The 243793-nt window shown below is 46.6% G+C and overlaps 2 protein-coding genes across 5 annotated transcripts; both read left to right on the top strand.

Moving 5' to 3' along the window:
• Positions 1-119367: 119367 nt before the first annotated feature.
• Positions 119368-218864, top strand: CLMP (CXADR like cell adhesion molecule). Of its 4 annotated transcripts, none has more exons than XM_081122559.1 (8): positions 119368-119383; positions 120299-120601; positions 196147-196304; positions 211366-211567; positions 212379-212546; positions 212993-213115; positions 213673-213814; positions 214393-218864. In XM_081122559.1, the coding sequence occupies exons 2-8, from the start codon at positions 120577-120579 to the stop codon at positions 214691-214693; spliced, it is 1119 nt and encodes a 372-aa protein (XP_080978685.1). In that variant the 5' UTR covers positions 119368-119383; positions 120299-120576; the 3' UTR covers positions 214694-218864. The 4 variants fall into 4 exon arrangements, with proteins under 4 accessions (XP_080978685.1, XP_080978682.1, XP_080978683.1 ...); XM_081122556.1 differs by lacking the exon at positions 119368-119383 and adding an exon at positions 119711-119852; XM_081122557.1 differs by lacking the exon at positions 119368-119383 and adding an exon at positions 120043-120159.
• A 1391-nt stretch (positions 218865-220255) lies between these two features.
• HSPA8 (heat shock protein family A (Hsp70) member 8) lies at positions 220256-225317 on the top strand. The gene is made up of 9 exons (XM_081122642.1): positions 220256-220658; positions 221490-221699; positions 222068-222273; positions 222531-222683; positions 222801-223356; positions 223564-223766; positions 223999-224197; positions 224372-224604; positions 224893-225317. Exons 2-9 carry the CDS (start codon positions 221495-221497, stop codon positions 225076-225078), a joined length of 1941 nt encoding a protein of 646 aa, XP_080978768.1. The 5' UTR covers positions 220256-220658; positions 221490-221494; the 3' UTR covers positions 225079-225317.
• The last annotated feature ends 18476 nt before the right edge of the window (positions 225318-243793 follow it).

The raw sequence follows: 243793 nt of genomic DNA on the forward strand, positions 1-243793 counted from the left end.
ATAAGCCACAATAAAGAAAGTGAGCATATCCATCATCCTCACGTTTCCTTGGGCCCCTGGGTCATCCCTTCCACCCGTCTCTTCCGGCTGTCCCCTCTATTCCCGTCCTCAGGCAACCGCTGATCTGTCACTACAGACTGGTTCGCACGCTTTAGAATTTTATGTAAAAGAAATCATATACTAGTTACTCTTCTTTTGTCTGGCTTCTTTCATTCTGCATAATTACTTTCAGATTCATTCATTTCTTTGTGTATAGCAGTGGTTCGATATTTCTAAGTAGTATCCCACTGTAAAAACATACCACACTTTATCTATTCACTCATTGATGGACCTTTGGGGTTGTTTCCAGTTTGAGGTTATTACAGATAAAGTATTTATATAAAAGTATTTGACTAGACAAAGAAATTTACCCATCTCTCTAGAGCAAATACCTAAGAATAAAAGGCCTGTACTGTGTGGTAGGTATATGTTTAACTACTTTAGAAGCTGCCAAACTATATGCTAAAGTAGCAAGAATTCCAGTCCCTTCATACCTTCATCAACACTTGATATAGTAAAGCTTTTAAATTCCAGCCATTGTTAAAGGTGTGCAATAATATCTACCTATGGTTTTGATCTGATTTTTCTAATGACTAATGATTTGGGGCATTTTTTATGTGTTTATTTGTCAAATGTATATCTTCTTTGATGAAGTGTCTGTTCAAATCTTTAGCTTATTTTTATTTATTTATTTTTTATCTTTAGCTTCTTTTTAAATTGGGTTGTTTGCTTTTTTATTGTTGAGTTTTAAGGTATTATTATCAACTGAATTGTGTCTCCTGCCCCCAAATTCATATGTTGAAGCACTAACCTCCATTTGACTGTATATAGAGATAGGGGTTTTAGGAGTAAATTAAGGTTAAATGAGATCATAAATGCAGGAGCCTAATCCTACAGGATTTGAGGCCTTATAAGAAGAGGATGCTCTTTTTATTTTATTTTATTATTTTTTAAAAATATATCTTTATTGATTTCAGAGAGAGGAAAGGAGAGGGAGAGAGAGATAGAAACATCAATGATGAGAGAGTCATTGATCGAGCCCACAACCGGGGCATGTGCCCTGACCGGGAATCGAACCCCAATCGCCTGGATCCTAGGTCGACACTCAACTGCTGAGCCACGCCCGGCCGGGCAGAAGAGGATGCTCTTGATCTAAGGAAAAGCCATGTGAGAACACAGCAAAAGGCTGATGGTCTACAAGGCAGAAATAGAACCCTCACCAGAACCCAAACATGCTGGATACTCTGATCTTGGATTTCCAGCCTCCAGAACTATAAGAAAATAAACTTCTGTTGTTTAAACCACCCAGTCTATGGGATTTTTAAATCATAGCCCAACCAAACTAAGACAGATATACATATACCTGCCATATATAATTACACACACACACACACACACACACACCAGAATACAAGCCCTTTATGAGATATATGCTTTGCAAATATTTTCTTCCAGTCTAAGGCTTTACTTTACCTTTTTTTTAAAATTATAGTTTATCTTCAATACTATTTTGTATTGGTTTTGTGTGTACAGCACAATGGCCAGACAATCATATACTCTACAAAGTGTCCCTTCTGACACCTCCAGTACCCACTGGCACCACACAGGCATCGCAATATTATTGACTGTATTCCCCATGCTGTACTTTACTTCCCCACGACCATTTTGTAACTACCAATTTATGCTTCTTAGTCTCTTCACCTCTTTCTTCCAGTCCCCCACCCTCCTCCTGTCTGGCAACCACCAGTCCACTCACCGTATCTATGAATCTGTTTCAATTTTGTTCGTTTTGTTCTTTCGATTCCACATATAAGTGAAATCACATGGTATTTGTCATCCTCTGACTGACTTATTTTACTGAGCATAATACCGTCTAGGTCCATCCATGCTGTCACAAAGGGTAAGATTTCATTCTTTCTTATGGCTGAGTAATATTTCATTTTACATATATAACACAGCTTTCATTTTCCTTTTTTAAACTTAAGTATAGTTAGTACAGAATATTATATTAGTTTTAAGTGTACAATATAGTGAGTAGGCATTTATATACCTTACAATGTGCTCACTCCACCAAATCTACTTATCATGTGCACACTTATTATAATATTATTGGCTATATTCCCCTTCACCTTTTTACCTTTTTCCCACCCCTTCACCTCTGACAACTATCAGTTTGATCTCTGTTTATATGAGTCTGTCTATTTTTTTATTTTGTTTGTTCATTTGTTTTGTTGGTTTTAGATTCCACATATAAGTGAAACCAATGGTATTTGTCTTTCTCTGTCTGAATTACTGCACTTAGCACAATACCCTCTAGGTCCATCCACGTTGCTGCAGATGGTAATATTTTATTTTTTATTGCTGAGTAATGTTCTATTGTGTATGTATACACCTTCTCTTTACCCATTTATCTATAGGTTGCTTCCATATTTTAGCTATTACAAATAGTGCTGCAATAGAGGTAAGTGCACCTTTTCAAATTAATATTTTTGTTTTCTTCAAATAAATACCCAGAAGTATGGTAGATGTATTTCTGATTTTTTGAGGAAAGTCCCTACTTTTTTCCTTTTTTAAAAAAAATATGTCTTAATTGATTTCAGAGAGAGGAAGGGAGAGGGAGAGATATGGAAGCATTGATGGTGAGAGAGTCATTGATTGTCTGCCTCCTGCTTGCCCCTTACTGGGGATCGAGCCTGCAACCTGGGCATGTGCCGTGACCAGGCATCGAACCGGGATCTCCTGGATCACAGGTAGATGCTCAACCACTGAGCCAGGCAGTCCCTACTTTTTTTCATAGCGACTGCCCCAGTCTGCAGCCCCACGAACAGTGCACAGGGTTCCCATTTCTCCGCATCCTCAATAATATTTATTATTTGTTGACTTTTTGATTATAGCCATTCTGACTGGCGTGAGGTGGTATTTCATTGTGGTTTTATTTTGTGCTTCCCTAATGATTAGTGATAAGGCGTATCTTTTCATATGTCTATATATCGTCTTTGGAGAAATGTCTCTTCACCTCCTCTGCCCATTAATTGATTGGATCATTTTTTTTGTTATTGAGTTGTCTGAGTTTCTTATATATTTCGGGTATCAACCCCTTATCAAGTATATTATATATTCTCCCACTCAGTAGTTTATCTTTCTGTTTTGTTGTTGGTTTCCTTTACTGTACAGAAGCTTTTTAAATTGGCATAGTCCCATTTGTTTATTTCTGCTTTTGTTTCCCTTGCTTGAGGGAACATATCCAACAAGATTTTAGTAAGACTGATGTCAAATAGTTTATTGTCTATATTTTTTTCTAGAAGCTTTATGTTTTGGGTCTTACATTTAAGTCTTTAATCCATTTCAAGTTTATTTCTCTATGTGGTGTAAAAGAGTGGTTCATTTTTATTTTTTTTGAATGTATCCGTCCAGTTTTCTTAATATCACTTGTTAAAGAGACCAGCATTTATCCATTGCATATTTTTGCCTCCCTGGTCATAAATTAATTGACCACGTATGCAAGAGTTTATTTATTGGATCTCTGTTTTATTCCACGGATCTACGTGTCTGTGTTTGATTACTACAGCTTTTTAGTATAGTTTAAAATCAGGGAGCATGATGCCGTCAACTTTGTTCTCTTTCTCAAGATAGTTTTGGCTATTTGTGGTCTTTTATGATTCCACACAAATTTTAGGAATTATTCTAGTTCTGAGGAGAATGCCATTCATATTTTGATAGAGATTGCATCGAATCTGTAGATTGCTTTAGGTAGTATGGACATTTTAACAATATTAATAATTCCAGCCCATGAGCATGTTATATTCTTCCACCTGTGTCCTGTTCAATTTATTTCTTCATTGTCAGTTTTCAGCATACAGGCCTTTCACCCCCTTGGCTAAACTTATTCCAAGGAATTTTATTCTTTTTTATGCAATTGTAAATGTGATTATCGTCTTAATTTCTCCTTCTGGTTGTTCATTATCACTGTATAGAAATGTGACAGATTTCTGTATCCTGATGCTTTGCTGACTTTATTTATTAATTCTACTAATTTTGGTGGATTCTTTAGGGTATTCTATATATAGTATAATGTCATCTGCACATAGTGACAGCTCTACTTCTTTCTTTCCAATTTTGATGCCTTTTTTTTTTTTTCTTGTTTTATTGCTGTGGCTAGGACTTCAAATGCTATATTGAACAATAGTGGAGAGAGTGATATTTCAAGTCTCCTTTTTTGGCATCTAAAAGACCAAAACTGAGATTCTATCCAAGCTCACAAAACCTGCCAGATATAGCACTTCCAGGCAGGTGTATTAGCTTCATAGGAAAGGTATGTGACAAGTGATCTTAAAACCACAGTAGCATACTACAATAAACATTTACGTAGCTCTTGAGAGTGCGGGATTTACCTGATCCAAGCTGGGGTCACTCACAGATCAACAGTCAGCTGCAGGTTGGCTAGGTCGCTCTGCTTATCTTGTCTGAGCTCACTCTCATGCATGGTGTTGGTTGGCTGATGTGTGATCTAGGGCATCCCAGTTGGGACACTCTGTTCTATGTGTCTCTCACCCTTTCTTAAGGTTATGACAGAAGGCAAGAATAGTAAACGGAAATGCATATTTTTCAAGCCTTTGAAAAATTTGCTAACATCACGCTGGTCAAAGCCATGACCAAACCCAGAGTCAGAGTGGAAGGATCCTATGAAGCAACATGATACAGGGAGGCAGGAAGAACTGGAACTATTAATGCATTCATTTACTGGTTAGAGACAAGGGGTTGATTAGCACAGGAAATACCATAAATCTTGGCCCTGAGGCAATTACATTTGCATTTTTTTCTCCTCTTGCACAGTGACTAGTAAAATTTACCAGTAGTTCTTTACCAACTGCTTTGGCAAGATCTGAAAAGTTTGTATGATCAGAGAGTAAAGGGTAGGTACTAAGTGTACAGTTAGATATTTGAATTTTCAAGAAGGCTTCAAAGGCAGAGGAGACCAGGCAGTTCTAGGAATTCATTAAATACATAGATTTCAGTATCCAGAATATCAGATATTAATTGGAACATTTTTTGGTTGCAAGTGAGGAAATACAAGTGAAACTGGATTAAGCAGGGGAAAAAACTTAATAGCTCCCATAACTGAAAAAATCTAGAAATATATCAGGTTTCAGACACAGCAGGATCCAAAGCCTCGAATAACGATATTGTGAGTCAGTCTCTCCTTATCTCTTGGCTTGAAATTTTTGTCTGTCTTCACTCTCAGGCATGCTCTCTCCGTGTGATAGCTGCCAGCAGCTCTAACTAAGCTTACATATTCCATTTTAACAATTCCATGGAAAAAGAGCTTCATTTTCCTATTAATTCCAGTAAAGTTCTAAAAGTGATCTCATTGTTCTAACTCGTATTACACCCCCGACTCAGAATCTTATACTTAACCCAAGGGAATGGAAAATGCTTATTGGCCAGTCCTGCCTTGGACTCACACTTTAGAAAACCCTGCATAAGACACACACACACACACACACACACACATTTATTTAAGAACATTCTATTACTCAATAATCAGTTCTCAACTGATTTGAGTGTATTTGATATTTTTGCTGACTTTTAGTCATATAAAAAACATAATTTTAGATCCACAGTAAGTGGAAGTTACGCTCACCTCCCATGACCAAACTGGAATTAACAACTAAATTATAAAACACTCAACCTGAATAACCAACTGAAGACCAGCTGAACAGAAGTTTTATAACTTAGAATTTACAGAAGAAGCCACATCAAGACTGGTAGGGCCCGGCCAGGTGTGGCTTAGCCGTTGAGCATCAACCTAGGATCCAGGAGATTGGGGTTCGATTCCCAGTCAGGGCACATGCCAGTGTTGCGGGCTCGATCCTCAGTCGGGGGCATGCAGGAGGCAGCAGATCAATGACTCTCTCATCATTGATGTTTCTATCTCTCTCTCTCTCTCCTTCTCCTTTCCTCTCTCTGAAATCAATAAAGATATATTAAAAAAAAAAAGACTGGTAGGAAGGGAAGAGATGTGGAAAGGTCTGGCCCCATCCACATGCAGTGGTTGAGAATTGGGAAGGATATATCAGCTACAAAGTTCCCCCCAAAGAGCATGGAATCTCAAACCCACACCTGGCTTCCTAGCAAGGAGTACCAGAGCCAGAAAAAGAAAAGAAAAAGAAAAAAGCCCACATAACATCTGACTGTGAAAATCAGCGGGGATTCTGTCCACCAGGGTGACACAGGAGACTGCCAGAAACCCACATGCCTTATTAAAGTTCCAGTGCACAAAATCTAGCTCACCACCACTTGTCCTGGGCCCTGCTGGGGGGCGGGAGGCTCAGAGTGGACTGGAGTCATGAGAGGAGAGACTGATTTGTGTGGTGGCCTGGGGAAGAGAGCTGAAGGGACAGCTACCAGGGTCCCTGTGCTGAGTTTCTCTCCAAAACCACCATAGATGCTATTTTTTCTGGGTTGAGCAAACTCCTCTATAAAGCATCGGTCTGGAAGAATGTACCAGCCCCACCCTCCCAATTGCCTGAGAATATCACACCCTAAAGAAGAGTCAGCCATCTAGGCCGCTGGTATAGTCTTTCATCGAGGCCTTTTGAAGAGGTCTGGGCAGACTCAGGGGGTGTCAGAGACTAAACTGTATGGCTTGAGGTGGCAGCCATTTCTATCCCCCCAGTGCCTAACGGGCACTTTTACCACCCAAAAGAGACCAATTAGCCCCACACCTTCTATTCCAGGTGGACCCTTCCTACGAAGCTTGCATGCTGCAGAGGAGTCAGCTGGCTGTCCCCAGCCTGGGCCCACTGTGCAGACTTTCTTGGAAGGGTCTCAAGGAGGTCTGGGCAGACTAGGAAAGAGACTGAGTTGTGAGGCTCTAGCGCTGGGGCCAATTTTCCCCTGTATGACAGACTAGCGCCACTGTTCCCGTGCAGAGCCCTCCCTTCATGGCCAGATCTTGGTCTGTTTGTGCCTGATGAAGTCTGCTGGCCCCAACCTGATGATTCCCTAAAACCCCACCTCTCCACAAAGGTCAGCGGGCACCCCAGGTACAGAGACCGGCCTTGTACATCCTGAGACTTTGCTGAGTGGCCTCGGATACAGACAGGCACTGAGTTTGAATCTGCGTCAGTCTGGGGAATACCACTTGCCCCTACCTAGCGACTCACTGAGGAGAGCACGGGACTGAGGGCCTACGTGAAGAAACAATGACTGAAAACGTCCCTAACTTGGTGAAAGAAAAAGACACGCAGATCCAGGAAGTGCAGAGAGTCCCAAACAATGTGAACCCGAAGAGCCCACAGCAAGACGCATCATCATTAAAATGACAAAAGTCCGGAGGGAACAAGATGGCGGCGCAGGGAACGGCTGAGCCCGCCGCCTCCCGCGGCCACATCAAAATCACAACTAAAACACAGACCCACCGTCACTCGGAGCCTCCTGGGACCCGGCTGAATAGAAGCCCCGCAACCAGGGAGCTGAGGAAGCACCGAGACGGGAGGAGGGGGGGAGACGCGGGCGGGGCGGGGCTGAATCCCAGAGACGCGGCCGCGGGCCCACCCCCGGTGCCACGGGAAACCCGGGAGGGAATCTCAGCACTGGAGGTTTCCCGGAGGAGCGAGGGGCCCCAGCCCCACAGCAGGCCCCCAGCCCAGGGCTCCAGGCCGGGAAGAGACGTCCCCACAACTCCGGGCTGTGAAACCAGCGGGGACTGTCCCTGAGGGTCGCGGAGGCCGCAGGAGCCCCAGCAGCTCCTCTAAAGGGCCCGGCACGGACTCACTCGGACGCTCCCTCTGAGCCCAGCGCCGGGCAGCGGCCTGAAAGGACCCGGGACACTCGGGGAGGAACTAACCTGCCTGAAGTTGGGGCGAGAGGTGGAGGGCGGCTTCCTCCTGGGCAGAAGGGCTGGCGGAGGCCGTGGCTCCTGTGGCGAGTCCTCCCCGCACAGCCGGCAGGCAGGCGCCATGTTTGAATCGCCAGCACCTGACTCTCACCTTTGGCCCCGCCCCGTGATTCCCGGAGGCCCCGCCCCTCCCCACCTGCAGCTCATCCAGGCCATTTCCAGGGGCTTTTCTGTGCAAGGGGCCTCTCGAGCCTCATCATTAGGACTTTCCTAAAATCTCTCAAACAAGCAGCAGCAGGCTCCATACGGCTTGATAAGTGGCCCCAGGCCTGGCACTAGCGGCAGCTGCATTGGCTCATAGCTGGGCCTCTCCTGGACACCTCCAAGCCCAGCACAAGTACCAGCCAACTACAGTTTGCTGTGTAGCTCATGCTGGGTGGCTCTGGGCAAGGCACTGGCAGAGGCTGACTTTGCACCTCCAGGGAGGCCCCAGAGACAGTGCACCTGGTGGTCAGACTCGACCACGCTGTATTACCCACGAGTGAAACACTCAATGGGTGCACTTGGTAAACACCAAAGCTCCACTGGGGGTGTCTCCAGCACAACAGCTCTTTGGCTGTAGTTACAGCTGGTCCTCACAGCTGATTGGCCTGGGGGTCAGTTCCTCCCAGGGACGCCAATAGCAACCAAGACTCAACTACAAAAGGACAGAGCACACAACTCACACAGAGGAGCACCTAGAAGGTCCAGCTCAGGTGACTGGGGAGGCTGAGCCACTGGACCCTACAGGACACCTACCACACAAAGCCGCTCTACAAATTCCAGAAGACAGAGCAGCTCTACCTAATACATAGAAACAAACACTTGGAAGCAGCCAAAATGTGGAGGCAAAGAAACATGCCACAAAGGAAAGAACAGAAGAAATCTCTAGAAAAGGAACTAAATGAAATAGATCCAAGCAAGCTAACAGATACAGAGTTCAGAATTTTGTTTATAAGGATGTTTAAGCAGACTATTAGGGGAATAACTGAGAAAATCGATAGCATAATAAAGTACCAATTTGAAATGAATGCTACAGGAACTGAAATGAAGAATAATTTACATGGAATCAACAGTAGAGTAGAGGACCCTGAGAATCAAATCAGCAATTTGGAACACGAGGAAACAAAAAACACCCAACCAAAAGAGCAAAAAGAAAAAAGAATCCAGAAATATGAAAATAGTATAAGGAGCCTCTGGGACAACTTCAAGAGGCCCAACATTTGTATTATTGTGGTGCCAGAAGGGGAAGAAAGAGACCAAGAAATTGAAAACCTATTTGAAAAAATAATTACAGAAAACTTCCCCTACCTGGGGAAAGAAATCAACCTACAAGTCCAGGAAGCACAGAGGGTCCCAAACAAGAGGAACCCAAAGAGGCCCACAGCAAGAGACATCATAATTAAAATGCCAAAGGTTAAAGACAAAGAGAGAATCTTAAAAGCAGCAAGAGAAAAGCAGTTAGTTACCTACAAGTGAGCATCCATACGACTGTCAGCTGATTTCTCAACAGAAACTTCGCAGGCCAGAAGAGAGTAGCAAGAAATATTCAAAGTGATGGAAAACATGGAACTACAACCAAGATTGCTCTACCCAGCAAAGCTATCATTTAGAATTGAAGGTCAGATAAAGAGCTTCACAGATAAGAAAAAGCTAAAGGAGTTCATCACCACTAGACCAGCACTACAGGAAAAGTTGAAGGGTCTTCTTTAAGAAGCTAATGAACAAAAGAATCTGACAAACTAAATAGATCCAGAGACATTGACGCAGGCAACAGATATTCATATTTCAGAGGAAAGAGGGAAGGGGGGGTGGAGCATGGGAAGAGATTAACCAAAGAAGTTATATGCATATATGCATAACCCATGGGCACAGTTAATAACGGGGTGAAGGCCTGGGGAGAGGGTGGGAGCAAAGTGGAGGGGGTCAATTGGGGGGGGGGAATGGGATACCTTAATATTCTCAACAATAAAGATAAATTTTAAAAAATAATAAATAAATAAATAAACAAATAAATAAATAAAATGACAAAAGTCAAAGACAAAGAGAATGTTAAAAGCAGCAAGAAAAAGACAGTTACCTGCAAGGGAGCTCCCATAAGACTGTCACCTGATTTCTCAACAGAAGTATTTCAGGCCAAAGGGGATTGGCATAAAATATTCAAAGTGATGAAAAGCAAGAACCTACAACCAAGATTACTCTACCCAGATAGGCTATTATTTAAATTGGAAGGAAGGGAAAAAATATTTCCAGACAAGGAAAAGCTAAAGGAGTTTATTACCACTTAACCAGTATTACAAAAAATGTTAAAGGGACTCTTTAAAAAGAAGTAAGAAGAGCCTGACTGGCATGGCTAAGCTGTTGAGCATTGACCTATGATATAGGAGATTGGGGTTCAATTCCCGGTCAGGGCACATGCCCAGGTTGCAGACTCGATTCCCAGCAGGGGCATGCAAGAAGCAGCTGATCAATGAATTGCTTATCATTGATGTTTCTATTTTTCCCTCTCCCTTCCTCTCTCTCTGAAATCAATAAAAATATTTTTTTAAAGAAGAAGTAAGAAGAACATAATTATAAAGAATAAAATAGCAATAAAGACATGCCTATCAATAATCATTTTTAATATAAATGGAGAAATGCTCCATGAAAAAGACATAGGGTACTTGAATGGATAAAAACTCAAGACCCATATATATATGGTCTACAAGAGACCCAAATAAGAAAAAAGACAAATACAAACTGAAAGTAAAGAAGTGGAAATATATATTTCATGCAAATAGAAATTTAAAAAATAGCTGGGGTACCAATACTTATATCAGAAAAAGTAAGTTTTAAAACAAAGGCTATAATAAGAGACAAAGAATGACACTACATAATGATGAAGGGAGCAATCCAACAAGAGGATGTAATCCCTGTAAACATTTATGCACCCAACATAGGGGCATCTAAATATATAAAGCAAATCTTGATGGACATAAAGGGACAGGTCAACAGTAATACAGTCATAGTAGGGAATTTTAACACCCCATTGACATCAATGGATAGGTCTTCCAGACAGAAAATCAACAAGAAAACAGTGGCTTTAAATGACATACTAGATCAGATGGATTTAACTGATATCTTTAGAGCATTTCGCCTCAAAGTAGCAGAACATACATTCTTTTAAATTGCACATGGAACATTTTCCAGTATAGACCACATGTAAGAACACAAAACAAGTCTCAATAAATTTAAAAATATGTAAACCATATTAAGCATCTTCTCTGACCACAATTACAAGAAAAAAAATTAATTACAAGAAAAAAACTAAAACACACACAAGCATATGGTACCTAAATAACATGTTACTAAACAGTGAATGGGTTAACAAGATCAAAGAAGAAATCAAAAGATGCCTTGAGTCAAATTAAAATTAAAACACAACAACCCAAAATGTATGGGACACAGCAAAAGCAGTTCTAAGAGGCAAATTCATAACATTACAGGCCTACCTTAAGAAACAATTTTAAAAAAGAAACTATAGAAATATCAAGTAAACAATCTAACCTTACATCTAAAGGAACTAGAAACAGAACAACAAACAAAGCCCAAATTGAGTATAAGAAAGGAAATAATAAAGATCAGAATGAAAGCAAATAAAAAAGAACCTACCTAAGAAAACAATACAAAATATCAATGAAACCAAGAGCTGCTTCTTTGAATAGATAAACATGACTGACAAACCTTTAAACAAACTCATCAAGAAAAAAAAGAGAGAGGACCCAAATAAATAAAATCAGAACTGAAAGAGGAAAAGTAACAACTGACACCACAGAAATACAAAGGATTTTACAAGAAAATATAAAAACAAAAACCTGTATGCCAACAAATTGGACATTCTGGGTAAAATGTATTAATTCCTAGAAACATACAATCTCCCAAAACTGAATCAAGAGAAAACAGAAAATCTAAACAAAGTGATTACAACTAATGAAATCGAAGCAGTAATTTAAAACTCTACACCCAAACAAATGTCCTTGACTGGATGGCTTTCTGGGTAAATTTTATTAAACATTCAAAAAAGAACTAAACCTATCCTTGAATTATTCCAAAAAATTCAAGAGAGGGAGGACTCCCACACTCATTTTATGAGGCCAGCATTATCCTAATTCCAAAACAAGATAAAGACGCTACAAGGGAAGAGAATTACAGGCCAATGTCCCTGATGAACATAGATGCAAAAATCCTCAACAAAATGTTAGCAAAATGAATCCAGCAATACATTAAAAAGATCATACACCATTATCAATTGGATTTATTACTGGGATGGTACAGTATCCATAGGGTGGTACTCTATCCATAATCAATTAATGTGATCACCACATAAACAAAGTGAAAGATAAAAATCATATGATCATATCAATAGATGCAGGAAAAGCTTTTGACAAAATTCAGTACCCATTTATGATAAAAACTCTCAGCAAAGTGGGAATAGAGGGAACATACCTCAATATAATAAACCCACAGCCAACATCATACTCATTGGGCAAAAACTGCAAGCATTTATCTTAAGACAGGAGTGTCCACTTTCACCCTCTTATTCAGCACAGTACTGGAAGTTCTAGCCACAGCCATCGAACAGGAAGAAAAAAATAAAAGGTATCCAAATTAGAAAGGAGGAAGTAAAACTGTCACTATTTGCAGATGACATGATACTATGTAGAGGGAACCTTGAACACTCCGCCAAAAACTACTGAAACTGATAAATGAACTTAGTAAAGTAGCAAGATATAAAATAGTATCCAGAAATCAGTTGCATTTTTATACAACAGTAATGAACTATCAGAAAAGGAAACTAAGAAAACAATTCTATTGCATCAAAAAAATACCTAGGAATAAATTTAACCAAGGATGTAAAAGCCTGCACTTATAAAATTATAAGACACTAAAGACCATCAGCAACACGTCTATTGAATAAGATGTCTTTAAACAGAAACACATCAAGACAATGTTATATATGGATTGATTGACAAAATGTGATTAGATACTAACAGGAATCTAACCCTGTATTTTCCGTAGGAATAATGTTTCAGTGTTTGTTAATTCAGTATTCTTCATGGTGACTTTATAGGTCATAATTACCACAAATATTGAGAATCTGCTCTATATCATTTTATGTATCATTATTAATAAGCACTTTATTTTCCTTTCAAATAAAAAGTATCCCTGGGTTTGATTTAAAAAAAAAAAAAGGCACTAAAGGAAGAAATTTAAGAAATACAAGTAAACAGAAACATATACTGTGCTCATGAATAGGAAGAATTAACATCAATAAAATGTCAATACTACCCAAAGCAATCTGTAGATTCAGCGTGGTTCCTATCAAAATACCAATGGCATATTCCACAGAACTAGAACATATAATCCAAAAATTTATATGGAACACATAAGACCCCAAATAGCCACAGCAATCTTGAGAAAGAAGAACAAAGTTGGAGGTATTGAGCTACCTGATGTCAAGCTATACTCCAAGGCCATATAATCAAGGCTGCATGGTGCTGGCATAAAAGCAATTAAGTGGAACAGAGTGGAGAGCTCAGAAATAAACCCACACCTCTATGGTCAGTTACTATTAGCTGGGAGAGGGAAAATCACACAGTGGGGAGGAGACAGTATGTTCAGTGGATGGTGCTGAGACAGTTGGACCGAAATGTGCGCAGAACGTGGCTAGACCACCTTCTTACACCATATACAGGGATGAACTCAAGATGGACTGAAGACTAAAAGTAAGACTTGAAACCATGAAACTCCTAGAAGAGAACATGGGCAGTAAAATGTCTGACATTTCTCTTAGCAGTATTTTTTTCTGATCTGTCTCCTCGGGCAAGGGAGACAAGGGAAAGAGTAAACAAATGGACTACGTCAAGCTGAGAATTTATGCACAGGGACGGAAACCATCCACAAGGCGAGAGAACAACCTACTGAGTGGGGGAGGGTGGTCACCAATGATGCATCTGATCAGGGGTTAATATCCAAAATTTATAAAGAACACAGACAACTCAACACCAAAACAATAATAATAATAATAATAATTTATTATTATTATTATGGGCAGGGGACCTGGATAGACAATTCTCCAAGGAAGACACACATATGAAAATACACCTCTCGTCAGAGATGCAAATTAAAACCACAATGAAGTATCACCTCACACCTGTCAGAATGTCTCTCATCAATAAATCAACAAACAACAAGTGTTAGTGAGGGTGTGGGAAGAAGGGAGCCCTCGTGCACTGCTGATGGGACTGCAGATTGGTGCAGCCACTGTGGAAAACAGTGTGGAGGGTCCTCAAGAAATCAGAAATGAAACTGCCTTATGACCCAATGATTCCACTTCTGGGTATGTGTTCAAGGAAACCCAAAACACTCATTTGAAATAAGTGTGTGCATCCCTATATTCATTGCAGCATCATTTGCAGTGACCAAATAACCCAGGCGTCCATCAATAGACGAGTGGATTAAAACACTGCGGTGCATGTATGCAATGGGATGCTACTTGGCCATTGAAAAAAGGAAATCTTACCATTCGCGAAACATGGATAGACCTAGGGGGCATTGTGATAAGGGGAAGAAGTCAGTAAGAGAAAGACAAATATCGTATGATTTCATCTATATGTGGGATCTAAAGAACAGAATAAACTAACAAAATAAAATTGAAACACACTCCTAGGCACAGACAACAGACTGATGGTTACCAGGAGGGAGGGGGTACTGGGTGAAAAGGTGAAGGGATTAAGAAATACAAATTGGTAGTTACAAAGTAGCCAGGAGGATATAAAGTACAACACAGGGAATGTGGTCAATAATACTATAATAACTATATACGGTGCCAAGTGGATACTGGAAACAAGGGGGCGGGGATACTGTGTATAGTATATGATTGTCTAACCACTATTTTATACACCTAAAGCTAATAGAAAATAATATTGAATGTAAACTCTATTTTAAAGGTAAAATTTTACTCAACCACTGTGGCTGAGCGTTGACCCATGAACCAAGGGGTCACCGGCTCCATTCCCCGTCAGGGCACATGCCTGGGTGGCAGACTCGATCCCAGTAGGGGGTGTGCAGGAGGCAGCAGATCCATGATGTTTCTCTCCCATGGGTGTTTCTATCTCTCTATCCCTCTGCCTTCCTTTCTCTCTAAAAAAAAAACACAATTTAAAAAAACCATAATTTTTTTTAAAAGCAAAGTTTTAAAAACCATAGTTTTACACATAATTTAAAATTTTGGCATTCTGAAAATAAAACTGTAGGGCACATTTTAGGTAACAATTTTGTTTGCTCTACTTATAACTTTTAAATATTCAGGTATATGGAAGGGGGCTTCCATTTTAACTCTTGTTTCCTAGCCTCCAAATGTTAGCATCAGGCCTAGGAGAAGGCTGCTGGGCTCCCCAAAGGGAACCAAGAGGTTGCTACAAATAGAAGGGGGAGGGAGGTTGGACTGATTATAAATAGCAGATGTCAATTAGAGCTGACAGTTTGCCAACAGGAACAATTCTATCAAATGCTACTGTTCTCTGATTCCAGACCCGGGAATAATGGGGGCAGGGAGAAAAGCACTAGGCCAGCGGGCGACTAAGCCAGGTGTCCCGTGATGTCCCTGCTGGCGATGCATTTGATCCGAAGGTCTGTGGTCATGCAGAAGGGATTCCCACATTAGGAAGGAGACCGGACTAGGTTAGTTTAGTCAACAGACATTTGTTGGGACCTGTTATGTCTCAGGCTCCGCCCTATGTCCCAAGGTTTAGACAGTTTTATGATTTAAATAACTAGCTGAAAATGCTGGGAATAAACAGACTAGTTCCCACTTTTGCAAATGTACACAGTTTAGAAACATCGTAGCAGGCAGCCTAGCTCCGCTATTAAGAAAGCTCTGGGTCTATTTATATATCAGACACACACAAACACAGAAGCCAGGGCTGGAGGTCATCTGGGAAGTGCCCCAAGGACAGTCTATGGCCTGGACAGTTTAACTGCAAAGGGAAGGCTTTAGCTATCCTTATAACATAAATCCCCAGGTATAATTTTATTCCATCCCGTCAGTCCACCACAGGCAAAAGGTGAAACTCTAACTAATTACATTAAAATGCAATATAGGCCCCTCTGGAAAGCAGATTTCTCTGATTTCCTCTTTGAAGCTGGAAAGCTCAGAGGTCTGTGGCAGGGAAAAGATGCATCTTCTTTGATCAACATTATCAAATCAGCTTATTCTGTTTTTAAAGGAATTAGTGAGAGGAGAAGAGACACCAGCGTTTTATCTCATTTAAGGAAAAGAGCAGGGCTTCATTTTCATTCCTGACGAAGTCTCCAGCCAGACGCAGGCCAAGGACAGTGACCAGCACGGTCTGCAGGGTTCGAGCTCTGTGGCCCTCTGGTGCAGTCTCCCCCTTTCCATAACACCATGCCCACCGTCTCCTCTCCGCGTTAGTCTAAAGCTGCAGAATACCATTGCCAACAGAAACCGTTAGAATCTATGTAGCTCCTCTAAGCCGGTTATACACAGCTACCTTCTCATTCAAGATTTTTAGAACTGGAAAGAGTCCTAGAGGTCATCTTGAGAGCTTCTTCAGTGCCTAGGAAAGTTAACTAAATGGCTCCCATCGCACAAGCATTTTGGCAACAGAAAAAGTCTATAACCCAGATGCCTCGGCTTTCACGTAAACGTTCTTTCAACTGCACCACTCGGTATGATGGTAATATGGAGGACTGGGGGGTCATTTTGTTGGTGGTGTTGGTAATTCATACATAAACCCACTTTGGACTGTCTCTCAAATATGGGCCCAGTGCCCCATCATCCGCAGAGTTCTGGGAAATCTCGGCTTTGTGTTCTGATTCTGACGCCTCTTGGTTGTTGGTCATGAGCCGATCCTTTGTCCTTTGAAACCTCAATTTAATCATCTGTGACCATCCCTACTCAGTTTAAAGTAGGCATCACCACAAAAGCCCCTTGTGAAATCGTTTTAAGGATTTTATGAGATAAGGTACATGAAATGCTCCGCGAGTCGGAAAGGAGAACACGTATGCCTGACGTTAGTGCCGTTGTTGTTGCTATTTCCCGCGTGTTTCTTCATAATATTTCTTGGGTACTTTTTCCACAATCCATTCTCTCTGCTCTTTCCTGTCATTCATTGAACATTTATTGGGTATCTGTTATGTATCAGGCACCATTCTATGTGATGAAGCTTCAAAAATGAAGGGGGGAGGAGGGCGGGAAGAGATCAACTGAAGAATTTAGATGTGTGACCCAAGGACACACACAATCGTGCGGTAGGCCTGGGGGGAGTGCAGGGTGGGGAGGGTCAATGGGGGGGACCTTTGTAATACTTTCAACAATAAAGATAAAGTTTTAAAAAATGAATGAGATACCATGCAGGCCACCAGGAATGCCATAGACTAGGTTAGCAGGTATATAAATACTTACAATGTAAAATGAGCTTGCGGGTGCCAAGCATTACGGAGGCCCACGGGAGAGCTTGCCGACACCCGAGTCCTTAGGAGGCTGCACAGTGGAGGGGACAGTGGGTAACTGTGAATCAAATTTCTCCAGACAGAAAAGGTAAGAGAAGAGGGTGGGAATTAGGGATTCCAGGCAGTTGTGATGGATTTGCACACAATCGTGTGCAAATAGCTTAGGAGTAGCAAAACCGGAGGTCTACATAACAATAAGTCAGCCTTAGCCGCCTTCACTCAGTGGTTAGAGTGTCGGCCTGCAGCCTGAAGGGTCCTGGGTTCGATTCTAGCCAAGGGCTTCTGTCTCAACTGCAGGCTCGATACCCGGCCCTGCGTTGGTCGGGGCACATGTGGGAGGCAACTCGTAGATGTGTCTCTCTCACATCGATGTTTCTCTCTCTCTCTCCCTTCCACTCTCTCTGAAAAGCAATGAAAAGATATCCTCCAGTGAGGATAAAAAATAATAATAATAAAATAAAAATAAGTGCAATGGGACTACATCCAACTGAAAGGTTTTGCATTTCAAAGGAATATATCAGCAACAACAAAAAAGCAACCTACCAAATGGAAGAATATATTTGCAAATGATATATTTGATAAGGGATTAATAGAAAACTTGAATAACTCATACAACTCAACTTAAAAAACTAATCTGATTAAAAAATGAGCAGAGAACATGAATAGACATTTCTATAAAGAGAACATACAATTGGGCAACAGACACATGAAAAGATGCTCACATCACGAGTCATTAGGGGAAGGCAAATAAAAACCACGATGAGGTTTCACTCACACCTGTCAGAGGGGCCACCGTCCGTAAACCAGCAGACACGTGTTGGCGAACATGTGGGGGAAGGGAGCCTCATCTCCTTTCGGTGGGTTTGTAAATTGGTGCCGTCTCCATAGAAAACAGTATGGAAGTTTCTCAAAAAATTGAACTACCATATGACCCAGCGTTCTACTTTTGGGTATTTATCCGAAGAAATTCAAAACACTAATTTGAAAGAACTATGCATCCCTATGTTCACTGCAGCATTATTTAAAATAGCCAGATGTGGAAGCAACCTAAGTGTCCATCAGTAGATGGCTGGATAAAGATGACGTACGTTATACATGAAAAAAGAATGAAACCTTGCCGTTTGCCACAAATGGGTGGACCTAGAGGATATTAAGTAAAAACTGGCAGTTATGAAAACAGTCACAGGAGGCATGTAAAGTACAGCCTAGGAAATAGAGTCAATAATATTGTGATAACTATGTCTGATGTCATACGGGGACTGGACTTATTGGGGTGATCACTTAGTAAATTATATAACTGCCTGATCACAATGTTGTACACCTGAAACTAATATAATATTGTACATTAACTGTAACTGAAAAATAAATTTTAAAAATCAGTGCTCCATGTGTGATCATAGGAATTCATTGTTTTTTAGCACCTACTATGCATGAGGCATGCACCGGGGCCTGGAGATACAGAGACGGGGGCGCCATTTGAGATTTGAGAAAGGTAAAGAAGAGAGGGTCAGGGTAAAACCCTAGAGCTCAGTGTTCACAATGCGCTAAAGAGGAATAGTAGGAAAATCAGAAGAGGGAAGCGACCCAAAAGCTAAATAAATAAACACAAAGCTTTGGGAAGGTGGTGGAATAGACGCTGCAGAGAAAAAAGAGAGCTGGGGACAAGGGGAAAAGTCACAGGATTTGGTGATTAGAAAGCAACTGACAATATTTGGGAATAAAATTTCTATCCAGCGAGAGGGTTAAGAAACAAGTGGACAGTGGGGAGGTGGGGACTGGTGTGTGCTCTCGCTCGGGGCGGCTTCCTCATGCTTTTCTGCCCCTAAGAGGTGGTTTTGCTGCATTTATGTCGGCTGGTGTGTGAGTGGCGGAGTGGCGATGTTGCACATTTGGTAAATTAGGCCCCCGGGAATGTAATGTCTTTAAAAATGAGACGTGATTTGCAAGTGATAGCCATATTGCAGCTAGGGACTCAGCGACAGTGCAGATTTCCCTGTAATGATAATACTTGTCTCATCGCTTAAGACAGAGGACACTTTCCTGCTCTGATACACTTTTTAATCATCAGTGAAGAAGGTCTCCTTTCTGTGTATGTACCTGTTTCAGTGATCCGATTAAGCTTTTATCTTTCCCTTAGAGAGCTAATGAAACGTGTGGTAACATCCCTGAGAGTCACATTACAAATTTCCTTTCTTCCTTACTTCTCTCTCCTGGGTTGTAAAAATTTGGTAGGCATCCAAAAACAAAACAAAAGAACAAAACCCCACACACTTTAGTAGCAAGAACAAGGCTCTATTTTTATTATGGAACTATTAGCCCTACGCTCAGAGCATCTGCCATGTGGGGAGAGCCTGACACCGTGTTTTGGTGGCAGGTGGTGGGAGGAAGCAGAGTGGTCCTCCAGGTGTCACAGTGTGAGGGTGTTGGTGGGCGCCTCACAGCAAGGGCATATTTTTTATGAAACAGAAATGATCAGAACCTGATATGGTTCTTCCTCCTACAGATATTTAAGGACTTAAATCTGAGTTGAGAAAACAGGCTCTTGTGCTTTTAACTTCAGATTATAGCTGCTAGCCCAACCATCTGTCCAATATTTGTATCCCTTCCACAACATTTCCGCTAGTGATGGGCAATTCACTACCTCCTGAGGACAGCTCTGATTCTTAGTAAGTTCTTTCCTAGAAAGACCCAAAGTGTTATTATTGATCCTACTTCTACCAATTCAGGCCATTCAGAGAAAATGTATTCTCTCCAAAACCTCCAAATATTTGAAGGGAGTTTTGTTTGTCAAGCCCTTGGGTCTTCCCCTGTCCTTCAGTCTCACTCATGAGTTTGCCTCAACCCCTCCACTGCCTTAGCTGCTTTGTCTGAACGCACTCACATCTTTGCTCTCCTGAAGCGTGACCCCAATTCAGGATGCAGTTCCGACTGCTGAGCTGTCCTGAGAAGGGCGTGGAGGAGGGGTGTGGTTGTCTCCCACATCTGAGATCAGCAGCTCTGCACTCCAGGGAGCGTCCCTCAATACGCTTCATATCACACTCTCCATGTCATTCCTGACTCACGGGCCTTCAGGTTTTTTCCTCTTTGTTACCAAATCACACCTAAGTTTCCCTGCTTGATTTTAAAGGCCTTTTCTCATCTTTTCCTAGTGGATTTATTCAACTTTGTTTTGTATTCCACTGTAACAAACACCTCTCTCAGGTCAGTCTGTTTTTATATCAATATATCTCAAACGTATTATGCCTACTCATCCCCAACTCTGTGCATGCTCGCTTGCTGTTCCCTGGCTGAAATGCTCTTCCCCTTGTCCATCTAAATTTCCTGTGTCTTTAAAGACCCAACTCAAATACTGTCTCCCCTGTGGAGCCCTCCCACCTTATTTCCGCTTGTGACTATCTCTTCATTTCCTCAATGTTTTTATTCCTCGGAAGCTGATTGATAGAGCAGCTTCCATATCCATGAGTACAAAGCATCTTGGTCATTTCGTATTGTATTATTCATTAAAAACTATATGTATAGATATCACACTCCCAGGAAAACACGAGCCACATTTTAAAATTCACTTTGTTTTGTTCAGTGGTTGCTATGGACTGAATGTTTGTGCTCCCCCAAAATTTATATGTTGAAGTCCTAACACCCAAATTCTGGCATTAAGAGGTGGGGCTTTTAGGAGATGGTTAGGTCATGTGGGGGAAGCCCTCAAATGGGATTACTGGCCTTCTGAAAGGGCGCTTGGTGAGCTCTCTAGCTCTTTCCACCAGCTGCGAATACAGTGAGAAGAGACAGTCTGAAACCCGGCCCTCACCAGAGCCTGTCCGTGCTAGCTCACCTATCTTGGGTTCCACCCTCCAGGACTATGAGAAATAAATGTTTGTTGTTTAAGACACCCAGTCTATGGTACTTTGTTAAGCAGCCTGAGCTGACTAAAACACTGGTGTATTGCCAGTGCCTGGAGAAGTGTCTGGCACATAGTAGGTACTCAATAAATGCTTGTTACATGAATGAACACAAGAAAAGTGCTTAAGAAATGCTTGTGGATTGATTGATTGATTGATTGATTGATTGACCTGGATTGGACAGATGATTAACAAGAACAAAGATTAAATAGCAAAGACATTCTATCATTCTTACAAACCAAACAGCGCTCCACACCCTTGGGTCTGGTCTGGATTTGCCAAAGGAGAGGCAAAGGTGGGGGAAGAGGAGGGCTATTAGCAGAGAAGTTTTCCACATTTTCAGGGAAGTAAGGTTATGTAGGGAGCTCTGACTCATCTCAGGAAATCATTAGCAACACTCCAATCCTCCCTGAGAACAGCAGCCCCTGCATGAATCTTTGTGGGAGTTTGGACCCTTTTCTACGTTTGATACGAGGAAGCTCATGTTGCAGAATAATTTTTCAGCCTCCCAGGTGCTGTGGTTGTTTAGTATTCAGGGATGTCAGGAGATGTCCTGCTGTATCAGCCACATTCACATTCATGTTTTTTCTGAGCCCAGGAAACTACTGGATGCAAAACAAAATGGATTTAAAGTGAGATATAAAGAGAGATACAAGACGGCAGCAGAGTAGATGGAAGCTACACTCACCTCCTCCCAGGACCAAACTGGAATTACAACTAAAATACAGAGCAGAGTAACCAACGGAAGACCAGCTGAACAGAAGTCTCATAACCAAGAGTTTACAGAAGAAGCCACATCAATACTGGTAGGAAGGGTGGAGATGCAGAAAGGGGTGGCCCTGCTCCCACAGGTGGTGGCGAGAACCTGGAGGAATCTCAGTTGCAAAGGGTCCCCCTGAAGAGTGTGGGGTCTCAACCCCTCACTGGGCTCCCCAGCCCATAGCACCAAAGCCCAGAAGAGGCACCCACAAAATATGTGGCTGTGAAATCCAGCAAAGTTTCTGTCCACCAGGGAGAGGCAGGAGTCTGCCAAGCACCCTCTTAAAGAGACAATGCACAAAATCTCATTTGCAGCAGCTCATTCTGTTCTGGTGCAGAGAAGGCATAACAAACTAGAGTTGTTTAAGGAGAGGCTGGGATTTGTGGCTCCAGGGAGAGAGCTAAAGGGACAGCTTCCAGGGTCCCCGTGCTGAGTCCCTCTCCCACCTTGCAGACATCATCTTTCTTGGGTGGAACACTCCCTTCCATAGGGCATCAGCCTGAGAGAATGCAATAACCCCACCCTCCTGACTCCTTATTACCCAACCTTGTGGTGCTCATGCCCTGTGGAGGAGTCACCTGCCTGGGACCAGGGTGTAGAAGTCCAGGTAGACTCAGTGGGTGTCAGTGACTGAGTTGTGTGGCTCTGGGCTGGGGACCATTTCTTCCACCTTCCCGGAAGCCTGATCAGTGCCTCCCTTTTATAGGAAGGAGATCCACTAGCCCCACCCTCCGTATTCCTACAACCCCGCCGTGCTGAGCTCAGGCTCTCTAGGAGGTCTTGGCAGAATCTGGACATACTGAGTTGCATGGGTCTAGGGTGGGGGCCATTTATCCCTCACACGCCCAACCAGTGCAGAACCTTCTCTTCACACTTCCAAATCTTGGTCTGTTTGGGACTGATAAAAACTCTGCTGCCATCACTGTGATGACTTCCTGAGACTCTGCCCCACCACAAATGTCTGCAGTCATCAGCCAGTGGCAGCTCACCTTGGTGTACCCTGGGACTTTTGCCGAATGGCCTCAGACACAGCACTGGCACAAAGTTTGAACCTGTATCAATCTATTGAACACCACTTGCCCCTACCAGGTGATTCACTGAGAACCTACTTCTTGCAACTTGAGTACCATCAGAGGTTTTTTCAGTGACTGAACCTAGCAGCAGCCAGCAAAAGTAGGCAGACAGAGGCAGATCTCAGGCTACATTAGGCCTTTTCCTGACCTACTCCAGCTCAGTGCTGGTAGAAACAGACCTTAGTGCTCAGCTTGGTCCTTCACACACACACACCCAGGACCAGCAGTGGCAGCTACAAACTGTGGATCACTCTGTAGCTCCAAATAGGTTGTGCAGAGCCAGTCACAGGAAGAGTCTGACATTGACCTGCACTAGAGTTCCTCCCAAGAGGACCCAGGATGATCACACCCAGTGGCCAGCTTCAGATAACATTAGAGCAGGGTCCAATTAGCTTCACAATCAGAAAATCCAAAGATCTTGGCAGGGACCAGGCCTTGCTGAGGCGAATTCTGCTTTGTGTGGTGAGCACCTGCACAGCAGACTGTACATTGTGGTCAGGGTCAATCCTCACAATCAGCCAGCCTGAAGGTTGGCCCCATGCATGAATGGGCCAATAGCAATCAACACTCAATTACAGCAGGAGGGCCCACATAATCGACCCAAGGGACATTCCTGGAGTACCAAGGTCAGGTGATCAAGGAGACTACACTACTGGACCATACAGGACACCTACTACAAAATCACACTCAGCGGGAGTGTTCTGACAAAGAAATGGAACCACAGAGCCCTGCCACCCCTTGGACTCCCCAAATTCACCTCCCATTGCCCTGGGTGTTGGGTCAAGGAACATTTTATCTGTAAACCAAAAGCTATTGAAGTGGAACCACTGTGACCCTCTGTTACTGACCCCTGGGTTTGGTGCTTGGGACTGGACCCTATGGAGGTCCGGGGTCCAGGATCACCATTACAGTGAGGGCGAACAAACCCCACCCCCAAGCAGCGTAGCTCTACTGTTTTATGGAAACCTGTGGGGGTTAGGTCTGGAAAATCACAGAGGTAAAAAAATCTTGCAATTTCAGTACCATCTACTGGAAAATAGTAGAAAGACCTCTTTAGAGAAGGCTGATATAGAAGGGATATTTATTATGAGGATGATCAGAAAGAAAATTAAAAATACCCAGAAAGCAAGCTGGAGCACATGGAAATATGTGATATAAATGACAGAGATTTCAAAATTGCAGTTCTGAAAATGCTCAATGAGATGCGAGAAAATACAGACAGGCAATTCAGTGCACTCGGAAAACAAATCAATAAACAAAATAAGTATTTACCAAAGAGATTGAAACTTTAAAAAATAACCAATCAGAAATCCTGGAAATGAAGCATGCAATTAAGGAGATTAAGGATGAGCTACTGAGCATAGAAAACAGAGCCAACCAGATGGAGGAAAGAATTAGTGATATTGAAGATAGGAATCTAGAAATGATGCAGGGGGGAGAAGAAAGAGACTTTAGCATAAAGAAAAACAAGAACTACCTGACTCTATCAGAAAAGGCAATGTTAGAATAATAGGCACTCCAGAAGAAGAAGAGAGGGATAAGGGAACAGAGAATCTATTCAAACAAATAGTGGATGAGAACTTCCCAAACCTATGGAAAGGACTAGGTCCTCAAATCCAAGAAGCAGTCAGAACACCTAGTTACCTCAACCCAAAGAGGGCCTCTCCAAGGCACACTGTATTAAAACTGTCAAAAATTGCCCAGCCGGGCGTGGCTCAGCGGTTGACCATCGACCTAGGATCCAGGCAATACGGGTTCGATTCCCGGTCAGGGCAAATGCCCAGGTTGCTGGCTCGGCCCCCAGTTGGGGGCGTGCGGGAGGCAGCCGATCAATGACTCTCTAATCATTGATGTTTCTATCTCTCTCTCTCACTCTCCTTTCCTCTCTCTAAAATCAATAAAGATACATTTTTTAAAAAAAATTAATGACAAAGAAAAAATTCTCAAAGTTGCCAGGGAAAAGGAAGTGACCTACGAAGGAAAATCAGAATGTTATCCAACTTCTCAGCAGAAACTCTACAAACCAGAAGAAAGTGGAACCAAATATTCACATGTCTGAAAGAGAGAAATTAATAGCCACAAATAATATATCCAACAAAATTATCCTTTAAATATGAAGGAGAAATAAAGACATTCCAAGACATACAGAAGATAAGAGATTTTATCACCAGAAAACCCCCATTGCAGGAAATACTCAAAGGAATTATTCTACCTGAAATAAATGACATAAGGTCACAACACTATGAGTGAGATCACCAAAAAACTTAGAGCATAAACAGAGATAATTTGTGGCAACAAAAACATAAAAGGGAAGAGGGTAAAGGTCTAAACTGGCAAAGGAGGAAGAACATCAGATGCACTTGAAAGAAAAAAAGCTATTGTATATGTGCAAGTTTATTTTTTATAAACCCAATGGTAACCACACACAAACATCCCCAAACCAGGTCACACAGCTTAATAAAGGAGGAAACAGAGGAAAGATGAATGAAACACCACCCAACAAAAACAACAGACAGAAGAACAAAGGAAAAGAACCAGTGGAGGCACAGAGTTACCAGAAAACAAAAGATAAAATGGCTACAGGAAATCCTCATAATCAATAATTACCTTAAATGTAAATCATCTGAATTCACCTATAAAGAGACACTAAGTAGCAGAGTGAATTAAAAAACAAACCCATCCACATGCTCCTACAAGAGATACATCTAAGCTGCAAAGACAAAGGTGGATTCAAAGTAAAAGGGTGGAAAATGATTCTCCAAGCAAATAACATCCACCAAAAAGCAGGTGTAGCCATACTCATATCTGACAAAATAGATTTCAATACAACAAATATAAGAAGGGACAAAGATGGACACTTTATAATGATAAAGGGGACACTACATCAAGAAGACATAACACTTCTTAACATATACGCACCCAACCAGGGAGAAACAAAATATATAAAGCAACTACTCACAGAACTAAAGGGAGAAACAGATCAAAACACAATCATAGTTGGGGATCTTAATACTCCATTGACAGCTCTACACAGATCAACCAAACAGAAAATCAATAAAGAAATATTGGTCTTAAATGAAACACTAGACCAAATGGAAATAATTGACATTACAAAGCCTTTCATCCCAGAACATCAGTTTATACCTTCTTCTCCAGGGCACATTCTCAAGGACAGACCATATGTTGGGTCACAGAACTAGCATCAACAAATTCAAGAAGATTGAAATTATACCAAGCGCCCGGCCGGGCATGGCTCAGGGGTTGAGCATCGACCTAGGATCCAGGTGATCGGGGTTCGATTCCCTGTCAGGCACATGCCCGGGTTGCGGGCTCGATCAATGACTCATCACTGATGTTTCTATCTCTCTCTCTCCCTCTCCTTTCCTCTCTCTGAAATCAATAAAGATATATATAAAAAAAAAAAATTTGAAGGAGAGGCAATACTTCTGAACACATTTTATGAGGTCAATACAACCCTGATCCCAAAACCTGGTAAGGATAACACAAATAAAGAAAACTACAGACCAATATCTCTGATGAACACAGATGCAAAAATCCTGAACAAAATACGAGCAAATCGAATCCAGTAGTACATCAAAAATAATACATCACGATCACATGGGGTTCCTCCCAGGGCACAAGGATGGTTCAATATAGGTAAATAGATCAATGTAATAAACCACATCAACAAAATAAAGGCTAAGAATCACATGATCTTATCAATAGATACAGAAAAAGCATTTCATAAGATACAACATCCATTTATGATGAATGCACTCAATAAAATAGAATGGAAGGAAAGTATCTTAACATAATAAAGGCCACATATGATCAACCCTCAGCTAATATCATACTCAATGATGAAAAAATGAAAGCTTTTCCTCTAAGATCAGGAACAAGACAAGGATGTCCACTCTCACCACTTATTCAACATAGAGCTGGAAGTCCCAGCCAGAGCAGTCAGGAAAGAGAAAGAAATAAAAGGCATCCAAGTAGGGAAGGAAAAAGTAAAACTGTCACTTTTTGCGGATGACATGATTCTGTATATAGAAAACCCTAAAGACTCCACCAAAAAAAATATTAGAAACAATAAACAAATAAAGTTGCAGGATAGAAAATCAATGTACAAAAATCCACTGCCTTCCTGTATAGTAACAATGAAATCTCAGAAAAAGAAATGAAAAAAACAATTCCTTTGCAACTTCAACCAAAAGAATAAAATACTTAGGAATAAACTTAACAAAGAACTCAAAAGACCTACATACTGAAAACTACAAAGCATTATTGAAAGAGATTGTAAAAGACAGAACAAAATAGAAACATATCTTGTGTTCACGGATTGGAAGAATCAACACGGTTAAAATGGCCACATTACTCAAAGCAAAATACAGATTTAATGCATCTTCATCAAAACACCAAAGTCATTTTTTAAAGAAATAGAACAAGAAATCATCAGATTTGTAAGGAACCACAAAAGACCCCGAATAGCCAAAGCAACCCTGAGAAAAAAGAATAAAACTGGAGGAATCATGCTACCTGACTTTAAGTTATATTACATAAGAGCTACGCTAATCAAAACAGCATGGAATTGGCCCAGAAACAGACACACGGATCAGTGGAACAGAATAGGGAGCATAAAACCACATACGGGCAGATAATTTTTGACAGAGGAGCCAGAAACACACAATGGAGTAAAGACAGGCTCTTCGATAAATGGTGCTGGGAAAACTGGAAAGTCACATGCAAAAGAATGAAACAGGATTGCAGTTTGTCCCCATGGACAAAAATTAACTCAAAATGGATCAAAGACCTAAATGTGAGACCCGAAACAATAAATTACATAAAAGAAAACATAAGTACCAAGCTTATGGACCTTGGTCACAGAGAACATTTTATGAACTTGACCCCAAAGGCAAGGCAAGTAAAGGCAAAATAAATGACTGGGACTGTATCACACCAAAAAGCTGCTGCACAGCAAAAGCAACTGACAACAAAGCAAACAGGCAGCCAACCCGATGGGAGATGATATTTGCAAACAGTACCTCTGGCAAAGGTTTAATATCCAAAGTATATAAAGAGCTCATAAAACTCAACACCAAACAACCAACCAACCCAATCAAAAAGTGGGCAGAGGACCTGAATAGGCACCTCTCCCAAGAAAACATAAGAATGGTCAATAGATACTTAAAACGATGTTCAACTTCACTAACAATTACGGAAATGCAAATCAAAACCACAATGAGCACACCTGTTAGAGTGGCTGTGATCAACAACAGGTAATAACAAGTGTGGAGAGGTTGTGAGAAAAGGGAGCCTCATTCCCTGCTGGTGGGCATGGAGGCTGGCACAGCCACTGTGGAAAAGTCTGGCAATTTTTCAAAAAATTAAGAATAGAGCTACCATACAACCCAGCAATCCCTCTCCTGGGTACATACCCAAAAAACTTGAAAACATGTATTCATGAAGATATATGCACCCCTGTGTTCATTGCATTATTCATGGTATCAAGACATGGAGACACCCAAAGTATCCTGCGGTAGAGGACTGGACAAAGCTGTGGGACATGTACACAGTGGATATCACTCAGCCATAAGGAAGGATGAAATCCTGCCATTCGTAGCAACAAGGATGGACCTCGAAAATATTACGCTAAGTGAAATAAGTCAGTCGGAAAAGGCTAAGAGCCATATGATTTCACTCATATGTGGGATATAAAACTGAAACTCACACAGCAGTGCGGTGGTTCCCACAGGGAAGGGGATGGGAGATCAAGGGGTCTTAATATATGGTGACGAGAGAAGATATGACTTTGGGTGGTGGGCACACAGAGCAATATACAGATCCAGTAACATAGAAACCCACACCTGAAACCTATATGTTCATATTAACCATTGTCACCCCAATAAATTTAATTAAAAAAAAGAAACTTGGGGGGGGAAAAGGAATGAATGAATGAATGAATGAATGAATGAATGAATGAATGAATGAATAAATAAATAAATAAATAAATAAATAGAGACCTGACTGGAGATGGGGAGGCAGCCACTCAGGCGTCTGAGATAAAGATCACACAGAAGGAACTTGTGGCAGGAATAGCTTGGAGGAGCCAAGGGGAATAAGTGAGGGGAGTAGAGAGATGAAAGGCAGTCGCTCCCAGCAACCCTGGGATCATGGAGAAAACACAGCAGGAGCCAAAGGGCTGCCGCGGCACTGTGCTGGGGACAGCGACAAGGAGTGAACCTGACAGTTGGGCCCTAGAGAAGAACACCAGTGACACTGGGCCAGCCCTCAAGTGTGACGTTTGGCAGGAGTTCCAGGTACTAAATGTTCCCCGTAGTTGGCAGGAGTCAAAGGAAGCCTCACTGGAGAGCTGCAGCACGACATGTCCCTCCCCGAACAAAACTGTCACTTGCTCTTGGGAAGTCCTGTCCTCGTGTGGATTTCTTGAGACAGAACATCCCATCCCACCTCTGCTGCTGGCATTTTCACCCTGGGAGAACCGTGTGCAAGCATAAGGGGGGCTGAAACTTTGAAAAGAAGGAAGAAGGAAGCCTGGGCGCTCTCCGCCTCTCAGGGAACATCCTGGATAGGGCTGATGAGTGTGCTCTTGTCCTGTGATGCCACAGTTTCCGACACAAGCACCAAGGAGGCATCACAGACAGTCCAACTCACAGCCCATGAACCAGCCAGGCACTTCTCTGTGGCAACCCACGGGGCAACGGAAGACTCCAGGAGTGTCAGAGGAGTGTGTCTTTAAGGGCAAGGGTTTCATGGACTTGGGAACTCATGGACTTGGCCTGCGCTCTGGGCGCTACCACTTTCTAGCTGTCTGACTGTCATCAAGTTTCTTTAACGTCGAAAGCTTCCGTTTCCCCACTTGTGAAATGGAGAGAGTACCCGTGTCATAGAGGCAGCAAGGACGCTGCACATAAAGAGCTGAGCGTGGCGCCGGGCATTTACTAAGTCCTCAGCAAATGTCTCTTATTATTATTTTTTACTAGCACTGCGACTGTTACTACTGCTACTCTTGTAGAGCTTCCACCTTTGAAGAGTCACCACACTTTGAAAAGGAAGCACAGAGGTTAAAGGCTGTCCCACGAAGGGCGTGCTCTAACAGTGATAAGAACTTGAAGACTTGAAGAGAAGGTGACACAGGAAAGGTGAAGGCACAGCCTGAGGGAAAGACTCATTAAGCAGCTTATCAAGGGTGCAAACTGGGAAGGGGAACAAAACTAATATTTTCTTGGCATAACCTGCCATGTGCCAAACACTGGACTGGGGACGTGACATTTATTAGTTTTTCATCCCATTACAACCCCCGAGGTGGTGGTTGTTCTTACTTCCATTTTATAGATAAGGGAACTAAGGCTGAGAGACCAGCGTCAACCTGAGAAATGTGCTGGTACCTGCCTGACTCTGATGCCGAAGGTCTTTTCTCTAGAGCCTGAAACAATGAAGCCCAGCAAACCTCATCATCACACAGGTTATGAACGCCACAGATCTAACTCTGTCCCCACACAGCCATAGCCGCGCACTGGAATCCTCACGGAGCCGCTGAGCCAGCCCAGGGAGACGGACGCGCGCGAGCGTCTGAGGGGCCTGCTGGAGTGATGAAGCCTCTTCCTGGTAAGAATGAACCTCTGGCAGAGCAGAGGGAGCCTGCCGGGGCTGAGGAAGGGTCGTGGAGAAGAAAGGGAGAAAGTCTGGGGCCTTTCGTAGAACAGGAGCACTTCAGAGGAGGCTTCCCATAGTTTTCTGGTGGAAAGGCGCCAGAAGGCACATGAAGCCACCGCATAAAGGTGGGAAGGCACGGGGCTTATTCGGGAAAGGACTTAGACCACCTTGACAGAAGCCTGGGCTGGGTTCAGAGGGGCAGAGGAGCTGGAAAAGGAGGGGGCACCTGAAGGCAGCGTGCTTTGCATGACAAAATATGGGTTTTAGATTTTCCTGTAGAGGGTGGAGAGATGCTGAAGGCTTTTCAGTAGGTGAACAGCTTGATCACATCTGTGTTTTAGGGCATTGCCTCTGGTGCTGTGTGGGTGCAGCAGGGAGAGAGTGAAGCCATAAAGAGCAGGCTCTAATTCACTTTGCAATACGGTACCTGCCTTTGGCACCTGCAGGGTCCTTTCAGTAGGCAGGACAGGAAGCACTTCAAGGATGCTGCTGGGTACGGTTTTTCAAAGAGCTCCGGGTACATGTCATCTCTCCTGGCCTTCCTCTTGGGTCCTGAGGAGGAAGCCTGCTGGGGTAATGGCAGGGACATCAGCATGTCTTTCCACTGCACTGAAAGGTGAGGAAATCTTTATTAGTATAACATGTGCTTTAGGAACAGTCTTCAGCTGAGATGCCAACATTTCCAGGGCATATAGAAATGGTTGTCTCCAATGCTTGAGAAGTCCCTAGAAGATGGCGACAGTCCAGGGCCTTCCCCAGGACGGGCTGGGAGAGCAGCACGGCCTGGGGCAGGGGAGGAGGCTCAGGCCTCTGCCCTTTCAATCATTCATTCATTCATTCATTCATCCATTTATAACTGCTCACTGAATGCCTCCTGGAGTCAAGCCTTGTGCTGGATGCTGCGCATGCCAAGGGAAAGAGGTGAGTACTCTTGACAAGGTCACAGTCTGATTTGGAAGGTAGGAAAATAAACAGAAGACTGTGGCAACGTGGGGAAGCCAATATAATGGAGAACTTCAAGGATCACTTAGTACCAACCACTAGTTCAAATACTCGGGGAAGTGGAATAAACACCTGGGACCTCTTTGTGAAGATCCTGTTTATTGAACATATGTTATGGTGCCAGGTTCTGGGCTGGATAACAGCTGAGTCTTGCAAAAGGAGTAGTCACATAAAGGGGAGGTAAAGGAAATAGTGTGTGCAGCAAAGAGAAGGCATGAGTCACTGTGAAACCTACTAGCAGTTAAGGCTTATGACAGAATGAAGGAGACAGGGCTGCAGATAGCATAGGCGGACAGGGAGCTGAAAAGTGAGCAGGGTGCAACCAGAATGGGTCCCATGTGATGCTCAAGTGTTTGGACAACTGTTAAGCTATTGGAAGTAGGGATGCGACATAATTGCATTTACATTTTTAAAAGATCACTCTGGCTACAGTGATATGGTCATAGAATCTTATGATATCATACAGAGATACGATCAGAGGATAGTTCAGAAAACTGTTTTGAACTTCATTGTTCAAAAGTGTAGGCAGAGAGATCAACTAAGCAGAATTAATATAGAGGGAAATATTGAGACTCTGAACTCAGGCAAGGGAGGCGGGGATGGAGAGGAGGGGACCTGTTGGAGAGATGTTTGGGAAAGAGAATGAGAACCAGCAGGGCTTGGAGACCACTTGGGGTGACAGGGAGAGAAGATTCAAGGGTGAGCCTCAGGAACCATCAGTAAATCAACAAACAGCCAGTCCTGGCGAGGACGTGGGGAAAGGGAGCCCTGTGCACTGCTGGTGGGAATGCAGGTTGGTGCAGCCACTGTGGAAAGCAGTATGGAGTTTCTGCAAAAAATTAAAAATGGAGCTGCCATTTGACCCAGTGATCCCACTCCTGGGTATTTATCTGAAGAAACCTGAAACACTAACTCAAAATAATATATGCACCCTCATGTTCATTGCAGCACTATTTACAGTAGCCAAGATATGGAAGCAGCCCAAGTGCCCATCAGTAGACGAGCAGATAAAAAAGCTGTGGTTTGTGTATACTATGGAATATTACTCAGGAAAGAATGGAATCTTACCACTTGCGACAGCATGGATGGACCTAAGGGTATTATGCTCAGTGGAATAAGTCAGACAGAGAAAGACAAATACCATATGGTTTTACTTATATGTGGAATCTAATGAACAAAATAAACAAACAAACAAAACAGAAACAGACTCATAGATACAGAGAATAGACTGATGGCTTCCAGAAGAGGCGGGTTGGGGGCCTGGGTGAAAAAGGTGAAGGGACAGAGAAGTACAGATTGGTAATTACAAAATAGTCACAAGGAAGTAAAATACAGCATAGGAAATACAGTGAACAATATTTTAATAACTATGTGTGGTGCCAATTGGGTACTGGAAATATCTGGGGGAACCCTTTGTAAAGTATATGACTGTCTAACCACTATGCTGTACGCCTGGAACTAATACAAAATAATATTGAATGTGAACTGTAATTGAAAAAAATTTTTTTAATTAAAAAAAAAGAGTGAGCCTCGGGATTTTCGCCTACCACCAGGTGTATAGAAAAAAGCAGTAGACGGCGGGATTGGTGCAGAGACTGGGATTGTGAAGAGCAAAATGACAAAGGAGAGAGAAGTGAGGATAACCAGACATAGTTATGAAGTAATATATTGTGTCTCGATTGGCTGGAGAAGGAAATGAAGAAAGAAGACTGATAGGCGGCTGAAAACAGCTGAAGGATGGTGAGTGCTGGAGCCGGCTCTCAGTCATTGGCAGGACACCATCCGTACCATTTGCTTGGCTCCCAGAGTCACGCATAACTAGGCCCCGCTGATCTGCCCCACGCCACCCACCACAGCTCCCTCAAGAACCGCATGCCCTGGTGACACGCAGTTATCTACAGCAGTCCGAGCCCGTCACTCTGTTCCCTCGGCCCCGGATTCTGCGCAGCCCACTTCACCCGCCTGCACGTTTTTCCCACCCGAGCACCTCGGCCCTGGCGGCGCTCGCTCCGGGCCCACGCGGCGGCCTTCCTCTTGAGGTGGCCCCCACGCCTCCGGGTGGCCTTCCTCTTGAGGTGGCCCCCGCACTCCGGGTGGCCTTCCTCTTGAGGTGGCCCCCGCACTCCGGGTGGCCTTCCTCTTGAGGTGGCCCCCGCACTCCGGGTGGCCTTCCTCTTGAGGTGGCCCCCGCACTCCGGGTGGCCTTCCTCTTGAGGTGGCCCCCGCACTCCGGGTGGCCTTCCTCTTGAGGTGGCCCCCGCACTCCGGGTGGCCTTCCTCTTGAGGTGGCCCCCACGCTCCGGGCGGCCTTTTCTTAAACGCTCCCTCAGCTTCGCCCAACACGCCGTGAAAGCCATATGCACTCACACTATGAAATGTGTGAGACTGCTCACCTCCCGCCTGACAATAGTTCTCTTTAGGAGAGAGCATTGTCTTTTTTTAAGAGCAGTTTTAAGTTCATAGCAAAATGGAGAGGAAGGTGGAGAGACTTCCCACGTGGCCCCTGACCAGAGCCTCCTCCATGAGCAACATCCCCCCCTGAGGGGCACAGTTGTTACAGTCAAGGACCCTGCATTGACACATCACTGTCACCCAGTCTGCAGCTTACATTAGGGATCATTCTTGGTGTTGTACAACCTAAGGGTTTGGAGAAACGTATGATAACATATACCCAGCATTGTAGTATCATCTGGAGTATTTGCACTGCTGTCGAAATCCTCTGTGCTCTACTTACCCCTCCCTCCCCAAGCCTGGCAACCACTGATCTTTCACTGCCCCCATAGTTTTGCCTTTTCCAGAATGTCTCATAGTTGGAGCCATGCAGCACATAGCCTTTCAGAAACACTGTCTCTTAGTGCTTACATCCGGCGCCTAGCACACCGTGGTGCAAATTATTTGCAGAGTTAATGACTGAGGTGGCCGAATCTGTGTGGGGACAGGGTATCCGGTGGTCTGAGGCTTGGGAACACGTGGGCTCCACCAGGCCTGTGTGCAGTGGTCTGAAGCTATGTCTGTCGGGCTCAGTCACCTCCAGACCTCAGCCCCAAGGCCAGCACAGGGGATTTTATAGGGCAGGGCTCCTCAGTCCGGCAGGAGAGCACAGTCCTTGCCCTCGATACAGAGGACCGAGGAACACTTCTGCAACCACGCGGCTCCTGGGCGCCGGCCTCTTCAGTCGCCACGACCCTCCTGGGTCAGGGGCCCACACGCGGCCCTGTGCTGTCTGTGCCATTAGGCTAAGGCCGAGTTAAGCAAAACTGAGAAAAACTATTTTTGATCAAGGGAGAGGGAAGGGTGAGCTCCCGCTCTAAGGGCACCTTCTCCCCGCTGGCAAGGGGCCTCTGAGTTTAGGGCTGTGGCGTGGCGAGATTACGTTCCTCAGGGTGCTTGTGGCGAGATTACGTTCCTCAGGGTGCTTGTGGCGAGATTACGTCGTTCTTCAGGGTGCTTGTGGCGAGATTACGTCGTTCTTCAGGGTGCTTGTGGCGAGATTACGTTCCTCAGGGTGCTTGTGGCGAGATTACGTCGTTCTTCAGGGTGCTTGTGGCGAGATTACGTTCCTCAGGGTGCTTGTGGCGAGATTACGTTCCTCAGGGTGCTTGTGGCGAGATTACGTTCTTCAGGGTGCTTGTGGCGAGATTACGTTCTTCAGGGTGCGTATTGCTCCTCTGTTGCACTCGGCCCTTTCGCACACGGTCCTCTCTGCACATGGTGCCCCCCCCCCCGTGGTGTTTGTGCTCGGCTCCTTGGTCTTGGCGGCCGGGAATCCTTTCCAGTCCCTGTAAGTTCCTGACATAGTTCAGGTCCTGAGAAATATTAGGGTCTTTTGGATGAGAGTCCGGTGACAGCAGGACTCCGGTCACTTGTTCTTTCATTCATTTATTCAATGACGTTTACATAGGTCAAGTGCCGTGTTTGCTGTTTAACTGGAAGCTTCTGGAAGGGCAGGGCTGTGGTTGGGTGGCTGCGCTGTGCTGCGCAGGCTGAGCAGCCCCCGGGAACAGGGCCTTTCCCTCGAAGCATCCCCGCCCAGGACCTGCAGCTGCTGACGCCTCAGCTCACCCGGCTTTTTCCAGCTCTGGAGCTGTTGGGCTCCAGCCTGAACCAGACAGTTTGGCATTAATTGCTCTCTAATTGTTTCAAGTGTGCTATTTTTATCTGCCCAGTAAGCTGCACTCTCCTTGCAAATGGGCCTGGTCTTTCGTTTCACCTTGCGCTGTGCTCCAGCAGTGAAAGCTTGCTGATTGATTTTTCTAGGAGCTGTAATTATTTCCAAGGCTGCCCTGGGATATGGGTCTCTCCTCAAACTCTGTTGCCACTTCCATCCCCTGCCATCCTCCTTCCCACTCCCAGCACCTCCCACCATCCACAGAAACAATTTGCTCTCCTTTTTCTAAAAGCCCAAGCCTTACTTCACAGACCAGCAGCCCCCCCCCCCGTCTCTCTCTCCCCCCTCCCTCCCTCCCTCCCTCCCTCCCTCCCTCCCTCCCTCTCCCCCTTCTCTGTTCTGCCCTCCCCCCCCCAGTCCTCCCTCTGCACAGGGCTCTCTCCCAAAGAAATGTTGTTATTATTCTTATCAGCTACCTCATGATCTATTTTTATCTCTCTGCACAATTTATTAAATATTTCTGGGACCTACTGAGGTTAGTGAAGCCTCCACTTTTATTGAATTTCTGTGTTTTCACTTTTATTATTTCAAGATACAGTTAAAGGAAGGGACTCTGGGCTGGGGGAGGGAAGGGGAGCCTGGGCTGAGCTGGGGTCAGATGGGAAGAGAGGCTTCTTTCTAGAAGGGTGAGCCCAGAGTGCACAGCAGGGCTTGCTGATGGGAGGGGCTGGGAGGGGCAGCACCCTGGCTCCCTGCTCCTTGGTCTCAGGAAAGGGACGGTAAGGTGGTGGGGACAGTTTGGGAGCTTGGCTCCTGAAGTGCTCCTTAGAGTTCAGAGAGCTTTGGAAGGTTTTCTGAGAATTGCCAGCAGGGCCTTCTAGAGCGTGTGAATCTGCCCTGCCCACCCCAAACAGACTGACTGGTCAGCTCCGATAGACCTGACGGGCCGACCTCTCCAGATCCCACCTCTGCGACGGGCTCTCTGACTGGGCCATTCTGGGGACTAGAAGCCCACAGATTCACCAGGTAGCTCCTTCTATTGGGGAGAGGGGAGGGCGGTGATAATAAATTCTCAGATCAACTCAACAACGTTTATATGTTGTCTAAACTGGTGGTAGCAGCGGAGCATCGAGGTTACGCGGCTGGGCTGGGCTTCAGGTTCACCTGGGTTTGAACCACAGGGGCAGCATAGCCTGTGAGAATTCAGCAGGTTAGTCACCCTCCCTGGGTCCTAGCTTTTTCATAGATTCATAATTATACCCACCTCACGGAGTGACTATGAGGGTTCCTGAGACATGTAAAGAACTTAGCACAAGGCCTGGTATGTGGTAAACGCTCAGTCATTGGTAGCTCCTATTATTACCCCAAGGGCAACTAGCACCTTCTTCCTAACCTGACCCTCTCCTGCTGTTCACCCAAAATCTTTGGGAACCCTGGACAAAGTCATGTAAGTAGTAACCAATCTGGTGGGCTCTTCCTGTGTGTCCCCTTGGTTAAGGGAATTTAGAAAGGACCGGTGTGACCAGAGCCCCTGCAGCGCCGTCTTGAGTGGTGGGAATTTACCCGCTTTTTCAGTGACTACAGTCCAACCCTTTCCAACAAAATATCCACGCCCCCCTCTGCCCTGGCCAGTGGCTCAGTCGGTTGGAGCGCTGTCCCGTGCACCAAAAGGTTGCGGGTTTGATTTTCAGTAGGGGGCATGTACTAGAGGCAACTGATCTGTGTTTCTCTCTCACATCAATGTTTCCCCCCTTCGTCTCTCTCTAAAATCAATAAACGTATTCTCAGGTAAGGATAAAAATATATAATTCCCTCTCCTCGACATTAACTGTGATCCAGGCCATTTACCACCTGTTTGGTGACAGATACTGTAGTACCAGCACAAAGGGAAAGTGACCCAAAGATGGGAACCCCTGGGTTCAAACAACACCGTCATATTTACCATTACATACCTTAGACTCGTTTATTATTGCTAAGAGAGCTTTGGTTTCTCACCTGCAAAACAGGGTACAAAAAAGTATGATCGAGAGCTCACGCGCGGAAAGCCCTCAGCAGCGTCGGGCGCAGAGGAGCTTGCTCAGCGTGGCCGTGCCGGGCGCAGCTGCAGGGTGGCCACCGGTCACCACTGTCGCTCCCGGCGGGGACACCTGCCGCTCCCTCCTTCCCTGCAGGTGTCTGGTGCTCTTTACACCCAGCCCTGGAAGCTCAGTTCATGTCAACCTAGACTTAGACCCAAATTAGTCTGCAAACAACCTCATCAGGACACTTGAGGTTCTTGGCTTCGTCAGCTAGGCTGGGCCAGGGAGCGCGCGGGAACCTGGCAAGGCTCCTGCTGGCTGACTTGGCACCAGAGGAAACAGTCCCGTCAAAGCTGCTTTCCCCAAAGGCTGCAGACACTGCCTCTCTCAGGGCGGGGCACACACCACAGACCAGACAAGTTCCTAATTACCGACGTGGCACAGCCGGTGTCTTTCAACTGTTCCTGTTGTTCTCTGACCAACTAATTAAAAACTGCACTGCCCATTCCACGCTGGAGGAGCAGCCTGAGTGAGCAAAAATAATAATTTTTAAAAAATAAATAAATAAATGGCCTGTTAGAAAACAGAAAACAGCAGCTCAGGATCAGAGCTCAGGAGGTGCAAAAGCTCTGATCCAGTTACCACGGAGCTGATGGCGTCTTAACATGCTCACTTTCCCTCTCCTGGGCACTCTGCAGCGGGGCTCAGGGTGCCCTGCCTCTCCTGGGTATTGCTCCTGGGCAATCACGATCATCTGTTGGAAAGTGCTCCGAAAGGCGCAGAGACCTACGCAAATGTACGTGATAATTCTTTTCTACACCGAAAGGGTGGTCAACCTCAGGCAAAATGATGCGTGTGCCTTCTAAGGCGTGGGCTTCATATGTAAAATCTCGTGCTCTCCTCCTACAGAACATACCACGAGGAACATAAAGCTCCTTCAAGGAGCTCCCGAGGGGTTCGCCCAGACAGCAGTGGCTCCCTCTCAATGTGAATTCAGGTTGATCTGATTCAAAAAACCCAGGATTCATTCGCCTTCCCCTCCCATTAGAAATACAATTCTCCTTGTATAGCTCCTTCCGGGAAGCTCCACTCTGCCTTTTTGTTCCATTCCCCCCTCTCCCTGCCTTGTACCTCACTGTCCCCCTGTCCCCTGTTAAATATACTCTCCTCTGTCACGTCCACCGAGGACCTGGGCCTCCCTTCTGCAGTGAAGCTGCTGGAATTGCTTCCCATTTGCCAGCGTAGTGGTGCCACTCTCCTGCCCCCACCCCCGTGATTTAATTAACTTGCTAGGAGCCAACGGGAAGAGCAGGACATTCAGAGCGCGCTGGGGTCACCTGCTTGCCCCTCCTCCCCTGGGAGGAGGCCTGAGCGGCGGTGCTGGGGAAGCCTGTGGAATGACTGGAGCAGAGCCACAGGTCCGCTCAGCGCGCAGCTCACCGAGGGGAGCGCAGGGCTAATGGGACAGGGTTATAAGGTGGAGGGTAAGCCAGGACCGCCTGGGAGGTGATGTGGGTAAGACAAGTCAAATAAAGGGTAACGTGTCCCAGCTGGAGAGCTGGCTTTACTTGGGTAGAACAGAGGGACAAGGGAACGCAGAAGTGCCTTCCCTGGAAAGCCTGCATCCTCTCCACCGCCTTGTTCTCTGTCCAAAGGCTTCCGGGTCACAGAGGCTGCTCTTGTAGCCATGAGCTGCAATTTTGTAGCCACTAAGCAGTAATTTTTGATGTGCCACAGGTTCTAGGCGGGCAAGGGGTAACCGACAGGGCCTCATCTGAGAGTGTTGCCATGGAATCGATTGCAAGAGGATGCTGAGTCCACATTATTATACCCAGCAGTAGTGTCCCAAGACTGCATAATAGACAGCACCTGGGAGGTACTGTGTTTCAGCCCATGAAGGATGCCTGTCACCTAAGTGGCACCTCCCCTTGCATTCTCTCTCTCCCTCTCTCTCTCTCTCTCCCCCTCCCCCCCACTCTCCCTCCTCCCTCCCTCTTACTTTTGCTCTCTTGCTCCCTCGCCCGCCCTCACATGCACACACACACACTTGACTACAGAAATTGGGAGCAGGTAGACAGTGGTTCACTGTCACTAGAACCACAGAGAGAGACAAAGATCCGGAAATAAATAATGTTATGCTTTATAAATTTAGCAGGACACGGTCTCTGCTTTCTGTCTGTCTGCTGTAGCTATTGCTCAATTCCTCTCTGCCCCTTTTCTCATCACACCTGTGCTCTGCATTGGCCCACATAGAGATGGCTGCGCTGTGATGCTATCTGAGTCAGGAACCATTCATCTGGGGGAATGTTCAGAACCAGGTGCCTGGATATTCAAGTCCTCCCACTTACTGGTTACCTTGAAGATTTAATTAAAATAGGGTCCAAAATCTCCATTCTCTCTGCAGTGGAAAAGCCAGCATCCTTTTGATATCACTGGAGATTCTCCGGTCCCCGCACCCTGCCTGTGCATGGAGTTTCCCCTCCTGAGCATGATGTCACCTTTCCTTAATGCATCACTCCCACCGATATCCCCGTCTCACCATCTCTTCACTCCCAAATGGCTGCCAAAGCCAAGTGCTATGTTGAGCAAACATTTCTGAAGAGGGGCAGCAGAGAGAAGTAACACTAATATAGCACCGTTAACGACTTCGGGTGTTATGGTGTGTACGGATCATTCCCTCGAGCCTTTCCTGCCATCGGGAGGGTTTTACTGAGGTCCTTCTTATTTGCGTAGTCACCAACCTCTTGCAATGCTGCTGAGCTTCTCCCCTTTATACTCTTCCCTTTCCTTCCTAGTTAAATTGCCCCACCCCCCAAAATTCCTGAACCTTTTTGGTGGAACAACTTAACTACCTCTTACCCCCTCTCAGCCATGCAGTTAGGACTAAGAGACATCTTTTCACAATCCAGAATGACCCAGCAAGGTGTTCTGCTATGCTAGCCCAGGGCAATCCAAAACTTAAATCTCAATTAAGTAAAATTACAGAAAATATAAAATTCCCTTCTTCAGTCACTCCAGCCACCTTCCAAGCGCGTAACAGCCTCCTGTGCGTAGTGCTGGAGCAGGGACCGCAGGAAGGTCTATCAGACGCCCCGCAGCTAAACCAAGACAAAACCAGCTTCTCACCTAAGAGGCGTTTCCTGCCTACCTCCTGGTGTCTCTCCGGTCCTCTCACTGTGTGCGGGCACTTCGCACGTGTTGTTTCACTTAAGCCTCATAACTGCTGTAAAGTGCGGAGTGTTTGCCCAGCGGCACATAGAGGAGCCCAGGGTTCCCATAGCCGCTAGAGCGCTGCTCCACCTCCTTTCCTCTAAACCACACGTTTGGGGCAGTGACAGAAAGATAACACCGGGAAGGTAAATAGGGGCCAGACGGGGAGAGAAAAGATGACAGGGCTTCATCTACTACATAATTCAACTTTAGGAAGAGCTGTCTTATTCATAAGGGTTCAGCACCGAAACAGGGTTACTGAAAAGGGAGCTCAAAGGCTGTTTTCAAGGGGATGGGAGTTTTACTTTCCTGTGATGGGTGCCATTGCTTCTGGCTGCCGGACAGGCAGAAACCGGTCTGGAGGGAGAGGTCAGAGCCCTCCTTTGAGGGAAAGCAGCAGTGAAAGGAGACCCAGGTGGTTAAAGAGTTACTGATTCCTCCCCCACACCAGCTGCTCCCAATGCGTCCTCCTGCTCCCCGCTCTCCAGAGCAGCCTGCCAGGCCTCAGCCGCCCCCTGCGGCCTGGGAAAACCTGTTTCTGTAGGTTGAGCCTGTAACTGACCTATTTTCATCAGTTCCCAAGAGGAGACCTGGCTTCACTGACAGCGCCATCTGCTGGCCCTGTCTCACGCTGCGGCCCACTGCTGGGTTCCTTCCCAGATCTAATGCAGTTGGGTCCCTAGACCAGTGACGCCAACATCTACTCCAGACTATTGAAGTAAAAAGTGGGGTGGGTCCTAGCTGTCGATGTATTAGCAAGCCCCCCAAGTGACCCTGCTGCACAACTGACCAGCAGACCCAAGCCCACCATTTGTTCACTCAAGTCAGCAACTGTCAGTCAGCGTCTTCTCAACACGGCTCCCATGCACCCACGTGGAGTGCAGACTTGCGGCTGCCTCCTCCCATCTCTGTGCAACAGGGAAGAGAAGCTGTAGGATACCCTTATTTTACAGACAAGAAAGAAAACAGGAGACTGGCCCAGGGCTGCACACCTTGTAAATCGTGAGGCTGGACCCCCTGCTTCCTGTCCTCGTGTGTCAAAAACTCTGGGCTTATTCACCAAACCTCAGCTCACCAACTGTTTTCTAGGTTGACTTGTGGTCTGTTTGGAGCATGTAGGAGGTGTGAAGGAAGACACTTTGCAAACCACACGCAACGGAAACTGGCCGCACTGCCTAGGGTTGCCGGCCACGCTCCTGCAGTTAGATATTCATTTCAGAAGGCTCACAGTAGGAGGCCCACTTGTCACTCCGCTGTAACCCTCCACCCAGCCATTTCCTCTTCTCTTCCACTGGCCATATGGGGCTAAACTGAGTGGGCTGTGATGGGGAAGGCGGTTGAATGTACTGTACGGGTGCTGCCCCCGGAACTCAGCTCAGGGACTCTTCAGGGAGGCAGCAGTTTAACTTGAACTGTCAGCTGGGGATTGAGAGGGAAAGACAGGGGGACTAAACAGAAGCAGAAAAAGGCTGAAGGGAAGGAGTGGTAAGAACGAAACGGCACACGAGGTCTCCTCTTTCACAATTTAGCAGCCTCTGAAGGAGCCCTTCAAGCACAAGGTGGGTTTCCTCGAGAGCAGACCGGCCTGGAGCACGAGCTTGTGCAGAGCATTGCGTGGTCAGGTCCCTGCCTTCAAGGACACGCTACTTTGCAGGGAGTAGAGACACACGGCTTAAACACATATAGACATTCTCATGTTTAAAATTCCCTTGGCCATACAAATATTTTACAAAAAAATAGCAATATTTTTGTAATAGTAGCAATAACACTTATTGAGTACTTAAATGAGCGTCCCAAGCCTGGACGGGCCCAAGGTGGCTGAGCAAGTCACTACCACCAGTCCCATTTCTGCTCTTTAGCTTTGCAGGCCTGGAGTTGGACTTTACAACTTTCCTCTCAGGTTATCTGGTTCATACCTACTAGATTCACAACAAAAAAATACTAACCAGAATGGCAATATGCTCATTACCGTCAAATCTGCTATACATGGCCTCTTTCCATAGGAAAAAATTAAACGTATACAAAAGCAGAGAGATGAGGACAATGAAATCTCAGGTCCCCACCACCCGGCTTTAATGACCGAAACATATGGACAATCTTGTTTCATTTACACTCCCACCTGCCTATTTTGAAAATAAATCTCAGACAGTCCAGCCAGCGTGGCTCAGCAGTTGAGCATCAACCCATGAACCAGGAGGTCGCGGTTCCATTCCCAGTCAGGGCCCATGCCTGGGTTTCGGGCTTGATCCCCAGTAGGAGGTGTGCAGGAGGCAGCCAACTGATGACTCGCTCATCATTGAAGTTTCTGTGTCTCTCTCCCTCTCCCTTCCTCTCTCTGAAATCAATTAAAATATATATATAGTTTTAAAAAATAGAAAAAAAAACTCAGACAAATAAAAGGTAAGGGCTCTTTAAGAGTAAATAAATAAATAAATAAAAACAGCACCATGACATGAACTTAAAAATAAGTGGTAATTCCTTAATATCATCAAATACCTGGTCAGAAATAAAATTTATCAAATAAATAAATACATTTATTTCTATTTTAAGTTGGTTTGTTTCATCCATTGTTTTGGGTTGATATGTCTCTCAGGTCTCTTTTATCTGAGTTATTTGTGCCCCTACTATTTCCTTGCAGTTTCTTTCTTGAAGAAGCTAAGTGTAAGTTCTGTGGAGTCGACCACACATTAGACGTGGCTCACTGCATCCCTGCACCGTTATTTAATACTTTCCTCTCCCTTTGAGTTTCCTGCAACTGGTCATTGGCTCCTGAGGGCTGGGTCAGATTCAAGCGTGATTTTTGCGTAAGGATATTTCGTGGTGGGGTGAGTACTCCCTATTGCATTAAGGCAGAAGGCACGGGGCCATGGTGTCTCCTTCTGCAATGTTAACTTTCATCGGTGGATTCAGGGTGTGCCAGCTGAATCCGTGACATTAAGAGACTCCCCAGCCCTTCTCACCTAATGGTTTCAGTGGTCACTGATGGTTGTGCTGGTTTTTTAACGTGTCAGTGTGGCTAGGAGGGACTATAGTTCCGAGAATTCCCTTTTCCTATATGTTTCTGGTTAGGATGGGGCACGAGGGAGATCGTTGGGACACATGGAAGGCCAAGTGGGGCCGCCGCCTTTCTGCAGCTCACACACGTGGTGGCGTGTCTCGGGCTCTCCTCCTTGCGGGAGACAGCAGCCGCATCTGCAGCTGCTGCACCACCCCGATGCTCTCAGTTCCTCCACCACGCGGGCTAGTGTCAGTGTGAGTGTTCGCCCTGACTTCTGCAGGACGCCACACCATCAACATCAGAGACAAGACTGCCCTCGGGTTGAGCCCATCATCCAGGACTCCAACTTGTTCTTGCTCTCCTGCAATTCACACCCATCTCCTCTGCCCAGCTTCCTGCCCTGCTGACTTCAAGCTCTAGCCCCAAACTTGGTTCATTTATCATTCAGGATAATCTAGTTGTAGCATTTATTTTGCTGGAATTTTTAGCTGAAATTCCTGTGTTGCAGTTTAAATGGGAAATGCAGAATAACTACTTGTTTCTCTCCCTTCAGTTTTCTTCTTTACAATCCTGAGTTGGTTCCTTAGCATCTTCCAAAAGCAATCATTTGGTTTTATTTTTTTACCTTATTAGTATCATTATGAACTAATGAGTTTTAGTATATTTGAAGTGATATTGTAGTTGTTACTGCCATTATGATAATTACGGCTATAATGTCCATATTACCCATCTATGTCTAGTGGAGGTAATTCAGGTGGGCTCCTGGATCTTTTTTACAAACCCCTGTGATTGATAACAGCTTCTGTGCCTTCCAGTACAACAGAAAGTCCAGGACCCCCCTTTTCTGTTTCCTGTCCCAGCCTTGAAATCAGCGTTTATCCAGGGAGCCATGGTTTCTTTTAGTTGGAAATTCTATTTAGAGAACACTGTCTATCTAGGTATTTGGATGTTTATTATTTAGGGGTTAGTCATGGCTTTTAGACATTTTCAGTAAACAGAGAAAAAAAAATTCTTAAAGAAAATATGTAAGTTCTTATTCATTTTTCAAATCAAATTTAAAATTATAGTATTTTCCATTTGGCTCTAATAAAAGATTTGGATCCTAGCTTCAGGTCAAGATGGAGGAGTAGTTAAATGTGGTACTTAGATCCTCCCACAACCACATCTAACTTACTTCTAAGCCCAGCACAAGTAGCAACCATCTGTAGATTGCTTTTCAGCTCGTGCCAAAGGCCTTAGGCAGGGCATAGGTGGCAGCTGACCTTGACTTGCACCTTCTGGGGGGCCCCAGAGTCAGGGCACTCAATGAATAGCTTCAAACTACCACCTCCATGAGTGACACACTCAAGCAGTGAACTCAGTGGGCACCAGAGCCCCGTTTAAGTGAGTCCTACTAAGTGGGGTCAGCTCCTGTACAGAAGAACCTCCATGGTGGTCAAGGCCAGTCCTCATAGCCAGTAGGGAGTAATCCCTTCTGTTGATGTTCCAACAGCAGTAAAATCTCACCTACAAGAGAAGGGTGCACACAGTCCCCACAGGGGGGTGCACCTGGAGTGCCCAGCTTGGGTGAACAGGAGACTGTGCCATTGGGCCCTGCAAGACACCTACTACATAAGGCCACCAGCCCAAACCAAGAGATGTAGCAGCTCTACCTAATATATAGAAACACACACAGGAAGGCTGCCAAAATGAGGAGACAAAGAAACACATCCCAAATGAAAGAACAGAACAAAACTCCAGAAAAAGCACTAAACGAAATGGAGACAAGAATCTACCAGATGCAGAGTTCAAAACACTGGTTATAAGGATGCTCAGTGAACTCAGGGGAAGAGTAGATGAGCTTAGTGAGAGCTTCAACAAAGAGGTAAGAAACATAAAAATGGAGACAGAAAACATAAAAAAGACCCAGTCAGAAATGAGTACAGTAACTGACGTGAACAGTGCATTGCAGGGAATCACAGTGGAGTAGATGAAGCAGAGAATCAAGTCAGTGATTTGGAAGATAAGGAAGCAGGAAATGCCCAATGAGAGCAACAAAAGAAAAAAGAATCCAAAAAAACTGTGGATAGTGTAAGGAGGCTCTGGGACAACCTCAGACATGCCAACGTTCACATCATGGGGGTGCTGGAAGCAGAAGAAGAGAGAGCAAGGAACTGAAAACCTATGTGAAAAAACAATGACAAAAAACCTCCCCTAACCTGGTGGAGGAATTAGACATATAAGCCCAGAAGTGCAGAGAGTCCCACACGATGAACCCAAAGAGACCCACAGCAAGACACATCATAATTAAAGTGCCAAAGGGTAAAGACAAAGAGAGAGCTTTAAAGCAGCAAGAGAAAAGCTCCCATAAGTCTGTCAGCTGATTTCTCAACAGAGAGTTCAGAGGCCAGAAGGGACTGGTATGAAATAGTCAAAGTGATGAAAAGCAAGGACCTACAACCAAGATTACTCTACCTAGCAAAGCTATCATTTAAAATCAAAGGGCAATACAAAGCATTGTAAGAAAATATTATGAGCAACTATATGCCAACAGATTGGAGAACATTGGGGAAATGGACAAATTCCTAGAAGCATACAACCTTCCAAAGCTGAATCAAGAAGAGGCAGAAAACCTGAATAGGCCGATAACAACTAATGAAGTTGAAGCAGTAATCAAAAAACTCCCAGCAAACAAAAGTCCTGGACCAGATGGATTTACAGGCGAGTTCTACCAAACATTCAAAGAAGAATTAACACCTATTCTATTCAAACTATTCCAGAAAATTCAAGAGGAGGGAAAACTCCCAAACTCTTTTTATGAGGCCAGCATCATCCTAATCCCAAAACCAGATAAAGATACTACAAAGAAAGAAAATTACAGGCCAATATCCCTGATGAACATAGATACTAAAATCCTCACAAAGATACTAGCAAACCGGATCCAGCAATACATTAAAAAGATCATACACCATGACCAAGTGGGATTTATTCCAGGGATGCAAGGCTGGTACAACATCCGCAAATCAATAAATGTGATACATCACATAAACAAAATGAAGGACAAAAATCATATGATCATATCAATAGACACAGAAAAAGCATTCGATAAAATCCAGCACCCATTTCTGATAAAAACTCTCAGCAAAGTGGGAATAATGGGATCATACCTCAACATAATAAAGGCCATATACGACAGACCTACAGCCAACATTATACTCAATGGGCAAAAACTAAAACCATTTCCATTAAAAACCGGAATAAGACAGGGATGTCCACTTTCACCACTCTTATTCAACATAGTACTGGAAGTCCTCGCCATAGCTATCAGACAGAAAGAAAACATAAAAGGTATCCAAATTGGAAAGGAGGAAGTAAAACTGTCATCATTTGCAGATGACATGATACTGTACATAGAAAACCCTAGAGACTCCATCAAAGTACTACTAGATTTGATAAACGAATTTGGCAAGGTAGCTGGATACAAAATCAACATCCGGAAATCAGTGGCGTTCTTATACACCAACAATGAACTTGCAGAGAGAGAAACTAAAAAAGCAATACCATTTACCACCGCAACTAAAAAAATAAGATACCTAGGAATAAACTTAACCAAGGATGTAAAAGACCTGTACTCAGAAAACTACGTGACACTGAAAAAAGAAATAGAGGAAGATTTAAACAAGTGGAAGAAGATACCATGCTCATGGATTGGAAGAATTAATATCATTAAAATGTCTATACTACCCAAAGCAATTTATAAATTTAATGCAATTCTTATGAAAATACCAATAGCATATTTCACAGACCTAGAACAAGCATTTCGAAAATTTATATGGAACCAAAAAAAACCCCGAATAGCTGCAGCCATCTTGAGAAAAAAGAACAGAGTGGGAGGGAGGATCACATTACCAGACTTCAAACTGTATTACAAAGCCATTGTAATCACAACGGCCTGGTATTGGTACAACAACAGGCATATAGATCAATGGAACAGAACAGAGACCCCAGAAATAGACCCACACCACTATGGTCAGTTAATATTTGACAAAGGAGGCAAGAGTATCCAATGGAGTAAGGACAGTCTCTTCAATAAGTGGTGCTGGGAAAATTGGACAGATACATGCAAAAGAATGAAACTAGACCACCAACTTTCACCATACACAAAAATAAACTCAAAATGGATAAAAGACTTAAATGTAAGGCACGAAACCATAAAAATCCTGGAAGAAAACATAGGCAGTAAAGTCACAGACATCCCATGTAGTGGAATTTTCAAAGATACATCTCCTAGGGCAAGAGAAACAAAGGAAAAAATAAACATATGGGACTACATCAAACTAAAAAGCTTCTGCACAGCAAAAGAAAACAGCCTCAAAATACAAAGGAACCCCACGGTCTGGGAAAACGTATTTGCCGAGGATGAATCTGATAAGGGGCTAATTTCCAAAGTGTACGAAGAACTCATAGCACTCAGCAAGAGGAAGACAAACCACCCAAGTAAGAAATGGGCAAAGGACCTGAATAGACACTTCTCCAAAGAGGACATACAGATGGCCAAGAGACACATGAGAAAATGCTCAACGTCGCTAATCATCAGAGATGCAAATTAAAACCACAATGAGGTGTCACCTCACATCTGTCAGAATGGCTCCATCAACAAATCAGCAAACAACACATGCTGGTGAGGGTGTGGAGAAAGGGGACCCTGGTGCACTGCTGGTGGGAATGCAGACTGGTGCAGCCACTATGGAAAACAGTATGGAGGTTCCTCAAAAAATTAAAAATGGAGCTGCCTTTTGACCCAGTGATTCCACTCCTAGGAATGTATCCTAAGAATCCTGAAACATTCATCAGAAAGGATTTATGCACCCCGATGTTCATAGCAGCACAGTTTACAATAGCTAAGATCTGGAAACAGTCCAAGTGCCCATCAGTAGATGAGTGGATGAAAAAGCTGTGGGACATTCACACCATGGAATACTACGCAGCTGTAAAGAAGAAGAAGCTCGTAACCTTTGGGACAGTATGGATGGACCTGGAGAGTATTATGCTGAGTGAAATAAGCCAGGCAGCAAAAGAAAAATATCACATGATCTCGCTTATACGTGGAATCTAAAGAACTTAATAAATTGACGAGCAGAATAGGTTCAATGACATGAAAGCATAGTTGAGACTGACCAAAGGTCAGAGGGATGGAGGGGGGCGGGGGGATGGAGGAGGAGAGAGTAACCAAAGAATTTATGTGCATATATACACAACCCAAGGACACGGACAATGGTGGGGAGAGGGACTGGGGAGGGGGAAGGAACGGGGGGAAATGGGTCATTGGGGAGAAAAAGGGACATTTGTAATACTTTAAACAAAAATAAAAATTGTAAAAAGTTTAAAATAAAATAAAATAAAAGGGCAGATAAAGAGTTTCCCAGGCAAGAAAAAGCTAAAGAAGTTTATCACCATCAAACCAGTATTATATGAAATGTTAAAGAGTCTTCTTTAAAGAGAGAAAAAATATGAATAATAAAATGGCAATAACTACATATCTATCAACAATTACTTTAAGTGCAAATGAATTAAATGCTTCAATAAAAAAACATGCAGTGCCTGAACAGATAAAAAATAAGACCCTTACATATGCTGTCTACAAGAGACCCACTTCAGATTGAAAGGCACGCACAAACTGAAAGTAAAGGGGTGGAAGAAGATATTTCATGGAAATGGAAACAAACAAACAAGCTGGGGTAGCAAGACTTACACCAGACAAAATAAATTTTAAAACAAAGGCTATAACAAGAGACAATGAGGAATCCAGCAATTCCACTTCTGGGTACTTATTCAAAGAACCCCAAAACACTAAATCAAAAAGAGGTGCATCCCTATGTTCACTGCAGCATTATTTACAATAGCAAAGATGTGGAAGCAACCTAAGTGCCCCTCAATAGATGAGTGGATAAAGAAGAAGTGGTGCATCTATGCAATGGACTATGACTCGGCCATAAAAAAAAATTAAATCTAAATCTTGCATCTGCAGCAACATGGGTGGACCTAGAGGGTATTGTACTGATTGAAATAAGTGAGATAGAGAAAGACAAACACCACTATGATTTCACTTACATGTGGAATCTAAAAAACAAAACAAACAAACAAGCATAGATACAGAGAACATTTTGACGATTGCCAGATGAAAGGGAGGTTGGGGGATGGGTGAGAAAGGTGAAGGGACTGGGAAGTACAAATTGGTTGTTACAGACAGTCATGGGGATGTAAAGTACAGCATAAACAATATAGTCATAAAAAAAAAGAAAACATAGTCATTAATATTGTATAACTATGTAGGTGTCAGATGGGTGCTAGATTTATCGGATTGATCACTTTGTAAGTTATATAATGTCTAATCACTGGGTTTACGCCTGAAATTGATATATAATATTGTATGTCATCTGTAATTGAAAAATAAAAGAATTATTTTTTAAAAAGATTTGGATCCTAAGTACATTAACAAATTATTTATTTGATATATCCTACTATACACACATTCACACACATATATACTTAATAGTTTCAGACTAACATAGTATATATATGAATATATAGTGTAATACTAACATATTATATATATAAAATATAAGTTACATTGTGAAATATACTTGATAGTTTCATAATTATAATACTATATTATAATTACTAAAAACAGTTTAAGATTTCTTTGAAATTCTTTTGATCATTTGAATATATTCTTTTAGGATTGTACAGCCGAATTATTGTTGTAAAATAATTGAAGTAATTACTATATCTGTGTTTAAATCATCAACTTGATATGTGTTTACATTCATTTCTTTCAATTTGATCTCAATGTTTAAAATAGCATTAACCTTTCAATTGTATTCAATTTACTTTTATAGTTATATAAGACATTGATTGATATGGTTTCAAACTCAAATACGTAAAATTAGATACTGCATTAATTTAAAATATGTCCACAAATTTTTTAACACAACCTTCCAAGGGTGGAGCCTAATTCCCCTCCCCTTGAGTGGGGTTGGACTCAGCATCTTGCTCCTAGTGAATAAAATAAGCTACGAATGCAGTGTGTGCCTCCAAGACTCGGTCATAAAAGGTATCACGCTTTCCTGTGCTCTTTTTGGAGAACTTGTGCTAGAGAAAGCCAGCTGCCATGTCACCAGGACAGAGATCCCTGTGGTGAGGGATTGAGGCTTCCCTCCAACAAGCATGCGAGGAAAACACAGTGCAGGGATTCTAACCCAGGCGAACATTCAGATGACGGAGACACAGGCCAACAGCTTGACTACAATCTCGTGAAACGCCGAGCCAGAGCCACCAGCTCAGCTGCTCTGGATTCCAACCCTCAGAACTTATCGGAGATAATAAAAGTTTATTGTTATTTTAAGCCACTAAGGTTTTGGAATAATCTGTTATGCAGCAATCAGCAACTAACCAGGTACACTCAGAGCAGTCTAGTTTTCATTCCTGTCTCCTCCATGGCCCTAAAGGTAGCCGATTTTTTACTTGTGAGTTTGTCTTTCCATTGCTTTTCATTTGAAATATAAGCAAAAATGTATATGTTTGTATTATACACTCGTTCTTAGATAAAAGTACGTTACACACACTCTTCTGAACCTCGCAGTTTTTACTGGCAATATTAGCTGGAAATCAACTCAAAGCTGAACACAGAGACAGTCATTCTTTTAACCAGTCGGCTCCAAGTCCATTCTGCTGATGAGCCGCAGCTCGTCACGGCTCCCTCGCCGCGGCGGTTTTCCTGGCCTTGAGCACTGCGGAGAGTGCCGATGCCTATCTTTTCATAGCTTTGCCAGCGTGTCTTTGGAATTGGTTCTTAATTCTCCCCTTTTAAGATGTTTTCTATTACTTCAGCGCTCCGGGACCGCTCCTGTTCCCCATCCCCTACGGCAGCGTCTGTTCCACGCAACGCGCCTTTATTTTATTTTACTCTAAGTGCCCGTGTGCGTCTTAGCTCTGTGCATAGGGATTGTGCTCGGACAGCCTATGCGAGGCAGTTAGAGCTCTGACCCACGGCCGTCGGGAGGCTGGGTTTGACGCTGAGGTTGCGGGGATTAAAGATCTGACCCAGGAAGGGAGGGCGAGCTGCAGGAAGCATCGTGCGCCGAATGGGAACTGTCCCAACAGGTATTCCAAACGGGCAGCGACTCTTCTTGCCAGAGAGAAAGTCCCGCTCTCTCCCACCGCTATCGGGATGACAAGGAAGACAGTGAAGATTGTCCTGAAGACTAATCTTGAATATTGTTAAAATCTAAAATGTGAAATACAGAGAACTGAGGTTAGAGAATCCTGTTCTGGACTAAGCAGCAAAGCAGGCAGTGAGCATCTTGCCAAGCCCAGCAGCTGGAAGCCTTCGCAGAGACAGATTATATTTAATCTGTATTTATGCATAATCTGTATTTAATTTATACAGAATTTGGGGAGAAGAGATTATGAACCTATAACTAACTGCCCTGGTCGGGTGGCTCAGTTGGTTGGAGCATTGTGCGTACACAGAAAGGTTGGGGGTTCAATTCCCAGTCAGGACACATACCTAAGTTGCGGGTTTGATCCCCAGTCGTGGCACAGTCAGGAGGCAACCAATCGATGTCTCTCTCACATCGATGTTTCTCTCTCTCCCTTCCTCTCTCTCTAAAGTCAATAAACATGTCCTCGGGTGGGGATTTGAACAGCCATTCTCTAAAGAAGAGCCATCCATGGCCCGGCCGGGCGTGGCTCAGCGGTTGAGCGTCAACCCAGGATCCAGGCGATCGGGGTTCGATTCCCGGTCAGGGCACATGCCCGGGTTGCAGGCTGGGTCCCCAGTCGGGGGCGTGCAGGAGGCAGCCGATCAGTGACTCTCTCATCACTGATGTTTCTCTCTCTCCCTCTCCTTTCCTCTCTCTGAAATCAATAAAGATATATTTTTTTAAAAAAAGAGCCATCCTGGATGATGTCACAGTTTTAGGAGAGATGCTCATGGGTGGTGAAGGACCAATGGGATACCCGCCTGTCAGCCAGATTAACGTGATCAACCCTGTGACCAAGCACAGATTCAGTTGCCTGGTCAGATCCCTCACACACCCAGGACTGAGAACATATTAGTTACGGCTCAAAATAAAGCAGCAACAGCCCCAGCCAAGAACTGGAATGGCACAAAACCACAGGAGAGCACTGAGAGAACTTGGAAAAGGCAAGGCGACAAAGAAACAGGACAGATCAAGCCAAGGTCCCGGGCTGGACCACACTGAGTCTTACCATTTCCTCCGGGGAGAACTGGAATTTGATATCAGATCTGCCTGCCCAGTCTAGTATTCAGGGTTGCACCTACTTATGCCTAAATTGCCTGTGTACAAAATTGTACAGACTTCTCATCTCGGGGTATGGTCGGGTCCTTTGATGCTTTCACCCAGCCCCCCAATATTGTGATGCATCGATAGGAAAGTGGACTCTGACTGTTCTAGACAAGATTCTGTTATTCTCTGTGCGCAAAAAAGGCAGCGGCCTTTCATAGTATTGCTGCGAGGTTGCTACGTGTCACTCTATTGCTGAAAACACTGACAGGCACATGGTTACAGCAGACCTTCAGCTAAGCCATCTGTACAGATCCTTACCCCCAAATTCTCAACACAATTACATTCTTACCCTTGCCTTTCTCCCATCTTCGTGTGAGCTAAACATCAGTGCACATGAACCTTTATACAATAAATTGGATCCTTAACAAGTTGCATATGAATTTACTTTTTATTATCAATAACATATTGCAAGTCACTAAAGATGCAAATGCATGTGCCTAGTACAAATAATTTCTGCATTTTAGAAATTTGTTGTTCAGTCAGGAAGGCTGGTGCAAATACAAAAATAAAGACAATCATTGCTCAAGGATTTCGGTAGCCAGGGATTCACTTGGGTTGAAGCCTGCTGGAGGCACCAGTCGGGGCGGGAGAGCCCGGTGAACGCTGAAGGACTTGATGACAGCTAAATGGAGAAGAGGGAGGAGGGATTTTGGCAGGAGGGGCTGTGCCAGTTAAATTGAGAAGCTGGTAACGTGCCACATCGATATTAGCTGCGGTGAGGAGGCTGGAGGAGAGCATGTCCCATTGGAACTGAGGGTTTTTGGCAGGAGGGGAAGAGGGTGAGACGGGGAGGAAGATGCCAGTGTGGCAACGACCAGGTAAAGGGGGGGGGGGAAGCTGATTCAAAGGCTATAAATAGAATCATATTTTTCCACTAATATTAGGAACCTATTGACAACTGACCGCTTCAGAGAATTTTATCTTCTTTTATAATTAAATTTTAATGCTACTTCAGCATCAACATCCACCACATTCGACCTCAGTGTCTACGTATAAATACTGGTCTAGAGTTGCTCTCTGTTTTTGTTTATCCTTTAGAAAAGCAAAGAAATGTTTAAAAGATAACTAATGGCTGGTTGACTGTCCTCTGGAAAATTTGTCTTGCACACTGGGATTGCTCAAGTGGAGGCCTGCCTGTGTGCCCGCCTGTGTGCAGAGGGCCTGTCCTTCATCCCAGGCTGCTTTTTTGTTGTTGACCTAGAATGCTCAAATTATAGATTTGAAGAGTTAATGTCCCATTCAACTTTGCAACCGCATTATATGCCAGGGCACAACGGCTTATAATAGGTGCTCAGTAAATACTGATTGAGTAAATGATGCTGTGAGAAAGCAGGTGAAAGAATAAATGGATGATCATGTAAATGATGAAATTTATGTTCCTATTTCCTTCCTGAGTGATGACATTTTCCATGTGTTCCTCTTACGTCGTATTTCCCAGATTCTAACATTCATCAGTGAATTCACGAACAACCTGCCTCCAAGAAAATTTCGGATCAGCAAAAAGGAGCACTTCACCCCATTAGCGGGGCTGCATTACTACAATAATGCTACGGCGTTTCACAATTCGTGTTAACTCTTTATCTGTGCACCCACTCAGTCATCTAACAAAAGCCTGCCCATCACCTGAAGGGCACTGCTGTGAAGGGGACGAAAGGAGCACAACCTGCGATTCCGGCCCCTGCAGTTGATCTAAGAAAACAGCCGCAGTGAAGTTTCCCAGGCCAGTGGAAGGCGGACGTCTGCCGAGGCCGGGCCAGGGAAGACTTCTAAGACATAGTGATATAAGTACTTTAAACCAATGTGCAGACAGTGGAATTAAAATCCATTGAGATGTGAAGGTTTAAAAATGTTTTAGGCATTTCCACTGAACTCAGTGCTCCTTTGAAATTGCCTGGATTTGACAAAAGTCGTCTCTGGTCTAGTAGGAGGTCAAGAATAATTAAAATGTCAGTGGAGCCGCTTTTGGATTTCCATTGGCTTAATACCTGTGGTTCTGCGTTGTCCTTACCAACCTGTCCAGGTAAACCTGAGAAACCATCAAAATGACTTGTCCTCTCATCACGCAGGTGTTATCAGGCCAAGCAGATGGTGTTAGGGTGCGGGCTCCGCTCCCACGAGGACAGCGAGCCCTCAGCACCCATCTCAGACTGAACTCTGGTGCTGAGTGGTTCAGTTCTGCCTCCTCCGCTTCTCAACTGTCGGGAGGTTTCAGTCAAAGACTTAAAAATCACTTCATGTCACATGCCACAAGCTGGAGGAGCCTTGAGGACATTGTGCTAAGCAAAATAAGCCAGTCACAAAACGACAAATACTCTGTGATCCAAAATTCATAGAGACGGAAAGTAGTGGCTTCCAGGGACCAGGGGAGGGAGGAACTGGGGCATATTTAAGGGCCCAGAGCTTCTGTCCTGCAAGATGAGAGCGTTCTGGATGGAGATGGTTACATAGCAGTGTGAATGTACACATTGAACTGTACACTTAAAAATGGATAAAATGGTAGATTTTATATTATGTGTTTTTTACCACAATTAAAACAATTATTTCAACACCTCCTCTGCATTTGAACTGGACAAAACTTCAATGTTCCCCAGACAGATGTGAATTTCTTGTCCTTAAAGACCTTGAGGAAATACTCAGCCGTCTACTTCCTGCCCGCAGTGCTGGATTTTTTGTATGAGGAGTTTCGTATTTAAATATACCAGGCTACTTTTTGTGCAGCGTAAGCCTGTTTCCAAACTTTGTCAAAAAATAAATAATAAAACAAGCAAACAAACAAAAACAAACTGAATGCACCGTTTGCACATAGGAGACAACTTCGGAAAGCATTGTTGAAACCGTTGTGTGTCCCTCCCTCCCTTCCTCTCCGCGCAGAAGCAGGGGCGGCAGGATTGGGCAGTGCCGGCTGGGATGCGACGGCCCCGGGCACGCAGTCGTTAAGGGGCAGCTGTGGGCCATCAGAGCTTAGCGCGCTCCTCTGCGCCGGGCGCTTTGGAGGCGCTTTCACAGATCCGAACTCAGTCCTCAGAGCAGCCCCGTGAGGCAGATACTCTTACTGTCCAGACGAGGAGACTGGCAGAGAGGTGGTCAGTAATCACCCAAATCATACCCCAGAGAGTGAGGAAGCCGGGACTCGACCCCAGGCTGCCCAGCGCTGCGTCAATGCTCTAAACCCCCAGCCAGGACGGCCCTTAGGCCCAGCCAGGAGGGGCTCCCACCCTGGCCCCGCTCGGCTGCACCTCTCCCCGTGGGAAGAGGAGTCCATGGCCAAGAACCCAAGACCACCTGAACCCTGTGCCAGGTACCCCAAGCCCGGTACCCTCTTCCCAAGCAGTCCCAAGCCTGCCTCTAGGGCCTGCTCCCCCAGGGTGTACACCCCTAGAACCAACAGAGGCTCGAGGGGTGACTGTGGAGAGAATGGAGTCTCCTCACAGGACAGGTTTGGGGGTCCCTGTGCTGCCATGTTCTGGGCCAGAATTCCCAGGCTCCTGAGAATTCTGCGTGAACCGGGTCTTCCGGGACCTTATAAAGGCCTAGTTAAGGTAGAAGAATAAAACATATTTTGTTTAACAGTTTATTGGCTTGTTGAAAACTTGAAGTGTTTGGAGGCAGTGACTCCCCACTTGCCTGAGCCCCTAAGTGTTAGGGGTGAGCCGCTCCCTGTTTCTCTGCTTCCCCACAGCAGCCGGCCCTTAGGGGGTTCTCTGCAGGGTCAGGCGGTGCTGTGAGCCCTCGACATGTGTCCTCATTTGTCCTCATAACAGTGCCATGAGCCAGAAGCCTCCACCGTCCACGTGACAGTTGTCAGAAGCTGTGCTATGCTGGGGTTTTCTTCACCCCCCTACCCCACAGGAGGACTGACCTGTTAGACTGATCCTCCAAAAACAAACCAAAAATCCTCTCCTTTTGTGACTCTAAAATCCTTTAAAACACCAAATAAGGAGAAGTGAAGTCATATTTAGATGATTTTCACATAATTCCACTGCGATTTATTCCAGTCCTGCCACAATGAGCCACAACCAGGGCCACGTTAGGCCACACAGCGAGTGCTGCACCCCCCCGGACGGCGACCACCCTCCAGCAAGTCCCCTTCTGGCGCCTGCTGCCCAGCACTCAGTGTGCCCTGTGCTTTCTCTGGGCGACTTATCTCCAAACTGACCCCATTTTAACATCGTATTATCCTCGTGATCGAGACGGTTCCGGGACTCTTAGCTCGTGCTGCGGAAAAGGAAACGGACTCCAGGAGAACCGAGAGGCCTGCCCAGAAAATGTGAATCCATCGCTGATAAACCCAGGCCTGGGTTCCAGGTAAGCCTCTTACTCCCAGGACATTGCCCTCACCTCCCAAGAAGACGTCAAGGTGAGAGAGCCTCATTTTGCCTCTTGGGTTACCTTGACCCTTCCGAATGCGCTGACTACACTGCTGTGCGTTTCCAGTGTCCACACTCACCGCCACATCAGCGCTCGAGACGGGGCTGGCGGGAGGTTGGGAGTCAAGTGCGACTGCAAATCTAGGATTTCCCGTGTAAACAGGCTGTGAAGCGGCTCCGCGCCTGCAGGGCTGCACACGGAGGGCCGAAATCCCACAGTCATTAGCGCCATGGCTGCCGCCTGCCAGCACTGTCCCCAGGCATGATACCCTTCTGTCGTGAGAGGATGCCTTCCCCTACAAGTGCTTCCCACTCCTCCCAGTGCCCAGCCGTGGTCATTGCGGAGACGGAGAGAGTGCCGGCTGCCAGAATTCAGCACTCAGGATGTTCCAGCTCTTATATAATTGGGTTTTGGTGAGGTGGTTTTTTTTAGATACAAAGCCATAAATAGAGTAGGTGGGTGGTCCTTTTGCAGACCCATTATCAATAACCACTTGCCAAGGCTGGCCTGCTTTGTCCTCTGGTTTAAAAATAGTAAGCTTGAATCTGAGAATTTGCCTCTGGCTTTCTCATTTCAACCAAGCAAAAAGAAAATCTTAAAAGCGAACTTAAAAGACAGTCCAGTTCCTTAGTTGAATATTTCTAATTTGAAAACTATGCAGAAGCTGGCAAGAGGCATAACATTACCTTATAACTGGAGCAAAAATCATTTCTGTTTGTTTTCCGAATATGGTTTCTTGTCACCAGATTGTGCCAAGGTTGCCTCACTCGATTAAGAAGAAAGACTGTGTCCACCTGGTGCTTGCCTGGCGCTTCCCGTCTTGGTATCTTTGTGCTGATCACTTTGCACAGTAATTTGGTTGGCATCTTAGGTCGGGTTCCCCAGGAAACGGACTCTGCGAGGCAGGTGAGAGTGCAGGCGGCTAACCGGGCTATGCGCTCAGAAACGGCGTCTGCAAGGGAACGAGGGAAGCAGCTGCAGCTCCGGAGCTGGGAGCTGGGGTGGCCCTTCAGAGTTATCCTAAAGGGTTCATGTTCAGGCTTCTGTAGCCCCAGATAGTTGGGTCACTGCTTGGGGGCTGTCTCCAGCTGGAAATATACAACCGTGGGCCAAGCAGTTGACTGCAGCCAAGAGCAGTTCCCAGGAAGGATGGAGGTGTGAGCCGGAAAGTGGGAGGAATGAGGACCTTGGTCCTGAAGGGCGAATCTCGGTAGCCTGCCCACTACTCCTGTAGTCGCTTCTCTCTCCTCCTCAGAAAACAAGCTGGCGAATGCAGGCACCTTGTATGTTTGTGCTACATTTGTATCCACAGTGCCTACCCAGTAGTTGGCACATAATAGATGCTCAATGTATATAGTTGTTGAAGTAATATTGAATTAGGCTTTTTGTTCTATATACTTCCCTTTTAAATTTTATTTTTATTGTTGAGAGTATGTCCCCCATTTTCCCCCTTACCCCCCACCTGGCTCCTGCCCCACCCCAGGCCTTCACCTCAGTATTGTGTGTGTCCATGGGCTAGGCATATATACATATAATTTCTTTGGTTAATCTCTTCTTGCCCCCCACTCCTTCCCTCTGAGATCTGTCAGTCTGTTCCATGCTTCAATGTCTGTGGACCTATTTTGTTCCTTGGTTTATTTTATCGATTAGATTCCACATATAAGTGAGATCATGTGATATTTATCTTTCTCTAACTGACTTTTTTCGCTTACCATAATAATCTCCAGGTCCCTCCATGCTGTCTCAAAGGGTAAGAGTTCCTTCTTCTTTACAGCTGCGTAGTATTCCGTGGGGTAAATGTCCCACAGCTTTTCTATCCACTCATCTACTGATGGGCACTTGGGCTGTTTCCGGATCTGAGTATTGCAAATTGTGCTGCTATGAACGTAGGGGTGCATATGTGCTTTCTGATGGGTGTTTCAGGATTCTCAGGATATATTCCTAGAAGTGAGATCACTGGGGCAAATGGCAGTTCCATTTTTAATTTTTTGAGGAAACTCCACACTGTTTCCCACAGTGGCTGCCCCAGTCTGCACTCCCACCAGCAGTGCGCCAGGGCTCCCCTTTCCCCACACCCCCACCAGCAAGTGTCATTTATTGATTTCCTGATGGAGCCATTCTGACAGGTGTGAGGTGATACCTCATTGTGGTTTTAATTTGCATCTCTCTGATGATTAGTGACATTGAGCATTTTCTCATATGTCTCTTGGCCATCTGTATGTCCTCTTTGGAGAAGTGTCTATTCAGGTCCTTTGCCCATTTTTTTAAAATTTATCTTTATTGTGTGAAAGAACTATAGCTGTCCTCTTTTTTCTCCATTGATCTCCTCTACACCCCCCCCCCCCAGGCCTTCACCACACTATTGTCTATGTGCGTGGGTTATGCACATATGCATATAAATTTTTGGTTAACCTCTATCCCCCACCCTCCCACCCCCTCCTTCCCTATTTGTCTTCCTTTTGTTGAGTTGTATGAGTTCTTTCTATATTTTGGAGACTAACCTCTTATCAGATGCATCATTGGTGAATATGTTCTCTTTACAGTGGATCCCCTCTTCCCTATATATTCTCTAGGCCTTTAGAAAACATGGAGTTGTTCCTTTGGCCACACACATGCGCATCTATCAGAAAGGTGACAGAGCCGACATCAAGGGAGTGGGCAGGGTTCCAAAGGGACGCCCACAGGTCAGTGTGCAAAACCCAAGTCTACAGGGTCCCCCAGCATGCAGCGGGCGAGCTGTAAACAAGCAAGGGAAGGGCAAGATTCTCGCCAAGATAATTCATGTACGTACTGAGTCTGTTAAGCTGTCTAACCGCCCAGGTGGCTTCCTGAAATGCGTGAAGGAAAATGATCCGAAAAAAAAGGGAGCCACAGGGCGAGCGCGGCCTGCTCTGCCCGGGGCAGCAGGCTCATGGGAACCGGTGAGCAGGAGCCCGGCTGCCGGAACCCATTTCCTACGAACTCAGGGACAATAACTGAAAAAATTAAAGACCTCTGTCCTGCTGGGTATGTTTGTTTGTTTGTTTGTTCGTTTGTTTAAAAAGGCCATGTGCTCTGCCCCAGTGTGAATGTGAAGCCGCTGGGACTGCAGGGCCATTCGCCAGCTAGGCTATGAGAGAGCTTCAGTCAGTGGGAGTGTAGGTGAGGAGACCAGTGTTCTCACCTCAACTTTTTTCTAATTTAAATATTTTTTTCTGATTACAAAATTAATTATATAAATCTCAAACAACAAAGGAATGCTATCGAAAGTAAAAGTACTCCTATAGGCTTACCCCACTGAGTTCTCAACTATTAATAGAGTAGAAGTAGTCAGCCCGATTTTTCCTTATGCATTTTCAAATTATCAGCCAATCTGTATATTTATTTATCTATATACATGTATATATTTTTGTTTTTTTCCATTTCAAGTAAGCAGATATTTTAGAAGAATACCGAATAATTACATATATATAATGTAATTTTTAATTGTTTTCATAATGTAGTTATAGTAAGTAAAAGTTTATTTCAGAATAAATATATATATACATGTATACATAAATTTTTGTTTCTACATCTTAAAGGGGTTATACTACATATACTTATATATTAACTAGTGATATGTAAGTAAACAAAAACAGATGGCCTTCTTAATTAATATTTTTATTTAATTATATTTTAAATTAATTTTTGACTTTTAACATCAAATTTTTAACATTTTTATCAACTACTTGTAGCTTAAAAAGTCAAATTGTTCTACAGGGCTTATAACGGAAACCAGCAGTTTCTCCCACTCCCCTCCAGGTCCACGCCCCAGTTCCCACCTGCCAAAGCCATTCACTTGAGGTTCTATTTGTTTCCATGTTTTTAGATAACTGACTTGCATGTTGTTTCTTGATTTTGAGTTTTAAATATTTTCTATTGACTTCCCACTGTGAAAATGAGCATTTCATTATCTTACAGCCTTCCCCAGCCGCTCCCCTCCACACACTTCTGTTTCCTTTGTTCTGTAGCGAACAAAATACACTCGGAATGTTGGTTAGATTACAATGTAGTGTTCACGTGGTTATTGAGCTGTAATTGTTCACTTAGCTGTGTGGGCTACAGTGACTTTTTCTCTTATACAGTTTTTGCTTTGCTTGATTTCAATAAGGTTCTTGTTTCTTCCTCTACATAGCTTTCTAACTACTTTACACAAGTTTATCCCCAAACTCTCAGCCAGAAGTATATGTCTCTTCTCATATTTGTTTACATCAAGTAATGCATCGGTTCCCTGTTCCTCCTGGCGATGTACCTTCTGGACCCTCCAGCCCCCCGGTTGCTCCCTAGACCTGCTGTATGGACGATATACCGGAACCTGGAATCTCCTTTCACCATAAACCTGGGGATTCGCTCTCCTCTCTATGCTGTATCCCCATTTACTAGAGTCCATGTTTGTCTCTTTCTTGGTTTATCCCCTTATTTTGATGGAGAACATCCTTCAGTAGCTCTCCAAGAGAGGTGCACGTGATAAATTTTTGGAGATCTTATACACTGGAAACTGCACAACTGTTTTCAGCCTCCACCACCATGATATGGCTGATAGTTTCCCTGGATTAGAATTATAAACTGGAAATCATTTTTTGTGTGATTTTGAAAGCATTGCCCTAATGTCTTCTTACTTCCAGTGTTACTATTTAGAATTTTAGTACCACTCTGATTTCTTATCCTTTATATGGGACCTGATTTTTCTATCAGGGAACTTTTACAACGTCCTCTTTGTCCCCCGGCGTGCTGAAAGTTGACTGCGCTGCATCTGGGGGTGGGGCTTCTTTGGGTGGCAGGCAGGACTCTGTGGGCCCTCTCAGTACAGAAACTCACAGCCTGCAATTCTGGAGAACTTTTTCTTGAATCAGTCTTTTCCCTCAGGTTTCTTTTTCTATAATGCCTGTTATTTGGATAGTTTATCTCTAGAACTAATTTTCTATTACTTTCCACATTTTTCGTTCTGTTCTACCTTTTGATTTGTATTTATTGTTATTCTGCCCTCTAGCCTGTTCTTTTCTGCTGTCACATTCTTAACTTCCAATGGCTCTGTTTTCTTTTCTGCACATGCCCTCTTTCAGCCTTGGGAGCATTTTTTCCCTTATTCCTCAGAGGACAGTAGCTAGTTTTTTCAAATTTTCTTCTGTTCCTACATTGATTCTGTTTCTTCTATGCAATTCTTCCTCTTCTTGCTTGTGTCAGTTAGCTGTTGGCGCAAAAATGCTGCATCACAGGTCATCCCACCTCGTGGCTTCACAGTAACAAGCATTTATTTGTCACCCATGAGCCTCCGTACGGCAGGCCTGTGGGCCGGCTGCTGTGTTCTGCTCTACGTTTCTTACTCTCTGGGATCAGCCAGCTATCCAGGGTATGTTCTCATGCCGATGGCAAAAGCTCAAGAGGGCAAGTCCCAGCGTAAAAGCTCATTTCCATCCTTCGCTCATGTCACATCCACAGACATCTCCTTGGTCAAAGCAAATCACACGGCCAAGTCCAGCGTATTGGAATCGGGTTGTGCATCTGTCCACAATGGAAGGGGAAAGGGTAACTATTTGCTGAACAATAAACCAAATATTCTGCCATCTCTTTCTTTGGGTTTTTGTCTTTTATGTTAGAGGCTTTTCTAAAATGTTTGGTGAGCCTGGCCAGGTCTGCTCATACCAAGAAGTGAGGCACAGAGAACTGACCGAAGCTTTCTGGGAGTGGCCTGGACTTGTGGACTGATGAACCGTGTGGGATGATCCTGCTGCGCTGTCTCATGGGGGGAGTATCTGTGGATCTTGTCCCTTGAGCAGCTCAGTTTCTAAGAGAAGACTCTTTCAGTGTCCTGCCTGGGAGGTATCACACCAACTTTCAGCATCTAGGAATCAACTGAAAGATGGGCGCCAAGGACCTCACTATTCTGATAGCACCTCTATTTCCAGTACGGTTTCCTTCTCTGGGTAACCTCTTTCAGAAAGTCAACCTTTAGACTTCTGCTGGTTGGTAGAGGGGAAGTCACCAGCGGAGTAGAGCAGAGGTGGGACCCCGGGGTCCACCTGCTTCTTATGAATACTTTCAACACCTGCTCCCGCTTCCAGGTCACCTCGAACACCCACCCTCAGGGGTACCTCCTGCCGCCTATTTCTGAACCATTCTGAGCTCTGGGCTCCTCCCACTGCAAATTTAGGATTTAGCTTTACCTGGCCCATGAACTTAACCATCGACTTTCCAGTTTCTGAAATTTTATTCTGTCCTTTCCTTTCCTATTCTCTTTCACATTGTGGTCTGAGCATTGCTGTGCTCTCACTGTGGCTTCAGTTCAGGACAGAATGGCACTGGCACAAGTGTTTAATCTGCCATATTTTACCAGAAGTCTCTTAACTCATTCTTTCTTTCTTTTTTTATTAATATGGTGTGGTTGCCTGGCCAGGCGTGGCTCAGCGGTTGAGCATCCACCTAGGATCCAGGCGATCAGGGTTCGATTCTCGGTCAGGGCACAGGCCCGGGTTGCGGGCTGCAGCCGATCAATGACTCTCTCGTCATTGATGTTTCTCTCTCTCTCTCTCCCTCTCCCTTCCTCTCTCTGAAATCAATAAAGATATATTAAAGTAATAATAATAATAATATGGTGTGGGGTTTTTTTATTGATTTCAGACAGAGGAAGGGAGAAGGAGAGAGAGAGAAAGACAGAAACATCAATGATGAGAGTCATTGATCGGCTGCCTCCTGCATGCCCCCTGCTGGGAATCGAACCTGCAGCCCGGGCCTGTGCCCTGACGGGGAATCAAACCCTGACCTCCTGGTTCATAGGTCAATGCTTGACCGCTGAGCCATGCTGGCCAGGCATTAACTTATTATTTCTTACTAACCTATGTATCTAGAATATTTTTCTATATAAATGTGGAGATAACGTTTTACTTATTTTTATTATTATTGTACATAATTCATTTAATCAATCCTCCAACCCCTTTTATTAAAATAATGCTATGGTGAACATATCTGTGAACATCGCTGGATATTTTTGAACAATGGGTTCAAGAACTATAATTTCTGGCTGCAGGAAGCAGCAGGTACCTGCTCTTGCAGAGTCTGCCTGCACAGGTCTGTGTCCAGGGGTCTGTCCAGCCTTTCTCGTGGAGGCCTGAGGCTGGGAAAGAACGGCCTTTAGTCACGATGCAGACAGAGCCATTGGCCATGTTTACGGCAGAGCACTGCTCCCAAGATTGTGCTCACAGCTCAGTGCAGCTGAAGACGAGGCGGCCTCTGCACCGCAAGAGTTTAAAATCCTTCCCGGTGAGGAGAGAAACGGCGGCACTGGGGAGGAACCACTTGTACTTTCATTTGCTCTGGATTTGGGCATGAATGGGATGATCACATGACAACTAACTTTCGTCCTGTCTTTGTAGGCACCTCTGAACATGCTTCTTAGAGAATAAATGGAAGAGAGACAGTGCCAGCTGCCAAAGCCCTGATGAAGTCATGACCCACGTGTCTCGGGTTCGGCGAAAGCCCTGGGGCTTGGGGTGACCGACGGTCCTCTCCTTCCCCGCCCAGTGCACCTGCGCTGGCCGCGATCTAGCTCCCACGCAGTCCCCACCCGGCCTGTGCCCCTGCCGTCCACTCCGCGGCTGCCTGGCTCATCTCTGCCGCATCCGCCGATTGGGAAGGAGAGTAGATGAGATTAAGTTGTTTAAACCTGTGCTTCAAACACAGCAAACGTTTCTCTTTTTGGTATTGTATTTGTTTCCTCCCAGAGTTGCTCACACGTCAAGCAGGGTTAAAATGAAAGGACGAAACAGAAACAAAGCCACAAAGACAGGACAACCCCGCACCTAACGCTTTCTCTCCATGTTTTTGTTTAGTCCCAGTGGGGTCCACTGAACTCCACTAATGAGAGTGATACTAGAGCACTTGTGCGTATTTTAGAGCATTGAGGTAATCGGTCTCTAATATTTAAACTAGAAATAACCCATAATGACAGGCATCGTTTATTGAGCATTGTCAAGAGCTGAGAACTTTGCGTGCCTGACGCCCTCAGCTCCTCGCCGTGGGTGTTCCCATTACACCCGTTTATTAGCTGAGAGAAGTTGAAGATGTTGCCCAGTTGAAGATGTTGCTAAGATCTGCGCCCAGTGCTCTGAGCCCTGAGCCCCTGCAGTCTATTACAACACTTACTTTAATTTCTTCAATTTCCTTCCAGCATTTACCCATAGGCAACATATTTACAGTTATATTAATGTGTACAAAGTGTTTGTACTCTGTTCTCTCTACTTTCACTTGTCATATCAAACATTTTCCCGTCTCCCCAAACTACAGTAAGATGTAATTTGCATCTTAATAGGCTCATAATTTTATATCGAACTATCATGGCATCATTTACCAAACTACTTCTACAGAAGTTTTATGTTTTCATTATTTTTGGTTAGTACAGACAAAACTCTAATGAACTTCTTTGGGCTCTCAGCTTTTATTTTAGAATTATGTATTTCCTTAGGAAAAATGCCTAGCAGTGGGATTTGCCACATATTATCGCATTACTTGCCAAAGTGTACTAACTCACAGTACTACCAGAAGTGAATTAATAGACCGATTTTTCTGCATTCTCACCAAAATTAGCCTAATGGAACGTTTTCAAAGTAGAATGTAAATACATGAAGTACTACTATGATTATTGTTGCAACAAAAAGTTATTGCCAGAAACCAAATTGCCCTTGGAGCCTCCGCCCCTCGTTTCTTGTGGCTCCTTCCCTGCCACTCTCACACCTTCATCTGAAGTCAGAGTGGTGAGTTTGGCTCCACTGCAGGAGCCAGCAGCACAGACACAAACTGAAAAGGGCAACGCACTGTCCAGATGTTAACAGCTGGCGCTAAGAGTGTTCCTTTTCCTGCCTTCCCAATCTTTATCTCCCTCTCATTTTTGTTAATGAAAAAATTGGGGAACATTTTGGCTCCTACTCTCTCATTCCCTCATCAGTTTCCACAACTTGAACAGTCTCCCTTCCAAAGCTGACCCCTCCTCTCCGTTTCCAAAGCCGCTGGGCTAGCTCAGACCCTTGTCATCGCTGGCCTGCGCGCAGGTTTATAACAGCCCTGCTCCTCCACGCAGCGCCCAGAGTCCTCCCCAAGCACACCTCTGAGCACTTCATTTCTCTGCCTCAATGTCAGCACCAATTCTCAGTGGCCTCAGGAATGGCATTCAACCTGTGCACCCCAAGATGTGTCCCCCTCTCTTTCCCATCACATCCCCTGGGCACCCCAGCAGTCCTTGAGATGTGTGGCCTTCCCAGGTCTCACACGGTGGCTTAGCCGCAGGCGCTCACACAGAAACTCGGGCGCAGACCTCCCACCTGTTTAACTGCGTTGACTGCTTTGAATCCCTCCTGGGCTGGGGACGCCTAGGAGAGTCTCTTAAGCCTCTTTAAAGCCACAGTGAGTGTTATGACGCAGCCTTTCAGTAGCTTTTCCCCCTGGGACCTTGTCAGTGCCCTTTCTCACTCACAGCTGCTACCTACCTGACCTCAGGCTGGGCCACGTCCCTCCACCAGGTCCCCGCGGTCTCTGTGGTGTCCCATCCCAGGCCCTTCAGGATCCGGCCCCTCTCTGCCTCTGCGAGTTTATCATCCCAGAGCGCCAACCTCCTCGCCCTGTCTCTAGACCCCTGCCCAGCCTTATACATATCCTTCGGGGTCACTAAATGGAGGTGCTCTTGGGTAACTTCAGGCCTCCCCGGAGGTGCTGGCCTCTGCCTGGGGTGCCCTCTCATTCCTTCACCCTCCTGGCAGACTTCTATTTCAGGGCTCAAGCCAAATGCCACCAATTCTGGACAGTCTTCTGAGATCTTTTCAGAGTCAGGCATTCCCGAGTCCCCGACGCCATCGACTCATGTTTATGCTCACATTATATTATACTGGTTGGCTGGGGTCTGTCTCTTCACTAGATGTGAACTCTTCTAAGGAAGCAGCCGTGTCTGATTGATTTCGGCTTTCCTGAGGCCTGGTATTGTCCCTTCCACAGATAGTAGCTTCTGGATAAAGCTAGAGCCCTGACTTCCCCAAGTGGGATGGTTCTTTCTCCAGCCCACTAGCCTCATAGAAAAGTCCAACTATGTGTAATGAGAAGGCCTAGCTTGGAACAGAAGTGGGCCCCTAACCTCCACACCTTCCTCTCCCCTGCCCCCATTATGGAAAGGTCTGGAAACTTCTCCAGGAGCCTCTTTGTTCTGAATAGAAGAGAGACGAGAGGAACAGAGGCTGCGCCCATCACTGATCACTGTGGGATGAGAGGCTTGGTGGCTTCTTCCAGGTCACACATCTCCAGATTCAGGGGGAAAGGGGGGGCAGGGGGCAGGAAATGATCAAAACCCGGAGTTAACGCACTGTCTGCTTTCGGGGGGCTGGTTTTCAGGTTCAAAAACCAAGGCTCGGAGACCAGGGGAAAAGCATATTCCAATGAAGATTCATTCCTCGGTCTGGCCAGGGTTGCTTGTGTTTCCCCAAACAATGCAGCAACCTTCTAACTGCACGAGACGGGGGGTCTGGGAGGAGGGGAGTGTGCTGGGTAGCAAGACTCATTCGTTCCAAACCCACCCGCAGCTTCTGTGTGACTCACTCTACTTGGCCAGCCAGGTCCCCGATAGCCTCCAGCCACAGGGACACTTGAGGGAGACTGGAAAGCAAGACGGTTCCCACCCACATCCCTGCAGCAGGCCTCCTCACCCGGCAGCAGCAATGGCTTTCAGTGCATCTGGTTCCCGTTTCCAGGGGCTCCCGCCCTCCCTGAGCCTGCCCCCCACCCCGAGCCCCTCAGAAGTGCCTGCAGTCCAGCAGCCCTTCACCCCTGCCCCGGGCTCCTGATGTGTCAGCACCACGGGGAGGCACAGCCCTCCTGCGACCGGCCAGGCTGACACTCCTGGGGCTTCTGAGCTCCTGCAGCCTCAGCCTTGGGGGCAGCAGCTGCCTCCTGCAGTAGCTACGTCTGTATGAACTCATTGTCCCCCTGTCGCTTTTTCAGTTTTCTAACCTCCGTAACAATTTCCCATATTAAATTATTTCTGTTAAAATAACTGGCATGGTTTCCGTCTTCCTGATTGGACCCTGACTGGCTTAGGGAGAGGAGTCCTCAGGAAGCAAACCCCTGCTGTCAGGCTCAGTTACAGTCTGAGTCCCCCCAATCGTGGTGGATATAACGATGACGATGACATTTCCCGGGTGTTTGTGCCACGCTCTGCATGCATTATGAGGCTGAGTTTACGGTGGCCAGACCATATGTGACAATAGATTCTGACCCACAACCTCTGTAGCAAGCAGCAGAAGCAAACCACAGCTCTGCAGGGACCCGCCTAGAATGGGAGGACTCACCGTTGACCAAGAGCTTCACTATTTTTTTTTCCACCGCTTCCAACTGGGGACCGCTTAGAGAAAGCCGAGTGTGCTCCCCAAGCCAACCACAAAGGATCCAGCCCCTCCCCGCCCACCAGCCGCCTCCAGCTGCCCTGTCCTGCAGCCTTGAGCGGAGCTTCCTCACGGCCTGTCTGCGGGTCTCCACCAGCTCAGCGGCCACGCTGACTCCTGTGCTGTGCAAGCTCTGTCTGTTCTCATTTGGTTTCCTCGCTTATTTCCACAAGTGTGTTCATTTCTCATGAGAAATCTGACACTCAGAGAGACCAAATCATTTCCCCAGGTGTATAACAATTAAGTGACAGAGCCAGGATTGCAGGGCTCAAACCCAGGTAAACCTGACCCCAAGCCCTGACCCGTCCTGTTGTACCTACCCTGGTGCTCCCCACCCAGTGCCTGTTGTTTCCTTCTGCGATTCTACCTGAACAAGCCGTCTCCCCACCAGCCTGCCTTTCCCCCAGTCAGGAAGCGTAACTGACAAACTTTGCATCCCCAGCACTCCTCGAGGCAGGACACATGTTGATGCTCCTGAATATTAATCAGGAATGGTGCTGAGGACACAGCTCTGTTTTTCTTCCCGGGGCAGGTGACCTGGAGACACCTTGAGAAGGACATCTAGCCAGCTGAGTGAATGGCCCGGGGTGGACGGTGTCTTCCAGGGTTGTGGTGCGTGACCATGAACCATGAATACTGAAGAGGGAAACGCCATCTGGGCATCGATGGGCTTACAACCAGATACCAGTGGGACCAAGGGCCTGAAAGGCAGGAGCCAAGGCATTCCTGCGCTTACCTGCAGGAGGTCAAAAGAAACAGAGCCCTCCACGTACAGGACTCAGCCATCACCGTTACTTAACATTTTGCAGTTGTATGAAGTACGTGGTTGCCTCATAGTCTCCTCCCTACACGCTAGTGCGCTCTCTCTGCGGTAGTGAGACACCCGTTTGAGGACCTGGAGGAGCCCAAGGCCAGAGGTCCTACCCCACCCTGCTGTTTGAACGCCAGGAGGACGCGCAGACACCTGGGCCGCCCACCAGGTGGCACTAGTGCTGAGCTGATGTGGGCCCTGGCCTTCTGCCCGCAGTCCAGAGAGGCCCCACGTTTCTCAAAAGCGGCCAGGAACAGGAGAACTGGGGGTGGAAACCCCGCTGCTCTCAGAATCCCACAGGGAACCTTTCATGTGACTGCAACTTTTCTCATTCACGGCGCATTTGTCCTGCGTCAGAGGCCTGAATTAGCGGTGATTCAAGGACTGAAAACAGCCTAATGTTTAGACTAATGCTAAAATAAAAAAAGAAAAGAAAGTCACCAGGGCTTTCAGAAAAATGACCTGAGCAAGCTCCAGCAGGGGTGATGTGAATGAAGCTTTTCTTTGACTGGTCTCGTTCTGTGTCCCTGGGCTTCAGAATTACAGGTTTTCTGGGAAATCACAGTTTAATAACATAATTGTACTATAATAATAATCATCAAAATAAGGCACCAGGCAAACAAGAATGGCAGCAACGTTTTCTGAGCTAACACCAGCTACTAGAGCCAGTAAAGGCAAAAGAGTGGGTTTTGTAAGTGCATCTGGGTTCGAATTGTAACGTTGCCTCTCGCTACCTGCATTTCTTGGGCAAGTTCTGCAAACTCTTGGAGCCTGTTTCTTAGCTATGGAATTGGGTAGTGCGGTCTACGTAGCACGGGTTAAGCGGCGTGTGGCATCTGTAAGGGCTAGTGCCGTGCATGCCGTGCAGTAGGTGCGCAGTTAATGAAAACCCTTCCCCTGCTCACCCAATGGCAGGGCTTTGCGCCAATAATTAAACTGGCTGCTGCCCCTGTGCAGCCTGCCCGCCCAGGATTTATTCCTTTTGAAATTTCTCACCCACGTTCATTCTGGTTTGCAGGCTTGGGAGCACAGCCACGTAGGGCAGAGAGCTGCATGGGGGGGGGTGTTTTAAATGCTGATTAAAGATCAACGCAGACCTCGCCTCACGGTCTGCACTGGCACCCGGACCTCCTGTGCTGTCCTCAGGACAGGCTCTGTGGTGGCAGAAGAGGATTCCTGCAGTTGCCAGCAAGCATTTCCTTCACCTTAGAAACGTGGAAGTTGGATTATGGGCTTGGTCTGGTTTCAGGTGGGCAAAACGGAAGGACAGGATGTGGTTTTGAAATATCTGAGGCCTCTCTCAGGTCTTTGGGAGGTCAGAATGCATCATGATTTCTCACTCTCTGCTGAAAAGACAGGTAGGAGCCAGTCTGATGTGGGTCTGATGTGGGCACAGGGAAAATCACTTCACCTGGATTCTGCAGACGAGGGTGGAGACCTGGCTCTGCCACTGTTGTATAATAAAGAATTTGTCTGGTCTTTGTACTGGGTTACTCACAGGGAGCCTCTAAAGCCCTTGGGTTCCCTGAGCGACAGTCATGTCTGCTATTCAGAAGCCCCTTGGGTCACCCCTGAGCTCATGAGAAGGTGATGGCTCAGGGAGAGACACATTGATTGGTTGCCTCCCACACACGCCCCAACTGGGGCTGGGAATAGAACTTGCAACCCAGGCACCTGTCCTTGACCAGGAATTGAACCGAGACCCTTTGGTGTACAGACCCACACTCTAACCACTGAGCCACACCAGCCAGGGCCTTAGTGGGATCTTAATGAGACCACTGTCCATGCTGTTACCCTAATGAGAGACCTGGTGGTGCCCTGGCCATGTGGCTCAGTTGGTAGGCATCACCCTGTGCACCGAAAGGTTGCCCCTTCTATACCTGATCAGGGCACATGCCCAGGTTGCAGGCTCAATTCCCGGTAGGGGGAGTGCAGGAAGCAGCTGACAGGTGATTTGCTCTCACCTTGACGTTTCTCTCTCTCTCCCTCTCCTTGCCTCTCTCTCTAAAAATCAATAAAAAATATATTTTTAAAAAAGAAAAGAAAAGGAAAGAAACCCAGTGGTCACTCTCCTTCTTACCCCCTCCTTCCAGCTTACAAGTTCCACTCATTCTAACTCAGAAAGGTATTTGTCAAATCCATTTTCCCATCTCCAGCCCTTTGGCTGGGACCCTGTTTAGGTCCAGGCAGGCCCAAGTCTCTGAGTGAACCTCCAGTAGACACAGAGTTGTTCAGGCAACTGGGGGGCTGAGACTGCAGCTTCAGGGGGGTGAAGGGGACATCAGTGACTTTAGCTTGACAGAGTGAAGAAAGCAGGAGCTACCCATGTCCCTGTTTCCTTGCCTAACATGTCTTGGTAAAGTGCGAGGCCACCACAATTCTTGCCTCAGATTTTGTGTGTTTTACTGAGAGTAGTATAACCTTTGCTTTATATCCAATTATCCCTACATCCATTTCAAAGAATGTCACTGCCCCTAGACTTGTGGCCTGAAGCCATCAAAGAACAGGTTAGGCCTTACTGGGTGCAGGCCGTGAGTGTTGCGGGGAGGAGCTGGGAGAGAGGAGGCTACTGTGCCTAAGCCTGTCGTTGCCGTGACAACTGCGGGAACTCGGGCTCCACCCATTTGAAATCTCCCGAGTCCTGGAATGAAAGGCAGTTAATTTAAGGGTTTAGTCTAACGTCTACGCAATTACAGTGATTATCTGAGCCACATGTGAGAGTCAAAATTGAGTTCTCAGAGGAGGTATATTCTCAAAATATTCACATGCCTACGAGTGAGAGGGCAGAAATAGGCTCCTGATGCGAGAGTCCGGAAAGTACCAGAAGACACAAGGCTGACGAGTGGAGGGCGAGGCCCAGGACAGGACGCAGCTCGTAGGACCAAGATCCCGGGGGTCCCAGCCCCTGGCGCCCTCAGGTGCTCCGCACCGACCTGCACGGCTCATAGATGCCTCCCCCGCTGGGGCACTGATGACAGAAAAGCAAAACAGCTCTGTCCTTAAAGCGTTGTCTGGAGGAGAAGACAGATGTACAGAGAGATGGAGACTCGATGGGAGAGACGGGAACCGCCACAGTGAAGCTGCCTTATTTGGGTCCAGTTACGTTGCCGCTACTTGGTACTTTCCCTCTACGGTTACTTAGTGAATCCTCGTAACATCTTAGTGAAATAATCATTATAGTCTCACTTTACAGGTGAAGTAAATGATGGCGAGAGATTTAATTACTTGATCAAGCCTCACAGTAATTTAACGGGCAGAGCTGGGCTTCAAGCAGGGTCTTCGTTACAAAATCTTATTTTCCCTTCACTACACCCGTACCCCTCCGATATAGTCAAAATCCCCACTCAGCTGATTCTCACCGGCCCAGAGGCTCCGTCCTGTCCCAGGCACACCTCACACACGGTCACAGCTCCCTTTCGGGCAACAGGCAGGGCCGATTTGTTAGACGGGAAGACTCCAAAACCATTCTCCAAGCAAAGTTATTATTTCCCCGCACAAAGGTTTAGACTGAGGAAGACACGGGAGGTGAACAGTGTAATGTGGGAGTGGAGGTGGCTGGAGAATAAACCCGCCTCCTTCTGGTTAGTGAGCCTCCGCCTGTCCCACGTTCCTGACCCTCAGCCACTTGCCACAAGTGGCAGGGCTCTGGAAACGCTGCAGGGCTCGGTGGAGTCAAGAAACAGACTGCGATTGAGGGATCAGTTGAGTTTTGGGATCACGAAAGGGACTGGGCTGGGGGAACGGGATGCGCAAGACAGCAGAGTGAAGGAGAGAAAGAGAGGAGCCGTGAACCAGGGGCAAGACGGAAGGAGAGAGAGAGAGGGAGGAAGGAGGGAAAGAAACAGGAGGGGGGCAGGAGGGAGAAAGAGTATTGTTTTAGAAGCTGACGCAGGGAGCTGAGTGGCCCCCTCCTGTTTTTATGATGGGCTAACTCTTCCCAGCATCTGGAGGGTAATGCCATCATGTGAGAATAATCTTCAAGTTAGTCCTTTAGGACTGGAGGTCCCAATGCCCTTCCCAAAGAATTTACTAGCAAAACCACGGGACAAACTATTTCTGCTTTGACATATATGTTTTTACTTCTAAGAAATCATGTTCTCCTGCACCACTCTAATCTTCAGTCTCCCAAATTCCACCCTAAAAACAGGTTGTTTGCCAAATCACTGAGCTTTCAAGGTGTCCCACACACTAAGATCGATTTATTCCCAAATTAGGATCTCTCCCAAGGGGGGGGCTAATGCAGGAGAGGGGCGATCTGCTGCCCAGGTGAGTGTTGTGAGCGGAACCGTCCTGGGAGCCAGAGGGAAGTGCAGGGAAAGAGCCGCCCAGTGCGAGAGGAGAGCTGTGCGCACAGCATGGCCCGGCAACCGGGGGCAGGAGGCCCTTCATGGAACAGCCTGGGAAAGATGAGCTGGTCTGGGGGAGATGGGGCAGAAAATGAGTCCCATTTAGACAAACTGAGCTTAGGTGATCACCAAACGAAGTGGAGACGTCCAGTAGTTTGTCAGGTAAACAGATCTGGAGCTTGAGGGAAATCTGGTTGGAGATGCAGACTGAAGCCGCTGGAACCAGAAAGAAGGCAGCTGGGGAAGCAGCTCGTGTCTGTCTGAACGAACGACGGGACATGTGCACGTACATGGGGCATCTAAGCAGAAGTGCTGAGCTAAAGCTACAATAGGGTCCTTGGCACAAGGTTGCATCAGTCCAGGCGTCCAGGCGCCAGGGCTCAGGCTCCCCTTTGCACTCTGGACATTTTCGGAACAGTTTCTAGCTTGTCTGTGTCCTGCCCAATGTACTGCCCAGAGTGAGTGCAATACGACAGCCACAGAAGGAAGCACAGCAGCCCCCTCGTCCCAGATGTTTACACTCCCATTGGCGTGGCTCTGACTTATGTTAAGCTTTCTGGCACCATGTCACACTAATGACTCACAGCGGACTTACTACCTGTATTGATTTTCTAGGGCTGCCATAACAAAGTACGCAGACTGGGTAGCCTAAAACAACAGGAACCTGTTCCCTCACAGTCCTGGAGGCTTGAAGTCCAAAATCAAGGTGTCAGCGGGGCGATGCTCCCTGGAAACCAGCAGAGAAGAATCCCTTCCTTGCCTCTCCCTGGCTTAAGCGGGCGGCTGCCGACCCTTGGCTGGCGGCCGCCTCACTCCAACCTCCGCTTCAGGGATCATGCGATGCTCTCCCTGTGTATCTGTGTGAAAATATCCCCTGCTCACAAGGACACCGGTCACATTGGATTAGGGCCCAAGCTAATGACCTCACCTTAACCTGCCCACCCCTGCAGAGAGCCTGTTTCCAAATGAGGTCGCATTCACCGGGAGGGGGTAAAACTGAGCACACCTTGTGGGGGGTACAGTTCAGCCTGTACCACACCGGGCTGAAACCCCGTCTGTTCACACCCGCTAGCCTCGCGGTCACTCAGCCCAAGTCCCCAAGTCCCCAAGTGCAGACCACGGAGCACAGCACAAAACGGGCGCCCCTGAGACAACGCCCAGCGTTCACCACCCGGGAGCCAGTGGAGACGCGGCTCCCTCGCGCTCGTGTCTCCGTGGCCAGCTCCCTGCCCTGCCTCTGAGCTGCTCGCTCGCTCCCTCTCCGTCCGCCCGTCTCCCTCGGTGCCTCCCGCCCCTCCTCACCCTCACACAGCGCCCAGGTTAGCGCCGGCCCCACGCGCATACACCGTCCCGCCTGAGTGACCACAAACTGAAACAGCGCAAGGATGTCAAATCCTAGGGCAGTGAGTTAGGTGATGAGATCTTTGCAGCCGTTTGAGCCATTAAACAAACAAATACAGCATGGAACACCCCCTAAGTCACGCAGGCACAGGTTCTTGCTGTGAAAAATTTGCCATAAATAAACACAGTCAGCCATCCGTATCTGCAGGTACCAGTCTCAGACGGAAAACAGTATTCTGGATCCACGATTAGAAACTGCAGACACAAGGACCAGATATTTGCATTATTTTACACCATTTTATATAAGGGAATTGAGCATCTGAGAATTTTGGTATCCAAGGGGGTTCCTGGAACCAACCCCCCATAGATATTGAGGGACAACTTACATTTTAAATTTTAGTATGTTAGTAAGTCTCCCCCAAAGCAAAACAACGTTGAAAAGCAAATATCTCTGGTTTCTCTTTTTCTCCCTAAACCCAGTTCAGCTGCAAGTTCCACCAGCTCTTCCTCCCCGGTGTGTCCAGGGCTCACCCCCGGCCACTCACACCCTCCTCCAAGCCATCGTCCAGCCTTATGGGGACCACCCGGGACCATCCCAGCCATCATCTCTCCTTATGTGGACCACCCAGGACCATCCAAGCCATCGTCTTGCCTTATGGGGACCACCCAGGACCATCCGACCCATCATCCTGCCTTATGGGGACCACCCAGGACCATCCGACCCATCATCCCACCTTATATGGACCACCCGGGACCATCCGAGCCATTGTCCCGCCTTATGGGGACCACCCAGGACCATCCCAGCCATCATTTCGCCTTATGGGGACCACCCAGGACCATCCCAGCCATCATCTCGCCTTATGGGGACCACCCAGGACCATCCCAGCCATCATCTCGCCTTATGTGGACCACCCGGGACCATCTGAGCCATCGTCCTGCCTTATGGGGACCACCCAGGACCATCCCAGCCATCATCTCGCCTTATGGGGACCACCCGGGACCATCCCAGCCATCGTCTCGCAGTGCGTGCACTGCCCCAGAATCTCCCGTCTCCCCGCCCACCCTCTTGCTCGCTTACAGACCATTTGCTAGAGAATGACAGTGTAATAAAGTGACTGAGACGTGTCACATCCACAGGAGTGTTGCACTGTTCCGATCACAGCGAGGTTAAGAACTGTGTTTGCCAGGGCTCGAGGCCCCTCTTTTCCTCTTGTTCTCTCTGCTTCGGCCTCGACAGCGTTTCAGACCCGGGGACCTGGCAGGCTCACTCCCCTGCAGAGCGCCTGCTCTTTCTTCCTGCCCGGGAGCATCTTCTCAGCTGGACGTGACTCTGGCTCCTCATTATTAGTCCCCAGATTAAACATCACACCCCTGGAGCAGCCCTTCCTACACCCCACTGAACTAACAGCCTACCCATCACCTTGTTTTGTTTTCTTCAAAACACTTACCAAAATCTAAGACCATTTGTTTTCGTGTTTCTCTTTCCTCCATGAGAGCAGTCACCCATCTATCCTTCTGAAACCAATGAATCCCCAGAATCTAGAGCAGCACTTGACACGTCGTGAGTGCTGAATATTTGTTGAGTGAATGAATAAAAAATGTTAACGGCCCAAGTGCCCGTCAGTAGATGAGCAGATAAAAAGGCAGTGTGGAACATCTATACCGCGGAATACTATGCAGCTGTGAAAAGGAGGGTCTCTTACCCTTTGGGACAGCATGAAGGTTCCTGGAGAGTATTATGCTAAGTGAAATAAGCCAGGCAGAGAAAGACAAATACCACATGACCTCACTCATATGTGGAATCTAATGAACAAGATAAACGTAAAAAAACAGAAACATGGAAGCATGGAACAGACTGAGGAATCTCAGGGGGACGGTGGGGGTGCGTGGGCAGGAAGAGATTAACCAAAGAACTGATATGCATATATGCACAGCCCATGGACACAGACAATACTGTGGAGAAGGCCTGGGGTGGGGGCTGGGCAGAGAGGGGGCAAAGGGAGAAAATGGGGGAACATCTGTAATATTTTCAATAATAAAGTTTTTTAAAAATGTTAACTGTTATGGCAGATGTAGGGTTAATAACTCTAATGTGTAAGAACCTTTAGTAATCAGCTAGAAGACTATGGGCCCAAGGTAGGCTGCAGCAGCTCTGAGCCGGGCCTCAGGAGACAGGCTCAGCCCCCACAGTGCCCAGACGATTCCTTCTCTTTTTCTGCTGTTGAACACCAAGGAGGGTGTTGCGATTTCAGCCTGCAGCTGGAAGGGATAGCAAAGAGCTCAGAAAAGGAGGCGGCGGGCTGCCCCTCGGGGTGTTACAGTCGCCAGGCTGAGCAACCCAACGGGAGGGGTTGCCTCATTCGGTGGGAACTACAGCGGCCACCTACAAAACAGGAGCAAGTCAGCATCTTCGCTTTCTGTCATTGACAAATCTCCCCTCCCGTCCCTTCCCCTCCCCTCTCTCTGTTTTCTTGTTCCTGGAAGAAGTAAGTAGTATTAAAGCAGAACCAGGTAAGAGAAAATGAAGCAGTGGGATGTCTGAGAGGAAGGTGTATGCGGAATGATACACAGCAGAATATCTATTTAGTTAGTGATAGAACTGTGGGGTTAAATTTTTATTTTTCTAAAATAAATATATTACCTGTATAATTTTTTTCAATTTAAAAAATGTTTCTATTTTAAAATATAAGTTTAGGCTTTTTAATTGAGAAGGCCTTGCTCTTGAAGTGCGGCGTCCGTGCCTGCAGCATCCCTCCGCTGTGCCCAGCATCTCGGGCGCATGCCTGATGGGCGCAGCTGCAGCTGTGTCATCCTGGCGACAATATTGGCACCGCCCAAAATCAGCTGGGGGGGGGGGAGTAAGGCGGCCGTAGAAGCTGAGCGCAGGAAAAAGGAGGAAGAACGGAATGGCAAGCCTTAGGCATTTCGCCAGTGACCCTAAGAGGTGTGAGCGAAGCAACTCACAGGCTCCCTGCTCCCAGCAGGATCCAGGAGGACCGGTTGCCACAAGGGGGCAGAATCCAACCGCTTCCAGCTGGCCCGGCCGAGGTGCAGTGGTACCCGGGTAGCTGTAGGGCGGCTGCCAGAGCCTGAGGCCTCCAGCCATTGACTGGTGTTTGGGTCTGTTTTGCTACCATCTGGCCACAAACACTAAAAGGTCAGAAGTGGGTGCCCGTTTTCAGAAGTCACTCTCCGTGTGAGGCTAACAGCGTCCAGTGTCAACTCTGATGGCCTCCCTGCCCAACACACACAAAACTCCGAGTCTTGTTTCAGAGCCACAGGAAGGTGTGAGGTACCCCAGACTGAAACGTCATCTTAATAGAAGGGTGGCTTCCTTCTTAGTCCCACCACCTGCTCCCAAAGGAAGAAAGTCCCCCAAAGACAAAGAAGCCCCTTTGGAGGCACCAGAGCTGTGCCTTTTGGAGCCAGATTCAGAAAGACCTCAAACCCTCAGATCTCAACAGATCTCAGGGATCAAGCTCCACTTACTCCTAAGTCCCCCTGGACTCCAAGACTCAGCTTGATGAAGACAGAGCACAAACAATGTGACCAGACCCTGAAGTCGGAATCCCAACAACGCAATTGCTTTCCAGTCCCCCCTCCAGGATTTATTTAGCTGACTCTGTGAATAGTCAAGATTAACCCCCACCACACCCCCAGCGTTGCACTCGCACATGCACACGCCCATGCACACACACGCACACGCACACGCGCGTGCACATATCCGCCTTTCCCTGCTTGTAAACTCACAAGCACACCACGTGGGCCTTTATCTGGAAATAGTGGTTCTCAGCGTCCATGTGCATCCGAATCACCTGGAAGCTGTTAACACACAGGCTGCTGGGCACCACCCTTGCAGCTTCTGATCTGGTGGGACTGAGGAGGACCTCGCTGCTGGGGGCGGGAAGGGGGACACCACATTTGGGGAACCACTGCTATGGTTAGCACAGCGCAGAGGGCGTTGTCTCTGTGCTCGCTGCAGGACTGTCAGCCCTAGAATGCTCAGGGGCAAATACCCGCCAACCGAGGAAAGGAAACTAGCATTTTCTGAGACTACTGGAGGCTGGATGCGTTACCTTGATTGTCTCGTTTTATTTAACCTGCACGAACTTCTGTGAAGTAGGCATTATCACTCCCACTTTCAAATGAGGGAGCAAACTCTATGAGGTAAGATTTGATTGAGGTCATCAGCCTAGCAAGTGCCGGGGCCTGGCTTTGGCCCGGCTCTAAAACGCTTGCTGAATAATTTGTCTCCCGCATGAAAAGCAGATGACCTGAAACGAACAGAAGTGTCAAGATAAGCAGTCTTTAAACAAAAGCAGGAGGCGAGCGGTGTAAGCAAGCTTTGGGATCCCCGTTAGTGTCGGGGGCACAGGAGGCTGCCGGGGCCCTGAAATACACAGCTCTGGGGAAGGGGAAGGGCAAGGGGCCCGCTGACGCCGAGGTGGAGGGGCTGCCCGAGCCCAGCCTCCTCGCGGAAGAGAGCCACATGTCATTCAGCTAGAAAGCGGCTTCTATTTCTGTGTTCTTGGGAGAAGTGGTATTTATATAAAAGGGCACCGGGATGTTTGTTAAAAAGCTTTTTATAAATGAGAAACCTCCAAGCTGGAGGCTTGACAAATTTAAAAAGTGGAAAAACAAAATGTGATGAAATGTTTAAATGCCTGAGAAACTAACACCCCTCACAGCGTTTAGGTTTCTGCCTCAACATGGACATTTGCTTCCCAAAGCACCCCTTTCTGTTTTAGTAGGCAAACTGCATTTTGATTCCGAGTTTTTTTTGTGTGTTTGTGTGTAGGAGGGAGGTTCTATTCAAAGTAATGTGCTGTCAGGAAATATACCTTTTGCATAAAGTAATCTGGATACCCAGAACAGACTCACAGTTGTTCTGCGCTGGAGAACAGTAAGACAGATTTTCCTTAACAGCAAGGGCCAGGGCCTGGGTTTGGCCCAGCTTCAAAATGCTGGTGAACCATCTATCTCCCCCATGAAAGCAGGTGAACTGAAATGAAGAAGTCAGTGGGAAATAGGTCCCACGTTGACATAGCAGGTTATACACAAGTTAATTAAGCCACTGAGCCTCCTCTGCGAACCAGGTGTCACCTTCTTCCAGAAACTTGCAGTTTAATCAGAGTGGTGTGATAGATACACTAACACTTGTGGTAACTGAATGTCTGCATTCCTCAAAATGCCTGTGTTGAAATCCTAACTCCCAACGTGATGCTATGTGGAGGTTCGGCCTTTGGGAGGTGATTAGGTCATGAGGGTGGAGCCCTGATGAGTGGGATTAGTGCCCTTAAAAGCAGAAACCGGAGAGATGATTTTTCTCGGGGCCACCTGAGGATACAATGAGAAGATGTCTGCCTACAAACCAGAGAGCGGGTCCTCACCAGGCACCGGATCTCCTAGCACCTTATCTTGGATTCCAGCCTCCAGAACTGTGAGAAATAAACACACGTTACTTAAGCCGCCCAGTCTGTGGTGCCTTGAAATAGCAGACTGACTAAGAAGAGCTGCTTCCTCCCTCCCAGTTCCTATCACATGGCTCCTTCCGGCCGGCCTGGTTCATTCTCTTCCAGCTGCGATCTAAACGATCCTAAGTCTCCTAATGGCCCTGTGGCCCCTGACTCTGGTCTACCCAACACTCTGCTGCCTGGTCTGTCTTCCAAAATTAAAAGCAATTTGGTACCTCTGCTCAAAGTCTTTCCATGGGTCTTGGCTGCCTGCAGAGCTGAAGGGATGCTGGCTATTAAAATCCTCTGCAGTTCAGCTGCAAACCCCCACGCCGACACTATACCCTTCCACTGCTCTGTGTAGACCCTCAGCTCCAATCAAATTGGGGTACACTCCTATCCCAGAACACACTGCCAAGCTTCCCACCTAAAACCCAGCAGCACTGACTGGGCCACTTGTTTACATTTGGCATATGCTGCCTTAAGATAGAATTTACTTTGGTCTGGCTATCGCGTGGCTTGTCACAGCTCCTAAGGCTCGGAACTGTGTGCTACTTGTCATGATATCCTCAGTACTCAGTCCAGGCCGGGTACAGTGCAGGCCCTCAATAACCCTGGCTAACTCTGACTAGGGCTTGCATCAAAGAGGAAGTCTTATTTACAATAGTCCGTATTTAAGTCCATTAAGATCAACCTGAAACTACAGAGTCAAATTAGAATCTTTTTTAATCCTCCCCTGAAGATATGTTTTTTATTGATTTTTTTTTTTTTTTTGAGAGAAACAAAAACAAAAACCCAACACATCGATTTGAGAGAGAAACATCGATCGGTTACCTCTGGTACGCACCCCAAGCCCACAGCCAAGGTAGGTACCCTGACAGGGAATGGGACCCACAACCTTTTGGGGTACGAGACGGTGCTCCAACCTACTGAGCCACCAGGCCAGGGTCATATCAGAGTCTCTTGGAGTGACAAAGTTATAATCAAGAATTAAGATACCTATAGGCATTTCAAGTGTATTCACCTGTTCTCCAAAGTCAATGTTAAATGTCATACAACAATATCGCAACTGGGTAAGCAGCTTTGTCTACTTATATTCATTTCTTAGGCCAAGGAGGCTTGGCTTCTACAAAGACCAGGCTGGGAATCCCCAGAGTTCTTGGCAGTAGAATTATCTGAAACAGCTTTAACCAACTGGGTGCAAAAAGCCTTCTGACAACCCTGCTAGACTCTTCGATTAATTAGCAGTTTTTCAACACAGACCTTAACTCTTGTGCCTTCTGATTATAAAGCTTATTCCTGCTCCTTTGCCCCTTGATCTGTCCTGCTGTTTAAGCCAAGTGGCTACTTTTTTCTAAATTGAACAAAGATAAAGTAAGATACTTTCCTCTGACCTATAAATATAGTTTTGGTTATTGTTTAGGATTGATGGCAATAAATTAAAATAGCAGAATGCATATAATTATAAAATGCTTCTCTCGTTTCTCTCCCTTACCACCACCCTCTGCTCACCAAAACAGCTTATTAGCCATTCAGTCCAGTTCGGGAACTAGATTATGCTTTATTCAGTGTCACTCACAACAATGACCACACGGCACCACCAAGCACACCTCTCACCAGCCACAGCTGCGCAGGGAAGACACATCGTGTAAGAGCTGGGGAGCCAGAGAAAACCTCAGCTGGTAATCAGTACTTTTGCATGTAATTGATTTCCAACTTGGCAAAATTAGAGAATCACTGTCATCCCCAGTTTCTAGAGTACAAAATAGTTGGATGATTCAGAAAGGAATTGCTGGCTCTGGAGAGTGGTGGAGGGTCCTCTCAAATCGCTGGAGATAAAACCTCACGCACAAGAGGGGAAAGAGTAGCGTCTGAGACTTAGCCCTCTCCTGCCACCCCCTGCTTCCGGTGCCTCTGCATCTGTACTTTCCAAATTAGGAGCTTCCAGAACCTGCCAAACACTCGTCAGTGCTGCCCTACACCCCGGCTGCTGCTTCAAGCCCAGATGCTCATCCAGACACCCAAGTCGTCCAACCGGTGAGTTACAGGGAACATAGCTCTCCCACCTCACGTCCCATCACTCCCTCTATGGCCCAGCTACACAGCCATGCCCCTTGTCTCACACACTTGCCTTGATCACTTTTAACAGTTGCTGTAAAGCTACAAGCAACTATCAGTCACCAACACCAGACATTTTTCTACTTTGTCCATTAATCCTCCTGGCAGTGACACACAGTATTTTTCAAACAGGAATGAGACTCGGGAGCTTGTGACATAATAGCTGAGTTAGACTGTCTGAGACGCTAAAGCGTCAGGCCTTCACACTGCACAGAGCCTCAGGCCTTGGTAGGTCTATGCTTAGCTTCACCTCTACAAACTGCTCATGCTCAAGGCCCGGAATGGACCCTGCCTCCTCCTGAAACTTTCCCTTGCTCTTCCGGGGCATTGCCCTCCTTGAAATTCACAGCATTTACTGACACTTAAGTACTATAAATAAGATACTGAATTACTTATGCATTTCCTGTGGGCTTACGGTATTTCTGCCAGCAGGCTGGAAGCCCCTCAGAGCAGGCAGCAAGGGCCGCTGGCGATGCTCACAGCGCAGGGCGCAGGGCGGGTGCTGCATGGCCTGCTAGGGAACATGACGCTGCCGGATGCGTCTAATACCGTTCTTGCTGCAGTCTGTCTCCTGCCACTGAACTAAGGCAGGAAAACATCCAGCTAGCTCAAGAGAAAGCTAACAGCTGTTTAACAAACAAATGGAGTTTTTTGAGAGGATACAGGAAAGGGTCGAGGTTTGGGGGTGTCTTAGAGAGTTATGCTATCATTGATGATGATTATATGGGATAAAAAGTAGAGGAGGTCCATGATTGTAATCAAATGCTAAGTGGAGATTAGGACGGGAGCAGGGTGGCCATAAGATTGGCCAAGGCCTCCCAGGAAAGTGCCCATGACAAATGACCCTCTCTCAGAGCATCAGTACCACTTGCCTACAGACACATATTTAGCATCTGCTCTGTATAGGACACCACTGGGCTACAAAGCAGTATTAGAGCTGCTTGAAAAGGATCTACAGCTTACTTGGCAAGAGAAAACATATATACATGAATACCTACAGAGAAGGTCAAAAAATATGTACTGGCCCTGGCCGGTGTGGCTCAGTTGGTTGAGTGTCTTCCCATGCACCAAGAGGTCACCAGTTCAATCCCCAGCCAGGGCACATGCCCAGGTTGCAGGCTGGATCCCCAGTGGGGGTGTGCAGGAGGCAGCCGATGGATGTTTCTGTCTCACATCAGTGTTTCTCTCTCTCTCTCCCTTCCTCTCACTCTGAAATCAATAAAAACATATTTTTAAAAAATATATGTGCTAGCTACTGAATGAAATACCACGAGGGGAGGCACTGGTGGAGCTCAGAGGAGGAAGAGGCCCACAGGGGTGTCATGTCAGGAAGTTTCGTGGAGGAGATGGGACTAGAGCTGCACCGCACAGTGAGAGCAGGACCAGGCAGGAAGGGGGAAGGGAAGAGCTTCTCAAGCTCATGAGCTTAGAGCTGTGGGGAGACATGAGCAGATGCAGGGGCCAGGCACAGAGCACCCAGGCTCTGCTGCTCATAGGATGACCCTGTGTGACATCCACCTAATTATACCACCTTTTACAGCATGGCACTGAGGCTAAACAAAACAAACAAACAAAAATAAAGCAAAATAAATTTTTGGGTTACTGGTTTGTGACAACTGACAGGTAGGAATCAAGTGATATGTGTCTAGCTTGATGCTAGAGATTGTAGAGAAAACAAGACAAATTTAAAACATGGCACTTGCCCTCCAAAAGCGAAATACCTACTTTGAAAGCAAGACTAGCTCATATGAATATATTTAAATAGACTTTAAAAACCTATTACAAGCACTGTTAAGTTATATTATTCTGACTATATAACACAAAAGTATTTTAGAAATTAAAAATATCGGTATGGACACAGGTGTCTAGTAAATTCCCTGAGACGGCCCATCAAAATTGACATCCAACTCTGGTTTCTGCCAGGCTTGCCTGTGTTTCTCCTTTTACAGTCCAGCTTCGACCAGGCCCCGAGAATCTCTTGTCAGCGTTTCGGAAGCATTCAGCTCTGACCTGAAGCCTTTACAAACAACTTCGAGGCCAGGCCCGAGCCGTCTGACGGGGCGGCGGGGAGGGTGGGAGAGGCGGGGACGCCACCCTCCCTCCAGATTTCATTTCTGCTGAGATCCACCAAGTGAGATTCACCGGCCAATCTGCAGGGTATTAGAAGCAATAGACACAGTCACCCCGTGAGGGGCGTTGCAACTCACAGTAACGGATCAATGTATTACTCATGAGGCATCTTCCAATTGTTTTTGGTTATAAAGTCCACAAACCCAGCCTATGGCAGAAGCGGCTGGTTTTTGCTGCCATTGAAAGGGCGCGTGTGTCTTATTTCCACCATTCCCAGAGTGTTCCAGCAACACGGAGCTTGGCTCTCGAACTTGCTAAAAATTCCTCCCACACGGTTCTCTTCACTGTCTCGGTGGCTGAGCTGTCGGGATGCGGCACCCAGCCCACGTCCCACAGTGAGTCAGGGTGAGGGACAGATGCGCAGGCCTTCTCTGTCCCTGGAGCTCGGTGTCGCCTGGCAGCAAGCTGACTTACTGAGCTCCAGCGACCTCTGCAGAAGGAAATAATAACATCTTCTGGTGACTGAGGCAATGCAGGACACTTGGGTTCAGCACCCAGCCAACGTCCCGCAGCGAGTCCGGGTGAGGAAACCAACCCACCACTGAGAAGCCGGCCCGCTGGCGGGTGCGAGTGCTGCTCTCTCCCTGTGTGAGGTGAAGCACAGGGGACAGTGTCCACACGTAAGTAAGAATCTTTGAAAGAAGTCATGGTTCTCTACAAGCTCAGTGCCAGGTGGAAATGGTGAAAAGGCGTCCAGGGGAGCAAAAGCTACCACTGCTGAAGAGGACCGTGTGATGGGCACTCTTCTAGGCGCTTCTGTACTCTCGTTTTGCCCTCACAAGCCTCTGGACTACGTGCTATTACTATGCCCACTGCAGAGAGAAACGGAGGGATTAGCTGGCTTGCTTGGCTTGACCTAGTAAGAGGCAAAGGCAGGGCTGGAATCAAGGCATTCCCACTCTTGAGCTCAGTGCTCTACAGCCAGATTTGCAAAACATTTAGAACACGTACCGATGGCTTGCGATCTGGCGGGTGCTGCCCGAAGTCTGTGCCCATGCCTGCGGCGCAGCATGAGGGTGCTGTGAGAGCTGTCAGCCCAGGATGCAAATGGGAGACCGAGGAGGGGTTAGACAAAGCTTGTGGAGGGGGCACTGCTTCATTGAATGTTGAAGCGTAAGTGTAAATTAGAACTGGGGAAGCATTTATAGATTGAAAAAATGCCCACGATTTTTCACTGCTCCCTGTATTCTTGCCCTCTGCCATTGACTTTGCAGCTCATCTCATGAAAAGTTTGTCTACTTCTCCATGCCTTAAATCTTGTAACTTGCTTTGGCCAATAGAATGTGGTAAAAAGGAAACTAAAATGCAGGACAAGAAACAGAAATCACAGGCTACGGTGTGGATCAGACCACACGTGTCCCAGGGTTTCTCCCAGTTTCCCTCTGACTCGAACTCCGGCTCCTAGTGCATTGCTTTTCACTCTTAGATTTCTGTAAAAAAGAGCAATTCATCCTCACATTCCCAGACATACCTGGATATTCCCATTGCAAGTCGCCTATTTTATCAGTTTCTTAATTTGAAGCTAAAACAGATGGTTAGCATTTCCCTCTTCCAAAGCTGAAGTTTAAACCAGCATCTCTGATCATAATTACACCTCCCAGGAGCTAATTCCACCTCACGAGTGAATGCCAGACCCAGTCTTAGAAGAACTTGTCTCAGTACGTCAGCTTAATCAGCCCGTTGGGCTGTTCCAGAAGATGGGAGGCGGTGGAGGAAGGTAAGCATTTCCTGACTTTGACTTGCCGCTGACCCACCTCACTGATAAACAGAGATTTATGTCCTTCGGGGCCTAAGCAAGTTATGTCCTTCTACAGGCTCCCATTTTCCGCTAATAAAAAAATGTAATAGTGACCTTTTACTTTTCTGCCTTGCAGGAAAATCTGACGGCTTCTGCCATAAATGATATGTGTTCCACAAGTCCATAAAAATAAAGAGAACATCTCTTAAGAAAAAGAAAGGCAAACCAAAGCTGAAGCTATCTTGAATTCTAAATCCTCAGCATCTCACAGGTAACTCGCTCTTTTTATTTAGTTTCCTGGTGGAACTATGCCTGGTCTTGCACTTTAGGAGTGCTTCAGAAAAAAAAAAAAAAAGTGAAGTCATAGATTCTTGGCGTCTCCGTGTTGGACGCAGCCAAACTTTTTGAAAATGAACTATTAATTCACTCTCTCTGCAATTCAACTGTTAGTTTTCCTGCGGAGTTTGCGGTGATGATTCAGCTTTGTGAACACAAGAGCGCATTGGGGCAGAGAACAGAGAAAAAGTTTTAAGAGCTCAGGTGAGGTTCCCCTAAGGTTGTTTTTGGAAATTTGCATTGTATCTAAATGTTAGATAAACAAAGCAACCATAGGCTTTAACAAGAAATGCAGAGTGTCTCCACCGGCCAGTGGCGAGGCCCGCTCCAGATGCACCATCAAAGGCAGCCAAGCATGATCTGCAAGGCCAGGCTAAAGGCCCAAAGGTGCCCTCGCCCTACAGTCCATCTAGGCCAGCAGGGGCTGCTCCAGAGCACCCACACGAGGAGAAATGACAATTCCCATGCATGTTGTGCCTTGCAGAATTCACAGCACTTTAAAATAAATTATCTGTTTGAACCTCAAAACAGACCTGGAACATTCGAAAACATGGCCCCTGAGTGACCTTTCGCTCACCCTCGCCGCTTGTAGCACTACCTTCCCCCACCTGCCCCCCACCCACTGTTCGTCTCAAACCAGCCTTAAGGACAGTAGTGTCCTTGGCAGCAGCCTTCTCGGAAGCAAAATGCAAGCTATCGAGGCAACAATGTTCCTTTTATTGGTGGTGATATGAGATCTTAAGTCCTTCTAGTCTCATCTCTTCCTCTGCGTATTGTGGACACACGGCAAATACTAATGCTGATAACATTTTGCAAATTCTGACTAGTTAGCTAAAGTGCCACTAGACAGGTTGCCGTGCATGGCTGCGGGATCCCCGCGGAGGGCGTGAGTGGCTGACCGCCAGCCTGCGGCTCCACGCAGCCAGCCTGCCGCCCCAGGGCTGTGCTCACCCGCAGAAGGTGGGCTTGTTTATACAGTTCTGCACATCGGCTGGCCTGTGCACCCACCGGGAGAGCAGCCTTTTCCTATCACACCGAGGCGCCCTGGCACTGCCCCTGCGACACCGCCTTCACCAAAACCCTGGGGGCCGCCGGGGGCCGCCGTGGGCCGCCGTGGGCCGTCGTGGGCCGCCGTGGGCATGGGCACTTACGGGTGAACAGGCAAAGCTCCCGCAGGGCAGTGATCCGAACGAGGCGCACAGCTGGCGCCACCCTGCTGAGTCCCAGGAGGACAGCCAGGAGCTCAGGCCGCTTCGCACCCATGTTCAGTCCACACCCTGTGGCGTGTCGACGCTGTTCCCACCCAGGCAAGGTGCCGTCGTCAGTGAGCTTCAGCAGTTTAATTCAGGAAAATAACCTCAAGGCTATCACGGGAAAAACTATTTAAATGTCTTATGCTTGAAGATTTGAGCCAAGATCTTCAGGCAACAAATGTTCATCGGTGATGGGAGTTCACATGTTATCATTCCTATTCGCCAAGAGAACTGGGGAAACAAAATAGACCATCTTTCAAGGCAATGAGCAGTTTTGGCTTAAGAAAATTTTATTTTAAAAAATCAAAAGGAGACCTGGAGAGCAAAAAGAAGAGTGTCTTCTTGATCCTGAAGCGTTGATGAGGCCAGGACCACCTGATCCTTCCCCCAGACCTCTGGCCCCTTCCCCTGCATCTCCAGGACCAAACAAGCCTCGCCTCGGCTGTTGTCATGGTAACCGCTTGGTCCTGCGGTTGTCACTTTACAATCCTCTTATGGAGCTGCTTGATATTCTCACTCCGAGACACAGTGACAGGTCATTTACAATCAATCAAACATTTATTAATAGAGAGAGAACCAAGGGGCACAGTCTCTTAACTGAAATTCTCTGGTTCCTTGGCCAGGGTGCGAGCAGAGGGGAGAGGCTGGGGAGGCAGGTCGTGTGGGGGAAGGAAGCCGGATGGACTAAGGTTCAAAGCCGGATTCCCTGCTTTCCAGCTACGTGTTCTGGGCAAGTGATGAACACCCGCAGAGTCTCGATTCCTTTTAAGAAATTGTGAGGCTTAAGGATGATGGAAATAAAAGGCCCAACCCTGGGAAGCGCCTGTAACTAGCAGCCATAGAGACGGGGAGGGGAGTGAAACAAAGGCCAGTCCCGTTTTAAGACTGACTGCGGAAGAAGTGGGATAATTTAGCAGCTACTTTCAAGCAGAAAACTGGGAAGAGCAGAACTGTGGACAGCTGTGAGGAGAAGCCCAGGAGGGCGAGCTTTGTTGTTTTGTTTTGCTTTGTTACCAGAAATGTAACTAGGGGGATGTGTTGCAATGTCGCTCTGCGGTTCTTGGCCCAGCGTGTGAGCTCATCTGTGGCGGAGGTGGTCCTGCGGGACGCCCAGCAGCCGGTGGCCAGTCCGTGCCAGGTCTGTGCCAAGCCCTCGTTGAACAGTTGCTGTATAGATGGACGGGTGAAAAGTTAATGAAAACCGGGGCTTTATGAAAAAGAGAGAAGCTGATGCTAACACCCGGTGTCTTCCCTCTGTGTCTTAGTTTCTTACATCTAAATGTGTTCAATATTCTTCCTGGCGAAGGCATCTGAAAAAATAAAAGTAAAGCAGAAATGTTCGGATGGATCTGACATGGGTGACAATCCCCAGAAGTGAAAAAGTTCAAAGATTGATGACTAGGCCTGACCCGCCCACTGAGCCAGTGGCGTCTCACCCAACATTTTCACTTTTGAATTGTTTACAGCCAAAAGTGAAACTCACTACAGGCGTCTTCTAGCGTCCCTCGGCCACCCGAGTAGCTGACTGAGGCCAAGGTGGCGACCTGGAGCCGGGCGGGCATGGCCGCTCGGAGCAGAATGTGCCCCTATCCACGACCTGTCTCGGGGTTTTTCTTTCTTATTTTTCCTCCAGCACCTTCCCCTTTTCCCTTCCTTCCTTATTTCTTCATTTCCTTTTCTTTCCCTTTCTTTGCCTATGCTCAAGGATTGTTATTGGACATCAGTGTTACTCAGGGCTGAAGAACGGGCTGCTTTTTTGCTAAAGTGAAGTTGCCTTGTCCCTAAAGACTTACTGTAGGTCCACATTCAAGGTCCTACATGACTAACCCATTTTAAACGCCCGGCACTGAGAGCCAGAAGTCCTTACACGAATTTCCCTCCTTCTAAAACGCTGTCCTAAGGCATCTTGTCCTACCCCACCCTACCCAAGATGACTCAACCTCTCCCTTCCTGATGTCTGTGTGGACTTGCCTACGCAGTGCGTCCATAGCACCTGTGCGGAATCATTTCTGCGAAGCCTCTTTGAAGCCCATCTCTGAGTCTGCACCCACCTTTCCTCTGAGTTGCAGCTCCTGGCAACTTCTCCCTCAGCCTGCCCAGTAGAAATGTGGCTGCTTAAACCTGGCCCTGCTCTGCTCAAAACCTCCAGTGGCTCCCCATTTTCCACCAGATCAAGTCCAAATGCTCTGCCTGGCACTTGGTACCCTGTAAAACCTGGCTCCACTTGCCTTTCCAGTAGCACCTTTGTCCAGGTAGGCCACCCTCCATCCTGCGGCCTCAACGTGCATCGTCCTTCCTGCCCCCTTACCTTTGCTGTTTCTCACTTGTATTGCTTTCCCCCTTCCCCATCTCTACGTATCAAACTCAGGGACCCTCTTTCTAGGCAGGCCCTACTTAGTTACCTCTCCCCAGGAATTCTGCCCTGATTACCCCAACACAAAATAATCATATTTTTCTCTGCTATCCTGTAGCTCTGATGTGGGGGCTTATCCTGCCTCATGTCACAGATATTATCTACCATGCACTGAGCACCTGCTCTGGGCTCAGGCCTGTTCAAGAGAATTCACACAAATGATCTTTACTCCTCACAACAATCCCATTTTACAGATAAAGTAACAAAGGTCCTGTCCAAGGTCACACAGCTGGTAAATGATGGAGCTAGAAATTGACACCGGGTGTGTTTGACTCCAGATCACTTTCTGCTGCATCCGGCTATCACAGAAGGGATGTGGCCTGAGTGCTCTTATCCACACTTGTTCATTCAAAAGCATGTATGTGCATAGAACAGGCACCAGGCGTGATGCTGAGAGCTCGTGTGGAAGACAGACAAGTGATCTAGGGCTGAGGTAGGAACCAAGGCAGCGGATGTGAGTTACCTTTCCCAGCAACACTTATAACTCTCATCTATGAGCTTGTGGGTGCCCAAGTCAGTTTTTGCTATATGAGTGTTTGTTAAAGAAATGGACTTAAGTTTATGTAGAACTTGCACTTTCAGGGGCTCTCTTTTGAGACCCTCTGCTCTCACCTTCTTTTTACACGTGCGGAGGCTTGGTCTGGAGGGAGAAAGCTATCCGCCTGGAGTCGCACAGCAAAGTGGTGGCAGGGCCAGATGCGCAGGGAGGACGTGGACCCTGCTGGGCTGTTTCCCACTTGCCTGCACCGCAGGTAAAGCCCCAAGGTCAGGATCCGGCATTTTATGTACTTTCCCTCCCAGAGTTCACTGTCAGCATTTAATTCTGAGCTGTTTCTCTGCTGGAGCCTTCAAGTTCAGGTCAGCAAAAGCCTGTGAGTTACAGTGAGAAATTTCAAACCTGACACTTGCCGGTTCCCATTGAGCTCCGGGGAGGCAATGTCCCTGGCCTCATCCATTTTTAATGTCACAGCCAGTCTAGCAGAAGACATCGCCTCCAGGTAAAGTCCTTCAGAACAAGGGTTTGTTCAACTGAAGGTAAATCACAGGGGCACTCTCACTTGCTGACCCTGAATTCCTGGGGTGGGGCTTAGGACAAAGGCCTGTTTTCTTTCTATGCACCTCTTCCTTCCCACCCCAGGGAAGATGAACCCCATGATGATGAAGCCCTGGGACAGAGCTCCCTTCCTGGGGCTCGACCCCAGGCCTCGGACTTGCAATTCTAGTCCCGTTAGCTGCTGACTGTGTACCTTCAAACCACCCACTCAGCGGCTCACGTCCCTCTTTCCTCACCGTTAGAAGGGAGATAGCGGCACCGTCCCCCAGCTTGGCGGCTGAAGATTAAATGAGACAGTCATGAAAGCACTTGGTAAACTATAAATCTCCAGGGAAGCACAAAGTGCCAGATTTTCAGGTTATATTAGGCAAATGCCTGATTTCTTTCAGGATGCAAGGTGGTGGGGAGATAGGGTGTTGGGATTTAGAAACAGAGAAAAGAGGCTTCTTTGCAGATACCTGTTTAGATATGTCTCAGAGCACCCAGGAAGGTTGTCATTCTTAGAGTGATCTGTTTTTGTTCATCCTCACAAAAGACAGAGTGAGAGGAAATTGCTGTCAGTCAGTAAACACCACACATTCGTTTATTCATTCCTTCAAAGAACAGTTTCTAAGCACTGAGCTGGGCCAGGCCTTACGATGAGCTCAGTGCTAGGAATGCAGATGTCTGTCCATACACACTTAGAAAGAAGTTCGAAAGGATGTCCACCAGAAGGTCCCTCCCTCCCCCCATCCCGCCTTTCCTTCCCTTCCAAAGATGAATTTCACAGAACTCTAAGTCCACGGTGCCTCGAGTGTGCTTAGTTCTGGCTCAGTGGTATCTGCTCTGCCATCCTCAGGCAGCTCCGCTTGCAAAGCCAAGACAAACCCCAAAACATGGTGTTAACCAGCAGAAGGAGACCGCTCCGTTCCAGGGGGACCCTTTTTATCTTGGAGGAATTCAAAACAGATTGAAGAGGCCCAGCCGGGCGGGGCTCAGCGGTTGAGCGTCGACCTAGGATCCAGGCGATTGGGGTTCGATTCCCAGTCAGGGCACAGGCCTGAGTGTCAGGCTTGATTCCCAGTTGGGGGCGTGCAGGAGGCAGCCGATCAATGACTCTCATCATTGATGTTTCTCTCTCTCTCTCTCCCTTTCTCTCTGAAATCAATAAAGATATATTTAACAAACAAAAACTATTAAAAAAATAGATTGAAGAGCTCCCTTCATTCCGCCTTTGTCTGAATTGGGCCGCGTGTCTATCCTACGTCACTGGGAAAGGGAATAATATCGCTGGTTTCAACCAGTGGCCCTCAGTGTGCCCGAGGAACGCCTGTGGGAACCCGAGGCTCTGTGAGGTCAAAACTAGTTTCGTAACCACCTAAGAGTTTTCCCCCTTTTCATTTCATGCTCTCACAAGCACAGAAGGCACAAAGCGTTCACGGACACGAAACGTTACCGCTTTTTGAGTTTTGATGTAGTACCAAATCAGGATATAAACAAACATTTTAAAGAGTTAATAAAATATTCCTCTTTTTTCTAACCACCTATCTATGAAACCACATTTTCTTCACATATTTTAACCAAAACAACATTTTGCCACAAATTAAATGAGGCAGCAGGTATGAAAGTCCAACTATTAAGCCAGATACTAAAAAGATTTGCAAAAATGTAAAACAGTGCCTCTTTTGTAACCAAGTATTTTTTGTTTTGGGAAATATAGTCTTTTTTTTTTCCATAAAAATGTTATGTATGTTAACCTGTAACAGATTTATCTTTATTATTTTTAAGCGAATTATACATATTAAAATTTTTTTAAAACATCTAATATAGTAAACAGATGTAACCTACAAAACTAAAGCTCTTTGGGGTTTTCAATAACCTTTGAGTGTAAAGAGGTCCTGAGATTTAAAAACAGCCTGAGATGCCTGATCAGGCGTGGCTCAGGAGTTGAGGTTAGCCTAGGATCCAGGCAATTGGGGTTCGATTCCTGGTCAGGGCACATGCCCGGGTTGCGGGCTTCGTCCCCAATAGGGGGCGTGCAAGAGGCAGCTGATCAAAGACTCATCACTGATGTTTCTCTCTCCCTCTCCCTTCCTCTCTCTGAAATCAATAAAGATATATTTAAAAAAATAAAAAATAAGTAAAATAAAACAGCCTGAGAACCCTTGCCCAAACACGCCTGCAGAGTCACTGCATCGCATGTGGGCGAGGCAGGTGCCGAAACTCTGCCAGGAAGGGAAGAGGTAGGCGAATGGCTGCTGGCGAAATACCCGACGATGCCAACAGCAGCTGCTTCTGAATTCTGGGGTTATTGGTTACGGTTATTTTTTTTTTCTTTGATTTTCTTTGTATATGGTCTGAACTTTTAAACAAGACTCTACTACTTTTATGAGCAGAAGAAAAATCAATAAGGCAATTTCTACTTTGAAATAAATAAGTAAAACAAGAATAACCAGATCCCTGGTGACAGAAGCAGAGAAACAGCCCTGAGGACGCGCTGCCTCCGAGAGACCCCTCTCCCAAGTGGCCTGGGTGTGGAGACAGGGAGTGGGGAGGCCGGGCCTGGGAAGGGAGAAGCTTTTTAAGTGAGAGGCAGTAAGCAGGGCGTATGCTGAGGGAAGGGCGCAGGGGAGGAGCCCAGAAGGTAGAAGGGGGGCTGCGGCTACACATGAAATGAGGTGTCTGGGGAGGGGCTGCCCAGAGAGGGAAGCGGGATCAGCATGAGCTCTGGGCCAGGAGGCAGCTCTGCTCCCTCCTGAGGTGGGAGAAGGGGACTGGATGCGGGCGGCGGGCAGCTCAGGGCTGGAGCAGCGGAGGGGACAGAGTTCTGAACGCGGCTTCGTAAAAAGACCATCCCAGGGAGGGAGAGGCCGAGAAGCCCCGGTGACCGTGGGAGCTTCCAGGAGGGCTCAGAGTCACCGGAATTCAGTGGGCAAAAAACACCGCTCATGTGCCGCTTAGGGAACTGAAAGGCGGCCTTGATGGCCATGCGGCTTATGCACACAGCTTCATCTCACCCACCCTCAACTTCGCAGTTACAGAGGATTTTGAGCTACTTCAACAAAATTAACTCAAAAAGGGGGGGTGGAGAGTAAAATCAAAGCTGAGCTCTTCCAGGCGATCTGAAGCAATATCAAATAAATTATATTATTCGTTTGAAAGAAATATTAATAACTTAATACAGGGTCTAGCAAACTAAGGCTGCAGCACAAATCCTGCCCATCACTTGTTTTTGCTAAGAATGGACAGAGTTAAGAATAGTTTTTATAAAGCTCTCAGCAAAGTGGAATAGAGGAACATACCTCAACATAATAAAGGGCGTACATGACAAACCCACAGCTACCATCGTACCAACAGGGAAAACCTAAAGTGTTTTCCTTGCCCAGCCGGTGTGGCTCACTGGCTGAGCATCACCTAGGATCCAGGAGATCGGGGTTCGATTCCCGGTCAGGGCACATGCCCGGGTTGCGGGCTCCATCCCCAGTCGGGGGCGTGCAGGAGGCAGCCGATCAATGACTCTCATCATTGATGTTTCTCTCTCTCTCCCTCTCCCTTCCTCTCTCTGAAATCAATAAACATATATATATATAATAAAAAAATAAAAATAAAGTGTTTTCCTTAATATCAGGAGGAAGACAAGGATGCCCACTTTCAACGCTTTTATTCAATGTAGTATTGGAGTCCTACCCACAGCAATCAGACAAGAATAAGAAACAAAAGGCCCAGATAGGAAAAGAAGAAGTGAAACTGTCACTATTTGCAGATGACATGATACTATATATAAAGAACCTTAAAAACTCCACCAAAAACTGCCAGAACTGGTAAATGAATTCATTAAAGTAGCAGGACACAAATAAATATCCAGAAATCAGTTGCATTTTTATACACCAATAATGAACTATCAGAAAGGGAAATTTCAAAAATAATCCCATTTACAATTGAACCAAAAATAAAATAAAATACCTAGGAATAAACTTAACCAAAGAAGTAAAAAACCTATACTCATAAAATTATAAGACATTGAAGAAAGAAATTAAAGAAGATATAAATAAACGGAAGCATATACTGTGTTCATAAACAGGTAGAATGAATATCATTAAAAATGTCCATACCGCCCAAAGCAATCTGTAGATTCAATGTAATCCCTATCGAAATACCAACGACGTTTTTCGTGGAACTAGAATAACCCCAAAATATATATATGGAGTCACAAAAGACCCCAAGCAGCCACAGCAATTGAGAAAGAAGAACAAAGTGGGAAGAATCGTGCTACTTGATATCAAACAATACCACAAGGCCGCAGTAATCAAAATGGCTTGGACTGGGCCCTGGCTGGTGTGACGCAGTCGGTGGGCATTGTCCTGACAGCTCGCCAGTTCTTTTCCCAGCCAGGGCACACACCCAGGTTGCAGGTTTGATCCCCGGCTGGGGTGCATACGGGAGGTAACTGGCTGATGTTTCTCTCCCTGTCTCTCTTTCTCCCTTCCTCTCTTTCTAAAAAAGTCAATAAAAGCATTTTTTTTAATGGCTTTGGCATAAAAACAGACACATAGACAATAAAACAGAAGAGAACCCAGAAATAAACCCACAGCTACATGATCAATAAATATATGACAAAGGAGACAAGAACACAGTGAGGTAAAGACAACTTCAGTAAATGGTGTTGGGGAAACTGGACAGGTACATGCCCAAAAATGCAACTAGACCACCTTCTTACGTGCTATACAAGAATAAACTCAAACTGGATTAGAGACTTAAGTGCGAAACTTGGAATCGTAAGACCTCTAGAGGAAAATGCAGGCGGTAAATTCTCCGGCTCTGCTCTTAGTGATAACGTTCTTTCGCTACATCCCCTCAGGAAAGGGGAGTATAAGAATAAACGAATGAAGCTACATCAAACTACTTTTCTTTTCACTGCAAGAAACAAAACAAAATGGAAAAAAACATCAACAAAACAAAAACACAACCTACCAACGGAAAGAAGATATTTGCCAATGATACCTCCAATAAGAGTTTAATCTCCAAAATTTGTGTAGAACTCATACAACTTAACAGCAAAAACACCAAACGATCCATTAGAAAATGGGCAGAGGGCATGAATGGATATTTCTCCAAACAGGACATACAGATGGCCAAGAGATATGAAAAAATGCTCAAGGTCACTAATCATCAGGTAGATGCAAATTAAAACCACTGTCGGAATGGCTCCATCAGGAAATCATCAAACAGCAAGTGCTGGCGAGGGTGTGGAGAAAGGGAGCCCTGTGCACTGCTGGTGGGAGCGCAGGCTGGGACAGCCACTGAGGAAAACAGTGTGGAGGTTCCTCAAAAAATTAAATATGGAATTACCTGTGACCCAGTGATTCCGCCTCTGGGTATTTATCTGAAGAAATCCAAAACACTAACAAAAAATATATGCACGCCTATGCTCATTGCAGCATTATTTACAGTAGGCAAGATATAGAAGCAGCCCAAGTGCTCATTAATAGATGACTGTATAAAGAAAATCTGGTACATGTATGTAATGGCCATCAAATAATACCAAAAAAATCCATAAAAAATAATGAAATCTTAACCATTTGTGACAACATGGATGGACCTAGAGGGTATTATGCCAAGTGAAATCCGTCAGTCAGAGGAAGACACTAGCATCTGATCTCACAGGTGGAATCTAAAGAACAAAATAAACGAACAGACAGACTCACACATCCAGAGAACAAAATGAGGGTTGCCAGATGGGAAGGGGGGGATTTGGGTGAAAAAGGTAAAAGGACTGAGAAGTACCGATTAGTGGTTACAAACTAGTCACGGGGACGTAGAGCGCGGCGTCGGGAGTGTAGTCAGTAATATGGTGATAACTCTGTATGGTGCCGGGGTACTGGACTTAGCAGGGGGATCACCTTGTAAATTACATCAGTTTAACCACTGCGCTGTACACCTGAAGCTAATATAAAATACTGAGTGTCAACCGTAATTGAAAAATAAAAAGAATAGTTGTTATATTTCTAAATGGTTGAAAAAAGATCGAATGAAGCATATTTCATGACGTCAGTGTTACAGAAATCCAGATTCCAGTAATAAGGCTTCTTTGGAGCACAAAACTCCAACAGGAATACTCAGGTGTGATCAGAAGCAAGCTGAATACAGCTTTAGAGTTTTGATTAATAGACACTGGCATTTGGGAGGGCTTCCAACGTGCTTTTCACTTTCAGAGAGGACAAGGGACGTCGCTGGATAGGAAATGGGGAGGTCGAGCCAAAGCAAAGCGTGTGCCACGTGCTGCCTCTGTGCCAGGGACGCTGGGCACCGCAGGGCGGGCCTCCCGAGTGGTGCGGCGGGCGGGCGCAGAGGCCGCCGAGTCCCTGCAGCGCCCACACAGGCGCCATGCCTCCCCCGGGGCGGCGCCTGCTCGCTCAGCCCGCTTCTCAGTGTGGGGTGGTGGCAGGAGTGAGCTGGGGGCTGGACCTCCCTGCAAGACGCCTCCCTGCAGTCCCCGGGAGATGCCACTTCCCAAAACTCACAGGCGTACAGGCCACGGGATCGCCTGGGCTGGTCGTGAAAACCTCCTGAACTGAATGAAGGCCTCCCTAACGCGGTCCCACAATGGGTTCCCCAAATGGGTCAGCGGATCTTGGGAAGGGATCTTCTTCTCCGGCCCTTCCTAAGGGTGTGTAGCGGTCACAGCCACCGCACGGCCCAGCCCCACTCCCCAAACGTTTTTCCCTCTGCTGACCTTGCTTTCTTTCTCCCTCCACCCCCCTCCCAGCTTCTCTCCCCTTCCTGCCATCGCTCTTGCCCCTTTCTTTTTTTCTTCTTTTCTGGTCATTTCTCTCTCCTCCTAGCTTCCTGTTTAGTTTTCCATCTTTCATCGTCTCAATGAAATACAAAATGTCCATTTGTAAAGGAGATTACCCCTGAACAGAACAACCCCCACTGCCTCAAGAAACAGCTTCAATAATCTCTAACTGCTTTCCATCCTATTATTGAGGTGGACATAATTTTACATAGTTACTATCATAAAGTCTATGTCAAAGCAATTTTTGCTGAAGACAGAAATCAGAGCCATATATGCATTCTCTCCAGTGTCAGTGGTCCGTGGCTCACTTACCCCAGAGTCAGTGCTGCAACGAACACTCAGCCCTTCTGTTGCATTAGGGTGCCAGCGACCTCTATAAGGGGGAAAACACAGGCGAACTAAATCATCCCGTCTTTAATAAGCAATGCCACAGGGTGGGAATGCTCTTACGAGTTCCTGCTCCCCCCACACAAACCAACCGGCTAAACTCAGGGTCCCATAGCTGGATAAAGACCCTCATTTTCTCTCCCCCATTATACAATAACATGCTAGGAAACAGGCCTGCTCATTCAAGGCATGGGCTGCTTTATGTATCTATAAGCTATCATTTTATGTAAGCGCCAACTTGGAAATCTGTGATCAGTTGCCTGCAAAACTATTTAGCTCGACTTTGATATTTGGAGAAAAGGTATCTGCTTGGCCAGGCCACCTTCCATTGGATGCCAACTTCTTGGTTAAGAAACAAACAAATAAAAATGAGTGAGCTGGGAGGCACTTTAACTTGAATCTTGAATGAAGAGTTAGTCTGAGGCTAGGATTTTCTCATATAATCTTCACAATAAACTCTGTGGCACAGGTAATATAATAATTCCATTTTACAGATGACAAAACTGAGGCTTAGGCACATGTGAAAATTGCGCAAGTGGTTGATGGTGGAATCAGATCCCAGACGAAGCAGCCTGACGGCCGCCTGGGCTGCCTGACTCGACTCTGCGCCCTGAGCCCTCGCCTCACGCTGCTTCCTCAGACCTGGCTGGAGCGCCAGGTTCCGTGTGAACCCCCGGCCCACCCGGAGCGAGGCATCAGTTCTTCCTGTCTCCTCCCAGACTCCTAAACAAACTTCCCTAGAGCCCTCACCACAGCAATTGTTCTTTCTACCTTGAGCTCCTCAAAGGCAGAAAATATGCAATTTTGATCTTTGTAACCAAAGCCCTCGTTCAAAGAACTTTCTCAATAGATGTTTGTAGGCTGAGCGGATGGTCAATGAAACATATCCCATTACCTCGGAGGGTCTTAGAGAGAAAGTGTATGTTCTATCCAGTGGCAGATTGCAGGTTCTTAATCAATATTCAAATACCACCTTTATTTCAGTCATTCTATCTTCTGTCGTCTTTGTTAGACCTGGAACACGTTTTCTTAACTGTAACCTCTACACAATTACCCTTCCCTCCTTTATCTGACACATAAGTGTATTTCTTTTTTATTTTGGTTTCATGTGTTTCCCTTGAAGAGTGTGAGCTCTTTTTTGTTGTTCATATTTGTTTGTTAGACACTAAATCCTAAGACTAGGGATTTTGTAATAAATCTTGCCAGTACTCAAGCTGAAGAAAACCAGGTCCTAACTAGACTTATCAGGGTGGTCACTTCATAAGTTATATAAATGTCTAATCACTATGCTGTATGCCTGAAACTAATACAATATCAACTGTAATTTAAAAAGAAAAAGAAAAAAGAAAGGAAATCAGGTCACAGACTTAAGGGGGTTTTACTCAAACTTTCAAACTTAGACTGGTTTTTTTTAGCTAGACTTTTAACAAGGAGTAAAGCGTAAAAGAAAGTGGCAGACAAAGGCCTTGCGACCCTGAATCTGACTTTGCTCCCAGATGCTGCTGGGAACCCCAGGTTCTCAAGTAACACTGAAAAAAGATAGAAAGTAGAATCACTTTTAGGTTCTCTAATTCTAATACCAAAAAAGCAGGCAGAGCAAAGGTCCCAGGGCCCCAACAAGAAACCCACCTCTACCTCCAGGGCATGAAAGTCAGAGGCTCAAATTAAAGTGTTATCTCGCTGGCAAAAGAAATGCGAACCACTGCTGTGCCCTTTTCTAGCGATTCCAGTGAGCTCGTGTTCTTTCCTGTTGAGGTGCTAAATATTGTCAGAGAGGGCCATTCTCGGGTATTTAAGTCAGGTGCTAGGATTTCTCTTAACCCTTTAGAATTCTAACCAAATTCCAAAAATGCCTGTTTGAGATCCTAAAACTGGCCTGACAGATGTTTTGGAACATTAACAGAGTAACCACTACTATTGTTTTTGAAGCAGCCTGTCTGATCTCAGACGGAGCTGCATTACTGGTTCTGTCCCCGAAGTGCTCCCTGTGTGGACCTGTCCTGAGTCTCAGTGACGGGTGCAGAGGCTCTTCGCTCCCCATTTCATCCCCACCATGCTCAAGGTCAGGCTGCATTCCCCGCTGGGCGAGGACCACCTTCCTGGCCTGATCACGCCCCCGACAGCTATTTCAGGTTTTAAGACAAAGGGAACGTCATCACTCTCAGGCTTTCTTAGCGGGCAGGTCTCTGCAGGCCATCCGGGAGCCCGGAGCCGGGCACTAAAGGCGATTCTCAAAGAAGTCATACCCATGCGGAGAGTAAAAAAGTGGGTGCCAGGGGTTGGGGGTGGACTGCAAACTCCCAGCTAAAAGATAAATAAAATCTGAGGATCAAATGCACAGCATGGTGATTATAATAACAATAGTGCATCATATACTTGAAAGTTATTAGGAGAGAAGATCTTATCACCACATACACAAAAAATCATAATTATGTGAGGAGATGGAGGTGTTAAACCTTATTGTGCTAATCATTTTGCAAAATATATACATGTATCTAATCATCACATCTCACACCTTAACTGTATATGACAATAATAGCTCAAAAAATGTGTTAAATGACAATAATATCTCAAAAAACTGAAGAAAAAATAAACAAACAAACAAATAAATAAATAACCAGCATTGAAACAAAGCCACGTGAGCGATGACAATTCCTGGGTTTCTTTCTAGGGGCTCTCAGTGTAGAGAAATCACTTAAATTGTAATTAAAACATACAAAGCAAAGGAGTTCCAGGGAGCCCATAGTTTCTAGAGAGATGCGTCATTAGCACAGGGCACCCTCCCTGGAGAGCGGCTGGGTGGCTGAGGCGCGGTGGAATGTGCGTGCACGTGCAGGCGTGTGCCCACAGCGTGCTGCAGGCCACAGGGGGCTTAACATCTTAACAGACCCATAGAAAAACTGTCAGAGGGCACGGACAGACAGTTCTCCAAAAAGAAATATACTTTATTCTCAAATATGTGGGAAAATGCTTCATATCATTAAAAGAGAGACAAGTAAAAACTATGATGAGACACTATCTCCCCTATAAAAGCTCAAAAATTTCACAGCACGGTGCTATAGATATATAATGTTGGCAAGGGCTCTCATACCTTACTGGCAGGGGTGTAAATTGCTATAACCTGTATGGAAAGTAATTTCTAAAAACCTAAAAAATTATAAATGCATATGTCCTTTGACCAACCAATTTCACTTCTGAGAATTTATCTTGCATAGATGTACAAAATGATATATGTACATAGTTTTTCAATGCACTATTGCTTGTTATATCAAATGATTAGAAAGAACCTAAATACCTATCAATAAGAGGTTGGTTAAGTAAATCTGAGTAGGTCTCCCAGTAGAATAGTAATAGTCATAAGTAGCAGCAGGGGGGCTCCCTACGCTCTGAAACTAAATAATCTCCAGGATGGATTTTATTGATTTCAGAAAGAAGAAGGGAGGGGGGAGAGAGAGGTAGAAACTTCAATGATGAGAGAGTCATTGATCGGCTGCCTCCTGCACGCCCCCTGCTGGGGATGGAGGCCTGAGCCCTGACCCGGAATTGAACCGTGATCTCCTGGATCCTAGGTCAATGCTCAGCCGCTGAGCCACACCAGCCGCGCCAGGACATATTTTTAAATAAAGCAAGCATATTGCAGGATAGTGTGTAGAATATTCTACATTTATTGAAAAACAAACAAACAGAATATATAAACATATTTGATCGTATGTAGAGAATAACCCTGGAGGTTATACAAATTGTCTTTGGGGAAGAAACTGTCTCTGGGATAGTGGTAAGAGACAGAATTTTCACTGTATACCCTTGAATTTTTTGAATTTGAACCAAGTGGATGTTTATCTATTTTTTAAAATAAGCAAATACGATTTTAAAAGAATTTATGGATACTAAGAGTGACAAGACAGAAATTAACAGATGCGCCTAAATGCATCAACATCGAGGCACAAACAGAACTCAGTGTGTGCCCTCGGAGTAGACGGAGAAGCGAAGAGTGACTGCGGCAGTGTGATATAATGCAGAGAGCTTGAAATACGGACTTGTCCAAAGATCACTTCCCAAAAAAGGTTAAAAATGCAAGTACCTTACAAAACAGTATGAACACTTGTCAAAGATTTTATTTAAATTACTAATCTGCGATGGTATTAGTAAGATGGGACACTGATTCCCAGAGCAACTAAGGAAGTAACACACCGAAATAATTGTTTTTTTAGGTTAGAGACAAATCTAAGTAATGGTCCACAGGGCAGTAAAAGCAGAAATTGTGCAACCCCACTGGCCCCATATCTACAAGTTAACATGTCGCTTCACAGTCTGAGCCCTAAATTCATTGTAAATTAAATCAAAAAGCAGGTTATTCTCTTAGAGACAGTACTGGCTACATAATTTGCTGGGCCCAGTGCAAATAAAAAAAGTTCAAGGCCCCATGAACCATCAAGGCAGTCTTGTCAAATCACCCCCACTCCAAATATCTCTAAAGGCAGAAGAAAGAAAATAACTCTCCAAATAGGCCACTACAATTGGGATACTTCTTTAAATTTCTGTGTTTATCATCATAACTACATGAAAATTTTATGTTTTATTCCATCACGAACCCAAGATTATTTTAACATTAAAAGTAACTGTTCTCCCCTCCAAAAAAATATTGGTAAAATTTAATTCCACAAGGATATTTTGTAGTTATTCAGCTGCACCTTACTAATGGCACCTTGGTGGTAAAGGCTGGTGCACAGAAGAGCCCACACTTGGCCAAGGTCCTCTTGGCGCTTCAGGAAGCAGACGCGTTGCGTGGGGTCCAGAAGAGCACAAGCCCCGTGCGCAGCACGGCTACCTCCGGCCTCCTCTGCAGCCCTTTCCCTCCGCACAAACTCCCACCATGAGCCTCCAGCTAAGCCCTTCTCGAGTCTCGGGAAACTACCTGGTTTAGGGAGATTTATGACTACTTGAATTTTCCCAGAATTTCTCAATCTTTTGCTCCCTTTAGCTTTTCTGCTCCATAATTGGATATGGAGACAGAGCAATAGAAGGGGGCAGGGCAGGGCAGGGGAGGGCTGGGCTGCAGACTCAGACGGAGAGGAGAGATTTCCATGAGAGGGAGGAGCAGGCTCTGAAATCTGTGACTTGGAGACCACCCAAGCTCCATAGCTCCTACCTACTGCTCTGAGCCCCTTGAACCACGCACATATTTCTGCTCTCCAGAGCCCTACCCCTGGGGCAGAACTATCATTTGTTTATGATTAGGATCAGGCTGCTGAATGCAGAAAGGCCTAGTAAACTCAGGCTGCAGCCCTTGTGTTTCTTACTGATCCGGGGAGGAGCTTCTTGTGTATTTCCCTTGTTAAAGTGCGAATGTTGCTCAGATACTTGGTGACAACTGAAGGAGCAAAATTCACGACTGCTTCTTCGTGTGGAAAAGAAGAATTAGGGGTAAGCTGGTCATATTTCCTTGGTCCCTTCTTCCATCCTCAGAACTTGTTTTTATTACCAGCAAATGGCTGTCGGATTGAAAAAACAGGGTATCACAGAAGCAGGTAAACTGTCTTTTCTGATTTGCTTCGAAGTGCTGGGGTTTGGGGAAGGGGTGCTGGGTATAGGTGAGACATTAGCCTGCTGTGGCTAATTGTTGAAGTGGGGAGTTGAGAACATGGGGTTTGCTACACCATTCTCTCTACTTTTTTAGGTTGGGAATTTTCCACAAACATTTTAAAGAAATCCCTGCCCTAGGGGAGCTTATATTGTCTTTTGAAAAGAAGGGGGGGGGTGCCCTGGCCAGTTTGGCTCAGTGGTTACAGCGTTGGCCAGTGGACTGAAGGGTCCCGGGTTTGATTCCGGCCAAGGGCACGTACCTCAGGTGATGCACCGTGCTGTGTCCAGTTGTGTTTTCCACTGTCTTCCCTGTCCTCTGTGCTTGGTCACGCCTGACCTTCACTATCGCTTCCTGCAGAGGGCTCCCTGGCAGGGCTCTTGCCTTCCCCTCTCTGCCAACACTTGCCAATCTGAGGATCACCCTCCCTATGTAGCTCTCTTCACCCCCACAGGAGGAGGAGACGGAGATCACCGGGTTCTCTTGCACAGAATCAGCCCTGCAGCCAGGAACCAAGGCCTATGCTGAGCAGAGAGGAGAGCCACTTTCTCCTCTGGACTAATACCTGAGAACAGAAATCTGGTAAAGCTGGAAAATACAAATTCCCAAGCCCCACCCCATATGGAATAAATCAGCCTTGGGGGGGGCGGTGGAGACAGGAACACGTCATCTAAAGTCCCCTGTGTCTCAGCCACACTGCCAGGTGTGGGAATCACTGCACCAGGCCAGCACTTGGCATCAAGTTGCTGTGGCTGCCGGCCTGTCTCCTAGAAGAGTGTTTCATCTCCAAAGGTTTGGCTCAAACTGCCGTCCCACCTTGAACCTCCCGCTGCCTCACTGTCCCGCAGATGTCAGTGTTCCTTTAACCAGCCTGTTTGCTCTTTAGTCTTCACTGTCATTTGGCAGTCTTGTCCCAGGCACCTCTGTTTCTGCCTTCTGCCCTTTCCTGATGAACGTTGACTCATAGTTCAACTTCGAGCTAGAATACCAGTGACCATCCCCACCAGGGTGTTCTCTACATTCTCAAGCTCAACATAAATGAATTCACTGGGCTCTTCTCACTCAACCTGCTCCCTCTCCTGGCTTTTATGTTTCTTTCTAGTCTAAGAACCATAATTCTTCTTGTGATCCTGTCTTGAAATCAACATTATGGTTGACTTATCTCTATTTCTCTCCACCTTCTATGATTCTCTCTAATCAATCACCGGATCTCATTACTACCTGGTTTAGGGAGATTTATGACTACTTGAATTTTCCCAGAATTTCTCAATCTTTTGCTCCCTTTAGCTTTTCTGCTCCATAATTGGATATGGAGAACAGAGCAATAGAAGGGGGCAGGGCAGGGCAGGGGAGGGCTGGGCTGCAGACTCAGACGGAGAGGAGAGATTTCCATGAGAGGGAGGAGCAGGCTCTGAAATCTGTGACTTGGAGACCACCCAAGCTCCATAGCTCCTACCTACTGCTCTGGGCCCCTTGAACCACGCACATATTTCTGCTCTCCAGAGCCCTACCCCTGGGGCAGAACTATCATTTGTTTATGATTAGGATCAGGCTGCTGAATGCAGAAAGGCCTAGTAAACTCAGGCTGCAGCCCTTGTGTTTCTTACTGATCCGGGGAGGAGCTTCTTGTGTATTTCCCTTGTTAAAGTGCGAATGTTGCTCAGATACTTGATGACAACTGAAGGAGCAAAATTCACAGGTAAAAGCTGTGCTCACATTCTCTCATGGTTGCATAGAAATTACAAGCAAAACTACAGAACAACCATCACTGAGGAACACCTGAAGTCTACCTGAACAGGATCCCTATAACTAAAGATACATAGAAGAGCCACATTGAGACTGGTAGGAGAGGCAGAAGCATGGATCAGGCTGGTCCCAACCCACATGTGGTGGTTAAAAATTGGGAGAGTTCTCTCAGTTGTAGAGATACCCCTCAGGAACAAAGAGTCCAAGCCCTGAACCAGGCTCCACAGTGCCAGAAGAGAAGACCCCATAACTTCTGACTGTGAAGACCAGTGGAGACTGTGGCTCAGTGAGATGGAGGGCTGCTAGAGTCCCAGGCATTCCTATGAAAGGGCTCACACATGGACTTACCCACTCTGAGCCCCAGTGCTGGAGCAGCAGCTCAACAGGAGCCAGAGACATTCAGGGAGGAACTGAATTGTCTGGCTTCAGGGTGAGAGCTGGATGGAGGGGCAGCTTGTCCCAGACAGAAGTGTTGGCAAAAGCTATTGTTCCTTTTTTGAGCCCTTCCTCTGCTCAGCCTGCACAAACAGATGGCACCATATCTGAATCTCCATCAATGTAGCTAACACCATTCACCCAATCCTGGTGATTCTCTGAGATCCTACCGCATTCAAATTTCCAACCCACCCAAACTACTTCCAGTGACTTTTCTATACAAACAGTCTGTGTTGGCTCATGCTATCGACTTTCCTAAAATCTCTCAAAGGTTCACAAACCCAAAACAAGCAGCATCTGGCCTCAGTGTACCCTGTATCTCTTACTAAGAAGCTCCAAGGTGGGCACTAGTGGCAGCCAGCCTTGGTTCACAGCTTAGCCTCTCCCAGGCACCTCACCTGAGCACAAGTGGCAGCCATCTACTGATCTTTTTGTAGCTCATACCAACTGGCTCCAGGCAGGGAACAGGCAACAGCTGACACTGGCCTGCACCAGAGCCCCTCCCAAGAGCTCCTCCACTGTAGTCACAGCCAGTCCTCACAATAAATCAGCCTTAGGGTCAATCCCTCCCATTGATATGCCAACAGCAATTAAGGCTTAACTACAACAGAAGGGTACATACAACCCACACAAAGAACATGCTTCGAGCACCAGGCTCAGGGGACTGGGGAGACTGTACCATGGGACCCCGAAGGACACCTACTACAGAAGGCCACTCTATCAAGACTGGGAGATGTAGCAGCTCTACCTAATACATAGAAACAAACACATGGAGGCAGCCAAAATGAAACATTTGGGACAAAGAAACATGTCCCAAATGCAAGAACAGAACAAAACTTCAGGAAAAAACTAAACAAAATGGAGAAAAGCAATCTACCAGATGCAGAGTTCAGAACACTGGTTATAAGGATGCTCAATGATCTCAGTGAGAACTTCTTCAAAGAGATAGAGAATATAAAAATGGAGATAGATGTAAGACATAAAAAAGAACCAATCAGAAATGAATAATACAACTGAAATGAAGATTACCTTACAGGGAATCAACAGTAGAGTAGATGAAGCAGAAGACTGAATCAGTGATTTTGACAATAAGGTAGCAGAAAACACCCCATCAGAACAGCAGAAAGAAAAAAGAATTTTAAAAAATGAAGATAGTTTAAGAAGCCTCTGGGACAACATCAAACACACAAATAATTGCATCATAAGGAGCCCAGAAAGAGAAGAGAGAGAGCAAGGCATTGAAAACATATTTGAAGAAATAATGATGGAAACCTTTCCTACCCTTGTGAAAGAAATACACATACAAATGAGCACAGAGAGTTCCAAACCAGAGGAACCCAAAGACGCCCACACCAAGACACACCATAATTACAATGACAAAGGTTAAAGACAGAGAGAATCTTAAAAGTAGCACGAGAAAAGCAAGTTAGTTATTTACAGGGGAGCTCTCACAAGACTTCCAGCTGATTTCTCAACAGAAATTTCGCAGGCCAAAAAGGATTGGCAGGTAATATTCACAGTGGTGAGAAGCAAGGATTTAAAACCAAGATTACTCCATCCAGCAAAGCTATCATTTAGAATCAAAGGACAGATAAAGAGCTTTCCAGACAAGAAAAAGCTAAAGAAGTTCATCACCACCAAACCAGCATTATATGAAATGTTAAAGGGACTTCCTTAAGAAAAAGAAAAAAGATAAAAAATGTGAATAATAATAAAATGGCAATAATTACATATCTATCAACAATTACTTTAAATGTAAATGAATTAAATGCTCCAATCAAAAGCCATAGAATGGCTGAATGGATAAGAAACCAAGCCCCTAACATATGCTGCCTACAAGAGACTCACTTCAGATTGAAAGACACACACAGAATGAAAGTAAAGGAATGGAAGGAGATATTCCATAGAAATGGAAACAAACAAACAAAAACCTGGGGTAGCAATACTTATACCAGACAAAAGGGACTTTAAAACAAAGGATGTAACAAGAGACAAAGAAGGAACCCAGCAATTCCACTTCTGGGTATTTATCCAAAGAAACCAAAACACTAAATCAAAAAGTCATATGCGTCCCTATGTTCACTGCAGCATCATTTACAATAGACTAGATATGAAAGCAGCCTAAGTGTCCCTCATAGATGACTGGATAGAGAAGTGGTGCCTACATACAGTGGAATAGGACTCGGCCATATAAAGGAATGAAATCTCTCATCCACAACAACATGGATGGACCTAGAGGGTGCTGTGCTGAGTGAAATAAGTCAGACAGAGAAAGACAAATGCCATAGATTTCACTTATATGTGGAATCTAAGAAACAAAATAAACAAAACAGAAACAAACCCATGGATACAGAGAACATTTTGAAGATTGCCAGGTGAGAGGGGGTTGGGGATAAAAATGGTGAAGGGATTAACCAAATAGTCATGGGGATGTAAAGTACAGCCTGGGGAATGTAGTCAATAATATTGTAATAAGTGTGTGCGGTGTCAGGTGGGTATTAGATTTTTTGGGGTGATTGCTTAGTAAATATATAAACATCTAATCACTATGTTGAACACCTCAAACTAATATAATTGAAAAGTATTATTAAAAGGGCAAAGAGGGAGGGAGGGAAGGAGGGAGGGAAGGAGGAGAAAAAGAGAGAGCACACTTGTAAGCAGCAACACTTTGAGGCCTTCCTAGGCCTTTTGAAGGCCCTACACCACACAATATTGAGCATATTAAAATTTACCCAACTTCTAACTTTTTTACTATAAAAATATTGCAATGTCTTATATAATTTTACTTTTGAAATTTGGCCTAACCATGATTTCTTGGCTATCATTTCACATAATCAGGAATTCTGCCAATGATGAAAAATTAGCCTGAAAGTTGTCTGCAAATGGGCTAAAAGTCTTATGATAATAAATGTCACAGTTAAAGAAAATGACATCATAATCTGTTTGTAGATTTAGTGAGGTGCATACTGACTTTATTTTCACGTTGTTGTGTTTTATATTGTCAAGCTGGTTACATTTTTTGGATCTTCATCCTTAGACCTTCACACCAGCCCTAGAGATAAGCCGGCCTGGTTGCCAATGTTTAAGTAGGCCAGCAGAGCAGAAGTGCAAACTTAACCGGGGATACTCGCAGTGCCATGAAGCGCCATCAGCCACCCCTCCCCAGGCCATCTTCAGACATCTTCACACGGTGCAGAGGTTGCTTCCACTGCAGGTAATTCCTGAAACTCCCTCCCACTTTGGACCTGGTGGAGCCATAGGGTGAGGAGCAGCCGAGTGACACGGGGCAGGAAGCTCCTTGGGCCCAAAGGGAGGGGCACGGAGTGATTACCACTGGACACTGTTTATCTGGGCCAACCTGAGCGCATTCCCAGCCCAGGCTGCAGTCAAAGATGACACTGAACAGTCCTCCTTTGCTTTTGGGGTTGCTATGACAGCCCGGAATTTGCAAACCAAACCAGACCTGGAGACAAATTCTGTCCTTGGCCCCAAAAGTTAGTAGTTCCAAATGGTTATGCTTATGGTTCTTGCTGTCCCCTTTGACACTTGCCAGATAGAAATATCTCTAAGCTGGGGATACGGAAATGTCCCAGTGGAAAGGCTATTTCAGAGCTGGCTGAAGCTGCGTTAGAAGGAATTTAGGTGTGATGGAAGGAACTTCTTGGCAAGAAAAGTTGGAAAATATTACAATAAGTCCCAGAGAGAACTTCATCATTGTCTCAAAAATCTTTTATATTTGGTTAGTGTTCTGTGGCTTGCTAAGCACATTCACACTATTATGTCATTGGATTTTCACGTATGCCCAGGGAAGCAGTCAAAGTCGATATTATTACACCCAACCAAAGACAAGGAAAGCACAGCTTAGTAAGAACAAAATCAAATAGCTAACAAGCAGCAGAACTGAGATTTGAATCTGGGCTTTCTGATTCAAAGTTTAGCTTTTTGAATGCTACTATGATGATCTCCAGAAAATAAACTAGGTTACATCTGATCTGGACAGTCTAGGAGCAAATTTTTTTAAAGAAAGTGATGTTGTAGATTTTTGATTGTGGTAAGATACACACAACAAAATTTATTAACTTAGCCATTTTTAAGGGTACGGTTCAGTGGCATTAAGTACATTCATGTTGGTGTGCAGTCATCACCACCATCCATCTTTAGAACCTTCATCTTGCAAAACTGAGATTCTTCATTGCCCCCTGTCCCTAGCCCCCTGGAAATCACCATTCTACTTTCTGTCTCTATGAGTTTGACCATTCTACATGCTTCATATAAGTGTAATCAATCATACAACATCTGTCCCTTTGTGATTGGCATGTCAGTTAGCATAATGTCCTGGTTCTAGCATGTGTCAGAATTTCTTTCCTTTTTAAGGTTGAATAATATTCCACTGTAGGTATGGAGCGCATTTTGTTTGTAGCTTCATCCGTTGGTGGCCATTTGGGTTATTTCCATCTGTAACTGATGCTACTATGAACATGGTTGCACAGATATCTCTTTGAGTTGCTGCCTTCGATTCTTTTGAGTATACGCAGAGGCAGAACTGCTGGGTCACACAATAGTTCTGTTTAATTTTTTGAGGAGTTATCATACTGTTCTCCACAGCAGCTGTAGCATCTACATTCCCATCAACAGCACAGGGAGGTCTTCATCTGTACACATCCTCACTAACACTTACTTTCTCTGTGTGTGTTTTTTATGTTACCCATCCTAATAAGTGTGTAAATGGATAATTTTTAAACTCATGGTTGCCCATGTCATTTTTTTCAGAAGGCTTGAAGACTGGTCCTAGTGACATGCCAGCTTCCACTTGACATGCCAGCCCAGCCGAGCCAGGAATCTCAAGAAAGCATTCCACCCGTCACCAGGGAAAGCACATGAGTAACTTGAGCAAATCCATGATTTGCTCTTCGGGATAGTGAACCCGAAGTACAGATCCTCCCCATAGGAATGTCATACACCTCCACCATAGTGAGAATTTATTATATGATGCATATTGGATAGAGGAACCTCCCTCCATAACCAGAGGGGGGGTGCGCCCATGGCTGAGGGTTGGAGTCTACATGGATGAAGATGAAGGTGGCGAGTTCCAAGAAGGGAATCGGCAGGCCCTGTTCCCAAGCAACCCTAAAATCTTGGGATGTCCTTCATGCCTGTGAGCTTCCTTCTTTATTCTTTATCCACCCTGCCCACTTCTGAGGGACGAGTTAGATTGTATCTTTAAAGGAATTTGAAGGAAGTGCTGTGCACACAAGATGTAATTATATCTGATTATGTCTAGTGTTAAAATTACATCACCTGGCAAGGACTGTTGTCTTCCCTAGAAGTGGTTCGGAATAGTGGGGAAGCTCAGGGCCGGTGAGATTGGGACTGGGAATCATTCTGAATCTTCCAACCTTGGAGTTCAAGCCCTACCCACTTCAAATGCCACCTCCTACATGAAGCAATCCCTGATCACTACATAGGAAGAAATAGCTCTCTCCTTTTAAACTCAACAGCACTTCGCCTATGCCTTTCTTAGGCCGAAGGCTATGTTTTATCTTTGGTTTATGGTTATTTAAGAGCATATCTCCTTTAAACTGGATGCCTTTTAGAGGCAAAATCTAGTTCTGGTTTGCACAGAGTGTAAAGTAAATGCTTACCAAAAGCCCCCAAGCAAACGTCTCTTGCTTTTGACTCACTAGCTAGAACTGTGTCATGTGGCCTTCCCTGCGGCACAGGAGGCTGAGAGAAGGTATCCATTTTTAGCCTCTGTGGTGGAGGTGTGTTTGGAATAGGGCTTGTGAGCCAGTGAACAAGGTCTTCCAGAACTGTCTTTCTGCTCAGCACATGGGGAAGTCAGAGGGAAGAGGCCCCAACCTCAGTCTTGTGCCAGGTTCTGGGCCCACTGTGTCTGTTACACATTAAATGCTTCTGGACTGATGGATTCTCTACCCCAACTCGAAAACGGGGGGAATGGAGAGGAATGACCACTTCAACTAGATCATGCCAATTCCTACAACTTATATTCCTAATAACACTAACCTTACATTCCTAAAGACTGGCTTACCAAACATTAGCATCTCCATTTTCTTTAGACAACTGATACTTGGAGAGGTAAAATGATTTGTTCAAGATAAGTCAATAAGTGACAGTTCCAGGGAGGGTTCAATCCTGTCACCTGATGCCACACCTTGTGCTCTCTCTACCACTCCCCACTGCCTCTCAGACAGTGGTTTCAGGCCACAGCTGTCCTGTACCTCATCCCACCTTCCGGGAATAGTCTAGCCAGGAGAGACGAGAGATAATGGGAACTCGGGACAGTGGCCTGAGTTCGTGTCCTGTGTTTGAAGGTGAAGAGTATTTCTCCTCCCCTCCTATCTTCTCAGACATCAGTCTTATCACTGAGCAGCTGCAAGCAGCTGCTGACAGTTTCCAGCATCACAGCCCACAAAAGCATGAGCTCCCCACCGGACACCAGTAGAACATTCAGGCTTTGCACATATTGGCCTCGATTTTATCCCATGGCTTCGACAGCATCATCCATTTCTAGGTAAAAACCCCAGCTCTTCCCTGGACCCTACCACACCTGTTTTTGCCAGCAGACACCATGGAGTTTTCTGTTCTCATTCCAGACCTTTCAGGAAGAGACAGAGCCACTCTGTGTGATAATTTTTCACACTGTTGGAAAGAGAATGGGCTGGTTGCTAGGCAACTGGTCTCACGCCTGACCCTGTCTCTAACTTGACACAACACATCCCCTGGCTGGGTCTCCGTCTACAAATGAGGAAGTTAACCGAGAAGAACTCTAAGGACCCATCCAACTGGACAGTGGAGACGCGGCCACACAGGGGTGGAACTAATGCAGGCTTACAGGCTGGAACTCAGCTTTTAGGGCTGAATGAATGAAAAGTACCTGAGAGCTCATGCGAGCTGGGGACAGCAAGTAGCCAATCCCCAGCTGGGAAGATATGAACTCTTTCTGTATTCTGGTTCCCTGGTTCGTGTCACAGAGGGAAACATGCGACTGGATTCTCAGAAAAATCGCTTGTCTCTGGCTGCAGAATGAAGGTGGGCATGGGTTTGGTCAGCCATGGGATCACAGCAGGCCCTTAGGGGCCAGTGACATGGGCAGTGAACTAGGAATCAGACAAGGGTATTTATAACTTTCATGCCACCACGAGCTGAGTGGCCCCAGACAAGTTTGGGTCTTTTCAGTAAAATAAGGAAGTTAGACGGCTCTGGTTCGGCTCCCGATCTAATGACTTGAAAGTTAGTGCCTCATCTTACTCCTTTCTGATGGCTTCCTTAGGACACCCTGTGTGCTGGGCAATTCTGAGTTTTTTTAACCAAAGAAACACCTTCTTCCTATTTTTATCTCAATTCAGAGATGGGGAATGGTGTGAGGAAAGGAAAAAACACAGGAATAGTCTTTACTACTCCTTTTGCAATGGGCTTCGAAGGAAGCAACTAGACTTCCATTCACCCCTAAAGGAAGGAGACGCAGTCTTCCCTTTCTTGGAGAGGTGAAAGGAGCTTCTGCAGAGCCGGTTACAGATGTCCTGGAGTCACGGCAGATACTGTTGCATTAACTAAGGGGGACCAGAGAAGGGACCTAAGTTTTGCTCAGTGTCTCTTTTTTTTTCCTAGTCTCACTTTGTGCAATCCCACATAATCTTCTTAACAACCATAACAGAAGTCTTATTAATGAAGTGATGCAGGCTGGGAGAGGCTATGGGAATTCAAAGCTGGCCTGTCTTGCGCTTTGGTTGAGTGAGGGCACTGCAGGAACTCGGCAGTGTGCGACTCAGAAGAGGACCTTTGCAGGAACCAACCATGCTGGCCCCTGACCTTGGACTTTCAGCCTCCTCCAGAACTGGGAGAAATAAATTTGTTGTTCATTAAAAAACAAAAAAATGGCCAGTCTTCCTCCCCCGCCTGAACTCTGAGAGGGTTACTTTAGCAGGAATTGAAAATGGGATGTGGGAAGGAGCTAGGGGCCAGATCTACCTGACCTCAGGAAAGAAGGGAGCGTGAAGAGCAGAGACTCCAACTGTAAGCCTGAGGCTCAGGAGCTACGCAGACCTTCTGTTTCCATCTTGGCTCTTGACTCTCCCACTGGCCCCCTTAAAATTCCACTGGGGTTGAAGGCTGGGCCTATGCATCTTGGGTCCTGGCAGGTAAATGAAGGTGGAGATCATTTCCTCTCTAACAAATGTCCTACAGGAAACACTAGCCCCACCAAATCCCTGCCTCCCCGCCGGCCACACAGATCAAAACTAGGGACTGTCCTCTCACGGTGTGGGACAGAGCAGGATCCAGCTATTCTCGCCTCCCCCCACTCCCAGGCCCCCTGAGAAGAGAACAGCTGCTTTCTCTACCTTGGTGATAACTTCTTGCTCCTTAGCCTCCATTAGCACGGACACAGCCTCGACCCAAGTTGTCCAGTCAAGGCCCTGGCAGCTGGGACCTCTCACTGCCCAGCCGTAAAAAGAACCGGCACGCTGAAGCCAAGTCAATAAGTATCCTTGTGGGACAGGAAAGAATATATAAAGATAATCCTGTTTTAATAGGAAAGGGAAATGAGACAGAAGTTGGCTCCTTTTTACTTTAGGGAATGGAATCCTATGAACGCAAGTTTGGGTTGGAACAAATATTTATTGAGTCTCCTATGTGTTAAACACTGTGGTAGGCGCGTTTATTACAGGCTCATTTCTTCCTCATAACAGCGAGGAAAAGAGGGAAGGAAGGCTAGCGACCTACTCAGAGCCACCACGAGCCCAAACTGTCTGCCTCAGAGCCCAGAGCTCTCCTCCTAAACGCCCTCGTGACCCTGTGTCTCCACCTGAGACAACCAGGCAGGCCTGGGGACCGCAGCTCAAAGGGACTGGAAGACACGGTCCATGATCGTGGTGGCCTGCGCGGTGAGGCGGCCGCAGCTCCCCCTTCCTCACTGCAGGCCCTGCCCCTCAGCGCGCAGGACCTCGGCGCCTCGCAGGCCTTCCCTGACACCCCTTACGCTCCGGACAGGCCCGGCTCTCAGCTTCAGCACTCTCTGGGGTTCCCTTTCAGAGAACTCCTTTCTCACTCCACACTGTGACTGTTTGCTGTCCATCTTCCTGAGCTCACCATAAGCACCTGGAGGGCAACTAACGATTGCCCAGTGCTTGGCACATACTAGGTGCGTTACAAAGATTCACTGAACTATAGAGTGAAAAAACAATTCAAAGATGGATGGATGGATGGATGGATGAATTGATAGATGGATGACGGTGAATCCTCCCCTCAAAGTTACCATGTCTCAAATTAAATTTATCTTTCCCTTCTTGACAAGATAACTTACTTGACTCCCCAGGTAGCAGGACCATCAAAAGAGAGTGAGCTATAAGGGCCTTGAATCTTTTGACTTTAAATCCTGCCTCAATCATCTACTAGCCCCGGAAAGATAAGCGATTTGTTTAATCTCTCCAAGCCTTAGTTTCCTCCCTGCAACATGCTATTGTGAGGCTCACCGACAACGCTTCTAACCCCAGGACTATCCTAGGAGGTCAGTAGATGGCTGCTGTTAATCTTAGCACATGTAACAATATGTTAGATAATTTATAGTTATCTTTGGTGCCTCTTTTGTCTTCTACTTCCTCTCCCACCTTGACTGTTGGATATTTAACCTGTCGAATCTCTCTTCCAATTATCACCTGTATTTGTTTCACCACTCTCATGTCATCTCCCCGCTTAAAGAAACAGATTCTAACCAGTTATTCTGCTTCAGATTTTTCTTCCAATCTTTTATGCACACCCTGAGGTGGCCCTAGAATTCCTCTAGAGAATAGGTTTAGGGTGGCACTCTTTGCACCATAGAGTGGCGAAGATAAGGGACTTGTTTTGAAGCTGCATATGCATGTCACTTTACAACATGTTGAGAAAGTGTCATCTGTCCATATTAAAGCATGGGGGTAGGGAGCTTGATGGATATAAAAGGGGTACTAAAGTTCTCCATCCTTGGCTAACCCCTGGGGTCATCTCTGGGCAAAAGCTGCCAATTTCTTAAAACATGGTTGTCATCAAGGTCCATTTTGCTAAATTTTTTTCAATGAGTTTGGGAAAGTTCCAGAATCCTTTGCCTCATGTTCAGGACTTCACAATTTCACTTCAGGCTAACTGTTCCAGGGCATTTTGCCCCAACACCAATTTTTCATTTTATGTATTTCATTTCATTCAATGTCTTTTGAATACACCCAACTCCATGTCTTTGTCCAGGAGTGGCCCCACAGTGCTCCTCCTCAGGTCCTTTATCTAATGAAAGTCATCCCTAAGGCCTGGCTCAAAAACTGTCTCCCAAGGGACCTTCACAACCACCCCAGTCTACAGGGTTCCGTCTGTTCTTGGAATGCCCAGTGTTTCTTGTTGTCAGAATAATTTATTCTGCCACTTAACTACGTAACTTTCAAGTATTGTTGAAAGTTTTCACATGTTGATGTTTTCTCTCCCACTGAACTGAGATGTCCATTTACGGTAAGGACTGCCAAATATCTCCTTGAGTCCCTATGGCACCCAGCCCAATCACTGTGGGACACAGTGTAGGTAAGCAGTGGGTTGCTGACTTACAGAGCCATCCCCAGAGGCACTCTGCTCTTCTGACCCACAGATGCACCATATCAGAAAAGAGGCTTCGAATTTAGGGACGGTCATCTATCTCTAGGGCCCAAGGTTCTTCCCCAAGGAATATATGCCAGATATCTACTGGCTATAGGACTTTGGACCTGGGAAAACTAAATGTTTATGACCTAGTCTCAGCCTAGTCACCATTTCCTGTGCTGGTGACTAATAACTTGGAGCTGACTGCCTCTTGTTACCTTCTGTCTTCATGTGCACACTGCCCTCCAGCAATAAACGGTGCTACCAGACTCAGGAGAAAGGCCACAAGCAGTGGAGGACTTGAGATGGGTTTTAAAACTTCTGCAAAAATACATCTTTTAGAGAGAAAGAAAAAAAGGAATCTGGTAAAGAATATCCAAGAATTATTTTTTAGAAGATTTTTTAATTGATTTTGAAAGAGAGAAAAGGGGGAGAAAGAGAGAAACACCAATGTGAGAGCGTAACATTGATTGGTTGCCTCCTGCACAACCCCCACCGAAGATCCAGCCCGAAACCCCAGGGATGTGCCCTGACCAGGAATCGAACCAGCAATGCCCAGGTGCACTGGATGATGCCCAACGACTGAGCCACTCCGGCCTGGGCTCCAAGAATTCTTTGTATTATTTTTGTAACTTTTCTGTAAATCTGAAAGTATATCAGAATATTAAATAAAATGTTAAAGGAAAAATAACAAAAAGCCACTTTCTCTATATAGTTTTCCTCCCACCTGCCTCAGCTTTAAAAAGAATTAACATTTTAACACATTCATGTACAAATTATATTTATGAATATTTCTCCTATTAGACAAAAAGTATAAATTGGAAAATAGAAGTACCCAGAGTCAAAGAGAACTATTAAATATTTTAAAATATAAAATAATATTTTAGAATATTAATATTGTAATAGAGGGGTTTTAATATTATATTACCTGGGGCAAGATATTGGACCTCTCTAGGTTATAGTTCCCTCATCTTTAAAAATGGAATAAAAAATGTCCATCCCTTAGCATTGTCATAGGAATTCAATAAAAGGATAAATATTAAATAATTAATATAATTCCTGGTTCATAGTTGGTGCCATGGTATACTAGTTCCAAATGTTTAAGAAAATGTTGATAACCAGTTCTCTCCACCCTGTGTCCCCAACCCCCAAAAAGCATATGGAGCAGAGCAGATGCTGAGTGAATAGCTATTGAAGAGGTGGGGGAGGGAGGCATGAATCCGTGTTGCAATTCTACAAAGTAATTCTGCAGTGATCCCAGCGGCCGCGCTTTTGCCATTCCTTCTCAGTGACTTCATGAGTCCCTTAACCTCTCCAGGCCTCTGCTTTCCTCGTCTATGAAATGGGCTGGTTTTCATTACAACCAGAAGGACTAGCTACTTAGAGGGGGCTATACAGATGCTGTGACCTAAGACCCTTAGCGGGAGGACTGGAAAAACCGGGGCAAACGAGCGATCCAGCCGCCTGCCAGGCGCGGGGGAGCTGATCTACAGCCGCCGGCTACTCGCGCCCTGGCCCAGGCGAGGTGGAAGGTGAGCGGCTCCTGGGTGGGGCTGACGGGGAAGCCACCGCCCCAGGGACATCCAGAGGCTGGGGTCAGAGAGCCCCAGGACGCGGGTATGTGCACGAGCGGGAGCTCTGGGCAGCTGAGACCTGGACGCTGCAGTCACTGCCCACCCCCCTCCAGTCCCCTCCAGAAGGGCCCCTCCCACCCAACCCCTCCTGGGCAGGTCCCTGGAGCCCGCGAGGGCCACGCCGCGTCCTCTCCGCTCTCGGACGGGTCGGGGGCGGGGCGGGGGGGTGCAGGTGTTGGCCAGCCCCGCCCCCGGGCGGCCGGCTCAGCCCCGCGGGACCCGAGGGTGGGCTGCGCGCACACTGCCCGCAGACCCGGGAAGCGCGGGCGCGCGGGGCCGCAGGGAAAGCCTCCAGGCGGAGGTGGCCCAGGGCGGCAGCCACACCGCTCGGACGGTCACTCAGGCCCAGCTGCCTGTACGGCCAGTGGTCAGTCTGTAGTTTCACGCTGACAAAACCAGACTGGGAGCCAGGGAGAGGAGAAAAGGGGAAGGGGAAGGGGGAGGGGGAGGGGAGAGGCAGGAAGAATGTAAATGCAGGGGCGCAGACTGGTGAGGGCGATGGGGGAGCGGGAGAGGGATGCCAGCGGCCGCGGGCGGCGCGGCGAGGACGGGGCGGCGCGGGACCGGGCCTCGTCCCGGGGCCGCGGGCTGGTGTGTCGCCGACTTTCTCGGTCGCGGATCAGCCCCGCGCCGAGCCCGCAGCCGCCGCCCGCGCCGCCAGCCCGTGGCGCGAGGTGGGCCGGCCCGGCGCGCACCCGGCGCGGGGAGGGCGGGCGCGGGGGAGGGGAGGGAGGGGCTGCGGGAGGCCGCGTGTGGCTCCAGCTCACTCTATTTTTTTCCCCTCCTTCTTCACTCCTTTTTCTTTCCAAACAGGGAAAAGTGCTGCCCGAGCGGTAGCGTCTTTCAGCCTCGCTTTTGCTCGCGACCCGCGGACCCCGCTCCCGTCTGGTGGGCGCGCGGAGAGCCCCGCGGCGGCCAGGGCGCGAGGCGCGGAGCGCGGGGCGCGGGGGCGGCTCCCGCGGCGGCACATGGCCGCAGGCACCCCGCGGGCACCCGCAGGCGCCGCGCCCAGCTCGCCCGAGGCCCGTCGGCTGCGCCCCGCCGCCCCGGAGCCGGGCAGCGGCTGAGCGGGAGGTCCCCGCCGCTCCGGGATGACCCCCCTCCTCGTCTGGCTAGGTGAGTGCCGCGGGCGGGCGGGAGGCCGGGACGGGAGACCCCGCCGGGGACGAGCGCGGGCCCCGGACGGTCGCGCCTGGGCCCCGAGGGAGCCGACTCCTGCGCCGGCCCGGCCGCGGAGGGCGCATCTGGCCCGGGCGGCCCGGGGGAGGTGTCCCCGGGCGGCTCGCGGGCAGCCGCGAGATGGGAAGGGCTCGAGGGGAGGGGGCTAGTTCCAGGAGCGTCTGGGGAAACTGGAGAATTGGGGGAGGGAGGGTTTCTTGAGGAATTTCTGTGCCAGGTTCCAGAGGGTGGGGGGAGGTTTTTGTTTCAAACAGGCGCCTCCAGGGCCCAGATTGGAAACAGATGTGTTGCAGGGTCAGAGGAAGGGAAGCGGGAAGAGATGGGGGGGGGGGGGGGGCAGGAGAAAGGCAGAGCCCCGGAGAACAGGACGGTGCAAACTCGGAAACCGCCCAGGGGCAGAAGAGGGGCGAGGGCCAGGACTGGGCAGGACAGCGGAGGATGGAACATGAAGCCGAAGAGCAAGACGGAGGCTGGGCAGCGAGGGCGGGCGGAAGACGGCGGAAATGGAGTGGAAGGGACAGAGAAACAGGTTGCGGGCAGAGAAGAGCCCTCCTGGGCCCCTTTGTCACCCAGGCAGGGTTCCTGCGGCCTGTGAGGCCCTCAGACACAGTCCGGGGCTGGCAGCAGGCGGGTTTGCAGGACCAGGCAGGACAGTACACATCAAGGGTGTGTGCACCAAGAGCTGAGAGAGGGGCACTGGACATCCCAGATGCCAGGGGCAGGGAGAGCGGGCAGGAAGCTGAGATGGAGAAATGGGTGAGCAGAGTGCGGGTTTCACCTGCAGACAGGACCAAACGTGAGCCGGAATTCAGAAAGCCAAAGGGCCAGCCTGCTGCGGTAGAATGAGAGCCACCTGGTCACCAGGCCACCAGGGAACTAGCCCTGGTTTTGAACTGATGAGCTCGATGACCGTGGACAATCTAATTGTTCACTACCCAGGGCTTCAGTTTCCTTAGCTCCAAAACAGGACCACTGGATGGTTCCTAAGTCCCTCGTGTGTCTGACAGCCTAAACAGCCTGAAACAGCAGGAGTTTGACAGGCCTGGTGTCTAGAAAAACCTCCAAATAAAAGTGAAGAGGCACTAAAGTCACTCTGAGATAGTGCTCTAGAAAGCTCCCTATCTCACTCTTTTGTGTTTTTTTGTTTTGTTTTTTGTTTTTTTGAAAACTTACAAACTAACTAGGCCATATGCATGCCTGTCTAGGCTAGGTGAGAGGGCTAAGGAGGTGGACCAGCCAGAACTATTGCTCAAGTACGGCAGGCGAGGAGCCACTATTTTCTGAGCTCTTTAGACATTGGCCAAGTATTGCAATACTGCTCCTGCGCACAGCTGGCATATCTAGAGAGCACCTTTGTCACCTTTACTGGCCTCTACCCCTAGGCTGTCAGTCACAAGATGCTCAGCAGACTCAAACATCAGAGCTGCCTTATTAAAAAGAGCTGGAATTCCTTAAGTACTTATGCTGAGCACTTTATATGTACTGTCTTGTTAACTCACTTATTTTTATGCCAATTCTATTACCCCCATTTTACAGATGAAGGTAGAAAGAGGTCAGATAACTTGCTCAGGGCCATAAGCTCATAATTAGCAGAGATGGGATTTGAGTATAGTTTGCCTGCCTCCACAGACTGCTCATGAAACCACCTTGCATGACTACAGAAGGACTCTTAAAGATGTTCTCTGTAGTGAAGTCCAGTTGAGTCTCTTGCACGGAGCTTGAGATGTCGGTGTGCTCCTGCCCTGTAGGAGGGGTCTGGGGGAAGGGAAACAAAGACCTTTGGGCACAGTTTATAGTGGAAAGTGAAAGCTGACTTTGGTCCACAAGGTCAGTTGAAATCAGCTGGCCTTGATGATGGTTCTCCTCTTAGTTCATGAGAAAGAAGAACTGACCAAGACATGAATCAAAAGATGCCACTGATGACTGCCCTTCCTTATTGGGTGCCTACTATGTGTAATCGTTCCTCTGGTGAGAAAATAATCTGTTGGGTTGATATTCTGTCTTTATAATAGAAGCTACCCCTCATGATTTCTTTCTTGGTTCTGTCTTAATAAATTGTTACAAACTAAAAGCCATGTTGAAGGGAAAAAGTGGACTGCTGCCTTAAAATTCTGCACAGCTAGAAACTCAGCATTCACACCTACTATCAAGCTTTGCCACATCTATGTCTGTGTTAAACATACTCAGACTCATGACATCCCAGCTCTAAGTTGATAAAACTATTCAAGTGAGAAGTCACAGAGGAGAGGAGCTGAAGGTCAGGGCAAGGGACAAGGCAGGAGACCTGAGATGAGGTTGGTGAACCAGAGACAGGCATCTGAGGGAGCAACACTAAGGGAACCCCTCTGCAGCTGACATCCCACATGGGCCAGAGCCCTTGGGGAAGCACTCCTGTGGGCTGAATGACCCTTATTTGCAAATTAGCTTTGGGCCATGGCATGCCTGAGCACCCTTAGCAAAACCAGAAAGAAACCCTCAGAGTTGCCTGAATCCTAAAATCATCTACGGACCCCTTGAAGGAACAGTTCCAGGGCTGCTGCTGGTCACTGCTGGCGTGGTTTCTGGCCTCTTTTTTTTCTAGAGAATGCACAGTATTGAAAGGGAGTTGGGAGTGCTAAGAGTTCATAGTCACAACGAAGATGGACCAGTTGACTCCTTGCTTTCTGGATCTGCCAGTGAATCCAATCAAATGCCCCACCTCTCTGAAGTGAATGAAAAATTACTACCCTGAACTCTGTGGAGGAGAGGGAAGGGAGACTTCAGGGATTCCCCAAACCCCAACCTCTCCTTCAACTACCACCCCTCCCCCCTCCACCCATCCCTGAAGCTCAGGTCCTGGTTAGCCCACCCGAACTTTTCTCCTGGACTTCTGTAATAGCTGCCACATCCATCTCCTGCCTGAATTCGCTCTTCTCCACCCTGCACACTGCTACCAGGGTAGCCTTGTAAAACAGATGGAATAATGTGAAGAACTTGGATTAGGAATCTGGCAAGCTCTCTTGGTTCTTGCTCTGACTCTCTTGTCTGTAAAATGGAGGTGGAGGGAGCTTGAGTTCAAATTTTCTATAATTCTATTATTTTACTCCCCTCTTCCATAAACCTTTATTAGTCTCCATTGTTATAATACTGAGTACAAACACATCATTCTCATATTGAAGATTTTATAGAATGTCATTCCTCTCCTCTCCTCCCTGCCCCCAGACAGCTGTCTAGAGGACCTCAATTACTTCTCGTGCCCTAAACATGCTTCTTTCTGTTCTGTGCTTTCGTTTATGATCATCTCTCTGCCAAAAATGCCCTGTTACTCTCCACCCCTACAGATCAAAATCTTGTTTACCCTCCAAGTCTCACCTCAAATACCACCTGCTCCTTACACCCATCCATGATTTCACCAACAGAATATATTTTCTTCCCTTCTGCTACTTTTGCAGTAGAGCGATCCGAATGCTTACCTGAGACCTCCGTTAGAATGTAAGGTCCGTGTAGACAGGGACAGTGTCTCGCTCCCCTGTACTCCACTTTCAGCACCTTGCATAAACTAAACGCTTGTGAACTATTTGTTAAGATAATCAGATTTTTGAAACATTTGGAACACTTAAAGTCAAGAGAGGTGAAAGATTTGGAGAATTATTACTCTGTGGGATGACACAGTTGTGAGGAACCCAGTTTTAACTCAGCTTGTTTTGTGCTTCCTTGCCCATTTATGCAAACATAGGATCAGGGCTCTGTTTTAAATTATACATAGAGCATTACATGACCAGGGGCCAGATATCATATTTGTTATACAAACTTACTTTGTTATATCGAGTCTGTTAGCACCAGATTAACAGTGGACTTTCTCATTGAAACTTCTGCCTGGGTGGGGAAGGAGCTTTTTCCCAGAAGAGCGAGTTTAAGGAAGGCTTGTAGTTTAATGACAGGTCTTAGTAGGATCCTGTGTCCTTGCCTCATCTTCCCACATTAATGATGATGGTCATAATAATGATAGATTCCCGGTAGGCACGTCTCTTGTCTCATCCTATTTTTGTCTTGTGCTCAGCTAGGCAGTGTACATATGACTGTGTTTCATGAATGTAGCTGGTGGTGATGACCTAGACAGACATTTTAAAAAGTAAAATCAAAGATTGTCAGAAATGGGGAAAAGCTAGGAGACTATCTAAATCAGTGGTTCAGAGAGATTTGGCTAAAGTTAAACAGCTAGCTTAGTAAAAGAGCCAAGATAGAACCTTAATTCCGTGATATGTCCAATCACACATTCCTGAAATAGAAAATGCCTTTCCCTCCTTTTCAGCTCATGTAGTTAAGCTCCAAGATCACAGTTGCTCTTCAGAACCTTCATTAAATGAGCTAACTGCTGAATAATTGGCATTGGCTTTTATGTTGAGAAATTGCCTTAAAAATAGGGCAGATGTCGTAACATTTCAGTTTGGCCTTCATAACTGGAAATCCTGGAAACTTCTGCAGTGCCCTGTATAATGTCTTATGTATTCAGGGAAAAAGGGTGATACCCAGAGTCCCAAAGATGTGGGTGTGTGCCTACAAGAAATAGAATGAAAACTCAGCTCTAGCACCTCCATACTTTCGCTGGGTTGTTCTGGGCAAGTCATACTACTTAGATCCTCAGTTTCTTTTTTTGCAAATAAGATTATTGATGTAACATAAGGTTTTCTTTACGTTTCCTATACCTCTAACATTCTGATTTTTTTTTAATTCTGAGAATTTGTGGTCTGGTCTAGATGTGGTTGTGATTGGGACACATGGATGTCACCAGACTTATCTGATTTTTCAGGCACTTGTCCACTCATGGCAATTGGTAACATATGACTGTAAATCCAGAAGGACTGGTACCTAACTGAAGAGAGCGGCATCCTGGAACTGCACTGTGGCACTGTACTGTAGGCCAGGGAACCTCACTTAAGATCAGGGTGGAGGGTCCAAGACCCACCCCGCCCAGGAAGCTTAGTGGCTAAAATAGCAAAATGGACCTCGTCCTGAAGAGAGTTACCTACAAAATATCCCCGGGCATGCACACCCAGGATAGACTTCTGCATAGAGCGTCTATTGTGTGAAACTATTTATAAGCATTAAGCACGTTTTCCATGTTTAAAATTAGGGTATAATTTATATATCATGATGTATACCCATTAAGTATGCAGCTTAATGGGTTCCTTGCATAGATTTGATCTTGAGGTGGGCTTTGAAATGTGGGTTGTTTATTGTTGGTTCACTGGGAGCACCTGAGAGAGGAATATATGGATTATTATGACAGTAGAACTCATTTCTAACATTTGCACAAGGTTTAGCAGTTTACAAAGTATATTAACATTCCTCATCTCATCCTAAAATCACTCTTTGAGAGCAAATGTCATTATTATGCCACTTGACAGATAAATAAACTGAGACTTAGAGAAATAAAGTGAGTTTCTCAAGATTACCCTGGTAATAAACAGCTGAGTCAGGACACCAACCAGCACTTTGGATTCCGAGACCATTTGCTTTCCATTTCCCAGGAGGCACAGAATTATTCTCAAACTAAGGTTTCTGTGCTACCAAGAAGAGAGGGGCAGGCTGAAGCCAAGGCTTGGTTTACAGGGTTTCACCACAGAAATCCAACAGTGGAAAACAGAACATTTATCACCCCCTCCCCTTCCACGTCAGCCAGATGGTTAGAAATGGTTTAGGTGAATGACTTGTTTATAACCCAGATGACTACATATATCGTCTATGGATTACTAGCTCCTTCTAATTAATCAGAAGACTCTCGAAGTTCTCAGGTTATTGTGGAGACCTTGCCCTCATGGGAGTCAGAGGCCTGAGCTCCTGTACTGGCATACAGTCCTGGTGGTGACCGTGTGTGATTGGGTTTGACTGCTGTATCTGTTGCTTTTTATAGTTAAATTCCTGTTCTCAGCAGTTTTGACTTCTCCCCACCCCACCCCACCCCACAAATGCAGACTGTAGCAAAAAATAAAAATGTTGGTTATCTGAGCTTCCTAACTGTCTGAATTCTGGAAAATAAGTTTATTTCCTTTGGCACCATATAGACCAAAATGGGGAAGAATGCTGAAACCAGACGCCCTTTATTTGGTTGGTGACAGTTGGCGGGGTCGCTGTGTGCAGCCTTGGCCATAGCCGGGTGGTGATAAGACTACAGGCTGCTCTGCTTCAGGAGGAACCGGGGCCGAGAGCCGCTGCTTTGCACTCGCACTGGGGAGAGAAGTGGGCCCACACCTCCAGGCGGTGCCCCAGTCGGTGGGATCTGGGTTCCCCCAAGCCAGGCAGTCACGGGCCCTGGCAAGGTCAGGCGCTGGAGGCCACGGGGGGGGGGGGGGGGGGGGAGTAAGAGCTGCAGGAAGCGGGGGAACAGCAGTAAAGGGTGAAGAAGCTAAGCGGGAGCCACTGACCTGGCGCTCACCCCGCGGTGTCTGAGCTCCTGGACTTCAGGGCGGCTCCTGCTCACCTTTAGCATTGTCCTTAACGCTCGCATGTGTCCTTAGCGCTCGCAGGTGTCCTTAGCGCTCGCAGGTGTCCTTAGCGCTCGCAGGTGTCCTTAGCACTTGCAGGTGTCCTTAGCACTCGCATGTGTCCCGGACACTTTCTGCTTCACTTGCACCCCTGCTCACGAAACTGGTAGGGAAGGGAGCCGCTGTCTGTAGCTCAGGCCCGGTGCTAGGCCCTGAGGCTCCCATTACACCACAGGCTGGGTTTCTGCCACCTGCGAGCACTGGGGGACGTGACCTAGTCATAAAGAAGGGGCACAGAGACACGCAAGTGCTGGGACGGGAAGGTGCCAAGGCTTCTAGGGCCCCAAGGCAGGGACTTCATTCCTGCTTTCTGGTGGAGGCAGGGCGGTGCTTCTGGCCTCTGTCCTCAGGACTGTGCCTGACAGTCCTCCGTCCCCACGGCCCTTGTGCATTAGTGGGGTGGCTGGGGGATCACCCCCGTTGTCACCAGAACCCAGAGCTGAGTGGCGTGTGCCTTGGCATCCAGCCAGGTGTTTCCCGGAGGGACTGAACCTCCCGATGGCCCTGCCTATTGAAAGCTATGGTCTCGTTCATCACAGCCTGACAGCTAAATAGCTGCTTCAGTTTTCTCATCTCTCTTACAACGTTAAAAAAAAGGGGAGAGAAAGAGATATATCAATGAATTTGTAGCTCTTAATTATTAAGAGTGGTGGTCTTTTCACGCAGGGTTTTAATGATAGTTGTCCATGTGGAAAGCAAATTGATCAAGCCAAGAAGGAATTTTCTGTTCTGGAGAAACCCATTGTCCTGAATAGAGACTCAGCCCCTGACAGTCTTACGCTCTGTTGTTTGGAGGGGGAGTGGGAGCCTCAAATCCCAGAGAGGGAAATTGCTTGTTACTTCATTGTTTAAATGTAGGCTTGGGTGTGTGGGGGTCATTCAGACTGGGAGCAGTAGGTCTTCAAACCCGGCCTTTGTCACGTCTCATTACTTCCAGTGACAGTTCCAGTTATTTCCAGTCGCTCTTCGGGGGGAGAGCAGAAGGCACATGGGGCTTCCGCGTGGCCCGCAGTGCAGAAGCCTCTGTCAGGGCCTGGTCCCGGGGCCTCAGACCTGGCTTTGGGGCCAGGCTCAGCCACTTCATGACCATGTGGCCTTGGACGAGTTGCTGCACCTTCTGCTGAGAGGCTCAGCTCACGGATGTTTGGAGGGTCTGTTGCCGTTGCCGCCGCCTCGTGTTTGCAGGGCAGGGCCAGCCTTCAGGCTTCAGCCACTGCTGCTTCGCCCCCCCTGCAAATGTGTCCTCAGGGAATGTCCCCCGCTCGAGGACCCCAACAACTGCATAGAGCCCATCTGTGCCCCAACTGCCTGCAACTGCTCTGGAAGAGAAACGTGTGTGTTGTTTAGTCTGAGGCAGGAGGTGCCCTCCACACACACTCAGCCTGCTGTCTGCAGTGTGGGGCCATCGAAGTGTGGGGCTTCCTTCTCTTGGGCTCTGCCCCCTCTACCACCTGCTCCGAATCCCTGTGTCAGCGTGGGCTGCCCCCACCTGGGCAAAGCCCGGGTGGCTCATTTCCGCTTTCGCTGCCGAGTGATGCTTTAGTAAGCACCGACTATGTACCAGGCGCTGTGCGAAGGACTTCCAGGTATCCTTGGAGCGACCCATGAGGTGGCTACTATTATATGCATTTTGTAAGTCAGAAAAGTGCGACTCCGAGCTAAGATGTCCTGTCCTAGGCTGTATAGCTTGAAAATAGCAAAGCGGAAGCCTGGAGCTGACATTGCCTTCTGCCTCACCTCTGAGCTGGGGAAGAGACAGATGGACAACATAGCCACTCAGAGACCGAGAGCCACCTGGGCTGGGGCTTCGGCCTAGTAAGGGGGTGCAGGTCCCTGCATGGTCCAACTTTCTGGTCATTTGTCTTGACCAAAATTAGACCCCAGTGAGCCCAACACCCATACTCAAGATCTGGGAGGAAAGGAGGACCTCACAGAAGAAACATGTTTGTTTTTTCCCACTGACCTGAACAGCAAAGAGTATGATTTCCCTCTCTGTTAAAAAGGGCTACGTACGCTGCATGTCCCAGATTTCTGCAGACCTAGAATTCCCGCTCAGAATGAAGTCTTGGGCTAGGTAGAGCCTGGATTTCCACTGGCCTGGTCTCCATCTGCTTCCCTCTGCTGGAGTTCCCCCCCCCCACCACCAATAGGGAAGCGCAGAACCTTCGGCCTCCGGCCTCTCCACCCTCAAGGAAGGAGAGGCTGGAAACGGGGCCATGTCTCTGCAGCCACCTTCTCTGCTCCACTGCCTCTCACTCTCTGTTCCCGGAGTCCTGCAGCTTCCCAAGCTCTGAGGAATCCAGGTGACAGTCCCTCACGTGCCTGCCACCTTAGCTCGGCCTTCCTACTGCTCTTTCTCTCTCTGGGCCCAAGGTGGCCTCTCAGATCTGGCACTGAATGAGACAGACAGAAAGAGACACAGAGGGAGGGAGAGATGGAGATAGAGAGGGACAGAGACAGAAAGAGACACAGAGACACACACAGAGGGAAGGAGAGATGGAGATAGAGAGCGACAGAGACAGAAAGAGACACAGGGAGACACACACACACGGAGGGAGAGATGGAGATAGAGAGGGACAGAGACAGAAAGAGAGGCAGAAACACACGAAGGCAGAGAAGAGAAGAGAGTGTGAGCCCTGTGAAGCTCTGTTTTCATGTGTTGCCTCATTTCCTTTCTGCCCCTCTCTACCTCTTCTCCAGATTCACACCTACAACCTCCACAAAGAACTCCCTCCTGGAGGGTTTTGCTGATGGTATGCTCTACCGCCCTGGGCTGCCCTCAGGCCTCACACCTTGCTTTTCAACACCTGTATACCTGGAGCCTGCATTTCCCTTTTTCCCGGTTGCCTCTTCCCCACTCCTCCCTGACCAGCTCCCACCCATCCTTCAAGCTCACGGGCCCCTCGCATCTCAGCTGCAGAGGCTTCCCTGACGCTCCCAGGTGGAGAGCACTGCTCACCCGTCCGTACCCCGTAGCATCTCGGTCACAGCTTTGGGACAGCTTGTGTCGCATTATATTACAGTCAGGTTCTCTGTCTTTCCCGTGTGATTGTGAGCAGGGGACAGTGCCGTGTTGTCTGTAACACCAGGCGTAGGGTTGGCACACATCAGATACTCGGAAAATGAGTCAACACGTGAACAAACAAGTCAGTGAATAGAAAACATAAGCTTATAAAAATAAAGAAATTACCTCTTTACTGGAGTACCTAGTACCTGTTACCTCTTCCTAGAATACCATTTTTAAAATGAAATGTATTGGGGTGACATTGCCTAATAAAATTATAGAGGTTCCACGTGTGGAAGTCTATGGTACATCATCTGCATGTTGTGTTGTTTTCCACCCAAGCCAAACCTCCTTCACCATCTTTTTGCCCCATCACTTCTCCCTCCCCCGAGTACCCTTTCCCTCTAGTGACCGTGTCTATGAGTGTTTGTTCATTTGTTGCTTTCAGGTTTATGTCCCACATATGAGGGAAGTCATATGGCTCTTGACTTTTCTGTGTGACTCATTTCACTTCGTGTGATCTCAGGATCCATCCATGTTGTCGCAAGTGGCAGTATTTTCATCTGTGGCTGCGCAGTGTTCCACTGTACGTATGTACCACAGCTGCTTCACCCAGCCACCTAGCAAAGGACGCTTTGGTTGTTTCTATGTCTTGGTCACCACGAATAATGTTGCAGTGAACATAGGGGTGCATATATCTTTGCAAATAAATGTCTTCAGATTTTTCAGGTAGTTACCCCATTGTATGGTAACTCTATTCTGAATTTTCTGAGGAACCTCCATACTGTTTTCCACAGTGGCTGTACTCAGGGAACGAGGCTCCCTTTTCTGCACGGCCTCTCCAACACTAGTCATCACCTGTCTCGTTGACAGCAGCCACTCTGACAGGTGTGAGATGGTATCTCAGTGTGGTTTTGATCTGCATTTCCCTAATAGCGAGGGGAGGTGAGCATCTTTTCATATATCTGTGGGCCATTGGTGTGTCTTGGGAGAAGCATCTCTTCAGGTCCTCTGCCCATTTTTTAAATTGGATTGTTTTTGTTGGTGTTGAGTTGTATGAGTTCTTCGTATATTTTGGATATTAACCCCTTATCAGAGGCAGTGTTTGCAAACACCTTGTCCCATTTGGTTGGTTGCCTTTTTGTTTTGTTAGTTTCTTTTACTGTGCAGATGCTTTTTAGTTTAATATAGTCCCCTTCATTCATTTTTGTTTTCACTTCCCTTGCCTTTGAGGTCAAGTTTATAAAATCCTCTCTAAAACCAAGGTCCATAAGTTTAGTGCCTATGTTTTTTTCTCTGTAATTTATCGTCTCAGGTCTTTGATCCATTTTGAGTTAATTTTTGTACGTGGTGACAAATAGCTGTCTAGCTTCGTTCTTTTGCATGTGGCTTTTCAATTTTCCCAGCACCATTTATTGAAGAGGCTTTTTCCCCTGCGTTGTATGTTTTTCCTTTAACAAAAATTACAGGGTTGGGCAAAAGTAGGTTTATAGTTGTTCATATAGAAAATAATACAATAATTAATACATAATAATACAAGAATAAACTCTGTGCTCACATACTCACAACTGTAAACCTACTATTTCCTCACCCAGTATTTGCTCATATGCATGTGGGTTTATTTCTGCACTCTCAATTCTGTTCCTGTGTCTGTTTGTGTTTTTTTTTTGCCACTACCATGCTGATTTAATCATTGTAGCTCTGTAGTATAATTTGAAGTCAGGTAGGATGATACCTCTGGCTTTATTCATTTTCTCAGGATTGCTTTGGCTCTTCAGGGCCTTTTGTGTTTCCATGCAAGTCTGATGATTTTTTTTGGTTCTATTTCTTTTTAAAATGCCAGTGGGATTTTGATGGGGATGCAGTAAATCTGTATATTGCTTTGGGTAATATGACCATTTTAACCATGTTGATTCTTCCAGTCAGTAGCCACAGGATATTTTTCCATTTCTTTGTGTCTTTCTCAATATTTTAAAATAATGTTTTATAGTTTTCAGTGCATAGGTCCTTTACACCTTTTGTTAAGTTTATTCCTAGGTATTTACTCTTTCTTTCTTTCTTTCTTTCTTTCTTTCTTTCTTTCTTTCTTTCTTTCTTTCTTTCTTTTCTTTTCTTTTCTTTTCTTTTCTTTTCTTTTCGGTGTTTTATTCTTTTGGCAAAAGGAATTTATTTTTTTCATTTCCTTTTTTGAGATTTCATTGCTAATATACAGGAATGCAATGTAATTTCATACATTGATTTTTGTATCCTGCAACTTTACTGTATTTGTTCATTGTTTCTAATAGTTTTCTGGTGAAGTCTTTAGGGTTTTCTGTATAAAGAATCATTTTGTCTGCAAAAAGTGACAATTTTACTTCTTCATTCCCAATTTGGATGCCTTTTATTTCTTTCTTATATCTGATTGCCCTGGCTGGGACTTCCCTAGAATGTCTCTAATAGAGAATCTTTATCACCAAAAAGACCCAAAAGAGGAAGTGGTCATTTTAGGCACAGAAGACGGTGGGGACACTGGGCCGAGCGGCCTGTCGAGAGTGCCTCAGAATCCCACCTCCTGGGAGGGCAGCCACACGTGGTTGCTCCCCGACGGGACAGACTCGCAGTCACTGGGAGGGGACGGTCAGAGCTGTGCAGGGAGCAGGCCCAGGGCTGGGCGGTGGCACGGCAGCCTGCAGACCCTTCGTTTTCGATCTGGTCATGGGAAGCCTGTAGCAGCTCAGCCCTTTGGTGATTTCTTTTCCATGTGATAATTTTGGGGGCATGTGGCTTCTCTTCCCAGCATTATCCTTAAATTTAGCCTCATTAGTGGACAAGGCCGACCCTGCTGACCAGCTCCTTCCCTGGTCCTTTGTGGGTCGTCTGGGGGTGCATGACAGGCTTTGTGTGTGGGTGCTTAGCCAGTGCAGGGACCCCTTTCCTGGCACACGGAGCTGAAGGCCCTTTTCCTCTCTCTTTGTCTTCTGTCCTGGTGGATTCTCCCTGCTCATCACTAACTCTGCCCGGGTATCACAGGCAAGGCAAGCAGAAGAAACACAGGTCAGTCAACGATTACAGAAAGTGATGGTGGGACTTGAAACGTATTCTTTCCAGGCTTAGTGCTTGTACCTGTTAGCTCATTTAATCTTCATGACAGCTTCGTGAGGCGGATAGTATCAGCCTCCATTTTAGAGAAAAGGGTCAGAGAGGTTAAGAATTTTTCCTGGTGTTCCACAGCTGGTAGTAACAGAACCCAAGCAGGAAGCCAGGTGTTTGGGCTTCCGAATCATCGTGTGTCCCATTCCTGCACACGGCCACAAGCCCCCTGTGAGTGGCAGCAGATCTCAGCGCTCGGCGGGGCTGGCCACTGGCTTCCGTCCTCGGCTGTCCCATCGCTGCATCATCGCACTGAGTGGCATGGGATGAGCTTCCGGAAGGCAGGAGATTTAATGTGTACAGTCACCAGCCATCCCGATTTGCCCAGGACGGAGCGGCTTCTCAGGATACAGACACGGGATCTTCCGTCCTGAAACCAGGACAGCCCTGAGAACACCATTCACAGGCTTGCCCCGGAGTACAGTATCTCACTGTCAGAAGAGTGCTCCTCAGACCAGCAGCGGTGCCATCACCAGGGAGCTTCTTAGAAACGCAGAACCTCAGGCCCTGCCCAGACCCACTGAACCAGAATCTGCAAGATCCCCACAGAACGTCAAAACCACCTGAGAAACTCTAGAACAGGGCCTAAAGCGCTTTTCACGGGATTTGGGGAAATGAAGGGCTCGGACCTGAACTCCTACCTGGGAAAAGCTGTCCTAGAACCTCAGTGGGTGTATACTGACACAAAAAACTTAGATTTATAGGGTTAGAAGAGTCCTGCATTTGACCCATTTGTGGCGAAGCGCCGGGGGGGGGCATCATGATGCTGTATGATCATGAAGTGATTGATGGCCACGCTTTTCTTCTGTCCTTGAACGAGGGTGTTCTTACAAAGGCACTGAAGTTTCCTGCATTTGCTCTCCCTTTCGCTGGGGAGAGGCTGGAGCTGCCAGCGGTGGACAGCGAGTCAACCAGAGTGTGTTCAAGGACAGCAGCAGGCTATGCTCTTGGGGCCTGGGAACGCAGACGCGTGAAGTGAAAGCAGAGGACAGAGCACGTCGTGGAGCCATGCTTGGCAAATAAACCACAGACTCACAGCACTTCCTGAACAAGGAACACTAAGGCTGTGAAAGTGGCATTCCCAGCCTCTGTGTCTCCTGTTTGCCCTGGGACCTCAAAGGGCTTGGTGTAGGTGGTTTTTAGAAGATACAGATTTCCGTTACCCAGCAGCTCCTTCCTGTGTGCTTGGTACCGTGGGTGGGGTGGAGCCTTATGTGACCCAAGACCCTGCTCATCACAGTCTGGTTGGGGACCAGACTGACAGGGAAAAGCAAGTAGAGAAAGATGTCAGACAGGATGTAATTAAATGCCACAGTGTTTGGTGCAGGCAGGAAGTGGAATAGGAGTTTGGGGAAAGGGTAGTCTTAGGTATAAGATCTTTTTTGGCTACCAGTGGAGCAAGAATGTGCGTAATGTGTAACGCAATCACTTGAGGGCATTGTGTCAGGGGTGGCTGAGGGGGCAGGAGCATGGAGGTAGGAAGGGGAAGGGGGAGGGACACTTGGGCGTGGGATGGAGATGGTTGTGAAATAGTTATTCTGGAAATAACACATTCACAGTTTACAGGCCAATTTGGGGACCTACCCCAGACAGTGTTGAAAAATGACTTTGGGCAACTCACTCACTGGGCCTTAGTTTTCACCCTTCACAAGGGCAGATGCTGTGAAGATTCGGGGCAGGGGGGCACCCACAAGGTGAGGGCTCCCTGTTCTCCCGGCGGGCTGTGAGCTGCTGCTCTCACTGTGCCCCAGTTCCTGCCCGCTCCCCCAGGCTCCTTGTGCTGCTCTGGCTCTGCCCCCGTGTCTTCCCTTGCACTTAAAATAGACCCACCATCCAACCCTGTGCCAGCTCTGCCCCTGAAGATGCCAAACTCGCTCCTGTCTCAGGGTCTTTGCACTTGCTTCTCCCTCACTCTGGGATGTCCTTTCCCCTGATCTTTGTAAGACTGGCTCCTTGCCTTCCAGGTTTCAGTGCAAATATTGCCTCTGAGAGGCCTTTCCTGAGCTCCACCCACTCTTCCCAGTCTAACCAGAGCCTCTGCCTGGTCACCCTACGTTACCCTGTTATATTTTCTTCTTAACCCTATCACAGTCTGAAATATTCTTTTTAACCTCTGTTCATGTACTTGTCTATTGTCTGTTTCTACAAGAGTCTGGCATTTGTATCATTGATTGCTGTGTCCTTTGTGCTTAGAACAGCGCCTAACACAAAGAGAGATACTCCATAATGATACGATAAACAAACACGTGTGCCCTCTCCTGTATGGCAGGCAGCAACAGAGACATTTTATAAATGAAAACAGTTGTTTAATGAGCCCTTATTCTGTGCAAAGCTCTTTGTAGGCAGTATTTCATTAATCCTTAAGGCTATTCACAGCTAGTAAGCTGCAGAATCAGGATTTGAACCTAGGCAGTCTGACTTCAAAGCTGGGACCATAAGATAATATACTATTGAAGTCACTAAGCTAGTTCTTCTCAGACTTTAAGGTGTTTATGAATCACTGGAGACCTTGTTAAAAGGCCAGATCTGAATTTAGTGGGTCTGGAGTGGGGCCTGAGATTCTGTGTTTCGAACAAGTTCCCAGCAAGTGCTGCTGTTCCATAAAAATGCTTCTCAGGAAGGAAAGGAGAGACAGAAGGAGAGAAACTGAGGCTCACAGAGGTTAGGTGGCTTTCCTTAGATCATATAGCTAGTTAATATGGGACTCCAGCCTAGTGTCCTGGCTCCTAGCCCAAAGCTCTTTCAACAGTATAGCAACCCCAAGCATTTTAAAGCACACACATTGACAGAAGGAGACTTGACCTGGGTAGTGAACACACAATACAATATACAGATGACATTATAGGCTAGTACACCTTTAGAAACTTATATCATTTTATTAACCAATGTCAACCCTATAAATTCAATTTAAAAGAAAAAGAAAGCATACTTATACCTTCAAAGATCATTTGCCAGAATATAGATGCTTGAATTAAGGATTGCAAAGGGGCCCAAGACACTGGCCTATGCCCCCAGATCAACATGGTCAAGGTACTTGCTTGCCCCTGGGCTTCCCATACAGGGCATGACAGTTCTTGTTTTGAGAGACAAAAGTGGTTCCCCCAGAATTTCCAAACTTCTTCCTAGCACACTCACTCAGCCATCTAGGTACCTGATCTCCAGCATACCCAGTACCACTCTCTCTGCCTCATGGAAATAAAATGCCATGATCAGGGTATAGGGCTGAGGGAGCAGCTTTCTCCCAGACAGAAGTGCTGGCAGAGGCCATTGAGCCTTTTCTGAGACCACCCCCCCAACACACACACAGCAGACAGGCAGGTGCCATATTGGAGTCTCCATCAACCTGGCTAACACTGTCCACTCTGCCCTGGTGATTCCAAGATCCCACCCCAATCAAACCCCTTCCAGTGGCTTTTCCATAATGGAAAATGGCTAATCTTGGCTCATGCTTCAGACTTTCCTAAAATCTCTCAAGCAGTATCTGGCCTCAGTGAGCCCCGCACCTCTTGCTAGGTGGCCCCAGGCCTGGCAGCCTTGGTTCACAGCTTGGCCTCTCCTGGGTACCTCCAAGCTCAGCACAAGTAGCAACCATCTTCAGATTGCTTTGTAGCTCATGTTGGGTGACCCTGGAAAGGACACAGACTGCAGCTGCAGCTGACCTTGGCCTGCACCTCCCCAGAGGCCCCAGAGCCAGCTTCAGACCATGCTGAAGCACCACGTAACCACCTCCACAACAGATACTCAAGGGACAGACTCTGTGGGCACCAGAGCCCTGCTGAAGCACGTTCTGCTCTGGGGGTTAGCCCTTGCACAGCTGATTCTCCATGGTGGTCACAGCTAGTCCTTACAGCTCATTGATCTGGGAGTAAATCCTTCCCATTGAGGTGCCAACAGCAGTCAGGGTTCAACTGCAACAGGAGGATACACACAGCCCACATGGGAGAACACCTGGAGTGTCCCTCTCGGGTGACTAGAGAGGCTGAGCCACTGAGCCCTATAGGACACCTACTACATAGGGCCACTCTATCATGACTGAGAGGCGTAGCAGCTCTACCTAATACATAGAAACAAACACAGGGAAGCAGCCAAAATGAAGAGATAAAGAAACATGTCCCAAATGAAAAAACAGAACAAAACTCCAGAAAAAGCACTAAACAAAATGACAAACAATCTACCAGATGCAGAGTTCAAAACACTGGTTATAAGGATGCTCAGTGAACTTAGGGGAAGACTAGAGGAACTTAGAACACCAACAAAGAGGTAGGAAACAAAAATGGAGATAGAAAACATAAAAAAGAACCAGTCAGAAATAAAGATTACAATAACTGATGAAGAATACATTACAAGGAATCAGCAGTAGAGTAGATGAAGCAGAGGATCAAATGAACAATTTGGGAGATAAGGAAACAGAAAACACCCAATCAGAACAGCAAAAAGAATCCAAAAATTAAGGATAGTGTAAGGAGTCTCTGGGATAACTTCAGGTATACAACAAACAATTGCATCATGGGGGTTCCAGAAGGAGAAGAGAGCAAGAAATTGAAAACCTATTTGAAAAAATAATGATAGAAAACTTCCCTTACCTGGTGGAGGAAATATACATACAAGTCCAGAAAGCACAGAGAGTGGGGGGGAAAAATGGTTAAAGACAGAGAGAATTTTAAAAGCAGCAAGAGAAAAACTGTTAGTTACTTACAGGGGAGCTCCTACCCCAGCCTTCCCCGGTTCGTTCTTTTTGACACAGATGATTAAATGTAGATTTGCTGGAAACATTTACACGTATATCTGTTCCACCTTGCACCCAGCATCAACCCCCTTCCGGAATATGGCCATTCATTTGAACAACATTTGAACAAACAACAGGAAGCTCAGTCAGTACTTACAGAGAGCCCTTGCTCTTAAGAAAGCCCTTACTGCTAGAACGACTTTCCACTCTGAGCTGGAATTACCCTTCCCAGAAACTGCCAGCCACCAAGGTGGCAAAGATTAGTAAATGTCATAATCACCATACAAGTAAAGGACCCTCCAGTTTATAACGTGATGTTTTAAAAACATTCATCTGTGACTGGTTACTGTGCTGGACAATTTCACCTACATGTCAGCTCATGTAATGTCCACAACCACACCCTGATGTACATAGTGTCGATCCCCATTTTACAGTACAGAAACTGAGGCTCAGAGGGAGGGATTTAAGTGACCTTCCCCAAGACAGATGGTCAGTGAGCTTCAAAGGAAGACCATGTTGTTTCTACTACATCAGAGCCACACATCCTCCTTCTATCCAAAAACTCTTTAAATTAATTCAGTCTACCTATTAGGTGCTGGATACGTAACAGGACTTCACTTAATGATGGTCAGCCCAATTATTATGAAAATTGGGGAAAAAGATTTAAGGAAAGTCTCATGTTTGTCTCCCATCCTGCTCTTTTCTTTTACAAACTAAACGCTCCTATTTCCTTAAAGTTTTTCTCCCAATTTTCATAATTGGGCTGACCATCATTAAGTGAAGTCCTGTTATGTGTCCAGCACCCAATAGGTAGACTGAATTAACCTCTGTAAGAACCCTAAAATATTTCCATTTTATAGATGAGCAAAATGCTGAAGCTTGGAGAAGTAATTTGTCTAATATCACTCAATTAGTAAGTGACACAAAGTGAGGATTTGAGCCTGGTTTTCCTAGACTGTGAAAATGAGAAAAATGCTGGGGTGAAGGGATGGAATGAGGACAGTGGGAATCGAGTGAGAAGTGATACAAACTTGGATATTCTCCATTTTAACCGTTGTTATTGTGTTGGCAGGCTTAGCTTCCCCAGCAGAAGAAGTGAGCATAAACAGTGCCTCAGGGAGCCCAATCTGTGCAGGAAAGGAGGGCCTTGAGTTATGAGGGCATTGCCATGGAGGAGTTTATTTGACACCAATTCCAAGTACTTAGAAATAAAAAGCTTTGCTGAGATATAATTGACATTTTAACAATAAACGGCACATATATAAAGTACACAATTTAAGTTTCAGCATATGTATACACCCATGAAACCATCACCACAATCACGATATTTTAAATATAAGTCACAAATCCAAAAGGATGGCATCCCTAGTGATGAATTTTTGAGGTTCTGGTCTTCATGGAGGGGCAGTAGAAGGACCCAGGATGGAAGGGTGGAAACCCATTTCCAATCCCTGGGAAGCCTTGGAGAAGATACAGACTGAGGCTCAGATACAGTCCAGGTTTGTAGGACCCTTTAGCCTTCCTTTGCTTCTAGGCTTCCATACTGCTTTGCAGTTTTCTGATACATTTTGAGCTTGATGCCAGAGCCCATATTTTCAGTCCTGTTTGGCTTCTCTGGATTCCCATGAACCCTGCATCTGGGTTTAAGAAGAAACTGACCATCAGGTTTTTAGGGATGAAAAATTAAGTAAAATGGAATCAAATGGGGCTGGACCTCCAGCTCAGACACCCCTCTTTTCAGGGTTCTCAGTTCAGTAAGAATGCGGTCACTCACCAGAGTCTCTAAGAGGATACCCAGGGGCGAGGAGGCGCAGGGTCAGGGTCCACTTCCCATCTTCCCAGCTGCCCTTTTTCCCTCCCGAACCCCCTCCCCGAAATACATACTGCATTAAAGACAACAAAAGCACCCCAAAGTTGTAAGGATTCCTAGAAAGGACTCTAAAGGCAAAGACTAAAGCTTGCTCTAAGACAGCTACTTGGCTTAAATAGCATCCTTACCTTGAGATCTGCCTCTCTTCCCTCACTTGAAGGAATCTTTGCTCCAAACTCCCATAAACTTTCCGTATGTCACCAACCACCTTCTACCCTTTGAAATATAATTATTCAAACACGTCTTCTTTCACTTTCTGGATGGTAATCCCTCTTGAGGCGTGATCCTGGTTTGACCCATCATTGCATCCCCTGCGGTGCCTGACACGCAGTACACAACAGTTCTTATTGAACAAAAAGGCCCACCCTGTCCTGGGCCTCGGGAGAGCCGTGCAGCTCTATAACCAGCAGGACTCAGCTGCACGTAGCATTAGCCCGGTGTCTCCCGCCAGGCGTCAGCATGGAGCGTCAGTGTGGTACACCCACAATGCTGCTTCTCACGCGTGTGCTATAAACGGGGCCCAGGAGATACACACACTGTCGTCTTTACATACACTGTTCACTCAGCAAAGGTGAGGCGTGGCTAACAGATGCGGCTTATGGAAGGCAGTCGGCTGCTGCCGATGAAGCTCTCAGGGAAGACATAGCTCCTGCCTCCAGTGGTTCTAGAAGGTGCTGATTAGCCAGGAGAAAATAGGTAGTCGGATGAGACACAATTGTTTTGAGCAAGGTGAAGGGGGTCTCAACAACTAAGTTCCCATTTGGACGAAGTCTATGAAGTATGGTGCCTGTGGGCCACGTGTCCAGTTTCACGTGCAGAGATAGCTGCCTCTTGTGGACAAATGAGGCAAGGCCCAAGGCCACCTAGAAAGGAATCCATCTATGGATTGGACAAAATTTTATTTGAAGTACAGGCATGCTTACATTAGTTTTCAGTTTTGAAGTGTTTTTCAGACTTCTAGATTTCAGGAACCAGTAAAATTTCAAAAATAAATTTGGGCAAAAAATCAGAGGCCCACTTTTTAAATATTGCTGGCTATAGGTATTAAACAAAAATACGAACCACCATCCTGCTCTTAAAATTATCCCGAAAAAAGAAATGGCATTTCAACAACAACAATAATAACAAAGAGCAGTTGACAGCTGTGCACAAACAGCTCTGTCTGCAGCAACTGCACTTACTGAAGGCCAACTCTATGTCAAGCACCATCCTAAGTACTTTACTGCTATCTCATTTTACGCCGTATATCTTACATCCTCTATATTTTTTCTTACTTCCCTAAGAATCTACTAAAATTTAATCATGGGCCAGCAGCACTAGTCTGTACCCTAGAGTTAGGGAGTTTCTAGGTGAGAGAACTTTTTAGTCCCTCACATCCCTAGGGGTCAAGCGTCCATGAACCTTGAAGTCCCAGCCTGATGCAGAGACCAGGACATGTTCCTGCTAAGTAAACTCATCTGAAGGATCCAGATGACAAACATCTTCCTCGGTAGTTTTCTTTGATATTTAGGATCCATTGAGTTGTTTCCAGTTGCAACTAAGACTCACAAGCTTGCAGGGTTTATCAACAAATGCAGTGGCCCAAGTAAATCATAATCAAGCCAAAACCAAAATGCTTCCAGCTACATTTTTGGGTCATGAAAGATGAAGGGAAAACTACCACTTTTGCAAGATAGAGCCTTTTTCCCCGATCCCAATTGTACTTTCAAAAGTTTAACATCACACTATCATGTTTCACAGTGAACACAAACCACATGGCTTAAGCCAAGGGAAAAAATGCTGGGTTGAGTAACAGAGTATGAATTAAATGTCTTAAACAATCATGTTTTAAAAAAACTAAGAGTTTTCTAATTTCTAAATTAAAGGAAATTCATGGGGCCTGAAGTATAAAGAGAACATAAAGGACCTTGGCATGCGGCCTCTAGGACAGAGGGCCTTTTTCAGAACATGGACAGGCCAGCAGGGTCATCCTCTGTGAAGTCTCCTGAGACCAGACATGTATTCAGAAGGAGGAAGCAAGTGGGAGGCTCTGTTATTTATATTTTTGGCGCTTAACAAATCAGCTCAAGAAGCCCCAGTGTCAGGCGTAGCTGTGAAATGTGACATTTCGGGAGAGAGTGCTTTAGTAGCCAGACGGGAAAAGGAGCCAGGTTAGGATAGACTGTGAAGTAAGACCAGCTGGTCTTTGCGTGTGTCATTTCTTCCTCGTAACCATCTTGGTTCCCTAAACAGGTAAGAAGGACACAACCGGAACCTCCTATTAGGCACACAATAAAAATTTTCAAACTACTTTCTATTCCCAAATAACTAGATTTGGAGGGAAATACAAGTGAGCATATCGTAGTAGAAAGAACATTTAAGTGAGTGTAACAAGAGCTTACTCTGAAGGACAAGGTTCGTAAAAGTTCAGGCTCATGTGGCTGTGATTTTATTTCATTTTTCAATTACAGTTGGCATTCAATATTTTATATTAGTTTCAGCTGTACAGCATAGTGGTTAGACAGTGATATAATTTATGAAGTGTTCCCCCCAATAATTCTAGTACCCACCTGGCACCACACATAGTTATTACAATATTATTGACTGTATTCCCTGGGCTGTACTTGACATCCTCTTGAAAGTTTCATACCTACCCACTTGCACTTCTTAACCCCTTCGCCTTTTTCACCCTGTCCTCCAACTGCCCTTCCATCTGTCAGCTGTCAGCCTGTTCTCTGTGTCTATGAGTCTGCCTCTGTTTTGTTTGTTCATTTATTTTATTGTTTAGATTCCAAATATAAGTGACATCATATGGCATTTGATTGTCTGTCTGACTCATTTCACTCAGCGTCATTCCCTCTAGGTCTGCCCCTGTTGTTGCAAATGAAAAGATTTCATTCTTTTGCAAGGCTGGGTATAGATGCACCACGTCTTCTTTACCCACTAGTAGTCTATCGATGGGCACTTGCATCGCTTCTAAGTCTTGGCTGTTGTAAATAATGCTGCAGTTCACAAAGAGATGCATATATCTTCTCCAATTGACATTTTGGATTTCTTCAGATAAACACCCAGAAGTGGAGTAGCTGGGTCGGAAGGTAGCTACCTTTTTTCCACATTCTCACCAACATTTGTTTGTTGGTTTATGGATGGTGGCCGTTCTGGCATTTCTCTCCGTAGTGGTGGCACCAATTTGCAGTCCTACCAGCAGTGCATAAGGGTCCTCATTTCTCCACATCCTTGTCAACACTTGTTGACTATGACTTATTGATGGAGCCATTCTGCCTGGTGTGAGGTGATATCCCATTGTGGTTTTATTTTGCATTTCTGATGATTAGTGACCTTGAGCATCTTTTCATATGTCTGTTGGCATCTGTGTGTCCTCTTTGGAGAAGGGTCTGTTTAGGTCCTCTGCTCATTTTTTAATTGGATTGTTTGTTTTTTTGGTGTTGAGTTGTATATAAATTTTTAGTTCTTTATAAATTTTAGATATTAACCCCTTATTGAATATATTATTGGCGAATATGTCCTCCCAATCAGTAAGTTGTCTTTTTGTTGATGTTTCCATTTTGTGCAAAACATTTTAGTTTGATATAGTCCCATTTGTGTTTTTTTTCTTTTGTTTCCTTTGCCTGAGGAGGTATATCAGAAAAAAAAAATGCTAAGAGAAATGTCAGAGTTTACTATCTCTATTTTCTTCTAGGAATTTTACGGTTTTGAGTCTTATATTTATAATTCATTTGAGTCTTATATTTTAATTCATTTTGAGTTTATTTTTGGATATGGTGTAAGAAGGTGGTATAGTTCCATTTTTTTGTATGTATCTGTCCAGTTTTACCAACACCATTTATTGAAGAGACTCTCTTTACCCCATTGTATATCCTTGTATGTTCTTGTTTCCTTTGTCATAGATTTGTTGACCATAGAGGTGTGGGTTTATTTCTGGGCTCTCTATGCTGTTCCATTGGTCTTTGTGTCTGTTTTTACACCAGCACCATGCTGTTTTGGTTACTATGGCCTTGTAGAATAGGTTGATATCAGGTAGCGTGATCCCTCCAACTTTGTTCTTCTTTGTCAAGATTGCTGTGGCTACTAAGGGTCTTTTGTGGTTACATACAAATTTTTGGATTATTTTTTCCAGTTCTTTGAAAAATGGCATTGGTGTTTTGATCAGGATTGAATTGAATCTGTAGATGGCTTTGAGTAGTATCAACATTTTAATGTTAATTATTCCCGTCCATGAGCATGATATATGCTTCCATTTATTCGTATCTTCTTCAGTTTCTTTCTTTAATGTCTTATAATTTTCTAAGTGTAGGTCTTTTACCTCCCTGGTTAAATTTATTCCTAGGTATTTTTAAAAAATATGTTTTTATTGATTTTAGAGAGAGAGGAAAGGAGAGGGAGAGAGAGAGAAACATCAGTGTGAAAGGGAAACTTCAGTCAGCTGCTTCCTGCTCATCCTGTACTGGGGATCGAGCCCGCCACCGGACATGTGCCCTGACCAGGAATGGAACCTGTGACCGATGCTCAACCAACTGAGCCATACTGGGCAGGGCTTCTAGGTATTTTTTAATGCAATTGTAAATGGGATTGTTTTTTATTTTTATTTCATTGAATTTATTGGGGTGACATTGGTTAATAAAATTATACAGGTTTCAGGTATAGAATTCTGTAATACATCATCTGTATATTGTATTGTGTGTTTACCACCCCAAGTAGGATGGGTTTTTGAATTTCTCTTTCTGATAGTTTGTTATTGGTGTCTAAAAATGCAATCACTTTCTGAATATTAATTTTTTATCCTGCTGCTTTACTGAGTTCATCTATCAGTTCTAGTAGTCCTTTGGTGGGATCTTTAGGGTTCTCTATATATAGTGTCATGTCATCTGAAAATCATGACAGTTTTACTTCCTCCTTTCCAATTTGAATGACTTTTCTTTCTTCTTCTTGTCTGACTGCTGTGAGTAGGATTTTCAGTACCATGTTAAATAAGAGTGGTGAAGGTGGATATTTGTCTTGTTCCTGATCTTAAGGTAAATGCTTTTAGCTTTTCCCCATTGAGTACAATGTTAGCTGTGGGTTTGTCATATTGGCCTTTATTTGTTGAGGTTTGTTCCCTCTATTTTCCCTTTGCTGCGAGTTTTTATCATAAATGGGTGCTGGATTTTGTCAAATAGGTTTTCTGCATCTAGTGATATGATCAGATGATTTCTATCCTTCATTTTATTTAGGTGGTGTATCATACTAATACTAATTGATTTGCAGATATTGAATCAACTTGCATCCCAGGAATAAATCCATAGAGCTGTAATTTTAAAAATCTGGTGGGGCAGTGGGGATCCCTGGATAGCTCCATTTTCTATCTGCTATATAACGTTAGACAAGTCACTTATTTCTGAGTCTCAGTTTCCTTATCTGCAAAATGAGGACACTGACTCCCATTTTACAGAGAAGTCAGGTCAGGCCCTGAGATTCAGGAACTTGGCCCGAGTCACGCCCTGATATAGATCTTAGTGCAAAGCCTGGGCTCTCTTACCGTACTGAAATGAGAGCATATGCATTGAAATGTTTGTAATAAGCCAGGTGCCAGGCACTGTGCGTTCATTCCATTGGTTATTCAGCACAGACTTCTTCCATCCAGCATGTATAAACAGATGTGCCAGCCCACGTCTGCGTGTGCCCATGAGCACATTTATGCGAGGCAGTGCTTTATGATATAAGCAATATTTTTGTCTGACGGGTATAAGAATGCCTTAGGGATCATAGGGCAGAACCAGGGAGTCTCCCAGAAACCCAGGCTAGGCGGTGGCTCCAGCCATAGGAAAGGCAGTGCTGGCTCACGGACAATTTCTCCTGCTCTAACTAATGCCAGCACCAACCTTCCCGGCATGAATGTATAACTATGTATAACTTTTAGTTTTAAATATTACTTTAAAGACTGCTTAACTTTATGTGCCACTTAAATGGCTTTCTCTTTTGCTTGAGTTAGTACAGTAGCCTCCCTACCGCTCTCCCAGCTCCTGCCCCACTCCCCAGCCCAGCCTCTGCTGTCTCCAGGGTTCCCTTCTGTGACTCAGCCCAGCAAGTACCGGCTGTGGCTACCTGTTGCCGCCGACTAGAAGATACGGTTCAAACTCCTCCGTATGAGCTGTGGTTCCCCACTCAGGCCAGACTCTTTCAGACCTTCCGATCTTCATGCATGGTCTTCCTTCTGCTCAGAACCCCCTTTTCCCTCCTTTTCTACCTGGAAAAGGCTTACTCAGCCTTCAAGTGCAAGCTCAGATATGAGCCCCTCTCTGAAGTTGTACCCAATGGCCCCAACGAAGTTTGCTGCTGTTGGCTCTGCTTCCAAAGAATTTGCCCATAGCTCTGTTTTAGCAAATATCATAATTTGTTGTAATAAAGATATTTTAATGTCTCTTCATCCCCACATAAGATCAACCCCTCCCCACATAAGATCATACAATTTTGAGGATGAAGTTTGAGGCTCATTCGGCTTGGTATGGCCAGTGCCTTCACAGGGAAGTTGCCCAGTGATGAATGTAAAGAGACTGGTGACTGAGCTGGGACAGTGGAGGCAGCCAGGGGTTCTCATGCCAAGCAGATAGCATTCATAAGACAGCTGCAAACTGACCTTCATTCTTAAAAGCAGCGGGAAAACACAGGCTTTGTGTGCAGCAAAACAGATTTAGGTTTGCCAGAAGGACAGCTTCCGCAAGTTGCTCTCGCAGGATGAATGACTGGAGTAGGGGATGCCCTCAGAATTGGATAAAAAAATGCCCTGGCTGGTTTGCTCAGTGGTTAGATTCTCGGCCAGTGTACTGAAGGGTCCCAAGTTCAGTTCTGGCCAAGGGAATGTACCTTGGTTGCAAGTTAAATCCCCAGCCCGGTCAGGGCCCCTGTGGGAGGCAACCAATCGATGTGTCTCTCTCACATTGATGTTCCTCTCTCTGTCTCTTCCACTGTCTCTGAAAAGCAGTGGAAAAAATATGCTTAGGTGAGCAAATACATTAGAATAATAATGAATAGAATAGAATAGAAAATAATAGAATAGAAAATAATAGAATAGAATAGAATAGAATAGAATAGAATAGAATAGAATAGAATAGAATAGAATAGAATAGAATAATAGAATAGAATAGAATAGAATAGAATAGAATAGAATAGAGTAGAAGTAAACACCTCCCTGTGTAAGGTGGGTTGGTCACTGTCCTTCTTGGAGACTAGAAGGTGGACAAGGTGATCTCAGCCAGACTCGGCTGCAGTGCATTGCCGAGGGAACAGCGGGAAGCTCCACTTGCTCCCAGAGCCCCCTGTGGTTCTGCTGTAGGCCCTGGGGAAGGTTTCCATGTCAGCTGCATTGCCAAACCCAAATCTGCAATTTGAACCCAAAGCCCTGCAGACAAAGAAGACTGTGTTAAAAGTAGGGCCAGTTGCTCCCAAAGCCCAGCAGGGCTCTTGGCTCCACAACACTCATTAGCATCTTGACTTCATATAAATATATATGAGGGCTGCGGACACCCCGGGAGTCCCAGAGGCCCTCACAGCCAAAGTAAAATCTCTCCCTCCTTGCATCTCCTCCTGGGCCTTCTGAGCCCAGCTGTCTCCGGGAGCCCAGGGTTAAGGCTCTTCCTCAGCACTGGCCTGAAAGCTCACTTTCAGGATGCAAAAATAGATAATTGGTCCTTTGGGCCCTCTGTTCTGCCCCTCCTATCCCCATAGGGGTCCTTCATATCCAGGGTCTCTGAGGACCAGGGCCTCCCCACATAGCCCCACTCTCTCTCCCATAGCCCCAGTCCTGGGGACTCAAAGGCAAAGTGAACCTGCTGCGTGGAGGCAGCAGAGCCCCGCGCAAAGCCCAGGCGGATGCTGCAAAACCCAGGGATAAGAGAGAGGAGACGCTCCGGCTTTTTGTTCCTAAAGGACTCCAAATCTAATGGAATATACAAAATAGAGAAGAAACCCCAAAGTAGAAACCTGAGACAGCACTAACCTCAGAGAAATGTGAAAGAGCTCATGAGGAGCAGTAGAGAAAGCTGGCAAGTTCCGGGGAGGGGCAGGATTAGAAGGGAGTGCCGGGGATCCGATCTCAGAGGGCTTCTTGGAAGAGGTGAATTTTGACAGGAAATGGATAGCGTTGGGAAGGATACTGTTAGGCAGGGACAGCTGCCCTACCCCCCTCCCGGAGGCATTTGAAATGGCAGGAGCAAAGCAGCTCTCGAGGTTCTCAGACTCCCAGGAACAGCCCCATCTCATTCCAAAGTAACTGGCCCAACGTCCGCAGTTGTTTCCAAGTCTGGAGGGAAAGGAGGGCTTTCAGAGTAAAGCCACAAAATGAAGCGAACTGAATCCCGGTGCCTGTGGGGAGAGCCCAGTGTGGCGGCTGTGCCCTGGCGCTGTCTGGCTGCCGCTGGAATGCCCTGGCCCCAGCCACGGGGGGAGAGGCGTGCCACAGCCAGGCCCGTGGCCCTCCCCCCGCAGCCTGCCCTGTGAGGGAAGCACATCTCTCTCAGGGCACTAGAGGAGGGCAGTGCATGAGTGGAAAGAGGAAACTGCGCTGGCAGATTTCCAACGTCTGACAGCATCTGCAGCTCACATTCTTTGGAAAGGTTTCTCCAGTCCCACCTCCTTTGCGGAGCTTGGCAGCCTGGCTTCCCTCCGTCAAGAACAGGCGTTCTGCTTTCCCACCCATCTTCCACCCAAGGCCGCCTGTCCGCCTTCCTTCCCTGAGCCTGGAGGGAAAGGCCAGCCTCCACTTGCTTCTCCGGGAGGCATCTTTCCCATCTGCGACAGCCTTGTCCTGCGCCGGGAAGGAGGCAGACTTCTCAGCTGGGGGGGAGCTCCCCCTCCCCTGCGGCCGTCAACTTGAATTCACAGCAGATTGTGTTGGGGGGCCCAGGGTGAGGAGGTGACCTGTTCAGAGCCGGCTGCAATCTGTGGCCATCTCCTTGTGGCTGTGGGACGAGGTGACACAGAATGGAGGCTACAGCACAGTCCCCGCAACCAGACTGACCCAGCTTCACACTCCGTCTTTCTGACTTGACAGCGGTGAAACCTTGAAGTTGTTGAACTTCTCTGAGCATCTTTTCCTCAGGTGCCAAAAGACGAGAGACAGAAGGAAAAGGTGATAATAATACCTCTTCATAGGTTGACCTATAAGATAATCTATAACAGCCATCACTTACTGAGTCCTTCCCACGTGTCCTGTGCATGTCCTGCTGTGCGCGTGTGCACATCTCCCCAGTGTACCCAGTGCTGTGACTGGCACATGGTCGCGCTTGCTGTAATTATTCCTACACGTAGACCCAACCATCAGCTCCCGTCGCGGCCACATCTCACCTTTGCAGCAGCCCCCTGAGATGATGAAATTTGGTCCCCAGTTTCTGGACACCAGGATGTCCTAAAAGCAGGAGAGCAGCTCACACTCAGCGGTGGTTTGCTGACCTGCTCTCCGCACCCGGGAAATGTCACCAAGTCCAAACACAGCCTGCTCTCGTCTTGTTTAAACAAGTCCAAGGGGGCCGGCCATGGCCTGTGGTTGGGGAGGAAGAAACAAGGGCTGTTTGGGATTCCATGTGGACTCTGGGCTATTGAAGCTGTCAGGCTGATACACAAGCTCTGTCAGGCTTGTAGCTCTTGGCATCCTGGCCGCTTCCCCCTGATGACCATTTATAGTCAATCCCTCCGAAGGAGCGGTGTCGCCCTGGGGTTGGGTGTAAGTGATGACGCTGGAGGAGAGGCACCTGGCCTTGGGAAGCTGTGGTCACTACTCGAAAGCTCCCTACCACCAAACGCTAGGGTTTCCCAGAAAGTGGGCTCAGCTGCTCCCCCGTCAGGCCTGGGCTGTAGGAGCAAACCAGCGCCGAAGGAGACTGGAGGGCAGAAGACATGGAGAGTGGTGGCCACAAATCATGAATTCAGCCCCTGTGCACTTCTGAATTTTTATTTTATCTTCCCTTGAAATGTAATTCCAGACCCTTTCATGAGTTTTGGAAGTAGGAACCCTTTACCAGGCCTTGGGAAAGGGAACGATGGCCTAAGAGCTCCCACAGCCCAGCCTGGTCATTGGAACTGTGGCCGGTCCTGCCTCTGCGTCACTGTGATTTCCATGGTTCTGCGTGGAGAGCGCGCACTGCAGTGCCTGGGTCCTGGGTAGACCGGGTGCTCTCTTCAGCTCCTAGGACGATGAAAGATTAAGAGGAGGGTTTGGAAATAGGCTCGCCTGCTGATTCAGGGTTAGGTAAAAAGAACACCGTCCTCCGCGCCAGCTAGCAAGTCAGGAACCTCCAAATAATGATCATTAAAAGGAGAAGGCTTGCTGGCTGCTGAGGCCACAGGAAAATGGTACTTTGAGGTGGTCACCAAGGGCCTGCGTGCCCGTGCGAGGGTGCAGAAGAAGGGTGCCCTGTTAACCACGCAGGCGTCTCGGGGCGGGTGGAGCGAGGGGACAGAGGCAGGGGATGGACACGGAGCGATGATATTATTGTGCTGGGTTCCAGACACTAGGTCACGAGCTTTATGCAAACTTTTATTATTCAGTGTTCATGGCCTTGAGGGGTTAGTTTCCTTCTTATTTTACAGATGGAGAACCTAAGGCTCATAGAGGCTGAGTAACTTCCTCAAGGTTTCAGACTTACCATGTAGTAGAACTAGGATCTGAACCTTTCTACTCTCCTCTCTCAGGTTATTTTTAACAGCTACCGAGGTTAGTTGCTTGTTCAGAATACTCCCCTAGGGGTGGGGTGGGGGTTACATGTCCTCAGGAAGCCAGATGACAGACTAGAAGTGCTACAGCGGGTATGAGGATCCCCCCTCCAGGCTGGTATAACTAGAGAAGGTGGCTCCAGTTTGAAGAGGTGCCTGTTTTTATTAGAAGAACAGCCTGTTTCCTGTACGGTGTGGAATGATACTGTCAAAATCTCATTTTCCTGATTAATTTCTCTAGAACTTTGTAGACATCATGACCCTTCTGTTATGACATCCTTTCTTCCTTGGCCAAATAAAAATATACTTGTTTATGCTACAACATTCTTCGATTAGTTTCAGTTCTGAGGATTCTGGGGTCCCTTTTACTAACTTTAGGAGTTTATTATCACATTTTTAAAACCTGTTAGTACAAATTCATTCATCCAGATTTGTTGAGCACTCACTATATGCCTGACACTGGATTCAATACTGGGATCAGGGGAATAACTAAACTTGACTCTTTCTACACGAGGCAGATACATAAACAAGTGCAATGTAATATATACCAAAACATCATGATGTTTAAAGCACCATACAGATACCTGCTGTCACTCAATTGTTTTTTCATTCATTAAAAAATAACAACAAAAAAAAACAGTTCATCGTAAGGGTCTTTGAGAAGGGAAAACTTGAGAAGAATCTAGGGGAGACAGATAATAGTAGATAAGTTATATGATAGAAAGGGGGCAAAACTCTATAACAAATAAGGGCAATTTTTGGTAGGCAAAAAAATCATTGATTTGCCCAGAAGTAAATTATTTATTACTTTATCTGGTAAAGAGCAAACACTCAATAAATGGAGGTATATATTGTTATTATCATGACTATTATTGTTGGCAACCATTTGATTAATTAATTTGGACTTTTTCTTATAAAATCTGGGCAATATTGTTATTTCTCAATTTTATAGAGAAAATCTGTACACAGTGTGACTTAAGCGGTTCCACCATACAATGATTTGGGGTAGAGATACAAAAGTTAAGCAGGTACTCTGGCTCCCAAAATATCCCTCTACCTCTGGGCCCCTCAGCCCATGAGCTGGCCAACAGTCTGATCTTCTCAGCCTCAGTGCAAACTTATTCTGACTCTACCTCCAACCCCTTATGATCCAACCCTTAAACCTTCTGACAGGATCTTAGAATCTCCTCCTCTTCCTCCTAACCTCCAGTAAGTTGTCAAGTTCCAGCAACCAGTGCTCCTCTGACTTGGCTGTGGATGGAGACCACCAGGGGCTCTTACTCAAGTGCAGGTCTGATTCAGTGGGGGCCTGAAATGGGGTCCAGGGGCCTGCATTTCAAACAAGCCCCAGATGATGCTGGTGCTCGTGGTCTCAGGACCACACTTTGAATAGTGAGCTGTCCATTATAACCCCAAAGTGCTCCCCAGCTACCTTCCTTCCTTGCTCTTGCGATCCCCAGCTCAGGCCGTCCTCACTTCTTCAGTCTAGACCCAAGCTCCTAAGGGGTCTCCCTTCTCCATCCTGCATGATTCTGCTAAATTCGTCTTCCCAAAATATAACTCCCCTCATATTACTCACCTGCTGTAACACCTTTGGTGACTCCCCACTGACTAGAAACTGGACACAAGTTTCTCCAGCTGAAGTTAAGACCCTCTGAGATTTAGCCTCAGCTTTTTCAGTGTGAGAAATCTCACGATTCCCACTGATTTATCCTTTGCTTTATCTCCGTCGCCTCTTTGCCTTGGGGTCTTTGTGGGGACTCATCCTTCCACTGATGCTTCTTCCTGCTTCCAGATGTGGCCCTAACCTCAGCACCCAGACCGCCTCCCTCCTTCAAGGCACAGGCACCCACTTCCACAGCTGGAAAGGAGCGTGAAACTGCCATAGCTCTTTGTCCAAACATGGTTACTTATATGCACGTTTATCTTCCCTGTGGACTCTAAGTTTCATCTCTCTCAGCAAACCCCGTAGGACCTCTCGCAGGGCTTTGCTCCCAGTAAACCCTCGATTAATTCATCCCAGGTGCCTGAAAGATCTGTTTCCCGGTTCCTTTAATGGACTCTGCTCTCTTTGCATTATTTATGTTCCTGTGTTAAATGTGTTCTAACATTATAAGCCACCTCAAATCCTTTTAGGAAATCAGTAAGCTATACATCATCAATAATAGCTGCAAGAGTAGACATTCAGGAATATTTGTTAACTAACTAAATGGAAGCTTTCCTCAGAGCCGAGTGAAGGGCAGGCTGCTGTGTGCTCTTCCCACTCCTTCCTGCCTCTGGCCCCTTTGCTCACGTCTCTCTAAAAGGCTCTCCTGCAGTTCTTTGGAATCCTGCTCCATTTTCGACGCAGGGTGCAAGCCAGCCCCCCAGGACTCACCCCCATACAGAGCTATTCTGTGGTATCCAGTCCACTCGACTGTGAGCTCCTTCGCATCCAGGGCATGCTCTCTGCATCCCTGCGTCTCTCGGGCTACATAAGCGCAGTGGCTCCCAGTCCCAGCCACACATCGAGGTCTCTGCAATTTTGGAAATATTCAGGAGCCCCAATCTCCACACCCACGCCAGGCCTGTTGAATCAGATGCTTCCCAAATGTGAGTGTATGTGTACCTGGAGGGCTTGTTAAAACACAGTGCTGGCCCCACCCCAGGGGCTGTGGGATGGAAGCAAGAATCGGTTTCTGTAACAAGTTTCCAGATGTTGATGCTGGTCTGAAATGGCTCTGAGAGGACCATGAGGCCCAGCCATTCTCTATGTAAAGAAAAGCAACCACAGTGCTTCTCACAGGCAGGCTGAGTGTGACTGGAAAGGGCGTGATAAATTCTTAATGGATTAAATGATTCGCTCCGTCTATCTTAGTTCTAGCTCCCCACATAGATTATAAGTAACTTGCAGTTGGAGGCTGAGTCTTAGACTACTTCTCTTGCAAATCTCATCTGGCAGAGCCCAGGGCTGGGCACCAAGTCTGTGCTCAGTCCATACTTTAGACAAGTCCTACCCCCCTTCAGTGTCACTACCAGAGGAAAGCCAAGGAAACCGAAAGTTGAGGGCAGGTTCCTCGTCAACTTCTCTGAAGCATTTGTCCCTGAGATGTTTACAGGGGAGAAGGCCCTCACCATTCATTCTATACATCTTGGGAAAGCAGAAAATCAGAAACCTGTCCCTAACCTGAACCATCTCAGATAATCCAGCATGATTCAAAAGTTCCTGCCCCCAAGGTTCTTATGTTACATATCTGCTGTGCTCTCTGTTTTTTTCTTAAAATTAACAGTCAGTGTGTCTGCGAGCCAGCATTAGGAAGTCATTAAAACCCACAGAGAAGCCATCAGCAAAACATGCTTCTAAGGACTGTCCTTCCCAAAATGTCAGTAATTATTTATCTTCTCAGGAAAAAAATTAAGTTCATGAGAATGTAGTTGGATTATTGAAATAAATTCTTATCATCAGGGTCTATTCTGTGGTTCTTAGAGTATTTACTAGCTTGTTATAAAAAATAAAATCATCATCAGGCAGGAGGTCCTTATAACAAACATGGTAGATGTAAAAAATGAATGAATTCCTCATTTTTTCCCTTTTGGGCTAAAAATTGAAAAGAACTTTTTAAAGCAACAATTCTTAATCAACTGAGAATATTTACAGAGAATTATGGGAAACACCTACTCACTCTGGCAGACTAGGGCATCACCCGGGCCCAGGGAGCTGCCCTCCTAGGTGCCCCCAGCACAGCTTGGCATCTCTTCACCATAACAGCATTACCTCACTTACCTCACTGCCTCATACTCTGTCAATTGACCATCCCCTCTTCTGTTAAGCGTGAGACAGCTGTCCCAAGATTGAAGCCACAGAGGAAGCTAGCATAGAAACCAACACAGCACACAGTTGTCAGCATTTGTGGCTCCATGCAGCAGCTATACATGCAGATGTTACACACACTCAGACGAGTCCATGCCTACTTGCCGAGCCTCATTTGTCGCCTGCAGCATAGGGCCCACATGAGACACAAGGGGACACTATTTACTCTTCTCGCCCACGGGTGTCTGTTCTCCGCCTCCCTCTCACACCCAGCTCATCCCCATGACGGGCCGCGTAGCCGTCTTCACAGTAACCCGCTAGGAGCACCGTCTGGAAGGGTCATAGCCTGATAGCTTCTCACTGAAAGTAGCTGTTAAATGGTTCCCGGGAGAGGCTGGGATTTTGCTGGGCTTTCCAGACATTGTTTTAGTCACTTTTTAAAATAACATACCCACATCCATATTTAAGCATGTTCATTTCTTTAATGCTTTGACAAATCATTGGTCTTCCCCACATTTTCCAAATGTCTTAGAACTGGGCCTGCATAGCAACTGCTTCATGGATGTCTCAAGGGAATGACCGTCTTTTATATCTGAATCCCAGTGCCCAGCACAACTCCTGGCACATACAGCGGGCTAAGGAACCAGCTATAGAATAGCAAGAGTCATAGCTGACATCCGCTGAACATTTCGTCAGGGCCACACTCTCAAGTCCCTATGTGATCATCTTATTACTCCTCACAACCACCCTGCGAGCCATGCGCTGCTAGCAGCACACTTTGTAGATGGGAACAGCCGAGGCTCAGAGAGGTGGAGTGACTTGCCCAAGTCCAACAGCCAGGAAGTGATGAAGCAGATATGAACCCACGTCTGTCTAGTTTAAGGGCCCCTATGTGTAACACAGCACAATATGAGGACAGCTGTTGAATTACCCTTGATTTTGGGGACTGTGAATGTTCAAGCAATCTACTGGCTTAGTAATTCATTGCTAAACTCTACATTGCATTTAGCAACTGCTCATTGCTAAAATAATACACCCAACAGGCACACATGTATGAGAAAACAACCAGCAGTGCCTTTTCAAGAGGGAGCTGGTGAGGCCCAGCAAGGAGAGCGGGCCACCGGGACCAGCAGCCACGCTCTCACTGGCCCCGAAGTCCCCGAGTCTGATTTCTAGCATGGAGGCCAGTGCTTCAGCTGTCCACAGTGCCCGAATTCTACTTCATTGGGCTTGTTCTTAAGTGGTCTTCTCCGGGGAGAGGCACTTACAAGATCGCATGGTTATATTACCCCGGCCTGCTGGGAGCGGGCCAGCTCGCTCACTAATGGGATTGCTTTCTCTGATTGATGAGGTGGCAGGCCATAACTGGAAGGGCACTTCAAGGCTGCGATCCCAGAGTGGATCTTAGGTGGCTGATATTAGAGCCCCAATCGCCTAGTCCTGCCGTCCCCGACACTTTCCTTCCCACTGTCTTCCTACCCTGACAGAAGCCTGCTGGGCATCAGAGTTTGAGCAGAGAAGCTACAGTACTACTTTCTAGGTGAGCTGAGTGATCTGCATGAAGAAGCCTGTGAGACCAAGCCTGGGGGTTTTGTGCAAGAGGGGCCACGGAGAAAGGTACAGAAATTGAGTTTAATAAAGAAAGGGCTGCAGGGATGCAGTGGTGCGGTGCTGAGCCAGGGCCAGGCCTCCTTCAGAAGAAGGCAGGCACGTCACACTTTCCTCCCAGCCCTGGAGGGTGGCAGGACAGTGCTCCTCAAACCTCCACACTCCTCCCAGCCCTGAGGGTGATGGGGCAGTGCTCCTCAAATCCAGAGGCCAGAGTTCCAGTCCCTGCTCCGTCATCTACATGCACATCACTTACACTTGGGCTAGTGACTCAACCTCTGGCCTTTATTTTTTCTTTATTCATGAAATCTAGAGACGTCTTGTGTGATTTCTAAAGTAAGTCTATCTCTGACATTCAGGAGGTTAGGCCTGATGTCCCAAAGCCACTCAGAATATTCTGCTGTGACAGTCACTTCTGCAGGTTCCTCTGCATTTTATTTTGGAATGCAGGGCCAGCTGGTAGATGGGTCCTAGGTGTTTTACTTCTCTGATTCCTCCATTGTCCTGGGAGTAACTGTATTCCTTAGTGTTTCTGCTTCTGAAACTGCTCAACGTCAATTTGGTCGTCAGTCTCAGCATTCAGTAGAAATAGTAATCAAAATAATTTTTGCCCAAGTGAAAGAGAGTCCTAGGAAGAAAGTATCCATGTGATGATGCCCTTGGAGATTTTTCCTGGGGCCGTGTGCACCGTGCTGGGGATGCTTAGCACACCTTCCTGGGAGGAAGGAAGCATCATTTGGGAGACGTTATCCGTGTGATGGAGCATAGCCGGGCATCTCTCTGCCACATCTCTCCACCGTATGTTGCATAGCTGGAGCATCTCTGAGACTTTTTACCTGTAAGATGTAGACTTTACCTGTAGGGTGTAGACTTCATCCCATGGTAGAGTCTCACACATGCTGCTTCCTTCCTCCAGCTACGTGAAGTGCCCCATGGTGTACACTGCCTTGGGATAAATGGCCTTCTCCCTCACTTCCGTCTACTGCCTCATAAGAAATTACCCACCCACCCCCAACTGAGTGCCTAAGGAAACAAAACATTTCTTATTTCATAGTTTCTATGGTTCTGGCTCAGGATTGCCCCTGAGTTTTCAGTCAGTCTGGGGCTACAGTCATCTGAAGGCTTGCCTGGGCTGAAGAACCTGCTTCCCTGTATTTGTCTGCCTGGGCTGCCATAAAACATGGCATATCATAGACATTATTTTCTCACAGTTCTGGAGGCTACGAGTCCATGAGCAAGGTACCAACAGATTCAGCCCCAACAGCTTCCAATGTGGCATTCTTACCTGGTGCTGGCTGTTGGCAGGAGACCTCAGTTCCTCGCCGTGTGGGCCTCTCCATGAGCTGCTTTATCACCCTCATGCCAGAGTGCCTGGCGTCACCAGGAGAGAGCTATCCAAGAGAGCAAGATAGAAACCACAATATTTTTATGATCTAGCTTCAGAAGTCACACACCATCATTTCTGCAAAATCCTATTAATTACAAAGGCCAGTCATAGTCAGTGTAGGAAGGAACTATATAATGCCAGGAGGCAAGAGTCATTGGGCCATCTGGGGGACTGGCTACCACATCTCTGCATGAAAAGACATATGTTTTGAAAACCAGCATACCTGGAGCTGGAGTCAAATCCTAGCTCCACCACTTGGAAGTTATGCAAAAAGTAAACTCCCTGAGCCTGTTGCCCCACCAATAGGATAATACCTTCCTCATAGGATAGAAATACTACATGAGCGAACAGATTTGCTATGTTGCAAATGGTCATCACACAAGCAGTCTTTCCATCCCCGACGTTCCCTAGTCTCTCACCACCATGCTGTTCCCGCCTGCACTGCTTGCCTAGGCTTTACAGGTGCTCCCCGTGTGCAATGACAAGGCAAGAATTCTAGAATGTCAGCAGAACATCTGAATCATCCAGTCTAATAGTCCTCAACGTTTTTAACCACTGAGGCTCTTTCTATTGTTTTTCTCCCTGTGAGCCCCATATTTTGAAATACTTTTGATTACCAAACTACATGAACTACGTATTTCATTCCCCATTATATTCATCAAAGGGATATATAACTGCCTATCAGAACTTCTGATCAATGAGAGACCATCAGTGTTTCTACACCAAGTTGTGATCATTTCAGTGGAAAGCAAAGTAACTATTATTTTAAAGGCCCAGAAAGATGAAAGGGATTTACCCAAAGTCATTCAGGTAAGTTAATGATAGAACCAGGACTCAAATCTGGACTTTTTGGTTCCAAACCAGTGATCATTTCCTAATTCTAAGTGGTCACCTTATTATTTGATGTGCTATGCTATACCTCATGCTGTCTGACATGATAAGAGATCTAAGGTCTTTTCTAGTCTAACACTGTAAACCTCCAGGATAAACACCGCCTCAAGGCCCCAGTTGTATGAAGAGCACAAATGGGCAAGATCTCCAAGCCATAAACGTGGGCCCTTAAGTACCACAGCACAGGCCATACCTACACGGCCTCACAGAGGGCTGTCCCACTGGACAGTGCACCTGTAAATTCTAGAGCTGTTTAGTGAGAGCAGTGGGCTAGGGAGCTAGTTTTGTGTCTTCAAGTTTGCTGGCCCATATTTAATCACAAAGAGAAACTAGATTCTCACTGACAAATGGAAGTCACAGTCAAGATAGGGGCAAGGACAGACTACCTATGTGGAGAAGGGGTGAGAGCAGGGTTCAGCATGTGCTTTTCTTATCGTGGAGAATGGGAGCTGAGAATTATAAGGGCTCCACAGTCATCCAGGACTGGCCAGAACCCACCTTTTGGCAGAAGGTCAGCATATGACAGATAGGACAGGTGTCCAGTCCCAATGCCTTCTTTGAAAGAGATCACAAAAGAATCAAAGGAAGAAAAGCCTAAGAATTAAAGAGGAATCTCCTCAGCCTAGAAGCTGAAGGAACAATACCTCTGAGCAAGCGAAGTGGGCCAGTTGTTTAAAAACAAATGCTTCAAAGATGTTATGCTCTGTGCACGTTAGTGCCTGCTCCGATTTAGTTCACAGGAAAGTTGCTTCTGAATGTTCCAGCCTGCCTCTGCTTAACTAAAGGGCACAAGAAGAAAGCACTTTGTATTTCCCGTACTTGGCCCCAAGTTTTATGTGGGAGAGGTAAAGCTCTGGGGACAGATGTGGTCATGGCCATAGGACGCAAAGAAGAGAAGCTGGCAGGAGAGCAAAGGAAGTTCAGAGAAAACAAGCAGATGAAAGTTTTCAGTTGTGCCTTCTTCGGCCCTAGAGAGAAACAGCTGAAGCTCGTGTTTGCTCAAGCCCCGGGGGCTGCAGTGTGCCGGGGAGAGGAGAGGCGGCCCCTGTCCTGGGGGGCGAGCTTGAGTGTCGCTCTGGCTGCGCTGGGGAACCCTGGGCGCTGCGTCCGCAGCAGGCCTGCAGATGCTTAATGTCAGTGGCATCTCGGGTCATTGCTCTGTACTCTCTCAGCCGGATGCATTTCATGGCTAGAAATTTAGCTTTATAGAGAAAACCTTTAGAAAAAAAGAACAAATATCCTCAGTGAACTCCCTCTGGGGCAGTCCGTCTCAGCCCAGTGGCTGGCACACTCTTCAGCCTGCGTCCCCTTCAGGCATTTCTTACACAACCTTGATGCGCGGAGCCCCTTACTGGCCCTGCTGTGTATGCGACAGGACACAGCCCTGCACTTCACAGTGCACAGTCTGGTTGGGACACAGATGACATACAACATGAAAAGACACCGGGCAATACGGAGGCAAAGAAAAAATGACAAGCTGCTTGGCAAATATACCCCTAACTTGAGCTTTAGATCTGATCAAAAGTGGCCGCCCCACAGCGAGGTATTAGTCTGCTTGGGCCACCATCACAGAGGACAACAGACAGTGACTTAGATGGCAGAAACTTGTTTTTTCACGATTCTGGGAGCTCGGAGTCCAAGATCATGATGTCCACAGTGTTGGTGTCTCCTGAGGCCTCTCTCCTTGGCTTTCTGGGGACCGTCGTTTCTCCCTCGTCTTCACATGGTCTCCCCTCTCTCTGTCTTTATCTGCTTCCCAATTTCCTCTTACAGGGACATCAGTCATATTGCATTAGGGCTTCACCCTACTGGCACCATTTTAACTTAATTACCTCTTTAACGATCTATGTCCAAATAGAGTCACATTCTGAGGTTCTGGAGGTTAGGCCTTCAACATATGGATTTGGGGGGACACGATCCAGCCCCAAACAAAGGGCATTTAGTTTAGGGGAGGAACAGCCACACCCGTGTGAACAGTCACATAGATCCATCAGTGAGGCTGCTGGCTGCCTGCAGGTGTGTGACCGCGGACAGGAACTCCGGAGGCGAAGGATTGCCATGAACCAGGGCAGCGTGAAGAAGGCTCTGCTGGAGAGGTGGGAACTGGGGGAGCTAGAGAGGAAAGTAAGATTTAGACAAAGGCAGAGTGGGGAGAAGGAGAGGGCGTCCAGGCGGAAGGAAGAGCCTGGAAGATGGTTTGAGTGGGGCTCTAAGAAGACAGGGGATTTGACTGACCAAACTTGTGAGACGGGGGCACTCGTTTTGTGGGAGAGGACAGGAGAAGAGCTTGAGAAGCTGACTGGCGCTGGGGTGCAGAGGGCGGGGCTGCTTTTCAACAGGGAAGTGGAGTAATAGCGAAAATAACGTTTGTGTATAGCCCCGAACAATCATTAGGCGTTTCCATGACCCCATTTCCTTTGCACAAACATTTAACAAAATGAGCAGCGCATCATTATAACCATTCTATGAATGAGGCGGTTGAGGTGGAGAGAGCTTTCGATGGCTTGACCAGCAGATGTGAGGGCTACAGGCTGCGAAAAATGCCTTGGGGAGCAAAGAGGCGGGAGCAGGGGGCTGTTAGAAATTAGAACAGGAGTGAGGTCTGAAAGCCTGAATTACAGGAGTGGTACTAGAACTAGAAAAATTTAAACAGACATCCTGTGTTGGTTTTAATAAACATGCTAAAAATAAAGACGCTGTGAAATAAGCAACCCCCCGGGAAGGCAGCACATTTGCTTGTCACCAGACTTCCCTATCAGCACGAACCCGTTTACAGATTCCTCCGACCGGTGAGTAGGAGCGGGGAGCGTAACGCAGCTGTGGTCCCATGTGGGTCCTCAGGCACTGAGTATATGACCCTCGAATCCTGTATCCGTAGATCTGTCTCTCCACGGGGCCAGGATTCCCCCGGAAAGTGACAGTGTTTCCCTCACGTGTATACCCAGCACCTAGCAAGGCTCCTCAGCAGTCGGAAGCACAGCGTATGCCTTTGGGGTGATGGGTGAACGAGAGGGAGCTGGTGGGAAGCAGCCCGGGAGGGAAAGAACATAGTAAGCGACGTAAAGGAGCTCGAGGACGAATATGAGCAGCTTCACAGGTGTCCCCAAGGCAGGTTCACATGCACGTAGGTAAACCCAGCCTGAAAGAAGTCTCGGTGAGACCAAAGGACGCGGTTTTGACCTCCAGGCCACTGCAGGCCATCTTCACATATAAACTTTATTGCTGGGGAATTGGAAAGATGGTGAGAAATAACATTTCATAGAATAGGTTTCTAGGCAGAAAGCAGTGGTTTCCGTCCATGGCCTCACCCTGTTAGTGCTCGAGGGTCCTTTCCCATCGGCTCCCGAGGGGTCTGTGTCTTCTTTCTGCGGCCGTCCCCATGCTGTGTCTCCGCTTGGCACGCGGCGGGGCTCCCAAAATACCTGTTGGATGAACAGGGCTGGCTGCAGATGGTGCCGAGATAAGATGGGAGGAACAACCGTGTGTGACTTGTTCCCCTCTCACGGTATCCACCCAGAAGCCTGGGTGGGCTGGACTCACTTGGCCTGTATTTTATTCCCCTGGGATATAACTGTAATCGGGCCCCTAAATCCGTTTGTTTCAGAAAGTAGGTTCTGTGCAAGCTACAAAGATGGGTAACAGACTTTCCTGCCTTCCAGGAATTTATTCTGTCCACGGGAAGTGCAGAGTCTTCCTGGTTGATGTTGAATTTTTCCTGTCCCCTTCCTACACTAAGCAAATCCCATTCTCATGCATGTAGCAGGAGTGCTAAGACTTTGAGAAGCTAAACAACACTTCTTATCACGGCTCAGGGAGCTCCTCAGAGCCACGTGCTATGGCAAATACTTTAGAACCATGTCCTCTGGTGATCACGTAGACATCTGCTTCCTGATATCTGACTCACCCTCACCACATCCTAGCTCGCCTCCCCTTGCTTGAGCATGTAGGCAGTAAAATATAACCTTTGCCTTGAAAAGCAACGAGGGAGTGCTATGTGAGGATACAGCCACAACAGGGTGGAAGCTGCCCTTAATCTGCTCTTCTAACAAAGGGCTTATGTTCCAAGGTGAAGACATCAGGCTGAAGCCCTAGACCCCAGCTTCTAGATTATTCTGTGGAACATTAGAGGCAGTAAGTTGTCAAAGGAGAGGTCTTGATAATTTTTTAAAATTTTAGTATTGACCAGAACCTGGGCCATGCACCAAATTGGCTCTTCTCCCACTGGGTCAGGGAAATACAGAAAGGACTCTTAGGGGATGAGGGCAGAAGTTTAGGGAATTTGGCATTCAGTCTTGGAGTTCCCCAATGCAGGATCTTCTCATCTCTTAGAAGGCCTGAAGCCTGGGACTGAAAATCCCCCACCGCCCAAGGAAACGGTCCTAGACATCAGTACCCTTCCTTCATGCTAAGTTAAGTCAACAGACAATGTTGGCTGTAACATGACTGATAGAAAGTAGGACAGGAACCAACTTGGTTTATGAACTTGTAAATTTAGGATGTTCCTGTTATGGGGAAAAATTTTATACCCATTCTTTCACCTTAGCAGGCACATCCTTGCATGCTACGCTTTAAGCTGCCAGAACTTCCGACCACTGATGCTATTTCCCTTTCTATTCAGATTGCATCCCAGTGCCCTCGCGCCGAGTTCATGCAAACCTGCAGTAGCATGGCATAGTGGAAACAGTGTAAGCTTTGAGGTCAGACAGATCCAGGTCAAATGAAAGCCACTTAAAAGGTCTGCAACCCTAGACATAGCAGCTACCCTTGTGTAGCACATAAAACATGCCAGGTTCTACTCTGTGTGTTCTGTGGCTATTAACTTCTCTAATTCTCACCACTAACTCATGACTTTGTGTACTCTTATCCCCATTTTACCGATGAGGATAGTGAGGCATGAAAGATGAAGTAATTTGCCTCTAGGTAAGCTGCAGAACCAAGGTTTGAATTTATAGTCTGGCTTGAAATTCGATGTACTGGGCCACTACTCAATCCTGACTCCCTACAAGGCAGTTACATTACTTCCATTCATTTCTTTAAAAACTGTTTCCTGAACATCTTCTTTGTAGCAGCACTGCACAAGGTGCTGAAGAAGCAGTAGGAAGGAGGTGGCTCTGACCCTTGGGTGCTGATAGTCTAGCTGGAGAGGCATCACAGTAGAGTGCTAGGGTAGAGGTGAACACAGGAGAACACAAGGGGGCCAATCAAGAGAGGTGTGCTGGAGGCTATGACCCCTAAGTCTCAAGTGACTGGTGGAAGGTTGATTATGGGGCCACGGGCAGGATAAAAGGCAGAGAAGGGTGCCCGAGAGGGAGGAGGTCAAAGACAGGTGTAACAGCACAGAGACAGAGGCGTAACAGTCCCTGTGGGGACAGAAAGCAATTCAGTGCAGCCGGAGTACAGCATGAGTGGGACAATCCTAAGGGATGGGGCCGGTGAGCCAAACAAAGTCAGAGCTCCAAGGGTCCTTTTACCATACTGACTTGAAGTTGGACCTGGAAAAAATAGCATTTTAGAAAGCAACTAGTGAGGAATATGAAAGTATAAAACGGAAGGCACGCAGTCCGTTTTGGAGATAACTTGGTGAAAGCCCTGTGGGCCTGCATTCCAGCAGAGCAGCAAGGATGGGCAGGGTCAAAGTCAAGGCATTCAGGAAGCAGAATCTACAGGACCTGGGAGAACGGGGGCAGAGTGAACGTAAGCAAAGGCGAGGGAGCAAGTGTGACTCCCTAGGTGCGGTTCAGCAAGTCGGGGATGGCACCGTTCAATCAGATAAGGAATTGGGGAGGCATAGCGCTGAGCTTGGGGCCCTCCAAGTTCAGGTGCCTGTGAGACATCCAAGGAGGGCTACTTGAGCTATATCTGCAGGTCTCAGGGGAAGAGGGCTGGGTGGTGAACCTAGGTTTGGAAGTTATCAGCGTTTAGGTGCATGGAAGCTCTGGAGGTGACAAGAAGACCAGGGGGTTGTGTGGAGGGAGAGACGAAAGAGAGCTGAAGATGGAATGTCAGGCAGCGCCAATATTCCAGTATTCACAGGACATACCAGGAGAAAGAAGAACCAATGACAGGGACCAGGAAGGAGGAAACCCTTGAGAAGAGGCTGTCACACGAGCTAAGGTCAGAGTTTTAACTGAGGACAGGTCACAGAGCCAAAGGTTGGGCCTGCTTGCACTTGTCCACACAACTAACTCCCCACCAAGACTGTGAGTGAGACAGGGTTGTGCCTAATTCGTCTGTTTTCCTCAAACAGCAGGCCTTTAATACAAGAGGAATACAGAAATAATTTTTAAAAAACATTTATTGAGTGCATACATGTGCCAAGCACTGAACACTTTGTGTGAATAATTTCACTTAATTCTAACAACCACACTATTGGGTACATGCTCTTCTTTTTTTATGAAATATTATTCAGCCTTAAAAAGGAAGGAAATTCTGCAACCTGAGACAGCACAGGTGAATCTGGAGGACATTGTGCTAAGAGAAATAAGCCAGCCACAGAAGGACAAATACTGCATGATTCCACTTATATGAGGTCTCTAAAACTGTCCAGTTCATGGAGTCAGAGCATGGAATGGTGGTTGCCAGGAACTGGGAGGGGGGTATGGGAGTTGCTAGTCACAAGCATGGTTTCGGGTAAGCGAAATAAATGAGTTCTGGAGCTCCGCTGTACAACACTGTGCCTGTAGGTAACAACACTATCGCATGTGCACTTTAGAAATGTATTAAGAGGATAGATCTCATGAAAAATGTTCTTACCGCAATAAAAAAAAAAAGTACATGGTCCTCTTACCTGCATGTGTGGATGAGAGTGAGGCACAGAGAGGTTAAGTAACATGTTCAGATTCACACAGCTGTTAGGTAGTGGGGCTTGATTTCAGGTTCAGGCAGACTCCAGCACCCTCACTTTTAGCCACTCAAACAAATGAAAGCTATCAGCTGAATTGATTACTCCTCCCAGGGGCATCTGGATTTCACCAGAGAAAACCATCCTGAAGCCTTTATGAACGCCCACCTGATGGGATTATAGCATCGCTGTTAGAACGGAGAGGAAATGGTGCTGAGGTGGGACTGAAGCCTCTCCTGTGCGTGGCATTGCGCACCGAGACCCCAGCAGTTATGAGTGGGGGAGACTCCTGCCCGGGCGTTGCCTGCGCTCAGCCCAGGACCACGTGTGCTGGTCGTGAGTCTTCTCCTCCAGGGAGGGCTACAGGTGCGAGCTGGGGGGCGAGGGGAGCTGTGCCAAGTGACGGGCAATACAGTAGGTGTGTTTCCTGGGCGCTCGCCAAGTTCACCAAGGCCGGGGAGCACCGCTCTTGGCAGGCTGACACCGGAGCAGAGCGCCAGTGAGGGGTCCTCTCATCTCAGCGTCCCTTGGCCCCGACCCGGTAGAGCCCTCACCTTGGCCAGCAGCTCTCAACCAGCCAGGCACAGTTAGTTGTCACGACAGTAGATCAAAGCACAAAGCTGACCCTTGAATGTTACCCTAGGACAGGGCTGTCCGGCAGACACAGGAGAACAAGGCCACGTGCGATTTAAAATTTTCTAGTAGTCATTTCAAAACAAGCAAGAGATACGGGCTAAGTTAATTTTAATAATGTATTTAACCCTAAAAATACAGAATATTATTATTTCAGCTTGTGGCCAATATAAAAAGTTAATAACATATTTTATTCTCTTTCTATTGCACTGTCTTCAAAGTCCAGTGTATATTTTATACTTCAGGTGCATCTCAAGGCCACGTGTGGCTGAGGGGCTGGGACAGCAGCAATGGTCAGGGCCCCATCACACAGCTGGGCAGTGGGATGGGACAGACCCCCCCAGTTAGAGAGATGGGGAAGAAAGGGATCCACCAGCTGGCAACCTGAGTCCACGTGCGATCAGCCCGTAGGTCTGCCAGGTGAAGGCCCTCCCTGCACTTAAAAAAGTCAGCGTGTTGCTTTACAGGTTGTCCCTTGTCCTGTTCTTTTCTGTTGTGCTGCTCACCTTCATGCCCATTTTATCCTAATTTTGCAGGAGCCTCACCCCGCACAGTTACTGGGAGTGCAGGGTACTTGACGCCGTGCCAGGTGTTGGACCCAGTAATGCCCTGTGCACATACAGTGCACTGCAGGCCACAAGGCCCTCCACACACAGACCAAATGGATGTGTGTATTTATTATCTGTTGCTGTGTGACAAATTACCACAGACCTGGCAGCTTAGAACGACAGGCATTTTTAATCTCATGGTTTCCGTGGGACGGGAGTCCACGCGTGGCTTAGCTGGAGCCTCTGCTTCCAGGCTCCCGAGACTGCAGCAGGTCTTGGCCAGTGCTGGTTTCTCATCTGGATGCTCAGCTGGGGAAGGACACGCCTTCCCATTCACGGGGCTGTTGGCAGCACTCAGTTTTTTGTGGTTATAGACTGAGAGTTTCTGGTTTTCACTGGCTATTGATTAGAGAGCACCCCCAGTTCCCTGCCATGTGGCCCTCCCCACTGGCAGTTTGCAGCCTGACAGCTCACTTCTTAAAGGCCAGCAGGAGCGCTTCTAACTCCTTCTAACTCCAGTCTGCTGGAGGGAGTTTTATGCAATTTAACATAGCCCATCACATCACATTGGCCATGTTCTATTGGTTAGAAGCAAGTCATGGGTCCCACTTACACTCAAGAGCCAGGTGTTTTATTCACAAAAACATGAATACTAAGAGGTAGGAATCATGGGGGCTACCTTAGAGCCTGTCCACTTCAGGGGCATTGCCCTCTACAGCATAAATGGGCAGCGACAGTCAGGGAGAGCCACTGGCAATAGTCATTCACCTGTAGGGGACTAAGGTCCACGTGTTCTGATTCCATGGCCAGTGTTCCTTCCACCACACAAGGATAGTGGGACATGGATCCTGCCCTTGGGCTTCCTATTAAAAAAATTGGGACACTGCCCAGCCGGGCATGGCTCAGCAGCTGAGCATTGACCTAGGATCCAGGAGATCGAGGTTCAGTTCCCTGTCAGGGCACATCCCTGGGTTGTGGGCTCGATCCCCAGTGGGGAGCATACAGGAGACAGCCAATCAATGACTCTCTCATCATTGATGTTTCTCTCTCTCTCCCTCTCCCTTCTTCTCTCTGAAATCAACAAAGATTTTTTTTTTAATTGGGATGGGGAGCTAGAAATAAGGCTACCCAGTACTCTGCCATACCCCCACACAGGCCAGAGGCTTGGCCCAGGGATTAGGCAATCAGGAACCTGCCGTGGGTTCTTGATGTGTCCCTCCCTGGACCAGTCAGAGATACCAGAGATGAGATGTGGATTTTGGCCTGGAGATTAGAAATCACCTATTTTAAAAAATCCTATTCAGCCAAGAACCTCATCCACAGCTTTTTCTAGGTGATTTTACACCAGGAATCCCTAACCCCCAGTTTTCTTTTCCCATTAGGACTTTGACTGTGGGACTCTGAAGTCCAAAGCACTTCCTCTGCCAGCTGCCATGGAAACTTGCCTAAAAAGTCACCCTCTAATCTTAGGCTCACATTTCAACAACTTTTAAGATCATTATAGTATCACTAGGGGGAGTGCCCAGATAATCAGATCTCCCATTGCCTCCCCTATCCTACCCCTGACACCCAGGATCACGGTCAAACCTGAAGAACTTTGACTAGATCAGCTTAATTCTCTCTTTCTGGCTCTACCAGAGACAGCAGCCCATCTGCTGGGCCACAATGGAGACAAGGAAATTTGAATGAACAAGTATGATTGAATCTGTGTGTGCACTCACATGCAAAATCAAAGCAGTTATAAAACACAGTCCCTGCCTTCAAAATGCATTCACTATGTTTTGGGGAATGAAATATGCACATTGTAAATGATGAATACAAGATAATATAAGCCACCTCATAAAAAATTATTACAATTAATTCAGCAATAGTTTGTATGGTTCAGTTATAAGCTATGGGTACAGGGCAGGTGCCTTAGCATTGCATAGCTGGGGAGCAGAATCTGGCAACTTGAGCCAGGCTTAGAAAGAGACCTAGGTTTAGGGCAGTGGTTCTCAGTGGGAGCAATTTTGTTTACTAGGAAACATTTGGCAGTGCCTGAAAATATTTTTGACTGTCACAACCCAAGGGGAAGCCGGGGTTATGGAGTGGGTGCGATTAGCACAGAGTGGATAGAGGCCAGTGGTGCTGCTATACACACCACAGTGCACAGGACAGCCCCCACCAACAGAGTTCTCTTGCCCCAAATGTCAACAGAGCTGAAGGCAAAAAACTCTGGTCTCCAGTTGGAGAAGAGGCCTTTTAGCAAGATTGATGAGTGAGGGTCTGGTGATGGGGAAGGGTATAGACCGGAAGCAGATGGAGGGACAATAGAGACACCAGGCCACCACCACACACTCTGATCTAGAGGGTTCACTTTGCCCACTAATGACATCTCATCTTCTGACATATGGATGGTCAGCAATAACATGTAAAAATTCCAAATGTAGAATGTTAAAATGTTACTGCTGAAAGGATGCTTAGAGATCTAGTCTAGCCCTTTGCACTGCAGATGTGGAAGCTGACCCCTAGAGAGGGAAGGGATGGCCAAAGGCCACAGTGGTGCACAGCGGGACTGCTGTAGAACCGGGGCCATCCTCTGTGCTCGGCTTTATTTTTAATGTCTAAGAGTGCAATAACTTTCTGAACATTTTGCATCCTACTGAGTTGAAACTATTGCTTAGATCAGAGGTCTGCCAAGTCTTTCTGTAAAGGACAGAGAGTAAATATTTTAGGTTTTGTAAGCCATGTGACTTCTGTCCCAAATATGTCCTGTGCTCTTGTCTTGTGGTATGAATTGCAGCCATAGACAATACGGAAATGAATGAGTGTAGCCTGTCCCAATAAAACTTATTTATGGACACTAAATTTAAGTTTCATGTGTCACAGAACATTATTCTTTTATTTCTTTCAACCATTTAAACATTTAAAACCCATTTTTAGCAGCAGACCATACAAAAGGTGGGGGAAGGGGAACAAGAAGTGGGAGTGTTGCTGGACTGGCCCCCAGGCAGAGCTCTGGGAGCCTAGGGAAACCGAGCCCCCTCTCGCCCTCTCCTTGTGCAGTTAGAGACCAGCTTTGGGAGGCGAAGGCAGAGCTCCGCGTGCTAGCAAAGAAACCCTTTCAAGGCCTACTGAAAATAAGTTACAAACAACACGTACAAGAAAATCTTGTTTTTGTTCTAGATAAAACAAAGCTTTCTATTTCTGTACACATAACAACACAGAGGAAAATCTAGAAGAATATTCATAAACTTAACAGAGATGGCTTGAGGGGGGGGAGGGTTGAAGAGAACAGGTCATGGGGCCTTGAAAGTTTCCACGTTTTATAATGAGAATATATTTATGCATTAGCCCGGGAACTTCATAAAGTTTTAAATTTAAAAAGAGTTCATGTGTATCTTATACTAGTTTGATAAATATGCCTCACTACCCCCTCGCCCCCATCAAAAATCCACCGCTTCTTGCCGTCCTGTCTGAGGGAGCCTGGGAACCTAGGGACGGGGCTGTGGGGGCAGGGGGCAGTGGGGACAGTGGGGGCAAGGGTCTGTGGGGGCAGGAGTCTGTGGGGGCAGGGGGCTCTGGGGGCAGGGGGCAGTGGTCTTGTGGGGGCAGGGGGCTGTGGGGGCAGGGGGCTGTGGGGACAGGGCTCTGAGGGCAGGGGGCTGTGGGACGGGGCTGTGGGGACAGGGGGACGGGGCTGTGGGGGCACGGGGCTCTGCAGGCAGGGGGCTGTGGGGACAGGGGGACGGGGCTGTGGGGGCACGGGGCTCTGCAGGCAGGGGGCTGTGGGGGCTGTGGGGGCAGAGGGCTCTGCAGGCAGGGGGCTGTGGGGACAGGGGGACAGGGCTGTGGGGGCACGGGGCTCTGCAGGCAGGGGGCTGTGGGGGCTGTGGGGGCAGAGGGCTCTGCAGGCAGGGGCCTGTGGGGACAGGGGGACAGGGCTGTGGGGGCACGGGGCTCTGCAGGCAGGGGGCTGTGGGGGCTGTGGGGGCAGAGGGCTCTGCAGGCAGGGGGCTGTGGGGACAGGGGGACAGGGCTGTGGGGGCACGGGGCTCTGCAGGCAGGGGGCTGTGGGGGCTGTGGGGGCAGAGGGCTCTGCAGGCAGGGGGCTGTGGGGACAGGGGGACAGGGCTGTGGGGGCACGGGGCTCTGCAGGCAGGGGGCTGTGGGGGCTGTGGGGGCAGAGGGCTCTGCAGGCAGGGGGCTGTGGGGACAGGGGGACGGGGCTGTGGGGGCACGGGGCTCTGCAGGCAGGGGGCTGTGGGGGCTGTGGGGGCAGAGGGCTCTGCAGGCAGGGGCCTGTGGGGACAGGGGGACAGGGCTGTGGGTGCACGGGGCTCTGCAGGCAGGGGGCTGTGGGGGCAGAGCCCGGGCCTTGAGGGTTTCTAGGTATTTTCTGTTATTGGGGTTCGCGGAGATGCCCTTTCCTTAAAAACAGAACAAAACCACCACCCAAGGACACGGACAACGGTGTGGAGAGGGGCTGGGGAGGGGGGTAGAAGGGGTGGGATGGGTCACTGGGGAGAAAAAGGGCCCTCTGTAATATGTTAAACAAAAATAAACACACACACACAAACAGAACAAGAGAAAGCAAGGGCTGCCCGGCCGGGTCCTGCGGTCTGGGGCCCTGCAGGGACGGGGAGGTCGAAGCCGGTTCCCTGGGGCCCGGCTCGCGCTCTGGAGGCCGCGCGCCTGTGGTTTCAGTCGCCGCGCCGGCGCCTGCCCTGCGCGGAGCCCAGCAGCGGGGAGGGGGCGCCCGGCCGGACCCCGCGGGGAGGGGGCGCCCAAGTGGACCCCGCGGGGAGGGGGCGCCCGGCCGGAGCCCGCGGGGAGGGGGCGCCCAAGTGGACCCCGCGGGGAGGGGGCGCCCAAGTGGACCCCGCGGGGAGGGGGCGCCCGGCCGGACCCCGCGGGGAGGGGGCGCCCAAGTGGACCCCGCGGGGAGGGGGCGCCCAAGTGGACCCCGCGGGGAGGGGGCGCCCGGCCGGAGCCCGCGGGGAGGGGGCGCCCAAGTGGACCCCGCGGGGAGGGGGCGCCCAAGTGGACCCCGCGGGGAGCGGGGCGCCCAAGTGGACCCCGCGGGGAGGGGGCGCCCTCGGGCCGGGCCGGCGCCCCTTTGCGCCCGGAAACGCGGGGCAGCGCAGGCGACAGGCCGCGGGATCCCCGGGGAGCGTGACCCTGAGGCCTCCGGCGCGCGGCGGCCAAAGCAAACGGCGCGCACACGTCCCGCGCCCGCCGAGGCCGTTCACTCCCGGAGGCCGCGCCCCCGGGGCCCGGCGGGCCCGGCTCTCCCTCCCCTCCCTCCGCGCCTCCCCTCCCGGCAGGGCTTCCGCTGAATCTGATACCCCGTCGGGAGCTCTGAGAAAGGGGTTGCGCAGGGAAGGCCACATTTCAGCGCGGAAGGGCGCTTTGATTTTCTAGAGGGAGCTGCGGGAGCTGGGCGCGGGCCCAGGGCTCGCCTGTCGCCGGTGCGGGCGGCTTCTCACGTCTGAAACCCAAGGCTCTTGGACTCCGCGTGTTAACGTTGTACTTTATGCCAGGAGGTATTGCTTGAAAATAATCATCAGGTTCCAGCCACGAAATGTGACCCTGAAAATAAAAGCCTGTGGGCACTCATCTTACTTTAGACAACCAGGGAAAGTACCGATAAGCGACATTCAGGACTTTCTCGCTGCTATTTCTTGGGCCGCCAAGTGCCAGGCCCGAGCCTGGACCGTCCGTGCAGAGCTTCTAGGCCCCTGGGATCGCCGTTGGCACAGAAGCACTGCCCTTCTCAGAGCGTCCGCACAAACCCCAAGGATGTTTGACAGCTCTTTTGGGTGCTCCGGTGTTTCAGGGTGAAAAGGGGAAAAGGAAAACGGCACAGGATGAAACAGTTAACCTGCTTATGGCTGCTCCTGATGTATTGCAGCCGGGGCGCCCGGCCTGCCCTGCAGCCCATGGGCACACTGCCTACAGACGTCTCCTGCTGACACTGGGCCGAGTGGGGGTGCTCCTTCCCACTGGGTGCTGCTGGGGGTGGACTTCTTAGGAATTTTCTGAGGCTGGCACGGGAGGATGAGGAATTTTTATCTGCGTGGCGTTAAATCCCTGTGTTTGTGAAGTCCCATTTCCCTTAGTCCAGTCATCGAAGAAGTATAGCTGGGGCTTCAGCAGAGCCAGAAGCGGAACCAGTGTCCCGAGTTTCCTTGCTGGGTCCAGTACAGCATCAAGCTAGTCACAGTCCATTAGTCCCTTGTGTGGGGTCCACATGGCCATGGGCCATGTGGGTGGATGCCAGGAAGCCAGGTGTGAGCCTTGAACCAAGCGTGCCCAGAGGAACCAAGAGCATAAGAGAGCAAACTCCTTTGTTTAGGGAATTAAATATCCAAATCTTCGTGGGCTTGCAGTGGCCATGCCCATCCTGGCCAACCATCTCCGTCCCCAGGTGTGGTTGACAGGCAAGTATCTCCCCTACTCATCCCAACTTTACTGGCCATGCGTCTACCTTTTCTTTGTCCAGTCTCCTTCCCCCAGTGTTTTGCAAGGAACATGCCTATAATGTCTGGCCTTCCCCTTGCTCCCTTCCTGTTATTAATAACTAAGTTAATTACCACTGTATCAATACTAGAGTGTAAATCTGAGCATGAAACAGCCCTGCTTAAAAAAATGCCTTTGGCTCCCCATTGCCTGTGCATCAAGGATAAACTAATCTCCTTACTACATCAGGCATACTTTTCCTGCCTGCCCCTAGCCAACTTCTCCAGCTCATTTCCAGTCATTAGGTCCTGTCAGTTCTATACTGAAGTCACTATAAATTTCTCATCTTTCCCTGCACATATCTCCAGGTCATCCCCACAGCTCTGGAACTTCTTAGCGGGCAGTATTAACCTCAAAGCACAGAGAAATAGGAAATGTTGGGATAACTGTTACTTAGAAAATAGCGTTCATGTTGACCCTCCGACAGCTTCCCCTGTTCCACATATAAGTGGAATCGTACAGTATTTGTCTTTGCCATTTCCCCAAAGTAATCATTCCTTTAATGAGTCCCTTCAGGGCCTCTGCCCACTCACCGGCTGGGCGCCCTGGCGTGGGACAGACTCGGCCCTGGAAGATGTAAGTGCCTGCCATGTGCTCAGAAGAGGCGCTGTTTGTGCCAGCAGAGCCCTGCCTCAGCGCCTGGGGTGGGCCTACTCCTTCCCGAGAGGCTTCCCCTGCGCTGTTTACTCTGTTTCTGCATTTGTACCCCTTACAACAACAGCTAAGATACAGTTCATACTCTGTGCCATGCTTGACAACAAGCATGCCTGTGCTTAACCCTACACTAGCTCTGGGAAATGAGGACTATTATGCATTTTACAGAGAACAAAACTAGGTTTGGAAAAGTTAAGGATCTTACTTAAGGCCACATAGTAAGTAACTGGCATTATCAGAGCGCCAATCTGGCCCCAGCCCACTCAGGTGACCATTCTCTACATTGTTTTTACAGCTACTATTCTAAGAGTTTGGAGGAGGTAAGTTTTGCTCTGGTTTTGTTATTTTCCATGTGTTTGTTTTGTCTTGCTCCTAACCTTAAATACATTAAACTAAGAGGAGTTAAGAATGTCCTCCAAGACTCAAAGTATTCTTTTTCAAATTTATGTTCTAACCTCTGTGGTTACCAGAAAATATTTCTTAACGGAACACTGAAATATCTATACCCTCAATATTTGAGGGAGAGAACAAAGAGCTAAAACTAAATGATGAAATTATTTTCAGGGAAGGAAAAATATCATCTACACCCTATTTTGGAATGTTGTACAGTTGGCCCCCTGTATCCACGAGTTCTGCATCCAGACTCACACACCCACAGATGGAAAATATTAGGGGGAAATTGTTACACTGTTGCTGTTATGACAAACCTATAGTTCAAATACTGGCTGTGTCATTCACTAGTTGTATTTCCGTAGGCAGTTTATTTGCTTTCTCCAAGCCTCAGTTTCATCATCTGTGAAATGGGAATAAAAACCATACCCATTTTATAGAGTGGTTGCAAGGTTTAAATAAGATAGTACTCATAGAGTTCTTAGCAAGTGCTCAATAAAATTATTGATTAGCATAGAAGCCCCACAGGGTTCCTCCTACTTCTATACATTTTATGACTCAATTTGAAAAAAGGTAGTAATTAGGCTTAAAATTGTTAGGTCTGTACTGACTTTTTTCTCATCTTCAGTCCCTAAACAATACAGTATAACAACTACTACATAGCATTTACATTGCAAAGGGATTAGAAGCAACCTAGAGATGATTTAAAGCATGTGGGGGGATGTGGGTAGGGTATACGCCATTTTATGTAAGGCTCTGATGATATCTGAGGGGTCCTCGAACCAGTGCCCCTTGGATACCGGATATGGAGAGATGACTATACAGTATATTCTGCCTAAAATCCATTTGAGGAAGAAAAACAAAGGTCGTGCAGACTTAGCACATTTCTGCTGTTCTTCAGTATCACATGCGTATGTGTACCGTGGTGGCATTTCGAAGCAACGTGCAACCAAGGTCTAGGTTTATAAACTCCTTTCTAACTTCTGAACTATTTTTATTTCAACCATTTTCAAAATGCTTGCTCTCCACTCTCCCTCATGGTGCAAGACCCAGGAACGGTGCTGTCACAATGGGAAGAGACCGCCTGCCGGGGAAAGCGGGGCCTCCATCTGGGTGGGAGCCTGGCTTAGGGGATTCCGGCCGCTGCAGCTGAGACTGTTCTCCCTCCTGCCCTGGTGGACGCCGTCCAGCCCACACCGTTTTTCCTCTTAACTCACACTGCCCGGCTTGTGAAGAATTTGCTCTTCTTTTTAACTTCGCCAAGTCTTTCCAAGGCAGAGGGAAGCTCCTGAGCCTTGGTGCCCGGGGCCACTTCCCAGCACCTCTCATTGTGCTAGGAGGCCTGGCGCCTGTGAAGGTGGGGACCCACCTCTGTCCAGGCTTCCTGGGCATTTACATCCGTTGCAGTCCCCTGGTCAGGCCCCAGAGTTTTGGATCTGCAAGCGATGGACACCATGCAGTGTTCTCTACCCCCACCGAACTTTCCTTACCTCCCTTTCCCGTTAATGCTCTTCCTTCTGGCCATCCGCATTCCTGGGAAGGGGGGCCCCCCTCGACCTGCTTTAACATGCTCTTCCCGACTGTGGGCAGCGTTCTCGGTGTGGCTTAGCGGTTTTGACTGCTAAATGGAGTGGGAGATGAAATTCAATGCTTGGCTCTCTAAATTATATTTATTCCTCTAGTATTTTGAGCCTGGAGCTCCCAACAAGGAAAAATGAGTGTTTTGTTGAAAAGGACGGGTGGGTGGGTTAGATATGAAAGTAACACAGTGCCCTGGGTGTCATAAACCTGGGTTCTAGCCCCAGCTTGCCATTACCTTGCATCAGTGCGACCAAACACTCAGTTGCTAATTTATAAGATAACGTAGCTAAATGAGAAGCAGTGCTGGACAATGGTTAAGACACAAGCTCCAGATGACAAACCTGTGGTTCAAAAGTGGCTGTGCCATTCACTAGTTGTTCTTCCTCAGGCAGTTTATTTGATTTCTCCAAGCCTCAGTTTCATCATCTGTAAAATGGGAATAAAAATTGTACCTATTTTATAGAGTGGTTGTAAGGTTTAAATAAGACAGTGCCCATAGAGCTCTTAGCAAGTGCTCAACAAAATTAGCGATTAGCATAGAAGTTCCACAGGGCTCCTCCTATACCTCTATATATTTTAGGACTTGATTTGAAAAAAGGTAATTGATAATTAAATTTTTAATATGTTTTTATTGATTTTAGAGAGTAAAGAAGGGAGAGGGAGAGAGGAACATCGATGTGATAGAGAAACATTGGTTGCCTCCCAAAGGCACCCTGACCACCGGGGATCGAACCTGCAATCTGGGCATGTGCCCTAAAGGGGAATCAAACCAGCAACCCCTCGGTGCACGCTCAAACAACTGAGCCACACCTACCAGGGCGATAATTAAATTTTTTATTGTTTTTTTACTTTTTAACTTGTAGCTCTACTTTGATTTGTTTTTTTGTTTTAATTTTTTAAGACATTCCCTTTCTTCCTGGTTTGCTCTTGTGGGTTATGAACTGGACTGTGTCTTTCATATACAAACCCTCCCCCCCCACCGCCTAGTGGACGCTCAGCACAGTCAGTAATTGGGATGTTTAGGAAATGGTCACCCCTGCTGGAGAAAGAGGGCGGAGGAAGCGAGGTGAGTACCAGAAAAAATGGTCTCAGACCAAGTCTGGAAGAACCTTGAGTGCCCACAAAGTTTTCACTTGACCTTGCAGACAGTGAGACCACCAGAAGTTGTTAAGTAGGACAGTGCTCTGCAAACTTTTCCACCAAAGTGCTCCTAAGGGCGGAGGATCAGTATATGCACCTCTGGGGACTTGGGAACACAGCCCAGAACAAGCTGCCACAACAGCATTTCTTTAAAGTCTTGCTTTAGCTTAAAAATGTATGTGAATTTTGGCTGGGCCGCGAGGCTCAGTGGTTGAGCTTTGACCTATGACCCAGGAGATCATGGTTCAGTTCCCAGTGAGGGCACATGCCCAGGTGCAGGCTCGATCCCCAGTGGGGGGGTGCAGGAGGCAGCCGATTAATAACTCTCTCATCATTGATGTTTCTCCCTCCCTCTCTCTCCCTTCCTCTCTCTGAAATCAATAAAGACATATTTTAAAAAAAAAAAAGAAAGAAAGAAATGTTTTTAAAAGATGTATATGGCCCCGCCAGGCGTGTGGCTCAGCAGTTGAGCGTCAACCTAGGATCCACATGCCTGGGTTGCGGGGTCGATCCCCAGTCGGGGGCGTGCAGGAGGCAGCCGATCAATGACTAATCATTGATGTTTCTATCTCTCTCCCTCTCCTCTCTCTGAAATCAATAAAGATATATATTTAAAAGGAAAAAAAAAGATGTATATGAATTTTATATTCCACTCCATATATTTTTTAAATACAAAGCATTGTTTTCAATTACTTACCATTTAGTAAAATAACACTCCAAAAAATTCTGTGATTATTCTGTAACTCTCTGTGGCCTTGTCACAGTGCCTATAACCCCCAGGGAGGTGAGCGCCTCTTCTGGAGAAGAGTATCCACTTTGTTCACTGCTGTGTCTCCAGCACCTCAAACAGTGCCTGGCCCTTAGCAGATGCTCAGTAAGTATTTATTAAATGAATGAATGATGGACATCGAATGACACGATAGGACCAGATATTCTAAAAAGTGACGTGGGCAGATGGCTGTTAGATTGTGTGAGAGGCACAGGCTAGAGTGGATTTGGCACTTCAGGCCCCGGCTGCCAGATAGGCCTATGCTAAATGAAATAAACCCTTATCTCACACTTGACACCACAGCCCACTGAAAGCTTGGAGATTGAAGAGAGGTTGGGTAGGTGGGGAGCAAAAGTAAGTCTCAGCCTACCTCTGGATTAATCTCAAAGAATGGTAAACCACTCAGAGGGAAAATTGTAGATCAAAACATCGACTGTTGTTAAACTAAAAGCAATAACAACAACAAAAATTGAAGCTGTTCTGTAAGCTTTTTCTCTAGAAGCTTCCCTCTCCTAAATCTCACCTCGAATGACTCACTCCTTCTGTTAATGAAGGGGACAGGGTCCTGTCTCCCCCGATTGCTCATGGAAGTGGGGTTTTTGGGGGTACTGCTGGAATAAGCATTTCCAGAGACCCCCACAGGAGAATGTGGTGTCTTAGAAAGCTTTATTTCCATGAAATTACACCCCTGTGTTTCCAAAGTCCCACTTCCCTTAGTCCAGTCATAGAAGAAGTGTAGCTGGGGTTTCAGTAGAGCTAAAATCAGAGCTAGTGTCCAGAGTTTTCATTCCATCTTGGAGTCAAATCCAATCCAGACCAGGCCAGCTTAGCTTGTTTCCTGCTGCAGCTCATCAGTCCATTGCATGTGGGGTCCACATGGCCATGGGCCATAGGAGCAAAAGAGCCCCTCAAGCCAAGAGTCAAGCATAACAAGAGTCACGAGCCAAGCACACCAAGAGCAGCAAGAGCAGCAAGCATCAAGAGAGCAAACTCCTTTGTTTAGGAGATTATGTATTCCCAAATTTTCATGCGCTTGCAGTGGCCATGCCCATTCTGGCCAATGATCTCTGTCCCCAGGTTTGACTGGCAGCAAGTACCTTCCCTATGTCACCCCAAGTTTACTGGCATGCATCTATCTTCCCTTTGTCCAGGCTCTTCCCCCAGTATTTTGCAGGGAGTAGGCTGGTGGCTCCTTGGGGAGTGCAAAGCTGCAGCTTTCTGGTGAAGCTGCCCAAATGACCTGCCTTTAAGGCCTGGCCTTCCCTCCGCTCCTTTCTTATTATTAATAACTAGCTAATTACAATGCTATCACTTCCTCTCCGTTCCTCTTCCCTTTCCCTTACAGTGCAACCTTGAGTCATCAGTTCACTCCTGCTCAAACATCTGGCACTCATTCCTGCCTTTCTGTCTTGACAAAGCCCCCCCCACCTGTCACCTGTGCTGCCTGCTGAAATGCTGTGATTCTTCAGACTGGAAGTCTTATTTCCTTCACTGATTTCCATCATCTACTGGTTGCCATCTCCTCTGAACTCCTGTGTTTTCGCAGGTTGTGCCAACTTTGCTGTCTTAGTATTCTGTGATTCTTTCATTGAGCATATTGAATGCTCCATGGGGGCAGAGACCAGGACTCCTGTGTTAATCCTACTTTCATATCTTCCACAGAATCTCTGTGCAATGCTGGAACATCACACGTGGTCAAGTCGTTGGTTCATTGTTGACAGGGGAGCTAGAAGTCAAGGAAATCTGCCTGCAGGCCCCTTGCAGCTCCACACAGGGCTTGCCACCAATTTCTCTTGAACAAGAATCCTCAGATCTCTGCTAGAGTTCTGTAAAGTTCATGCCCCCAGAAAGGTCACAGCTGGAGTCCAATGTGATATGCCTAGAAAAGCTGATTCCAGGACCAAAAGCCACAGTGGCCTTTAAAGACACAGAGAAAATTGAAGACTTTAAACAAATATTTTTCCTAGGAGGCCTCAGACTCTGGTAGGGCTTCCAAATTGCAAACACAGCAAAAGAGATGGGGGTGAGGAAAGAGCTCTGCCAGGCAGAGTCGGGCTTCATTTACATTGCACATGGCGGCTTCAGCCCTAGGATTTCTGTACTTTAATGAAAACCTTGGTTCATTTTCTCCCAGTCTGAACCCAATAGTTTAAATACAACATGCCTGGCAAGCAAGAAGGGAGGCAGGCAGGCAGGCAGGCAAGAAGGAAGGAAGCGAGGAAGCGAGGGAGGGAGGGAGGGAGGGAGGGAGGGAGGGAAGGAAGGAAGGAAGGAAGGAAGGAAGGAAGGAAGGAAGGAAGGAAGGAAGGAAGGAAGGAAGGAAGGAAGGAAGGAAAAAAGGAAGGAAGGAAAAAAGGAAGGAAGGAAAAAAGGAAGGCATTTAAAAAATTCCCACACACTTTTTCTCTCTGGTGAAAATTAGCAAAATGACTGACCATTTCCTAAATGAGACTGGCTTTCACATCTTCCTGGCACCCTTCTCTCGGCCAAGGTCGTGTGGAGAAGACTGCTGGGACCCGGAAGCTTCCGTTCCCTTTTTCTCTCCTGCTGAGCAAGGTTGTATTGCATCAGAAATGCTCTCCAGCCGGACTGTGACCACCTGTCCCAACATGAGCGTCCTGGTGACAAGGACAAGCAGCTCCGTCCCTGAAGGACTGTCCTGCCAGGCGCAGGTTTAGGCAACAGTGTCACGGTCGAGGGGTACCTCCCTGCAAAGATGACTGTTAAACAGGGGAAGCAGGAGGACAAGAGCCGCGGCTGTTATCATTTTAGTTCCCAAAAGTGGAGCAGAAAAACGTGTGGAAGACTGTAGCTGCCCCCCTACCTCCCCCGACTGCCAGTCACTTCGGGTATTTTAGTTGACGTGGTGGACTGAACACAGGCGTTTTTCTCTGTTTGCTCACCAAATCCCACTGAGGTGAAGGTAAGGGAGCAAACACACAAATGCACCAGGAGGAGAGAGCGAGGGGGGCATAGAGGTGAGAGGGCGTGGGCAGGGGTTGGGGTGCAGGAGGGCCAGGCGGGCCAAGGGGCTCCAACCCGGCACGGCGCGGCCCAGCGAGAAGCTGCGCTGAGGAGCGGGAGCTGGGGAAGGTCTTTACCAAGCGCAGCGAGACTCGTGTTTCCCCTCTGCACCCCCGCGGGGAAGCCCCAGCTCCTCCCTGCCCCACGGGCGGGATTTGGGAGGCCCGGGGATTAGACGCTGCGAAGGGTAGAGGGACAAGCCGTGATCGCTTGGAGGTCCCCAAAGTGGGGTCCGCAGGCCGTCTCCGAGGCTGTTCGGTTACCCTCTGGAGCAGGCCACCTGGCCCCGCACCCCCCTCAGGGGTCATTAGCCTGCCGGCCTCCTGCTGGCAGGTGGCGATGTAATGATTCCTCTCTGGAGGAGCAGAACCGCTCAGAGGCGCTGACATCTGGGAATTCCACCCAAAATAGCCTACGGGAAGGCCCCTGTAAGAGACCCTCACAGAGCTCCCAAGCAGCTTTTTAGGAACTCTCTGTCCAACACGTGACATTTGAGAAGAGAGAAAGGCAAACGGGAACAGACTGTGCGAGGCACCCTGTGACTCATATCCTCGGGATGTAAGGGATGAAATTGTGGACTGCTATGCCAAGGAAGCGGTGGTAACAGCAATACTCACTGCACACTTCCACGTGCCAGTGGGGTTAAGACCGACTTCCTCTTCGTAACATGCTTCAGTCCTCACTTAATGCCCGTGGACTGGGTACAGTTCTTTCCCCGTGTTCCAGATGAGAGATCCCTGTGTTCCAGATGAGAGAACTGAGGCACAGAGCATAAGGAACTTGCCAAAGCTGTAGAACTATAGAGGAATGTTTACTGCATGGGCTCGAATCCCTGATCTGAACAGCTACCATGTAGTGCTTCCTAAGAGGTCCTTTGAAAAAGCTTTTAAAACAACTCAATCAAACAACATGAGAAAAAACGTTAAAAAATTAGAAGGTCAATCTAGGAGGCTCAACATCCGACACATATGCCTACAAAGAAGAAGAGAACATGGAAGGAATTGTTTTTAAATAGCATAATAACATTTCCTGACATTTAAATGAAATGAGTTTTCCGATTAAATGACCTAACGATAAACTAATGGAGACAAACTGACCTACACCAAAAATCCATGATAGTAAAATTTTACAACTCTATGAATGAAGATAAGACCCTAAAAATGCCCGGAGAGAAACAAGAGGTCATTTTAAAAGGCTGGAATTAAAAGTGGCACCAGACTTCTCAATAGTAATTCTGGAAGCTGGACGTCAGTGGAGCGATGCTGTCTGAAACTGGAGTCAAAACTGCATCCAGCCGAACAGCCTATTCCCCAGTTGAACCCTGAGTCGAGTGTGAGATGTAGAAACAGGGCGGACGGGACTGAAATGCTGCCTGGAGCAGGGAAACCGCCCCAGCGCAGGGGAGAGACTGACTTTTCACTGTGTGCCATTTGGTTCTGTTTGAACGCTTACCATATGCTGATAGCACGTTATTCAAAACTGTTTTTAAAGCTTTTCAAGTGTGCTAATAATTAACTGGATTTGGGAATCAACCATCTTACGTAACCCAGCGCTTGGGTGATTCTGTTCAGCACTGCCCCCCGTAGCGTGGGGTGGGGATGCTGCACGGGTGAAAAGCTAGATCATCTGGAAGCCAGTCCTCTGGGAAGCCAGACTCATCCTTAGGTCATTTGAATAACTGCACCAGTGTAGATGAAGAAAGGAGCAGGGCGCAGCCGCTTGAGTCATTTGGGTGTGGGTGAATGGCAGGAAGAAAGTAAAGTTGGGGAAATGACTTGGCATCGCAAATCCGCCCCTGCTGAGACCTGACGTTTTCTGCAGGGCTGTACGCTGTGTGGAGGGAGCCAAATGGCTTCCTGGGCCTCTCCTTGGCACCTTCATGGGAGAAGCTGGAGCTGGGTGAGCGATTTGTCTGCGCACTGTCGTTAAGGAGCGTAATGATCAGGTCCAGGTTTTGAGCTGCCTCATTTGTCTCTGGGGAAGAGAAGCTCTGAGAGGTGCCTATGAAATATGAGCTGAGCCCGATTATAGTTCTGCTCACACGCTTGATGTGAGAAGCATATTGAGCTCTTGAAGTCCTTAAGAACTTCTCTAACAGGCTAGGTTTTAAAAGCCCTTTTCAAAGAGCCTGTGTTAATTGTGTCGTATGATAAATATGGTCATCGTTTCATGAACATATTAGTAAGAATATATTCCAGCACTTTACCCAAATGTAGTGGGTCAATAGCATCGGCCTTCTGAAGAAAGACTCCATATTCTTTAATGTTGGATACAAATGCCATACGGGGGTCACTGCTCTTCGCACTCTGCCTGCCAGAGTCGTTGAAGGTGATCCTCCCCCTCCCCAACATGGAGATGGCACAGTGTTTGAAAAAATTTCCCCATGACATTCCAGGAAAACGTGCTACCAGAGTGGTGTGAAAATTGTAGTTTACATCATGTGTAGAGCATAGAAGGTCTGAAGTCAGATTGTTTAAGTTGAAATGTTGGCTCCACCAGTCGTTAGCTCTTAGATCTTAGCAAATTACTTACCCTCTCTGAGTCTTAGGTTTTGCTCTATAAAATGAGGCAAAACCCTGCCTAATGGGGTTAGGTAATTATGTGGAATTGTATGTACATATAATAAATATCTATATATCCCTTAACATACGGTAATTGGCATATAGTAAGCACTCAATAAGTGCTAAATAATATTAAGCATTTTTGTAACTTTCAGATAAACTAACACTAAACTACAATTCCTACTTACTCTACATAACAAAACTCAAAGTACGTATGGAAAGAATTGTGAAATCTGAAAAGTGCTGTGCAAATATAAAAGTGGTAGTATTCAGCTTATTATTACATTTCTATACAACAGAAAAAAATTCATGTCAGAATCTACTCTTAAGGAATGTTGTGATTACAAAAAAACTAGTGAACTAGTTATAGCAGTTTTTAAAAATATGTCTTGCCTGTCTGGGCATGGCTCAGCGGTTGAGCGTCGACCTAGGATCCAGGCGATCGGGGTTTGATTCCCGGTCAGGGCACATGCCCGGGTTGCGGGCTCGATCCCCAGTCGGGGGCGTGCAGGAGGCAGCCAATCAATGACTTGCTCATCATTGGTGTTTTTTTCCTCTCCCTCTCCTTTCCTCTCTCTGAAATCAATAAAGATATATTAAAATATATGTATATATACATGTATTTATTGATTTCAAGAGAGAGGAAGGGAGAGAGAGAGAAACATCAGTGATGAGACAGTCACTGATCGGCTGCCTCCTGCACAGTCCCCAGGAACGAGCCTGCAACCAGGGCATGTGCCCTGACTGGGAATCAAACAGCAATCTCCTGCTCAACTGGTGAGCCACGCCGGCTAGGCTGGTTAAAGCATTTTTAATTCTCTAAGACAATGATTATCACTTTGAGTGGCGAGGCAGAGGAAGTTAATGTATAATTTTTTTAATTTTTAATTTTTATTGATTTCAGAGAGAAGAAGGGAGAGGAAGAGAGAGAGAGAAACATCAATGATGAGAGTCATTGATAGCTGCCTCCTGCACGCCTCTTACTGGGGATCGAGCCCACAACCCGGGCATGTGCCCTGACTGGGAATCGAACAGTGATCCCTTGGTTCCTGGGTCAGCGCTTAACCACTGAGCCGCGCCGGCTGAGCAAGATATAATTCTTTTAACTTCTATTGAAGTGTGTGATAGGCAGCTTCTACATTTGTCTCCAGTGATTCCTGCCTCCTAGTGTCCCACTCTCCTCGAGTGTGAGCTAGAATTATATAATTGCTTATAACAAATAGAATATGGCAACAGTGGTGAGATGTTAACTCTGAGTTTCCGTCTTGAGCACTTTCTTGTGCTCGCTCTTGGATTACTGACCTGGGGAGAGCCAGCTGCCGCAGGGTGAGGCAGCCTCATGGAGAGGCCCATGTGCTGAGGGATTCACACCTGCCAGCAACCACACGTGTAAGCGTAGACATGGACTCTTCACACCTCAGTTAAGCCTTCAGATAAGACCACAGCCCCAGCCAACAGTTTTATTGCACCTCATGAGAGGCCCTCAGCCAGAGCTACCCAGCGAAGCTGTGCTTAGATTCCTGATCCACAGAAACTATGGGATAAGATACCATTTGGGGGTGAGGTGAGGGGAGGTAAGAGAGAGTAAAGGGGGAATAAATGGTGAGGGAAGGAAACTTGACTTGGGGTGGTGAACACATAAGACATATACATATGATGTATTATAAAATTGTACCCCTGAAACCTATATAAGTTTATTAACCAAGTCACCCCAATAAATTTAGTTTTAAAAATTTATAAAAATGTCAAACTGAAAAACAAGAAAAATATTTTTTATAGAAGTGAAAAAATAAATTGCTAACAAGGTACACATGAAAAATACATTTTTGTTTTGAGATGCTAAGTTTTGGGGACAGTTTATTATGCAACAATATATAACTAATAAGTAGTACAATATACACACAGAAAAAGGCACAATTATAAGTGTACAGCTTGATGAATTTCACAAAATTAACATACATAAGTAATAAGATAATAAGCACCCTCATCTAGAAAGAGAACATAGCCAGACCATTAGGAGCCTCCCCGTGTTCCTTCCACTTCCACCCCTTCACCAGTAACCACCGTCTGGACTTTCAGCAGCTTCTCTGTGTAGGAGCAAGAGTAGAAAAGATGGGGAAAAGCTCTGAGGAACTCACAAAATACCAGCATAACGCTAGATCAGTAATTTTTTTGTTAAATAGATGTAGAGAGAGTCAGTGTAATATACTGCTAAGGGCACGAATGTTAGAGTGGCTGGTTAGAATCACGGCTCCACTCCTTGCTAACTGCGATCTGGGGCGAGTTAATCTCTGCACCTCGATGTCTTTGCCTGTAGAATGAGAATAATAATAGTGTTTACCTCGCACAGTTGTTGAGAAGATTAAAAATGGAAATGAATCTAAGTCAAGTAGACTTATTCTAATTATAGTAGAATAGGTGTTCAACAATTGTTACCTATTATCAGTAAATGTTTCCATATGGGAGAGGGGTGGGTAAGATGTACTGGATGCATTTGTACTATGTGTCATTTTGTTTGTTTCAGACCAGCCATCTCTTGGTTATTAGCTTCGAAGGGAAGGGGAAGGGGGAGTATAAAGTTAAGGCTGACAGGAAGCTTTAATTTATTGGTGGACTTTAATGACCAGTGAAATCTCAATTTTCCATTGCCATGAATCCCGAAAAACAGACTGTTGCCCTCTCAGTAGTAAGTCTGTGTCCATTTTTAATTTCTGTTCAAATCTCTCTGCAGGAGGTAATAAAAGATTTAGACTTAAAAAGCGACTTGGCATTCGGAAGGAGGTAGAGGCTATAAATTGACACGTCAGTGAAACAGGTTAGTGGGGGCCTGGCTCTCCGAGTCTCAACTTCGAAGACACATTCTTGTCTCATCCATGCACTGACACAGACATGCTTGTAAGCATCTCTAGACAGCTGTGTGTATGTTTTCCTATGTATGTAGACATGGATACATGCATGGAACATGTGCTAGCATATTACTGAGGACAGAATTCTGAGGCGTAAGTGGTGAATTTCTGAGTAGCAGAATGACCCCTGTGGACCAGGTCAGGACCCTTCCCCTGACAGTTATTACTGGAGATACTAGGATAAAACATTAGTCCAGCCCTGGCCGGTGGCTCAGTTGTTTAGAGTGTTGTCCCATACACCAGAAGGTTGCAGGTTCAGGGCACATACCTAGGTTAAGGGTTCAATCCCCAGTGGGGGCGCCTACGGGAGGCAACCGATGGATGTTGCTCTTTCATATTAATGTCTCCCCCCTCCTCTCTCTCTAAAATCAATAAGCATACCCTCGGGTGAGTATTTAAAACAAGAAACATTACTCCGAGATAGTAGGACAGTGACACAGCTGACATGCTTATGTGACATTATGGACCAGTCTATGAGACCCGCCAGGACTGAGGGTCCACGGTGACGTTCCAGTCTGTCACGTGCGGAGGTCGCTTAGCTACTGGTTTCCTAGGCAGTCAGGCCGCCTTCCCAGCCTTTGCAACGTGGTCACCTCATTTATAGCTGCTAAAATTCCAACCTGCTTCCCAAGGCCCAGGTTAAGTACTTTCTATGGAGCCATCCCTGGTCACCATGGCGATCGTTTCCTCTCAGTTCCTACAGCACTTTCTGACCCTCACACCGAAGCTGATCACACGCTGCCTTGCACTGGGTTTGCTGGATCGCTGTTTTGTTTGTTACTGTGATCTCGTCATAGACAAAAGACAACGCCATCCATCCCTCTTTATGTCCCCAGCAGCACCTCGCATGGTAACAGGACATGAGAGCCCCTCGTATTCATTGAACAATTGTACACTCCTGATTACTCCCCTGGGTGCCAGCTGTTTGGTCAGTGTTCGTTCCTGTTTGTGGTTCCTAGAATCTGAAGCACTGAGAAAAGGTGTTTAAGGAAATTCTACAGAAATCCATATCCTTGAATATCCTGTGACATACTATAACAAAATAAAATTAAGTTGATACCAACAGACCTGTCAAGATTGAACGGTTTTACTGTGATTTCAGATTATCAGTGATAACAAGAGAATATGAATAATTTCATAAATTTCAGCAGACTAGTTTTAACAATGAAATTTCCCTGAAAGTAGACAATGACCTGCTGCAAACCTTCCCAAGCTTTAGATTCTAGACTACATATAACCAGAGCATTCAGGATTTTGTAATCCCGGTGGTTACAGGCCTAGAACAAAGAGTAAACTTCAAGATACAAGGGACCTTGTAATATTTTAAACAAAAAATTAAATTAAATTTAAAAATTTTTTAAAAGATACAAGGGACCTTAAGCGTTCTTTAGCTGATTCCTCAGCCCCTCTGAGCCACCGGGACATTTTAAGTCAGATGTGCTTAATCCTCTCTGGGTAAACCCTGCCCCCTTGTGGATTAAAACATCCACAGATAGGGAAGCACACTGCAGTCGCAGGGGCCAGTTCCTTTTAGTTCTTTCAAAGAGCCCCTGGACAATGTTTAAAAGCAATGTTGACACCCTGGCCGAGGAGCTCAGTTGGTTAGCGCGTCATCCTGACACGCCAAGGTCGTGGATTCAGTCCCCAGTCAGGGCACATACAAGAGTCAACCAGTGAATACATAAATAAGTGGAACAACAAATTGATTCTTTCTCTCTCTACCTAAAATCAATCAATAAAAAAGTATGCCCTGGCTGGTGTGGCTCAGTGGGTTGGGTGTCGTCCGGTGCACCAAAAGATTGCCGGTTCGATTCCCAGTCAGGGCACGTGCCGGGTTGTGGGCTCCATCCCCAGTAGAGGCCTGTAGGAGGCAGCCAGTTGGTGTTTCTCACATCAGTGTTTCTCTCTCTCCCTCTCCCTTCCAATCTCTCTGAAAAAATCAATTAAAAATACATATTTTTAAAATAAAATAAAATGTTTAAGGAGTGTTGACAACGGAACAGAACTGGACTATTGGTCTGGATTGTGTGAAAACTGCTGGATGCTGACGGCAGACGGACAGTCAGCAGTGTGTATGTGCCTTATACTTTCATTCCTTTCTGCTAGGGCGGTGCCTGGGATATATGAAGCGTTCAGTAACTATTTCACAGAATACTTCCGTTAGGCAGGACAGTAACTATGGAGTTCAGCATCCACATGTAAGAATCCTTCGCGGTCCTTGACATACCCCTACTCGAATGACTCCAATAGTGAAAAATGCGCTAAATGATGCAGCTCATTCTCGTATCAGGCGGACTGCTAGAAAGCCTGTCAACATATTAAGCCCAGATGGGAAAAGCCTTTTGTAAGAGAATCACCTTATTTCAGAACCGGAAAGAGGTGTTGGAGACCTCCCGGTCTGTCATTTTATGGGTGAAGCTGTTATGGCATCTGGACCTAACCCTCTGGAGCAACGCCCAGTTGGCCTATCCCTTGTTTTGAAGCTTTTTCAACATTGGGGGGTAACTGCCATGCTGCCCCTGAGTCTTCCATCTTCCTGACATTTCACCGTAATTGTGTCAACTCTTCCTCACATGACGGGTTTGGATCTCATCTCCTAGTCACAGCCTTCTGGATGTCGGCTTCTGTGTCAGCGTCCCTCTCGGTGCGCGACGTCTACAGCTGAGCACGATGCTCTGGGTGTGCTTGCTTTGCTGCTACAGAGCGCAGTGAAGTTGTCACGCCCCAGGTTTGGGACATCAAACCTCTTTTGATGCCCCTCAGACTCCATGGGCTTCTTCAGTGGCCATATCGCACTGCTGGGCCCTGTAAACCGGGTAGTCCCGCAGGGTGTCCGGCCCTGTCCCACCCTAGGCTTGCGCGTCGCTGTAACGTTGAACATATGCCTCTGGAAGTTTCGTCTTGCCCTTGGGTCGGGTTCCAGCTAGCAAGGTCTCCAGGGTGCCCCGTCAGACCAGCTCTGCTACTTAGCTCCGTGTCGTCCACGTTAATCCACATGATCTACGTGTCTGCAAGCAGCCAGTTCCAAAGGCAACGGCCTTTGGTGCAGGGAAGAGGTCAGAATAAAAATTGGAGGCGAGCTCGTGTCCCCACAGTGCCCCCTCGGCCCTGTGGCCGCAGCTGCGTGGTCCTGTTTTGTCTCCTCTAAAGCAGAGCTGAGCTCCTGGGCTCACGATGCAATGATGGGCCTGACCGAGCCCAGCTGAGCAGAGGTAACGCGTTGCCAGCATCAGCTCTCAGGTGGCTCGAGGGAGGAGAGCTGCTCCCCCGGGGTCTCCCAGCACCCCCCTAACAGGTGAGGAGCTCAGGCCAGGTTGGTAATGGGATAACTACACAGAAAGCACCCAGGGAGACAGCTTTTCACAGAGAGGAAGGAAGGGGAGCTGATCATTTCTAATGAGCCTGTGTTTCGTCTAAAAACTTCAGCTCTTCTCTTGGTGCAGGGCTCTCCCGTTTCCCTCTCCTTCTGCAGGGAATGAGGGGAGGCTCAGAATCTGCTCCCACCCACCACAGCCGCACCGAAGCGGGAAGCTCAGGCTGCCGCCTTGGGCCTTGGAGCCACCATTAACTTTGGGGGCCCCAGGAACAAATACTCACCTCCTGGGGGGCGGGAATAACAAGCCACCACACTGACTCCCGGATGTCTGAAAGTCCCCCGGTAATCAACAGGCCTTTCTCTAAATATCAAATATATATTTATTTGAGAAGACATTCAAATGTATGTTCTTTAGCAGCTCATACTGAATTTTCTTTTTTTTTAAATTTTATTATTTTTTTTAGAGAGAGGAATGAGGCGGGGGAAAGAGAAACATCGATGTGACAGAGAAACACTGATCAGTTGCCTCTTACACACGCCCCGACCGGGGATCGAACCCACAGTCTTTTCATGCACAGAACGATGCTCCAAACAATTGAGCCACACCAGCCAGGGCTGAATGTGGTTTTTCTTTTCTGAAAACTTCATAAAGTCTTCAGAGAGAAAACTAGAGAGATTGGGTTGGCTGGGAAGCAAAGATGTAGAAGAGGAACATCCCTAGTTCACAGTGCGGGAAGCCGGCCGGAGAAGACAAATGCTGCCCATCTCCTCCAGCTGCTCCCATCACCAAGAATATTTCCTTCCCTCACATCTGCGCAGGAAAAATCTGTCTAATCTTTCCAGCACTGGCTCAGTTTCACACTGCAGTCTTCCTTAACACCTGGTCAGAAATGATCTTCAGTACGATATTGTTAATTTTCTTAGGTGTAATGGTGCTGTGATTGTGGAGAGGAGCAGCCTTACTTTCAGGAGGTGCCTGATGAAACCTTTAGAGGTAAAGTGTGCCGCCTGCAACTTGCATCCAGCTGATGCAGCAATGTGTAAATATACACACACATATACACACACACATATACACATATGCACACACGTAGAAACATATATTCACACAGACATACACACGCACACACATACACACACATATACACATGCATACACATATAGACACATAAACATAATATACACATATATACACACAGATACACATATACACACGTGTATACGCACAGAGATACACACACATATATACTTGTCTATACACATGTATACATGCACATATATACACACACATATCTATACACACATGCATGTATACACACATATACACACACACACAGATATATATATGCAGAGAGAGATAAAGCAATATGCCCAAATATTACCAGTTATCAAGCAAAATGCATTTTGAACTCACAATCCTGCTTCACCTCCTCAGGTGAAGCATTTTTCTGGTTTTTCTTGTTTTTCAAAGTACAGTTTGTACAATTATTATCAATAATAATTACCATTTCTTGAGTACGTACTGTATACCATGTGCCAGTGCCAGACATTTTACGTACAAGCTTACAACAATCTTTCACAGTGGATGTTTTTATACTCATTTCACCAAGGAGAAAAAGGACTTAGAGTGGTCAGGGAAGTCATCGGCCTTCGGCCACTACCTAAAGTCACATCCACCTAACTCCAAAGCTCATGCTCCTTCTGTTGCATTAGGCTGGACCTTGAATTGCGTCCAGTGTTCCACACACACCTAAAGACTTTTATATATATTAGGGTATAAGTCAGGTGACTCACTTCTCTCTAAGCCTCAATTTCTTTTTAAAAATATCTTTTTATAGATTTTTAGAGAGTGAGGGAGAGGGAGAAAGAGAAACATCGATGTGAAAGTGGAACATGGGCCGGCTGCCTCCTGCATGCCCCCTACCAGGGACTGAGCCTGCAACCTTGGCATGTGCCCTGACCAGCTTTTTGGTGCACAGGATGACTGTCAACCAACTGAGCCACACCAGCCAGGGCTAAGCCTCAATTTCTTAATCTATAGAGTGAGAGAAGTTGATTTTAAAATTTCCAAAGTCCTTTTTATTTTTCTGACATTTGATGATTTTGATTTTCCTGAGGCTTTCTCAAATATTTCATGTAAAGCAAAACACTAGAAAATTCTCTTCCCATTCAGATAAGTGAACAGGCCATTAAGAAAAGTGCAGCCCAGCCGGCGTGGCTCAGCTGTTGAGCGTCAACCTGTGACCCAGGAGAGCTCGGTTCGATTCCCAGTCAGGGCACATGCCCGGGTTTCGGGCTCGATCCCCAGTGGGGGCGTTCGGGAGGCAGCCGATCAATGACTCTTTCATCATTGATGTTTCTGTCTCTCTCCCTCTCTCTTCCTCTCTCTGAAATCAATAAAGACATATTTTAAAAAAGAAAAAAAATGAAAAGAGTGCAATTGCCCTGGCTGGTTTGGCTCAGTGGTTAGAGCGTGAGCCCTCGGCCCAAAGGGTATCGGGTCTGATTCCTGGTCAAGGGCACGTACCTCGGCTGCAGGCTCGATCCCTGGCCCCAGTCCTGGGCGTGTGCAGGAGGAAACCAGTCGATGTGTCTGTGTCACATCGATGTTTCCCTCTCTCTCTCTCTCTCTCTCTCTTGCCCCCTCCCCTCCACTCTCTCTAAAACTATCAATGTAAAAAAATATCCTCGGGTGAGGATTTGAAAGAAAGAAAGGAAAGTGCAGTCACCGAGGGGAGGAAGGTGCTTGCACAACTCAGTCGCCCATGAGTGGGTGCTCTGCTCTACATTAAATAGTGTGGATAGCACAGCCGCACCTGGCATGGAACCGCAGCCACTGTGCTCTCCAACTTTGCGACTTGTAAACTGGGCATCTACACAGCCTGGCAAACAGCAACTCAGTTCTCAGCCTGTGCGCCAAGCACTGTGGCCTCCCCGAGATGGGACCCTGGGGGACGCCGGGCGCTGTGGATTATGGCAGCACTGGACAGTCCGTTCTTTGGAAAGAGTTAGGCATATAGACTTAGCTGTGATCCCAAGCAACTTGTGCCCTGTAGGTCAATAAGTATTTGAGAAATAGAAGAATTCTCCGTTAAGGAAATAAGAGAGATACAGGTATTTTGGATGCAGCATCCTAATTTCTATTAAAAGTTACCCTGGCCTTTTTCCTCACTGCATCCATGAAAGCAACATGGGTCACCAGTGGCTGAGAAAATTTGGCCAGTGTTCTCCCTGCTGCCACATCTGCTAAAACCCACATGGTCTGACACGTAAATACGGCCTCCCTGTGTAATGGAACCAGTGTCCACGGTACGTGAAAGCTGTACGCTTCCTTAAGCTGGGCTACATGAACTTCCTTAAAAGGGCTGTCCAGGACACCTATCTGACCACAAAAGCAATGCTAGCCTAGCTCTTTGTACACAAAAACTTTTAAAAATACTTCACTTACGAGTGTTTTAATGTGACTGAAATAGTCAACTGGTTAGAGAAATCACCTTTTAATAACTTACTATTATCTTCTCAATGGATCCATCTTCAAAATATGTGGCTCAGTTATATAAAGGTCTTCATCTTGAAAAAAAGTTACTTCTGCCCCCTTCTCTTTGAAGGGGGTCTTGAAGGTTCACAAGAATCTTTAATAAATGTAAAATGCTCGTTAGAGAATAAAACCTTCGATTAATCTTAACTGACTGTAGGCAGCAGTCACCTGAGAAATGCTCTTCTAGGAGAGAGGAGCCTTGTAGCGGGAGATGCCTGTGTGCCTCACCAGGTGCCTTACCTCCGCCTTTTGTTTGATTCCCGCTTTGCAGATGAGAACACTAAGGCCCAGAGAGAGTGGTTCTCCCAAGCTCCTGAAGGTCCTTTGTTGAGCCCCCGAGTTGCACAAAGAAGCCTCCACTTAGGGAGCGCCCACAGCTCCACAACGGCACTGCGCTTGCTACACAGAGGCCTGTGCACTGCCATCTTTCAGCACCTCGCCCACCGTCCAGTGCGGCAAGAGTCAGTGACGCCCAGTGGAGATTATTCCCTTACTTGTGGTTCTGCCACTAAGTAGCTTTGTGCCTCGACATTTCAATTCTCCAGGCTGTAGTTTCCTGGTAAATTAAATCTTGATGATCTCTAAGGTCTTTCCTAGTGAAGATGAGTACCTGCATGCCTGGGGAGCCCAAGGCTGGCCGCTGGGTGTTCAGATTGCCCCTTCCCGCTCACCCACCAGGCAGCAGACCCATGCTCAGGAGCCCCCGCAAGCATTGCCAAGCCGGGACTCTGTCCATTTAGGCTGCAGACCAGGGGTGTGGGTTAAAAAGCGCAGTAGGACCTGAGAAATCTGCAGGGATCTCAGGGGCCTCCTTGAGTCGGAGGAGCTGAGGCTCAGGGAAGACTGGAGGTGCATACGCTGATATTGAGGCTCCCTGTCTGGGTGAAGTCATTTGTGTTCACTGAGAGGCCCCCTTCCTGCGCTGCTTTATTTAATTCTGGGTATGGTATAAATAGAACCTGGCTCTCTGGCAAAGCACACCACCCACCACTATGTTCCTTTCCTTTTGGGATATCAACCAAACCTGAGACTTTGATTCCCTCTAGTGGCTCAAATCGGCAACTTTCACAGCTGATTTTTGCATTTATTTATCCAGTGTATAGGAAGAGCCCACTGTATGCACCCAATTGGTGCTGGGTTCTTTAGCTTTGTCAGGGTGTGGGGTACTGGTTTAATTTGAGCATTCCTGTGTCTAGTGGGCAGTGATCAGGAATAGGAGCCACAATTCCTCCTTAGAAGCTTAGCTTGGTACAGTGCAAACCAGCTAATTTCCCTGCTGCTATATAGCTGCTTTATGGGGCCTGAGGGAGGATGGGTTTTATATGGGTTTTTCCTACCAAGAAATGAGTTGAGGATGTTGGGCTGACTGCTTTATCCCTGGCCTCAGTTTGTTCATTGGTAAAATGAGTGCATGGCTTAGATTCAAATCAATTCAACAGATGTTTATTAAGCACCTACAGTGTGTGAGACCGGGGGCTGGGGGCTATGGGAACGCAGTGGTGAATGGTACTTAATTTCAAGGAGCTTATTGGCTATGGGAGAACCAGACATCCAGGAAACCACGTAAAACATAGGACACACGTGCATGGCATGGCTGTCCGAACGTGAGCTTTGCAGCGAGACACACCTGGGCGGAGGCCCTGCTCTGTGACACTGGGCAAGTTGCTAACTCCCTCTTTACATTTCCTCCATAAGTGTGGAGAGGAATCCCTTCTTCATAGGTGTGAGTGCTCATTCTAGAGCCACGCCCATTGCAGTGTCAAGTTCTAAACATAAATAACAGAAACACTGTTGAGAGTGTCAATAAGACCGTGCAAGGGACTTGCCCCCGTGGTTCTGAAGGCTGCTTCTTTATGCTCAGCATAATTCTACCGGCTCCTTTCTTTGCCCTGGAGCTTGGGAACCCACCTGCTGCTGCTCTTAGGGTGGGTGCCTGTGAGGGCTCTAACCCAATCAGGCCCCTGGGGAGAGAAACACGGTCTCCCTGCCCCCTTTTTCCTCCGTTCATTTTCCTGCAGGCAAAAATACAGGCCCTTCTCCTCGCCACATATTTGCTGCTCATAGTTTTGGGAAATGAACAGGGAGTGAGAGAGGTAGTTTATCTGCTTCTGTTAGTCATGATCCTTGGCCTTTAGTGTTTAAAACCCTTCTGAGGTGACAGAGTGATTATGCTCCGGGAGCAAGGACTTCGCACAAGCCCTGGCACTTGGGGCTCTTTTAACTTGGAGGTTGTATAATATTGTTGTGTTGTGAATGGCTTGAAAGAGATCATTTTTCACGCTGCTTCTTTGTTACTGAGTAAGGAGATAAGGGAAGATCTGGAGATAAAGCATACCTTGAATGCCAGGCATGCCATACTGAGAATCTAGGTGGGGTTTCACCTAGCAATTCATCCGTCGTCAGTGCTGTAGATTTAATAGTCAACAATGTCAAAGCCTTAGCCAGAGGCTAAGAGACCGATTAATAGGAAGGAGAGGTGAGCTTGGAGGCCAAAGTCTCTGACAGGACATCATTCCTAGAAAAAGATGAACGTCAGAGGGAAAGAAAGCCAAAAGTGCAACTGAGTTCCTGTTGGCTAAATGGGTATTGGGTCAAGGAGGGACAGCATCCAAATGTGGTAACTCAGAATTTTGCTTTGGATAGAAAGGGTTGAAGCCGCAGGATAAGAAACTAGACTAGAAGACAGGAGTTGGGAGGCTAAGAGGAGGAGCGTTTCTGAGGGAAGCAGGAGCTGCCCTAGGAGAGCACTTGCTGCCCGAGGCCCCCTGCACCTCCTCAGGGCCCTGCGGGTAGCCAGTCTCCAGGAAGGCTCGAAGGACTGAGCTGGTGTCTGGAGCCTGTTCTGGGGACCATGCTAACCTCGGCCTTCCCTTTTGGTTTCTGTCGTGTTGGAAGCCTCTGCTTATAGTAAGGGAGAGAAAAATCAAAAGAACACGGTCGTTGACCGGAGTGATTCCATTATTCATAAAAACCCTAAAAGGTGGGAAAGACAGGCATTAGCAGAAGTGTAATTCGAGAGGGGAGGCTGCGGTTAAGGAAGATATGATTAATTCAGTTAATGGAGGAGCCAGCGCAAGATCCTGGGGCTTCTAGCACTTCTGGTCTAGGATTCTTTCTTTTTTTTTTTTTTAATTTTTTTCTTTTTATTGATTTCAGAGAGAGGAAGGGAGAGGGAGAGAGAGATAGAAACATCAATGATGAGAGAGTCACTGATCGGCTGCCTCCTGCACGCCCCGACTGGGGATCGAGGCCGCAACCCGGGCACGTGCCCTGACTGGGAATCGCATCGTGACTGCCTGGCTCATGGGTCGACGCTCAGTCACTGAGCCGCACCAGCTGGGTCAGGATCCTTTCAACACCTTGACTTGCCCCTTGCGCACAGGAACATCCAGTGATGCGCTGTAACGTTTGCTTGCGCACATTGCCTTGCAGGTTCTGTGTTACTCATGAAAGGTTTTCCTCTTTCAGTTTCCTACTATGTTGGAACCTTGGGGGTTCACATTGAGATCAAGAAAGTGGCAGAGGAAAAAGTCACTCTACCCTGTAATCATCAGCTGGGGCTTCCAGAAAAAGACACCCTGGATATCGAATGGCTGCTCACCGACAAGGAAGGGAACCAAAAAGCGGTAAGTGCAGCCGGCCGGAGCCCCCCCACTCTCCTGGCTTACCCCCCTGCCTTCCTCAGTCCTCCCGTCTTTCTCATTGGGTCAGAAAGGGCTAGAATTGCTTTTTTCTTTTTTTAAAATCCTCATCTGAGGATATGTTTTTATTGATCTTTAGAGAGAAGGGAAGGGAGAGAAACATCGATCGGTTGCCTCCTGCACGTGGCCCCACCAGGGATCAAACACGCAGCGTAGGGTATGTGCCTTGACGGGGAATCAAACTCACAACCTTTTGGTGTACGGACGATGCTCCAACCAACCGAGCCACCTGGTCAGGGCTAGAATTGCTTTTTTTTTTTTTTAAATCTGGCTGATAGATCAAAGACTCTACATACGAAACTATAAAGGAGAAGGGGTATTTGGGCTGTGAGGATAAGAGAGTCTTTCTTCGGGGAAGCAAGAGCTACTGGAAAGTCCTCTGTCGTCTGCCCCAAAAGGGCATCTGCACCATTAATGTCTCTCCTAAGAAGGGAAGGGAAGTGCAGGCTTGATTGTCTCGCCGAGGGGCCAGGACTACACCTACGGCAGGAAGCCGGCTCCTGCTTCTCCCCTGAAACCATTACCACCTGCCTGCGCTTCACCTTTGCAAAGTCATGACTCCGACCCTAAGAGTGTGTCATGTAAACACGATACTGTGGCGCCGGGGCAGGACACGAATGGAAATGTTTAACACACATTTAACTGCCAGCTGAATTGACACCGATTCTGTAGCTAGAGAATAAAGGAGCTGTCGTGGGTCTTCAGTGTCCAGGTGGCACAGGGCCATAGGGCTGCCGTGATGGCCGTTGGTTTACAAACTTTTGGCAGTGTGGACAGGACCTGCAGTGCCCTGTTCCTGAGGGTCCCTGTGGTCCCTTTATTAGAGACTGAGAACCAAGTAACCTACTGTTCTTACCCTTTCTGCCCTGGCTGCATTCAGCCACTGGGCCTCTCCTCAGCCTACGTTTTCTAGAATAACTATTCTCACTCCCTTTACCCATTGACTTATTTTTTTAATTTTTTTGTTGAAAGTTTTGTGATTTAAAAAAATAAATAAATCTATAACCTACGAAAGCTGCCCTTAGATTTTCCTTCTTTTACGGAACTTTACTTCTCTCCCTACTAAAAAGTGAAAAGTGTTTCCTTTCCACTGTCTCTACCACTAATTTTATAAGATGGTTTTTACAAGCAGAAGCTAAGGTTCTCACTAAAAATAAATTACAGGATCCCTGTTGGAGTTTAACCTGCTTAACAAGCTGCCTCTGTCACTGTGTTGCTTTGACGCTGCTTGTCACTTTGTCCGCACAGCGAGTTGCCCTAAGACTCTGTTCTCTGTAGAGCAAGGTCACCTTAACCTGAGCATGTTTATTCCATGTTTATTCTTAGTCCCAGCTCTGAATGAAGTAAATAAGAGCACAGTTTCCTCTAACAAAAATCCAAGAATGACTCCACTCATCTAACTTTTACCCAAATGCTTTTCTTTAAACTAAAGAAAAAAAAGAGTTGCTTGGTTATGTAGCCAAGTGAACAGGACGGTTAGGAAGTCAATTAGTGATTAATGAAGGCCACCGGTCTGCTTTTGATATCACTCTGATAAGCAGTCACAGCTCCCTCCTTATCTTCAGTCAATTCTAAAGGATCGTCACTTATTCAGTCATTCAGGTTACACAAATTGATTTTGCACTTACTAGTATGCCATGCTAGGCAGTGGGGTACAGGGGTGAAGAGACATCGGAACCCCTGGCTTCTTGGAGTTTACAGTGAAACAGCATTCAGTAATTAATAGATATATGTTTAAGTAGAGCACAATAGGTATTAGCTACATGCCAGGTACAAGTCGTTTAGCACATATTATGTATTTTAACTTAACGTTCCCTGGATCCTTAGTCCCATTTTACAAGGAGGAGCTGAAGCCGGTGCGCAGAGTGGGAAAGCTGCTTAAGGTCAACCGTTTTGCATTTTGAAAGTAGGCCCTCTGACATCAGCACCTGGGGTGTTAACCACTAGCTATATTCCCTTCACAAATAATTTGAAATGATTCCGTGCTATGTCCGAAATAAGGAGAATGCAAGGAGAAAACTATTCCGAACAGAACTAATTATGCAAAGACCCTGGTGCTGGAAAAAGCTTGGAACTATGGAAGCTCTAAAAGATTAAAAGTCAATTTGGTATAAACCAATGTTACCTCAATCAAAATCTAGTTTAAAAACCTATTTGATTCAATTTAATAAATAGGGATTCCCACTACACAGGCACTCTATCTGAAGGAGCGAGGTGAAGAAGCACGTATCAGGACAGAGATAAGATGACTGTTCTAGATTAACACAAAGGAGGAGCTATTGGCCAAGAGTAGTTGGAGGAGGGGAGAGACCAACAAGAGCTTCAGGTAAGAAGGTACATATAAACAAAAAAATGTAAAATAAAAAAGAAGGAAAAAAAAAGGCACATGTGAGTGCTGATAGAAGGCACTGCTCTGAGGAGATCACCGAGCATGGACACAAAGTCTGGAGATCTGGGAATAATAGGCAGCTAGTGTAAGTGCTGAAGTCGCAGGACCGGAACGTGAAAGGTCCTGTGTGCCATACTAGGGAGCTTAGGATTTCTCCTACAATGTCATGGAGTTCTTGAAGGATTTTAAGAGTGAAGGGACATCTTTGCATTTTAAAGCAATCACTATGGCACCGTGTGGCACACTGATTGAAGGGGGGCTCGAGTAGAAGCAGTATCAGTTAAACAATTTCAGGCTATACAGTAAGGGCTGAAACCACAGTCATGGATAGCTGGGATATAAAGAAGTTAATCAAAAGTTAGTAAGTAAAGTTGCCAAGCTTTTTATTTGCCAGGGGCTTGGGAATGAGAGTGGGGTGACTGAGAAAGAAAATACAGGAAGGGTTGGAATGGATGTGGTGCTTAAAATAGGCTAAGCAGTGGCCTAGATCCCAAGTCTAGCTTTGCATTTTAATCTGAGCAGAAATGTTTCCATCCCTTTGTCTAGGATGCACAGATATGCAGGGAACGTTGGGAGTGAGCAAGCAGGCTCAGGAATAGTTGAACTTCAGCCTGGACAGGATGGCCATTAGAACTCTAAAGCTGTCCTCCTGGTCCTAGGGATGGAAACACAGTAGAATTTCCAAAGCAGGAGAGACCGCCTCCCCCAGGGTCAGTCAGGAGCACACAAGAGAAACCTTTCCCCTCTATTTTTCAGATGGAGGAATTAGGACAGAGGTGTTCCAATCCCCGTACCAAGCCCCTTGGCCACACCTTCACCCTTTCCCCTTTCCCTTTACAGCAGCAAGAAAAATCCTGATCCCTGTCCCTCAAGGCAGTTTCACATTTGCTATGCAGGGCATGGGACAAATGCTAGCAGGGCAACTGCCAGGAAGCCACGCTGCACCATCTGTTCCACGGGAATCCTGGCAAACTATCCTGCCTCCATCGCTAAAAATGCATCTGGAACAGGCCCACCAGAAACATCACAAGACAAACAGCCCCTCCACAGCTATAATTCAGATATTTAATTTTGTGTGTGTTTGCTGAAGAATTAAATTATGTTCATTGCTCTCCCATTACACCCTGATCAGTGGCTTAGTCTCAGCACTACATTTCCTAGAACTAAAACCAAAATAAAACAGACACACGCATCTGAGATTCAGTGTCTGTCTGAAAAAAACTGAACCAAATTGCAATCCATGTCAGAAGTGAAAGTGAAATTCATATTAAGTAAGGGCTAAGGTTATTTTGGAGTTGCATCATCTCTGCTTTCTAAAGATGTGAAATACATGTAGTTATCACTCTTTTCTTCATTAAATGTTAGGACAGGATTTTGGAGAAAGGGGAGAGAAGCAATCACCAGGACAGCCTGTATGCACAGAGGGTAACTCTTGAGCTTGAGGCCTGTGCAGGTGCTGTTCAAGCAAAAATAAAAGCGGAGAAGGCAGCCCGATGCAAGACAAAGGCACTTCAGGGACACTGCTTAGAATCAAGGGGCGGTGGGTTTAGGGAGTGGCCTCTTCAGAACGGTGAGGGCAGGTGTGGCTCAGGCTGCTCACTGGCTTCAGGTGGCACCTCCAGAGGCCAAACTTTACAGTGTGCCCAGGGGGTAGGATTGGAAGCTTTTAGCCAGGGCAGGTTTTCTATTCAAAAGTATGGAATGGTGAATACCCTTTGGGTACTGGGCTGAACAATTTTGGAAACCTTGGGGGCTTCCTGAATGCAGAATCAGAGTAATGAAAGTGACCGTGAGTGCTTACTGTCTCATTTCCTAAAAACACTATGAAGTAGCTTATGTCCCTTACAGTTGAGGGCCTTACGGTCTAGAAAGGTTGATTAATGGCCCCGGTACGCTGCTGTAAGTGGAGGAGCTCCCATTAGAACGTGGTCTATTAGCCCTCCCGGCAGCTCTGCCACCTTGCCCTGGCGCAGCTTTTTTCCAAATGAGGACCCTGTCGTGGATCCCTAGCAACCAGACCTTTTGTTTTAACAAAGACTAGAAAATATGGAGCGTATGGCACATACACTATTCCATGAAACGTCTGTTTCAGTTACATATGCCTGTGCTGGTTCATGAAGAAAAGTGTATTTCTTAATGTGAGTCGCTTCAGAAAGCTCGAAAGCTCCTACTGTGGTGTACTTTTAAAAAGTTTTTATTTATTGATTTTTAGAGAAGGAGAGAGAGAAACATCCACTTGGTGTTCCACTTATTGATGCATTCATTGGTTGATTCTTGTATGTGCCCTGAGCGGGGATCGAACCCACAACCGTGTTGTATTGGGATGACACTCTAACCAACTGAGCTACCCAGCCAGGGAACTGTAGTGTACCCCTAACAGTCTAAAGCAGGTACAGTTCGAGGCACATTCTCCCTCCCAGGAACACACAGGTGCCTTTCCTCTCCCCCTTCTCTTCCCCCAGGTGCCTTGCCTTTACTTTTCTCTCTCCTAAGCTCCAAGGGCCCTTCTTTTGCCTCTGTGACATTCTTTTTTTTATTTCTTTTATTTTTTTTAAATACATCTTTATTGATTTCAGAGAAAGGAAAGGAGAGGGAGAGAGAGAGAAACATCAATGATGAGAGAGTCATTGATCGAGCCTGCAACCTGGGCATGTGCCCTGACCGGGAATCGAACCCCAATTGCCTGGATCCCACGTTGCCGCTCAACCACTGAGCCACGCCCGGCCGGGCAACATTCTTTTTTTAAAAATATGTTTTTAGTGATTTGAGAGAGAGAGAGAGAGGAAGGGAGAGGGAGGGAAGAGAGAGAAAGAAACATCAATCAGTTGCCTCCTGTATGCACCCTGACCGACTGAACCCAAAACCTGGACATGTGCCCTGACTGGGAATCGATCCCGAGACCTTTAAGTGCACAGGACACCACTCTACCAACTAAGCCACACTAGCCAGGGCAGTAACTTTCTATTTAAACTTTCTCTTATAAAAAATAAGTAAATAAGTAAATAAAGCAGCTAGAGGCCACACCCACTAAGGCTCTCGAAAGTCAAATGTACCTGTCAAGACAAAGGTATTTCCTGATGTTAGTCCAAATATTAGAATGAACAAGAAAGAAATCTCCCAGACGAAAAAGGGTCACCACCCTCCCAAAGCCAACGAAACCTCAAAGTTTCTAAAAATTACCCAGGTCTGCGCTGAACTCTATACTTAGAGTCTGTCCATTTTTTTTATAGGGAGCACAAACTGACTTCCTCATGGGTGGTATTCGCCTACAAGGTGTGTGGATATGAGAAAGAAAATAACATTAATTAGCTCCTTTTAAGTGTTCCAAGCTTTATTCTATCTTCAAACACCAGCTCCCACTTTCAGTCTTAGGAAATAAACTAAAGCTTCCAGTTTGTTCTTGCTGATGTATTTCACCCTGTCCACACTGTCCCACCGGTTTGGCATTTCTGTGGCCACTTCTTCCAACTACACCCCCCCACACACACACAGAAGAAACGTATGGGTCCTGTGGAGTGCAGGAGATGTGGGGCCACGAATGCCTTGCGCACAATTTAAACACCGTATTGGGAGGAGGGCGGTGATCCTAGCTACAGGACTAAGAAATGACTCAGAAATGGTGCTGGCCACAGCTTGGCCCTCAAGCTCCGCTGCGTGTTAAGGATAAAAATAGAATAGAAACCTCTCCCTAGCCCGAGGACATCTCCCTGGCACGCCCAGTCTCCCTGGCAACGCAGTCTTTAATTAGGGAGTACCAGAAAGCCCCCCAAAACGGCCCCCTCTCGCAGGACTGAACTTGGGGGCCCCTGTTTCAGATTAAGATGAAGGCACTCTACAAATACTTATTAAACAAAGGCATGACCTTTAATCTAAGCCATTTATTGCAGGGACTCACTTCCTGAACCTCCCTAATCCTGTCTTTAACTTTTCGCTGTGGCTGCTCCTTTTCTCCCTTCTTGAATACAAGGAGTTAACATCTGTGAAGTATTTAGAACAGTGCCTAGCACAAAAGAAATACCACGTCCGTGCCGGTTAAGTAAAAACAGAAAGCCCCGCCTGAATGCACCGAGTTGGGTCGATGGATTTTTGCTTCCAAGTCTAATTCACATTCCTAAACGCAGGGCCAAGCCCTGTGCTTGGCCCCTGAGGGGTCACTGGGCGAGGGAGCGGCCCTTTCAGATTTCATCTCCAGAGTCTCACGATGACCCTGTGGAGCCTGCAGGAGAAGGGTTATTATTCTACTCGTTTTCTTATAATATATGAGCAGAAGCAGGCCTTACTTCCTTTCCCAAAAAACCATGTAACCTAAACCTTTCCGACCCCAAAAGGTGAAGGCCCTTGTCCGAAGTGGGTTTCAGGGCTGGGATCTGAGCCCAAGGTTTCTGCAGACCCTAAAAGGTGAAGGCCCTTGTCCAAAGTGGGTTTCAGGGCTGGGATCTGAGCCCAAGGTTTCTGCAGCCAAATCCCCTCCCTTCCCCCGCCCCCCCTCATAACTTGCAGCGCCTATTGAAAGGGCGGAAATTCAAGACGAGATGTCTGTCTGGGAGTAAACACCAAACATCTGACTGAAAGGATACACTCCTCGTACTTTCCCTAATTTTCCCCAGCATGAAGATAACGTTTAGGAGGCAGCTCTCGTGGTGCATGTAGGGAGTGGGGCAAGTTTTCAGGCTGGGGTAGCGGAGAGAGGGGAATTGGACCTCTGGAAGGCCGCTCCCCCGCCCCCACTGCCCTTCTCCCCCCCCCCCTTAGGTGTGGTTTCGAGTTTCAACCCGCCTGAGGCCAGAAAAGAGACCAGGAGGACGCAGCTGTCACCCAGAGGCGAGGCTGCAAATGGGAACAGAGGCTGGGCGTGAATGTTAAGCGAAAGAGATCCAAGAAGACAGTCATTTATTTGACTCTGAGGTTGATGGTATTTCACTCGAGTTCTGTCCACGTAAGAACGTCCAAACGTGCAAAGAATTTTTATAAAAATTTATTTGGACCCAAAAGAGGCTACACCTGGAAGCAAGATCTCAACAGACTGAGATAAAAGCTTCAGAGAATAAGTTGGCAATTTCTTTTATGCATTTGAAATTAAAGAGGGGACTGGGGCTCTCCCTATGGGCCCCTTTTCCTGTCCCCCTCCTTCCCCCACTCCCACCAGGCCCCGTTAAGTTACCGAAGCTCCAAGGCCCATCTTCTGCCTCTGCAATATGCTTCCTGAGCCCATTTCTTCTACCTCTTGACTTTCTAAAGAAACTTTCTCTTATAGAAAAAGAAAGAGGGGGAGACATAAGGGAGATTATAGGAAGGGGGGAGAAAGCAAGGCCAGGACTGGGTTGCAGGATAGTTAATAAGATTATGTGCTCTCTTGAGGGTGGTTATGGCTGTTTCAAAGGTGTGTTAACCTAGATGCACAGAATCAATGGACAGGGCTTAAGTCAAAGATAATAAATCTTTACTACAAAGTTATATGCCTGGGGCGTGACTACCCACCATGACCTGCCCAGTTAGGAATTTATGATCAGATCACACCCTCGAGGTTGCTTTCCCTAGAACCCCCTTTTTCTCCCACAGCTCTCATCTCTGTGTTTTGCTATCCTCTATTTGGATAGCCTCATTTTATCTTCTTTTCCTGGCCTCAGTTTTCATGCCTTCAGTTACTTTATCTGGTCTCATGGCTTTAAATGTCATCTACATACTTATTCCCAAATGCATATTTCCACATCTCAGGGGTAAGTCCACATCTCACCCCTGAACATCAGATATATGTGTTTGTGTGTGTAACTGCTTACTCATTGCCCCCTTTGGGTATCTAACCAGTATCTCAAATTAAACTCCTGATCCCCCTCCCCACCCTATACTTTGCCCCCAAACCTGCTCTGCTCAGTTTTCCCTCTTTGTTGATGGCAATTCTCTCCTTTCTGGTTCATGCCAAAAATCTGGGAGTAGCCCTTTGACTCTCCTCTTTTTCTCATAACCACAATATACATTTAAATGAAGTGGTCAGTCTACTGCAAAATCCCTTTGGTCTTATCTTCAAAATACATTCAGGACCTGATCACTTCTTAGCATTTCCACTGCTGCCATCCTGGAGGCAGTGCAGCTCTTGCCCGAATCTTCACTACAGCCTCTTGACTGGTTTTCCTATTTCCTATTGGCCTCCTATAGCCATTCCCAAAACATAAATCATTCTTCTGCTCAAAGTCCTATAATGGCCCCCATTTCCCTTACAGTTAAAGCATCATCTTTTAAGAGTTCACTTTAGCTTCTGGGAACAGCCTGAGATACCCCATTCTCCATCTTCCCTCCACCCTCTCCAAGTCAGAAGGAAACACTCCCCCCTGTGCTCTGCCCAGTAGCCCTTCAGGTACTATAATGCAGAAACTCAGTAAATTGCACGGGGAAATCACATGCTAAGGGAGGAGGCAGTGAGGGAGTGGGGTTAGGGGGAGTAGCCTTCAAGAGATCTAATTTCCCTCATCAATAGAAGATCTGAAAACTTGCTCCTGCTCCCTACATACACCACAGAGAGCTGCCTCCTGAGTATTATCTTCATGCTTAGAGTCCATGGAAATCAATTAGGGTGTAATTTTCCTCATGTATTAATTTCCACAGAAATTGAAAATAACTTGTGGAATGCTGATGATCGTGATGCCTTGTGTCCTATCCATAGGGAAGCAAATTGTTTTTGTTCATAGAGCTGCAAATGAATTTTGTGCAAAGGAGAATAGGAATCTCTTTTAGTCCATCTCTCATTTGAACCTGTCGTAGCGTCTCTCTAGTTCCACCATTAATGAGTTAAATAAAATACTGGGTACATTTTTTTATGTCAAGATTTTACCTTTTTTAAAAAAATGTTTTTGATTGAATTTTAGAAGGGGGGAAAAGACAGAGATATCAATTTGTTGTTCCACTTGTTTATGCACTCATTGGTTGCTTCCTGTATGTGCCCTGACGGGGGATCGAACCTGCCTGCAACCTTGGCATATCAGGACAATGCTCTAACCAACTGAGTACCTGGCCAGGTTGCGATTTTACCTTTTAAAAAAAAAAAAAGTTGCCCTTTAAAACTGTAGAGGAGAAAGATAACCTTTTCCCCTCAAACCTCTCCCAGGTTCTTAGGTTGAGGCACTGTCAATTAGGTTAACAAAACAGAGAAAAACAAGAGTTTATTAATCTGTGTGTGACTTATGTAACACGCGGGATACGCAGACATGAGTAACTCAGAGAGTGGTTAGGCCCTGGCCAGTGTGGCTCAGTGGGTCGGAGCGTCATCCTGTACATCAAAAGGTGGAGGGTTCGATTCCAGGTCAGAGCACATACCCAGGTTGTAAGTTCGATCCCCAATCGGTGCACACGGGAGGCAATTCATCCATGTTTCTCTCTAACATAGATGCTGCTCTCACTTGCTCAGTGTGCACAGGGATGTTTCTCAACAGGGATGTTTCTCAAATCGATGCTTCTCTCTCTCTCCTCCCTTCCTATCTCTAAAGTCAATAAAAAAACATATAGCCTGGCTGGTGTGGCTTAGTGGTTGAGCATTGACCCATGAACCAGGAGGTCAGGGTTTAATTCCAGTCAGGACACATGCCTGGGGTTTCAGGCTTGAGCCCCAGTAGGGGGCGTGCAGGAGGCAGCCGATCAATGACTCTCATCATTGATGTTTCTGTCTCTCCCTCTCCCTTCCTCTCTCTGAAGTCAATAAAAACATTTTTTAATTAAAAAAACATTAAAAAATTTTTTAAGTGGTAGAATTTGGGCTTATATATCTAACTTAGTAGGGAAAAGGGAGGGTGAGAAAGGGCACTTATGGAAATGCAAATGGCTTTTTGGAAAAATTAGTGAGTCCTTAGAAGACTGACTGCATTGGAGATATGCTAGTTTGTGACCTTTCTGTCTGGGTGTGGTGCCGGATTTCTGGTTTCTCAGAAGAGATTAGAGTTGCTCTGGGGGAAGGGATTTATGACTTCAGTTCTTTTGTGAGGCTCAGATTTTAGGCCGGTAAAGTGTTTCCAGAGTTCAAATGCCTTCAGATGAAATTAATTCTTATGCATATGTAAAATGGCATATTTTGGGGTGACATGTCCTGGTCCCTAACAATGCTTATAACAACTCATTTCTTTGTATTGTTATCATCTCTAGCACGGTGCCAGCACAGTATGTTTTCAGTAAATGTTTATTGACTAAAGGACTGCAGGGTTGTGAAACAGCCTAGCCAAAGCCCATCAAGGGCAACAGACAAAATCAGAACACCTGAGGGGGCTCCTGAACAAGGCCCAGCATCTTAGAAAGGGCAACCAGCAACCGGTTTGTCCAAAGTCTTTCACAATTTCTCCTCACATAAAAATGGTGCAAAGAAATGCTATGGATGAAAGCAAAGGAAAAATCGATTCTTAGTCTGAGTGTCATATCAGGGAAGATTTCATGAGGAGTTAACACTGATTTTGGATTTTTTAAAAACAGGGATTGTTTATGTGGAGAGATGGCAAAAAGGGAGTTTCTAAGTGGAAAAATGCAGTGGGCAAAGGCATGTGAGTACCAAGAAAGCACAACTCATACTTTAAAAAGGGAAATAATGTAACCTGATTGCACTCAGGTATGTAGGTGGACTAGGCAGGAGGAGGATGGGAGGTAAAGCAGAGTTCACTCTGAGGTCTCCAGCCTGAATCTGGTCATCATTCAGAGGTGCAGGGGAGCCATTCAAGGCTTTTGAGCTGGAAAAGAGGGAATGTGAGTTTTACTAACACTAATACTAACTCGACATTAACTTACACCATTATGTGAGGAGAGAAATATACAGCAGCCAGGCAGCTGGAAAGGGGAAACAGGAGCTGGAGAACGCGCTGGGCATGGGGTGAGGGCGGCGGGAGGCCCTGGCAGCGGGGGTGCTGGTGGCTGGTGGCGACGGGGCCGATCCGCGCAGGAGAGCTCAGCGCGCGGTCGCCGCGTGTGTCCCCCCCCCCCCCCCCCCCCCGCGGGCTGTGGGGTCCTGGGGCAGGAACTGCGCTGTTCCTGTTGTCCAGCTCCCCGGGCTGTGCTCAGAACATTAGCCGGAGAAAACACGCAGAGAAAGGAAAGGCTTTTTTCAGAGAGGGGTGCGGGCAGAACTCAGGAGACAGGCGCGCTTGACATAACGCAGGAGGAGGGACGGGCGTTCAGTCGGACGGCGTCAAACCTTTTAGGAAAGCGCTTAATGACTGCAGAGCGTCACGGGGGGCGGTTACCGGTTTAAGCAGAAATGAAACTATTTAAGGCTGCTGCCGCCAGGGAGGGGGGAGACGGGAGGGAGGGAGGCGGACATGGGGGAGGGAGGGGGAGAGACTGGGAGGGAGGGGGGAGAGAGACGGGGGGAGGGGACACGGGGGGAGAGACGGGGAGAGGGGGAAGAGAGACGGGGGGAGGGGACACGGGGGGAGAGACGGGGAGAGGGGGGAGAGAGACGGGGGGGCACGGGGAGAGAGAGGGGGGAGAGAGAAACTAACAAAAACAGACAGGCCCCCGCGGGTCTGGGTGGCGGAGCGGCGCCCCGCGGTCTCTGCGCCCGGCTCGGTGGCCAGCGCCCGCCCCCGTCACCGTGCCCGCGCCCAGCCCGCCCGGGGCACCGCCGAGGTTCCCACCCCCCAGCGCTCGCCGAGGCCACCCGCGACACTGCCGCGCCGCCTGGGTCCCCCTTCCAGGAGCAGCGCCTCTGGAGGTGCCGGGTGCCCTGGGGAAGCCGTCCCCACCCCCCGGTCTCCCCGAGGCCGACCCGGGTCACTCGCGTTCATAGCCACAGTGTGGGAGTCCCCAGAGCAGCGGAACCTCCCCGGCCTCTGGCAGCGCGTCGCCGGCGCCCGGGCTCGGGGGCCCCGGGGAAGCCGCCTGGCGGCCACCCCGCGAAGCCGGGCCGGCCCACCCTGCGCGGCCCCCCACCTCGGCCTGCGGGGCGCGCCCAGCGCCCCTCGGCCCCGCCCCGGTCCCCAGCGCCCCCCCCGCCCCGCCCCGGTCCCCAGCGCCCCCCCCGCCCCGCCCCGGTCCCCAGCGCCCCCCCCGCCCCGCCCCGGTCCCCAGCGCCCGCCCCGCCCCGCCCCGGTCCCCATCGCCCCCCCCCGCCCCGCCCCGGTCCCCATCGCCCTCCGCCCCGCCCCGGTCCCCATCCCCCTCCGCACCCAGCCCTGGACCAGGCGGCGGCGCAGCCGAAGCGGCGGGGCTGTCACTGTATCAACCGCAGCGGCCGAGCCCCGCAAAGGGGTCAGAGCCGCGCCCCCCGCCCGGCCGCGCCAGCCTCCCCCACGCGCGAGCCGTGTGCCCTGCGCCCAGGGGGACGTGAGCGACCAGCCGGCGGGGACAGAGGAGAGAAGAGGAGAGTAAATAAGGCAGCTGCGGCCGGAATGCGCCCCCTAGATTCCCGGGCACTCGTGCGCCCTGCTGGGTACCTGGAGCCCCCTTCCACCTCCTTTCCCCTGGCCTCCAGTCTACTCACCTTCAAAGCCTAACTCAGATGCCACCAACTTTTCTGGGACATTCTCTCGGACACTATTTCAAGTTAATCATTTCTTTCTCTATGTTTGCATGTTTCTCCTTGTTAATCCTGTTAGATTATAAATTACTTGAAGACGAGGGTTTTTACGTCTGATTAGCCTCCTCTTGCCCTGATGGGAAGCGCTCATCCCGCAAATGTTCGCGGAGTCTAAGAATGTGACTGCCAGTGGCAGGGGAGGAAACGGGCGCTGGAGGCCTCCGCCTGGATGGGCCTGGGGCTGGTGACCGGAGGGCCACGAAAAGGGCTCAAGAACCAGAGGGGGTGATGCAGACAGACGAAATTCAGCACAAATCAAGATTAATTTTTCTGCCGGGGAAAGCTAAACTTTGGTTTCCCCACCTGGGAAAACAGACCTGAAGCTCATGTGTATTTTATGGAAGGAAAGGACACAGTTTTTCCCCACCTAATTTACTAATCCACAGTGAAATAAAAAAAGGAAAGCCAAACAACGAAGCCCTCAGTATCGGATCTGGATTTTGTTTTAAATTTTTGTTGAATTTATTGGGGTGACATTGGTTACTAAGATTATATAAATTTTAAGTGTACAATTTTATAATACATCACATCTATATATTGTACTGTTTACTACCCAAAACCAAGTCTCCTTCCATCACCATTTACCCCCCCCCCCAATCTTTTTTGACGGTTACAGTTCACATTCAATACAGACCTGAATTTTAACCTTTAACTTCTACTCCTGACCTCTCTAATCCCTTCAACTGGACTCTAAACTTTTGTAAGAATAAAACAAATTGACGTTTTTGTTTTACTTTTTCTCCATTTCCCAACTTTCTGAAGGAGCAGTTAATGTGTAGTGAAATGAATACAGGTAGGAAAGGAAGGCGGGAGAGGTAACTGGGACAGAACCATGAGCTGGATGGCTTTAGATGGATGTGTTTAAATCGGGCTCTGCTACCTGTCTCGGAAATGGGGGGAGTGATTGCTTGGAAAAATTGCATGAGAAATAAACTAGACAGAAAAGCACGTAGCTCATGGAGTGTAGTGTACTTTGAGTAAATTGCATGCAAGTGGTAGAATATGCAGAAGTTAAAAAGGGTATGCAAGCCCTGGCCAGGTAGCTCAGTTGGCTAGAGCATCATCCAGACCGGATATGTCAAGGTTGTGGGTTTGATCCCAGGCCAGGGCACACACAAGAATCAACCAATAAATGCATGAATGACTGGAATAACAAATCGATGTTTCTCTCTCTCTTCCTCTCTCTAAAAATAAAGTTAAAAAAATTTTTTTTTAAAAATTCCCTACACAAAAGCTTTAAAAGGGGGCTGGCCTGTGTGGCTCAGTGGTTAGAGCATCACCCTGTGCATTGAAGGGTCCTGGGTTCAGCTCCCCGTCAAGCGCATATACCTGGGTTTGGGGTTCCCTCCCAGCTGGGGCCAAGGTGCGTGTGGGAGGCAACCAGTAGATATGTCTCTCTCACATCGATGTTTCCCTCTTTCTCTTCCCCTCCCTCCCTCCCTCCCTCTGTCTCTGAAAAGCAATGGAAAAAATATTCCCTGGTGAGGATTAACAAAAAAAGGGGGGGGTTATGCGCCCAGGTTTCCAGTTTGATCCCCGGTTGGAGTGTGTGCAGGAGGCAGCCGATTGACGTTTCTCTCTCCCTTCCTCTCTCTAAAATCAATCCATAAAAAACAGGGGTATGCAAAAAGTTAAAAAGGGGAAAGTAAGTCTTGCTCCCCAACTTACCTTGTTCTCTCAATCCTCTGGGTCGATTCTCAGTGCCATTATGTGTACTCACTGTGCGTTTCCTTCTTTCCTCGAGTTAGCTGTAATGATGTAACTCAGATCTAAAATTCTCACCTATAGAATGGAATGGTTCTCAGCACTCCATAATTACTATGTTGTAATTAACATGCTACACAAATATGAGGTGTTATTATTCTTAAAAGGAAAAGCAAGGCCTAGACAAACATTGTGTTTTTAGCTTTATTTAGAAAGAGTCTCTTGGATCCTTAGTCAGCCCAGCTTGACTGCTTTGTTCCGTTGGGAGAATTCCCATTCCTCGTCTTGACCTCAGCAGGAGAGGAAGGCTGAGACTATGCTGCCTGACCCTGTCTTGCTCTATCCCACAGGTAATCACCTACTCCAGCCGTCATGTCTACAATAACTTGACTGAGGAACAGAAGGGCCGAGTGGCCTTTGCTTCCAATTTCCTGACAGGAGATGCTTCCCTGCAGATTGAGCCTCTGAAGCCCAGAGATGAGGGTCTGTACACCTGCAAGGTGAAGAATTCAGGGCACTATGTGTGGAACTATGTCATCTTAAAAGTCTTAGGTAAGAGAGTGTAAAGGTAAATGCCTACATCTTATTAATAAAGTCTGGGCAAGGGATAGCCAAATGTATCATGGTGCTACAAAACTTCTTGTTCAGTACTTTTTTTTATTGAATTCATTGGAGGGACATTGGTTAATAAAACTATATAGGTTTCAGCTGTACAGTTCTATAATCCATCATCTGTATAATGTATTGTGTGTTTACCACCCGAGTTGTTCAGTACTTTGGATTATACATTCGGATGTCACCTAGTCCAGTTCCCTCAGAAGATGTTGTGCATTTTAGCCATAATGAAAGAAGAAAAAATAATCACAATTTTCTTTGGTAGCCCATTAAAAAAATTAACTATCCTCTAATATTTGAATGATTCCTTATATTTAACTTAAATATCTCAGATATTTAAATCCATTTGTTTTAATAGCAGGAACTACTTTCTATTTAATATCTTCCAAATTAATGAACTTCTATCCCTGTTTCAGTATTAGAAAAACCACACTCAACTTTCCTAAAATTTCCAATTAAATGTGTTTGTTTTTTGTTTTTTGAGAATGGTGTAGTTTCTGAGGCAGCCTCTGAAAATTACACCAGCACCGCTGGCAGCAGCTGGAAGTGGGTATATGAGTGTACAAGGGATAGAGGTGGGCGTATTTCTGGGGGCGATGTAACACATGGCTAGGTGAGCAGGTAAAGGCTAGACTCCCCACTCAAAAGCTGACCATAAGGCTGGCTGGGGAAACAACTCAGCAGGACATAGTTCTTCATTGAACCTACTGTGTGGGGATCTTTGAATCAGTACTTTTTTCTTTGTCAGTGAGACCATCAAAGCCCAAGTGTGAGCTGGAAGGAGACCTGACAGAAGGCAGTGACCTAGCTCTGCAGTGTGAGTCAGCCTCTGGGACAAAGCCCATCATGTATTCCTGGCAGCGAGTCCCGGAGAAGGAGGGAGAGGAGGAGCATCTGCCTGCCAAGGCTAGGATTGGTAAGTCATCTTCCCACCAGTCCACTAGACAGCAGGACAGCACTCTATCCGAGAATTTTAAACTGGACAGCAACTCACCATGTGACCTCGAATACACTACTGAATCTCTGAACTTCCATTTTTTATCCACAAACTGGGACTGTCTTTTCTTTCCTCAAATGGGTAGTCTAAGTGGTAAAAGACATTATAAAGAAATGTACCATGTAAATCCATTATATCTATCTTGGTTAGTACCCCTTAAATGTTCACAACCTTTTATAACTTTTGAGGATTCGCTATAATTAAAAAAATGGTCCCCTTTCTTCCCACGTTCCAAAATGGGATCTATTCTATTAACTGTCTCATCCTTACCGAACTGTACTAGAGAATCTTAGTCACTGATGTAATAAACAGTAAGCATAGACCCTGCCACTCGGGGAGTCACATCCCTCTTTCTGCTGGTGTAGACGACAGCCACCCGGGACGCCTTCTGCTGCGGAACCTCACCATGTCCTCCTCTGGGCTCTACCGGTGCACAGCAGGCAACGAGGCGGGGAAGGAGAGCTGCGTGGTGCGCGTCACTGTGCAGTGTAAGTGTCCGAGGCTGTGTTTTTCTTTCTTTTTGCATGTGGCTCAGTGTAAAACATGTTTAATCACCAGTGAGAGTAAGGTCAAGGTAAAAATCTTTATTTCCAGAAGAACATGGCTATCATTAAAATAAATTCAGTAGTTGCAAAGACCATTCAGCAGTGTAGTTAACTCTGTATTTACAATTCTGTGTGAATTTACCAGCTCCCTAAAGAAACATTATATCCAGGAGGGGACCAAGTGGAGATTTCCTTATAAATGTAAATTTCCCTTACAAAAGGGTAACTTTTGTTTTCCAAGCTTTTCCTGTATCTGCAGTTTGTCAAAAATAATCAGCTTAAAATAATCTTGAAGAGGCATGTTTTGGGGTGGCATGTTCTACTATCCTTCAACACCAAGCAGGATAGTCATACACCAAGAGTGGGTAAATGAGGAACTCGGGAAAATAGCTATAAAGATCTGGAGATACTCATCCGGTCTGGGGTTTATGCTTTTTTAAGTTCATGCATTTCCTAGCTTATGTTTCATTTTATTTCTGCTTTCGTTTCTGAGAAAACAGATGTACAAAGCATTGGCATGGTTGCGGGAGCAGTGACAGGCATGGTGGCTGGGGCCCTGTTGATTTTCCTCTTGGTGTGGCTGCTAATCCGAAGGAAAGACAAGAAGAGATACGAGGAAGAAGAGAGACCTAATGAAATTCGGTAAGCCTCCCTCCAAAATCTCCTCTTCCACTAGGCTTCCTTCCTAGGCCAGCTCCATAGTGACCAGCCCACATAAATGTTCTATTTCCTCTTAGCCAGGAATCTGTTTAAAGGGTTATTCGGCAGGTAAGGAGTTCAGCCTAGGGCAGAAGGTCTGGTTTACCTGGACGTTAGAGTGAAACAATCTGTCCTCAGCAGAGATGTAAGAGCTCAACTTCACATTACTCCTGGTTCACTTCTGCTTAGAAAGGGCATCAGGCATAGCCTATGGGCCACAAAAGGGTTTGCACAGACAAACCGCAAATCAAGGGGAGTGCAGTCTAGACCATCTCAATGGGGAGTGCGTATTTTCCCAGAGTAACAGAGTTGATCTCTGAGCTAACAAAGGCCTAAGCCAAACATTAAGCCTCAGAAAATGGGGAAGTCCCCATTTGCCTCAATGACTGCCTTCCAATGGTATTACTTGAGGTTTCCAGCTTGAGGAGTTTATTGGGAACCCTCAGAAGGAAGCAACCATGGTGGAAACTATCACAGTCTTACCAGTATTAAATTCTATCTTTGCTGTTTTTTCTCTTCAGAGAAGATGCCGAGGCCCCGAAAGCCCGCCTTGTGAAACCGAGTTCCTCTTCTTCAGGCTCCCAGAGCTCACGCTCTGGCTCTTCCTCCACTCGTTCCACAGCAAATAGTGCCTCCCGCAGCCAGCAGACACTGTCGACCGAGGCAGCCCCCCAGCCAGGGCTGGCCACTCGGGTATACAGACTAGTGGAGCCAGAGGCGAGAGGTGCTGAACCAAAGAAAGTCCACCTTGCTACCCTGACCAAAGCAGAAACCGCACCCAGCACGATCCCCAGCCAGAGCAGACCCCTCCAAACTGTCTAATTACAGCGGACTTTGACTCCCATGCTTTCCTTGGAATCTTAGGACTTTTCTAGTCACTGTAGTTCAGTCACCAGCCACACAATCCCCTTGGGTCATGAGAGGTCACTTATGTAGCAGGGGACACTGCACGGAACAGATTCAAAGGGGCACTCTCCTTACATGACATGAAACGAGAAAGAATGTAAGCTGATCATCTCCCAAAAGGGTTCAGACAAGAGTGGGGGGAAGCCGGGGTCCAAGTCTGTGTATTTGTTGACCAGGACAGGTCGTGAGAAAGGTTGAGGAAAGGGGAGGTGAACCCATGTAAAACTTCTCACCTGAGATGTTTTGTATCAACACTTCAAGTCACAATTGTCAAGAAGAAATGAAGTGTTTTCTCATAAATTTTCTATGCCTTTCTGCAAACCTGTTGGATTATTGTGATCACCCAGAGAGTTAAGCAGAACCCACAGCCTTATATCACACCTCTGGACCATGTCCTGGGATTATCACTTCTGAGAAACTCCAAAAAAGGAAACGTCTCCTAATCTGTCTTGACCTCATTTACCTTAAGATTTGGATATTAACTCAAGGGGAATTGAAATAATGGGAGATGGAGAACAACTGAGTTTCTCCCACTCTGTCCAGCACTAATTTCCCTCTACTTATATTGAACCATTAGAGAACTAAAAAAGGTGTCCAAAATGTGTGACAAGGGACTGAAAAACTTTTCATCTTAATGATGTTCAGAGGGTCACTGACAATTCAGAAATGTATACTGGAACAACGGTGGGTTTTCCCTCAAATCAGATGTCTCTAAGGACTTCCCTGCTGGACCTCTCTGGAACAAGAAAACATTCATTACATGTCATTTACCAAGGTCCTTAGAAAGAAGTCTTAGAGCAAAAGAGAGATCTTTTAAAGATGCTGAAAGATCATCTGACGTACTATTATAGTCTTTCTGAGAACATACAAAACCAGAATTTCAAGACTGGACTAGAAAGGAAGATTACATCAATTTTCTTAATGTCATAAAATGGCATCAGGAAGTTTAGAATTGCACCAAACTTGGAGCATTCTCTATTTGTTTCATTTTAGAAAAGGGATGTGAACCTGGGACTTCTGATGATTCTAGGCCTTCAATTACCAGAAAGATCAGGGGTTGCCAACATTTCCTAATGGCACTGCAAATATGTCAAAATCATTCCTGCCTGAGAAGTGGAGACAGAGAAAAGTTCAGTCTTTTACCAGCTTAGCCTCTAAGAAGTCTAGCTCTGGGCTACAGGAAAATGGAATTAACATTTAGGGAAGAGATGGTAAGGATTTCTAGTGAGTGGCAGGAGAGGTCTGGGTTAATGCCAGTTAACACTGATTATTGGCATCTTGGAAAGGCTTAGCAGAAATGGTTCACCGGGATAGCTCTCAAAAGAGCTGGTCCATGGGAAAAGAAAGAGGTCTGAAAAATTAAAAAAACAAACAGCAGCCTCCAATAAAATAACTTGCCCGTTTAATAGTTTTGACTACTATGCTACTCAAATTCATCCTATGCAAGAATTCAAAACCTGAAATAGCCCTTCGAGGACCCTAGTGCAAATGTCAACAGATCACTGGTAGAGCAAAAGATTTATTATTAGAAGGGCAACAGGCTACAGAAAAGAAAAAGTAATGCTGAACATGGTGATGAAAGCACTGCTTCTAAATCAGTTTAAAGGGAAAAGGTTGATCTAGGATTGTGCCCCATTTCTCTGGTTTTTCATTCCTACATTTAACTCTCACAAGTGTCCTCACATACTGCAAATGCATTCTTTCTAAAGCCCTTTAAGAAACGTGTTTGCCCTGGTCAGCGTGGCTCAGTGGTTAGAGTGTTGGCCCACACACCGAAGGGTAGTGGGTTCAATTCCCAGTCAAGGGTACATACCTGGGTTGCAGGTTTGATCCCTGGCCCCAATAGCAGCAACCAATCAATGTGACACATCGATGTTCTCTCTCTCTCCCCCCACCCTTCCTTCCACTCTCTATAAATCAATGGAAGAAATATCCTTAGGTGAAAATTAACAAAACAACAACAAAAGAAATAGGGGTTTATCCTTGGGTGAAAGTTTTCATCTGCGTTGTCTTACCCTAAAAAAGTTAATAAGTAAGAGACATTGAGGAAGTAGTGTAAAGAATGTCTGGTGTTAGTTTAAGAGGGCTACCAAATTTGGAATGTTTCTTGTACTGATACTGCCTCATTGTAAGATATAAAATCCCTCACTTTACTTTTTCATTCTTCTGGTGGTGGTATCCAGCTTTGTATCATTTCTGCTATGTAATACTGAGAATTCTCATTCCCAGAGTACCTGAGCCAAAAGGGGGCACGGTGGAGGCTGCTGCTCTACCATCACTAGCAGTTTTGCTCTGATCATTATTTCCTACCTTTGAAAGTAAGGTTTCATGCCCACGCCTTTGAAAGTAGGAATCAGTCCCCTTTGCATGAAAAGGATGTTTAGGTTATGTAAACATGTAGTTATCAGAAGACTAAAATACCAGTTAAATACAGATTCTTTTGGAAATCTATTCACACTGGAAATCTACAAAAAAGTCACAAAACTGGTAACTACCTAAAACCTGAGAAATTCTAGGGCTTGTGGTGATGTCTTAGCAACGATAGTATACTTCTCTGAGTCAGGCTTTTGGGTTCTATGTCAGGCTCTGGGCTTAAGATACATTTTGAGCCACTACTGTTTTCAAACCACATTCCATTAACTTTGCAAGTCAAATAAATTTGATTCTTGAACATGAAACAAAAAGGATAAAATCACTAAACGAGAGAAGAAAAATATGTTAGGAGGAAGATACAGAATGATGTGAATATTTAGAGAATAACCATTTCAATAAAATATATAAACCAAACTTAAAATTGTAATATAATAAAGCTGATGCCTTTGTTGTTACACTGTATAAAAACAATTTCAGAATTGCTGTTGCAAAAAGACAATAATTTTGCTTTATTTCTGTTAAGCCATTTATACTTTAACCTTAACTTCTAAGTTGCCTTGTAATTGGGACTTTGATCACAAAAAACAAGTATTTATTACAGATGCATCTGTACGGGCAATTAAAAAATAAGTAAGTAAAGGTGATACTGTAGGAGAGGCTGAAGCTCATATAACCTACACTGGGAATTTGTTTATTAGCTTTCTGCCAACTGAAGAACAGAACTCAGACTGAGTATGGTCTATTATTTATTGATTTCAGTCACAGATATACCAAGCACGTTTTTCTCACAAGGTAAGATGCTAAATAGTACTGGAGATAACCAAGTGATGATAGAGTTCATGCTCGAGCCCGCCCTTACGACTTTATCAAAATAACCACCAATATTTACTATGCAAATATTTTATGCAAGGTAAAGTACAAACAGAAAAGTAAACACTAAGGGAGTCAAATAATTCTGAAAAAGTCACAGAATTAAATGAGGTAATACAATACAGACAAAGCACTGAGAACAGTGCTTGGCACGTGACAGGCATTCAAAAACGTTAATCATAACCCTCTTCCCAGTCAGCAACCCCAGGCCTCAGACCCCTGCACCGCCGCCCCGTCAGTGCAGACACCGTGTTTGAAACCCTGTGCATTTAGAGGTGGTGACAGGACATTAATCATATCCTGAACTTTAAATATATAGATTCGGAATCATTCTATTTCATAAGAACACAGTCCGTCCTAGAACGCATTTTGAGTGACCAGAAACAGAGTTTATCTGTTCTGCTTTCAAAATCACTGTGATTCCACGGACTACCCCAAACCAGTGGAGTTGGGCCCCAGTTCTGTTTTCCCCTGGCTCAATGGCTAAAACGTCGTAGGCAGTTCAGGGATTACAAAAGCTGCAAAAGACAGGGTGTAGCTCAGAGGCTGTACTTAATAAACCGGGTGGGGAAAGGAAGACTGCAGACACCAAGAAAGGCGCCTGCCAGCACGCACCTTTCTCTTTCGGGAGTCGGAGTTAGGGTGTTTCTAGAAAGGAAATAACTTACAGCGTAACTAAAAAAAAAAAGACCAAAGAATCTGGAATCAATGAGCTATGTTTGACTGTAGCTCAGCTAGTTGTTTACTTCCCACAAATAACATCTCAACCTCATTTTTCTCCTAACAGGAGTGACTGATAAATATCTCAGAAAACTGTTTTGATTAAATGAGGTAACAAACGAAAGCATTACCGTGTCAAAGCATCATATAAGTTTAACTTCCTGAGAAGTGCTCCATGGAATCAAGCGATCGTTCCCCCCAAAAGGCAAATAGAGAAAGAGAATCTGTTGGAGCGTCTCCGGGCTGCGCCGGCCCCGGGCCGAGGCGCCCGCCGCCGGAGGCGCCCGCTGGGGGCGGTCGGGGCGCCAAGGTCCCGAATGACCCGCGGGCGGCCCCCGCGCGCCCGGTACGCTCGGCGCCGCCTCGTGCCCTCCCCGAGGCCTCGCAGCGCCTCTGCGCCGCGTCCCGCTGAGATTTTGGAAACAGTCAGAGCAGGAGAGGTACGACCTCACCTAGAGGCCCAACGTCTAACGCAAGGGCACGGCGCCCAGAAACCGAGGCCCCCAGCGCCGGTTGGCCTGCAAGCAAAAAGCGCGAACCTCCTCTCCCCCATAACCGCGAGGTTGAGGGCGCGGGCGAGCGGAGGGGCTGAGCCGAGAAGCCGGTGTCCCGGCGGGGGTGGGCAGGGCAGCGGGCCCGGGCTCCCCCGGGGTCTGAGCAGGCCCCCCGGAGCTCCGCCCGGGGCGCGAGCCCCCAGTGCCCTCGTGGGACGACGGTGGTGGGTCTGCCTGTCTAGCCGGTCGCACCCCGCGCAGGCGGGACCCCAAACCGCAGGCTGGGTGCCCCTGGATAAGTCGTCCTAGGAGCGCCCAGGGCCCGGAGCCTTCACCCGGTGCCTTGGGGCCAGCGCTAGCCCGACGCACCCCGGCCACAAAACGTGGGTCCGGGGCACCTGGGAGGGTCTCGGGGTGCTGCAGTGCCCGGGCCGGGGTTCCGGGTGGGGGAGGGTCTGGGGTGTCCGTAGGGCCGGGGGGCGGTGAGGACCTGGGGTGTCCGCAGGGTCCGGGTGGGGGAGGGTCTGGGGTGTCCGCAGGGCCCGGGAGGGGGGAAGGGTCTGGGTAGTCCGCAGGGCCCGGGAGGGGGGAAGGGTCTGGGGAGTCCGCAGGGTAAGGGAGGGGAGGGTCTGGGGTGTCCCTAGGGCCCGGGGGGGGGGGTCTGGGGTGTCCGCAGGGTCCGGGTGGGGGAGGGTCTGGGGTGTCCGGGAGGGGGAGGGTCTGGGGCGTCCGCAGGGTCCGGGAGGGGGAGGGTCTGGGGTGTCCCTAGGGCCCGGGGGGGTTCTGGATGGGGGAGGGTCTGGGGTGTCCGCAGGGCCCGGGGGGGGGAGGGGCGCGACAACCTTCGCGGCCATTTTGTCCTAGCCCGATTTCCGTCTTCTCCCGCGGCCCTCCGAGCCCTCCCCGCGCGCCCGCGCGCTCCCTCGGTGCCGCCCGCTCCGGAGCGCGCCCCGGGCCCCCGTCATTGGCTGGTCGCACGTGCGCCCGCCTTCTCCCTCCTCCCCCGCCCGCCCCCCCGCCCGCGCTGGCGGGGCGCACGCGCAGAAGCGGACGCGCCCTTCCCCCGCCCGGGTGACCGAGGACTCCCGCGCGCGGGCTCCGCGGCCCCACCCGCCCTTTCCCCGGGGCTATTCGGAGAGTGGGGGCGAGAATGAAAGTTCCAGAACCCTGCGGTGAGTGCGTCATCGCGAGGCGGACTGGAGGGGGCGAGGCCCAGGGGCAGAGGCGCGTTAGTCATTGGGGCTGGTGGAGGCGGCTGCGCGCCCATTGGCCGAGGCAGCCTTGATGGGCAGCCGGCAGGGAGGGCGCCTTCTGGAAGGTTCTGAGAGAGGGTATAAGAGCCAGGGTGGCGGCGGAAGCCGGTCTCATTGAACGCGGGAGCAGCTGTCTTGGTCGGGTCTGTGCAAGCCGGGCGTACACTCAAGGTAAGGGCGAGGCCTCTGTCTTTCGAGCCTTTGGTAGTTTGGCAGAGAAACGGGGGACCCGGCGGGGCCGAGGCTGAGCGGATTTGCGGCGGCCGGAGGGGTCCCAGCGGCTCCTGTGCGCCTTGTGCGGCGAGCCTTCCGCCCAGGCGGGGAGGTTGGTTCAGGCGGGGAGGCCGCGCCCGCGCTGCAGGCGGGTGGCCGAGCGGGCGGGGGGCTCAGGCCCGGTGGAGGAGCGGGCGGGGGGCGCAGGCCCGGTGGAGGAGCGGGCGGGGGCGCAGGCCCGGTGGAGGAGCGGGCGGGGGCGCAGGCCCGGCACCCTCGGGAAGCAGGCAGCGACCGGCCTGCGCGGAGGGGGAGAGGAGGGGGCCGCATCCGATTTCCGGGCACGGGAAGTGGGGCGCCTTCCAGCCGCCCGTTCGTTCCCTGACACCCTGGTTAGATAAGTTCCTCCTAGGCTCTCAGAGAGGCAGCCGTCGTTGGCATGCGGCCAGGGTGGGGGAGGGCCCTTCCGAGAGCGCTCTGAATGCGGGCCGTGCGGCCTCCGGGAGCTGGGTTGTGGGTAAGTGCAGTGGAGGGACACAAGGTCGGGCTCGGGACCACGTGGTCGCCAGTGTCAGACCCTCCAGGCGGGTGCTTAAGCCAGGGGCGGGCTCTGCCGCCTGTGGGCCACAGGCAACCTGTACTGCAGCGGTGCCATCAGCCCTCGCACGTGGTTACCGCCCGCAAGGGCCTTTTTGGGGGGGGCTCATTACTAAGTGGTCACAGCTAAAAGGCTGACTTCACATTTAACAAAGGGAACGTTTCTAAGTGCTTAAACTTTTCTTTTTCCAGCAACCATGTCTAAGGGACCTGCAGTCGGCATTGATCTTGGCACCACCTACTCTTGTGTGGGTGTCTTCCAGCATGGAAAAGTGGAAATAATTGCCAACGATCAGGGCAACCGAACCACTCCAAGTTATGTTGCCTTTACTGATACCGAACGATTGATCGGTGATGCTGCAAAGAATCAAGTTGCAATGAATCCTACCAACACGGTTTTTGGTAAGTTCCTAATTTCAAATAAAAATTATGGCATGAATTAAACTAGACTAGGAAGCATGCTCTTTGAGAGCCTCGAGTTTAAATTTAAGTGTGGCAGCCAGGAAAAACCTGAGAATTAGAAAAATCAAAAAGCTTAAATGAAATCAACTTGAGCCACAATCCTTAGATAGTTGCTTACTTAGGCTGAATTTTGAGGTATCTTAGGATATCAGGAAAACATGGATGAAATGTGCTGGCCTTTGTAGAAGTTGAAGTCAAATGAACTTTAGTTGGTAGGCATCTGCCTTAGTGCTTGAATAATGGAAAGCTAGGGTATTTGAAAAAGTAGAAGTAAATTGATCAGGATTTCCATTTGATGTTTTTTGTAGATGCCAAGCGCTTGATTGGACGTAGATTTGATGATGCCGTTGTCCAATCTGATATGAAGCATTGGCCCTTCATGGTGGTGAATGATGCTGGCAGGCCCAAGGTCCAAGTAGAATACAAGGGAGAGACCAAAAGTTTCTATCCAGAAGAGGTGTCGTCTATGGTTTTGACAAAGATGAAGGAAATCGCAGAAGCCTACCTTGGGAAGGTGAGTAATGTAGTGTTAGAGGGATAAGGTATAGCTGGAGATTAGAACACCAAATCTTTAGGTTTTCTGGCAAGTGGATAACTTGGGTTTTAACTGACCAAGAATATACAGAATTGTAGTTATCAGGAATTGGCCCATTTATTTTCAGCAGAATATTTTCTGTAATTTGTTCTATTCTGAGTGCAGGTGCAGTAGGTGCTCATGGGACTAGTGTGCTTCTGGGCTACAATAGTTACTTTTTTTTTCCCTATTTCTAGACTGTTACCAATGCTGTTGTCACAGTACCTGCATATTTCAATGACTCTCAGCGTCAGGCTACCAAAGATGCTGGAACTATTGCTGGTCTCAATGTACTTAGAATCATCAATGAGCCAACTGCTGCTGCTATTGCTTATGGCTTAGACAAAAAGGTATGTACCATTTGTGTTGCATACCCTGCATTGCTTTAACATTAAATTTGAACCTTAGTAAAAATAAGTTGAGTCATCAGGAACTTAGATAACAAGTAATCTTTATTTTAATGGCAGGTTGGAGCTGAAAGAAATGTGCTGATCTTTGACTTGGGAGGTGGCACTTTTGATGTGTCAATCCTCACAATTGAAGATGGAATCTTTGAGGTCAAATCTACAGCTGGGGACACCCACTTAGGTGGAGAAGACTTTGACAACAGAATGGTCAACCATTTCATTGCAGAGTTCAAGCGCAAGCATAAGAAGGACATCAGTGAGAACAAGAGGGCTGTCCGGCGCCTTCGTACTGCTTGTGAACGTGCTAAGCGTACTCTCTCTTCCAGTACCCAGGCCAGTATTGAGATTGATTCGCTCTATGAAGGAATCGACTTCTATACCTCTATCACCCGTGCCCGATTTGAAGAATTGAATGCTGACCTTTTCCGTGGCACCCTGGACCCTGTAGAGAAAGCTCTTCGGGATGCCAAGCTTGACAAGTCCCAGATCCATGATATTGTCCTGGTGGGTGGTTCTACTCGTATCCCCAAGATTCAGAAACTCCTGCAGGACTTCTTCAATGGCAAAGAGTTGAATAAGAGCATCAACCCTGACGAGGCTGTTGCTTACGGTGCAGGTAATCCCACTATCCTAGCTGGAATAGTTCTGAGAGGCTTGAACTTGACTCGCTGTGATGAGTGATTCTTAAACATTCGTAGTTTCCACTAAAAGCTTAGCTAATGATGGTCTAACTTCCTTGGATGTCTGAGCGATTGAAACTTGTTAGTGAAAAAATGAGTTGTGTGGCACTTTTTTTTTTAAAACTAACTGCTTTTTAATCTAGCTGTCCAGGCAGCCATTCTTTCTGGAGACAAATCTGAAAATGTTCAAGATTTGCTGCTGTTGGATGTCACTCCTCTTTCCCTTGGGATTGAGACTGCTGGTGGAGTCATGACTGTCCTCATCAAGCGCAATACTACCATTCCTACCAAGCAGACACAGACCTTCACTACCTACTCTGACAATCAGCCTGGTGTGCTCATTCAGGTATGTTTCTCTCTTAGCTTGCTGACATACTGAGAGGCCCTATAAAACGGGGGGAAACTAGTCCGCTATGATGATGGATTCCAAAACCATTCGTAGTTTCCACCAGAAGTCTTGTGTTGGCCAATTCCTTCCTTGGATGTCTGAGCGGTCAGTCTTCCCTAATTGAGCTCTTAATACTAAAAACTAGCACAGAAATCTTGTAATTTTATAGTAATTTCTATTTTCTACTAAGGTTTATGAAGGTGAGCGTGCCATGACCAAGGATAACAACCTGCTTGGCAAGTTTGAACTCACAGGCATACCTCCTGCACCTCGTGGTGTTCCTCAGATTGAAGTCACTTTTGATATTGATGCCAACGGCATCCTCAATGTCTCTGCTGTGGATAAGAGCACAGGAAAAGAGAACAAGATCACCATCACTAACGACAAGGGTAAGCGGAAGCACAATTTTGAGTGTGTCAATGCCATCTGGACTTAGATATGCTTTGGGTCTTCATGGTTGCATGCTCGAAATATTTCTTCTGCCCCTTGCCCAGGGCATTTAGCCAAGATGGGGGGTTGTAGGTTTCAAACATTTAATAGGCCATGCCTAAATAACTCCACAGGTCGTCTGAGCAAGGAGGACATTGAGCGCATGGTCCAGGAAGCTGAGAAGTACAAAGCTGAAGATGAGAAGCAGCGGGACAAGGTGTCCTCAAAGAATTCCCTTGAGTCCTATGCGTTCAACATGAAAGCAACTGTTGAAGATGAAAAACTTCAAGGCAAGATCAATGATGATGACAAACAGAAGATTCTTGACAAGTGCAATGAAATCATCAACTGGCTTGATAAGAACCAGGTATGTAAATTCTTTAAAATTGAGAGTAGTGGGTGGGTGTAGGGCTTTAGTAAATGCTTCATTGGGTTTACAATTTCATAGGGTCACAATGATGAATGGTCCAAACATTCGCGGTTTCCACCAGAATTACAGTTGTGATGGTAATTAGCTTCCTTCCTTGGATGTCTGAGTGACCAGAGATTTCATACATACTTTGTTACGGTGACAGTAGTGTCTAATGTCTTAGTGGGTTGCATCAGGTGTGTAAAGCTGAATTTTGGTAGTAAAACATTTTGTTACCCTTCTCAGACTGCAGAAAAAGAAGAGTTTGAACATCAGCAGAAAGAGTTGGAAAAAGTCTGCAACCCCATCATTACCAAGCTGTACCAGAGCGCAGGAGGCATGCCAGGAGGAATGCCTGGAGGCTTCCCTGGTGGTGGAGCTCCTCCATCTGGTGGTGCCTCTTCTGGGCCCACCATTGAAGAGGTTGATTAAGCCGTCTTTGAGCGTAGATTTAGCATTGTTCCACACAAAATAACTGAAGGACCCAAATTTGTAGCAAATTCCGTGGCAGTTTTAAAAGTTGAGCTTCTGTATTGGTAAATAACTGGGCATTCTTGATACTTGAATATGGATTATGTGCACAGGGAGAAAAAATAAAGCACTTTATAACACTGTATTGTAAAGTGGAAAATGCAACATCATAAATAAAACTATTTGAAATTGGCACCATACACTTGTCTGACTCCATGTTTGATGAGGGCAGCATTAAGTTCCTGGGGTTGGATTTCCCCTCACCTAAATACTTCTACAGCAGTATTTGGATTGTCAAATACAGATTGCTATACGTCAGCACACTCCTCAGGAAGGTTTTGAGTGAAAGGAAATCGGAGAAATTTAGTTTGGACCTCTCTAGGCTCGTTAATAACAGCAGTCACTATTAGCCCTAAAATTGAACTACAGATACCATAATTAATGCTTTTCAAGATGGAGTACTTGTGTGGAAGGAAGGTGAACTGACACCAAAGTTCAAATGCTTCACCTCCCTGAGCAAATCCTAAAGGTTCCATTTTTCCTCGTTTGAATTTATTGGGTGATAATTGAAGTTCTATAGGTTTCAGGTGCACAATTCTAAAATTTACATGTTGTATTGTGTGTTTACCACCCCAAGTAATTGGTGATAATCACAGCCTCACCCACAAAATAAATAGGCTAGAGAAGCAGAAGCTGATAGTGAGTAATGTGTTCTAACTAGTGGACAGCTTTTAGGTAACCCTGCATAGGCGCAAAGGCCTTAATGGTTCACTTATCGCTGGGTTATGTTGGCAAAGAATCTTGTGAGTCACTTTGTCCTGATGTGCCTCCATTTCCTCAAGCCTGAACCAAGGTAATTGCACCACCTGGCCATGCATAGATCTAGCAAACATCCCTGGTGGTCAGTTTAGAATTATAGTGTCACAATTAAGGCTTAGAGAACCCTCCTCACTCGCCCTCATGGTTCTTGAGCAAAATCCAAGTGGTATTTCATGGACTACAATCTGATTTCATAAAAACAGTCTCCAGTAACCACAATTCTCAGCATTAGCCTAGTTCAGTGAACATAACCAAGAGGCTGCCATTCATAGAACAGCTGCAGCTAATAATTATTAAGTTTGATCAGTGAGAAGTTACAGAAAAATGGCACTTTATGTGGATGGGGGAAAAAACATTGCTGGGCCTGTGTAATAGAAAATAATTGGAGTTTGGGAGAAGGGTGGGAACTGTATGCTGTATTTTCAGTTAATCTGAACAAGAATGTTTACAGGTGACACAGGTTCAGAGAAGTTGAGTAACTTCAAACTGGGGGAGGAGATCCAGGCATTCAAATTCTGGTAAACTTGACTAAAACCTGTATTTTTGTTCCTACATAGTATAGTGAATTGTGAAGTGTCAGCTCATCTCAATTGAGAGATTTACTCCAAAACCTGTTTTTATCTGCGATTGGAAGTCAAGTACACACGCAATGACGTGCTTAGTTTGGTCCTGTTGAGTTTGCGTTCCCATAGTGTTTTCCCCACTGCTTTGGGTATCCACAATTGCAGGTTTACCTTTGCAAGTAGAAGTCTAAGCAATTGGGTTTTGAGGATCCCAATGATTCAAATCAACTTTTGTCTTTTACTTCATTTTGTTTTGCTTTTAATCAGGTTTCTGCTGTGGGCTGGGCCCTGGCTGAGGGAGTAGACACAAAGCTAGTAAAGAGATGTTCCACTCTTCTACAGGGTAGCAGGAGAGACTGACATACACGAGATGAATTGAGGACAATTACAAAGTGATATTAGGATGCATTAAATAGTCTAATTATTGTGGGAAGACCCTGGAGAGTATTATATAAATTTATTGGCGAAAACTTGAAGATGCAGGGAAGGTGGCCATAGGAATACCAGCATCTACCCTTTTCCGTTCACTTTAGTGTTAACAAATGGCTTCCACTTTTGATTCTAACAACCTTAACGTGGGAAGATGGGCTGGATAGTCTAGCTCTGCTTGCCTAAGTCTGTGTAGGGCGGCATGAACAGAACCATTTTACTTTTGCATGAATTCTTGTAAGGAGGTGGTTGTAAGGGAATGTCCTGGCCTAGACGGCTGGTTCTGAAATTTGCACAGGGCACTACTGGGCTGGGAAGAAAGCAAAAACTTGACTATCCCTCAACCTCCATGTCCAGCTTTAAGAGTTAGCAATAACATGGTTGTCTTTTAACCTGTTTTTAGTACCATAACTTGTTTTACTAAATAGTAATTGTTACACTTTTAAGCTACTAAGAAAATAGCTGTTAACCCTCATCGGAGGATATTTTTTCCATTGCTTTTTTTATAGAGTAGAAGGGAGGGAGGGAGGAAGGCAGAGAGGAGAGAAACATTGATGTGAGAGAGAGACATCAATTGGTTACCTCCTGCACACTCTCTGACCAGGGCGGGGGATCAAACCTACAATCCACATACGTGCCCTTGACCGGGAACCAAACCCGAGACCCTTTGGTGGTGCACAGGCTGACACGCTAACCACTTGGCAGCACCAGCCAGGGCAGGAAATAACTTATCTTTAAAGCCACAGCAACACATTTAGCCCTAACAATATTACTGTAATATTTATGTACTTAAAATGTAAAGAACTAATGATAATGCTTTTACACAATCCTTTTCTCAAACAGTTTTTATTGAGTACCTATAGTGGTCAAGGACCTGTGGTTTCATAGTCAAAAATAACGTTTTGGATTTTGTGAAGATAGAATGGAGTGACTGCTGAGGCATAAATAGGAAAGTGCTGGGAAAAGTCTGTATATGGGTGTAAGGACACCTTTGTGCACCAGATGGCAGTAGCTGTTTATAAAACAACTACCAGGGCAGATGGGGGAAGTTGCTGGACCATTTTTTTCCCCAGTACAGTTTGTGCTTTTTTTCTTCAAATTTTCATTGAATTTATTGGGGTGACACTGGTAAATAAAATTATGTAGGTGTAAGTGTACAGTTCTATAATGCATTATCTGTAATCTGTATATGGGTGAGGCAAAAGCAGGTTTACAGTTCCTATGGAAAATAATACAATAATAATACAGAAATAAACTCTGTTTTGGGCACTCACAACTGTAAGTCTAATTTTGCCCCACTGTGTATTGTATTGTGTGTTCACCCCCCCCCCCCATCAAGTCTCCTTCCATCACCATTTATCCCCCCTTTACCAACTTCTACCTGCCCCACCCCCGAGGTTTGTGCTTTTTGTGTGTTTCCCACATTGCCTAACTGAAGGATAGCAAAAACTGAGGAAGAAAGCCCCAAATATTCACATTCGAGTTCCAGGCATTCCCAGCCAAGTTGAGCAAGTGCCCTGCTTGGAGAATATGACTTTTAAACCCAAATGCATTGTGTGTGGGTGGAGGAGATACAGGCATAGCTTTGAAACATGGAGGGAAAAAAGGTAAACCTCCATGGGAAGAGAAATAACCTTTCCTGATCCACTTTGCTAGTTTAAGCTCCCCCATTACTTCCCTCATCACCCTTGAACTTCCACTCCTGGGACTCTCATCACACTTGTGTGAAGCACTTGCATTCCCCACCAAACTTAAACCCAAGAATATAAGAATATTCACAAACTCCTGTATTCCCAGTGCTTGGCACATTATAAGCAGGCATATAATATTATCAAACAAATAAAAAGTGTGTTTACTCATTTGTTGGGTTGAGAGCAGGCACCTAAGAATGGGCTTTATAATGATTCCGTTATGGTCGTGGCTCTTGGAGTGGTGACAGGGTGGCTGGCTGGCTGAACTCGGACTCTACAGATCTTGGCTAGAGGTGCTCCTTGCAGGTTTGCGGAGCCAGCATTACAGTTGCATGAAATGAGGGGTAAGTGGATCAAGCTTGTGCAGCACTGGCCAAATGGAAGCTGGCAATAACCACTGCCTAAATCTTGGACCTAAAGGACCACCTGATGTCTTTAGATTGCCACCCCCCAGACGGGCGGTGTGTGGAGTGAGTGGGGTGAGCAGAGGCAGTGCAGCTAGTTTTTGCGATATGAGAGGACAAGCAGAGCCTGCCCGGAGGAGTGGGGGCCGCCCTAAAGCTACGCCACAGTTCAGAATGTTCAGAGGATGCCAGCCCCAGAGCCCTACGAAAAAGGCCGCAAAACTTCTTGACCTTGGATTAGACAAAGGTTTCTTAGCTAGGACACCAAAAGCACAAGCAACAAAAGAAAAAAATAGATATATTGGACTTCATAAAATTACAAACGTTTGTGCTTCAAAGGACACCATCAAGAAAGTTAGAGACAACCCACAGAACTGGAGAAAGTATTTGCAAGTCATATATCTAATAAGGCCTGGTATCCAGAATATATCAAAAACACTTCGAGCCCCAGCCAGGTAGTTTGGTTGGTTGGAGCATCGTCCCACACACCAAAAGATTTCAGGCTTGATTCCTGGTCAGGGCACACACCTAGGTTGTGGGTTCGATCCCCGGCCAGGGCGTGAATGGGAGATAACCAATCAATGTTTCTCACATCGATGTTTCTCTCTCCCTGTCTCTCTCTAAAAAGCATTAAGAACATATCCTCAGGTGAGGATTTAAAGAAAACACCAAAACCAATTTGATAATAAAAAAAGACAAGTCAATTTTTAAAATAGACAAAAGGTCTGAATAGGTATCTCTTCAAAGGAGATATACAAAGAACGAATGAGTGCATGAAATGCTGCTCAAAATCATTGGCCAGCAGTGAAATGCAACTCAAAATCACAGAAACAGCCTCACACCCACTAGGACGGCTACAATAAAAAAGACAAGGTCACCTTGACCAGGATGTGGAGAAACGAACCCTCACACACTGACATGTGAATGTAAAATGGTTCAGCCACTTTGGAAAACAGCTGGCAGTTCCTGAAAAAGTTAAACATAGAATTAGTATTTGACTCAGGCATTCTACTCCTATTATGTACCCAAGAGAAATGAAAACACACGTCCACACAAACATTTGTACACAAATGTTCATAGCAGTATTATTGCAACAGCCCAAACGTCCATCAGCTGATGAATGCATGAATAAAATGTAGTACATTCATACAGTGGAATATTTAGCCATAAAAAGGAATGAAGTACTGGTACATGCTACAACATGGATGATCTTTGAAAGCAGGGCAGTCACAAAAGTCTGCATTATATATGATTATATTTATATGAAATACCCAGAATAGACAAGTCTTTTGAGACAGAAAGTAGGTTGGTGGTTGTCTAGGGCTGGGAGAAAGAAGGGCTGGGGAGAAATGCTGTTATTGCAAATGGGTATGGGGTTTTGTTTTGGGATGAAATCATTCTAAATTGATTGTAGTAATGGTTGCCCAATCCTGTGACTATACCAAAAATATAGAATTGTACACTTTAAATGGATGAATTTTGTGATATGCGAATTACATTTCTCAATGAAGCAGCGTTATGATTTTTTTTAAGCTAAGAAAAGAAAAGAAAAGGCTGCAAAGCTGATTTCCCCAAGGGGGGAGAATGAATATAAATTAGATGAGAGAGTGCTGTGGTAACTGGGAAGGCGGGGGAGGAGGGACAGTGGAAATGTGAGATGAGATACAAGATTCTTGCTCTCAAGGAGTGAAGTAATTGTGGCTTGTTTTCTCTTTCCCAGCTTGACTGACGTATAAGTGACATATAATATTGTATTAAGTTTAGTTTTTATTTGATACACTTACCTATTGTGAAATGATTACCCTTGTGGCGTTAATTAACACCTCCGTCACCTCACAAAATTATCATTTCTTTTTTGTGGTGAAAACATTCAAGAATATAATACAGTGTGGTTAACAATAATCACCATGCTGTACATTAGATCCTCAGGAGTTACTCATTTGTCTTATAACTGGAAGTCTGTACCTGTTGGTCAACATCTCCCCATTTTCCCCAACCCCTGTGCTGTTATTATCTGTGTCATTTGAGACACTGAACTCTCATACCAAGGTGATACAGGTTTTATATCTATGGATTGAAAAAATTAGATTGGACTGAAAAGAAAGCAGGCTGCAAGCAAGTAACCACTTGGAAAGACATTAGAAGTAGTCACCAGAAATCTCTTCTCTTGTTTGCTGACTTAGTGCTTTTCCTATTTCTGTCTAGCAGAGACCTGCTCTGCTGTTTACTAGGTGTGTGACCTTAAACGAATTATTCTTTCTGAAGCTGAGTTTCTCTTTTTAATTCTCACCTGAGAATATTTTTTCCATTGCTTTTCAGAGAGAATGGGAGAGAGGGAGGGGGGGAGAGAGAGGCAGAGACATCTATGTGAGAGAGACACATTGATTCGTTGCCTCCTGCACCTGCCCCAACCGGGGCCGGGGTTCGATCCTGCAACCAAAGTACGTGCCCTTGGCCACAATTGAACTGGGGACCCTTCAGTCTGCAGACCGATGCTCTAACCACGGAGCCAAACCGGCTAGAGCTGAAGCTGAGTTTGTTTACCTACGAAATGGGATTTGGTACACAACCATTTGGTTTGTTATTAGGAGTAAGTGAGCCAGTATATGTGGAGCATTGAGCTCTGTGCCTGACTCATAGAATAAGTGCTCAATAAAAGTTATTAACAATTAATTATTAACTATTAAATAATAATTTTAAAATTTCCCAAGGCTGCAAAAACAAAGTACCCAAAACTGTATGGCTTAAAACGACAGAAATGTATTGTCTCCCAGCTCTGGAGGCTAGCCTGAAATCAAGGCATTGGTGGGACCTGCTCTCTCTGAATGCACAGGGCAGAAACTGTCTCCTGCCTCTCTCCTAGCTTCGCGTAGCTCAGGTGTGCCTTGGCTCATAGATGCATCACTCCAGTCACATGGCTGTCTTCTTCACGTGTATTTTCACATTGTTTCCACTCTGTACTTCTCTTTCTGTGTCCAAATTTCCCTTATTTCTATAAGTACACCAATCATATTGAATTAGGCCCCACCCTAATGACCTCATTTTTATATTTGATTATGTCTGTAAAAACCTATTTCCAAATAAGGTCAAATCATTGTGAGATTGTGATAGTGGGGATTAGTACTTCACTTTATCTCTTCTGGGGGGTGGAGACACAATTCAACCCAAAACATCACATTGCCTGTTATCACAGAAGAGAAATCCTCTCCCCAGCTTTTGCACAAAAATAGAAAGCAAGCCCTAGACGAAATTCAAAAATACCTGTTCTTTCAAGGGGCCAACAAAAACACCTTTTAATTACAGTCTCGTTCCCTGAAGCAGGTCCCACCACAGACCACCAGCTGTGGGCAGTGTTCCCCTCTATCCCTTTACCAGCCTGCTGTCCCTCCAGATCCCCAAACAATGCCTAATTCTATTATCTCCAGTGATTTCCCCGTGGGCAGCAGTTTATTTCTGTCATCACGTCTCTGGTGAAATCTTTAGCTGTGAAATGTTTAGTCCAATCCCAGCAAATCGTGTGTAGTATTAACATGTCACAAGCTGCCCGCGGCCTGCATTATGTGGTAATTTGGAAGCGAGAGAAGCGATAATACAGGGCTAGGCTTCCTTTGTGAGCTCGCATTAATGCTGGAGCTGGTGATGTCAATTGACAGCCTATCGATTTGGGCTAATAGTGCATCGAGGGGGCAGAATGGGGCGAGGCAGGGAATAAAGGATAGCGGCCAGTCACCAGGATCCTGGTGGCTTTCAATCTATTATTGTCCTTTTAAATGCAACTTCCACGTCAACTGCATTTCCTTCCCCCAGCTCCACCTGCTGTGCTGAGCTGTGAAGCCAGTGGGCTGCCACCACCAGAGTGGCCCAGAGTTCCCCAGTATTGATTCTTTGATGCTCTGGGGTGTGAATTGTAATTATTTCATTAAGCCCTTTAATGGGTATCAACTATGAACCTTCCCCATCCCAGGCTGGGGTAGCCAGGGCAAGGTCCGCATCATTAATCTGTGTTCATCTCGTTGCCACCAATTGTCCTACCCTCAACCCTTTTTCCCCCTCCTATTATTGTGTCCATAGTTTTAGTGGGAAGCAGGTCGATCTACTCTCTGAGAGGAGCTAGGAGGGGCAGTGGGCTGATTTGGGGAGGCCACGGTTGAGCAGATTGCACTGCTGGCTACTCACACTAAGGGGCTCGCTAATCACTCGGTCAGATCTGCTCTGCCCAGTTCTGGTTTCCTGTGCAAGGAGGCGATGCCCAGTACCTTGGCACAAAGCAAGAGATCTTGCAGCCGCTTCCTTGTGTGGCTTTGAGTCCTGTTATAGCTCAGGAGTATTGCACACCTTCACTTAAGTCATTCATGAGTCTTACTGGAGGGCTGTGCATATGAAGATGTACAAAACAAAGCCTTGTGCCTTTGGGTCGCCTCAGCTCTCGTAAGGGGTAGAGGGATCGATAAGTGAATAGGTAGAAAGAAGACACTAAGGAGCACTGAGAAGGGGCAAAGTACAGAGAGCGGTGGCAACTGATGGAAGGGGCTTCCTGGGGAGGCAATTTATTTTTTAAATATATCTTTATTGATTTCAGAGAGAGGAAGGGAGAGGGAGAGAGATAAACTTCCATGATGAGAAAGTCATTGATCTGCTGCCTCCTGCACGCCCCCTGCTGGGGATCGAGCCCCAAACTCAGGCATCCTAGGTCGATGCTCAGCCGATGAGCCACACCGGCCGGGCTGGAGGGATGGATTTTAAACTGAACCTGAAGAGTGAGTAGGAATAGTCACGGGAAAGAGGAAGGGCACCCTTGTCACTGGGAACAGCATTTTCAAAGGCCTGGAGTGAAAGAGAGAAGGCACATAAAGTCTGGGGGACCTCATCTAGTTAAGTACCAGGAGGAAAACAGTCTCTCCCCAGCCCCAGTTTCTTATCTTCTACCCACCTGCCATTGTGATGAATCTCATTAGGAGACTTAGTAAGCTCCCAGTCCCATGTGGCATTTCCCATCATTTTATCACATGCAATCTTGTTTCCACTCTACTTTCTTTTAGGCCAAAAGTGATTTTTATCTCAGGTCCTTCACTTGTTTGGTTTGTGTGGGGGTCTTAAAACATGTTCACAATTTTTCTTAACGCTGTTATCATCAAGGTATGGAGTCTTATTCCTCTCCCCTTGAATGTGGGCCATTTTCAGGGGCTGACTTCTAATGGGTAGAATGTGCAGTGAGTAACGCTGGGTAACTTCCAAGTCTAGGTTATTAATTCCATGATGCTTCCATCTGGCCCTCTGGACAGTCACTGTACGAGTCTTCAGCTGCCCTGTATGAGAGACCTTGAGTGAGAACTGGTCAGCTGAGACCAGTCAACTCCCAGTTCCAGAGCAAATAAATGATTATTATTGTTTTAATTTACTATTTTAGGGTGATTTGTTACACAGTTATATTTGGCTAAGTTTGTGTTTGATTCAGTTTGATTACTATGACTTTATAGTGAGTCTTAAAACCAGGTACTATGAGTCCCCCAACTTTGTTTTTCTTTTTAAAGTTTGTTTTGAGTCTTCTAGATCTTTTGCTTTTCCATGTAAATTTAAAAAATTATCTCAATTTAAAAAAAAATAGCCTGCTTCAATTAAAATTGTGATTTTAATTGACTCTATAGACTAAATTGGGTAAAGTTGACATCTTAATAATGTTGAGTATCAGTCCATGAACATGGTATATATCTCTTCATTTATTTAGGTCTTTAAAAATTTCTATCAGCAATGTTTTGAGGTTTAGAATGAAGAAATCTTGTATCTTTCGTTAAATTGGTTCCTAGTTACATTTTTATGCTATCGTATATAGAACTGTTTTCTAAATTTTATTTACAATTAATTGCTTCTACTTTGTAGGAATACAATTGAACTTAAATACTGACCATGAATTGTGTGATTTTGCTCAATTCATTTATTAATCCTAGTAATGATTTTGTGGAGTTCCCTAAGGTTTTCCCTATAAGCAATAATGTTACCTGTGAGTAAAGATGGTTTATTTTTTCCTTTCCAGTCTGTACACCTCTTACTTCTTTTTCTTTCCTTGCTGCTTTGGGTGGGTCTCCAGTAGACTGCTGGAGGGCATGGAGAGAATGGACATCCTTGCCTTGCTTATAATCTCAGGAGAAAGCATTTAATAGTTCACCATTAAGTATAATGTTAACTTTGGGTTTTCATAAATACCCATAGATTGGGTTTGGTATCATGTTTACATTAAGGATAAATTTGTTGAGCGTGGCAACTTACCCCTAACAAAACTGCCAGCAGAGTCAGGGCTGGGGAAGAAGGCTAGTGCAAATGAACTTGGGAGAAGGGCCTCGCCTTAAAGGAAGCGCGAATCTCAAGTAGTGAGTGTTGCAAGATGTGGTCATCCGAGATAGCCTGGGAAGGAGGGCGGTGGGTAGAGCCAAGAGAGAATAAAATCCTGTGGGTTTAGAGTGACTTTCTTTTTCCTGTCTACCTGTAATCTATTCACTTTTCAAAAGCCAACTGACATCTTTTTTTCCTCCAGAGCTCTTAGGCAAAGTTGGTGACTCCCCTACTCAGTGCTTACTATACAATGTGCACCTTCAGCAGCACTTTTCAAACGTTTTGGAGATGTCTGTGTGTCTGGCTCTCAAGGAGCGGGTGAAGTAATTTGCTGAATTGGATAGGCCACTTGCTTGAGGGCAGGCTCATTTGAACTCAACACAAAGACCGATTTCCTAACATTTAGAGCAATCTGTCAATTCGCATCAATGCTGAGAAAGCACCTGACTCCAGAGTGGTGAGATAAGCCGCATAGACTTCCTGTCCTAAGGAGACCATGGTGAAGAAATCAACAGAAGGCTCTGTTAGGTTGGAAAAGGAAAGCATGAGGAGAGTAGAATAGCTGTTTTTGAATAGTTGAAGAATGTGAATATATTCAGTATTAGTCTGGAGGTCAGAGCTGGCATCCATAGCTGAATTGAAGTGGCAGGAAGCAGTTTTGGAGCCATTATGCCAGGTATTAAGTTATTGTCTCTAGCTCCAAGCATATTCCTTTAGACTCTGCATATATATAATTTTATTTTTTGATTTTTTTAATTTATTGATTTTGAGAGAGAGAGAGAGAGATCGATTTGTTGTTCCACTTATTTATCAATTCACTGATTGATTCTTGTATATGCTCTGACCCAGCATCGAACACACAACCTTGGTGTATTGGATTCACGCTCCAACCAACTGAGCCACCCACCCTGGATGCGCCTGGGATTCTGAGAGCTGCATTTCTCCTTGCCACTGGGTCCCTGTTCAGTTCCCCTGAGGGGGCATCAGAGGGAGACTAGAAAGCAGGAGGAAGGACAAGGGATTTCCATCTTGTTTACCGTTACTGACAGCATCACCAGCAATGGCCCTCCACCATGACTGTGGCCATTGGTTCTAGTTTCTAGCTTTTTCCAGCCCCTCCTGAACAAACATAATTGTGCCCCTTCAGAGCTGTCAGAGCTGGGTGAAATTGCTTCCTCAGAGGTCTGAATCCCTCCTCCATTAAGCTCTCTTCCAAGCTCTGAGGCATCGAAAACAACCAAGCAGCAGCACTTCCTCAGAGAGCTGGCTCCAGCCTCATGGTTTTAGACGCTACGGTTTTAGGCTCTGATAGCCCCTCTCCTTCCCTTTGTGCCCCAGCCTGAGAAGGGGTGACCATTCCAGAAGCTATTGTCTCAGTCTTCCCTTTTAGCTTTGTCAGTTATCAATAACCACTTTCTTACAGGAATTTCTCTCCATTGAGACCCTTAGTGTGGTTTCTGGTTTCTTAATTGGATCCTAACATAATTACTATCAAGAAAGTCTTTACTACAACCAATTAGACTCATTAAAAACTAAATACATGACTTGGGAGGTTACAAAGTCTTCATTGCTAAACATTTGGAATTACAGAATTTATAGAACTGAAAGTGTGTTTAGAATAATTATTTATTTATTTGCACCCCATTATTTTACCAAAGTCCAGAAAATTAAGTGGCTCACTAAAAAGTATGCTATTTCATTTAACACTTATACGTAGCATTTCCTGTATATAAGACACTGTTCTGAACACTACGATAAATATTAGCTCACTTAAATGTCATAAAAACATTCTCAGGTAGGTACTGTAATTATTCCCCCTTTCCTAGAGTAGGAAACTGAGGTACAGAGGGGTTAAGTAACTTGCCCAATGTCACACAGGTAGTAAATGGCAGAGCTGAAATTTGGACAAAGATTCCTGGCTTGAGTTCCTACTTTTAATCACTTTCTCTGTATTGTTTTTAACTAGCAGCAGTGCCCAGCCTAGAGTCTAGGGCAACCCACTTCTTTCTAGCATCCTTTCCCTGCCACCCGGACGGCAGGACCGACTGCCGCTGCGGACCAGAGTCCCGTCAGCCCACCTTCCGGACTCAGGTGCGAATTCCGTTGCATTTTGACGGCTCCTGTGTCTGCCTCGTGGGCTTCTGTTATCTTCACTCACCACCAAGGTTAAAAGCGCTCTAGTACCTTGCACAGTTTCTGGCGCTGCGCAGAGTAGGCCATTTAAAGAAAGCCTGAGGATGTAAGTACTGTTAGGAGTATTAAGAGTAGCAGCAGCACTAATATTTACATTAAAACTTTGTAGTAAACACATATAACATGAAATTTACTATCCTAACAGTTTTTAAGTGTGGAGTTTAGTAGTGTTAAGTGTTTTTTTGTATCATTGTACAACTGATTTCCAGAACTTCTTCCTCTTGGAAACTGGAGCTCTATATTCACAAAACTACTGCTCATTTCCCTCCCCCCACTGCTGGCAACCACCATTCCTCTTTCTGTTTCTAAAAGTTTGACTACCCTAGACACCTCACATAACCTATAACACCTTTTATAACCAACCAATTTTACATTCTTTTTTTTTTTTTTTAAATATCTTTATTGATTTCAGAGAGAGGAAAGGAGATGGAGAGAGAGATAGAAACATCAATGATGAGAGAGTCATTGATCGAGCCCGCAACCTGGGCATGTGCCCCGACCGGGAATCGAACCCCGATCGCCTGGATCCTAGGTCGATGCTCAACCACTGAGCCACGTCTGGCTGGGCCAATTTTACATTCTTAGTCTTATTTGATTGCAACAATTATCATATAAGCAGGCAGGACAGAGCCTCTCAGAGAGGACCTGGACCATTCTCATTTTTTTAAGGCTCTCAAGATGCTAAGAAATGCCAAACAGAGATTACAAAAATTGTGGCACATTTAAAATTTTAAATCCAATGAGCGAGTGCTTTAAAACTGCAATGCCATCTACTTTTCCAATTTTTTTTTAAAAAGTTACATCATTTACTGTTATACTTTTTTCACTTCTTTCTTTTTTCTTTTTTTTTTTAAGAGCATATTTCCAAAAGAAAACTTAAAGGAAAACTTAGAAGGAAGACAAGATCATCTCAGGTTTCTCCTCAAATCTATTAAATAATAAAATTCAAGCAAGCCACCTCAGACAAATTTATTTTTAAAAATTCCTTATGGCCCGGTTGGTGTGGCTCAGAGGTTGAGCATCAGCCTAGGATTCAGGAGTTCGAGGTTCGATTCCTGGTCAGGGCACATGCCCGGGTTGTGGGCTCCATCCCCAGTCGGGGGCGTGCAGGAGGCAGCCGATCAATGACTCTCATCATTGATGTTTCAACTCTCTCTCTCCCTCTCCCTTTCTCTCTGAAATCAATAAAAAGATATATATATAAAAGAGTTTATTAAAAATATATAAACAAACAAACATAAATAAATAAATAAATAAAAATTCCTCGAGGTATACTGCAGAAGGTGTGGTCCAAAAATGGCACATTTCAAATGGAATGATGGACATTCCTTTCAACCTCATTCGTATTTCTCTGTGGCTGGTGTATGTTTATTTTGAGATTCGATGCCCTTCATTAAGGTGAGGTTCAGGTGAAAGGACTTTCTCCCTTCCCACCAACCCTTCCACTGTAAAGGGCCGTGGGGCAGACGGCACTCCCGTGCTTACAAAGCAGGGGAGTCTCAGCAGGCACTGTTCCTGGCAGAAGACAGGAGAGCAAATTTGATGGTCGGGCCAAGACTTGAGTCCGGCTTCGGCTTTAAGCCTGATCACCCCACGCACCCAGCCGGCCGACAGGGCGCCCGCCTTTCAGCTCACCGCTGACACAGGCGGCGGGTCAGTGCAGGAGGCCGGGCCTCCACTGGGCATGCTGATCGAAATGGGCTGCCTTCGGGTAGTGAGGTCCCAGGCTCTGAGAGCAGTCAAGAAGAGGTTTGACTAAGACAATTTGGGTTTGCTGCAGAGGAGATTCAAAACTGGGGGGTGGGAGTAGGGAGGAGGGAGCTGCCTCAGGTTGCTCCCAACTTCTCTTCAGACACCCGCAGCACCGGGCCCCCCCACGTCTCTACTGTCTGGGGAAACGCTGCCTGGGCTGCACGTTCATTTCTCCCCCTGTTCATTTGCAGCAACCTGCCTCTGGTTGTTGGGCAGCTACAGCTTAATTTGAACAATTGGGCTGTGGTTTCCTGAGGAAAACAGTCCGGGCGCCTCAGCCATCCATCAGTATTCTCTTCAGTCCCCCGGTAGCTGCTCGCCGCGGGCTGGCTGAACCCGCACTGACCTCATCTCACACAGAGCAGAGGAGGGTTTGGAAAAAATTAGTTACATTAGTGACTCCCCGAAACACTCCGTTTACTTGTGATATGACAAATATTTCAGCCATTAGGATCTCTCTGTCTCTTATCATCTTAAATGCATTCACTTACATTCCAAATCACTACTTAATTTAAAAGCCTATTTGTTGAGACTGTCACAGGCCCAGGGAAAAGCAGAGACAGACACTCACTCATCTCTGGCTAGAATAGAAGTCAGACTTGGAACTTTGATTGAATCTTTCTCCCCAAGACTTATGCTCAGTCAGGTACAATCCGAACACTTAGGAAAAAAGACTTAAAGGGAAACCCACACAGTAGAGATTTATAGTTCTGCTTGGAAGTGGCAGTGTGGCAGGGTGACCTTGGGCAAATGGCTTCATTGCTGGTGTCCTCATGCTCCCTGAACCCCAGTAGAGCGACTTATTCAGAGCTCCCTGAACCCCTAATGTATGCTAGACAGCGTGGCAGACTGAGGGCACGAGGAGGAATGTCCCTGTGCGCAAAGCTGCTGTCAGCTTGCTATTAACAGCTAACATTTATTGAGCACTTATTATTTGCCAACCGTGCTAAATACTAGAGGTGTGTTTTTGCATGTAATCCCCACCATAATCTACATTTTACAAATGAAGAGACTCGTCTGCCTGACTCTTTAATTATTATAGTCAACACTGTGCAGTGCTGTCCCCCCAAATAAAACTTCCCCTCCTGGAATTTCCAAATGGAAAGTTCTCAGAACAGCGTTCAATATGCGCGTGTACGGGGTGGTCAAGACATTTATATGCTCCCGTATCTGCAACAGGCGCAAACTCATTCTCAACATGTGGGAAGAGGCAAGGACTGAGGATGCACACCTTGTCGTTCAGATTATTATATTATTGTTTTTCCTTATTGAAGTCTCTTTGGTTCCTCCTGAGGTTTTGGCAATTTTTGTTTGTTTGTTTCGGAGTTTCTCAGCTCTGTTAACGGGAGGCAAGGGAGGAGAATTATTCTACCTGGGCTTGGGTTTGACGGTTAAAAGCAGAGCTAGTGCCCAGCCGGTGTGGCTCAGTGGTTGAGCATTGACCCATGAACCAGGCGGTCACGATTCGATTCCCAGGGTTCTCATGCCGGGGTTGTAGTCTTGACCCCCAGTAGGGGGCGTGCAGGAGGCAGCTGATCCATGATTCTCTCTCATCATTGATGTTTCTGTCTCTCTCTCCCTCTCCCTTCCTCTCTCTGAAATCAATAAAAACATATATATATATATATATATATATATATATATATATATATATATATATATATATATATATATAAGCAGAGGCTCCTTGGGACACAGCATAGAGGTGACAGGCGACACCAACTTGGGTGACTCCTAGGTGCCCCGTCTGTGCTAGGACACGTGGCCCCTCACATCCCTGCTACAGGTGGTTGGTTCAGAGGTAGACCCCCGCCTCAAACTTGGAGCCCAGAGATCTGGGCACCAGACTTTGGAGCAGTCGCGCTCATGACTTTGCACACTTCTGCTGCAGAGAGGCCCCGCAGCAGCTACCAACTGCTGTGTGACATTCAACCTCATAATGCAGTGTCCAAAACAACAGTTTATTATCTCCCACGACTCTGTAAGCTGGTGGGACACCGGGCCCCTCGCGCAGCTGCGCTCAGGCGGGCAATTGACCGGAGCCGAGCTCTGTGGTGGCTTTCTTTTCATGAAGTCTTGCCTCCGCCTGGTGTCTAGACCAGGCTTCTTCACGTGGCAAAGACAGTGCACCAAGAGGGCAGGGGCAAGGCCTTGCTCAGACCTGCAGCCAGGATTCCCTGGCATCCTACCCCTCAGAACACGTTGCCAGCCCCCAGTCCGTCCACCAGCTGAATGTTGGCACAGGAGTGAGTCCAGGAGAAACCAACAGAATCATTTTCAGCCAACCCATAAAATTGTGAGAAATAATCCGTCGTGGTTGTTTTAAGCCCCAGGCTGCCCTGCTCAAGGGGCTCTCCCCGGAGTATTTTGATCTTTTGACTATTTTCCTAATAGGCCATTTTCCCCCTCAAGGCAGCCAGAGCCTATTTGTGTGGCTCGTAAGGAACACTCAGCGCACCAAGGAACGGGAGGACTCTCAATGCACCCTGTCCCCCAGGTGGAGGATGCCTCCCCCGCCCCAAAAAAAGGCTGAAATTAGAATTTATTGCATAATCTCTGTTTGCCAAGATCTTAACTAACTTTTAAAAATGTATTCTTTACACCTTTTCCCATACATTGAAAATCTTGGTTCCTGAAAACTTTAGTATAATAACTAGCATTATTCTACAACAAATAAAATAGTTTTAAAATAATCAAACTAATATTATTACTAATAATTAGACTACCAAAGGAAGTTCAAAGTTTCTCTCCAGCTTTTCTTGTTAGAATATACTCCTCTATTACTGTGGTCTAAAATTGCTTGGAATAATTATTTTCTCTGTATGAACAGCCCATGAACACAGACAATGGACAGGTGTGGGCCTGGGGTGGAGTGGGAGATGGGTGTAGGGGTGCAAGGGGGGGAAATGGGGGACATCTGTAGTGCTCTCAACAACAAAAATAATTATTTTCTCTGAGTGTTTATTTATCAAGTCGATTTATAGTTAATTTTGTTCATTTTTAATTTATAGGGATTATGTTTTTATATAACATCGTTTTTGAATATATAAAATATTTATGTTCCTAAAAACAAATCATTACAGGTATATTTAAAGAAATCTTGTTTTCCACTATGATCCTGCCAATCCTCCCCCACTTTTTTTAGCTTTTGATCTAGTTTTCCAATGTTTGGTTTTGCAAATACAAGCAAATACATGTGTATATTCGCACTTGTTTCCTATTTTATTTTTATATACACATATTCTCTATACACATGTTCCACTTCTTGCTTTTTCCACTTAGCACGTCCTGGAGAGCACTGTCCATGAGCACAGTTCCGTCCGTTGCTCTCACAGCTTGGGCCACTCCACTGCAGGCCGGGACCTGCTTACGCAACTAGTCATTGATGGGCACCTGAATAGTTTCCAAAAATTTGTAATTGCAGTTAATGCTGCAAAGATGAACTTTGTGTGTAGGTCCTTTTGGATGTCAGCTTGTGTATCTTTAGACTGGGTTATTAGCAGTGAGATTTCTGGGTCAAAGAGTAAATGCACATATGTTTCTGGATATTTAAGAATTCTCTTCTAACAGGGCATTGCCTTTCTGAACCCCAACTCCAGTGAATGAATGTCTGTTTCCCCACAACTTCATTAATAGAAGACTCTCACAAACTTTGGGATTTCTGCTGATCTGACAGATCAAAAGTAGCATCTCAGTACAGTTTGTTTGCGTTGCTTTTATTAAACGTGAGTTAGTACATCTTCTCGTGTGTTGGGTTGCCACTTTAGTTTTTTCTGCCTGTTCAATTCTTTGCATGGACTTTTAAGTATTTTGATATACAACAACCTTTAATCTCACAACAACCCAATGAGGCAGGGGGTTAGTATCATTTTTCCCTCTTATAAAGATGAGAAAATGGCAGAGTGAGGTTAAATAATTTACTCAAGGTCACAGCTAATTTGTAGCTGAAGTCAAGTTGCCTGCCTGTTAGGCCCTGTGGGTTCTCGGTGGATCTATTTCCAGGAGTGGACTTGAAGCTCTTGTGTTCTGTTTCTCACAAAGGATCAGCGCATGGATTCACATCTCTGCCCCGGGACTGCTTCAGGAGGTTTTGCCATGCTTGGGCCTGGGGAGGGCAGGGGAGCCTCTGCTTATAAAGGGGACGGTGGTACCCACGTCTCACCTAGCAGCACCCAGCACACCGGGGCATTTTGAGGGGAACGGTGAGAGACCTGCAACCTATTTAATTCTGTTAGAGAATCAGTGAGGTGCTTGATGAAGCCATTAAGTGGGGTTCGTGTCTCCATCCTACTTATAAGGCTCCAGGAGGGCAAATGCTGATGGAAATTCATTGATTTCCTTTTCTGCCTTTATCAAATGGGTCAAAAACGTGGTGTAACTCTGCTGGTTCCAATTAAAATCACCTGTTAGCTTACAAAGGCTGGCCCTTTCCACCCTCCCCCTTGTCCCCCATTTAAAAAGGGTTTAAAAGATTTTCATTTAATTGATTTGCTGTAAA

The sequence above is a fragment of the Miniopterus schreibersii genome (assembly GCF_964146895.1).
Source record: "Miniopterus schreibersii genome assembly, chromosome: 20".
Lineage (NCBI taxonomy): Eukaryota > Metazoa > Chordata > Mammalia > Chiroptera > Miniopteridae > Miniopterus > Miniopterus schreibersii.

Bases quoted from the DNA above. Each gene is read 5' to 3' on its own strand.
- CLMP (XM_081122559.1), top strand. From the start codon at position 120,577: ATGACCCCCCTCCTCGTCTGGCTAG. The intron at 196,305-211,365 runs GTAAGTGCAGCC...TCTATCCCACAG, and splicing joins AGGAAGGGAACCAAAAAGCG to GTAATCACCTACTCCAGCCG. The intron at 213,815-214,392 runs GTAAGCCTCCCT...TTTTCTCTTCAG, and splicing joins GAGAGACCTAATGAAATTCG to AGAAGATGCCGAGGCCCCGA.
- HSPA8 (XM_081122642.1), top strand. From the start codon at position 221,495: ATGTCTAAGGGACCTGCAGTCGGCATTGATCTTGGCACCACCTACTCT. The intron at 221,700-222,067 runs GTAAGTTCCTAA...TGTTTTTTGTAG, and splicing joins TCCTACCAACACGGTTTTTG to ATGCCAAGCGCTTGATTGGA. The intron at 224,198-224,371 runs GTAAGCGGAAGC...ATAACTCCACAG, and splicing joins CACCATCACTAACGACAAGG to GTCGTCTGAGCAAGGAGGAC.